The 234027-nt window shown below is 49.7% G+C and overlaps 2 protein-coding genes and 1 long non-coding RNA gene across 11 annotated transcripts; all 3 read right to left on the minus strand.

Moving 5' to 3' along the window:
• Positions 1–81524: 81524 nt before the first annotated feature.
• Positions 81525–99288, minus strand: LOC132872669 (uncharacterized). Its single transcript, XR_009651467.1, has 3 exons — positions 99155–99288; positions 98344–98439; positions 81525–81730 (listed from the first exon to the last, which is right to left on the minus strand). It is a non-coding gene; the product is annotated as an uncharacterized LOC132872669 (long non-coding RNA).
• Positions 99289–104401: 5113 nt separating this feature from the next.
• On the minus strand, positions 104402–180745 carry LOC132872667 (zinc finger protein 883-like). 9 transcript variants are annotated; one of them, XM_060907626.1, is made up of 8 exons: positions 180653–180745; positions 165323–166087; positions 164998–165165; positions 156919–157081; positions 132899–133170; positions 112922–112989; positions 112579–112754; positions 104402–106573 (listed from the first exon to the last, which is right to left on the minus strand). In XM_060907626.1, the coding sequence occupies exons 2-8, from the start codon at positions 165473–165475 to the stop codon at positions 104850–104852; spliced, it is 2724 nt and encodes a 907-aa protein (XP_060763609.1). In that variant the 5' UTR covers positions 165476–166087; positions 180653–180745; the 3' UTR covers positions 104402–104849. The 9 variants fall into 9 exon arrangements, with proteins under 9 accessions (XP_060763609.1, XP_060763610.1, XP_060763612.1 ...); XM_060907627.1 differs by lacking the exon at positions 165323–166087; XM_060907629.1 differs by lacking the exons at positions 164998–165165; positions 165323–166087.
• A 1117-nt stretch (positions 180746–181862) lies between these two features.
• On the minus strand, positions 181863–231387 carry stpg2 (sperm-tail PG-rich repeat containing 2). Its single transcript, XM_060907636.1, has 13 exons — positions 230788–231387; positions 229168–229277; positions 209373–209522; positions 209127–209276; positions 208936–209039; positions 208619–208730; positions 207834–207929; positions 205427–205586; positions 205118–205275; positions 197740–197832; positions 197489–197654; positions 183219–183334; positions 181863–183066 (listed from the first exon to the last, which is right to left on the minus strand). The coding sequence occupies exons 1-13, from the start codon at positions 230894–230896 to the stop codon at positions 182932–182934; spliced, it is 1659 nt and encodes a 552-aa protein (XP_060763619.1). The 5' UTR covers positions 230897–231387; the 3' UTR covers positions 181863–182931.
• Between the last annotated feature and the right edge of the window lie 2640 nt (positions 231388–234027).

Raw genomic sequence — 234027 nt, forward strand, 5'->3', positions numbered from 1 at the left:
ACCTGAGTGGAGCCCCACGGGGAATAACGGCCCCTGGCGGGGGGCTGCCCGGGCCTTCGGGTGCTGGTTCCCTGGGGAGAGGTCAGGGGCATCTGCCTGCCAAGTCTGGGGCTCCTGGGACCTCCCCTGGCCGAGATATGGGCCTCCAAAGTCGGGCTCGGGCCTTGTGTATAACCGCCACCTGAGTGGAGCCCCACGGGGAATAACGGCCCCTGTCGGGGGGCTGACCGGGCCTTCGGGTGCTGGTTCCCTGGGGAGAGGTCCCAGGCATCTGCCTGCCAAGTCTGGGGCTCCTGGGACCTCCCCTGGCCGAGATATGGGCCTCCAAAGTCGGGCTCGGGCCTTGTGTATAACCGCCACCTGAGTGGGGCCCCACGGGGAATAACGGCCCCTGGCGGGGTGCTGCCCGGGCCTTCGGGTGCTGGTTCCCTGGGGAGAGGTCCCAGGCATCTGCCTGCCAAGTCTGGGGCTCCTGGGACCTCCCCTGGCCGAGCTATGGGCCTCCAAGTTGGGGCTCGGGCCTTGTGTATAACCGCCACCTGTGTGGAGCCCCACGGGGAATAACGGCCCCTGGCGGGGGGCTGCCCGGGCCTTCGGGTGCTGGTTCCCTGGGGAGAGGTCCCAGGCATCAGCCTGCCGAGTCTGGGGCTCCTGGGACCTCCCCTGGCCGAGCTATGGGCCTCCATGGTCTGGCTGAGGCCTTGTATAAAACAGCCAACTGAGTGGGGCCCCACGGGGGATAGCGTCCCCTGGCTGGGGGCTTCCCGTGCTGGTTCCCTGGGTGGAGGTCAGGGGCATCTGCCTGCCAAGTCTGGGGGTCCTGGGACCTCCCCTGGCCGAGCTAGGGGCCTCCAAGTTGGGGCTTGGGCCTTGTGTATAACCACCACCTGAGTGGAGCCCCACGGGGAATAACGGCCCCTGGCTGGGGGCTGCCCGGGCCTTCCCGTGCTGGTTCCCTGGGGAGAGGTCCCAGGCATCAGCCTGCCAAGTCTGGGGCTCCTGGGACCTCCCCTGGCCGAGTTATGGGCCTCCATGGTCTGGCTCAGGCCTTGTATAAAACAGCCAACTGAGTGGGGCCCCACGGGGGATAGCGTCCCCTGGCTGGGGGCTTCCCATGCTGGTTCCCTGGGTGGAGGTCAGGGGCATCTGCCTGCCAAGTCTGGGGGTCCTGGGAGGTCCCCTGGCCGAGCTAGGGGCCTCCAAGTTGGGGCTTGGGCCTTGTGTATAACCACCACCTGAGTGGAGCCCCACGGGGAATAACGGCCCCTGGCTGGGGGCTGCCCGGGCCTTCCCGTGCTGGTTCCCTGGGGAGAGGTCCCAGGCATCAGCCTGCCAAGTCTGGGGCTCCTGGGACCTCCCCTGGCCGAGCTATGGGCCTCCATGGTCTGGCTGAGGCCTTGTATAAAACAGCCAACTGAGTGGGGCCCCACGGGGGATAGCGTCCCCTGGCTGGGGGCTTCCCATGCTGGTTCCCTGGGTGGAGGTCAGGGGCATCTGCCTGCCAAGTCTGGGGGTCCTGGGACCTCCCCTGGCCGAGCTAGGGGCCTCCAAGTTGGGGCTTGGGCCTTGTCTATAACCACCACCTGTGTGGAGCCCCACGGGGAATAACGGCCCCTGGCTGGGGGCTGCCCGGGCCTTCCCGTGCTGGTTCCCTGGGGAGGGGTCCCAGGCATCAGCCTGCCAAGCCTGGGGCTCCTGGGACCTCTCCTGGCCGAGCTATGGGCCTCCAAGTTGGGGCTTGGGCCTTGTGTATAACCACCACCTGTGTGGAGCCCCACGGGGAATAACGGCCCCTGGCTGGGGGCTGCCCGGGCCTTCCCGTGCTGGTTCCCTGGGTGGAGGTCAGGGGCATCTGCCTGCCAAGCCTGGGGCTCCTGGGACCTCCCCTGGCCGAGCTATGGGCCACCAAGTTGGGGCTTGGGCCTTGTGTATAACCACCACCTGAGTGGAGCCCCACGGGGAATAACGGCCCCTGGCTGGGGGCTGCCCGGGCCTTCCCGTGCTGGTTCCCTGGGTGGAGGTCCCAGGCATCAGCCTGCCAAGCCTGGGGCTCCTGGGACCTCCCCTGGCCGAGCTATGGGCCTCCAAGTTGGGGCTCGGGCCTTGTATCGAACCTCCGACTGAGTGGGGCCCCACGGGGGATAGCGTCCCCTGGCTGGGGGCTTCCCCTGCTGGTTCCCTGGGTGGAGGTCGGGGGCATCTGCCTGTAAAGTCTGGGGGTCCTGGGAGGTCCCCTGGCCGAGCTAGGGGCCTCCAAAATCGGACTGGATATCTGGAATCCTGGTGGAATCTGCAGTCTGGGGCTGCTCAGTTATACCATGGGCAGATATAATATGGGCAGTTATACCATAGACAGTTATACCATGGGATTCAGGCTAGGGCAAAAACTTAGACAGGGTGGATGGACCAGGGACTCTTCCCCCTGTCCATGCCCGATTAGGAGAGCTCTCTGCTGGGAGGAGGGAGACTGCATCCCCCCCTGGAAGTGCTGCTGCGCACCTGGTGCTGCTGAGAGGTGCCATCGGGATACAGGGGATGAGTGGGCCTGGGAACCCATTGAGACTTGATTCATGGAATCCTGGGTCTACCGTCCCCCTGGCTGGGGGCTGCCCGGGCCTTCCCGTGCTGGTTCCCTGGGTGGAGGTCAGGGGCATCTGCCTATGAGGTCTGGGGGTCCTGGGAGGTCCCCTGGCCGAGCTAGGGGCCTCCAAATCGGACTTGATATCTGGAATCCTGGGGGAACCTGCAGTCAGGGGCACCTGGGAGCTCCCCTGGCCGAGCTATGGGCCTCCGAGGGCGGGCTGCTCAGTTATACCATGGGCAGTTATACCATGGAATTCAGACATGGCCAAAATCTTAGACATGGTGGATGGACCAGGGCACTCTTCCCCCTGGCCGTGCCCGAGGAGGAGAGCTCTCTCCTGGGAGGAGGGCGACTGCATCCCCCCCCTGGAAGTGCTGTTGCGCACCTGGTGGTGCTGAGAGGTGCCATCAGGATACAGGTGATGAGTGGGCTTGGGGAACCCACTGAGGCTTAATATCTGGTATCCTGGGGCTGACGTCCCCTGGCTGGGGGCTGCCCGGGCCTTCCCATGCTGGTTCCCTGGGGAGAGGTGAGAGGCATCTGCCTGTAAAGTCTGGGGGTCCTGGGAGGTCCCCTGGCCGAGCTATGGGCCTCCAAAGTCGGACTTGATATCTGGAATCCTGGGGCTGGCATCCCCTGGCTGGGGGCTGCCCGGGCCTTCCTGTGCTGGTTCCCTGGGTGGAGGTCAGGGGCATCTGCCTGCCAAGTCTGGGGGTCCTGGGAGGTCCCCTGGCCGAGCTATGGGCCTCCAAAGTCGGACTTGATATCTGGAATCCTGGGGCTGGCATCCCCTGGCTGGGGGCTGCCCGGGCCTTCCTGTGCTGGTTCCCTGGGTGGAGGTCAGGGGCATCTGCCTGCCAAGTCTGGGGGTCCTGGGAGGTCCCCTGGCCGAGCTATGGGCCTCCAAAGTCGGACTCGATATCTGGAATCCTGGGGCTGGCGTCCCCTGGCTGGGGGCTGCCCGGGCCTTCCCGTGCTGGTTCCCTGGGTGGAGGTCAGGGGCATCTGCCTGCCAAGTCTGGGGGTCCTGGGAGGTCCCCTGGCCGAGCTATGGGCCTCCAAAGTCGGACTCGATATCTGGAATCCTGGGGCTGACGTCCCCTGGCTGGGGGCTGCCCGGGCCTTCCCGTGCTGGTTCCCTGGGGAGAGGTGAGAGGCATCTGCCTGTAAAGTCTGGGGGTCCTGGGAGGTCCCCTGGCCGAGCTATGGGCCTCCAAAGTCGGACTTGATATCTGGAATCCTGGGGCTGGCAGCCCCTGGCTGGGGGCTGCCCGGGCCTTCCTGTGCTGGTTCCCTGGGTGGAGGTCAGGGGCATCTGCCTGCCAAGTCTGGGGGTCCTGGGAGGTCCCCTGGCCGAGCTATGGGCCTCCAAAGTCGGACTTGATATCTGGAATCCTGGGGCTGGCGTCCCCTGGCTGGGGGCTGCCCGGGCCTTCCTGTGCTGGTTCCCTGGGTGGAGGTCAGGGGCATCTGCCTGCCAAGTCTGGGGGTCCTGGGAGGTCCCCTGGCCGAGCTATGGGCCTCCAAAGTCGGACTCGATATCTGGAATCCTGGGGCTGGCGTCCCCTGGCTGGGGGCTGCCCGGGCCTTCCCGAGCTGGTTCCCTGGGTGGAGGTCAGGGGCATCTGCCTGCCAAGTCTGGGGGTCCTGGGAGGTCCCCTGGCCGAGCTATGGGCCTCCAATGTCGGACTTGATATCTGGAATCCTGGGGCTGGCGTCCCCTGGCTGGGGGCTGCCCGGGCCTTCCTGTGCTGGTTCCCTGGGTGGAGGTCAGGGGCATCTGCCTGCCAAGTCTGGGGGTCCTGGGAGGTCCCCTGGCCGAGCTATGGGCCTCCAAAGTCGGACTCGATATCTGGAATCCTGGGGCTGACGTCCCCTGGCTGGGGGCTGCCCGGGCCTTCCCGTGCTGGTTCCCTGGGGAGAGGTGAGAGGCATCTGCCTGTAAAGTCTGGGGGTCCTGGGAGGTCCCCTGGCCGAGCTATGGGCCTCCAAAGTCGGACTTGATATCTGGAATCCTGGGGCTGGCGTCCCCTGGCTGGGGGCTGCCCGGGCCTTCCTGTGCTGGTTCCCTGGGTGGAGGTCAGGGGCATCTGCCTGCCAAGTCTGGGGGTCCTGGGAGGTCCCCTGGCCGAGCTATGGGCCTCCAATGTCGGACTTGATATCTGGAATCCTGGGGCTGGCGTCCCCTGGCTGGGGGCTGCCCGGGCCTTCCCGTGCTGGTTCCCTGGGTGGAGGTCAGGGGCATCTGCCTGCCAAGTCTGGGGGTCCTGGGAGGTCCCCTGGCCGAGCTATGGGCCTCCAAAGTCGGACTCGATATCTGGAATCCTGGGGCTGACGTCCCCTGGCTGGGGGCTGCCCGGGCCTTCCCATGCTGGTTCCCTGGGGAGAGGTGAGAGGCATCTGCCTGTAAAGTCTGGGGGTCCTGGGAGGTCCCCTGGCCGAGCTATGGGCCTCCAAAGTCGGACTTGATATCTGGAATCCTGGGGCTGGCGTCCCCTGGCTGGGGGCTGCCCGGGCCTTCCTGTGCTGGTTCCCTGGGTGGAGGTCAGGGGCATCTGCCTGCCAAGTCTGGGGGTCCTGGGAGGTCCCCTGGCCGAGCTATGGGCCTCCAAAGTCGGACTCGATATCTGGAATCCTGGGGCTGACGTCCCCTGGCTGGGGGCTGCCCGGGCCTTCCCATTCTGGTTCCCTGGGGAGAGGTGAGAGGCATCTGCCTGTAAAGTCTGGGGGTCCTGGGAGGTCCCCTGGCCGAGCTATGGGCCTCCAAAGTCGGACTCGATATCTGGAATCCTGGGGCTGGCGTCCCCTGGCTGGGGGCTGCCCGGGCCTTCCCGTGCTGGTTCCCTGGGGAGAGGTGAGAGGCATCTGCCTGTAAAGTCTGGGGGTCCTGGGAGGTCCCCTGGCCGAGCTATGGGCCTCCAAATTCGGACTCGATATCTGGAATCCTGGGGCTGGCGTCCCCTGGCTGGTGGCTGCCCGGGCCTTCCCGTGCTGGTTCCCTGGGTGGAGGTCAGGGGCATCTGCCTGCCAAGTCTGGGGGTCCTGGGAGGTCCCCTGGCCGAGCTATGGGCCTCCAAAGTCGGACTTGATATCTGGAATCCTGGGGCTGGCGTCCCCTGGCTGGGGGCTGCCCGGGCCTTCCCATTCTGGTTCCCTGGGGAGAGGTGAGAGGCATCTGCCTGTAAAGTCTGGGGGTCCTGGGAGGTCCCCTGGCCGAGCTATGGGCCTCCAAAGTCGGACTCGATATCTGGAATCCTGGGGCTGGCGTCCCCTGGCTGGGGGCTGCCCGGGCCTTCCCGTGCTGGTTCCCTGGGGAGAGGTGAGAGGCATCTGCCTGTAAAGTCTGGGGGTCCTGGGAGGTCCCCTGGCCGAGCTATGGGCCTCCAAATTCGGACTCGATATCTGGAATCCTGGGGCTGGCGTCCCCTGGCTGGTGGCTGCCCGGGCCTTCCCGTGCTGGTTCCCTGGGTGGAGGTCAGGGGCATCTGCCTGCCAAGTCTGGGGGTCCTGGGAGGTCCCCTGGCCGAGCTATGGGCCTCCAAAGTCGGACTTGATATCTGGAATCCTGGGGCTGGCGTCCCCTGGCTGGGGGCTGCCCGGGCCTTCCCATGCTGGTTCCCTGGGGAGAGGTGAGAGGCATCTGCCTGTAAAGTCTGGGGGTCCTGGGAGGTCCCCTGGCCGAGCTATGGGCCTCCAAAGTCGGACTTGATATCTGGAATCCTGGGGCTGGCGTCCCCTGGCTGGGGGCTGCCCGGGCCTTCCCGTGCTGGTTCCCTGGGTGGAGGTCAGGGGCATCTGCCTGCCAAGTCTGGGGGTCCTGGGAGGACCCCTGGCCGAGCTAGGGGCCTCCAAAGTCGGACTCGATATCTGGAATCCTGGGGCTGGCGTCCCCTGGCTGGGGGCTGCCCGGGCCTTCCTGTGCTGGTTCCCTGGGGAGAGGTGAGAGGCATCTGCCTGCCAAGTCTGGGGCTCCTGGGAGCTCCCCTGGCCGAGCTATGGGCCTCCAAATTCGGGCTCGATATCTGGAATCCTGGGGCTAACGTCCCCTGGCTGGGGGCTGCCCCCCGTGCTGGTTCCCTGGGTGGAGGTCCCAGGCATCAGCCTGCCAAGCCTGGGGCTCCTCGGACCTACCCTGGCCGAGCTATGGGCCTCCAGGGGCGGGCTGCTCGGTTATACCATGGGCCAGTGCTACTGCTGAGGTTTACCATGGGCCAGCTCGACTGGCCAGCGGGGCTGAAGGTCCTTAATGCAGGGTGAGGAGAGCTTAAGTGTGGGTGCCCAGGACCGCCTGGTGCACTAGGCGTGGTGGACGGACCAGGGCGCCTCCAAAGTCGGGCTGCTCGGTTATACCATGGGCCAGTGCTACTGCTGAGGTTTACCATGGGCCAGCTCGACTGGCCAGCGGGGCTGAAGGTCCTTAATGCAGGGTGAGGAGGGCTTAAGTGTGGGTGCCCAGGACCGCCTGGTGCACTAGGCGTGGTGGACGGACCAGGGCGCCTCCAAAGTCGGGCTGCTCGGTTATACCATGGGCCAGTGCTACTGCTGAGGTTTACCATGGGCCAGCTCGACTGGCCAGCGGGGCTGAAGGTCCTTAATGCACGGTGAGGAGGGCTTAAGAGTGGGTGCCCAGGACCGCCTGGTGCGCCAGGTTAGGGTTAGCTGCCCGGGACTTCCAGGGGAGCCTGCCCCAGCCCTAAGTGGAGCTCCCCCGCCCTGGGAGTAGGGTTAGCTGCCCGGGACTTCCAGGGGAGCCTGCCCCAGCCCTAAGTGGAGCTCCCCAGCCCTGGGAGTAGGGTTAGCTGCCCGGGACTTCCAGGGGAGCCTGCCCCAGCCCTAAGTGGAGCTCCCCAGCCCTGGGAGTAGGGTTAGCTGCCCGGGACTTCCAGGGGAGCCTGCCCCAGCCCTAAGTGGAGCTCCCCAGCCCTGGGAGTAGGGTTAGCTGCCCGGGACTTCCAGGGGAGCCTGCCCCAGCCCTAAGTGGAGCTCCCCAGCCCTGGGAGTAGGGTTAGCTGCCCGGGACTTCCAGGGGAGCCTGCCCCAGCCCTAAGTGGAGCTCCCCAGCCCTGGGAGTAGGGTTAGCTGCCCGGGACTTCCAGGGGAGCCTGCCCCAGCCCTAAGTGGAGCTCCCCAGCCCTGGGAGTAGGGTTAGCTGCCCGGGACTTCCAGGGGAGCCTGCCCCAGCCCTAAGTGGAGCTCCCCAGCCCTGGGAGTAGGGTTAGCTGCCCGGGACTTCCAGGGGAGCCTGCCCCAGCCCTAAGTGGAGCTCCCCCGCCCTGGGAGTAGGGTTAGCTGCCCGGGACTTCCAGGGGAGCCTGCCCCAGCCCTAAGTGGAGCTCCCCAGCCCTGGGAGTAGGGTTAGCTGCCCGGGACTTCCAGGGGAGCCTGCCCCAGCCCTAAGTGGAGCTCCCCAGCCCTGGGAGTAGGGTTAGCTGCCCGGGACTTCCAGGGGAGCCTGCCCCAGCCCTAAGTGGAGCTCCCCAGCCCTGGGAGTAGGGTTAGCTGCCCGGGACTTCCAGGGGAGCCTGCCCCAGCCCTAAGTGGAGCTCCCCAGCCCTGGGAGTAGGGTTAGCTGCCCGGGACTTCCAGGGGAGCCTGCCCCAGCCCTAAGTGGAGCTCCCCAGCCCTGGGAGTAGGGTTAGCTGCCCGGGACTTCCAGGGGAGCCTGCCCCAGCCCTAAGTGGAGCTCCCCAGCCCTGGGAGTAGGGTTAGCTGCCCGGGACTTCCAGGGGAGCCTGCCCCAGCCCTAAGTGGAGCTCCCCAGCCCTGGGAGTAGGGTTAGCTGCCCGGGACTTCCAGGGGAGCCTGCCCCAGCCCTAAGTGGAGCTCCCCCGCCCTGGGAGTAGGGTTACCTGCCCGGGACTTCCAGGGGAGGCTGCCCCAGCCCCGAGTGGAGCTCCCCCAGCCTGGGACTTCCAGGGAGGCTGCCCCAGCCCCGAGTGGAGCTCCCCCAGCCTGGGACTTCCAGGGGAGGCTGCCCCAGCCCCGAGTGGAGCTCCCCCAGCCTGGGACTTCCAGGGAGGCTGCCCCAGCCCCGAGTGGAGCTCCCCCAGCCTGGGACTTCCAGGGGAGGCTGCCCCAGCCCTAAGTGGAGCTCCCCAGCCCTGGGAGTAGGGTTAGCTGCCCGGGACTTCCAGGGGAGGCTGCCCCAGCCCCGAGTGCTGCTCCCCCAGCCTGGGACTTCCAGGGGAGGCTGCCCCAGCCCCGAGTGGAGCTCCCCCAGCCTGGGACTTCCAGGGGAGGCTGCCCCAGCCCCAAGTGGAGCTCCCCCAGCCTGGGACTTCCAGGGGAGGCTGGCCCAGGGCTCCAGCGGTCTTCCCCAGCCCATCAGAGTCACTTTTGGGGCAATTTCCCAAAAAGTGGTCCCAGTCCAAAAACCAAGTCCCTGGGGCCTGGCCCAGGGCTCCAGGGGCCTTCCCCAGCCCTTCAGGGTCACTTTCTGGGCAAGTTCCAAAAATCAAGTCTGGGTTCCAAAAATCAAGTCCCTGGGGCCTGGCCCAGGGCTCCAGGGGCCTTCCCCAGCCCATCAGAGTCACTTTCTGGGCAAGTTCCAAGAATCAAGTCTGGGTTCCAAAAATCAAGTCCCTGGGGCTCCAGGGGCCTTCCCCAGCCCATCAGAGTCACTTTTGGGGCAAGTTCCAAAAATCAAGTCTGGGTTCCAAAAGTCAAGTCCCTGGGGCCTGGCCCAGGGCTCCAGGGGCCTTCCCCGGCCCATCAGAGTCACTTTCTGGGCAAATTCCAAAAATCGAGTCTGGATTCCAAGAATCGAGTCCCTGGGGAAAAAGGCAATTCTGGGTTCCAGAAGTCATGTCTCCTGTCCCAGCCTACCCCCTAGAGTCCAACAGACCCAGATCCTAGCCGATTATGCTAAGCTAGCCAAATTCCCAGGACTAGATTCTTGGATTCCAACTTGCCATTACGGATGAACGGTTGCAATCCGTTGTGACCGCTCACATCGGTTTGCGTCCAAATCTGCAGTCCCGTCAATGGGGAGCGTTCCACAAATCGAGTCCATTCGCCTAACCCTAACCCTAACCCTAACCTAACCCTAACCTAACCCTAACCTAACCCTAACCCTAACCCTAACCCTAACCTAACCCTAACCCTAACCCTAACCCTAATTAGGCGGAGATAGGACAATAGACTCTTAAGGTGGAATTGGATTCCACAAATCGAGTCCGAAATTCCGAAAAGCCATTAAACGGTTTTCCTGTGGGCTGGGTCGCTTTTTGGGATTTTGCAGAGGGTTATTACAGATTTTATGACACCCTTGGAATTAATTTTGGACCTCCCCACGATTTTATACCGCGATAAACCCCCTTATCCCAAGTTCAGCTGCAGTACCGTTCCATGACACCAGGTGGCTATTTCCCAGACTTGATTTGTGGAATTGGCCCAAAATGGGGAAATTCCACTGCAGGGCCATGCAGACTGGTCTCCCCTGCCGCCCTGCGGGGTCTGTGGCCCAGACTCGACTTTTGGAATTGGGACTATGTTTTTGGAATTGATACCTGGGATCCTGGGGGGAATCTGCAGTCAGGGGCACCTGGGACCTCCCCTGGCCGAGCTATGGGCCTCCAAAGTCGGGCTGGGGCCTCGGACATGACCGCCCGTGCTGGTTCCCTGGGTGGAGGTCAGGGGCATCTGCCTGCCAAGCCTGGGGCTCCTGGGACCTCCCCTGGCCGAGCTATGGGCCTCCAAAGTCGGGCTCGGGCCTTGTGTATAACCGCCACCTGAGTGGAGCCCCACGGGGAATAACGGCCCCTGGCGGGGGGCTGCCCGGGCCTTCGGGTGCTGGTTCCCTGGGGAGAGGTCAGGGGCATCTGCCTGCCAAGTCTGGGGCTCCTGGGACCTCCCCTGGCCGAGATATGGGCCTCCAAAGTCGGGCTCGGGCCTTGTGTATAACCGCCACCTGAGTGGAGCCCCACGGGGAATAACGGCCCCTGTCGGGGGGCTGACCGGGCCTTCGGGTGCTGGTTCCCTGGGGAGAGGTCCCAGGCATCTGCCTGCCAAGTCTGGGGCTCCTGGGACCTCCCCTGGCCGAGATATGGGCCTCCAAAGTCGGGCTCGGGCCTTGTGTATAACCGCCACCTGAGTGGGGCCCCACGGGGAATAACGGCCCCTGGCGGGGTGCTGCCCGGGCCTTCGGGTGCTGGTTCCCTGGGGAGAGGTCCCAGGCATCTGCCTGCCAAGTCTGGGGCTCCTGGGACCTCCCCTGGCCGAGCTATGGGCCTCCAAGTTGGGGCTCGGGCCTTGTGTATAACCGCCACCTGTGTGGAGCCCCACGGGGAATAACGGCCCCTGGCGGGGGGCTGCCCGGGCCTTCGGGTGCTGGTTCCCTGGGGAGAGGTCCCAGGCATCAGCCTGCCGAGTCTGGGGCTCCTGGGACCTCCCCTGGCCGAGCTATGGGCCTCCATGGTCTGGCTGAGGCCTTGTATAAAACAGCCAACTGAGTGGGGCCCCACGGGGGATAGCGTCCCCTGGCTGGGGGCTTCCCGTGCTGGTTCCCTGGGTGGAGGTCAGGGGCATCTGCCTGCCAAGTCTGGGGGTCCTGGGACCTCCCCTGGCCGAGCTAGGGGCCTCCAAGTTGGGGCTTGGGCCTTGTGTATAACCACCACCTGAGTGGAGCCCCACGGGGAATAACGGCCCCTGGCTGGGGGCTGCCCGGGCCTTCCCGTGCTGGTTCCCTGGGGAGAGGTCCCAGGCATCAGCCTGCCAAGTCTGGGGCTCCTGGGACCTCCCCTGGCCGAGTTATGGGCCTCCATGGTCTGGCTCAGGCCTTGTATAAAACAGCCAACTGAGTGGGGCCCCACGGGGGATAGCGTCCCCTGGCTGGGGGCTTCCCATGCTGGTTCCCTGGGTGGAGGTCAGGGGCATCTGCCTGCCAAGTCTGGGGGTCCTGGGAGGTCCCCTGGCCGAGCTAGGGGCCTCCAAGTTGGGGCTTGGGCCTTGTGTATAACCACCACCTGAGTGGAGCCCCACGGGGAATAACGGCCCCTGGCTGGGGGCTGCCCGGGCCTTCCCGTGCTGGTTCCCTGGGGAGAGGTCCCAGGCATCAGCCTGCCAAGTCTGGGGCTCCTGGGACCTCCCCTGGCCGAGCTATGGGCCTCCATGGTCTGGCTGAGGCCTTGTATAAAACAGCCAACTGAGTGGGGCCCCACGGGGGATAGCGTCCCCTGGCTGGGGGCTTCCCATGCTGGTTCCCTGGGTGGAGGTCAGGGGCATCTGCCTGCCAAGTCTGGGGGTCCTGGGACCTCCCCTGGCCGAGCTAGGGGCCTCCAAGTTGGGGCTTGGGCCTTGTCTATAACCACCACCTGTGTGGAGCCCCACGGGGAATAACGGCCCCTGGCTGGGGGCTGCCCGGGCCTTCCCGTGCTGGTTCCCTGGGGAGGGGTCCCAGGCATCAGCCTGCCAAGCCTGGGGCTCCTGGGACCTCTCCTGGCCGAGCTATGGGCCTCCAAGTTGGGGCTTGGGCCTTGTGTATAACCACCACCTGTGTGGAGCCCCACGGGGAATAACGGCCCCTGGCTGGGGGCTGCCCGGGCCTTCCCGTGCTGGTTCCCTGGGTGGAGGTCAGGGGCATCTGCCTGCCAAGCCTGGGGCTCCTGGGACCTCCCCTGGCCGAGCTATGGGCCACCAAGTTGGGGCTTGGGCCTTGTGTATAACCACCACCTGAGTGGAGCCCCACGGGGAATAACGGCCCCTGGCTGGGGGCTGCCCGGGCCTTCCCGTGCTGGTTCCCTGGGTGGAGGTCCCAGGCATCAGCCTGCCAAGCCTGGGGCTCCTGGGACCTCCCCTGGCCGAGCTATGGGCCTCCAAGTTGGGGCTCGGGCCTTGTATCGAACCTCCGACTGAGTGGGGCCCCACGGGGGATAGCGTCCCCTGGCTGGGGGCTTCCCCTGCTGGTTCCCTGGGTGGAGGTCGGGGGCATCTGCCTGTAAAGTCTGGGGGTCCTGGGAGGTCCCCTGGCCGAGCTAGGGGCCTCCAAAATCGGACTGGATATCTGGAATCCTGGTGGAATCTGCAGTCTGGGGCTGCTCAGTTATACCATGGGCAGATATAATATGGGCAGTTATACCATAGACAGTTATACCATGGGATTCAGGCTAGGGCAAAAACTTAGACAGGGTGGATGGACCAGGGACTCTTCCCCCTGTCCATGCCCGATTAGGAGAGCTCTCTGCTGGGAGGAGGGAGACTGCATCCCCCCCTGGAAGTGCTGCTGCGCACCTGGTGCTGCTGAGAGGTGCCATCGGGATACAGGGGATGAGTGGGCCTGGGAACCCATTGAGACTTGATTCATGGAATCCTGGGTCTACCGTCCCCCTGGCTGGGGGCTGCCCGGGCCTTCCCGTGCTGGTTCCCTGGGTGGAGGTCAGGGGCATCTGCCTATGAGGTCTGGGGGTCCTGGGAGGTCCCCTGGCCGAGCTAGGGGCCTCCAAATCGGACTTGATATCTGGAATCCTGGGGGAACCTGCAGTCAGGGGCACCTGGGAGCTCCCCTGGCCGAGCTATGGGCCTCCGAGGGCGGGCTGCTCAGTTATACCATGGGCAGTTATACCATGGAATTCAGACATGGCCAAAATCTTAGACATGGTGGATGGACCAGGGCACTCTTCCCCCTGGCCGTGCCCGAGGAGGAGAGCTCTCTCCTGGGAGGAGGGCGACTGCATCCCCCCCCTGGAAGTGCTGTTGCGCACCTGGTGGTGCTGAGAGGTGCCATCAGGATACAGGTGATGAGTGGGCTTGGGGAACCCACTGAGGCTTAATATCTGGTATCCTGGGGCTGACGTCCCCTGGCTGGGGGCTGCCCGGGCCTTCCCATGCTGGTTCCCTGGGGAGAGGTGAGAGGCATCTGCCTGTAAAGTCTGGGGGTCCTGGGAGGTCCCCTGGCCGAGCTATGGGCCTCCAAAGTCGGACTTGATATCTGGAATCCTGGGGCTGGCATCCCCTGGCTGGGGGCTGCCCGGGCCTTCCTGTGCTGGTTCCCTGGGTGGAGGTCAGGGGCATCTGCCTGCCAAGTCTGGGGGTCCTGGGAGGTCCCCTGGCCGAGCTATGGGCCTCCAAAGTCGGACTTGATATCTGGAATCCTGGGGCTGGCATCCCCTGGCTGGGGGCTGCCCGGGCCTTCCTGTGCTGGTTCCCTGGGTGGAGGTCAGGGGCATCTGCCTGCCAAGTCTGGGGGTCCTGGGAGGTCCCCTGGCCGAGCTATGGGCCTCCAAAGTCGGACTTGATATCTGGAATCCTGGGGCTGGCGTCCCCTGGCTGGGGGCTGCCCGGGCCTTCCTGTGCTGGTTCCCTGGGTGGAGGTCAGGGGCATCTGCCTGCCAAGTCTGGGGGTCCTGGGAGGTCCCCTGGCCGAGCTATGGGCCTCCAAAGTCGGACTCGATATCTGGAATCCTGGGGCTGGCGTCCCCTGGCTGGGGGCTGCCCGGGCCTTCCCGTGCTGGTTCCCTGGGTGGAGGTCAGGGGCATCTGCCTGCCAAGTCTGGGGGTCCTGGGAGGTCCCCTGGCCGAGCTATGGGCCTCCAATGTCGGACTTGATATCTGGAATCCTGGGGCTGGCGTCCCCTGGCTGGGGGCTGCCCGGGCCTTCCTGTGCTGGTTCCCTGGGTGGAGGTCAGGGGCATCTGCCTGCCAAGTCTGGGGGTCCTGGGAGGTCCCCTGGCCGAGCTATGGGCCTCCAAAGTCGGACTCGATATCTGGAATCCTGGGGCTGACGTCCCCTGGCTGGGGGCTGCCCGGGCCTTCCCGTGCTGGTTCCCTGGGGAGAGGTGAGAGGCATCTGCCTGTAAAGTCTGGGGGTCCTGGGAGGTCCCCTGGCCGAGCTATGGGCCTCCAAAGTCGGACTTGATATCTGGAATCCTGGGGCTGGCATCCCCTGGCTGGGGGCTGCCCGGGCCTTCCTGTGCTGGTTCCCTGGGTGGAGGTCAGGGGCATCTGCCTGCCAAGTCTGGGGGTCCTGGGAGGTCCCCTGGCCGAGCTATGGGCCTCCAAAGTCGGACTTGATATCTGGAATCCTGGGGCTGGCGTCCCCTGGCTGGGGGCTGCCCGGGCCTTCCTGTGCTGGTTCCCTGGGTGGAGGTCAGGGGCATCTGCCTGCCAAGTCTGGGGGTCCTGGGAGGTCCCCTGGCCGAGCTATGGGCCTCCAAAGTCGGACTCGATATCTGGAATCCTGGGGCTGGCGTCCCCTGGCTGGGGGCTGCCCGGGCCTTCCCGAGCTGGTTCCCTGGGTGGAGGTCAGGGGCATCTGCCTGCCAAGTCTGGGGGTCCTGGGAGGTCCCCTGGCCGAGCTATGGGCCTCCAATGTCGGACTTGATATCTGGAATCCTGGGGCTGGCGTCCCCTGGCTGGGGGCTGCCCGGGCCTTCCTGTGCTGGTTCCCTGGGTGGAGGTCAGGGGCATCTGCCTGCCAAGTCTGGGGGTCCTGGGAGGTCCCCTGGCCGAGCTATGGGCCTCCAAAGTCGGACTCGATATCTGGAATCCTGGGGCTGACGTCCCCTGGCTGGGGGCTGCCCGGGCCTTCCCGTGCTGGTTCCCTGGGGAGAGGTGAGAGGCATCTGCCTGTAAAGTCTGGGGGTCCTGGGAGGTCCCCTGGCCGAGCTATGGGCCTCCAAAGTCGGACTTGATATCTGGAATCCTGGGGCTGGCGTCCCCTGGCTGGGGGCTGCCCGGGCCTTCCTGTGCTGGTTCCCTGGGTGGAGGTCAGGGGCATCTGCCTGCCAAGTCTGGGGGTCCTGGGAGGTCCCCTGGCCGAGCTATGGGCCTCCAATGTCGGACTTGATATCTGGAATCCTGGGGCTGGCGTCCCCTGGCTGGGGGCTGCCCGGGCCTTCCCGTGCTGGTTCCCTGGGTGGAGGTCAGGGGCATCTGCCTGCCAAGTCTGGGGGTCCTGGGAGGTCCCCTGGCCGAGCTATGGGCCTCCAAAGTCGGACTCGATATCTGGAATCCTGGGGCTGACGTCCCCTGGCTGGGGGCTGCCCGGGCCTTCCCATGCTGGTTCCCTGGGGAGAGGTGAGAGGCATCTGCCTGTAAAGTCTGGGGGTCCTGGGAGGTCCCCTGGCCGAGCTATGGGCCTCCAAAGTCGGACTTGATATCTGGAATCCTGGGGCTGGCGTCCCCTGGCTGGGGGCTGCCCGGGCCTTCCTGTGCTGGTTCCCTGGGTGGAGGTCAGGGGCATCTGCCTGCCAAGTCTGGGGGTCCTGGGAGGTCCCCTGGCCGAGCTATGGGCCTCCAAAGTCGGACTCGATATCTGGAATCCTGGGGCTGACGTCCCCTGGCTGGGGGCTGCCCGGGCCTTCCCATGCTGGTTCCCTGGGGAGAGGTGAGAGGCATCTGCCTGTAAAGTCTGGGGGTCCTGGGAGGTCCCCTGGCCGAGCTATGGGCCTCCAAAGTCGGACTTGATATCTGGAATCCTGAGGCTGGCGTCCCCTGGCTGGGGGCTGCCCGGGCCTTCCTGTGCTGGTTCCCTGGGGAGAGGTGAGAGGCATCTGCCTGCCAAGTCTGGGGGTCCTGGGAGGTCCCCTGGCCGAGCTATGGGCCTCCAAAGTCGGACTTGATATCTGGAATCCTGGGGCTGGCGTCCCCTGGCTGGGGGCTGCCCGGGCCTTCCCGTGCTGGTTCCCTGGGTGGAGGTCAGGGGCATCTGCCTGCCAAGTCTGGGGGTCCTGGGAGGTCCCCTGGCCGAGCTAGGGGCCTCCAAAGTCGGACTCGATATCTGGAATCCTGGGGCTGGCGTCCCCTGGCTGGGGGCTGCCCGGGCCTTCCTGTGCTGGTTCCCTGGGGAGAGGTGAGAGGCATCTGCCTGCCAAGTCTGGGGCTCCTGGGAGCTCCCCTGGCCGAGCTATGGGCCTCCAAATTCGGGCTCGATATCTGGAATCCTGGGGCTAACGTCCCCTGGCTGGGGGCTGCCCCCCGTGCTGGTTCCCTGGGTGGAGGTCCCAGGCATCAGCCTGCCAAGCCTGGGGCTCCTCGGACCTACCCTGGCCGAGCTATGGGCCTCCAGGGGCGGGCTGCTCGGTTATACCATGGGCCAGTGCTACTGCTGAGGTTTACCATGGGCCAGCTCGACTGGCCAGCGGGGCTGAAGGTCCTTAATGCAGGGTGAGGAGGGCTTAAGTGTGGGTGCCCAGGACCGCCTGGTGCACTAGGCGTGGTGGACGGACCAGGGCGCCTCCAAAGTCGGGCTGCTCGGTTATACCATGGGCCAGTGCTACTGCTGAGGTTTACCATGGGCCAGCTCGACTGGCCAGCGGGGCTGAAGGTCCTTAATGCAGGGTGAGGAGGGCTTAAGTGTGGGTGCCCAGGACCGCCTGGTGCACTAGGCATGGTGGACGGACCAGGGCGCCTCCAAAGTCGGGCTGCTCGGTTATACCATGGGCCAGTGCTACTGCTGAGGTTTACCATGGGCCAGCTCGACTGGCCAGCGGGGCTGAAGGTCCTTAATGCACGGTGAGGAGGGCTTAAGAGTGGGTGCCCAGGACCGCCTGGTGCGCCAGGTTAGGGTTAGCTGCCCGGGACTTCCAGGGGAGCCTGCCCCAGCCCTAAGTGGAGCTCCCCCGCCCTGGGAGTAGGGTTAGCTGCCCGGGACTTCCAGGGGAGCCTGCCCCAGCCCTAAGTGGAGCTCCCCAGCCCTGGGAGTAGGGTTAGCTGCCCGGGACTTCCAGGGGAGCCTGCCCCAGCCCTAAGTGGAGCTCCCCAGCCCTGGGAGTAGGGTTAGCTGCCCGGGACTTCCAGGGGAGCCTGCCCCAGCCCTAAGTGGAGCTCCCCAGCCCTGGGAGTAGGGTTAGCTGCCCGGGACTTCCAGGGGAGCCTGCCCCAGCCCTAAGTGGAGCTCCCCCGCCCTGGGAGTAGGGTTAGCTGCCCGGGACTTCCAGGGGAGCCTGCCCCAGCCCTAAGTGGAGCTCCCCCGCCCTGGGAGTAGGGTTAGCTGCCCGGGACTTCCAGGGGAGCCTGCCCAAGCCCTAAGTGGAGCTCCCCAGCCCTGGGAGTAGGGTTAGCTGCCCGGGACTTCCAGGGGAGCCTGCCCCAGCCCTAAGTGGAGCTCCCCAGCCCTGGGAGTAGGGTTAGCTGCCCGGGACTTCCAGGGGAGCCTGCCCCAGCCCTAAGTGGAGCTCCCCAGCCCTGGGAGTAGGGTTAGCTGCCCGGGACTTCCAGGGGAGCCTGCCCCAGCCCTAAGTGGAGCTCCCCAGCCCTGGGAGTAGGGTTAGCTGCCCGGGACTTCCAGGGAAGCCTGCCCCAGCCCTAAGTGGAGCTCCCCCGCCCTGGGAGTAGGGTTAGCTGCCCGGGACTTCCAGGGGAGCCTGCCCCAGCCCTAAGTGGAGCTCCCCAGGCCTGGGAGTAGGGTTAGCTGCCCGGGACTTCCAGGGGAGCCTGCCCCAGCCCTAAGTGGAGCTCCCCAGCCCTGGGAGTAGGGTTAGCTGCCCGGGACTTCCAGGGGAGCCTGCCCCAGCCCTAAGTGGAGCTCCCCAGGCCTGGGAGTAGGGTTAGCTGCCCGGGACTTCCAGGGGAGCCTGCCCCAGCCCTAAGTGGAGCTCCCCAGCCCTGTGAGTAGGGTTAGCTGCCCGGGACTTCCAGGGAGGCTGCCCCAGCCCCGAGTGGAGCTCCCCCAGCCTGGGACTTCCAGGGGAGGCTGCCCCAGCCCTAAGTGGAGCTCCCCAGCCCTGGGAGTAGGGTTAGCTGCCCGGGACTTCCAGGGGAGGCTGCCCCAGCCCCGAGTGCTGCTCCCCCAGCCTGGGACTTCCAGGGGAGGCTGCCCCAGCCCCGAGTGGAGCTCCCCCAGCCTGGGACTTCCAGGGGAGGCTGCCCCAGCCCCAAGTGGAGCTCCCCCAGCCTGGGACTTCCAGGGGAGGCTGGCCCAGGGCTCCAGCGGTCTTCCCCAGCCCATCAGAGTCACTTTTGGGGCAATTTCCCAAAAAGTGGTCCCAGTCCAAAAACCAAGTCCCTGGGGCCTGGCCCAGGGCTCCAGGGGCCTTCCCCAGCCCATCAGGGTCACTTTCTGGGCAAGTTCCAAAAATCAAGTCTGGGTTCCAAAAATCAAGTCCCTGGGGCCTGGCCCAGGGCTCCAGGGGCCTTCCCCAGCCCATCAGAGTCACTTTCTGGGCAAGTTCCAAGAATCAAGTCTGGGTTCCAAAAATCAAGTCCCTGGGGCTCCAGGGGCCTTCCCCAGCCCATCAGAGTCACTTTTGGGGCAAGTTCCAAAAATCATGTCTGGGTTCCAAAAGTCAAGTCCCTGGGGCCTGGCCCAGGGCTCCAGGGGCCTTCCCCGGCCCATCAGAGTCACTTTCTGGGCAAATTCCAAAAATCGAGTCTGGATTCCAAGAATCGAGTCCCTGGGGAAAAAGGCAATTCTGGGTTCCAGAAGTCATGTCTCCTGTCCCAGCCTACCCCCTAGAGTCCAACAGACCCAGATCCTAGCCGATTATGCTAAGCTAGCCAAATTCCCAGGACTAGATTCTTGGATTCCAACTTGCCATTACGGATGAACGGTTGCAATCCGTTGTGACCGCTCACATCGGTTTGCGTCCAAATCTGCAGTCCCGTCAATGGGGAGCGTTCCACAAATCGAGTCCATTCGCCTAACCCTAACCCTAACCCTAACCCTAATTAGGCGGAGATAGGACAATAGACTCTTAAGGTGGAATTGGATTCCACAAATCGAGTCCGAAATTCCGAAAAGCCATTAAACGGTTTTCCTGTGGGCTGGGTCGCTTTTTGGGATTTTGCAGAGGGTTATTACAGATTTTATGACACCCTTGGAATTAATTTTGGACCTCCCCACGATTTTATACCGCGATAAACCCCCTTATCCCAAGTTCAGCTGCAGTACCGTTCCATGACACCAGGTGGCTATTTCCCAGACTTGATTTGTGGAATTGGCCCAAAATGGGGAAATTCCACTGCAGGGCCATGCAGACTGGTCTCCCCTGCCGCCCTGCAGGGTCTGTGGCCCAGACTCGACTTTTGGAATTGGGACTATGTTTTTGGAATTGATACCTGGGATCCTGGGGGGAATCTGCAGTCAGGGGCACCTGGGACCTCCCCTGGCCGAGCTATGGGCCTCCAAAGTCGGGCTGGGGCCTCGGACATGACCGCCCGTGCTGGTTCCCTGGGTGGAGGTCAGGGGCATCTGCCTGCCAAGCCTGGGGCTCCTGGGACCTCCCCTGGCCGAGCTATGGGCCTCCAAAGTCGGGCTCGGGCCTTGTGTATAACCGCCACCTGAGTGGAGCCCCACGGGGAATAACGGCCCCTGGCGGGGGGCTGCCCGGGCCTTCGGGTGCTGGTTCCCTGTGGAGAGGTCAGGGGCATCTGCCTGCCAAGTCTGGGGCTCCTGGGACCTCCCCTGGCCGAGATATGGGCCTCCAAAGTCGGGCTCGGGCCTTGTGTATAACCGCCACCTGAGTGGGGCCCCACGGGGAATAACGGCCCCTGGCGGGGTGCTGCCCGGGCCTTCGGGTGCTGGTTCCCTGGGGAGAGGTCCCAGGCATCTGCCTGCCAAGTCTGGGGCTCCTGGGACCTCCCCTGGCCGAGCTATGGGCCTCCAAGTTGGGGCTCGGGCCTTGTGTATAACCGCCACCTGTGTGGAGCCCCACGGGGAATAACGGCCCCTGGCGGGGGGCTGCCCGGGCCTTCGGGTGCTGGTTCCCTGGGGAGAGGTCCCAGGCATCAGCCTGCCGAGTCTGGGGCTCCTGGGACCTCCCCTGGCCGAGCTATGGGCCTCCATGGTCTGGCTGAGGCCTTGTATAAAACAGCCAACTGAGTGGGGCCCCACGGGGGATAGCGTCCCCTGGCTGGGGGCTTCCCGTGCTGGTTCCCTGGGTGGAGGTCAGGGGCATCTGCCTGCCAAGTCTGGGGGTCCTGGGACCTCCCCTGGCCGAGCTAGGGGCCTCCAAGTTGGGGCTTGGGCCTTGTGTATAACCACCACCTGAGTGGAGCCCCACGGGGAATAACGGCCCCTGGCTGGGGGCTGCCCGGGCCTTCCCGTGCTGGTTCCCTGGGGAGAGGTCCCAGGCATCAGCCTGCCAAGTCTGGGGCTCCTGGGACCTCCCCTGGCCGAGTTATGGGCCTCCATGGTCTGGCTCAGGCCTTGTATAAAACAGCCAACTGAGTGGGGCCCCACGGGGGATAGCGTCCCCTGGCTGGGGGCTTCCCATGCTGGTTCCCTGGGTGGAGGTCAGGGGCATCTGCCTGCCAAGTCTGGGGGTCCTGGGAGGTCCCCTGGCCGAGCTAGGGGCCTCCAAGTTGGGGCTTGGGCCTTGTGTATAACCACCACCTGAGTGGAGCCCCACGGGGAATAACGGCCCCTGGCTGGGGGCTGCCCGGGCCTTCCCGTGCTGGTTCCCTGGGGAGAGGTCCCAGGCATCAGCCTGCCAAGTCTGGGGCTCCTGGGACCTCCCCTGGCCGAGCTATGGGCCTCCATGGTCTGGCTGAGGCCTTGTATAAAACAGCCAACTGAGTGGGGCCCCACGGGGGATAGCGTCCCCTGGCTGGGGGCTTCCCATGCTGGTTCCCTGGGTGGAGGTCAGGGGCATCTGCCTGCCAAGTCTGGGGGTCCTGGGACCTCCCCTGGCCGAGCTAGGGGCCTCCAAGTTGGGGCTTGGGCCTTGTCTATAACCACCACCTGTGTGGAGCCCCACGGGGAATAACGGCCCCTGGCTGGGGGCTGCCCGGGCCTTCCCGTGCTGGTTCCCTGGGGAGGGGTCCCAGGCATCAGCCTGCCAAGCCTGGGGCTCCTGGGACCTCTCCTGGCCGAGCTATGGGCCTCCAAGTTGGGGCTTGGGCCTTGTGTATAACCACCACCTGTGTGGAGCCCCACGGGGAATAACGGCCCCTGGCTGGGGGCTGCCCGGGCCTTCCCGTGCTGGTTCCCTGGGTGGAGGTCAGGGGCATCTGCCTGCCAAGCCTGGGGCTCCTGGGACCTCCCCTGGCCGAGCTATGGGCCACCAAGTTGGGGCTTGGGCCTTGTGTATAACCACCACCTGAGTGGAGCCCCACGGGGAATAACGGCCCCTGGCTGGGGGCTGCCCGGGCCTTCCCGTGCTGGTTCCCTGGGTGGAGGTCCCAGGCATCAGCCTGCCAAGCCTGGGGCTCCTGGGACCTCCCCTGGCCGAGCTATGGGCCTCCAAGTTGGGGCTCGGGCCTTGTATCGAACCTCCGACTGAGTGGGGCCCCACGGGGGATAGCGTCCCCTGGCTGGGGGCTTCCCCTGCTGGTTCCCTGGGTGGAGGTCGGGGGCATCTGCCTGTAAAGTCTGGGGGTCCTGGGAGGTCCCCTGGCCGAGCTAGGGGCCTCCAAAATCGGACTGGATATCTGGAATCCTGGTGGAATCTGCAGTCTGGGGCTGCTCAGTTATACCATGGGCAGATATAATATGGGCAGTTATACCATAGACAGTTATACCATGGGATTCAGGCTAGGGCAAAAACTTAGACAGGGTGGATGGACCAGGGACTCTTCCCCCTGTCCATGCCCGATTAGGAGAGCTCTCTGCTGGGAGGAGGGAGACTGCATCCCCCCCTGGAAGTGCTGCTGCGCACCTGGTGCTGCTGAGAGGTGCCATCGGGATACAGGGGATGAGTGGGCCTGGGAACCCATTGAGACTTGATTCATGGAATCCTGGGTCTACCGTCCCCCTGGCTGGGGGCTGCCCGGGCCTTCCCGTGCTGGTTCCCTGGGTGGAGGTCAGGGGCATCTGCCTATGAGGTCTGGGGGTCCTGGGAGGTCCCCTGGCCGAGCTAGGGGCCTCCAAATCGGACTTGATATCTGGAATCCTGGGGGAACCTGCAGTCAGGGGCACCTGGGAGCTCCCCTGGCCGAGCTATGGGCCTCCGAGGGCGGGCTGCTCAGTTATACCATGGGCAGTTATACCATGGAATTCAGACATGGCCAAAATCTTAGACATGGTGGATGGACCAGGGCACTCTTCCCCCTGGCCGTGCCCGAGGAGGAGAGCTCTCTCCTGGGAGGAGGGCGACTGCATCCCCCCCCTGGAAGTGCTGTTGCGCACCTGGTGGTGCTGAGAGGTGCCATCAGGATACAGGTGATGAGTGGGCTTGGGGAACCCACTGAGGCTTAATATCTGGTATCCTGGGGCTGACGTCCCCTGGCTGGGGGCTGCCCGGGCCTTCCCATGCTGGTTCCCTGGGGAGAGGTGAGAGGCATCTGCCTGTAAAGTCTGGGGGTCCTGGGAGGTCCCCTGGCCGAGCTATGGGCCTCCAAAGTCGGACTTGATATCTGGAATCCTGGGGCTGGCATCCCCTGGCTGGGGGCTGCCCGGGCCTTCCTGTGCTGGTTCCCTGGGTGGAGGTCAGGGGCATCTGCCTGCCAAGTCTGGGGGTCCTGGGAGGTCCCCTGGCCGAGCTATGGGCCTCCAAAGTCGGACTTGATATCTGGAATCCTGGGGCTGGCATCCCCTGGCTGGGGGCTGCCCGGGCCTTCCTGTGCTGGTTCCCTGGGTGGAGGTCAGGGGCATCTGCCTGCCAAGTCTGGGGGTCCTGGGAGGTCCCCTGGCCGAGCTATGGGCCTCCAAAGTCGGACTTGATATCTGGAATCCTGGGGCTGGCGTCCCCTGGCTGGGGGCTGCCCGGGCCTTCCTGTGCTGGTTCCCTGGGTGGAGGTCAGGGGCATCTGCCTGCCAAGTCTGGGGGTCCTGGGAGGTCCCCTGGCCGAGCTATGGGCCTCCAAAGTCGGACTCGATATCTGGAATCCTGGGGCTGGCGTCCCCTGGCTGGGGGCTGCCCGGGCCTTCCCGTGCTGGTTCCCTGGGTGGAGGTCAGGGGCATCTGCCTGCCAAGTCTGGGGGTCCTGGGAGGTCCCCTGGCCGAGCTATGGGCCTCCAATGTCGGACTTGATATCTGGAATCCTGGGGCTGGCGTCCCCTGGCTGGGGGCTGCCCGGGCCTTCCTGTGCTGGTTCCCTGGGTGGAGGTCAGGGGCATCTGCCTGCCAAGTCTGGGGGTCCTGGGAGGTCCCCTGGCCGAGCTATGGCCCTCCAAAGTCGGACTCGATATCTGGAATCCTGGGGCTGACGTCCCCTGGCTGGGGGCTGCCCGGGCCTTCCCGTGCTGGTTCCCTGGGGAGAGGTGAGAGGCATCTGCCTGTAAAGTCTGGGGGTCCTGGGAGGTCCCCTGGCCGAGCTATGGGCCTCCAAAGTCGGACTTGATATCTGGAATCCTGGGGCTGGCGTCCCCTGGCTGGGGGCTGCCCGGGCCTTCCTGTGCTGGTTCCCTGGGTGGAGGTCAGGGGCATCTGCCTGCCAAGTCTGGGGGTCCTGGGAGGTCCCCTGGCCGAGCTATGGGCCTCCAAAGTCGGACTTGATATCTGGAATCCTGGGGCTGGCGTCCCCTGGCTGGGGGCTGCCCGGGCCTTCCTGTGCTGGTTCCCTGGGTGGAGGTCAGGGGCATCTGCCTGCCAAGTCTGGGGGTCCTGGGAGGTCCCCTGGCCGAGCTATGGGCCTCCAAAGTCGGACTCGATATCTGGAATCCTGGGGCTGGCGTCCCCTGGCTGGGGGCTGCCCGGGCCTTCCCATGCTGGTTCCCTGGGTGGAGGTCAGGGGCATCTGCCTGCCAAGTCTGGGGGTCCTGGGAGGTCCCCTGGCCGAGCTATGGGCCTCCAATGTCGGACTTGATATCTGGAATCCTGGGGCTGGCGTCCCCTGGCTGGGGGCTGCCCGGGCCTTCCTGTGCTGGTTCCCTGGGTGGAGGTCAGGGGCATCTGCCTGCCAAGTCTGGGGGTCCTGGGAGGTCCCCTGGCCGAGCTATGGGCCTCCAAAGTCGGACTCGATATCTGGAATCCTGGGGCTGACGTCCCCTGGCTGGGGGCTGCCCGGGCCTTCCCGTGCTGGTTCCCTGGGGAGAGGTGAGAGGCATCTGCCTGTAAAGTCTGGGGGTCCTGGGAGGTCCCCTGGCCGAGCTATGGGCCTCCAAAGTCGGACTTGATATCTGGAATCCTGGGGCTGGCGTCCCCTGGCTGGGGGCTGCCCGGGCCTTCCTGTGCTGGTTCCCTGGGTGGAGGTCAGGGGCATCTGCCTGCCAAGTCTGGGGGTCCTGGGAGGTCCCCTGGCCGAGCTATGGGCCTCCAATGTTGGACTTGATATCTGGAATCCTGGGGCTGGCGTCCCCTGGCTGGGGGCTGCCCGGGCCTTCCTGTGCTGGTTCCCTGGGTGGAGGTCAGGGGCATCTGCCTGCCAAGTCTGGGGGTCCTGGGAGGTCCCCTGGCCGAGCTATGGGCCTCCAAAGTCGGACTCGATATCTGGAATCCTGGGGCTGACGTCCCCTGGCTGGGGGCTGCCCGGGCCTTCCCGTGCTGGTTCCCTGGGGAGAGGTGAGAGGCATCTGCCTGTAAAGTCTGGGGGTCCTGGGAGGTCCCCTGGCCGAGCTATGGGCCTCCAAAGTCGGACTTGATATCTGGAATCCTGGGGCTGGCGTCCCCTGGCTGGGGGCTGCCCGGGCCTTCCTGTGCTGGTTCCCTGGGTGGAGGTCAGGGGCATCTGCCTGCCAAGTCTGGGGGTCCTGGGAGGTCCCCTGGCCGAGCTATGGGCCTCCAAAGTCGGACTCGATATCTGGAATCCTGGGGCTGGCGTCCCCTGGCTGGGGGCTGCCCGGGCCTTCCCGTGCTGGTTCCCTGGGTGGAGGTCAGGGGCATCTGCCTGCCAAGTCTGGGGGTCTTGGGAGGTCCCCTGGCCGAGCTATGGGCCTCCAAAGTCGGACTTGATATCTGGAATCCTGGGGCTGACGTCCCCTGGCTGGGGGCTGCCCGGGCCTTCCTGTGCTGGTTCCCTGGGTGGAGGTCAGGGGCATCTGCCTGCCAAGTCTGGGGGTCCTGGGAGGTCCCCTGGCCGAGCTATGGGCCTCCAAAGTCGGACTCGATATCTGGAATCCTGGGGCTGACGTCCCCTGGCTGGGGGCTGCCCGGGCCTTCCCGTGCTGGTTCCATGGGGAGAGGTGAGAGGAATCTGCCTGTAAAGTCTGGGGGTCCTGGGAGGTCCCCTGGCCGAGCTATGGGCCTCCAAAGTCGGACTTGATATCTGGAATCCTGGGGCTGGCGTCCCCTGGCTGGGGGCTGCCCGGGCCTTCCTGTGCTGGTTCCCTGGGTGGAGGTCAGGGGCATCTTCCTGCCAAGTCTGGGGGTCCTGGGAGGTCCCCTGGCCGAGCTATGGGCCTCCAAAGTCGGACTCGATATCTGGAATCCTGGGGCTGACGTCCCCTGGCTGGGGGCTGCCCGGGCCTTCCCGTGCTGATTCCATGGGGAGAGGTGAGAGGCATCTGCCTGTAAAGTCTGGGGCTCCTGGGAGCTCCCCTGGCCGAGCTATGGGCCTCCAAATTCGGGCTCGATATCTGGAATCCTGGGGCTAACGTCCCCTGGCTGGGGGCTGCCCCCCGTGCTGGTTCCCTGGGTGGAGGTCCCAGGCATCAGCCTGCCAAGCCTGGGGCTCCTCGGACCTACCCTGGCCGAGCTATGGGCCTCCAGGGGCGGGCTGCTCGGTTATACCATGGGCCAGTGCTACTGCTGAGGTTTACCATGGGCCAGCTCGACTGGCCAGCGGGGCTGAAGGTCCTTAATGCAGGGTGAGGAGGGCTTAAGTGTGGGTGCCCAGGACCGCCTGGTGCACTAGGCGTGGTGGACGGACCAGGGCGCCTCCAAAGTCGGGCTGCTCGGTTATACCATGGGCCAGTGCTACTGCTGAGGTTTACCATGGGCCAGCTCGACTGGCCAGCGGAGCTGAAGGACCTTAATGCAGGGTGAGGAGGGCTTAAGTGTGGGTGCCCAGGACCGCCTGGTGCACTAGGCGTGGTGGACGGACCAGGGCGCCTCCAAAGTCGGGCTGCTCGGTTATACCATGGGCCAGTGCTACTGCTGAGGTTTACCATGGGCCAGCTCGACTGGCCAGCGGGGCTGAAGGTCCTTAATGCACGGTGAGGAGGGCTTAAGAGTGGGTGCCCAGGACCGCCTGGTGCGCCAGGTTAGGGTTAGCTGCCCGGGACTTCCAGGGGAGCCTGCCCCAGCCCTAAGTGGAGCTCCCCCGCCCTGGGAGTAGGGTTAGCTGCCCGGGACTTCCAGGGGAGCCTGCCCCAGCCCTAAGTGGAGCTCCCCAGCCCTGGGAGTAGGGTTAGCTGCCCGGGACTTCCAGGGGAGCCTGCCCCAGCCCTAAGTGGAGCTCCCCAGCCCTGGGAGTAGGGTTAGCTGCCCAGGACTTCCAGGGGAGCCTGCCCCAGCCCTAAGTGGAGCTCCCCAGCCCTGGGAGTAGGGTTAGCTGCCCGGGACTTCCAGGGGAGCCTGCCCCAGCCCTAAGTGGAGCTCGCCCGCCCTGGGAGTAGGGTTAGCTGCCCGGGACTTCCAGGGGAGCCTGCCCCAGCCCTAAGTGGAGCTCCCCCGCCCTGGGAGTAGGGTTAGCTGCCCGGGACTTCCAGGGGAGCCTGCCCCAGCCCTAAGTGGAGCTCCCCAGCCCTGGGAGTAGGGTTAGCTGCCCGGGACTTCCAGGGGAGCCTGCCCCAGCCCTAAGTGGAGCTCCCCAGCCCTGGGAGTAGGGTTAGCTGCCCGGGACTTCCAGGGGAGCCTGCCCCAGCCCTAAGTGGAGCTCCCCAGCCCTGGGAGTAGGGTTAGCTGCCCGGGACTTCCAGGGGAGCCTGCCCCAGCCCTAAGTGGAGCTCCCCAGCCCTGGGAGTAGGGTTAGCTGCCCGGGACTTCCAGGGGAGCCTGCCCCAGCCCTAAGTGGAGCTCCCCCGCCCTGGGAGTAGGGTTAGCTGCCCGGGACTTCCAGGGGAGCCTGCCCCAGCCCTAAGTGGAGCTCCCCAGGCCTGGGAGTAGGGTTAGCTGCCCGGGACTTCCAGGGGAGCCTGCCCCAGCCCTAAGTGGAGCTCCCCAGCCCTGGGAGTAGGGTTAGCTGCCCGGGACTTCCAGGGGAGCCTGCCCCAGCCCTAAGTGGAGCTCCCCAGGCCTGGGAGTAGGGTTAGCTGCCCGGGACTTCCAGGGGAGCCTGCCCCAGCCCTAAGTGGAGCTCCCCAGCCCTGTGAGTAGGGTTAGCTGCCCGGGACTTCCAGGGAGGCTGCCCCAGCCCCGAGTGGAGCTCCCCCAGCCTGGGACTTCCAGGGAGGCTGCCCCAGCCCCGAGTGGAGCTCCCCCAGCCTGGGACTTCCAGGGGAGGCTGCCCCAGCCCCGAGTGGAGCTCCCCCAGCCTGGGACTTCCAGGGAGGCTGCCCCAGCCCCGAGTGGAGCTCCCCCAGCCTGGGACTTCCAGGGGAGGCTGCCCCAGCCCTAAGTGGAGCTCCCCAGCCCTGGGAGTAGGGTTAGCTGCCCGGGACTTCCAGGGGAGGCTGCCCCAGCCCCGAGTGCTGCTCCCCCAGCCTGGGACTTCCAGGGGAGGCTGCCCCAGCCCCGAGTGGAGCTCCCCCAGCCTGGGACTTCCAGGGGAGGCTGCCCCAGCCCCAAGTGGAGCTCCCCCAGCCTGGGACTTCCAGGGGAGGCTGGCCCAGGGCTCCAGCGGTCTTCCCCAGCCCATCAGAGTCACTTTTGGGGCAATTTCCCAAAAAGTGGTCCCAGTCCAAAAACCAAGTCCCTGGGGCCTGGCCCAGGGCTCCAGGGGCCTTCCCCAGCCCATCAGGGTCACTTTCTGGGCAAGTTCCAAAAATCAAGTCTGGGTTCCAAAAATCAAGTCCCTGGGGCCTGGCCCAGGGCTCCAGGGGCCTTCCCCAGCCCATCAGAGTCACTTTCTGGGCAAGTTCCAAGAATCAAGTCTGGGTTCCAAAAATCAAGTCCCTGGGGCTCCAGGGGCCTTCCCCAGCCCATCAGAGTCACTTTTGGGGCAAGTTCCAAAAATCAAGTCTGGGTTCCAAAAGTCAAGTCCCTGGGGCCTGGCCCAGGGCTCCAGGGGCCTTCCCCGGCCCATCAGAGTCACTTTCTGGGCAAATTCCAAAAATCGAGTCTGGATTCCAAGAATCGAGTCCCTGGGGAAAAAGGCAATTCTGGGTTCCAGAAGTCATGTCTCCTGTCCCAGCCTACCCCCTAGAGTCCAACAGACCCAGATCCTAGCCGATTATGCTAAGCTAGCCAAATTCCCAGGACTAGATTCTTGGATTCCAACTTGCCATTACGGATGAACGGTTGCAATCCGTTGTGACCGCTCACATCGGTTTGCGTCCAAATCTGCAGTCCCGTCAATGGGGAGCGTTCCACAAATCGAGTCCATTCGCCTAACCCTAACCCTAACCCTAACCCTAATTAGGCGGAGATAGGACAATAGACTCTTAAGGTGGAATTGGATTCCACAAATCGAGTCCGAAATTCCGAAAAGCCATTAAACGGTTTTCCTGTGGGCTGGGTCGCTTTTTGGGATTTTGCAGAGGGTTATTACAGATTTTATGACACCCTTGGAATTAATTTTGGACCTCCCCACGATTTTATACCGCGATAAACCCCCTTATCCCAAGTTCAGCTGCAGTACCGTTCCATGACACCAGGTGGCTATTTCCCAGACTTGATTTGTGGAATTGGCCCAAAATGGGGAAATTCCACTGCAGGGCCATGCAGACTGGTCTCCCCTGCCGCCCTGCAGGGTCTGTGGCCCAGACTCGACTTTTGGAATTGGGACTATGTTTTTGGAATTGATACCTGGGATCCTGGGGGGAATCTGCAGTCAGGGGCACCTGGGACCTCCCCTGGCCGAGCTATGGGCCTCCAAAGTCGGGCTGGGGCCTCGGACATGACCGCCCGTGCTGGTTCCCTGGGTGGAGGTCAGGGGCATCTGCCTGCCAAGCCTGGGGCTCCTGGGACCTCCCCTGGCCGAGCTATGGGCCTCCAAAGTCGGGCTCGGGCCTTGTGTATAACCGCCACCTGAGTGGAGCCCCACGGGGAATAACGGCCCCTGGCGGGGGGCTGCCCGGGCCTTCGGGTGCTGGTTCCCTGGGGAGAGGTCAGGGGCATCTGCCTGCCAAGTCTGGGGCTCCTGGGACCTCCCCTGGCCGAGATATGGGCCTCCAAAGTCGGGCTCGGGCCTTGTGTATAACCGCCACCTGAGTGGAGCCCCACGGGGAATAACGGCCCCTGTCGGGGGGCTGACCGGGCCTTCGGGTGCTGGTTCCCTGGGGAGAGGTCCCAGGCATCTGCCTGCCAAGTCTGGGGCTCCTGGGACCTCCCCTGGCCGAGATATGGGCCTCCAAAGTCGGGCTCGGGCCTTGTGTATAACCGCCACCTGAGTGGGGCCCCACGGGGAATAACGGCCCCTGGCGGGGTGCTGCCCGGGCCTTCGGGTGCTGGTTCCCTGGGGAGAGGTCCCAGGCATCTGCCTGCCAAGTCTGGGGCTCCTGGGACCTCCCCTGGCCGAGCTATGGGCCTCCAAGTTGGGGCTCGGGCCTTGTGTATAACCGCCACCTGTGTGGAGCCCCACGGGGAATAACGGCCCCTGGCGGGGGGCTGCCCGGGCCTTCGGGTGCTGGTTCCCTGGGGAGAGGTCCCAGGCATCAGCCTGCCGAGTCTGGGGCTCCTGGGACCTCCCCTGGCCGAGCTATGGGCCTCCATGGTCTGGCTGAGGCCTTGTATAAAACAGCCAACTGAGTGGGGCCCCACGGGGGATAGCGTCCCCTGGCTGGGGGCTTCCCGTGCTGGTTCCCTGGGTGGAGGTCAGGGGCATCTGCCTGCCAAGTCTGGGGGTCCTGGGACCTCCCCTGGCCGAGCTAGGGGCCTCCAAGTTGGGGCTTGGGCCTTGTGTATAACCACCACCTGAGTGGAGCCCCACGGGGAATAACGGCCCCTGGCTGGGGGCTGCCCGGGCCTTCCCGTGCTGGTTCCCTGGGGAGAGGTCCCAGGCATCAGCCTGCCAAGTCTGGGGCTCCTGGGACCTCCCCTGGCCGAGTTATGGGCCTCCATGGTCTGGCTCAGGCCTTGTATAAAACAGCCAACTGAGTGGGGCCCCACGGGGGATAGCGTCCCCTGGCTGGGGGCTTCCCATGCTGGTTCCCTGGGTGGAGGTCAGGGGCATCTGCCTGCCAAGTCTGGGGGTCCTGGGAGGTCCCCTGGCCGAGCTAGGGGCCTCCAAGTTGGGGCTTGGGCCTTGTGTATAACCACCACCTGAGTGGAGCCCCACGGGGAATAACGGCCCCTGGCTGGGGGCTGCCCGGGCCTTCCCGTGCTGGTTCCCTGGGGAGAGGTCCCAGGCATCAGCCTGCCAAGTCTGGGGCTCCTGGGACCTCCCCTGGCCGAGCTATGGGCCTCCATGGTCTGGCTGAGGCCTTGTATAAAACAGCCAACTGAGTGGGGCCCCACGGGGGATAGCGTCCCCTGGCTGGGGGCTTCCCATGCTGGTTCCCTGGGTGGAGGTCAGGGGCATCTGCCTGCCAAGTCTGGGGGTCCTGGGACCTCCCCTGGCCGAGCTAGGGGCCTCCAAGTTGGGGCTTGGGCCTTGTCTATAACCACCACCTGTGTGGAGCCCCACGGGGAATAACGGCCCCTGGCTGGGGGCTGCCCGGGCCTTCCCGTGCTGGTTCCCTGGGGAGGGGTCCCAGGCATCAGCCTGCCAAGCCTGGGGCTCCTGGGACCTCTCCTGGCCGAGCTATGGGCCTCCAAGTTGGGGCTTGGGCCTTGTGTATAACCACCACCTGTGTGGAGCCCCACGGGGAATAACGGCCCCTGGCTGGGGGCTGCCCGGGCCTTCCCGTGCTGGTTCCCTGGGTGGAGGTCAGGGGCATCTGCCTGCCAAGCCTGGGGCTCCTGGGACCTCCCCTGGCCGAGCTATGGGCCACCAAGTTGGGGCTTGGGCCTTGTGTATAACCACCACCTGAGTGGAGCCCCACGGGGAATAACGGCCCCTGGCTGGGGGCTGCCCGGGCCTTCCCGTGCTGGTTCCCTGGGTGGAGGTCCCAGGCATCAGCCTGCAAAGCCTGGGGCTCCTGGGACCTCCCCTGGCCGAGCTATGGGCCTCCAAGTTGGGGCTCGGGCCTTGTATCGAACCTCCGACTGAGTGGGGCCCCACGGGGGATAGCGTCCCCTGGCTGGGGGCTTCCCCTGCTGGTTCCCTGGGTGGAGGTCGGGGGCATCTGCCTGTAAAGTCTGGGGGTCCTGGGAGGTCCCCTGGCCGAGCTAGGGGCCTCCAAAATCGGACTGGATATCTGGAATCCTGGTGGAATCTGCAGTCTGGGGCTGCTCAGTTATACCATGGGCAGATATAATATGGGCAGTTATACCATAGACAGTTATACCATGGGATTCAGGCTAGGGCAAAAACTTAGACAGGGTGGATGGACCAGGGACTCTTCCCCCTGTCCATGCCCGATTAGGAGAGCTCTCTGCTGGGAGGAGGGAGACTGCATCCCCCCCTGGAAGTGCTGCTGCGCACCTGGTGCTGCTGAGAGGTGCCATCGGGATACAGGGGATGAGTGGGCCTGGGAACCCATTGAGACTTGATTCATGGAATCCTGGGTCTACCGTCCCCCTGGCTGGGGGCTGCCCGGGCCTTCCCGTGCTGGTTCCCTGGGTGGAGGTCAGGAGCATCTGCCTATGAGGTCTGGGGGTCCTGGGAGGTCCCCTGGCCGAGCTAGGGGCCTCCAAATCGGACTTGATATCTGGAATCCTGGGGGAACCTGCAGTCAGGGGCACCTGGGAGCTCCCCTGGCCGAGCTATGGGCCTCCGAGGGCGGGCTGCTCAGTTATACCATGGGCAGTTATACCATGGAATTCAGACATGGCCAAAATCTTAGACATGGTGGATGGACCAGGGCACTCTTCCCCCTGGCCGTGCCCGAGGAGGAGAGCTCTCTCCTGGGAGGAGGGCGACTGCATCCCCCCCCTGGAAGTGCTGTTGCGCACCTGGTGGTGCTGAGAGGTGCCATCAGGATACAGGTGATGAGTGGGCTTGGGGAACCCACTGAGGCTTAATATCTGGTATCCTGGGGCTGACGTCCCCTGGCTGGGGGCTGCCCGGGCCTTCCCATGCTGGTTCCCTGGGGAGAGGTGAGAGGCATCTGCCTGTAAAGTCTGGGGGTCCTGGGAGGTCCCCTGGCCGAGCTATGGGCCTCCAAAGTCGGACTTGATATCTGGAATCCTGGGGCTGGCATCCCCTGGCTGGGGGCTGCCCGGGCCTTCCTGTGCTGGTTCCCTGGGTGGAGGTCAGGGGCATCTGCCTGCCAAGTCTGGGGGTCCTGGGAGGTCCCCTGGCCGAGCTATGGGCCTCCAAAGTCGGACTTGATATCTGGAATCCTGGGGCTGGCATCCCCTGGCTGGGGGCTGCCCGGGCCTTCCTGTGCTGGTTCCCTGGGTGGAGGTCAGGGGCATCTGCCTGCCAAGTCTGGGGGTCCTGGGAGATCCCCTGGCCGAGCTATGGGCCTCCAAAGTCGGACTCGATATCTGGAATCCTGGGGCTGGCGTCCCCTGGCTGGGGGCTGCCCGGGCCTTCCTGTGCTGGTTCCCTGGGTGGAGGTCAGGGGCATCTGCCTGCCAAGTCTGGGGGTCCTGGGAGGTCCCCTGGCCGAGCTATGGGCCTCCAAAGTCGGACTCGATATCTGGAATCCTGGGGCTGGCGTCCCCTGGCTGGGGGCTGCCCGGGCCTTCCCGTGCTGGTTCCCTGGGTGGAGGTCAGGGGCATCTGCCTGCCAAGTCTGGGGGTCCTGGGAGGTCCCCTGGCCGAGCTATGGGCCTCCAATGTCGGACTTGATATCTGGAATCCTGGGGCTGGCGTCCCCTGGCTGGGGGCTGCCCGGGCCTTCCCGTGCTGGTTCCCTGGGTGGAGGTCAGGGGCATCTGCCTGCCAAGTCTGGGGGTCCTGGGAGGTCCCCTGGCCGAGCTATGGGCCTCCAAAGTCGGACTCGATATCTGGAATCCTGGGGCTGACGTCCCCTGGCTGGGGGCTGCCCGGGCCTTCCCGTGCTGGTTCCCTGGGGAGAGGTGAGAGGCATCTGCCTGTAAAGTCTGGGGGTCCTGGGAGGTCCCCTGGCCGAGCTATGGGCCTCCAAAGTCGGACTTGATATCTGGAATCCTGGGGCTGGCATCCCCTGGCTGGGGGCTGCCCGGGCCTTCCTGTGCTGGTTCCCTGGGTGGAGGTCAGGGGCATCTGCCTGCCAAGTCTGGGGGTCCTGGGAGGTCCCCTGGCCGAGCTATGGGCCTCCAAAGTCGGACTCGATATCTGGAATCCTGGGGCTGGCGTCCCCTGGCTGGGGGCTGCACGGGCCTTCCTGTGCTGGTTCCCTGGGTGGAGGTCAGGGGCATCTGCCTGCCAAGTCTGGGGGTCCTGGGAGGTCCCCTGGCCGAGCTATGGGCCTCCAAAGTCGGACTCGATATCTGGAATCCTGGGGCTGGCGTCCCCTGGCTGGGGGCTGCCCGGGCCTTCCCGAGCTGGTTCCCTGGGTGGAGGTCAGGGGCATCTGCCTGCCAAGTCTGGGGGTCCTGGGAGGTCCCCTGGCCGAGCTATGGGCCTCCAATGTCGGACTTGATATCTGGAATCCTGGGGCTGGCGTCCCCTGGCTGGGGGCTGCCCGGGCCTTCCTGTGCTGGTTCCCTGGGTGGAGGTCAGGGGCATCTGCCTGCCAAGTCTGGGGGTCCTGGGAGGTCCCCTGGCCGAGCTATGGGCCTCCAAAGTCGGACTCGATATCTGGAATCCTGGGGCTGACGTCCCCTGGCTGGGGGCTGCCCGGGCCTTCCCGTGCTGGTTCCCTGGGGAGAGGTGAGAGGCATCTGCCTGTAAAGTCTGGGGGTCCTGGGAGGTCCCCTGGCCGAGCTATGGGCCTCCAAAGTCGGACTCGATATCTGGAATCCTGGGGCTGACGTCCCCTGGCTGGGGGCTGCCCGGGCCTTCCCGTGCTGATTCCATGGGGAGAGGTGAGAGGCATCTGCCTGTAAAGTCTGGGGCTCCTGGGAGCTCCCCTGGCCGAGCTATGGGCCTCCAAATTCGGGCTCGATATCTGGAATCCTGGGGCTAACGTCCCCTGGCTGGGGGCTGCCCCCCGTGCTGGTTCCCTGGGTGGAGGTCCCAGGCATCAGCCTGCCAAGCCTGGGGCTCCTCGGACCTACCCTGGCCGAGCTATGGGCCTCCAGGGGCGGGCTGCTCGGTTATACCATGGGCCAGTGCTACTGCTGAGGTTTACCATGGGCCAGCTCGACTGGCCAGCGGGGCTGAAGGTCCTTAATGCAGGGTGAGGAGGGCTTAAGTGTGGGTGCCCAGGACCGCCTGGTGCACTAGGCGTGGTGGACGGACCAGGGCGCCTCCAAAGTCGGGCTGCTCGGTTATACCATGGGCCAGTGCTACTGCTGAGGTTTACCATGGGCCAGCTCGACTGGCCAGCGGAGCTGAAGGACCTTAATGCAGGGTGAGGAGGGCTTAAGTGTGGGTGCCCAGGACCGCCTGGTGCACTAGGCGTGGTGGACGGACCAGGGCGCCTCCAAAGTCGGGCTGCTCGGTTATACCATGGGCCAGTGCTACTGCTGAGGTTTACCATGGGCCAGCTCGACTGGCCAGCGGGGCTGAAGGTCCTTAATGCACGGTGAGGAGGGCTTAAGAGTGGGTGCCCAGGACCGCCTGGTGCGCCAGGTTAGGGTTAGCTGCCCGGGACTTCCAGGGGAGCCTGCCCCAGCCCTAAGTGGAGCTCCCCCGCCCTGGGAGTAGGGTTAGCTGCCCGGGACTTCCAGGGGAGCCTGCCCCAGCCCTAAGTGGAGCTCCCCAGCCCTGGGAGTAGGGTTAGCTGCCCGGGACTTCCAGGGGAGCCTGCCCCAGCCCTAAGTGGAGCTCCCCAGCCCTGGGAGTAGGGTTAGCTGCCCAGGACTTCCAGGGGAGCCTGCCCCAGCCCTAAGTGGAGCTCCCCAGCCCTGGGAGTAGGGTTAGCTGCCCGGGACTTCCAGGGGAGCCTGCCCCAGCCCTAAGTGGAGCTCGCCCGCCCTGGGAGTAGGGTTAGCTGCCCGGGACTTCCAGGGGAGCCTGCCCCAGCCCTAAGTGGAGCTCCCCCGCCCTGGGAGTAGGGTTAGCTGCCCGGGACTTCCAGGGGAGCCTGCCCCAGCCCTAAGTGGAGCTCCCCAGCCCTGGGAGTAGGGTTAGCTGCCCGGGACTTCCAGGGGAGCCTGCCCCAGCCCTAAGTGGAGCTCCCCAGCCCTGGGAGTAGGGTTAGCTGCCCGGGACTTCCAGGGGAGCCTGCCCCAGCCCTAAGTGGAGCTCCCCAGCCCTGGGAGTAGGGTTAGCTGCCCGGGACTTCCAGGGGAGCCTGCCCCAGCCCTAAGTGGAGCTCCCCAGCCCTGGGAGTAGGGTTAGCTGCCCGGGACTTCCAGGGGAGCCTGCCCCAGCCCTAAGTGGAGCTCCCCCGCCCTGGGAGTAGGGTTAGCTGCCCGGGACTTCCAGGGGAGCCTGCCCCAGCCCTAAGTGGAGCTCCCCAGGCCTGGGAGTAGGGTTAGCTGCCCGGGACTTCCAGGGGAGCCTGCCCCAGCCCTAAGTGGAGCTCCCCAGCCCTGGGAGTAGGGTTAGCTGCCCGGGACTTCCAGGGGAGCCTGCCCCAGCCCTAAGTGGAGCTCCCCAGGCCTGGGAGTAGGGTTAGCTGCCCGGGACTTCCAGGGGAGCCTGCCCCAGCCCTAAGTGGAGCTCCCCAGCCCTGTGAGTAGGGTTAGCTGCCCGGGACTTCCAGGGAGGCTGCCCCAGCCCCGAGTGGAGCTCCCCCAGCCTGGGACTTCCAGGGAGGCTGCCCCAGCCCCGAGTGGAGCTCCCCCAGCCTGGGACTTCCAGGGGAGGCTGCCCCAGCCCCGAGTGGAGCTCCCCCAGCCTGGGACTTCCAGGGAGGCTGCCCCAGCCCCGAGTGGAGCTCCCCCAGCCTGGGACTTCCAGGGGAGGCTGCCCCAGCCCTAAGTGGAGCTCCCCAGCCCTGGGAGTAGGGTTAGCTGCCCGGGACTTCCAGGGGAGGCTGCCCCAGCCCCGAGTGCTGCTCCCCCAGCCTGGGACTTCCAGGGGAGGCTGCCCCAGCCCCGAGTGGAGCTCCCCCAGCCTGGGACTTCCAGGGGAGGCTGCCCCAGCCCCAAGTGGAGCTCCCCCAGCCTGGGACTTCCAGGGGAGGCTGGCCCAGGGCTCCAGCGGTCTTCCCCAGCCCATCAGAGTCACTTTTGGGGCAATTTCCCAAAAAGTGGTCCCAGTCCAAAAACCAAGTCCCTGGGGCCTGGCCCAGGGCTCCAGGGGCCTTCCCCAGCCCATCAGGGTCACTTTCTGGGCAAGTTCCAAAAATCAAGTCTGGGTTCCAAAAATCAAGTCCCTGGGGCCTGGCCCAGGGCTCCAGGGGCCTTCCCCAGCCCATCAGAGTCACTTTCTGGGCAAGTTCCAAGAATCAAGTCTGGGTTCCAAAAATCAAGTCCCTGGGGCTCCAGGGGCCTTCCCCAGCCCATCAGAGTCACTTTTGGGGCAAGTTCCAAAAATCAAGTCTGGGTTCCAAAAGTCAAGTCCCTGGGGCCTGGCCCAGGGCTCCAGGGGCCTTCCCCGGCCCATCAGAGTCACTTTCTGGGCAAATTCCAAAAATCGAGTCTGGATTCCAAGAATCGAGTCCCTGGGGAAAAAGGCAATTCTGGGTTCCAGAAGTCATGTCTCCTGTCCCAGCCTACCCCCTAGAGTCCAACAGACCCAGATCCTAGCCGATTATGCTAAGCTAGCCAAATTCCCAGGACTAGATTCTTGGATTCCAACTTGCCATTACGGATGAACGGTTGCAATCCGTTGTGACCGCTCACATCGGTTTGCGTCCAAATCTGCAGTCCCGTCAATGGGGAGCGTTCCACAAATCGAGTCCATTCGCCTAACCCTAACCCTAACCCTAACCCTAATTAGGCGGAGATAGGACAATAGACTCTTAAGGTGGAATTGGATTCCACAAATCGAGTCCGAAATTCCGAAAAGCCATTAAACGGTTTTCCTGTGGGCTGGGTCGCTTTTTGGGATTTTGCAGAGGGTTATTACAGATTTTATGACACCCTTGGAATTAATTTTGGACCTCCCCACGATTTTATACCGCGATAAACCCCCTTATCCCAAGTTCAGCTGCAGTACCGTTCCATGACACCAGGTGGCTATTTCCCAGACTTGATTTGTGGAATTGGCCCAAAATGGGGAAATTCCACTGCAGGGCCATGCAGACTGGTCTCCCCTGCCGCCCTGCAGGGTCTGTGGCCCAGACTCGACTTTTGGAATTGGGACTATGTTTTTGGAATTGATACCTGGGATCCTGGGGGGAATCTGCAGTCAGGGGCACCTGGGACCTCCCCTGGCCGAGCTATGGGCCTCCAAAGTCGGGCTGGGGCCTCGGACATGACCGCCCGTGCTGGTTCCCTGGGTGGAGGTCAGGGGCATCTGCCTGCCAAGCCTGGGGCTCCTGGGACCTCCCCTGGCCGAGCTATGGGCCTCCAAAGTCGGGCTCGGGCCTTGTGTATAACCGCCACCTGAGTGGAGCCCCACGGGGAATAACGGCCCCTGGCGGGGGGCTGCCCGGGCCTTCGGGTGCTGGTTCCCTGGGGAGAGGTCAGGGGCATCTGCCTGCCAAGTCTGGGGCTCCTGGGACCTCCCCTGGCCGAGATATGGGCCTCCAAAGTCGGGCTCGGGCCTTGTGTATAACCGCCACCTGAGTGGAGCCCCACGGGGAATAACGGCCCCTGTCGGGGGGCTGACCGGGCCTTCGGGTGCTGGTTCCCTGGGGAGAGGTCCCAGGCATCTGCCTGCCAAGTCTGGGGCTCCTGGGACCTCCCCTGGCCGAGATATGGGCCTCCAAAGTCGGGCTCGGGCCTTGTGTATAACCGCCACCTGAGTGGGGCCCCACGGGGAATAACGGCCCCTGGCGGGGTGCTGCCCGGGCCTTCGGGTGCTGGTTCCCTGGGGAGAGGTCCCAGGCATCTGCCTGCCAAGTCTGGGGCTCCTGGGACCTCCCCTGGCCGAGCTATGGGCCTCCAAGTTGGGGCTCGGGCCTTGTGTATAACCGCCACCTGTGTGGAGCCCCACGGGGAATAACGGCCCCTGGCGGGGGGCTGCCCGGGCCTTCGGGTGCTGGTTCCCTGGGGAGAGGTCCCAGGCATCAGCCTGCCGAGTCTGGGGCTCCTGGGACCTCCCCTGGCCGAGCTATGGGCCTCCATGGTCTGGCTGAGGCCTTGTATAAAACAGCCAACTGAGTGGGGCCCCACGGGGGATAGCGTCCCCTGGCTGGGGGCTTCCCGTGCTGGTTCCCTGGGTGGAGGTCAGGGGCATCTGCCTGCCAAGTCTGGGGGTCCTGGGACCTCCCCTGGCCGAGCTAGGGGCCTCCAAGTTGGGGCTTGGGCCTTGTGTATAACCACCACCTGAGTGGAGCCCCACGGGGAATAACGGCCCCTGGCTGGGGGCTGCCCGGGCCTTCCCGTGCTGGTTCCCTGGGGAGAGGTCCCAGGCATCAGCCTGCCAAGTCTGGGGCTCCTGGGACCTCCCCTGGCCGAGTTATGGGCCTCCATGGTCTGGCTCAGGCCTTGTATAAAACAGCCAACTGAGTGGGGCCCCACGGGGGATAGCGTCCCCTGGCTGGGGGCTTCCCATGCTGGTTCCCTGGGTGGAGGTCAGGGGCATCTGCCTGCCAAGTCTGGGGGTCCTGGGAGGTCCCCTGGCCGAGCTAGGGGCCTCCAAGTTGGGGCTTGGGCCTTGTGTATAACCACCACCTGAGTGGAGCCCCACGGGGAATAACGGCCCCTGGCTGGGGGCTGCCCGGGCCTTCCCGTGCTGGTTCCCTGGGGAGAGGTCCCAGGCATCAGCCTGCCAAGTCTGGGGCTCCTGGGACCTCCCCTGGCCGAGCTATGGGCCTCCATGGTCTGGCTGAGGCCTTGTATAAAACAGCCAACTGAGTGGGGCCCCACGGGGGATAGCGTCCCCTGGCTGGGGGCTTCCCATGCTGGTTCCCTGGGTGGAGGTCAGGGGCATCTGCCTGCCAAGTCTGGGGGTCCTGGGACCTCCCCTGGCCGAGCTAGGGGCCTCCAAGTTGGGGCTTGGGCCTTGTCTATAACCACCACCTGTGTGGAGCCCCACGGGGAATAACGGCCCCTGGCTGGGGGCTGCCCGGGCCTTCCCGTGCTGGTTCCCTGGGGAGGGGTCCCAGGCATCAGCCTGCCAAGCCTGGGGCTCCTGGGACCTCTCCTGGCCGAGCTATGGGCCTCCAAGTTGGGGCTTGGGCCTTGTGTATAACCACCACCTGTGTGGAGCCCCACGGGGAATAACGGCCCCTGGCTGGGGGCTGCCCGGGCCTTCCCGTGCTGGTTCCCTGGGTGGAGGTCAGGGGCATCTGCCTGCCAAGCCTGGGGCTCCTGGGACCTCCCCTGGCCGAGCTATGGGCCACCAAGTTGGGGCTTGGGCCTTGTGTATAACCACCACCTGAGTGGAGCCCCACGGGGAATAACGGCCCCTGGCTGGGGGCTGCCCGGGCCTTCCCGTGCTGGTTCCCTGGGTGGAGGTCCCAGGCATCAGCCTGCAAAGCCTGGGGCTCCTGGGACCTCCCCTGGCCGAGCTATGGGCCTCCAAGTTGGGGCTCGGGCCTTGTATCGAACCTCCGACTGAGTGGGGCCCCACGGGGGATAGCGTCCCCTGGCTGGGGGCTTCCCCTGCTGGTTCCCTGGGTGGAGGTCGGGGGCATCTGCCTGTAAAGTCTGGGGGTCCTGGGAGGTCCCCTGGCCGAGCTAGGGGCCTCCAAAATCGGACTGGATATCTGGAATCCTGGTGGAATCTGCAGTCTGGGGCTGCTCAGTTATACCATGGGCAGATATAATATGGGCAGTTATACCATAGACAGTTATACCATGGGATTCAGGCTAGGGCAAAAACTTAGACAGGGTGGATGGACCAGGGACTCTTCCCCCTGTCCATGCCCGATTAGGAGAGCTCTCTGCTGGGAGGAGGGAGACTGCATCCCCCCCTGGAAGTGCTGCTGCGCACCTGGTGCTGCTGAGAGGTGCCATCGGGATACAGGGGATGAGTGGGCCTGGGAACCCATTGAGACTTGATTCATGGAATCCTGGGTCTACCGTCCCCCTGGCTGGGGGCTGCCCGGGCCTTCCCGTGCTGGTTCCCTGGGTGGAGGTCAGGAGCATCTGCCTATGAGGTCTGGGGGTCCTGGGAGGTCCCCTGGCCGAGCTAGGGGCCTCCAAATCGGACTTGATATCTGGAATCCTGGGGGAACCTGCAGTCAGGGGCACCTGGGAGCTCCCCTGGCCGAGCTATGGGCCTCCGAGGGCGGGCTGCTCAGTTATACCATGGGCAGTTATACCATGGAATTCAGACATGGCCAAAATCTTAGACATGGTGGATGGACCAGGGCACTCTTCCCCCTGGCCGTGCCCGAGGAGGAGAGCTCTCTCCTGGGAGGAGGGCGACTGCATCCCCCCCCTGGAAGTGCTGTTGCGCACCTGGTGGTGCTGAGAGGTGCCATCAGGATACAGGTGATGAGTGGGCTTGGGGAACCCACTGAGGCTTAATATCTGGTATCCTGGGGCTGACGTCCCCTGGCTGGGGGCTGCCCGGGCCTTCCCATGCTGGTTCCCTGGGGAGAGGTGAGAGGCATCTGCCTGTAAAGTCTGGGGGTCCTGGGAGGTCCCCTGGCCGAGCTATGGGCCTCCAAAGTCGGACTTGATATCTGGAATCCTGGGGCTGGCATCCCCTGGCTGGGGGCTGCCCGGGCCTTCCTGTGCTGGTTCCCTGGGTGGAGGTCAGGGGCATCTGCCTGCCAAGTCTGGGGGTCCTGGGAGGTCCCCTGGCCGAGCTATGGGCCTCCAAAGTCGGACTTGATATCTGGAATCCTGGGGCTGGCATCCCCTGGCTGGGGGCTGCCCGGGCCTTCCTGTGCTGGTTCCCTGGGTGGAGGTCAGGGGCATCTGCCTGCCAAGTCTGGGGGTCCTGGGAGATCCCCTGGCCGAGCTATGGGCCTCCAAAGTCGGACTCGATATCTGGAATCCTGGGGCTGGCGTCCCCTGGCTGGGGGCTGCCCGGGCCTTCCTGTGCTGGTTCCCTGGGTGGAGGTCAGGGGCATCTGCCTGCCAAGTCTGGGGGTCCTGGGAGGTCCCCTGGCCGAGCTATGGGCCTCCAAAGTCGGACTCGATATCTGGAATCCTGGGGCTGGCGTCCCCTGGCTGGGGGCTGCCCGGGCCTTCCCGTGCTGGTTCCCTGGGTGGAGGTCAGGGGCATCTGCCTGCCAAGTCTGGGGGTCCTGGGAGGTCCCCTGGCCGAGCTATGGGCCTCCAATGTCGGACTTGATATCTGGAATCCTGGGGCTGGCGTCCCCTGGCTGGGGGCTGCCCGGGCCTTCCCGTGCTGGTTCCCTGGGTGGAGGTCAGGGGCATCTGCCTGCCAAGTCTGGGGGTCCTGGGAGGTCCCCTGGCCGAGCTATGGGCCTCCAAAGTCGGACTCGATATCTGGAATCCTGGGGCTGACGTCCCCTGGCTGGGGGCTGCCCGGGCCTTCCCGTGCTGGTTCCCTGGGGAGAGGTGAGAGGCATCTGCCTGTAAAGTCTGGGGGTCCTGGGAGGTCCCCTGGCCGAGCTATGGGCCTCCAAAGTCGGACTTGATATCTGGAATCCTGGGGCTGGCATCCCCTGGCTGGGGGCTGCCCGGGCCTTCCTGTGCTGGTTCCCTGGGTGGAGGTCAGGGGCATCTGCCTGCCAAGTCTGGGGGTCCTGGGAGGTCCCCTGGCCGAGCTATGGGCCTCCAAAGTCGGACTCGATATCTGGAATCCTGGGGCTGGCGTCCCCTGGCTGGGGGCTGCACGGGCCTTCCTGTGCTGGTTCCCTGGGTGGAGGTCAGGGGCATCTGCCTGCCAAGTCTGGGGGTCCTGGGAGGTCCCCTGGCCGAGCTATGGGCCTCCAAAGTCGGACTCGATATCTGGAATCCTGGGGCTGGCGTCCCCTGGCTGGGGGCTGCCCGGGCCTTCCCGAGCTGGTTCCCTGGGTGGAGGTCAGGGGCATCTGCCTGCCAAGTCTGGGGGTCCTGGGAGGTCCCCTGGCCGAGCTATGGGCCTCCAATGTCGGACTTGATATCTGGAATCCTGGGGCTGGCGTCCCCTGGCTGGGGGCTGCCCGGGCCTTCCTGTGCTGGTTCCCTGGGTGGAGGTCAGGGGCATCTGCCTGCCAAGTCTGGGGGTCCTGGGAGGTCCCCTGGCCGAGCTATGGGCCTCCAAAGTCGGACTCGATATCTGGAATCCTGGGGCTGACGTCCCCTGGCTGGGGGCTGCCCGGGCCTTCCCGTGCTGGTTCCCTGGGGAGAGGTGAGAGGCATCTGCCTGTAAAGTCTGGGGGTCCTGGGAGGTCCCCTGGCCGAGCTATGGGCCTCCAAAGTCGGACTTGATATCTGGAATCCTGGGGCTGGCGTCCCCTGGCTGGGGGCTGCCCGGGCCTTCCCGTGCTGGTTCCCTGGGTGGAGGTCAGGGGCATCTGCCTGCCAAGTCTGGGGGTCCTGGGAGGTCCCCTGGCCGAGCTATGGGCCTCCAATGTCGGACTTGATATCTGGAATCCTGGGGCTGGCGTCCCCTGGCTGGGGGCTGCCCGGGCCTTCCCGTGCTGGTTCCCTGGGTGGAGGTCAGGGGCATCTGCCTGCCAAGTCTGGGGGTCCTGGGAGGTCCCCTGGCCGAGCTATGGGCCTCCAAAGTCGGACTCGATATCTGGAATCCTGGGGCTGACGTCCCCTGGCTGGGGGCTGCCCGGGCCTTCCCATGCTGGTTCCCTGGGGAGAGGTGAGAGGCATCTGCCTGTAAAGTCTGGGGGTCCTGGGAGGTCCCCTGGCCGAGCTATGGGCCTCCAAAGTCGGACTTGATATCTGGAATCCTGGGGCTGGCGTCCCCTGGCTGGGGGCTGCCCGGGCCTTCCTGTGCTGGTTCCCTGGGTGGAGGTCAGTGGCATCTGCCTGCCAAGTCTGGGGGTCCTGGGAGGTCCCCTGGCCGAGCTATGGGCCTCCAAAGTCGGACTCGATATCTGGAATCCTGGGGCTGACGTCCCCTGGCTGGGGGCTGCCCGGGCCTTCCCATGCTGGTTCCCTGGGGAGAGGTGAGAGGCATCTGCCTGTAAAGTCTGGGGGTCCTGGGAGGTCCCCTGGCCGAGCTATGGGCCTCCAAAGTCGGACTCGATATCTGGAATCCTGGGGCTGGCGTCCCCTGGCTGGGGGCTGCCCGGGCCTTCCCGTGCTGGTTCCCTGGGGAGAGGTGAGAGGCATCTGCCTGTAAAGTCTGGGGGTCCTGGGAGGTCCCCTGGCCGAGCTATGGGCCTCCAAATTCGGACTCGATATCTGGAATCCTGGGGCTGGCGTCCCCTGGCTGGGGGCTGCCCGGGCCTTCCCGTGCTGGTTCCCTGGGTGGAGGTCAGGGGCATCTGCCTGCCAAGTCTGGGGGTCCTGGGAGGTCCCCTGGCCGAGCTATGGGCCTCCAAAGTCGGACTTGATATCTGGAATCCTGGGGCTGGCGTCCCCTGGCTGGGGGCTGCCCGGGCCTTCCCATGCTGGTTCCCTGGGGAGAGGTGAGAGGCATCTGCCTGTAAAGTCTGGGGGTCCTGGGAGGTCCCCTGGCCGAGCTATGGGCCTCCAAAGTCGGACTTGATATCTGGAATCCTGGGGCTGGCGTCCCCTGGCTGGGGGCTGCCCGGGCCTTCCCGTGCTGGTTCCCTGGGTGGAGGTCAGGGGCATCTGCCTGCCAAGTCTGGGGGTCCTGGGAGGACCCCTGGCCGAGCTAGGGGCCTCCAAAGTCGGACTCGATATCTGGAATCCTGGGGCTGGCGTCCCCTGGCTGGGGGCTGCCCGGGCCTTCCTGTGCTGGTTCCCTGGGGAGAGGTGAGAGGCATCTGCCTGCCAAGTCTGGGGCTCCTGGGAGCTCCCCTGGCCGAGCTATGGGCCTCCAAATTCGGGCTCGATATCTGGAATCCTGGGGCTAACGTCCCCTGGCTGGGGGCTGCCCCCCGTGCTGGTTCCCTGGGTGGAGGTCCCAGGCATCAGCCTGCCAAGCCTGGGGCTCCTCGGACCTACCCTGGCCGAGCTATGGGCCTCCAGGGGCGGGCTGCTCGGTTATACCATGGGCCAGTGCTACTGCTGAGGTTTACCATGGGCCAGCTCGACTGGCCAGCGGGGCTGAAGGTCCTTAATGCAGGGTGAGGAGGGCTTAAGTGTGGGTGCCCAGGACCGCCTGGTGCACTAGGCGTGGTGGACGGACCAGGGCGCCTCCAAAGTCGGGCTGCTCGGTTATACCATGGGCCAGTGCTACTGCTGAGGTTTACCATGGGCCAGCTCGACTGGCCAGCGGGGCTGAAGGTCCTTAATGCAGGGTGAGGAGGGCTTAAGTGTGGGTGCCCAGGACCGCCTGGTGCACTAGGCGTGGTGGACGGACCAGGGCGCCTCCAAAGTCGGGCTGCTCGGTTATACCATGGGCCAGTGCTACTGCTGAGGTTTACCATGGGCCAGCTCGACTGGCCAGCGGGGCTGAAGGTCCTTAATGCACGGTGAGGAGGGCTTAAGAGTGGGTGCCCAGGACCGCCTGGTGCGCCAGGTTAGGGTTAGCTGCCCGGGACTTCCAGGGGAGCCTGCCCCAGCCCTAAGTGGAGCTCCCCCGCCCTGGGAGTAGGGTTAGCTGCCCGGGACTTCCAGGGGAGCCTGCCCCAGCCCTAAGTGGAGCTCCCCAGCCCTGGGAGTAGGGTTAGCTGCCCGGGACTTCCAGGGGAGCCTGCCCCAGCCCTAAGTGGAGCTCCCCAGCCCTGGGAGTAGGGTTAGCTGCCCGGGACTTCCAGGGGAGCCTGCCCCAGCCCTAAGTGGAGCTCCCCAGCCCTGGGAGTAGGGTTAGCTGCCCGGGACTTCCAGGGGAGCCTGCCCCAGCCCTAAGTGGAGCTCCCCCGCCCTGGGAGTAGGGTTAGCTGCCCGGGACTTCCAGGGGAGCCTGCCCCAGCCCTAAGTGGAGCTCCCCAGCCCTGGGAGTAGGGTTAGCTGCCCGGGACTTCCAGGGGAGCCTGCCCCAGCCCTAAGTGGAGCTCCCCAGCCCTGGGAGTAGGGTTAGCTGCCCGGGACTTCCAGGGGAGCCTGCCCCAGCCCTAAGTGGAGCTCCCCAGCCCTGGGAGTAGGGTTAGCTGCCCGGGACTTCCAGGGGAGCCTGCCCCAGCCCTAAGTGGAGCTCCCCAGCCCTGGGAGTAGGGTTAGCTGCCCGGGACTTCCAGGGGAGCCTGCCCCAGCCCTAAGTGGAGCTCCCCAGCCCTGGGAGTAGGGTTAGCTGCCCGGGACTTCCAGGGGAGCCTGCCCCAGCCCTAAGTGGAGCTCCCCAGCCCTGGGAGTAGGGTTAGCTGCCCGGGACTTCCAGGGGAGCCTGCCCCAGCCCTAAGTGGAGCTCCCCCGCCCTGGGAGTAGGGTTACCTGCCCGGGACTTCCAGGGAGGCTGCCCCAGCCCCGAGTGGAGCTCCCCCAGCCTGGGACTTCCAGGGAGGCTGCCCCAGCCCCGAGTGGAGCTCCCCCAGCCTGGGACTTCCAGGGAGGCTGCCCCAGGCCCGAGTGGAGCTCCCCCAGCCTGGGACTTCCAGGGGAGGCTGCCCCAGCCCCGAGTGGAGCTCCCCCAGCCTGGGACTTCCAGGGAGGCTGCCCCAGCCCCGAGTGGAGCTCCCCCAGCCTGGGACTTCCAGGGGAGGCTGCCCCAGCCCTAAGTGGAGCTCCCCAGCCCTGGGAGTAGGGTTAGCTGCCCGGGACTTCCATGGGAGGCTGCCCCAGCCCCGAGTGCTGCTCCCCCAGCCTGGGACTTCCAGGGGAGGCTGCCCCAGCCCCGAGTGGAGCTCCCCCAGCCTGGGACTTCCAGGGGAGGCTGCCCCAGCCCCGAGTGGAGCTCCCCCAGCCTGGGACTTCCAGGGGAGGCTGGCCCAGGGCTCCAGCGGTCTTCCCCAGCCCATCAGAGTCACTTTTGGGGCAATTTCCCAAAAAGTGGTCCCAGTCCAAAAACCAAGTCCCTGGGGCCTGGCCCAGGGCTCCAGGGGCCTTCCCCAGCCCTTCAGGGTCACTTTCTGGGCAAGTTCCAAAAATCAAGTCTGGGTTCCAAAAATCAAGTCCCTGGGGCCTGGCCCAGGGCTCCAGGGGCCTTCCCCAGCCCATCAGAGTCACTTTCTGGGCAAGTTCCAAGAATCAAGTCTGGGTTCCAAAAATCAAGTCCCTGGGGCTCCAGGGGCCTTCCCCAGCCCATCAGAGTCACTTTTGGGGCAAGTTCCAAAAATCAAGTCTGGGTTCCAAAAGTCAAGTCCCTGGGGCCTGGCCCAGGGCTCCAGGGGCCTTCCCCGGCCCATCAGAGTCACTTTCTGGGCAAATTCCAAAAATCGAGTCTGGATTCCAAGAATCGAGTCCCTGGGGAAAAAGGCAATTCTGGGTTCCAGAAGTCATGTCTCCTGTCCCAGCCTACCCCCTAGAGTCCAACAGACCCAGATCCTAGCCGATTATGCTAAGCTAGCCAAATTCCCAGGACTAGATTCTTGGATTCCAACTTGCCATTACGGATGAACGGTTGCAATCCGTTGTGACCGCTCACATCGGTTTGCGTCCAAATCTGCAGTCCCGTCAATGGGGAGCGTTCCACAAATCGAGTCCATTCGCCTAACCCTAACCCTAACCCTAATCCCTAACCCTAACCCTAACCCTAACCCCAACCCCTAACCCCTAACCCTAACCCTAACCCTAGGCCCGGGCAGCCCCCAGCCAGGGGGACGGTAGACCCAGGATTCCATGAATCAAGTCTCAATGGGTTCCCAGGCCCACTCATCCCCTGTATCCCGATGGCACCTCTCAGCAGCACCAGGTGCGCAGCAGCACTTCCAGGGGGGGATGCAGTCTCCCTCCTCCCAGCAGAGAGCTCTCCTAATCGGGCATGGACAGGGGGAAGAGTCCCTGGTCCATCCACCCTGTCTAAGTTTTTGCCCTAGCCTGAATTCCATGGTATAACTGCCCATGGTATAACTGCCCATATTATATCTGCCCATGGTATAACTGAGCAGCCCCAGACTGCAGATTCCACCAGGATTCCAGATATCCAGTCCGATTTTGGAAGCCCCTAGCTCGGCCAGGGGACCTCCCAGGACCCCCAGACTTTACAGGCAGATGCCCCCGACCTCCACCCAGGGAACCAGCAGGGGAAGCCCCCAGCCAGGGGACGCTATCCCCCGTGGGGCCCCACTCAGTCGGAGGTTCGATACAAGGCCCGAGCCCCAACTTGGAGGCCCATAGCTCGGCCAGGGGAGGTCCCAGGAGCCCCAGGCTTGGCAGGCTGATGCCTGGGACCTCCACCCAGGGAACCAGCACGGGAAGGCCCGGGCAGCCCCCAGCCAGGGGCCGTTATTCCCCGTGGGGCTCCACACAGGTGGTGGTTATACACAAGGCCCAAGCCCCAACTTGGAGGCCCATAGCTCGGCCAGGAGAGGTCCCAGGAGCCCCAGGCTTGGCAGGCTGATGCCTGGGACCCCTCCCCAGGGAACCAGCACGGGAAGGCCCGGGCAGCCCCCAGCCAGGGGCCGTTATTCCCCGTGGGGCTCCACACAGGTGGTGGTTATAGACAAGGCCCAAGCCCCAACTTGGAGGCCCCTAGCTCGGCCAGGGGAGGTCCCAGGACCCCCAGACTTGGCAGGCAGATGCCCCTGACCTCCACCCAGGGAACCAGCATGGGAAGCCCCCAGCCAGGGGACGCTATCCCCCGTGGGGCCCCACTCAGTTGGCTGTTTTATACAAGGCCTCAGCCAGACCATGGAGGCCCATAGCTCGGCCAGGGGAGGTCCCAGGAGCCCCAGACTTGGCAGGCTGATGCCTGGGACCTCTCCCCAGGGAACCAGCACGGGAAGGCCCGGGCAGCCCCCAGCCAGGGGCCGTTATTCCCCGTGGGGCTCCACTCAGATGGTGGTTATACACAAGGCCCAAGCCCCAACTTGGAGGCCCCTAGCTCGGCCAGGGGAGGTCCCAGGACCCCCAGACTTGGCAGGCAGATGCCCCTGACCTCCACCCAGGGAACCAGCATGGGAAGCCCCCAGCCAGGGGACGCTATCCCCCGTGGGGCCCCACTCAGTTGGCTGTTTTATACAAGGCCTGAGCCAGACCATGGAGGCCCATAGCTCGGCCAGGGGAGGTCCCAGGAGCCCCAGACTTGGCAGGCTGATGCCTGGGACCTCTCCCCAGGGAACCAGCACGGGAAGGCCCGGGCAGCCCCCAGCCAGGGGCCGTTATTCCCCGTGGGGCTCCACTCAGGTGGTGGTTATACACAAGGCCCAAGCCCCAACTTGGAGGCCCCTAGCTCGGCCAGGGGAGGTCCCAGGACCCCCAGACTTGGCAGGCAGATGCCCCTGACCTCCACCCAGGGAACCAGCACGGGAAGCCCCCAGCCAGGGGACGCTATCCCCCGTGGGGCCCCACTCAGTTAGCTGTTTTATACAAGGCCTCAGCCAGACCATGGAGGCCCATAGCTCGGCCAGGGGAGGTCCCAGGAGCCCCAGACTCGGCAGGCTGATGCCTGGGACCTCTCCCCAGGGAACCAGCACGGGAAGGCCCGGGCAGCCCCCAGCCAGGGGCCGTTATTCCCCGTGGGGCTCCACACAGGTGGCGGTTATACACAAGGCCCGAGCCCCAACTTGGAGGCCCCTAGCTCGGCCAGGGGAGGTCCCAGAAGCCCCAGACTTGGCAGGCAGATGCCCCTGACCTCCACCCAGGGAACCAGCACGGGAAGCCCCCGCCCAGGGGCCGTTATCCCCCGTGGGGCGCAACTCAGTTGGCTGTTTTATACAAGGCCCGAGCCAGACCATGGAGGCCCATAGCTCGGCCAGGGGAGGTCCCAGGAGCCCCAGGCTCGGCAGGCTGATGCCTGGGACCTCTCCCCAGGGAACCAGCACCCGAAGGCCCGGGCAGCCCCCAGCCAGGGGCCGTTATTCCCCGTGGGGCTCCACACAGGTAGCGGTTATACACAAGGCCCGAGCCCCAACTTGGAGGCCCATAGCTCGGCCAGGGGAGGTCCCAGGAGCCCCAGACTTGGCAGGCAGATGCCTGGGACCTCTCCCCAGGGAACCAGCACCCGAAGGCCCGGGCAGCCCCCCGCCAGGGGCCGTTATTCCCCGTGGGGCCCCACTCAGGTGGCGGTTATACACAAGGCCCGAGCCCGACTTTGGAGGCCCATATCTCGGCCAGGGGAGGTCCCAGGAGCCCCAGACTTGGCAGGCAGATGCCTGGGACCTCTCCCCAGGGAACCAGCACCCGAAGGCCCGGGCAGCCCCCCGACAGGGGCCGTTATTCCCCGTGGGGCCCCACTCAGGTGGCGGTTATACACAAGGCCCGAGCCCGACTTTGGAGGCCCATATCTCGGCCAGGGGAGGTCCCAGGAGCCCCAGACTTGGCAGGCAGATGCCTGGCACCTCTCCCCAGGGAACCAGCACCCGAAGGCCCGGGCAGCCCCCCGCCAGGGGCCGTTATTCCCCGTGGGGCTCCACTCAGGTGGCGGTTATACACAAGGCCCGAGCCCGACTTTGGAGGCCCATATCTCGGCCAGGGGAGGTCCCAGGAGCCCCAGACTTGGCAGGCAGATGCCCCTGACCTCTCCCCAGGGAACCAGCACCCGAAGGCCCGGGCAGCCCCCCGCCAGGGGCCGTTATTCCCCGTGGGGCTCCACTCAGGTGGCGGTTATACACAAGGCCCGAGCCCGACTTTGGAGGCCCATAGCTCGGCCAGGGGAGGTCCCAGGAGCCCCAGGCTTGGCAGGCAGATGCCCCTGACCTCCACCCAGGGAACCAGCACGGGCGGTCATGTCCAAGGCCCCAGCCCGACTTTGGAGGCCCATAGCTCGGCCAGGGGAGGTCCCAGGTGCCCCTGACTGCAGATTCCCCCCAGGATCCCAGGTATCAATTCCAAAAACATAGTCCCAATTCCAAAAGTCGAGTCTGGGCCACAGACCCCGCAGGGCGGCAGGGGAGACCAGTCTGCATGGCCCTGCAGTGGAATTTCCCCATTTTGGGCCAATTCCACAAATCAAGTCTGGGAAATAGCCACCTGGTGTCATGGAACGGTACTGCAGCTGAACTTGGGATAAGGGGGTTTATCGCGGTATAAAATCGTGGGGAGGTCCAAAATTAATTCCAAGGGTGTCATAAAATCTGTAATAACCCTCCGCAAAATCCCAAAAAGCGACCCAGCCCACAGGAAAACCGTTTAATGGCTTTTCGGAATTTCGGACTCGATTTGTGGAATCCAATTCCACCTTAAGAGTCTATTGTCCTAACTTTTCCTAATTAGGGTTAGGGTTAGGGTTAGGGTTAGGCGAATGGACTCGATTTGTGGAACGCTCCCCATTGACGGGACTGCAGATTTGGACGCAAACCGATGTGAGCGGTCACAACGGATTGCAACCGTTCATCCGTAATGGCAAGTTGGAATCCAAGAATCTAGTCCTGGGAATTTGGCTAGCTTAGCATAATCGGCTAGGATCTGGGTCTGTTGGACTCTAGGGGGTAGGCTGGGACAGGAGACATGACTTCTGGAACCCAGAATTGCCTTTTTCCCCAGGGACTCGATTCTTGGAATCCAGACTCGATTTTTGGAATTTGCCCAGAAAGTGACTCTGATGGGCCGGGGAAGGCCCCTGGAGCCCTGGGCCAGGCCCCAGGGACTTGACTTTTGGAACCCAGACTTGATTTTTGGAACTTGCCCCAAAAGTGACTCTGATGGGCTGGGGAAGGCCCCTGGAGCCCCAGGGACTTGATTTTTGGAACCCAGACTTGATTCTTGGAACTTGCCCAGAAAGTGACTCTGATGGGCTGGGGAAGGCCCCTGGAGCCCTGGGCCAGGCCCCAGGGACTTGATTTTTGGAACCCAGACTTGATTTTTGGAACTTGCCCAGAAAGTGACCCTGAAGGGCTGGGGAAGGCCCCTGGAGCCCTGGGCCAGGCCCCAGGGACTTGGTTTTTGGACTGGGACCACTTTTTGGGAAATTGCCCCAAAAGTGACTCTGATGGGCTGGGGAAGACCGCTGGAGCCCTGGGCCAGCCTCCCCTGGAAGTCCCAGGCTGGGGGAGCTCCACTCGGGGCTGGGGCAGCCTCCCCTGGAAGTCCCAGGCTGGGGGAGCTCCACTCGGGGCTGGGGCAGCCTCCCCTGGAAGTCCCAGGCTGGGGGAGCAGCACTCGGGGCTGGGGCAGCCTCCCATGGAAGTCCCGGGCAGCTAACCCTACTCCCAGGGCTGGGGAGCTCCACTTAGGGCTGGGGCAGCCTCCCCTGGAAGTCCCAGGCTGGGGGAGCTCCACTCGGGGCTGGGGCAGCCTCCCTGGAAGTCCCAGGCTGGGGGAGCTCCACTCGGGGCTGGGGCAGCCTCCCCTGGAAGTCCCAGGCTGGGGGAGCTCCACTCAGGGCTGGGGCAGCCTCCCTGGAAGTCCCAGGCTGGGGGAGCTCCACTCGGGGCTGGGGCAGCCTCCCTGGAAGTCCCAGGCTGGGGGAGCTCCACTCGGGGCTGGGGCAGCCTCCCTGGAAGTCCCGGGCAGGTAACCCTACTCCCAGGGCGGGGGAGCTCCACTTAGGGCTGGGGCAGGCTCCCCTGGAAGTCCCGGGCAGCTAACCCTACTCCCAGGGCTGGGGAGCTCCACTTAGGGCTGGGGCAGGCTCCCCTGGAAGTCCCGGGCAGCTAACCCTACTCCCAGGGCTGGGGAGCTCCACTTAGGGCTGGGGCAGGCTCCCCTGGAAGTCCCGGGCAGCTAACCCTACTCCCAGGGCTGGGGAGCTCCACTTAGGGCTGGGGCAGGCTCCCCTGGAAGTCCCGGGCAGCTAACCCTACTCCCAGGGCTGGGGAGCTCCACTTAGGGCTGGGGCAGGCTCCCCTGGAAGTCCCGGGCAGCTAACCCTACTCCCAGGGCTGGGGAGCTCCACTTAGGGCTGGGGCAGGCTCCCCTGGAAGTCCCGGGCAGCTAACCCTACTCCCAGGGCGGGGGAGCTCCACTTAGGGCTGGGGCAGGCTCCCCTGGAAGTCCCGGGCAGCTAACCCTACTCCCAGGGCTGGGGAGCTCCACTTAGGGCTGGGGCAGGCTCCCCTGGAAGTCCCGGGCAGCTAACCCTACTCCCAGGGCTGGGGAGCTCCACTTAGGGCTGGGGCAGGCTCCCCTGGAAGTCCCGGGCAGCTAACCCTACTCCCAGGGCGGGGGAGCTCCACTTAGGGCTGGGGCAGGCTCCCCTGGAAGTCCCGGGCAGCTAACCCTACTCCCAGGGCTGGGGAGCTCCACTTAGGGCTGGGGCAGGCTCCCCTGGAAGTCCCGGGCAGCTAACCCTACTCCCAGGGCTGGGGAGCTCCACTTAGGGCTGGGGCAGGCTCCCCTGGAAGTCCTGGGCAGCTAACCCTACTCCCAGGGCTGGGGAGCTCCACTTAGGGCTGGGGCAGGCTCCCCTGGAAGTCCCGGGCAGCTAACCCTACTCCCAGGGCGGGGGAGCTCCACTTAGGGCTGGGGCAGGCTCCCCTGGAAGTCCCGGGCAGCTAACCCTACTCCCAGGGCTGGGGAGCTCCACTTAGGGCTGGGGCAGGCTCCCCTGGAAGTCCCGGGCAGCTAACCCTACTCCCAGGGCTGGGGAGCTCCACTTAGGGCTGGGGCAGGCTCCCCTGGAAGTCCCGGGCAGCTAACCCTACTCCCAGGGCGGGGGAGCTCCACTTAGGGCTGGGGCAGGCTCCCCTGGAAGTCCCGGGCAGCTAACCCTAACCTGGCGCACCAGGCGGTCCTGGGCACCCACTCTTAAGCCCTCCTCACCGTGCATTAAGGACCTTCAGCCCCGCTGGCCAGTCGAGCTGGCCCATGGTAAACCTCAGCAGTAGCACTGGCCCATGGTATAACCGAGCAGCCCGACTTTGGAGGCGCCCTGGTCCGTCCACCACGCCTAGTGCACCAGGCGGTCCTGGGCACCCACACTTAAGCCCTCCTCACCCTGCATTAAGGACCTTCAGCCCCGCTGGCCAGTCGAGCTGGCCCATGGTAAACCTCAGCAGTAGCACTGGCCCATGGTATAACCGAGCAGCCCGACTTTGGAGGCGCCCTGGTCCGTCCACCACGCCTAGTGCACCAGGCGGTCCTGGGCACCCACACTTAAGCCCTCCTCACCCTGCATTAAGGACCTTCAGCCCCGCTGGCCAGTCGAGCTGGCCCATGGTAAACCTCAGCAGTAGCACTGGCCCATGGTATAACCGAGCAGCCCGCCCCTGGAGGCCCATAGCTCGGCCAGGGTAGGTCCGAGGAGCCCCAGGCTTGGCAGGCTGATGCCTGGGACCTCCACCCAGGGAACCAGCACGGGGGGCAGCCCCCAGCCAGGGGACGTTAGCCCCAGGATTCCAGATATCGAGTCCGACTTTGGAGGCCCATAGCTCGGCCAGGGGACCTCCCAGGACCCCCAGACTTGGCAGGCAGATGCCCCTGACCTCCACCCAGGGAACCAGCACAGGAAGGCCCGGGCAGCCCCCAGCCAGGGGACGCCAGCCCCAGGATTCCAGATATCAAGTCCGACTTTGGAGGCCCATAGCTCGGCCAGGGGACCTCCCAGGACCCCCAGACTTTACAGGCAGATGCCTCTCACCTCTCCCCATGGAACCAGCATGGGAAGGCCCGGGCAGCCCCCAGCCAGGGGACGTCAGCCCCAGGATTCCAGATATCGAGTCCGACTTTGGAGGCCCATAGCTCGGCCAGGGGACCTCCCAGGACCCCCAGACTTGGCAGGCAGATGCCCCTGACCTCCACCCAGGGAACCAGCACAGGAAGGCCCGGGCAGCCCCCAGCCAGGGGACGCCAGCCCCAGGATTCCAGATATCAAGTCCGACTTTGGAGGCCCATAGCTCGGCCAGGGGACCTCCCAGGACCCCCAGACTTGGCAGGCAGATGCCCCTGACCTCCACCCAGGGAACCAGCACGGGAAGGCCCGGGCAGCCCCCAGCCAGGGGACGCCAGCCCCAGGATTCCAGATATCGAGTCCGACTTTGGAGGCCCATAGCTCGGCCAGGGGACCTCCCAGGACCCCCAGACTTGGCAGGCAGATGCCCCTGACCTCCACCCAGGGAACCAGCACAGGAAGGCCCGGGCAGCCCCCAGCCAGGGGATGCCAGCCCCAGGATTCCAGATATCAAGTCCGACTTTGGAGGCCCATAGCTCGGCCAGGGGACCTCCCAGGACCCCCAGACTTTACAGGCAGATGCCTCTCACCTCTCCCCAGGGAACCAGCATGGGAAGGCCCGGGCAGCCCCCAGCCAGGGGACGTCAGCACCAGGATACCAGATATTAAGCCTCAGTGGGTTCCCCAAGCCCACTCATCACCTGTATCCTGATGGCACCTCTCAGCAGCACCAGGTGCGCAACAGCACTTCCAGGGAGGGGATGCAGTCGCCCTCCTCCCAGGAGAGAGCTCTCCTCCTCGGGCACGGCCAGAGGGAAGAGTGCCCTGGTCCATCCACCATGTCTAAGATTTTGGCCATGTCTGAATCCCATGGTATAACTGCCCATGGTATAACTGAGCAGCCCGCTCTCGGAGGCCCATAGCTCGGCCAGGGGAGCTCCCAGGTGCCCCTGACTGCAGGTTCCCCCAGGATTCCAGATATCAAGTCCGATTTGGAGGCCCCTAGCTCGGCCAGGGGACCTCCCAGGACCCCCAGACCTCATAGGCAGATGCCCCTGACCTCCACCCAGGGAACCAGCACGGGAAGGCCCGGGCAGCCCCCAGCCAGGGGGACGGTAGACCCAGGATTCCATGAATCAAGTCTCAATGGGTTCCCAGGCCCACTCATCCCCTGTATCCCGATGGCACCTCTCAGCAGCACCAGGTGCGCAGCAGCACTTCCAGGGGGGGATGCAGTCTCCCTCCTCCCAGCAGAGAGCTCTCCTAATCGGGCATGGACAGGGGGAAGAGTCCCTGGTCCATCCACCCTGTCTAAGTTTTTGCCCTAGCCTGAATCCCATGGTATAACTGCCTATGGTATAACTGCCCATATTATATCTGCCCATGGTATAACTGAGCAGCCCCAGACTGCAGATTCCACCAGGATTCCAGATATCCAGTCCGATTTTGGAGGCCCCTAGCTCGGCCAGGGGACCTCCCAGGACCCCCAGACTTTACAGGCAGATGCCCCCGACCTCCACCCAGGGAACCAGCAGGGGAAGCCCCCAGCCAGGGGACGCTATCCCCCGTGGGGCCCCACTCAGTCGGAGGTTCGATACAAGGCCCGAGCCCCAACTTGGAGGCCCATAGCTCGGCCAGGGGAGGTCCCAGGAGCCCCAGGCTTGGCAGGCTGATGCCTGGGACCTCCACCCAGGGAACCAGCACGGGAAGGCCCGGGCAGCCCCCAGCCAGGGGCCGTTATTCCCCGTGGGGCTCCACTCAGGTGGCGGTTATACACAAGGCCCGAGCCCCAACTTGGAGGCCCATAGCTCGGCCAGGGGAGGTCCCAGGAGCCCCAGGCTTGGCAGGCTGATGCCTGGGACCCCTCCCCAGGGAACCAGCACGGGAAGGCCCGGGCAGCCCCCAGCCAGGGGCCGTTATTCCCCGTGGGGCTCCACTCAGGTGGTGGTTATACACAAGGCCCAAGCCCCAACTTGGAGGCCCATAGCTCGGCCAGGGGAGGTCCCAGGAGCCCCAGGCTTGGCAGGCAGATGCCCCTGACCTCCACCCAGGGAACCAGCACGGGAAGGCCCGGGCAGCCCCCAGCCAGGGGCCGTTATTCCCCGTGGGGCTCCACACAGGTGGTGGTTATACACAAGGCCCAAGCCCCAACTTGGAGGCCCATAGCTCGGCCAGGAGAGGTCCCAGGAGCCCCAGGCTTGGCAGGCTGATGCCTGGGACCCCTCCCCAGGGAACCAGCACGGGAAGGCCCGGGCAGCCCCCAGCCAGGGGCCGTTATTCCCCGTGGGGCTCCACACAGGTGGTGGTTATACACAAGGCCCAAGCCCCAACTTGGAGGCCCATAGCTCGGCCAGGGGAGGTCCCAGGACCCCCAGACTTGGCAGGCAGATGCCCCTGACCTCCACCCAGGGAACCAGCACGGGAAGGCCCGGGCAGCCCCCAGCCAGGGGCCGTTATTCCCCGTGGGGCTCCACACAGGTGGTGGTTATACACAAGGCCCAAGCCCCAACTTGGAGGCCCATAGCTCGGCCAGGAGAGGTCCCAGGAGCCCCAGGCTTGGCAGGCTGATGCCTGGGACCCCTCCCCAGGGAACCAGCACGGGAAGGCCCGGGCAGCCCCCAGCCAGGGGCCGTTATTCCCCGTGGGGCTCCACACAGGTGGTGGTTATACACAAGGCCCAAGCCCCAACTTGGAGGCCCATAGCTCGGCCAGGGGAGGTCCCAGGACCCCCAGACTTGGCAGGCAGATGCCCCTGACCTCCACCCAGGGAACCAGCATGGGAAGCCCCCAGCCAGGGGACGCTATCCCCCGTGGGGCCCCACTCAGTTGGCTGTTTTATACAAGGCCTGAGCCAGACCATGGAGGCCCATAGCTCGGCCAGGGGAGGTCCCAGGAGCCCCAGACTTGGCAGGCTGATGCCTGGGACCTCTCCCCAGGGAACCAGCACGGGAAGGCCCGGGCAGCCCCCAGCCAGGGGCCGTTATTCCCCGTGGGGCTCCACTCAGGTGGTGGTTATACACAAGGCCCAAGCCCCAACTTGGAGGCCCCTAGCTCGGCCAGGGGAGGTCCCAGGACCCCCAGACTTGGCAGGCAGATGCCCCTGACCTCCACCCAGGGAACCAGCATGGGAAGCCCCCAGCCAGGGGACGCTATCCCCCGTGGGGCCCCACTCAGTTGGCTGTTTTATACAAGGCCTGAGCCAGACCATGGAGGCCCATAGCTCGGCCAGGGGAGGTCCCAGGAGCCCCAGACTTGGCAAGCTGATGCCTGGGACCTCTCCCCAGGGAACCAGCACGGGAAGGCCCGGGCAGCCCCCAGCCAGGGGCCGTTATTCCCCGTGGGGCTCCACTCAGGTGGTGGTTATACACAAGGCCCAAGCCCCAACTTGGAGGCCCCTAGCTCGGCCAGGGGAGGTCCCAGGACCCCCAGACTTGGCAGGCAGATGCCCCTGACCTCCACCCAGGGAACCAGCATGGGAAGCCCCCAGCCAGGGGACGCTATCCCCCGTGGGGCCCCACTCAGTTGGCTGTTTTATACAAGGCCTCAGCCAGACCATGGAGGCCCATAGCTCGGCCAGGGGAGGTCCCAGGAGCCCCAGACTCGGCAGGCTGATGCCTGGGACCTCTCCCCAGGGAACCAGCACGGGAAGGCCCGGGCAGCCCCCAGCCAGGGGCCGTTATTCCCCGTGGGGCTCCACACAGGTGGCGGTTATACACAAGGCCCGAGCCCCAACTTGGAGGCCCCTAGCTCGGCCAGGGGAGGTCCCAGAAGCCCCAGACTTGGCAGGCAGATGCCCCTGACCTCCACCCAGGGAACCAGCACGGGAAGCCCCCGCCCAGGGGCCGTTATCCCCCGTGGGGCCCCACTCAGTTGGCTGTTTTATACAAGGCCCGAGCCAGACCATGGAGGCCCATAGCTCGGCCAGGGGAGGTCCCAGGAGCCCCAGACTTGGCAGGCAGATGCCTGGGACCTCTCCCCAGGGAACCAGCACCCGAAGGCCCGGGCAGCCCCCCGCCAGGGTCCGTTATTCCCCGTGGGGCCCCACTCAGGTGGCGGTTATACACAAGGCCCGAGCCCGACTTTGGAGGCCCATATCTCGGCCAGGGGAGGTCCCAGGAGCCCCAGACTTGGCAGGCAGATGCCTGGGACCTCTCCCCAGGGAACCAGCACCCGAAGGCCCGGTCAGCCCCCCGCAAGGGGCCGTTATTCCCCGTGGGGCCCCACTCAGGTGGCGGTTATACACAAGGCCCGAGCCCGACTTTGGAGGCCCATATCTCGGCCAGGGGAGGTCCCAGGAGCCCCAGACTTGGCAGGCAGATGCCCCTGACCTCTCCCCAGGGAACCAGCACCCGAAGGCCCGGGCAGCCCCCCGCCAGGGGCCGTTATTCCCCGTGGGGCTCCACTCAGGTGGCGGTTATACACAAGGCCCGAGCCCGACTTTGGAGGCCCATAGCTCGGCCAGGGGAGGTCCCAGGAGCCCCAGGCTTGGCAGGCAGATGCCCCTGACCTCCACCCAGGGAACCAGCACGGGCGGTCATGTCCAAGGCCCCAGCCCGACTTTGGAGGCCCGTAGCTCGGCCAGGGGAGGTCCCAGGTGCCCCTGACTGCAGATTCCCCCCAGGATCCCAGGTATCAATTCCAAAAACATAGTCCCAATTCCAAAAGTCGAGTCTGGGCCACAGACCCCGCAGGGCGGCAGGGGAGACCAGTCTGCATGGCCCTGCAGTGGAATTTCCCCATTTTGGGCCAATTCCACAAATCAAGTCTGGGAAATAGCCACCTGGTGTCATGGAACGGTACTGCAGCTGAACTTGGGATAAGGGGGGTTTACCGCGGTATAAAATCGTGGGGAGGTCCATAATTAATTCCAAGGGTGTCATAAAATCTGTAATAACCCTCTGCAAAATCCCAAAAAGCGACCCAGCCCACAGGAAAACCGTTTAATGGCTTTTCGGAATTTCGGACTCGATTTGTGGAATCCAATTCCACCTTAAGAGTCTATTGTCCTAACTTTTCCTAATTAGGGTTAGGGTTAGGGTTAGGGTTAGGCGAATGGACTCGATTTGTGGAACGCTCCCCATTGACGGGACTGCAGATTTGGACGCAAACCGATGTGAGCGGTCACAACGGATTGCAACCGTTCATCCGTAATGGCAAGTTGGAATCCAAGAATCTAGTCCTGGGAATTTGGCTAGCTTAGCATAATCGGCTAGGATCTGGGTCTGTTGGACTCTAGGGGGTAGGCTGGGACAGGAGACATGACTTCTGGACCCCAGAATTGCCTTTTTCCCCAGGGACTCGATTCTTGGAATCCAGACTCGATTTTTGGAATTTGCCCAGAAAGTGACTCTGATGGGCCGGGGAAGGCCCCTGGAGCCCTGGGCCAGGCCCCAGGGACTTGACTTTTGGAACCCAGACTTGATTTTTGGAACTTGCCCCAAAAGTGACTCTGATGGGCTGGGGAAGGCCCCTGGAGCCCCAGGGACTTGATTTTTGGAACCCAGACTTGATTCTTGGAACTTGCCCAGAAAGTGACTCTGATGGGCTGGGGAAGGCCCCTGGAGCCCTGGGCCAGGCCCCAGGGACTTGATTTTTGGAACCCAGACTTGATTTTTGGAACTTGCCCAGAAAGTGACCCTGATGGGCTGGGGAAGGCCCCTGGAGCCCTGGGCCAGGCCCCAGGGACTTGGTTTTTGGACTGGGACCACTTTTTGGGAAATTGCCCCAAAAGTGACTCTGATGGGCTGGGGAAGACCGCTGGAGCCCTGGGCCAGCCTCCCCTGGAAGCCCCAGGCTGGGGGAGCTCCACTCGGGGCTGGGGCAGCCTCCCCTGGAAGTCCCAGGCTGGGGGAGCTCCACTCGGGGCTGGGGCAGCCTCCCCTGGAAGTCCCAGGCTGGGGGAGCAGCACTCGGGGCTGGGGCAGCCTCCCATGGAAGTCCCGGGCAGCTAACCCTACTCCCAGGGCTGGGGAGCTCCACTTAGGGCTGGGGCAGCCTCCCCTGGAAGTCCCAGGCTGGGGGAGCTCCACTCGGGGCTGGGGCAGCCTCCCTGGAAGTCCCAGGCTGGGGGAGCTCCACTCGGGGCTGGGGCAGCCTCCCCTGGAAGTCCCAGGCTGGGGGAGCTCCACTCGGGGCTGGGGCAGCCTCCCTGGAAGTCCCAGGCTGGGGGAGCTCCACTCGGGGCTGGGGCAGCCTCCCTGGAAGTCCCGGGCAGGTAACCCTACTCCCAGGGCGGGGGAGCTCCACTCAGGGCTGGGGCAGGCTCCCCTGGAAGTCCCGGGCAGCTAACCCTACTCCCAGGGCTGGGGAGCTCCACTTAGGGCTGGGGCAGGCTCCCCTGGAAGTCCCGGGCAGCTAACCCTACTCCCAGGGCTGGGGAGCTCCACTTAGGGCTGGGGCAGGCTCCCCTGGAAGTCCCGGGCAGCTAACCCTACTCCCAGGGCTGGGGAGCTCCACTTAGGGCTGGGGCAGGCTCCCCTGGAAGTCCCGGGCAGCTAACCCTACTCCCAGGGCTGGGGAGCTCCACTTAGGGCTGGGGCAGGCTCCCCTGGAAGTCCCGGGCAGCTAACCCTACTCCCAGGGCTGGGGAGCTCCACTTAGGGCTGGGGCAGGCTCCCCTGGAAGTCCCGGGCAGCTAACCCTACTCCCAGGGCTGGGGAGCTCCACTTAGGGCTGGGGCAGGCTCCCCTGGAAGTCCCGGGCAGCTAACCCTACTCCCAGGGCTGGGGAGCTCCACTTAGGGCTGGGGCAGGCTCCCCTGGAAGTCCCGGGCAGCTAACCCTACTCCCAGGGCTGGGGAGCTCCACTTAGGGCTGGGGCAGGCTCCCCTGGAAGTCCCGGGCAGCTAACCCTACTCCCAGGGCTGGGGAGCTCCACTTAGGGCTGGGGCAGGCTCCCCTGGAAGTCCCGGGCAGCTAACCCTACTCCCAGGGCTGGGGAGCTCCACTTAGGGCTGGGGCAGGCTCCCCTGGAAGTCCCGGGCAGCTAACCCTACTCCCAGGGCTGGGGAGCTCCACTTAGGGCTGGGGCAGGCTCCCCTGGAAGTCCCGGGCAGCTAACCCTACTCCCAGGGCTGGGGAGCTCCACTTAGGGCTGGGGCAGGCTCCCCTGGAAGTCCCGGGCAGCTAACCCTACTCCCAGGGCTGGGGAGCTCCACTTAGGGCTGGGGCAGGCTCCCCTGGAAGTCCCGGGCAGCTAACCCTACTCCCAGGGCGGGGGAGCTCCACTTAGGGCTGGGGCAGGCTCCCCTGGAAGTCCCGGGCAGCTAACCCTACTCCCAGGGCTGGGGAGCTCCACTTAGGGCTGGGGCAGGCTCCCCTGGAAGTCCCGGGCAGCTAACCCTACTCCCAGGGCTGGGGAGCTCCACTTAGGGCTGGGGCAGGCTCCCCTGGAAGTCCCGGGCAGCTAACCCTACTCCCAGGGCGGGGGAGCTCCACTTAGGGCTGGGGCAGGCTCCCCTGGAAGTCCCGGGCAGCTAACCCTACTCCCAGGGCTGGGGAGCTCCACTTAGGGCTGGGGCAGGCTCCCCTGGAAGTCCCGGGCAGCTAACCCTACTCCCAGGGCTGGGGAGCTCCACTTAGGGCTGGGGCAGGCTCCCCTGGAAGTCCCGGGCAGCTAACCCTACTCCCAGGGCGGGGGAGCTCCACTTAGGGCTGGGGCAGGCTCCCCTGGAAGTCCCGGGCAGCTAACCCTAACCTGGCGCACCAGGCGGTCCTGGGCACCCACTCTTAAGCCCTCCTCACCGTGCATTAAGGACCTTCAGCCCCGCTGGCCAGTCGAGCTGGCCCATGGTAAACCTCAGCAGTAGCACTGGCCCATGGTATAACCGAGCAGCCCGACTTTGGAGGCGCCCTGGTCCGTCCACCACGCCTAGTGCACCAGGCGGTCCTGGGCACCCACACTTAAGCCCTCCTCACCCTGCATTAAGGACCTTCAGCCCCGCTGGCCAGTCGAGCTGGCCCATGGTAAACCTCAGCAGTAGCACTGGCCCATGGTATAACCGAGCAGCCCGCCCCTGGAGGCCCATAGCTCGGCCAGGGAAGGTCCGAGGAGCCCCAGGCTTGGCAGGCTGATGCCTGGGACCTCCACCCAGGGAACCAGCACGGGGGGCAGCCCCCAGCCAGGGGACGTTAGCCCCAGGATTCCAGATATCGAGCCCGAATTTGGAGGCCCATAGCTCGGCCAGGGGAGCTCCCAGGAGCCCCAGACTTGGCAGGCAGATGCCTCTCACCTCTCCCCAGGGAACCAGCACACGAAGGCCCGGGCAGCCCCCAGCCAGGGGACGCCAGCCCCAGGATTCCAGATATCGAGTCCGACTTTGGAGGCCCCTAGCTCGGCCAGGGGACCTCCCAGGACCCCCAGACTTGGCAGGCAGATGCCCCTGACCTCCACCCAGGGAACCAGCACGGGAAGGCCCGGGCAGCCCCCAGCCAGGGGACGCCAGCCCCAGGATTCCAGATATCAAGTCCGACTTTGGAGGCCCATAGCTCGGCCAGGGGACCTCCCAGGACCCCCAGACTTGACAGGCAGATGCCTCTCACCTCTCCCCAGGGAACCAGCATGGGAAGGCCCGGGCAGCCCCCAGCCAGGGGACGCCAGCCCCAGGATTCCAGATATCAAGTCCGACTTTGGAGGTCCATAGCTCGGCCAGGGGACCTCCCAGGACCCCCAGACTTTACAGGCAGATGCCTCTCACCTCTCCCCAGGGAACCAGCATGGGAAGGCCCGGGCAGCCCCCAGCCAGGGGACGTCAGCCCCAGGATTCCAGATATCGAGTCCGACTTTGGAGGCCCATAGCTCGGCCAGGGGACCTCCCAGGACCCCCAGACTTGGCAGGCAGATGCCCCTGACCTCCACCCAGGGAACCAGCACAGGAAGGCCCGGGCAGCCCCCAGCCAGGGGACGCCAGCCCCAGGATTCCAGATATCAAGTCCGACTTTGGAGGCCCATAGCTCGGCCAGGGGACCTCCCAGGACCCCCAGACTTTACAGGCAGATGCCTCTCACCTCTCCCCAGGGAACCAGCATGGGAAGGCCCGGGCAGCCCCCAGCCAGGGGACGTCAGCCCCAGGATTCCAGATATCGAGTCCGACTTTGGAGGCCCATAGCTCGGCCAGGGGACCTCCCAGGACCCCCAGACTTGGCAGGCAGATGCCCCTGACCTCCACCCAGGGAACCAGCACAGGAAGGCCCGGGCAGCCCCCAGCCAGGGGACGCCAGCCCCAGGATTCCAGATATCAAGTCCGACTTTGGAGGCCCATAGCTCGGCCAGGGGACCTCCCAGGACCCCCAGACTTTACAGGCAGATGCCTCTCACCTCTCCCCAGGGAACCAGCACGGGAAGGCCCGGGCAGCCCCCAGCCAGGGGACGTCAGCCCCAGGATTCCAGATATCGAGTCCGACTTTGGAGGCCCATAGCTCGGCCAGGGGACCTCCCAGGACCCCCAGACTTGGCAGGCAGATGCCCCTGACCTCCACCCAGGGAACCAGCACAGGAAGGCCCGGGCAGCCCCCAGCCAGGGGACGCCAGCCCCAGGATTCCAGATATCAAGTCCGACATTGGAGGCCCATAGCTCGGCCAGGGGACCTCCCAGGACCCCCAGACTTGGCAGGCAGATGCCCCTGACCTCCACCCAGGGAACCAGCACGGGAAGGCCCGGGCAGCCCCCAGCCAGGGGACGCCAGCCCCAGGATTCCAGATATCGAGTCCGACTTTGGAGGCCCATAGCTCGGCCAGGGGACCTCCCAGGACCCCCAGACTTGGCAGGCAGATGCCCCTGACCTCCACCCAGGGAACCAGCACAGGAAGGCCCGGGCAGCCCCCAGCCAGGGGACGCCAGCCCCAGGATTCCAGATATCAAGTCCGACTTTGGAGGCCCATAGCTCGGCCAGGGGACCTCCCAGGACCCCCAGACTTGGCAGGCAGATGCCCCTGACCTCCACCCAGGGAACCAGCACAGGAAGGCCCGGGCAGCCCCCAGCCAGGGGATGCCAGCCCCAGGATTCCAGATATCAAGTCCGACTTTGGAGGCCCATAGCTCGGCCAGGGGACCTCCCAGGACCCCCAGACTTTACAGGCAGATGCCTCTCACCTCTCCCCAGGGAACCAGCATGGGAAGGCCCGGGCAGCCCCCAGCCAGGGGACGTCAGCCCCAGGATTCCAGATATCGAGTCCGACTTTGGAGGCCCATAGCTCGGCCAGGGGACCTCCCAGGACCCCCAGACTTGGCAGGCAGATGCCCCTGACCTCCACCCAGGGAACCAGCACAGGAAGGCCCGGGCAGCCCCCAGCCAGGGGACGCCAGCCCCAGGATTCCAGATATCAAGTCCGACTTTGGAGGCCCATAGCTCGGCCAGGGGACCTCCCAGGACCCCCAGACTTTACAGGCAGATGCCTCTCACCTCTCCCCAGGGAACCAGCATGGGAAGGCCCGGGCAGCCCCCAGCCAGGGGACGTCAGCCCCAGGATACCAGATATTAAGCCTCAGTGGGTTCCCCAAGCCCACTCATCACCTGTATCCTGATGGCACCTCTCAGCACCACCAGGTGCGCAACAGCACTTCCAGGGGGGGGATGCAGTCGCCCTCCTCCCAGGAGAGAGCTCTCCTCCTCGGGCACGGCCAGGGGGAAGAGTGCCCTGGTCCATCCACCATGTCTAAGATTTTGGCCATGTCTGAATCCCATGGTATAACTGCCCATGGTATAACTGAGCAGCCCGCCCTCGGAGGCCCATAGCTCGGCCAGGGGAGCTCCCAGGTGCCCCTGACTGCAGGTTCCCCCAGGATTCCAGATATCAAGTCCGATTTGGAGGCCCCTAGCTCGGCCAGGGGACCTCCCAGGACCCCCAGACCTCATAGGCAGATGCCCCTGACCTCCACCCAGGGAACCAGCACGGGAAGGCCCGGGCAGCCCCCAGCCAGGGGGACGGTAGACCCAGGATTCCATGAATCAAGTCTCAATGGGTTCCCAGGCCCACTCATCCCCTGTATCCCGATGGCACCTCTCAGCAGCACCAGGTGCGCAGCAGCACTTCCAGGGGGGGATGCAGTCTCCCTCCTCCCAGCAGAGAGCTCTCCTAATCGGGCATGGACAGGGGGAAGAGTCCCTGGTCCATCCACCCTGTCTAAGTTTTTGCCCTAGCCTGAATCCCATGGTATAACTGCCTATGGTATAACTGCCCATATTATATCTGCCCATGGTATAACTGAGCAGCCCCAGACTGCAGATTCCACCAGGATTCCAGATATCCAGTCCGATTTTGGAGGCCCCTAGCTCGGCCAGGGGACCTCCCAGGACCCCCAGACTTTACAGGCAGATGCCCCCGACCTCCACCCAGGGAACCAGCAGGGGAAGCCCCCAGCCAGGGGACGCTATCCCCCGTGGGGCCCCACTCAGTCGGAGGTTCGATACAAGGCCCGAGCCCCAACTTGGAGGCCCATAGCTCGGCCAGGGGAGGGCCCAGGAGCCCCAGGCTTGGCAGGCTGATGCCTGGGACCTCCACCCAGGGAACCAGCACGGGAAGGCCCGGGCAGCCCCCAGCCAGGGGCCGTTATTCCCCGTGGGGCTCCACTCAGGTGGTGGTTATACACAAGGCCCAAGCCCCAACTTGGAGGCCCATAGCTCGGCCAGGGGAGGTCCCAGGAGCCCCAGGCTTGGCAGGCAGATGCCCCTGACCTCCACCCAGGGAACCAGCACGGGAAGGCCCGGGCAGCCCCCAGCCAGGGGCCGTTATTCCCCGTGGGGCTCCACACAGGTGGTGGTTATACACAAGGCCCAAGCCCCAACTTGGAGGCCCATAGCTCGGCCAGGAGAGGTCCCAGGAGCCCCAGGCTTGGCAGGCTGATGCCTGGGACCCCTCCCCAGGGAACCAGCACGGGAAGGCCCGGGCAGCCCCCAGCCAGGGGCCGTTATTCCCCGTGGGGCTCCACACAGGTGGTGGTTATACACAAGGCCCAAGCCCCAACTTGGAGGCCCATAGCTCGGCCAGGGGAGGTCCCAGGACCCCCAGACTTGGCAGGCAGATGCCCCTGACCTCCACCCAGGGAACCAGCACGGGAAGCCCCCAGCCAGGGGACGCTATCCCCCGTGGGGCCCCACTCAGTTGGCTGTTTTATACAAGGCCTGAGCCAGACCATGGAGGCCCATAGCTCGGCCAGGGGAGGTCCCAGGAGCCCCAGACTCGGCAGGCTGATGCCTGGGACCTCTCCCCAGGGAACCAGCACGGGAAGGCCCGGGCAGCCCCCAGCCAGGGGCCGTTATTCCCCGTGGGGCTCCACTCAGGTGGTGGTTATACACAAGGCCCAAGCCCCAACTTGGAGGCCCCTAGCTCGGCCAGGGGAGGTCCCAGGACCCCCAGACTTGGCAGGCAGATGCCCCTGACCTCCACCCAGGGAACCAGCACGGGAAGCCCCCAGCCAGGGGACGCTATCCCCCGTGGGGCCCCACTCAGTTGGCTGTTTTATACAAGGCCTCAGCCAGACCATGGAGGCCCATAGCTCGGCCAGGGGAGGTCCCAGGAGCCCCAGACTCGGCAGGCTGATGCCTGGGACCTCTCCCCAGGGAACCAGCACGGGAAGGCCCGGGCAGCCCCCAGCCAGGGGCCGTTATTCCCCGTGGGGCTCCACACAGGTGGCGGTTATACACAAGGCCCGAGCCCCAACTTGGAGGCCCCTAGCTCGGCCAGGGGAGGTCCCAGAAGCCCCAGACTTGGCAGGCAGATGCCCCTGACCTCCACCCAGGGAACCAGCACGGGAAGCCCCCGCCCAGGGGCCGTTATCCCCCGTGGGGCCCCACTCAGTTGGCTGTTTTATACAAGGCCCGAGCCAGACCATGGAGGCCCATAGCTCGGCCAGGGGAGGTCCCAGGAGCCCCAGGCTCGGCAGGCTGATGCCTGGGACCTCTCCCCAGGGAACCAGCACCCGAAGGCCCGGGCAGCACCCCGCCAGGGGCCGTTATTCCCCGTGGGGCCCCACTCAGGTGGCGGTTATACACAAGGCCCGAGCCCGACTTTGGAGGCCCATATCTCGGCCAGGGGAGGTCCCAGGAGCCCCAGACTTGGCAGGCAGATGCCTGGGACCTCTCCCCAGGGAACCAGCACCCGAAGGCCCGGTCAGCCCCCCGACAGGGGCCGTTATTCCCCGTGGGGCTCCACTCAGGTGGCGGTTATACACAAGGCCCGAGCCCGACTTTGGAGGCCCATATCTCGGCCAGGGGAGGTCCCAGGAGCCCCAGACTTGGCAGGCAGATGCCCCTGACCTCTCCCCAGGGAACCAGCACCCGAAGGCCCGGGCAGCCCCCCGCCAGGGGCCGTTATTCCCCGTGGGGCTCCACTCAGGTGGCGGTTATACACAAGGCCCGAGCCCGACTTTGGAGGCCCATAGCTCGGCCAGGGGAGGTCCCAGGAGCCCCAGGCTTGGCAGGCAGATGCCCCTGACCTCCACCCAGGGAACCAGCACGGGCGGTCATGTCCAAGGCCCCAGCCCGACTTTGGAGGCCCATAGCTCGGCCAGGGGAGGTCCCAGGTGCCCCTCACTGCAGATTCCCCCCAGGATCCCAGGTATCAATTCCAAAAACATAGTCCCAATTCCAAAAGTCGAGTCTGGGCCACAGACCCCGCAGGGCGGCAGGGGAGACCAGTCTGCATGGCCCTGCAGTGGAATTTCCCCATTTTGGGCCAATTCCACAAATCAAGTCTGGGAAATAGCCACCTGGTGTCATGGAACGGTACTGCAGCTGAACTTGGGATAAGGGGGTTTATCGCGGTATAAAATCGTGGGGAGGTCCAAAATTAATTCCAAGGGTGTCATAAAATCTGTAATAACCCTCTGCAAAATCCCAAAAAGCGACCCAGCCCACAGGAAAACCGTTTAATGGCTTTTCGGAATTTCGGACTCGATTTGTGGAATCCAATTCCACCTTAAGAGTCTATTGTCCTAACTTTTCCTAATTAGGGTTAGGGTTAGGGTTAGGGTTAGGCGAATGGACTCGATTTGTGGAACGCTCCCCATTGACGGGACTGCAGATTTGGACGCAAACCGATGTGAGCGGTCACAACGGATTGCAACCGTTCATCCGTAATGGCAAGTTGGAATCCAAGAATCTAGTCCTGGGAATTTGGCTAGCTTAGCATAATCGGCTAGGATCTGGGTCTGTTGGACTCTAGGGGGTAGGCTGGGACAGGAGACATGACTTCTGGACCCCAGAATTGCCTTTTTCCCCAGGGACTCGATTCTTGGAATCCAGACTCGATTTTTGGAATTTGCCCAGAAAGTGACTCTGATGGGCCGGGGAAGGCCCCTGGAGCCCTGGGCCAGGCCCCAGGGACTTGACTTTTGGAACCCAGACTTGATTTTTGGAACTTGCCCCAAAAGTGACTCTGATGGGCTGGGGAAGGCCCCTGGAGCCCCAGGGACTTGATTTTTGGAACCCAGACTTGATTCTTGGAACTTGCCCAGAAAGTGACTCTGATGGGCTGGGGAAGGCCCCTGGAGCCCTGGGCCAGGCCCCAGGGACTTGATTTTTGGAACCCAGACTTGATTTTTGGAACTTGCCCAGAAAGTGGAGGTCAGGGGCATCTGCCTGCCAAGTCTGGGGGTCCTGGGAGGTCCCCTGGCCGAGCTATGGGCCTCCAAAGTCGGACTCGATATCTGGAATCCTGGGGCTGACGTCCCCTGGCTGGGGGCTGCCCGGGCCTTCCCGTGCTGGTTCCCTGGGGAGAGGTGAGAGGCATCTGCCTGTAAAGTCTGGGGGTCCTGGGAGGTCCCCTGGCCGAGCTATGGGCCTCCAAAGTCGGACTTGATATCTGGAATCCTGGGGCTGGCGTCCCCTGGCTGGGGGCTGCCCGGGCCTTCCTGTGCTGGTTCCCTGGGTGGAGGTCAGGGGCATCTGCCTGCCAAGTCTGGGGGTCCTGGGAGGTCCCCTGGCCGAGCTATGGGCCTCCAAAGTTGGACTCGATATCTGGAATCCTGGGGCTGACGTCCCCTGGCTGGGGGCTGCCCGGGCCTTCCCGTGCTGGTTCCCTGGGGAGAGGTGAGAGGCATCTGCCTGTAAAGTCTGGGGGTCCTGGGAGGTCCCCTGGCCGAGCTATGGGCCTCCAAAGTCGGACTTGATATCTGGAATCCTGGGGCTGGCGTCCCCTGGCTGGGGGCTGCCCGGGCCTTCCTGTGCTGGTTCCCTGGGTGGAGGTCAGGGGCATCTGCCTGCCAAGTCTGGGGGTCCTGGGAGGTCCCCTGGCCGAGCTAGGGGCCTCCAAAGTCGGACTCGATATCTGGAATCCTGGGGCTGGCGTCCCCTGGCTGGGGGCTGCCCGGGCCTTCCTGTGCTGGTTCCCTGGGGAGAGGTGAGAGGCATCTGCCTGCCAAGTCTGGGGCTCCTGGGAGCTCCCCTGGCCGAGCTATGGGCCTCCAAATTCGGGCTCGATATCTGGAATCCTGGGGCTAACGTCCCCTGGCTGGGGGCTGCCCCCCGTGCTGGTTCCCTGGGTGGAGGTCCCAGGCATCAGCCTGCCAAGCCTGGGGCTCCTCGGACCTACCCTGGCTGAGCTATGGGCCTCCAGGGGCGGGCTGCTCGGTTATACCATGGGCCAGTGCTACTGCTGAGGTTTACCATGGGCCAGCTCGACTGGCCAGCGGGGCTGAAGGTCCTTAATGCAGGGTGAGGAGGGCTTAAGTGTGGGTGCCCAGGACCGCCTGGTGCACTAGGCGTGGTGGACGGACCAGGGCGCCTCCAAAGTCGGGCTGCTCGGTTATACCATGGGCCAGTGCTACTGCTGAGGTTTACCATGGGCCAGCTCGACTGGCCAGCGGGGCTGAAGGTCCTTAATGCAGGGTGAGGAGGGCTTAAGTGTGGGTGCCCAGGACCGCCTGGTGCACTAGGCGTGGTGGACGGACCAGGGCGCCTCCAAAGTCGGGCTGCTCGGTTATACCATGGGCCAGTGCTACTGCTGAGGTTTACCATGGGCCAGCTCGACTGGCCAGCGGGGCTGAAGGTCCTTAATGCAGGGTGAGGAGGGCTTAAGAGTGGGTGCCCAGGACCGCCTGGTGCGCCAGGTTAGGGTTAGCTGCCCGGGACTTCCAGGGGAGCCTGCCCCAGCCCTAAGTGGAGCTCCCCCGCCCTGGGAGTAGGGTTAGCTGCCCGGGACTTCCAGGGGAGCCTGCCCCAGCCCTAAGTGGAGCTCCCCAGCCCTGGGAGTAGGGTTAGCTGCCCGGGACTTCCAGGGGAGCCTGCCCCAGCCCTAAGTGGAGCTCCCCAGCCCTGGGAGTAGGGTTAGCTGCCCGGGACTTCCAGGGGAGCCTGCCCCAGCCCTAAGTGGAGCTCCCCAGCCCTGGGAGTAGGGTTAGCTGCCCGGGACTTCCAGGGGAGCCTGCCCCAGCCCTAAGTGGAGCTCCCCCGCCCTGGGAGTAGGGTTAGCTGCCCGGGACTTCCAGGGGAGCCTGCCCCAGCCCTAAGTGGAGCTCCCCAGCCCTGGGAGTAGGGTTAGCTGCCCGGGACTTCCAGGGAAGCCTGCCCCAGCCCTAAGTGGAGCTCCCCAGCCCTGGGAGTAGGGTTAGCTGCCCGGGACTTCCAGGGGAGCCTGCCCCAGCCCTAAGTGGAGCTCCCCAGCCCTGGGAGTAGGGTTAGCTGCCCGGGACTTCCAGGGGAGCCTGCCCCAGCCCTAAGTGGAGCTCCCCAGCCCTGGGAGTAGGGTTAGCTGCCCGGGACTTCCAGGGGAGCCTGCCCCAGCCCTAAGTGGAGCTCCCCAGCCCTGGGAGTAGGGTTAGCTGCCCGGGACTTCCAGGGGAGCCTGCCCCAGCCCTAAGTGGAGCTCCCCCGCCCTGGGAGTAGGGTTACCTGCCCGGGACTTCCAGGGAGGCTGCCCCAGCCCCGAGTGGAGCTCCCCCAGCCTGGGACTTCCAGGGAGGCTGCCCCAGCCCCGAGTGGAGCTCCCCCAGCCTGGGACTTCCAGGGGAGGCTGCCCCAGCCCCGAGTGGAGCTCCCCCAGCCTGGGACTTCCAGGGAGGCTGCCCCAGCCCCGAGTGGAGCTCCCCCAGCCTGGGACTTCCAGGGGAGGCTGCCCCAGCCCTAAGTGGAGCTCCCCAGCCCTGGGAGTAGGGTTAGCTGCCCGGGACTTCCAGGGGAGGCTGCCCCAGCCCCGAGTGCTGCTCCCCCAGCCTGGGACTTCCAGGGGAGGCTGCCCCAGCCCCGAGTGGAGCTCCCCCAGCCTGGGACTTCCAGGGGAGGCTGGCCCAGGGCTCCAGCGGTCTTCCCCAGCCCATCAGAGTCACTTTTGGGGCAATTTCCCAAAAAGTGGTCCCAGTCCAAAAACCAAGTCCCTGGGGCCTGGCCCAGGGCTCCAGGGGCCTTCCCCAGCCCATCAGGGTCACTTTCTGGGCAAGTTCCAAAAATCAAGTCTGGGTTCCAAAAATCAAGTCCCTGGGGCCTGGCCCAGGGCTCCAGGGGCCTTCCCCAGCCCATCAGAGTCACTTTCTGGGCAAGTTCCAAGAATCAAGTCTGGGTTCCAAAAATCAAGTCCCTGGGGCTCCAGGGGCCTTCCCCAGCCCATCAGAGTCACTTTTGGGGCAAGTTCCAAAAATCAAGTCTGGGTTCCAAAAGTCAAGTCCCTGGGGCCTGGCCCAGGGCTCCAGGGGCCTTCCCCGGCCCATCAGAGTCACTTTCTGGGCAAATTCCAAAAATCGAGTCTGGATTCCAAGAATCGAGTCCCTGGGGAAAAAGGCAATTCTGGGGTCCAGAAGTCATGTCTCCTGTCCCAGCCTACCCCCTAGAGTCCAACAGACCCAGATCCTAGCCGATTATGCTAAGCTAGCCAAATTCCCAGGACTAGATTCTTGGATTCCAACTTGCCATTACGGATGAACGGTTGCAATCCGTTGTGACCGCTCACATCGGTTTGCGTCCAAATCTGCAGTCCCGTCAATGGGGAGCGTTCCACAAATCGAGTCCATTCGCCTAACCCTAACCCTAACCCCTAACCCTAACCCCAACCCTAACCCCAAATCATAACCCTAACCCATCCCCAAATCCTGGACTTGTGATTGGGCATGGGACACAAGCTCGGGTTTGATCACCCTGTGGCTGGCCACCTTTGATGAGGGTGTCTAGTGTTGAAAGGCCGAAACACCCCATGATTCAAAGGAACACTACTGATGATGTGTCCTAAAATTGACTGAGATACAATCCCCACGCCACGTTTAACATCAAAGGAGAATGGAAGGATAGTCCAAATACACGTTGGGGTGCTTGCTTGGCATCTGTGGGGCGTCGGGGATGGGGCTTGGGAAGGACAGTGCACAACACGGCCTTGGCCTAGGCCAGGACGTGGATCTTTGTGGTAAACCTAACCCTAACCCTAACCCAACCCTAACCCTAACCCAAGAATGGAATAATAACCCAAATACAACATGGGGGTACTTACCAGGCACCTGTGGAGCATCGGGGATGGGACGCGGGAAGGACAGTGCACAACACGGCCTAGGCCAGGGTGTGGATCTTTCTGGAAACCCTAACCCGCCCCTACCCGAACACTAAACTTTTTTGTCATTAAAATTTTTATTTTGCTTTTATAATACAATTCCAAAAAAGAACAAACACACATTTAAGAACAAAAACACACACATCGGCAGCAACACAGAACATGACAGCTCTCCTCAATGACCTATTCACAGATATATTAATACACATACATATACATACAGTATACAACACACCCCAAATCCCCTAAGAAATTAAACCAACACTGTAATCAAAATACACCCATGCTTGGCTAGCTTTACTTGGTTCTTTCTGCACCCTTGAAATCATGACTTCAAAAACAGCTGTCTCTGACCTAAGTTGAAGCCATTCCTTAATTTCAGGTCTACGTGGGCTCTTCCATTTACGGAGAATAATTCTAGCCGCTACCAGAAAACCTGTCATCATTAGTCTACCTTCAGCTTTTGAAAGACCCTCTGGCATAAATGACTTATCTCCTAATAGACAAAATTGTGCAGACTCTGGTAAAGGTTGACTAAGCCAGTCCTCAAATTTTTTCAAAACTGCCTTCCAAAAGGGGATTATCAATGGGCAATCCCATAGTGCATGAAGAAGTGTACCCACCTCTTTATTACACTTCCAACATTTATTATCCTTTATTAAACCCATTTGAAATAGCTTACTTGGTGTAAAATAATACCTATGCACAATTTTGTAGTGAATAAATGTATTTCTAGCATCCCTTGTAGCCCTTCCCACATTTGAAATAATATTTTCCCACGCAACCTCATCAATGTCTGTTTCAAGATCTTTCTGCCATATAATCCTTAAGTTTTCACACAGTTTTGTTTGGATTTTTGACACTTTGTTATAAAATACAGAGGCACAGTGTACATGTGAGATAGGTGGAGCATTAAAAAACTACTGCACCACATTGTCTTCTTTATTCTGTCTTTTCAAACCAAGAACAGACCCCACAGAACTTCTCAACTGTAGATACCTCCAAAAATCCCCTTTGTCAGTTAAGTTAAACTTTTGTTTAAAGATCCTCAAAAGACATAAATGTCTGATCTCTATACAGATCTTGAACAATATGTATGCCCTTCCCCATCCAAGTTGGCCATAAGAATACCTTTTTACCTATGCAAATGGAAGGGTTATTCCATATAGAAGAATAGCTTTGCTTATATTGTGAAATCCCCAACATTTTATGCACCCTTGCCCATCGTGAATGATTCAGAATTAAATTAGCCTCTCCTGCCTGAGTTTTCTGTGACATAAATTCTACCACACCAGATGGGCACACAAGCCCTTCTTCAATTTTGACCCACCCAGGCTTGGGATCACCTATACCCCAATGCCTTGCCAACTTATTCATCTCAAAGGCAATATTATATAATTCCACGTTTGGAAGGGCCAATCCACCAATATCCCGTGAGGCAAACAATTTTTGAAGCTTAATTCTGGGCTTTTTCCCATTCCACAAAAACTCAGTGATTAATTTGTTATATTGCTTGAAAATGGCATTAGAAATCCGTATTGGTATCATCATAGAGATATAATTAAATTGTGTGGACACTATCATTTTAATTACATTAATTTTCCCCCATAATGTGAGGTTAATCATCCTCCACTTTTCCAAATTCAACTTAATCATCTTAAGTAGAGGGGACATATTCATATCAATTATATTTGCCAAATCTGGGCACAGTCTAACACCTAAGTATTTCATTCCAGTTTGGACCCACTTAAACTTGAATGTTGTCATTATGATTTGACTGCATCCTTTAGATATCGGCATACGCTCAGACTTTTCCCAATTTATTTTGTAGCCTAATAATGCTGAGAAAGACTCTATTGTGAACAAAACATTAGTAACTGACAACAAAGGGTCCTCCAGAAGTAACAAAATATCATCTGCATAAAGAAACATTTTATGCTCTTTTCCACCATGCATAATCCCTTTAATACTACTCTCACTCCTTATTGCAGTAGCCAAAGGTTCCAAAAATAGTGTGAAGAGCAGGGGACTGAGGGGATCTCCTTGCTTTGTTCCCCGTGATAAATTGAAGAAAGATGATATTATTCCGTTTGTTATCACCGCAGCTCTTGGATCTGAATAAATAATATTTACCCATTTGATAAAGCCCTCTCCACACCCAAATTTTCTAAGAGTGTAATGTAGAAAGCCCCATTCCACCCTATCGAATGCCTTCTGGGCATCTAACGATATAGTGGCTATTGCATTGCTATTGTTATGATTAAGTTGCATCAGGTGCAATGGGTGTCTAACATTATCAGAGGATGCTCTCCCTTTAATAAAGCCTACCTGATCAGAATGTATTAAATGTGGCAAAAGATTCTCTAATCTGGCTGCCAGTACTTTTGTCAAGATTTTACAATCCACATTAATAAGACTGACTGGTCTATAACTAACTGGATCACCAGGGTCTTTATCTTTTTTAACAATTAAGGAGATTAAAGCTTCATTAAATGTATTTGGCAATTTGCCCACGAAAAAAGACTTCCTAGACCTCTGTCAAAATAGGCGCAAGAATGCCACTAAATCTCTTATAATACTCAGAAGGAAAACCATCCAAACCAGGTGATTTTCCAGCCCTCATTAATTTAATTGCATTTTTAACTTCCACTGATATAGGACAGTCTAATAATTCCTTTTCATCATCCAATATTTGTGGTAAATTAATCCTAGAGAAAAAGGCATCATATTTCTTTAATTCAGGGTTAATCTCCAATGTATATAACTGGCTATAGAAACTCGCAAAAACTTTATTGATATCGCTTGTATTAGTCATCAATTCCCCTTTCTTGTTTTTAAACGCTGATATAGCATAACTTGCTCCCTAACACTAAACTTAACCCTAATTCTGACCAATCAAAAGATGTGATGTGACAACTTTTCGCCATTTAGCCCCTACCCTAGTTGCCGCCCCTACCCTAACCCAAGTGTGCATGATGGGGGCCGGGGCTCTTGCTCTCCTCAGTTTGCGGAGGAAGTACAGACGCTGTTGGGCTTTTTTATGTAATATAGGTGAGAGGCCGAGGGCTACGAAACGGAGATCAGCGCCGCCAAACGCGCTATGAAAATATGCAGGCAGCACTTTGACACATGTAACAAGTTAACACCAGAGTTTGGAACTTACTAACATGTTGGAAGCTGCATGAAGCTCTGTTGGATGTTCTGATGGCGATGAGGTCTCCCCCTCTTCCTCTGGACTTCCTGAGGGATAAGCAACACTATTATTATTATTAATATATGTAAAGACATACTACAAACTATTATGTGGTTATTATATATTGATATCGTTTTATTTTAATTGATATATTGTTGAATTGACATATTCTAGCTTTTTCGATATGTATCTGTAGGTACAATACAGCCCGTCTTTTTAGAAACTACATTTCCCCTCAGCCAACTTCCGCGTTGACCTACGTCACACGTGGGCGGGATCACCAACGTCACATCCTCCATGAAATGACGAATTTTCCTATTTTAAAATGTCCATTTGTTTCGTCCCTATTGGTGGTGACTGATGATCTTTTTGACTCGTGTTTGTGTGTATGACCCAAAATTCCAAATTCAAAACAAACAACGTTTGAAGTTGAAAAAGAATGTTTTGCGTTTACTTTCTTGTTTCTGTTTCTTTCAAAAATACAAATCAAACAAGGCTCCTTTAGCCGTTTTGAACATAAAGACAGGCTGGGTAAATTAAAGGCACAATGTTCAAAGTAGTGAGTCACAGCAAGCAAACAGGTACGGTCAAAAGCTCTGTGCTCCCAGTCAGCCACACCTTCTCCAGGTAGCCTCCCAATTTATAGTCACCTTTGACCTGTAGGGGGCACAGACTCACCAAATACAAAAATGCAGGCATTAAAACGTAATAAGTAAATAAACTAAGGGAATGGCTCCTACATAACCGGCCCCTAATTGTTTAGCACGGACTTAAACAATTACAAATTATACACAAATTAGGAGCCCAATAGTTCATCATGAAATACAATTTCTCATAAATATGATTTAACAAACAAAAAAAATAATTTAATTTACACAACCTTTGTTTTCTGGTCCATTTTCTATGTTTCTTCACCCTCCAACATTATACATAGTTTGGTGATTGGCCTTTGTATTATGTTGGTTTGAGTCTTAATTTTTGCTGTTCTCACCATTCCTCTTTTGTCAGGGTAGACTTCTGTTATTCTTCCTAGAATCTAGGAACTTCTTGGAGCTGTTCTTGGAGCCACCACTAATACTACATCACCGCACTGAAAGTTCCTTTTCTTCACGTTCCATTTTTGGCGTTCTTGCAGTAAGGGTAGATACTCTAACGTCCAGCGTCTCCAAAAGATGTTTGCCAGGTATTGTGCTTGTCTCCAGCGGCGTCTGGTGTATTGGTCGCTCTTCTCGAATGTCCCAGGAGGGAGAATGGGCCTGGCTTTAAGGAGCAGAAGGTCATTGGGTGTTAATGGGGTTAAATCCTGTGGGTCGTGGGTGACTGTAGCGAGAGGACGGCTATTTAGGATCGCTTCAACTTCACACAATACAGTTTGTAACCCCTCATCATCTAACGTTTGTTGTTTCAGAACAGAGCAGAGCACTTGTCTTATGGACCTTATGAGCCTTTCCCATATGCCTCCATGATGGGATGCGCCTGGTGGATTGAATGTCCATTCTATGCCCATTGTTCTTAGTGTGCTATGCACCTTGTCCGAGTCAATTGTTGAGAAGGCCTTTTGTAGTTCTGCTTTTGCACCAACAAAATTGGTTCCATTATCTGAACGAAGGTACTTTACTTGGCCTCTCCTACAAATAAAGCGTCTTAAAGCGCTGATGCATGAACTAGTGTCTAATGAGTTGGCTACCTCAATGTGAATGGCTCTGCTCGTCATGCAGGTGAATAGTACGCCATACCTTTTCACCAGTGATCTTCCTCTCTTTACCTCAAAGGGACCAAAATAGTCCATGCCAGTGTTGGTGAATGGCGGCAGATCGGGTTGGAGTCTCTCTTGAGGTAAGTCGGACATCTTCTGTTCTCCAGCTCGTGCCCTGTATCGTTGTGTGTTCTTTTTACTTCAGGGTCATCTGGTGCAAGTGGTGAAGTTGGCTTGGTGTCAACTGGCCATTTCTGCTCTTCCTCCCACAGAAAGTCTGGTCCCTGAAGCCATCTTTTGTTGCACAGGAACTTTTCTGCGCTTTGGCCCCTTGTCACATCATCAGCGGGGTTAGATTTGGAGTCGATGTAGTTCCATTGAAATAGTGCACTTGCATCTCTAATTGCTGCAACTCTGTTGGCGACGAAGGTTTTAAATCTGGAGTGTTCACTGCATATGTACTTGATCACAGACTAGCTGTCAGTCCAGAATACAGAACTATCCAGATGTAGCTGTAAGCTAGATGTGAGCATCTTATCCACCTTTGTAGCCAGTACAGCAGCAGCAAGTTCCATTCTTGGAATTGTCATCCTCTTAAGTGGTGCCACGCGTCCTTTTCCCATCACCAGAGTGACGTGGATGTTCTTCTGACCATTCTGAAGCCTCAGGTAGGATGTCGTTCCGTAGCCTTGGTCACTTGCATCCGTGAAATGGTGTAGCTGTGCGTGTCACTGACCCGAATCCAGCCGTCTTAAAGCACCATTGCACTTTGAAGTTGGACATCAGGGTGAATCCAGCCGACCACTTTGACCACTGTCCTCGAATGTGCGGTGGTACCTCTTTGCCCCAGCCCAGGTTCGTCTTACACAGCTCCTGCAACAACAACTTTCCTGTTAATGTAAAGGGTGTTAGGAAGCCAAGGGGGTCATAGATTGAACAGACCATTGATAACATCCCCCTTCTAGTAAGCGGCTGTGATTTTGCTGTACATTGAAGGTAAAGTGGTCACTGTCTATGCACCATTGTAGGCCAAGGGCCCTTTCAGTTGGGAGTTTATCTTTGTCAAGATTGAGCTCCTTCATTTCCTTGACTCTGTCCTCTACAGGAATAGAAGCCAGTACCTCTCTGCTGTTTGTGGCCCATTTGGACAGGTGGAAACCTCCTCTCTGACAGAGTGCTGTGACTTCTTTGATGAGCTGAGTTGCGCCATCTGCTGTCGACTCTGATTTTAACAGGTCATCAACATAAAAATTGTTCAGAATTGTGTCTATTACCTCGGGTCTGAAGTGCTCTTTGTTGTCTGTGGCTGTTTTTCTAAGTGCGTAACTTGCACAGCTGGGGGATGATGTTGCCCCAAAGAGATGGGCAGTCATTCTGTACTCCACAGGCGGTTGTGTCACATCCCCCTCTGGCCACCACAGGACCTGAGGAAATCAACATCACTCTCTGCAACTTTCACCTGGTGGAACATGGCGGTGATATCTGCCATCAGTCCAACTGGTTCCTGTCGAAATCTGTTGAGCACACTCACAAGATTGTTAGTTAAGTCAGGCCCTTTAAGCAATTCTGCATTAAATGCTTTGCCACAGAAAGATGCACCACAATCAAAAACAACTCTCAAGTTTCCCTTTTTTGGGTGATAGACCCCATGGTGAGGCAAATACCACACTGTTCCTTCTGTTTTTGTTTGCTGTCCTTCTGGCACCATTTCTGCGTATCCTTTGTTAATCATATTGGACATGAATGTCACATATTCCTCTTTGAATGCTTTGTTTTTATTGAATTTCCTTTTCAGGTTCTCCAGTCATTGTCCTGCAACACAGTGGTTATTGGGTAATAGAGATTCGTCACTTTTAAAGGGTAACTTCAGACTGTAATGTCCGTCCACAATTTTGGCAGAGTCATTAGCAATTTTCAGAAAGCGTTTATCCTCAATTGAAAGTTCTTTCACCTCATCACAGGCATTTTCACTGAAATCAGTGTTGTATTATGCAATTAACATTTCATGCAGGTTGTGTACTGAAATTCTGTTGACTGTGTGAAATGAAGTGTTTTGAGTTTGCTCTCTGAGTGGACCGTTCACAATCCAACCTAACAATGTTTTGACGGCATATGGGCCATCTTCCTGGCTATTTATAATTTGCCAGGGCTCCATCGCCTTGGAGACGTTTGTACCTATGAGCAGCCGTCTGCACTGATGGTGGATATCTTCACTTCCTTAAGGTAAGGCCATTTTGACACATCATTTTGGTTTGGAATGTTTACTTTTCATCTCATCTCATCTCATCTCATTATCTCTAGCCGCTTTATCCTATTCTACAGGGTCGCAGGCAAGCTGGAGCCTATCCCAGCTGACTACGGGCGAAAGGCGGGGTACATCCTGGACAAGTCGCCAGGTCATCACAGGGCTGACACATAGACATAGACAACCATTCACACTCACATTCACACCTACGCTCAATTTAGAGTCACCAGTTAACCTAACCTGCATGTCTTTGGACTGTGGGGGAAACCGGAGCACCCGGAGGAAACCCACGCGGACACGGGGAGAACATGCAAACTCCGCACAGAAAGGCCCTCGCCGGCCACGGGGCTCGAACCCGGACCTTCTTGCTGTGAGGCGACAGCGCTAACCACTACACCACAGTGCCGCCCCATATTTACTTTTGTCACAGGAATTCTATGTTGTTTATAAGTTTCTGGTAGAGTTATGAATGTATTGTCATGAAGTCCACTCACCTCCAGTCCAGTAATCACATTTGTTGACATACTCCTTTCCTGTCCCAGTGTGCGTAACAGAATGTTAATTTTCTTTCCTTGCATGTTAAGTTGTTGCATTAATGCATTTGTACAAAAGGTGGCAGTGCTGCCAGGGTCAAGGAATGCATACGTTTTGACTATGGTGTTGCCTTTGTTTGATTTTACCTTTACAGGTACAATGGACATGACACACCGCTCGTCGCCGGCCCCAATATGACCACATGCGGAGAGGGGAGCTGGCTTGGTGTTCTGCATACTTGGCACCTCCACTGCGTCCTGTTTTCCAGTTCCTTTGTTTGGTTCAGTTTTTTCTATGTGCAGTGCTGTATGGTGCAGCTTCCCACAAACCGTGCATGACTGGCGTTGGGTACAGTCTTTGCTCATGTGGCCTATAACAAGGCAAGCAAAACAAATTCCTCTGTCCTTTAAAAATGAGATTTTCTCAGTATGCATTTTCCTTTTGAATCGAGAGCAGGTGCCTAGGAGATGGTCACCTGAGCAAAATACATAGAAAGGCTTAGTGTGGATTGCTGAGGGGCTGTTTTGTTGTTTTGTGGAGGAAGACTTAACATCAATGGTTGAAACATTGGTGAACTTTGCTTTTGACACAGATCTTGCGTCTGTAGGCCTTTGTACTCCTACTGGGACTGCTGCTGAGAGGAGAGGTCTGTATGTCACCAAATACAGGGTCTGTAATGATTTTCACTTGTTTTTTCAATAAATTCAACTAAATTCTTGAATGTGGCTCTCCGCCTGGTTGATTCTTGAAGAGTGCATGCTTCGACTCTCCATCTTTCTCTTAATCTGTAAGGTAATTTGCTGGCCAGCATCTTGAGATTAGAGGACAGATCCAATTCATCCATGTAAGCTATGTCATTCATGGTATTCAAACATCCTCTGAGACAGAGCGCATATGATTTCAGGTTTTGGGACTCTTCCACCTTGATGGGGTTCCACGACAATGCTTTAGTAATGTATGCACATGAGATTTGATATTCGTTTCCAAAATTTTCCTGGAGCAGTTCTTTTGCCTTTGCAAACCCTATGTCTGGATCTAAAAATAGGCATGTTCTAACCAGCTCCTTGGACTGACCTGAAGTGTACTGTTCAAGATAGTACAGTTTATCCTTGGCATGTTCAATTTTACTTTCTATCACATGTTCAAATGAACTGATGAATGACATGTACTCAATTGGATCATCATTGAATACCTTTATCTCCTTTCGTGGTAGATTTGACTGGTCCTGTTGTTTTATCAGCGAAGTGGTGATGTCGTTTTGTCTTTGCAAAATATTATACAGCTGAGCATCACTTTGAGGAGGCCCTAATGGCGCACCATCTGCTGAGGCGGCAGGTTGAAGGCGCGGCCTTGGTTGGGAGAACTGTGCAGGGCGTGATGGTGCACGGGGCCGATTACTTACAGTTTGTAGCTGTGAAGGAGTTTGCCTTGCTGGGGCCAGGGGCAAATGGCTGGGTTGTCCCCTTTGTGCATCAGGCTGCAAAGATGGAGGTAAAGGTTGTTGTTCTATTGCATTAGGGGAAAGAAAAGGAAGGTAAGTAGCGTGAGCTTTTGGTTTAGCACCACCATTTGTTGTTTTTTTTGCAGGTTGCAACACACCAAGTTCCTTTTCAATGGTTTCCTTAGTTTCCTGTAATTTCAATGAGTTTCCTATATACTCATTCATTGCGTCTGCTGCAGCTTCACTTTTAGTGCCAGATAATACAGCAACTTTTGCATTAGCTGCATCCAATTCACACGACAAACTTAACATTTCCTTTTGTTTCCTCAATTTTTCTTGCCTTTTCTTTAATTATTCTTCTTCTCATTCAATGTAATGTTTTTCTTTAAGCGCAGCCAATTTAACCTCAAGCGCAGCTTTCTCCGCTGCAGCGCGCCTCAAAGCTGAAGAGGTGCGTGAAACCTTTGATCCTGCAGGGGATTTAGACGCGCTGTCCCCCGGGTCTATGTCGTCCACTTCATGTTTACCGAGCCACTTATCCATAATTTACAAATGCATGATGGTTTTCTCTTTTTGGTGCGTACCACGTCTTGTGATCTGTTTCACGCTCGTCTTCATTAAGCGCATATTGATATTCGCCTTGAATAATCTCAAATTCTTCCAGCAACTCTCTGTACTTCTGCATAGTAATTTTAACTTCGTCAACACTTGATCCATCCTTTATTAATTTCTTTATAACATTCATCCGACGTGTAAGCTGCCCCAATTTTATTTTTCTTCTGTTGCGTAAAGTACCCTCTGTTTGAGAAGCATTCTCTATCTCTGCAAGTTCATCCACATCAGTTTGCGAAGCTGCATCAGCGTCTGAATCAGACATGTTCTTACAACTTAAATGTCTTTATGCAATTCTTGTCTTTATATTTTCAAAAAATGTTGTTTTTCCGTTCAAAAAAATCATTGCAAAAACGGATGTGTCATGAAATAAACATGCGCGTAATAACTTTGCGTTTTCTAACTTCGTTTCTTCAAACTTGATGTATCAAACTTAAAAGTCCATTCAATTTGTCTCAAAAAATAGGCCAGAAAGTCAAAAGGTTTTCCTCCAACTAATTCATTCACTCCTTGCCTTTTCCATGAATGCGTTCCAGTTCAAACAAATCAATTAGATGCGGCCTACCAGCATTTTCAGGTGCGCGTGTCGTTGGCGTTCCAATCCTTTGTTCTTCTCGGCGCTCCAGAGTCCAATACTCTGCGTAATCCATAAGTTCCAATATCCAAAGGAGAGCTTTTGACTAATGAAATGACGAATTTTCCTATTTTAAAATGTCCATTTGTTTCGTCCCTATTGGTGGTGACTGATGATCTTTTTGACTCGTGTTTGTGTGTATGACCCAAAATTCCAAATTCAAAACAAACGTTTGAAGTTGAAAAAGAATGTTTTGCGTTTACTTTCTTGTTTCTGTTTCTTTCAAAAATACAAATCAAACAAGGCTCCTTTAGCCGTTTTGAACATAAAGACAGGCTGGGTAAATTAAAGGCACAATGTTTAAAGTAGTGAGTCACAGCAAGCAAACAGGTACGGTCAAAAGCTCTGTGCTCCCAGTCAGCCACACCTTCTCCAGGTAGCCTCCCAATTTATAGTCGCCTTTGACTTGTAGGGGGCACAGACTCACCAAATACAAAAATGCAGGCATTAAAATGTAATAAGTAAATAAACTAAGGGAATGGCTCCTATACTCCATGAAAGCATAAGAAACCCGGAAACTCCTAGCTCCTCTTTCGACGCCGTGTGTTCTGTCCCTTGCAGTTTTAGTTACTTAGATTTAGGTTAAAGGCATTTTGGTGCCATCTAGTGGCCCTTTTTTGGCTGTGCAGCAATAATAATTCATAGCGTTTGTTTGTGTAACCATGGTGACCGGACCGACCATATTCACGGGACCTTTCCTACTGATGTTGTGCTCTGATTTACCATCTGTTGTCATCTTTTAAGTTTACGCCCTTAGAACGCATCGTCTGTAAGTACAAATACTAGGTACACTTTGAAGATTATGATTTTGATGATAGCTCTCCATATTTTTTTTCCTTGATTACTTGATATTATGTAAGATACATTCACCATGCTGTTCCATGAGAATTCTACCATGCCAAGCTAAGCCAACAAAGAGATGATTCAAGGACATTCTTAGACTTTCACTTGTTTTATTGCATTCTCTTAAAACTTAATACTGAATACTTATTTTGTATGATTTCAGTTTTACTCATTGTTCATTAAAACTGGAGCTTGGAGGCTACTTCCTGACTTCGCGTTTTCATGAATGGAGTTAAGCTGACTGTTGAATTGGGTTAGACACACTAGTGGGCAGTACAGTAAAAAGACGTCTCTCAAAGGGGTAAACAGCCTACAACAACAGAGGTATGTCAGACAAGCACTCAACGCTCTGGCTCTACAAGAGCATCCAAATCATCTCTGGCAGTAATAGCCCGTGCCAAGGCAGAAGCAGCTAAAGCCCGCGCAGCATATGCAGAGAAAATGGCTGAAATGAAAATAGATAAAGCAAAATTGGAAGCAAACCTAGAAGCTCTTACTCTCGAAAAAGAGGCTGCCGCTGCTGTGGCAGTGGCTGAAACGCAAATGAGGAGTCCCCAGACCCCCTGATAAGCCAAGATCATCATGGTGACATAAGAGAGCTTCTCTCCTTAGAAAGTGCGGATGAGCGCACAAGAGACTATGTAAACTCGTTACCAGTACCAACACAGAACCCACAGCCTGTCAGTAATAGTCATCAGGCGCCTGCACCTTCAACACACATAGGAGCTGGACAGCCAACGCTCAACGCAGGTTACACCCCTAGTCCTAACTTGCCACAGCAGCCTATGCACTCTCACTCACACACACAAACTCCTAGTCCTGCAAAGCCTGTGACTATCGACAGAGAACAACCGCATTACAAAACAAAACCTGGCATCCCACAGGGAACTCCTACATTTCCCTACTCTCCCTACATGCCTGCACCGCCACGCCCACCTGATATGTTAAATATGGCCAGATATTTAGCACGCAGGGAAATCATCAGCACAGGTCTAAAGCAATTTGATGATAATCCAAACACATACAGGGCTTGGAGGTCATCTTTCTTAAATGCCATCCATGACTTGGACCTGTCCGCCAGTGAAGAATTAGATCTGCTGACAAAATGGCTTGGTAAAGAATCCTCCAAGTACGTCAGAAGGCTTAGATCTGTCCACATAGGAAATCCTGCTGCGGCGTTGCAGATGGTCTGGACACGACTTAACGAAGTCTATTGCTCTCCAGAGGCTATTGAGCAGGCTCTTCTTGAGAAGTTAGACAGCTTTCCCAAAATTTCCAGTAGGGATCACAGCAAATTAAGAGAGTTAGGTGATCTTTTAATGGAACTGCTCTCTGCAAAGGAAGATGGGTATCTACCTGGGCTCACAGTGTTAGACACAGCCCGTGGCACTAACCCCATTGTAGAGAAACTGCCTTTCGGGCTACAAGAAAAGTGGATCTACCAAGGCTCTAAATTCAAAAGAGAGCATAATGTTACTTTTCCACCTTTCTCCTACTTCACTGAATTTGTCTGCCTTAATGCAAAAATAAGAAATGACCCAAGCTTTGCTCTAACCAGCACCAGTTTCAATCAGCATGACAGGCCAGCAGCAAAAATAAAGTACAAAACACCTGTGGCAGTAAATAAGACTGATGTAAAGTCCACTACTGATCACGAAGCTGACAGCAGCCAGAAACCCGACGTGGGTAAGCACTGCCCTATCCACAATAAGCCACACCCCCTTAAGAAATGTAGAGGCTTTAGACTGAAAACGCTGGAGGAAAGAAAGGCCCTTTTAAAGGAGCAAGGCATATGCTTTAAGTGTTGTGCCTCAGACTCACATCTAGCAAAGCAGTGCAAAGCTGTTCTGAAGTGTGTGGAGTGTGATAGCGAGAATCATATCAGTGCTCTACACCCAGGCCCACCCCCCTGGTCAGCAAAGGCCGCCGAGCCAGCCGTACAGGATGGCGGGGAGGAAGATGAGCAACCGACCACCACCAACACATACTGCATGGAGGTTTGTGGAGAACGCCGCGCTGGACGGTCATGCGCCAAGATCTGTCTTGTCAAAGTATATCCACACGGGAAACCTGAAATGGCAGCAAGAATGTACGCCATGCTCGATGATCAGAGCAACAGGTCATTGGCAAGGTCAGACTTCTTCGATCTCTTTGGTGTCTTCGACACTGAAGCTCCATACTCTTTGAAGACCTGCGCTGGTGTAGTGGAAACATGCGGCAGAAGAGCTGATGGCTTTTGCATAGCACCAGTTAACAGTGGAAACAGCTTCTCACTCCCCACTTTGATTGAATGCAATGAGATACCTGATAACAGAGCTGAAATACCTACGCCAAAAATGGCCCTGCAGCATCCACACTTAAGGTCCATTGCTTCACAGATTCCAGAGCTGGATCCAAATGCTCGTATCCTCCTGCTGTTAGGCAGAGATGTGCTCAGAGCACACAAAGTCAGACAACACATCAATGGGCCGAACGACGCACCGTTTGCCCAAAGGCTAGACCTGGGCTGGGTCTTGGTTGGCGAGATGTGCCTGGGAAATGCAAATAAGCCGCAGGTCTACTGTGCAAAGACAAACGTGCTAGAAAATGGACGCCCCTCATTATTCACTCCATGCCCTGGCCACATACAAATCTCTCACACACAGACAGGAAAAGCAAAAGAAAAAGCATTAGGAAGTCTGGTTTTTCACAAAACTAAGGACGACAACAAACTTGCTCTCTCAATAGAAGACAAGAAATTTCTGAGAATTATGGACGAACACATGTACAAAGATGAGGCCAACAGCTGGGTGGCACCTTTGCCATTCAGGCATCCACGGCCACGCCTTCCCAACAATAAGGCCCAGGCTCTCAGTCGTCTCTCTTCTCTGCATCGCACTTTGGAGAGGAAACCGTTGATGAAGGAACAATTCATAGGCTTCATGGAGAAAATACTCAAAAACGACCATGCTGAGGTCGCGCCACTGCTTGAAGAGCATCAGGAATGTTGGTACCTTCCGACATTTGGAGTTTACCACCCCAAGAAGCCTGACCAAATCAGGATAGTTTTTGACTCCAGTGCACAACACCTCGGTGTTTCTCTGAACGATGTTCTGCTTACAGGGCCAGACTTGAATAACAGCCTGTTGGGTGTCTTGATCCGTTTCAGGAAGGAGCTAGTAGCCATAATAGCAGACATCCAACAGATGTTTCACTGCTTCTTGGTGAGAGACGACCACAGAGATTATCTCAGGTTCTTATGGCATCGTGACAATGACACCACAAAAGACATAATAGAGTACCGTATGAAAGTCCACGTCTTCGGCAACACGCCCTCTCCTGCCGTGGCGACGTATGGACTGAGACGGGCTGCGCAAGAGCACGAACAGGTATATGGCACTGCTGCCAGGCATTTCATAGAACGGAATTTCTATGTGGATGATGGGCTCGTCTCACTGCCCACGGAAGCCGAAGCCATTAGTCTTCTTCAGGAAGCACAGGCCCTGCTGTCCGAGTCCAACCTGAGGCTACACAAAATTGCCTCCAACAGCCCTAATGTCTTGAAGGCCTTCCCCAAAGAGGATCATGCTAAAGACATAAAGGACCTTGATTTTGAGGGAGACACACCACACACACAGCGGAGCCTTGGGCTTACATGGGAGATTACTACAGACACATTCAGCTTTCAGGTGTCAGACGACGACAAGCCATACACAAGACGTGGCGTACTGTCTACTGTGAACAGCCTATATGATCCCCTTGGCTTTGCTGCACCTGTGACCCTCTACGGACGACTTTTGCTCAGAGAACTTTCAGTGGACAGCACTGAATGGGACTCGCCTCTGCCTGAACACAAAAGGGCAGAATGGGAGACATGGCGTCACTCACTAAAGGACCTAGAGAAACTCCACGTCCCTCGCGCCTATACACCGCAGTCCCTGTCAAAAGCAAAAAGAAAAGAGATCTGCATATTTTCAGATGCATCCACCAAAGCAACTGGTGCTGTGGCCTACCTCAAGACCATCAGTGAGGATGGGACCTGCCAGCTTGGATTTATCCTAGGAAAGGCCAAGTTAGCCCCTCAGGTAGACATTACAGTACCACGACTTGAATTGTGTGCCGCAGTTCTCGCTGTCGAGATGGCTGAACTCATTGTGGAAGAGATTGACTTTGAGCCAGATGCCGTACACTTCTTCTGTGACAGTAAAGTTGTCCTAGGTTACATTTACAATGAAACTAAACGCTTATGTGTATGTGCACAACAGAGTGCAACGGATAAGACAATTCACCAGTCCAGAGCAGTGGCATTATGTGTCTACTGAGCATAACCCGGCAGACTACGCCTCAAGATCAGTGCCAGCATCGCGACTGACATGCACTTCCTGGTTGACAGGACCAGCCTTTCTGTGTAAGCAGACCGACTTAAGCACAGCATCTCCAGACACGTTTCAGCTGATTGACCCACACCATGATGCTGAGATCCGTCCCGAGGCAGCTACATATGCTACTCGAACAAGTCTGAAGCAGTTTAGGCCTGAACGCTTTGAGAGATTCTCAAAATGGACCACGCTCCTTAGAGCTGTTGCATCTCTCATTCATGCTGCCCGTTCTTTCAAGTCCGCCTCTGCCGAGAAAGATGCAAAATGCAAAGGATGGCATCACTGTAGTCAGAGCCATACAGCTGAAGTGCTGTTGCAAGCAAACAAAACCATCATTCAGTCTGTGCAAGGTGCAGCTTATCCTGAGGAGATAAAAGCACTGTCTCAAGGTGGTGTGGTGTCTAAAAGCAGTCCACTCTCAAAGTTGAATCCTTTCTTGGATGAAGAAGGCACGCTGAGAGTTGGTGGCAGACTGGCCAATGCAGAGATGGGTAATGATGAGAAACGTCCGCTTATCTTACCTGGTGGCCATCACATCTCCCTACTTTTGATTCGCCATCATCATGAGAAGGTCAGTCACCAAGGGCGTCTCTTTACGGAGGGAGCCGTACGTGTAGCAGGACTGTGGATAGTAGGTGGGAAGAGGTGCATAAGCAGTGTACTACATAAGTGCATCACCTGCAAAAAGCTTCGTGGCAGCGCAGAGAAGCAGAAGATGGCAGATCTGCCTAAAGAACGTCTCTGTGTTGCACCACCATTCAGCCATGTTGGATTTGATGTTTTCGGCCCTTGGAATGTGACTGCCCGCCGAACCAGAGGGGGACAGGCTCAGAGCAAACGATGGGCCGTGTTGTTCACCTGCATGGGGACCCGCGCTGTTCATATCGAAGTAATTGAATCTATGGACAGTTCAAGCTGTATAAATGCAATGAGGAGATTTTTTGCCATTCAGGGACCAGCAAAGACACTTCACTCCGACTGCGGCACTAATTTCATTGGTGCAAATAAAGAGCTAGGATTCACGATGCAAGAGACCAGTGTTCAAATGTACATCAGTCAAGAGGGCTGTACGTGGCATTTCAATCCCCCCCCATGCCTCCCACATGGGAGGGGCTTGGGAGCGCATGATAGGAGTGGCCCGGAGAGTCTTGGACGCCATGCTCATGCACCCGGGGGCAGCCCTGACTCACGAGGTCCTGTGCACCTTGATGGCAGAAGTGTCCTCCATTATGAATGCGAGGCCGCTTGTCCCTATCCAAACTGACCCAGACCAACCATACCTCCTGACCCCTTCTATGTTACTCACTCAAAAGGGTGCCTTATTGGCGCCACCTGGTGACTTTGCAGAGAAAAACCTCTACAAACGGCAGTGGATGCAAGTACAGAATATGGCCAACAGATTCTGGAACAGGTGGAGGGCAGAGTATCTCCAAACTCTGCAACCTCGAAGGAAGTGGCAAGATGAGCGGCGCAACATTCAAGTGGGTGATCTGGTCCTGCTACGAGATGCCCAAGCCACGCGCAACACTTGGCCCATGGCAATCATCACAGCAGTTTTTCCTGGTCAAGATGACAGAGTCCGTAAAGTGGAGCTGAAACTGACAAAGGAAGGGACTGTTAAGAAGTTTCTTCGTCCTGTGTCAGAGATCATCCTGCTGATGGAGAAAGAAGAATAAGCATATCCTTTTTTTTAAAGTCAAGTTGATAATGACATCTTACAGATGCCAGGCGGGGAGTGTTCTGTCCCTTGCAGTTTTAGTTACTTAGATTTAGGTTAAAGGCATTTTGGTGCCATCTAGTGGCCCTTTTTTTGGCTGTGCAGCAATAATAATTCATAGCATTTGTTTGTGTAACCATGGTGACCGGACCGACCATATTCACGGGACCTTTCCTACTGATGTTGTGCTCTGATTTACCATCTGTTGTCATCTTTTAAGTTTACGCCCTTAGAACGCATCGTCTGTAAGTACAAATACTAGGTACACTTTGAAGATTATGATTTTGATGATAGATCTCCATATTTTTTTTCCTTGATTACTTGATATTATGTAAGATACATTCACCATGCTGTTCCATGAGAATTCTACCATGCCAAGCTAAGCCAACAAAGAGATGATTCAAGGGCATTCTTAGACTTTCACTTGTTTTATTGCATTCTCTTAAAACTTAATACTGAATACTTATTTTGTATGATTTCAGTTTTACTCATTGTTCATTAAAACTGGAGCTTGGAGGCTACTTCCTGACTTCGCGTTTTCATGAATGGAGTTAGGCTGACTGTTGAATTGGGTTAGACACACTCAAGGAGGGCAGTACACCGTGAATTCAACACGGACACAGGGAGGATCGTTTGCTCCGCCGAGCAAACCCAAGAACAGACGTCTTTTCTTTTCCTCAAGAATCAGAGTTTCGCGCTTTTATTTGTTTATTTTTGGCCACGGTAGACTCTAAGATCGCGTGATTTCAAACTCAGCTTGAGTTACAACCGGTTTTTCATTTGTTCCTTATAAGTACGTACTACTGCAGCCCAGGCAGTTATTTTAAAAGTTAAGAAGCGACTGGATCCTTTTTAACTCAAAAGCTGTGCACATTGTTTAATCAGAGACTTTCTTTTCATCACGAGCAACCACGCGTCAGATCAAGAAGTTCTCTGCGCCTCACGTGCTCCACAACGGCGAAACTCCAAAAGTCTCGGAACATCTCTTCATAATCTTGCTAGAGACAAGATACTGAGTAAGACTTGGCATTTGGGCAAAACCTAGTCTTAGGAATTAGCTTTTATTGAACTAGTGTGAATTTAAACTCAGGAACGTTTTGTTTACACTGTTCGACACGCAGCGTGTTGAATTGTTGATTGTTCTGTTTAATCTCTCAATTGTTTAATAGATAGGCTTTGCATGCTTCTCTTAATTCCTTCTTAACACCTTTTGTCTTAACTCCACGAGGTAGGATCCTTGGGCCTTAGCCACATACGGCTAATTCTTTGTCTAATTAGCAACCAAAGCTAGCTCACCAGGCCTCACAAACACCTTAGCTAAACACACGGCTAATTCTTTTGTTCCATTACCCTCCAGGGCTAATTGTATTGTCTCAAGGGATCACAAGGCCTCCACCACGTGGAGTTAGCTACACAGAGCTAATCTTTTGTCTCTAACACGTGGCGGTCCTCCCCCACACACACAAACACACCTTTAGCTACCAACCAGAGCTAAATCCTTTGTTCTCAAACCCCACGTGGTGACACACCCTCCTTAGCTAACATCCCTTTGTCTTAGCTTAGCCACACGAGGTTAATCTAGGCCTACACGTTTGATAAATTTGTCCTTAAAACAATCTGTGGTGCCATCAGCATGGAAAATGGCCCTGGTCACACCCATTTTTAAATCAGGTGATAGATCAGACATGGCCAATTATCGGCCAATCAGTATTTTGCCTGTTGTATCAAAAATATTAGAAAAATGGGTGGTTAAATTAATGATTCAACATCTCAATAAAAGTAAAAATACACTCCACCCTATGCAATTTGGGTTCAGGACCCACCACTCAACGGAATCAGCCAACTGTTTGTTCTTAGAAAAGGTCAAAGGTTACCTCGGTAGGAGCTCTTATGTTGGCGCTGTCTCCCTAGACTTAAAACGAGCTTTTGACACTGTTAATCATAACATTCTTTTATCCAAGTTATCATATTTTAATTTTTCTGAGCAAGCTCTACACTGGATAAAATCATACTTGTCTGACCGAAAACAATGTGTTCGTGTTAATGACTCAAATGCCGCTTTTCCACTACAAACGCGGCTGAGTCGGGCTGAGCCGTGCCGTGCTGAGTCGGGCTGAGCGGGGCTGTTGGAGTTGCATTTCGACTACAATCGCGCTGAACCGTGCTGGCTGGAAGTGGGTGGACACATTGGGTGGAGTTAGCGAAAGTGGGTGGACGTCAGGTGATGTCGTTAAGCAGCGCAAACAGTGACATCAGTGAGCTTTTAAGCGGTAGTCTCACGACCCGGATAGTAAACAATAAACATGGAGGACATGTAGTCGTTAGTGTTGCTGGTCTTGGTGCTGTGGCTTGTTGTCACCGACAACGCGGACAGATACTGGCAAGAGCGTACAGATGAGGCGAGGCGCATAATTCTTCTTCTTCCGGGTTTACGGTGTTTACAGATCCCAGCGCGCTCGCGGGGCTTGTGTGGGCATGTGAGGACACTCCTCCTCACCAATCAGTGCACAGGGGAGTGTCTGCTCACGCCCCCAGCCTCACTCAGCTCGCTTTGGCTCGCTTCAGCCCCACTCCAAAACGGTGCGAGTTTTAGGGGCTAAGCAGGGCTGAAGCGAGCTGAGTCGTGCTGGTTTTTGGTAGTCGAAACGCGAGCCGTGTCGGGCTGAAGTGAGCTGAAGTGAGCTGAAAAAGGGTAGTGGAAAAGGGCCAAAAATCATCACCCTGTGACTGTCCAGTAGGGGTCCCTCAAGGATCCATACTTGGTCCAATCCTGTTCACACTGTACAGGTCCTTCTCAAAAAATTAGCATATTGTGATAAAGTTCAATATTTTCCATCAGTTACTTAAGAAAGTGAAAATGTTATATATTATAGACTCATTACACATAAAATAAAATGTCTCAAGCATTTTTCTATTTTAATCAGTATGGCATACAGTACAAAAACATCTCAAAATATTAGAATATTTCATTTCGAGTTTGAGTAAAACAGTATGAACACAGTGTATCTCTCGGTCTAGTTCAGTACACACAACCACAATCATGGGGACGACTGCTGACTTGACTGTTGTCCAGAAGATGATCACTGATGCCCTCCACAAGGAGGGTAAGCCACAAAAGGTCATTGCTGAAAAGGGTGGCTGGAAAAGGTGCACAAGCAACAGGGATGGCCGCAGTCTTGAGAGGATTGTCAAGAAAAGTTGATTCAAGAACTTGGGAGAGCTTCACAAGGAGTGGACTGAGGCTGGTGTCAGTGTATCAAGACCCATCATGAACAGACATCTTCAAGAAAGGGGATACAACTTTTGCATTCCTAATATCAAGCTACTCCTGAGCCAGAGACAATGTCAGAAGTGTCTTATCTGGGCTAAGGAGAGAAAGAAATGGACTGTTGCTCAGTGGTCCAAAGTCCTCTTTTCAGATGAAAGTACATTTTGCATTTACTTTGGAAATCACGGTTCTAGAGTCTGGAGGAAGAGTGGAGAGCCACAGAATCCAAGGTGTTTGAAGCCCAGTGTGAAGTTTCCACAGTCTGTGATGATTTGGGGTGCCATGTCATCTGCTGGTGTTAGTCCACTGTGTTTTATCAAAGGCAGGGTCAATGCAGCTAGCTATCAGGAGATTTTGGAGCACTTCATGCTTCCATCTGCTGAAAAGCTTTATGGAGATGAAGATTTCATTTTTCAGCACGACCTGGCACCTGCTCACAGTGCCAAAACCACTGGTAAATGGTTTACTGACCATGGTATTACTGTGCTCAATTGGCCTGCCAACTCTCCTGACCTCAACCCCATAGAGAATCTGTGGGGTATTGTGAAGAGGAAGTTGAGAGACACCAGACCCAACACTGTGGATGAGCTTAAAGCCGCTATCGAAGCATCCTGGGCCTCCATAACACCTCAGCAGTGCCACAGGCTGATCGCCTCCATGCCACGTCGCATTGAAGCAAGTCATTTCTGCCAAAGGATTCCCGACCAAGTATTGAGTGCATAACTGAACATAATTATTTGAAGGTTGACTTTTTTTGTATTAAAAACACTTTTTTTTTATTGGTCAGATGAAATATGCTAATTTTTTGAGATAGGGATTTTTGGTTTTCCTTTACTTTTTTGCCAAAATCATCACTATTAAAACAATAAAAGGCTTGAACTACTTCAGTTGTGTGTAATGAATCTAAAATATATTAAAGTCTAATGTTTATGAGTACATTACAGAAAATAATGAACTTTATCACAATATGCTAATTTTTTGAGAAGGACCTGTATATAAATGACTTACCAGACGTATGTAAAGATGTTGATGTTCAGCTGTATGCAGATGATGCTGTAATTTTTACACATGCCAAAAACTATCAACAGATAGCCACTACACTTACGTCTGCAATGTCTCATATTGATGACTGGCTGACTAAGTCATGTCTATATCTCAATACGAAAAAGACAGCCTGCATGGTTTTCTCTAAGCAAAACATGAAGGTGTCACACTCTAATGTTTTCCTTAGAGGGCAGGAGCTTGATATTGTCAACGAATTTAAATATTTAGGAGTGATTTATGATTCAACCCTAACATTTAAAAGTCATGTAAAAAAAGGTTGTAAGCAAAGTCAAATTCAACCTGCAGAATTTTAAACAAGTTAGATCATATCTTGACACAAAAGCTGCCAAGCTGTTTTTACATACTATGATTTTTTCACATATTGAGTATTGTTTTACGAATTGGTCACTAACTAACATAACTAACATAATTAAGAGTATTGAATCCCTTTTTAAGAAAGCTATAAAAAATATTAGATAAAAAGCCTCTGTCATTTCATCACTGCAGCATTCTAGAGAGACACAAACTTAAGTTTTGAGAATTTTAAAAACTTCAAGTATGTTTGTTTTTTGTACCAAGTGTTATACAATCTTGCACCCCCTCCACTGCATGGCTTTTTTAGAAGACTTGAAAGTGGAGGTAGCACACGGGCCTCTGTAAAACGGGACTGTATAATTCCATTTAGACGCACCTCTTTTGGGCAAAATGTATTGTCAGTAATAGGAGGTAATTTCTGGAATACTTTGCCCATCTCAATAAGAGAGTGTCCAACATACAACATTTTCAAAACTCATTTAAAACAGTGGCTCCTAGAAAACCAGAGATGCACTCACTCAGGGTTCCTACAGGTTTCTTCAAGTGAAATTCAAGGCTTTTTCAAGGCTTTTTAAGACCATTTATACACAAATTCAAGACCTAATTTCGCAGCTGATTTCACCGGCAAAGAAACATCTCAAAGTTGTGTTTACTTGTTTCTCAAACAAATGTGAAAATGTGCAAAGGATGATGAATAGTGTAACCTTATTGCATCACAGTACTGAGTACTCACCGTACACCACCACAATACAAAATCACGGAACGTTCAGCAGACCACGTTTTATTAATGACACATTTCATAAGTTGACTGCCGCTTCGGCTGGCCGAAAAACAATGGCGATGGAAGGCGTTCGCTGTTTCTCTTTCATACATGCTATGTGTTTTGATGATTTCGCGTGCGATTCTAGCGCCTTCACGCCCATTGTGCCGAGTTTAAACGCCCTTTTACACACACAGCAAAACGCCTCGAATACATTGCCATCGACAGGTTTTACCCACTCACGAAATGAAATATGATGCCTCCATGCCTCGTTAAACTTACATTTGCCCATTTTTCCATAGATAGGCCTATATGTAGGCTATAGACTTTTCGTTTATACTTTTGGACTTAATTCTCCAGACTTTCCTTTTACCGCGCGCCAAACAAGTTCAGGGATGTGTGTTCGAAGAATTTTGCCCTCGGGGTGTGCGTGCGATAGCATGGTTCCGCCCACAGCTCCAGTTCCGCCACTCATTTACTTACTTAGGCCGCCGGTACATTATTTACCAAAATAATGGCGGTTAAGATATTAAAAAATAATGAGAAATTCTATACGGAGAAGTTACATACTGTGCACAGATTTTAAGACCTACACATTAAAATTCAAGGCTTTTTCAAGGCTTTTTAAGGTATTATTTCCAAATTCTTAAATTCAATGCTTTTAAGGCTTTTTAAGACCCCGCGGGAACCCTGCTCACTATTAATTGCCAAATATTTCACCATTTAAATGTCAATGTACAGGTGAATGAGTATTAACGTCCTTGTCTTCTTTGTTGTTTGTCGGTTGTTGTTTTTTTTGTGTGTGTGTGTGTGTGTGTGTGTGTGTGTGTGTGTGTATTTGTTTTTGTGGCAATGTTTATGTCATCATTATAGTGAGTGAGTGCTGGATGAATGTTTAGCTGTCCTTTTTTATGCTTTGTTTTATGTTACCTGCCTGGGGACTGCAGATGAAAAGTAGTTATTTTACTAATTCTGGCATATTTACATGCTGTATTCTTATACAACAATGTTCATAAATATGCATGGTCCCTATTAAATAAACCATTAAAATAAAAAAATAATAAATAAATAAAAATAGGCCTACACGAACACATGGTCACAGGCCTCACAAATACACCTCAGTTAGCATCCCACGCTAGCTTATTTCTTTTGCTAGGCCATAGGCCTTACCACGTGTTTAACTCCTCCCCCACAAACACACCAAACACACGTGGAGTTAGCTACCAGAGCTAATCCTTTTTGGAGGCCACACACAAGACCTCTCTCCCCACACACAAACACACCTTAGCTAGCTTCCCTTTGTCTTAGCTTAGCCACACAAGGCTAATTCCTTTGTTCTCCTCAAATCCCACGTGGTGATCCCTACACCACGTGGACACACACGAACATACCCAGCTAGCATCCCACGCTAGCCTTCTGCTCAGGCCATAGGGCCTTTCACTCACACACCTCACTGTTTGTATATATTTCAACTGCCATTATCCATTTTTATCTTTGTTATAATAAATTCATTTATTATTGAAACTGTGTGTTTGTGTTCCAATATCTCTGAAGTCCCCAATCTCCAAAGAATTCTAAAAGGTGCATATGATTTATGTAATATGGTAAGTGATCATAATAATTTGGAATATACCATAATTTAGCTGTTTGGTAATTTATTATTAAGCACCAAAATTAATGGTATTAATTAATGAGACTGATTAATGAGACTGATTCCATGAGTGATTTAATAACATGAGACTGATTCAATGAAAATGATTCACTGAAAACGATTCAAATGAGACTGATTCAATTTAATTATTAACCTTCAGATTTAATGAGATTGATCACTCAATTACCCAAATGCACCCACAGTATCAATAGCTTAATTTAGACAGATACATGTCATATTTTTGATATTTTGATTGTTCTAGATCATTATTGTTTCACTGTTTGAGATTTTAAAGTTCTCTGCTGCCCATACTCTTGTGCAAATAGATTGATATTACATATTGTTTCCTATTTTTCATGCGTATAAAAAATTCATGAACTATTTTTCTTTATTTATTCAGAATGTCGGAGAAAACTTGACTTTTTAGATAAAGCACTATTTTATACTTGCACATGATTATGTAATTTCTATTATTTTTATTGCTCGATATATTTATAATTGGTTTAAAGAAATTACTAAAAATGATACGTCAAGTTTTCGGCACACTACGCGCGAAAATAGTAAAAAAAAAAAAAAAAAAAAAAATGTAGGCTCGCTACGCTCGCCATAGTGCCCAAATTGAAAACCTGTCTTTGTCCCTGGTCGGGGTGTTAGGTTGCTTAACTGCCAATGTGTCTTTAGCTTAAGGATGTTGTGGCTTTAAACTGTCAGAGCCAATCAAAACTTGATTGGCTGCCTTGGTGGCAGTCTGAGAGTACAAAAGGGGATGAACTTTTAGTTTGAAACAGACACATTTTGGGAAGCAATGGAGTGACTGTGTTAGAGGTCTTCCAGGCTGATTTGTGTTTTGAAAGCTGATGTTCAGTTATGCAGTCTGAGAAGTTAGCAACTTACAACTTATGCCCAGCACTTGGAGAAACTCTGTCAAACCTGTGAATATTGAGCTGCAGTTGTGCCTGCCTTCACCATTTTTGTTGTGGCTCAGCCTACATAGATTGGAGTTATTGAACTGTATCTACTCAGGCCACCAGAATACACATTATGCGCATCATCTTGAGTGCACCCTGGATCATCATCTTTGCAGACCATCAGGATTTCATCTGGGACAGACGTTTGGATCTTTAGTAAGAGTTTTCTTTTGGATTTTCAAGGCCTTTTTTTTTTGGACTAAAAATATTGGAGCTCCATAGTGTAAAATTATGACTATTGTTGAATCATGTTATGGTAATGTGTATTAAAAATGTACATAATATATGAAGTGTGTAGACATATGGTTTTTTTTGTTTGTTTTTTTTTAATTTCACATCACAGAATACCAGCTTTTGTTTGGGCTCTTTGATCCATTTTAGGGAGGTTGAATTTGGGACAGGTTCTCTGACCTTGGATTCTAGGATTCCATAACAAGAACATCAAAATATTGCAGTCATAACTGAAAACTGGGCTGTCAAACAATGACTGTGGCCCCAGCACCATTACCTGTGTTTGGAATTTTACAGATTCCATGTGCCTGGATAAGCACCGATTGTGATGCTTCCTTGGGTGATATGTGCCCTTAACCTGGGTGCACTGCATCTGCAGGAGGTTAAACACAAAGTTCATGTACTTGATGTAACATCTGACCTGGAAATACACTTTAAAAAGTCTGATAAAAATATTTTCTGGGGTGACCATCCACTGAACAGTTAACTTAGTTATAGGTTAGTCAATAAAACTTATTTTTGCATCACGTGGAGATAAAGGAAATCAAGTCCATGCTTAAACCAAGAAGAAAAAAATAAAGTCAAATTTAATCAGGTCATATTTGACCTTCCAATGGCAACAGGAAAATTAATTTCTTTATTAAGATGTTCTCACTCATTTAACAGTGTGAAGTCTCCAGGCTTGTAGCTGAATTAAGAACTTAAACGTTATAGTCCGTGGATGAACATTTGAAGAGGCCACAGTCAGGGGCTGTGTAGCAGGGTTAGCTGCTCTGGTGGCCCTCACAACCTCAACATTAGTTTCTAACGGCCTTTAAACTGAATTTGAGGCAAGTAAACAGTAAAGAACAGGGCAAAAAGGCAGCATACTGCACAAACTCACTGAAACGACAGCTCAGAATCACAGCTTGCTAACAAATACTATTTAACACCTGCCAGCAACAAGCTAGGTAAATGTTAGCATTAATGAACCATGTGGCGCTAATAACTTTAAATCGTTTTAAAACAAAAAACACTGCGGCTGTAAACACGTTGCTACTCAAGGCTCCAAACAAACACTAATTAAAGCGTTAGTTTGATGTACGTACTTAGTTTTCATCACGCTTTCCTTCCACGGCCACGAGTCCCCTCGGTCTCTGTCCGTGTCCGCCGCGGTGTGCACAGAGCGGGAGATGGGTGTGGTAGCGGCGGGGACCGTAAATGTGAGGAAAGGTGTGCTCCGCCCAGCACCTCCTCTCTCTCCTCTGCGGTTTCTGCTGCCCGCGGGAGCAGCTCATTAAGAGCGGGGGATGGGTGTGGTAGCGGTGGGGGCTGTAAATGTGAGGAAAGGTGTGTTTCTCCCTCAACTCTCTGTTCAGTGCGGCGATTTTATTGCATTGTAGAAACTGTTACCAAAATATTAATGAATACGAAAATAAAATGTTATGCATTTTTATTCAAGCCTAAATTTTTACTTCATGTTGATCATGTACACTATAAACAACCAAGCTTTGCGATGAAAACAGGTCTAATTAACTGGGTTAATCTTCATGAGGGGAGCTGAGCACCGTCAAACTTACAATTCAGTGAAGCATAGTTATTATACCTCATATTACTTAAGAGGAAATCACAGCAGCATATGCAGAATGCACAGTGAGGACATCTGACGAGAGTCCTGCTCGTGTTATTGGTCTGGTTTAGTAAGCACTTCACAAGAAGACTAATTTATTATGCTAGTCTAAGTATGTTTTATGCTAGTCTAATTTCTTATGCTGGTCCAAGTACGTGTTATGCTGATCTAAGCACTTTTATGCTAGTCTAATTTCTTATGCTAGTCTAAGTATGTTTTATGCAAGTTTAATTTCTTATGCTAGTCTAAGCACTTATGCTAGTTTAATTTCTTATGCTAGTCTAGGTATGTTTTAGGCTAGCCTAATTTATTTTGATATGCGAGTCTAAGCACTTCTAGTCTAATTTATTTTGAAATGCTAGTCTAAGCACTTTATATGCTAGTATACTTTCTTATGCTAGTCTAAGCACTTATGTTAGTTTTATTTTTTTTAATATGCTAGTCTAAGCATATTTTATGCTAGTCTAATTTCTTTTAAGATGGTAGTCTAAGCACTTGGAGAAATGTAAACTCAGGTATTTTTATGTGCTAGTATCTGTCAGGGTTAGGCGGGGTGAAATAATTTCGCCAAAGGAGCAGTAAGGCGCCTCCCTCCCACCGCTAGCCTGTGGGAGACCCTTGGGCAAGGTCGAGTACCCACTTAACCCCCCGATCAGGGTACGTGAAGTCATGGCAGGCAGGTGACGGATGATCTGCTGAGCAGCCAAACAGTTTGGGAACTGGTCAGTTTTTCAATGTGTTAGGCAGAAGATACTTCATTAGTACAATGGTTAAGACAACCCGCTCAGTAGGAGTACTGCCCCTATAGAAAGTAATTGCAGCCTACTATAGGTAAACTACTGCAAAGAATATCATGGTGAAACAAAATACTCAGAATTCGGTCAACAGCGTGAAAGGGGTCTCCAGCCCCCCTGGAGATTCCTCGCTCGGTAAGGGTTGATTATGTGGGACAGGTATCGCCCGACCGTCATCCAGCGACTGTCCGCTACAGAACCAAGATTAGAATTGGGACATGGAACGTACAAACCCTTCTGCAGAAAGGAAAACTAGATAATGTCAAGCAGGAAATCAAAAGAATGAACCTGAACATACTTGGGCTCTCAGAAATGAGATGGAAAGGAGCAGGTTGTATCACATCTGACAACTACACAATCATTTACTCAGGAGGAAATCAACATCAGAAAGGAGTAGGAATTATTTTAGACTCGGAAACGGCGAAAAGCGTGAAAGGTTTTTGGATCATCAGCAATAGAGTGGTAATAGTAAAACTCAAGAGTACTCCATTCGACATCGGAATTATACAAGCATACGCACCAACAGCCAATAAAGATGTTGCACAGATTGAGGAGTTCTACGAAACCATCCAAAAGGCACTGAAACAAATGAAGTCTCAAGACATCAGAATCATTATGGGAGACTTTAACTCAAAAGTTGGCAAAGAAAGGGAAGCAGCCACGGTAGGTCCATTTGGAATAGGAGAGAGAAACGAAAGAGGGGAACGTCTCATTGAATGGTGTAAGGAGCATAAGATGGCTGTTATGAATACATGGTTCAAAAATCACCCAAGATGATGTTGGACATGGAAAAGCCCAGGTGACACAACGAGGAATCAAATTGATTATATCTTGATACAAGAACGGTTCCGGAATTCTATAACATCTTGCAAATCTATGCCAGGGGCAGACTGTGGAAGTGACCACAACCCAGTGATTGGCACAATGAGACTGAAACTGAAGAAAGCAAAAAGAGCACCAAAACTTCAAATGAACCTCCTGCAGTGTGATCAAGGCATAAAAGGAAATTATAAGATCAGCATAGAAAATAAATTTGAAACACTTGACCAAATGACAAACGCAGAAGAAATGTGGCAGATGATGAAAGCATCAGTGAGGCAGCAAAGGAACATATTCCTGTCACAAAGAGAAAACGAGACAAAAAATGGATGAAAGAGAAAATTCTAGACCTAATGGAGGACAGAAGGAAAGCAAAAAGAGAAGAAAAGAAGTATAAGGAACTGGACAGACTGGTGAAGAAAAAGTGTAACGCAGCAAAGGAGGAGTGGATAAATTCACAGTGTGCTGAAATTGAAATAAACACAAATATTGACAGCAAACTCATGCACAAGAAGATACAAGAATTGACAGGGAAGAAGGCTTCCGCAAAAACTGGGTGCCTAAAATCCAAAGATGGTGACATTCTCATGGAAAAAGAGGACATTCTTAACAGATGGTCAGAATATATCGAGGAGCTGTACCATGATGAAAGAGGCCCACCACCTTACATACGTAATGAAGACGAAGGTCCTGTAATCCTTGAAGATGAAGTGCGCAATGCTTTCAGAAAGATGAAAAACGGCAAGGCACCGGGGCCCGATGACATTCCACTTGAACTGATAACTACCCTTGATGAAATGGGAATTGGGGCTGTCACGAAACTGCTAAACAGTATTCATGACACAGGGAACATTCCAGAAGACATGAAGAGGTCAGTTTACATTGCCCTCCCTAAGAAATCCGGTACAGTGGAATGTGATCAGCACCGTATAATCAGTCTAATGAGTCACCTCACTAAAGTCCTACTACGAGTGCTCATGAATAGAATGAGAAACAAAATCCTCCCAGAAGTATCAGAAGCACAATTCGGATTCATGGCTGACAAAGGTACAAGAAATGCAATCTTTGCCTTGAAAACTCTCATGGAAAGATCCATTGAGATACAGAAAGACCTGTATCTCTGCTTTATTGATTACTCAAAGGCGTTTGACAAAGTACGACACTCAGATCTGTTTGACATTCTAACAGGGCTAAACATTGACGGAAAGGATCTTAGAGTCCTCATAAACCTCTACTGGGAACAGGAGGCAGCCATCAGAATTGATAATGACTGTAGCGAATACAGACCAATCTGTAGAGGAGTGAGACGGGGTGTGTCTTCTGACCAGATCTCTTCAACCTTTACAGTGAAATGATTTTGCGGCACATTGAAGAGCAAGAAGGTGTCAGTGTGGGTGGTCACGACATCAGTAATATAAGATATGCTGACGACACTGTCCTCATCACGGATTCGGAAGACAAGCTACAAAGAATCTTGAAAACAGTAGCAGAAGAAAGTGAAAAGAAAGGATTACAGCTGAATGCAAAGAAGACAGAATGCATGGTGATCTCTAAAAAGGCTGCTATCCCAAACTGCAACATCACATGCAAAGGAGAGGCTATTAGACAAGTGAACACTTTCAAATATCTCGGGTGCACAATAGCCTCGGATGGCAGGAGTGACACCGAAATCAAGAAAAGAATTGGTGTATCCAAATCTACCTTCAACAACATGAAATGCATTTTCACAAACAGAAACATAAGCCTCAACACAAAAATCAGGACCTTGAAGACCTATATATGGTCAATCCTTCTCTATGGGTGCGAATGCTGGACTTTGACAAAGGATACTGAACGCCGCCTGGAAGCAGTTGAGACATGGTTTATAAGGAGAATCCTGAGGGTCTCGTGGACAGAAAGAAAGACAAATGAGGAAGTAATGCAAATGGCGGGGTACAAGAGATCACTCCTCAACACCATCCTTGAAAGACAAATGAAATTCTTTGGGCACATAATGAGAGCAAATGGATTGGAAAAGTGCTTGCTGTTAGGAAAGATCATTGGCAAAAAAAAAGCAGAGGAAGACAGCGGACAAAGTTCACAGACAGCCTGAACAAGATCGCAACGAACCACCAGTTCTCTACCATTGATCTCATCAGACGGACTGAATGCAGAGAGGAATGGAGAGCCATGATCGTCGATGTCTGCAAGACCAGACCTGACACCTAAAGAAGAAGAATCTTCATGAACAGCTGACCACTTCAGACTGGTGAACTGCACATCTGAAGTGGCCAGCTGTTCATAAAGTTGCAAACTGGCATGGAAAATGTGGTACATGGATACTTTAGAGGATGGTATGCTTGTGAGGAAACGGGACCACTCAGACCCCGTTTACATGTAGCCGGGTATCTATAAAAACGGATATCACCTTGTATAGCAGCATTTGGGGTGTATTTACCCACACCTAAATAAAATCTGCATGCCCAGTTAAACACAGCATTAACACAAGAATAACTTTTGTAACCCCAGACAGCAGCAGCATGTGTCAAAATAGGCAGAACCAAAGATTCAAACAATTTTGTATAGCATTTAAAGGGAAAACCACCCATATTTCTTCAACATAAAATATCAAATATTTAAAAAAAAAATTTTTTAAATCACAAAGAGAAGTACTTTAAGCATCAAATAATAATGTCTTAAGTTTTCCTTTAAAAGTGTCAACGGATGGAGTGTTTAGTGGCAAATCGTTCCACAGAATAGGTGCACATATGGAAAATGCTAATTGGAATACTATCAATTTTGTTTGCCATTTTCTAATTTTATATTTTAAGGTGCATGTGTAATTGTTATACTAGGGTGCTAGTTTTTCTCTTGAATTATTTTCTTTTCAATGGAGCTACATTATCTAAAGTGTAGCAGAATGTTGACTCAGCATTCAGTTACCTAATCAAGTTCTGTGGGGGATGACGATGAGCCAATAAAAGTTGATCACTCTGGGAGACTATTTATAAAACTTTGTGCAGTAGTCGATGTGAATGTACTTTTGATGCAATGGTGTGGCAAGGTGCATATGTTATTGCTAAGACATTTTGAATAAGATGAGAAAGATCTGAGACAGATTCAGACTATGGAAGTGTGACTATATTTTCTATATTTAATAGGAATGCAAGTATTAGATCAAGAATGTGATCACCATTATGAGTAGGTCCCATGACGTTCTGATTCTCAAATTGTCTGGCTTAGCTTCATTTAAATGCTACATACTCATTTGGTTTGATCCACATTTCTATTAAACATAACATATTAAACTCCTGACCAGTAATAATTCCATTAACAATTAGTCTCACACTGCAGTACTACACTGATAATAGTGCTTCAGTTAAATCATTACTCATATGGTGGTAAACAAGGACTAATTAATGACTACTTACGCTCAAAAGAAAACAGTGTCTTGTTTTAATCACTATAAGATTACATATTTTAAAACGGTCATAATATGAACAAAGTTCAAAAGTACAGGTAATTTTCAGCAAGCCCAGTAATAACTATACTAAATTTGTCAACTTTAAATCATGCAATGTCTCAGTTAGTACACTTGTGGGTCTGAAACATAATTGAACAAGTAAAAGTCTCTCCACACGGTGAGCAGTGATGCGGCTTCTCTCTTGTGTGAATGCGCTGATGGACTTGGAGATGACTTTGTTGAGTGAAACTCTTCCCACACTGTGAGCAGTGATACGGTTTCTCTCCTGTGTGAACGCGCCGGTGGACTTGGAGATTACTGTGACGAGTAAAACTCTTTCCACACTGTGAGCAGTGATACGGCTTCTCTCCTGTATGAATGCGTTGGTGTCGTTGGAGAGCACTCTGTTGAGTAAAACTTTTCTCACACTGAGAACAGTTATATGGCTTCTCTCCTGTGTGAATGCGCTGGTGTCTTTGAAGATGACTCTGACTAGTAAAACTCTTCTCACACTGTGAGCAGTGATACGGTTTCTCACCTGTGTGAATGCGCTGGTGTTTTAAGAGATCACTCTGATTAGTAAAACTCTTCCCACACTGTGAACAGTGATACGGCTTCTCACCTGTGTGAACGCGCTGGTGTCTTTGGAGATTACTCTGATCAGTAAAACTCTTCCCACACTGTGAGCAAAGATACGGCTTCTCTCCTGTGTGAAGGCGCTGATGTTTGCGGAGACTCCATCGGTCGGGAAAACTCTTCCCACACTGTGAGCAGTGATATGGCTTCTCTCCTGTGTGAATGCGCTGGTGTTGATGGAGAGCACTCTGATGAGTAAAACTCTTCCCACACAGTGAACAGTGATACGGCTTCTCTCCTGTATGAATGCGCTGGTGTTTTTGGAGATCACTCTGATGAGTAAAACTCTTCCCACACAGTGAACAATGATACGGTTTCTCACCTGTGTGAATGCGTTGGTGGACTTGGAGATTACTGTGACGAGTAAAACTTTTTCCACATTGCGAGCAGCAATACAGCTTCTTTCCTGTATGAATACGCTGGTGGACTTGAAGAGCACTCTGATGAGTAAAACTGTTTCCACACTGTGAACAAAGATACGGCTTCTCTCCTGTGTGAATGCGCTGGTGTTTCTGGAGATCACTCTGTTGAGTAAAACTCTTCCCACACTGTGAGCAGTGATAAGGTTTCTCTCCTGTGTGAATGCGCTGGTGGACTTGGAGATTACTGTGACGAGTAAAACTTTTCCCACACTGTAAGCAGTGATACGGCTTCTCTCCTGTGTGAATGCGCTGGTGGACTTGGAGATTACTGTGACGAGTAAAACTTTTCCCACACTGTGAGCAGTGATACGGCTTCTCTCCTGTGTGAATGCGTTGGTGTCGTTGGAGATCACTCTGATCAGTAAAACTTTTCTCACATTGAGAACAGTGATATGGCTTCTCTCCTGTGTGAATGCGCTGGTGTCTTTGGAGATGACTCTGATGAGTAAAACTCTTCCCACACTGTGAGCAGTGATGTTTCTTCTCTCCTGTGTGACTGCACTGGTGTCTTTTGAGGGCATTCTGATGACCAAAACTCTTTCCACAGTCTGAGCAGTGGTAAATTTTCTTCTGTACATCATGAGAAGTGTCAGAACTGAGAGGATCAGTCGATATTGCCTGACTACTGGAGCATTCAGAAGGGATTTGAATCTCTCCCGATTCCTGTAGTCTCACATTCTCTTCATAACGGCATCTCTGGATGTGTTTGTCAGGGCAAATTTGAGATGCATAGGAAAGAGGACATGTGGAGCAGGAAAAGACTTGCAGCAGAGCGTTCTTTACTTCTGGAGAAGTGAAAGGAAATTGAACATGAAATGCAACAAAATTATAAAATCTAGCAACACTAACTCAATGTAAGGGAGCATTTTTACTGAACCTCAAACTTTCAAGATTCTACATGAATGAAGACTGAAACCAAACAAAAGAAAAGTTTGAGGACTAAGACAGAGCAACTTCTAGGCTAGGAATACTGGGAGATTCAATAAGGTGCTGGAACAACAGCTATGCACAGCATTGGCCATAGCCCCGTGGGTCTGAGCAACCAAAGGGGAGTTGTTGGTTTCTGTTTGATCTAATGTCAAGTCTAGGTAATGGCAAGCCTAGCCTTATTTACATCTCATCCAGGATTGAGAAGGAAACTCAGCCCTAGCATTCAAGGTTCTGAAAGATACAACAAATGGGCCTTATTTATCAAACTGGATATGAATAGATTTATTTGCAAATAGTTTCTAGTAGCATTTACACAAGAAAGTTTGTATTTTTTCATATGGATTTTAAATACGGATTAGGTTGTCAAGTTTAAAACGCTTATTTCAATTACATATCAAAGGAATTAAATTTTGCGGGATTTTGTGAAACCCACTTGATTCTTATTAATGTAATTGATGAAAGCATGCCATAATTGGAAACATCCATAAATTAAGAAATATAGGAAGTCATTTAATTAAAAAGAAATGCAGGTGTATTTAAAAAAAAATAAAAAATAGTGCAGCAGTTCAGATGGCATTCAAGTAGGTCTGCAGCAGTAGATGAATTTCCTTACTACAGTATTCAAACAATGCCACGGTGTGGTTTGTAGTAATAAAGCAACGAAACCTCCATTGTGTTTAATTATTCATTCATCAGATGTTAACATGTTGAAATTCTTGAGCTGCAAGAGTTTAAGGAGTTAAAAATAAACATAATTAAAAGGATTCTTTTTGTATGGCATGAGTGTTGTGGAGTTATTGAATTTAATACTAAAAATAATGTTATTACTTGTTAAATTGGTTGATAACCATCATCACACGTGCTCCTGAAATAAAGCAAATGTGTTCTAACTGATTTAATGCTTGATGGGTTTGACTGACATCTGTATTAGTCAGTTAACAACTTTGCTTGGTTCAGACAAACTGCATGTGAGTGTTCAACTAACTTGTATTGCACTGAAGGCATTATACCGGGTTTTTTTCCCCCCTTTGTGCGTTTCTGTAATATGGGGAGGTCTGACAGCAAGCCCCTATATTGTGTGTTTGTTGTGATAGGGCATGGTTCCCCCCGATTTTCTCCTTAATTTAGCCATGGCCAATTCCCACGCATTGCACTGTTCTCCCATATCACACAACAGCAACCAACCAGGGAGGGCTAAGGCTACCATGTGCTTTCTCCGAGGCAAGTAACACTAATTGACGACATCTTTTACTCATACAATGTCAGGGGGCGGCATAACACATTTGGAGGAAAGCCCAATCCACTCACTTTCATATGAACGTGCATGAGCTCACAGACACCCATGACTCGCTAGTGTAGTTGACCGGGGAGAGAGAGCATGTCACCCCTCCCTCCCAGAGAGCCCAGCCAATTTTTCTCTCTTGAACTTCCGACCACAGATGGTTGTGGCATCATCAGGATTCAAAAGTGGCAATCTCCAGATGATGAGAGGACACTTTTCTGCTGTGCCATTCGGGATTCACAGGGCATGCATTTTACGCTACTTCTGGTTAAATTGTGCATGATGAATAAAAATGGCACAATAATTTTGTAGTTTACTATATATTTAGTTTCAAACAAGTAACCCTAGAGATGAGTTATGATTTTCAAATATTCAAAGTGTCATTAAAATTTAAAAGAAACCAATGAGTTTGTGACTATCCTCCATTCCTTGCTTGGGAAAAAAAAAAGGTTGTTTTCCTGTGTGCTGCGCTTGGTGCCCATGATCATCATGACCTTTTTGTTCCGTTTTAGTTTTGCAGGCTTCACCAAATGCAAATAAGTTGGGGTGTGCCCATCACACCTGCTAATTTATGGGTGACTTGCAGTCATCAACATGCACGTGAATACAAAGCAAATCAGCCTTTTGTAAATCTGACATTTTTATGCCTCCGCCACCTTAAGGTGCAGGAGGCATTATGTTTTCAGGTTGTCCGTCTGTCCGTGCGTCCGTCCGTCCGTCCTGAAACCTTGTGAACACGATATCTCAAAGGCTAATGAAAGGAATTTCACCAAACTTTCACCATTTGTGCGCTTTGGGACAAAGATGAAATTATTAGATTTTGAGATCAAAAGGTCTAAGGTCAAGTTCACTGTGAGGTCAAATGTCTGTCCGAAAACCTTGTGAACGCAATATCTCCAAGGCAAATGAAAGGAATTTCACCAAACTTTCACCATTTGTGCGCTTTGGGACAAACATGAACTGACTAGATTTTGAGGTTAAAAGGTCACAGGTCAAGATTACTATGAGGTCAAATGTCCATCCCCAAATCACAACTTGATAAGGCGTGTAGTCTACCAGGCGGAGGCATCCCCATTGAAACCATTGGCGTCGAGTTCTATCTAATTATAAAAACTTTTCCAAGTCTTCATAAAATGTTAACAAAGGCCCAATGTAACCAGACTGTTCAAAAGAAAGAAAAGTGTCCATTTTATCCACAAGTGTTTCGTGATCTCATTCACAAATGATTGCAAAAAGAGACAGTGCATTTTTTGGTTATAAACCTTAATTTTTCCCTTCATTTTTCACCTGCTGTTACATTTCTTTTACAAACAACAATTCTGGTTACAGACAGGACACCATGTTCTTCATGGTCCTCATCAGGAAATGGCTCAAAACACAAATACAAATCAACAGTATTTCAGAATAACCAGCATCGAGTTTATTCCGCAAGTTGAGTGGAAAATGTTAAGCTATTCTTCTGTCATCAGTATTAGTTTTACTTGTGAGAAATGTCGTCGGCAGCAGCTGTCTATCGCTAGCGATGATGACTGCTTCCTTAGGACGTGCAGAAACGCAGACGCACCACAGCGACAGAGTCGCCCACAGCGGTGGCATGAATGGCTCAGCCGAGCCACCACAGAATGTTTGGCCTCACAAGCTCTCGTATACTATTCTCCCTTCCGAGCAAAGTGCCTTGCACAGTAAGGTAAGACAAATTATATCGTGCCCCCATCGTGTTGTCTCTCTGGACCTCCAGACCTGATGCCAAGTGGTGCACAAAAGTGCCACAGACCTGATGGGTATGGAAGTTGTCCCGCAGTGACAACTGACTTGCCAAGTGATGCCATCCGTTGGCCATTTGAGTGGCTCTTCTGCATGACATCTGGTGATGTGCCATTGACCCTGCTGGGTTCATCTGCCACATTGCACCAAAAAGCGCCCTGCTGCCAGCACCTTACTGGTGACGTACTATTTAACCCATAACTGGAACCCAGGCAGGTGCTACCACTCTGAGTCAGAGCGGACCTGGGAGCAATGGTGATTAAGGGGTAGCTCCTCTTTCCCCAATACCATGGATTAAAGCAAAAAAAAATAATCATCTGACTGAAAAAAAAGCTCCATGTCGTTGGCCCCTACCACATCAGCGATGCGTCAAATTTTAAACGCTGTGTTGTCCATTATCCCCTCGGCCCCTACTTACGGTATAGTACATTTACATAATTTTAACAATGACTAAAGCTAAGGCAAGACTTTACCATTGTCATTACTGGCTATAAATGATGAAACATCAAGTTTTCAGCACAAAGTGCAAATTTATTTCAACAATACTTTAGTAATGCACAACAGTGGTTAAGAGAAAAGTGCAAGTGCAGTCGAACTTGAACCATGCTTTCAAAAGAGTGGAACAGAAAGAACTTGCAAGAAAAGTAAAGTGAAAGTTCACTTTTTCTGCTTCTTCGCAGTGAAGCCAAAGGCATCTAGTTTTTTGCCATTGCTTCCATAGACTTTTATGGCAAACTACACAAAAGCACACACCTGCCATTTTCATCTTTTTGCACCATGAACTAAATGGCTTGCCATTATCGCCCATTTCATTTAGCCAAGCCCATCTCCACTTATTCTTTACCGTTTTGTCGATGTCTGACACATCTGTGCTTTCATTTAAAAGAAGCATGTCCATGCTGGCAAAACCGAAAGTAATTTGACGCGCTCTAGTGATGGAAATCGAAGGGCCTATGTCCGGTGGCCTTATACGCAGTATTCGAGTTGAGGGGGGGGATGTGGGGGGAGGCATCCCCCTTCTGAAATAAAAATCTCAAATCATTCCCCTTATAAAACGGCCATCCCCCCATCACATCCCTTGTGCCATTTTACCGATTAATGTGGAAATTAGCCTACTATTATTTTAATAAATATTACTACCATTTCAACATAAGAGGCTTTGCGCAGTGATAGCCTACATGTAGCCGGATAAAAAAGACGCATATTTATTTATTCGGTTGCACCTCTCATTCACACCTATACGGAGGTTTCAGTCACTGAAAACAGCTACTTTTGCAAACTGGGCAGAGTGGAGATTTCTGAAAACTCCATCTTCAGACACTCGTGTAAATCGGGAAACCGAAGCAACAGTGGGCGAGAGGGCGCGCGCGAATATAATGAGTCATAGGTGTGAATCTTTCACCGAATGCCAATTGTCCCGGTTCTTCATGAAATCGCACGCGCAAATTCATCAGGTTAACTTTCAAATAACTGTTCTTGTGCACTTGCGACACCGGAGCCACTTTCCTGAATTTTGAGCTTCGGAGTATTCGTTTCTTTATCTATTTAATCAATGAATTTATTTGTCACATACATTAAATTACTAATGTAAACCATTAGTTGCCTATTTAAGCAATAGCTGTTTTCTCCACTGTTTTCTGACCTTTTGTGTTTAGTGAATGAGACACTTCATTACACTCCACTGACCGACTTCCAATTCCAGACTTTTTTGAAAATGTAAAATATAGGCCTACGAGATGTTTTTTTGGCACTTAATTCGCGTTGGTCCTTCACTATTAATTTTTGAGACTGACGAGGCACTAAATACTGTGGAATTATTTTCTCCTTACTATGAAGCTTGGCATCTTAAACAAGTGTCGGGAAATCTTGCAGCCCGACTCCGCAGCCTCCAATGTTTGAGCGAACTGCTGAAACCATAATGTTTAAAGATTAAATCGTAGGCTAATCAAACCAAAGAAAAACACAGCCTTTCCAGAACGTTGTCTGCCGAAGCCTGTTTAACCTACAAAGGGCTTAATAGCAAAGGTCTTGCTGCGGCTTCAACTTTTCACCTGATCACCTTTCAATAGGCAAATATCATTATTACTACTACTATTAGTAGTAGACAAGTAACCTAGTTGCCCAGTAGTCGGACAGCCAAATAGTTTCATCAGTGGCCTACGCTGAGCCTCCCTGGAACTAGACAGTAGCGGAGGCTGTATTTATTTATTTAGGCCTATCTAGCACAACTACTTATTCCTTTACATATACTCAAACATAGCACAAGAAAAGGTTCAACAACAGGCAATCACAGCAGCTTGGTGAAGTTCTAAATCACATCGGTGTCAGACCTATGGGCCTACCACCCTTTTTTTTTCCCTCGGATCTGCATCGCTCTCATTATTGACCTTTAGCGCTCCCAGTTGACGGAAAACTTTAATCCATGCAATACTCAAGTCCTCCCGGACCTGAGACTCACCACTGGTTGCAGTTTAAAGTCATACCCAGGAATATCTGTGAGAAATGTAGATTAATTAGCACTCTTATGGAGAACAGCCAGACTTTACAGAGGACTCGCAAGAGATGCAGTGGACTGACTTCAAATGTCTTGGAGGAAGCTGATAGACTTCACCCTCTCTGGTTGGTCACTGTGATATGATAGAGAAGACCTACCGGGTTGGTGGAACTGGCCAAAATGAGTTCTCTGTGGGAGTGCTCTGGTTACTGTAGACGCCATTGTACAACAGCTTTCATCCCAGAAACACTGTTACTCAGAAATGTGTCACTAGATGATGCAGAAAATAACCTCTATAACCCTTTAGACAAAACTAACACCTTGCTGTCTGGTTGTTCCTGTAGGTGCAGGACTGAGTTCTTTGGCATTCTCCTCTTCATACCACACCAAGAGCTCCTGTCCTGGGTTAATGGGTCGACAGCAACGATACAAAATTCCCCCTCGATATTGAAATGCCACAAGATTCTGTTCATCATTACAGGCACAATTCACATACCTAAAAAAGTGAGACAACATTCCAAAAAATGATAAAAATCAGATCAGTTACAGACTTGGAGAAAGCATGGCAGAGATATCAATGATATGAAGATAAAGTACTTCCAACAAATGAGGAGCTATAAAATCAAATCATGAAAGCGACCCAACAGCCGGTGTATTCCTCACCTCATCCAATTTACATGCATTTCTCTTTTGGCATCGATGTATTCTTCACACTGCATGCGCCTGTATACCTGTAGAAAAATCCCACATTTACATTTTCTTCACTAAATCAATCTACGCCTTTAAATGAGGTGTACAGAAAGGAGAACAATGACTCATGCCAGTATTATCTTAAGCCTCATGAAGGCTGAATTAAAGGCTCTTGACTATCTTTAGATTCACAAAGCAGCCGACATACTCCAAGATGAATTTAGTAACTATAGGAAAATGCAGGCAAGGCTTTTATCAGAATTTAGACAAAGGAAAGGTTTCTCATGAAAGGCTTTATATCTTTGACATGGCAAAGCTGTACTGTGAATCAGACCTCTCTGATAAATATCTGTCCCTTGTGTTTTGGTCTCTAAAAACAGACAGCTACAAAAATGCACAACTTCAAAGTCAGTTCGGTCACTAAATGGGTTTTATATAAAATATTTTGGATTTGTACAAGTAATATTTATTTGCCATGTTTGGGAGTAATGTTGGTTTAGTTCAGTATAGCAGTGTTAGTTTTGAATTTAAAGAACTGCAAATTTAGTTTTGGTCTTAGTTGTGTACTGAAAATTGTAGGTTCATTTTAGCTTTTTTTTATTTTATTTTTGTCAAGATTTAATCAGTGGAACTCAATTTTTGTCAGAATTTTCTCAGACAGTTGCATGGTACTTGTAGAATGTACCCTGTAGTTTGAAGAGGAACTATTGCAGGAATGGTTTTGCCAGATGCTCGTATTCATTAATAAGGTCTCCCTGTACTCACTATACCGTGTATGTACATGTGCCATTTTGGGGGCGGAGCCTCACTTTGATTTTTACGACAGCAGCTGGATTGGTCTGTGAGAGACGAGTAAAACAGGCCCAAACCATGATACTACCACCACCATGTTTCACAGATGTGATAAGGTTCTTATGCTGGAATGTAGGGTTTTCCTTTCTCCAAACATAACACTTCTCATTTAAACCAAAAAGTTCTATTTTGGTCTCATCCGTCCACAAAACATTTTTTCAAGAGCCCTCTGGCTTGTCCACATGATCTTTAGCAAACTGCAGACGAGCAGCAACATTCTTTCTGGAGAGCAGTGGCTTTCTCCTTGCAACCCTGCCATGCACACCATTGTTGTTCAGTGTTCTCCTGATGGTGGACTCATGAACATGAGCCAATGTGAGAGAGGCCTTCAGTTGCTTAGAAGTCACCCTGGGATCCGTTGTGACCTTGCTGACTATTACACGCCTTGCTCTTGGAGTGATCTTTGTTGGTCGACCACTCCTGGGGAGGGTAACAATGGTCTTGAATTTCTTCCATTTGTACACAATCTGTCTGACTGTGGATAGGTGGAGTCTAAACTTTTTAGAGATGGTTTTGAAACTTTTTCCAGCCTGATGAGTATCAACAACGCTTTTTTCTGAGGTCCTCGGAAATCTCTCTTGTTCGTGCCATGATACACTTCCACAAACGTATTGTGAAGATCAGACTTTGATAGATCCCTGTTCTTTAAATAAAACGGTGCCCACTCACACCTGATTGTCATCCCATTGATTGAAAACACCTGACTCTAATTTCACCTTCAAATTAACTGCTAATCCTAGAGGTTCACATACTTTTGCCACTCACAGATATGTAATACTGGATCATTTTCCTCAATAAATAAATGACCAAGTATAATATTTTTGTTTCATTTGTTTAACTGGGTTCTCTTTATCTACTTTTAGGACTTGTGTGGAAATCTGATGATGTTTTAGGTCATATTTATGCAGAAATATAGAAAATTCTAAAGGGTTCACAAACTTTCAAGCACCACTGTACATTGAATGTCCTGAGCAGGAGCTCAGATTGCAGTTACTAAAACAGTAATAAATTTATTGATATAAGGTGTTTTGTGGTCAGTGTACTACACTGTAGTGTGTCATGTGGTAATGCATTATATGACAATGCAACTTTCATAAATACTACCATATATCCATTGTAATTATGTTCTACACATATACCTGCAACTCTGATAATAGAAAAAGCCAATAAGCCTTTGTGTGTCACACATACACTCAAGCACATACTTAAGCACACAGTGAAATTTAATCCTCTGCATTTAACCCATCTGAACCAGTGAACACACACACACACACACACATATATATATATGAGCAATGAGCACGTGCGCACACAGCTGTGGGCAGCTATACTACAGAGCCCAGGGAGCAGTTAGGGGCCTTGCTCAAGGGCACTTCAGCCCAAGGCCGCCCCAATGTTAACCTACTGCATGTCTTTGGATTGTGAGGGAAACCAGAGCACCTGGAGGAAACCCACACAAACACGGGGAGAACATGCAAACTCCACACAGAAAGGCCCCTGTCGCCCACTGGGCTTAAACCCAGAACCTTCTTGCTGCAAGGCGGCAATGTTAACCACTACACCACCATAGCTTCCCATCATTTTCAGTGTCTAATAAAATGGTTTTGAAAGTTTCTTTAAGAGATTTAATTTACAACATGTCTCTGACAGATCAAAATGCATCTCCGGTCATTTAAAAACTGCAGAGTTTCCGGCGGCCTCTGGTGGCCCCTGGATCGACGTCCCTCTGTTCCCATTTTCCTGGATCTGCCCCTGGTATGTCTCATTTGTCTAAAAAATTGTGTCTCGCAAATCACGTTCATTTTTTGAGCTATATAATTCTTTGTCGTAATTTCTAAAAGGCTTCATTAATTTCTGTGGGATCCACCAAAACATTTCTTTTATAGTATTTGTAATTAGTGCTTTGGTTTCTAATTGTCTGATCTGCTATGGGCGGCACGGTGGTGTAGTGGTTAGCGCCGTCGCCTCACAGCAAGAAGGTCCGGGTCCGAGCCCCGTGGCCGGCGAGGGCCTTTCTGTGTGAAGTTTGCATGTTCTCCCCGTGTCCACGTGGGTTTCCTCCGGGTGCTCCGGTTTCCCCCACAGTCCAAAGACATGCAGGTTAGGTTAACTGGTGACTCTAAATTGAGCGTAGGTGTGAATGTGAGTGTGAATGGTTGTCTGTGTCTATTGCCGCTTTTCCACTACAAACGCGGCTGAGTTGGGCTGAGCCGTGCCGTGCTGAGTCGAGCTGAGTGGGGCTGTTGGACTTGCATTTCGACTACAACCACACTGAACCGTGCTGGCTGGAAGTGGGTGGACACATTGGGTGGAGTTAGCGAAAGTGGGTGGACAGCAGGTGATGTCGTTAAGCAGCGCAAACAGTGACAGTGAGCTTTTAAGCAGTAGTCTCACGACCCGAATAGTAAACAATAAACATGGAGGACATGGAGTCGTTAGTGTTGCTGGTCTTGGTGCTGTGGCTTGTTGTCACCGACAACGGGGACAGATACTGGCAAGAGCGTATAGATGAGGCGAGGCACATAAGGCTTCAGAAATTCTCGCAATTCGTAATTCTTCTTCCGGGTTTACGGTGTTTACAGATTCCAGCGCGCTCGCGGAGCGTGTGTGGGCGTGTGAGGACACTCCTCCTCACCAATCAGTGCACAGGGGAGTGTCTGCTCACGCCCCCAGACTCACTCGGCTCGCTTTGGCTCGCTTCAGCCCCACTCCAAAACGGTGCGAGTTTTAGGGGCTAAGCAGGGCTGAAGCGAGCCGAGTCGTGCTGGTTTTTGGTAGTCGAAACGCGAGCCGTGTCGGGCTGAAGTGAGCTGAAGCGAGCTGAAAAAGGGTAGTGGAAAAGGGCCATATGTGTCAGCCCTGTGATGACCTGGCGACTTGTCCAGGGCGTACCCCACCTTTCGCCCGTAGTTAGCTGGGATAGGCTCCAGCTTGCCTGCGACCCTGTAGAACAGGATAAAGCAGCTAGAGATAATGAGATGAGATGATCTCTCATTAATCTGGTAAGTTATGCTAATAACTTACCAGATTTATCACACTGTTCATAAAATGTTTTAGTCTGAAAAGGCTAGCAGCAGCTCAGAAAGCAGATAAATGTTTTATACTCTGCTCTTAAGACCAGTAAATAATTTTCCATTTGTGGGTTGCTTCTCTCATACACCTTTTCTTGAAGAGTCCTTATTTTATTCTCCAGTGGTACTCTCTCCTCACATTTTTTTTTACTTTGAGCCTATGTAATTAATAATGTGTCCTCTAAGACGGTGTTTCTCAACCAATGGAAGTGTCATCTATTGGGCCCCAAACTTTTTCACGTGAAAGCTAATTTTTACTCGTAGTAGGGTACAGTTTCATTTCATTTATTATACAGGAAAGTATTAAAAGTAACAGTGCAGTTACAGTTAAGACGGGCCTGACTCAGTTTAACAAACTGGTTTACAGCAGGTTCCTGTTCTGCAGAACACAAAACAGTCATAACAAAAGCAGGACATTAACATGAACTCATCTCATTATCTCTAGCCGCTTTATCCTGTTCTACAGGGTCTCAGGCAAGCTGGAGCCTATCCCAGCTGACTACGGGCGAAAGGCGGGGTACACTCTGGACAAGTCGCCAGGTCATCACAGGGCTGACACAGACAACCATTCACACTCGCATGAACTAAACACAAATAACTTGGACAACAATAGACATTACATACATTACATAGACTGTTACATGCAACAATGAATGAGTACAGGTATAACTGTTATAGAGATGCAATCTGTATGCCTTTTTGAAGGCTGCAATAGATTGTAATACTCTAATATGATAAGGAATGACATTCCAAACTTTGGTAAAAGTGTTTTAAAAAAAAAAAAAAAAAAAAAAGGACCTCTGACCATAACTATTTCTAAAAGAAGGAACTGGTATAAGTGCTTGTGAAACTGATCTGGTACAGGGCACTTGTCTCACATTGTGTACTGGGAGAAGTGCAGTAAATGTAGGTGACGTGCTATTTAATATCTGAAAATAAAGAGCAATGGCATAACTGTTAATGAAATTCTCAAAAGTCAGGGCATTGGTATGTGTGAGTGCAATGCAGTGATGAGACCACTTAGGTAAATTACTGTGGATCTTAAGCATACGATAAAACGTGCAATTGGTGCAGTAATTTCCTTAGTGGTAAGTGACATTGAAAGACCATAAGAAATTGTTGAAAACAAAATTGCATGTAAATAGGTTTCAGAAACAGAAGATGATAAATATGGCCTTATCTTGTTATATACATATAATTTCTGGTTAAGCTTATTTGTTAGTTTAGAGATGTGGTCACGATAAGTAAGGTGTGAGTCAAGTAACACACCAAGATATTTGTAGGTCTTTGTGATGACCAGATCTTGGTTTGCAAAGGTGATGGAAGCAGTAAAAGATAACCTTTTTCTAGGAGGTGTGGAAGTGCATGCATTCACTTTTCTTTACATTAACAGTTAGATGGTTCCTCCCCAACCAGTTATGTAAGAGCCAAAGGTCAGATGATAATTTGGTATTTATGACCTCAGGATTTGAGTCAGAGAGAAACATAACTATCATCGGCGTACAGTAGGCATTTTGAATAATTACATATTTGAGGTAAGTCATTTATATATATAAAAGAAAAAGCAGTGGTCCAAGAATACTCCCTTGTGGCACACCCATATCACAAGCTGAAGGTTGAGATGTTACACAATGAATTTTAACAGCTTGTGACCTGTTTTTCAAGTAGGATGAAAACATTTCGATTACAGCAGAAGACAAATGAAAAGAGAGAAGGGTTTTTTTTAGTAAAATTTCATGATTCACAGTATCAAAAGCTTTACGAAAATAAATAAAAATAGCTCCAGTGATATGGCCTTTGTTAAGAGAGTCACGTATTTGTTCAGTGAAGAACAGTAAAGCCAATGTAGTTGACCGATTGGCACGAAATCCATATTGACAATCACTAAGCCAGTTGCCTGTTTCAAGATAGGAGCTTAACTAATTATATAGGGCTTTTTCAAGCAGCTTGGACATAGCAGGAAGTATTGCTATTGGTCTGTAGTTTGAAACAAGAGTGGGGTCATCAGATTTGAAAATGGGAGTAATTTGTGCTATTTTCCAATCAGAGGGGAAGATGGAGAGCCTAATGCAGAGGTTAATTAGATGCTGGAAAAGAGGTATTAGGCTTTGAGCATGACTCTTTAAAAAGGAGTTAGTTAGACCATAAATATCATGGGCATGAGAATTTAATGAGTGTAGTAGGTTTATCACCTGGTTTTGAGAGATCTCAGAAAAAGAGAACTGATCCGATGTTGGAGGAAAAACAGATGATAAAGAGGAGGGGCAAAATTTGTTGCCAGTTCCTTGACAGAAGTCAGGAAAAAATTTTTAAAAGCACTTGCAATCTTTTCTGAGTCTGAAATGAGAGTACCCTGTAGGGATATCTGTATATTAGGGTTCTTTTTCTTTTTACTCTCACCAGTAATAACCTTTAAGAGTCTGCCATAGAGTCTTTGGATTTGAGGCAGATTGTATAATTTGTTGCTGAAAATAGACCGATTTAGCCTTTCGTAGTTCGACAGTGCATTTATTTCTTATTTGTATAAAATTATTTTTGCTCTCAGATGTTCAAGTTATCCTATACATTTTAATGAGAGAGGCCTTCTGCTTAAGAAGTTTGGCTAGTTCAGTATTTATCCAGGGTAATTTAATTTGTCTAGGTCGAACCTTGTTGACAGTAGTATATTTATCTTGTATTGATTGAAATTTAGTGTGGAATTGTGCTAGGATTTGTTCTGGATTTTCCAGAGACAATTCATCATTCCAATTTACAGCATTAAATTAGTCATTAAATTGAGTTCTCTTTGAGGTTGGTATTTTTGGTGCAGAAAAAGGGGCATGAGATTTAGGGGATTTTAAAGTTTTCCTAATTGCATAGATAAGAAAATGATCTGAAATAGGGGTGTCTATTACGCCAGACATTGCATATTTTGAGGGCTGATTTGTAAGAATAAGATCCAAAATTGAACTGCGTGTATTGCTAATTCTTGTTGGATCCTTAATAAGTTGATACAGACCAAGTTTTATTGCAGTGCCTTTCAAATGTTTTGATGAATCCATATTCCAGTCAAGATTGATATCTCCCAAGATAACAAGCTCCTTTGTTGTAACAGATTTAACTATATCAGTAAAATGAAATAGATAGTCATTTGCACTGACATTAGGAGGCTTGTAAGTGACGATAATTGTAACTGCTTGCTGTGGTGTAAAATGTACTACCAGTTGTAATGTCTCAGTATCAGTTTCGATTTTTGATATTGAGTGTACATATTTCTGAGTTACATAAAAGGCCACTCCCCCGCCGGTCTTACTAGTGCGGTCTTTACGATATAGTTGATAATTTTCAATGGCAAGATAGGAATCCGGAATAGTAGGAGTTAACCAGGATTCTGTAATTGCCATTATGTGTGCTTTCGACTGCGTAAGAAGGATTTTAAGTTCATCTAATTTAGAAGCAAGGCTACGGGTGTTTAAATGACAGACTTTAAAAAGCCAGTAATACCACCAAGTTGGTGTAAATCAATTGGAATTTTTCTTGAACGAACTGCTTTTATGTGAATTAATTATTTTCGTTTTGGAATAGCGGGGAGAAGTTTCAGCGGGTAGGAAGAGAGGGAAAAGGAAAAGGTTGGATTTTGGGGTGAAGAGATATTTCAGATGTTTCAACAATCGGAAGGGGGTGAGAAAAGGTTTGTGCTAAATGAACTCCGGAGGGTGAATACAGCCTAAATGGTTGTGATATAGCAGGAAAAAACCTGTAACAGTTTGCATATGGGTAAAAAGTCCATAAATGCAGTAAAAATATCAATAAAGCATTTGGGTCAGGCCCGGGGTTAAGCTCAACATTTCCAATAAACAAAAGGATAAATATTAAAAGTCGTGATGGCCTTTGCAGGCGCTCTGACTTATTTTCATCAGTTTCAGTATGTGGAGTCCTACCATCTGTTACCCACCGATTAAATAAAATAGTATGGGTAGAGAGGGATAATGATTGAGAAATTGTTAAACTGAGATATTCAGATACAAGTCGCAGGTTTGCACGGTGTCTGCCACAAATGTAGATACTATTTTGCAGTGCGGAAAGCGTCGAAAACAGCTAAGTAACCCCCAGCAGTAGGCGAAGCCAGGCATGACCGTGTGGGATTGCTGTTTCGGAGGACCGATGGTAACTAGTCAGCCCAGAGATTCCGCTGTTTGACGAGTCAGGTCTAGACCACACCACAGTGCAGTTTGGGAACCAACTGCAGCTCTCCGATTCAGCTCAGATGGAGTACAGCCTCCAGGCATAATATCCAAATGGACAACAGCCTGGTCCGCTCTGGAACACCCCCCCCCCAAACTCCGCCAACAAAGTCACAGACCATTGGTTCCGTCACACCGGGAAGCTCGACTCCATACCATCCAGGTGGTCGGGCAGGCATCACGGTGGACTGCATGAGAGGCGGGCATGGACGGAGGCAAAAAGTCGCGACAGTATACAGAAATAGGAGGACAGCAGGGGCACTAACACTGCCATATATGATGGTAAGCAGAAAGTTTGATGGTGGTATTGGCATTGCGGTGCGCAGAGACAGGAGTTTAGATTTGGTCCGTTGTTTGTTTGTTGACCGTGTAAAACGCCAGTATTTGTGTCCAGCTGCGTAGCATATGAACATTACAGCATAGTTGGCAAAATATCAGACCTACAGACGCCTGAATTGCTGCGTTGTTTGTTTGCTGCAAGAGTTCATAGCCACCTGCAGTTACCGCTGCCGCCGCCGCCATTTTGATGGCTCTATCTTCTAGAGATACTAGAGAACTTTCCCCACCTCAATTAACCAAATGTTTGAACATGCCTTCATTCAGTGTAGCCTTCCTGTGGAGATTCAAGAACCACCGTGCTGTTTTTCCCAGCCTCGGGGAGCTGCAACTGGAGGCTGCGCCCAAATATCTTACTGATATTTAATGATAAATGTCGAAGGCACTCAACTCCGATCTGGTTCAGACTGGTTTGGTTCGGACTTGTTGCTGTAAAAAAGTTGCTGGGTTGCATCCAACGTCACATCCACCACATTAAGCTAATCACACTACACGTCTCAATGCTTTGCGATGGGTTATCGATGAAAATGAGGCATTTTGATGGCGATATACACGAGCTAAAAGTTGTGGTCACACAGCAGGTGAACAATTGACCGTCACACTTTTGTGCACTTGAGTCTGGCACAGCTCGAGCGGCTGTGCGCTCACGGAGTGCATTGTGTACATGCTTGGGACCCAGTCATTATGAGAAACAACCGATACTGATTTGAGTGCAATCAGCATGCGCAGATACGGACGCTGTTTTCACAGAGGCTTTGCGAAGTATTATCATCACGGTCACATTTGTTTCTAGCAATGTTTATAATGCTGTTTAAAAGACTTTGCTTTATGGTTCTGCTTTGTTTTGTTTTTGTAAATATCACGCCTGCTAATAAACACTCTTCCTGCCCTTAGATCTGTCTACCTTGTAATGTCCTGATCCCCAGTGGATCTGCTCCTCCTACTCAAGCGAGTAGGACGCTTCTTTGCTTTGCTCCTGCTTTCTTGATCTTTATTTCTATACTTTACTTTCTCATTTAATTTCCACTATTTTTTTTCTCATTTTATTTTTCATCTTTATAAGCTTTTAATTTAATTTAATTTCCACTATTTTTTTGTGGGTTTTTTTCATCTTTATAAGATAAGTTAGTTTTTAAAACAAAATGCCAGGGAGCAAAAAATCCTGCAGAAAATGCATGGAACTAGAACAGAGGATTTCTATTCTGGAATCAAAGATTGATGCTCTGCCAAAGACGGACGAATTAAAAGCGATATCTCAGGAAAGGAGTACAGAAACAGCGGCTGAGAATGCAGAGATTGCACTCCGACAGACCGAGGACATTGCAGATCAAGTGGAAGAATTCATCAATCAAGCTGGGCAAAATGTGAGTACAGAAAACTGGCAAGTGATGGGTGGTAAGCCCAAAAATAAAAACAGAAGAGTAATTACTTCAACACCAGCTCGTTCTACAAATTACAATAGGATCTACAATCCTATGGAAAATCCACAGCCCATAAGGCTTCAGAACAAATTTGAATGCCTCAGGGATGTGGAAGAGGATTTTTCAAGCGGACAAACACATAGTAAAAAGAGATCGCACCAAGATCGAAGAGCTGTGGGAAGAGGCAAAAAGCAGCTCGTAACACCACCTGATCCCACAACCCTTGTTCTTGGTGATTCCACTGTAAGACAATTAAAAGGTTATGGGATGATTATTTGTTGCCTTCCAAATGCATCCATCTCTGACACCAAAGACAGCATTTTGAAACTCATGTCCGAGCATAAAACTATTAAACGTATTGTTGTGCATGTGGGAGCAAATGATGTTTTCAGAGAACAGCTGTTTGTCCAAGATGATTTCAGAAAACTTTTTTCTGAGCTCTATAAGACTGGAATTCAATCTTTAATCAGTGGCCCACTCCCAGCGAGAGGAAGTTTTGCTTTTTCTCGACTCTTCAGTCTTAACACCTGGCTTGGAAAAACTTGTTTTTCATTTGGTATGAACTTCATAGACAATTTTAACCTTTTCTGGAATCACAGAGAATTTTACAAGCCAAATAGCACTGAACTCAGCTGGATTGGAGCCAAAGTCTTAGTAGACCATTACAGACTTGCAATCTTTTCTCAGCCAGCATTGAGGAAAACAGTTGATAAGATGTCGCAGACTGACAGAGTTACAAAGCCTAAACAATCATCTTTGCAAGTCGTCATCAAGGACACACAGACATCTGACCTGCAAGACTCCCAACATTCAAAGACAGAGGACTTCACTTCCCCTCGGATGGATTTCCCAAATAGCATGAAAAAATTGCTCCCAATGGCTACACTCTCTTTTTCCAGCCCAAATCTGTCGCGACAAGCAGTGTACCCAGTTCATCAAAATTGTGTCCGCCCAGGACTTTCAGCTGGCTACAAATCTTTTTCACCATCCAAAAGATACACGTCATCTCCAATCCTTTCACCCTCAAACCAAATGGAACATTTAGAAAGTCTTGTTTTATGTACTCTGGGTCCCTGCAAATGGGTGTAGTGTTGAAAACCAGCTGGGACCCAATGTGCCTATGCCATTCTCTATTCCTGTGTTGATAAGAAACAGAAAACATAGAGCACATTTAACCCTGGGGGTGAACCAATCTAATCTCCTTCCTGTTTTAAAACAGCATCAGAGTGCACAAGCAGATATTACTTCTAGACTTTCTGTAAAGCTAGCTCTTCTGAACGTTAGATCATTTTTAAACAAGTCATTTTTAATTAATGATCTTATTTGCGCAAACAATCTTGATTTTTTGCTTCTAACTGAAACCTGGCTGGATCAAGCAAATAGTGCTACCACCCTTATTGAAGCAGCTCCCCCAAATTTTAATTTTTTGAATGTTACCCGACAAGGGAAAGGTGGAGGGATCGCAAATATATTCAAAGTCTCTTTTCAGTGTAAACAATCCTCACTTGGTGATTTTATGTCCTTTGAACACTTATGTGCACTTGTTACATGCTCTCCTAACATATTATTATTAACTATTTATAGGCCTCCGAGACATTCAGCTAGAGCTGTGCAATATATCGTATTTTTATCACGATATCGATATTGGTGTCAAACGATATCAAAATCCATAATATCGATATGAAACGATTTTTTGTCATTTGTCGAAAGGGACGTGCACTATTTCTACAATGGCAATAAAACAACAATAACATTGATGTGACAGTAAGGTAAAACGAACCCTTCTGTCCCCTAAGGCACACCCGTAGCCTTGCATACGTCATCCATTCTACTCCCGCGATATCTCCGCAACAGTAAAAAATCAATTCTTCTGTTTTCATACGTGTCGGGTGATTTGATATATTGATTTGTTAATATGTTGTTTGATTTGCTTGCTAATAGTTATAATAATACAATTAACATATATTTACGTCATATTTTTGGATGTGGGACTGGGTAATGTAAAAATGGCATCTACGGAAGAAAACAAGCACAACAATATTAGCACATATCCAGCTTGCTAGCCGTGTTAGATGTGTTAAACCGTGTGGATTTAAGTGGAATAATTGCGAGTCGTCCTGTGGTCAAGGCAGCGTTTTAAGGTAAGGCAATTTGGTTATTAATGTTGCCCGCCGCAGCATGTTTACTTGGGTTCGTTTGATTTTGACTTGTGCATCTGCAGCTAGCATCATGCTTTGAAGTAGGTTCTGCTAAGGACGGGTTTATTGCGCGATGTAGACGGACTCAGATGTAATTACATTGTTTTTAAAATTCCGTGCGCTTAAAACGGTGTCCCCCTGCTAATCATGTAGCCCTAATCATGTGTTGCTTTTACTTTTCGAGTGAAATATCTCTGCAAATGGTATTTCAATGCTGACATGCCAAAAAGATAGCGGAGTCCACATTTGGAAGATGAAGGAAGAGAAGCCTGATGCTTGAAAATAGATTGCTTAATCCACAACGCATATCTGTATTTGAGACATAACCTGCAACTAGTGGGGATGTTTTGGAATGACTGTGCGTAGGGTGTTTTTGGCCACAGAACACTAACCCACAGTAGTAGGAGGACTACTGGGTTCGTGGATTTTGTCTGTTGACTGAGCGAAGCATGGTGTTTGCCTTGTGCCATTTCACGTAGCATCTAGCCGCAGTGCCACCTACACTTTCAGGGAATGTTTACATGCCGCTGAGCTATTTTCATGTATGTTAATTCTTAAGGACTTGTCTCTATATTGTGCGTGTTCACACACGGACTGGCCATCGGGAGTAGCGGGAGTTTTCCCGGTGGTTCAGTGTGGGCCGGCGGAGAAAAAAACAAAACAGTTGCGCGCTGGCCTTTAATATGATAAGCAATGTTAACAGTTTCTTTAAGAAACTGTTAACATTGTTTATTACAGTTGCGCGCTGGCCTTTAATATGATAAGCAATGTTAACAGTTTCTTAAAGAAACTGTTAACATTGCTTATCATATTAAAGGCCAGCACGCAACTTTTTTTTTTTTTTTTTTTTCTCCGCCGGCCCACAAACTCCCGCTACTCCCAATGGCCAGTCCGTGTGTGTGCGTGTTTTAATGTTGGTGTCTTAACAACACACAAGCTTACGTTGTAGTGTGTGTGTGTGTGTGTGTGAGAGAGAGATTTTATCCTTGGCTGGCTACGAGCCAGTGTGGACGTTACGCAGTAATCACTGGTAATACCAGCGCTGGCTCCATCCTCTGTGATCGGAAATGTTGAGTGAGGAGAACGTGAGCCTTGTGCAGGCTATAGGACCTATGCAAAGTACGCGCTTGCACAGTAAATAGTTTAAGTAAAAGGCGTTTCAGGGTACAACGGGAAGGGTTGACAGGTAGCCTATGAGGCCTGTACTATAAAAATGTGGCCCGGTGCCTCAGGTGTTGATGATCAGGGCTTTAAAAAAAGGTGTATAAATATCATTTTAAAAATCGCGATATCGATATTTACTGAAAAAATCGTGATATTGATTTTTTCCAATATCGAGCAGCCCTACATTCAGTCAAAGTCTTTCTTGAAGAGTTTGGTGAACTGTTGTCAGTCATTTGCTTAGAGTTTGATTGTCTTATTATATCTGGGGATTTTAACTTGCATGTAGATAATACTGATAACATTTATGCCAAAGAACTACTTGCAATTATTGACAACTTCAACCTAGTACAACATGTACAGGGGCCGACCCACTCTCGTGGTCATACTCTTGACCTCGTCATCACAAAAGGGTCTTACTGTTTCTAATACTGTTGTTGACCTGGCCTTATCCGATCATTTCTGTGTTTTCTTTGATGTTTCTATGTCTCCTCACATTCAGAACAGCTCAATGACTATAGGTAGGAGAGTCATAAAAGACAACACATGTGCTCTCTTTGAGCAAGCTCTCTCTCAGAACTCAACCAAAATGTCAGACTCTGTAGATGATTTACTGGAAATTTTTAATTTAAATATGACCCAAATTATGGATGATATTGCTCCATTCAAAATCAAAAGAGTCAATGATAAGCAGAAAGCACCATGGAAGCAGTACGCCGGCTGTTAAACTGCTAAAGCGAGAATGTAGAAAGACTGAAAGAAAATGGCGCAAATCTAAACTTCACATCCATTATCAAATCCATAAAGAGATGCTTTGTAATTATAATTATGAAATTCGTAAAGCAAGACAGTCTTTCTTCTCCAACATCATCAGCAGGAATATGAACAATGCCCGTGTGCTATTTTCAACAGTAGAGAAGCTAACTAATCCCCCACCACAATTAGCACCTGAACTTCTCTCAGTTAATAAATGCAATGAGTTTGCATCCTTTTTCAAAGGTAAAATTGATAAAATACGGCAGAATATTCCTCATAATATATCTCAGTTGCAAAAAATTGAAAAACTGCAATCACCAATGACAGATAGATAACTTCAACACAATGTCAGAATTTTGTTTAATTGATTATGAGACTCTTGAAAAAAACTGTACAAAATCTCAGTTCCTCAACATCTGAATTGGACATTCTGCCCACCAACTTTTTTAAGTCTGTTCTTCATCTTATTACAGATGTGCTTCAAATTATAAATACATCCCTGGAGACTGGCGTTGTTCCTGTGTCCCTAAAAAAAAGCCGTTGTAAAGCCCCTACTTAAAAAAAATAATCTGGATCCTTCAGTATTAAATAACTACAGGCCAATATCAAATTTACCATTCATCGTGAAAATCCTTGAAAAAATTGTCTTCAATCAATTAACTGCCTTCTTGATATCAAACAGCCATTTTGATAATTTTCAGTCAGGATTTTGTGCCAATCATAGCACTGAAACAGCGCTGATTAAAGTTATAAATGACATACGTCTTAATACTGATGCAGGCAAAACATCGGTCCTGGTATTACTGGACCTCAGTGCAGCTTTTGATACTGTTGATCACAACATACTGCTATATCGACTTGAACACTGGGTTGGATTGACTGGTAAAGTTATCAATTGGTTAAATTCATACTTAAAAGATAGAAGCTTCTTTGTTACCCTGGGAAATTGTTCCTCAACGTCAATGTCCTTGACCTGTGGTGTCCCCCAGGGGTCAATTCTTGGACCATTACTTTTCAACCTTTATATGCTCCCACTTGGGCAAATTATCAATACAAATTCAATTTTGTATCACTGCTATGCAGATGACACCCAAATTTATTTTGCTCCATCACCTAATGATTATGCCCCCCTTGAATGTCTCTACCAGTGTATCGATCAAATCAATAGCTGGATGTCACAAAATTTTCTTCAGCTGAACACAGATAAAACAGAAGTAATTCTATTTGGGAAAAAAAGATGAAAGACTCAGGATTACCACTATTCTTGACACAAAAGGGATTAAAACTAAAGAAATGGTTAAAAATCTTGGTGTTTTCATTGACAGCGAGCTAAACTTTGACAGTCACATGAAAGCAATCACTAAAACGGCATTTTATCACCTAAAAAACATTTCCAAACTAAGACGACTTATGTCAAAAAATGATCTGGAAAAACTAATACATGCCTTCATCTCTAGTAGGGTTGATTACTGCAATGGCCTTTTCACAGGCCTGCCAAAAAAGACCATCAAACGACTTCAGCTGGTTCAAAATGCAGCGGCTAGGGTTCTCACACAAACAAAAGAACAGAGCACATTACTCCAATTCTAAGGTCCCTTCACTGGCTTCCAGTAAGCTACAGAATTGACTTTAAAGCATTGCTGCTGGTATACAAATCTCTAAATGGTACAGGGCCCAATTACCTCTCTGATATGTTGCAGCGGCCTAACCCAATCAGATCTACCAGATCGAAACAGAAAAATTTACTGGTAAAACCTGTTGTTAAAACAAAGTGTGGTGAAGCAGCTTTTAGCTACTATGCAGTGCAGCTATGGAACCAACTGCCAGAGGACATCAAAAATGCTCCTGCTGTTGGCAGCTTCAAATCTAGGTTAAAGACCAAGCTGTTTTCAGATGCTTTCTGTTAAATAATTAATATTGTCTTCTTTACATTTTTTGTAATATTTACTTTCTCTGCATGTTTGAAATTTACTTTAACTTTATTCTATTTTATTCTTTATTCTATTCTGCTGGTTTCTTTTTTCTCCTCCTATTTAAACTACTTCATTTTATTATTTTATTTCTACTATTGTTTAATTCTTATTTTCTTTTAATTAATTGTTTTAGAATAAAAATAAAATTATTTTATGTAATTTTATTTCTCTATTGCTTACTGTTTTTACTTCTGTAAAGCACATTGAACTGCCATTGTGTATGAAATGTGCTATATAAATAAACTTGCCTTGCCCAGATCTTTAACCCAGTCACATATAAAAAGTTGTTCTCCTCCAGGCTCTTCCAGGTTTGCATCTGTGTGTCCATGTAGAACGATGTCTGCAGCACCAGGGAGTCTGAGATGTCAGGAAACTCAACGGATGGATCATTTTCCAACTCATAGGTAAAATCCTTTGTTAGCGTGTAAGGGTCTAATCCCATTGAGTGGTTTCTGTATCCACTTCTTTTGAGTGTAATTCTTGGTTTTAATAACTTGCTTGTTTGCTGAACACAAACCTGGCAGTAAGTTCGTGTGTTAATGGACCAGACTCCACTTTTGGATCATTAATCCCTTTTGATTGAGAATGCCCTGCATGCCTGGCTCGGCTTCTGGCTCATCCATAGAGTTTTACGGTAAATACAATACCTACAATTAAAAACAGTTTGTTTTCACTGCATTAATTTAATTCCTGGGCTCCCATCTGTAACAGGGAGTGATGTTGCATTCCATTAATACACTTTACAGTAGATTATTAGATTCTAATAGAATAGATGAGCCAAAATAACTGGGGATCTTTTTTAATGAGCTCCGACTCGTTACAAGTATGAACCTTTTCAACCTTAAAGTAGAAAAGGTTGAGAACCCGGTTCTACAGTTTTTTATTCATTACTCTTCAGTGAAGGAGTGGATGGCAATGTGGAAAGGGCGAATGAGCTGAATATCTACTTTAACAGATTTGATGACATGACCCCAAACCACCACCACCACTCTTCTGCAGGATGGCTACAACCACACACTTTACATTCTCTCCCCTCCCCCGCCTCTTCTTGCCCAACCCCATCCCCATTTCATGACTTTGTTCACACCTCCTCAACAGACTCCCTGGCTGAGCACCCCCCCCAAGAAGCACCTTCATCCCTCCCCCACCTGTCACCCCCACATTGATCATCAGCGAGGAGCAAGTGAGAAGACAGCTGAAGAGACTCCATGCAGGAAAATCAGCAGGCCTGGATGGTGTTAGCCCCAGAGCCCTGAAGACCTGTGCCTTCCAGCTAAGTGGAGTGCTTCAGCATGTCTTCAACATGAGCCTGGGTCTTCAGAGGGTCCCCATGCTGTGGAAGACGTTATGCCTCGTCCGTGTACCGAAGAAGCCGCGTCCCAGCGACCTCAAAGACTACAGGCTTGTGACATTGACGTCACACATTACAAAGACCCTGGAGTGACTCATCCTGGAGCAGATCCGGCCTATGGTCCAACCACTTCTTGACTCCCTTCAGTTCGCCTACCAGCCCCGTCTTGGAGTAGAGGACGCAATCATCTACCTGCTCAACAAAGTCTACGGACAGCTGGACAAGCCAGCCAGCACCATGAGGATCATGTTTTTTTGATTTCTCCAGTGCTTGACACCATCCAGCCGGCTCTGCTAGGTGAGAAGTTGACAGCGATGCAGGTGGATGCCCCACTGGTGTCCTGGATTGTAGATTATTTGACTGGCAGACCACAGTACGTGTGCTTGCAGGGCTGTGTGTCAGAGTGATCAACAATACTGGGGCTCCGCAAGGGACTGTCCTTTCTCCTTTCCTTTTCACTCTCTACACCACTGATTTCAACTACTGCATGGAGACCTGTCACCTCCAGAAATTTTCTGATGACTCTGCAGTGGTTGGATGTATTACCGGTGGTGATGAGAGCGAGTACAGGATGGTGGTGGACAACTTTGTCACGTGGAGCAGGAAGAAGCACCTACAGCTCAACGTGATGAAGATGAAAGAACTGGTGGTCGATCTGAAGAGAATCAGGGCTCCGGTGAACCCTGTTAACATCCAAGGGGTCAGTGTGGACGTGGTGGAGGAATACAAGTACCTGGGGGTGTACTTGGACAATAAACTGGACTGGTCCAAAATCGTGGACACTGTATACAAAAAGGGCCAAAGCCGTCTCTATTTTCTGAGACGGCTAAGGTCCTTCAGCATCTGCTGAACAATGCTGTGGATGTTCTATGAGTCTGTGGTGGCCAGTGCCATCCTGTACGCTGTCGTCTGCTGGAGCAGCAGCTTGAAGGTGAAGGACACTAAACAGACTCAATAAGATCATCAGGAAGGCCGGCCATGTTGTAGGCGTGGAACTGGACTGTCTTACAGTGGTGTTGGAGAAGAGGACACTGTCCAAAACAAACAAACAAACAAACAAACAAACAAACAAACAAACTGTCCTTCCCACCCTCTACATGAGGAGCTGATCAGCCACAGGAGCACATTCAGTAAACGGCTGATTCTTCCACGCTGCACAACTGAGAGACGCAGGAAATCATTCCTACCTGCTGCAGTCAAGCTGTACCGGTACAATGCCACTGTATAACTGTGGTACACTTCTTACCATGTATCCTTAACTCAGGTGCAATACATGTTTATAGGAATCATTGTATATAAAAATCACTTAATTTTGCTTTTACTTAAGTTATTGAACTTATTTAAATTTATTTTATTTTTATTTATTGTTTTTTAAAGACTATTTTATCTTCTATTTTTAGACATGTTTACTTCTTCCTTGATTCAGGAGCTTGGTTGCAAATTTGAATTTCCCTCCGGGGATTAATAAAGTAATTCTGATTCTGATTTGACTCCAACTTCTGTAGCTTAGCTTGCAGGCTATTTACCTCATCCTCTGCGTTTGATATCCGCAGCTCAGCCTGAGACACACGTTCGGTACGGTCACTTAATTCCCTCCTCATATTTTCTATAGCCGCCATCATTGAATCTTGAAAAAAATTCTGTTTTCATGAAGCCTATAGTGGCTAATACTGCATCTGCTTTCTCACCATTGAGTTCACCTGCTATGTGGCCTGCTCCTGCTGCCATGTTGTCTTCAGCTTTCTGTGTTTCACTGCGAGCTCCAAAGTCTGTTAATTTTGGCTGCTTTGATGTTTTACACTCTTGCATTTACTGGGTCTCGGCATTATATTAGCACTCGATGATTTTATTGCAGATAAGAGTGGTTTAGGAGTATTTAACAGCAGTTAGTAGAGGAGCAGTGAGACATGCGTCTTTCTACATGGCCGCCATAACCCAGAAGTCCCGAGGCTTGTGATTTTTTTTATGAACAATTATATTAAATTATGCAATAAAGAAATATTTGCTTGAGCATTATTCAGGTGTTCCTAGTATTTCTATTATTAACAGGTGAATTTCCACCACACTGGTTAAAAGAATTAATGTAGGATCACATTGTGATCAAACTTGTGATTTACACCACTACTCCACATATCATTAGCAAGAAGAAATTGATATTAATTGGAGCTACCTTCATCTAGTAAACTGTGGGTGGTTGAAGAGAGCAACTGGACTTGTTTGAAGATTCTTGAAAACGTTTTCACCTCTCATCCGAAAGGCTTCCTCAGTTCTGTCTGACTAATAGGGAGTATCAGGTATTTATCCTCTCATGGATCATAACAGAATCAGAATTCTGATGGCTGCATAGTAGGTGGCTGATAAATGATGTCTTAGACCCCCACCTCTGTTCAGTGATGGCTGTTCCAGGTTGACAAAAAAAGAACGATCCTCTCTGGCTAAAATGCCTGCCAGTTTTCTGGAAGTCCTCTCATACTCCCGCACTAGTCGAAGGGATCTCATAGTTTACTATGACCTGGATGACTGAGAATCTTCACAGACATCTTCATCTAGTAGTCACATTTTGTTACTTAAAAATATATAATCTTTATAATAAATTTGACAAACTCACAACCCAGGAGTCTCCACTGTTTCTGGCTTCCTCTCTGTTTACCAGTTCTCCCTGGTAGGGTCCGAAGTGTGCACCTATTGGAACAGTCTCCCCCTTATTAAACACTCCCAGGCCTGCGTCAGGAATATCGGACTTCCGAATCTCTAGCCCAGGAGGAAGAGTTTGTCTGGCTCGGTCAGGGACTCCCATGGGAACAGGAGTATCTGGGATGAAGAGGGGCGGTCCATGAACTTCACATTTGTTGAGGAAGAAGGATTTGCAAACTTCACAGTCTGGGAGTAGAGAAAAAACAACAGGAAGAAACGAGGCTCAAATGTGTGTGTCTATCTATCTAAGACCATATACAGTACATTAGTACTGTATAAAGATTATCCAAGAAAGCTTGCCAGTAAGGTTTAATGAGCATCTGGCTGAGACTAGAGGTGTCCATTAGGACTGAGATCTCACAGGACACTATAAGGTACACGAGTACAAATTTTTTACTTCCTTGTGGGAGTAAACACATGGTCAGATATGAAGCTTGCAGGTCAAAATAAAACAAATGTTCATTAACATGAGTGTGGCACTGCATGATGTACTTACAGCATTCTTAGGACCTTCCTGGTCATGGTCGTTTTAAATTCGGCTACTTGTCTGCTTACTGAAAGTTGGCCTAGTGGTTAGCGTGTCCACCTCTCGATAGGGAGATCGCGAGTTCTACTCGCAGTCGGGTCATACCAAAGACCATCATAAAAATGATAGCTACTGCTGTTTGGCAAGGCACGCTGCAATACAGAAGCGAGCGGGGAGTCAAACTCTTGTGGTTACCAAAGGACCCACCCCCCACGGTAACCCTAGCTGTGTAGGTGAGAGGCCGAGGGCTACAGAAACAGAGATCGGCACCACCCAATGCACCCGATTGTATGGCATGAGAAGGACTTTAGACATTAGACTTGTTTGCTTATCTTTTGGGAAACAGAATTTCCCAAATTTGTTAGGAAATCACATGCAGGTGCAAACAAAAATAAATGTGCGAACACAAAAATATTCCCACACATCTCTCCATTTGAGCTATTTGAGCTCGCTGCCATTTCTTTTTTTTTTTAAACAATAATTTGGCTTTTTAGAAACAAAAACAGTCCAGCACCGCCAAGTCCAGAGCAAAATACAGTATTGTCCAGAAGAAAACACAGGTCCATGGGTTATAAATACACAGCATAAACATTTTTTACACAAAAGACCCCGTTATACATCAATTATGTTTAAAAACAAAATGTGATCCCCCTTTCTGTAATATCTCGGCAAGCTCACTCGGCAGGTGATCAAGCAAAGGCTGCCATATCCTGTAGAAAGCATCACAGTTACCTTTTATAATGGCACTGAGGCGCTCCATCGGAAACACCCTGAATGTTTCTCTGTACCACTGTAACAGAAGGGGGCTGCGCCTGAATCCACTGAAACAATATACACCGCCTTGCCATATGTAAAAGTTTACACAGTAACATCATTTGTCTAGACGATAAAGAAAACCCCTCCACAGACAGTCCAAGAACAAACAGCACAGGGTTCAGTGGGATTGTCTGGTGAAATATTGAGCGAAGTTCTATAGCAATGTTTTTCCAAAATCTAGCAACTAAAGGACATTGCCATATGCAGTGGTAGTAAGTCCCCACATCCGTATTGCACTTTACACAGAGAGGAGAAATCTGGGGGTGAATTTTATTTAAAAACTCTGGGGTGCGCTGCAGTCTGTGTAAAATTCCGTACTGGCTTTCCCGGAGTCTGTTACATGTAAACATTTTCTTAGCAGATTTAAACGCTTTTGACCATGCTTCTGCACTAAGCTCAACCTCTAAGTCTGTTTCCCACCGAACCCTGGCCTTATCTGTTGTAATACAATTCAAAAAGATTGTAATTTTCCATAAAAGAGAGAAATGAATTTCTTTTTAGTGAATACGTCCTCATTATATTTAAGAAGAAAGCTTTCAATCAGATTTAAAACAGGTTGGTTGTCTGGAAATGTAAGAGAATTTACAAAATGTCTCACTTGCAGAAACCAGGCATGCAAACTGGTCAGGGGTGAAAAAGGTGAGAAGGATGCACGGGGACACGGCACACGCGCAAAAGTACATTTCGTAGTCTACGTTACAAAAATACGTATTACAGACATGTATATATACTGAATTTAATCACAGTTTGACGACAAATAGTATGTACACACTACAAAAGGGCACAGACTGCCATTTACAAACTCATACAGATAAACTTAATCTCATGCCTTTATTGTTCACGAAGAACACACATTCTCAGATGAGGTCTATACCGTTTCTGGACAGTTTTATACTGTATATGCAAAAGAACAGACACTAAAAAACAACAATAACAACACTGCTTCAAGTTCAGCATGATTTAAACCATTTACACCAGTGTCACATTTTATAGTTTTTTTCCTCACGCTTTGTAAAGGCTCACCAGTGAGCATAACATGAACTTGTCATGCCTACAACAGCTGAATGCGGCGATTTCCATGTTGCTCAGCAAAACGCTTCACAAATTTATCAAGATCTAATGCTTTTGTGCGCTTTGATTCAATGCTGAGTACAGCCAAACTTGATAGTCTCTTTTCTGTCATAGTCAACCGCAAATAAGTCTTTATGAGCCTGAGAGATGAAAAACTTCGTTCACAGGATGCTCACAGGCAAGACAACCACTATTTTACACAACCTGAACAACTCAAAAAAAAAACATCATCATCTTGGTATGGGTCCAAAAATAGTGAACTCCATGAGAGTGGTAGGACTCTCCTGTTCCCCCTTTTTTCTGTCTAGTACTCTCCTCGTCTGATGTAACTCATGTTTAAGATCCTCAATATTTGAATCATAAGCTTCAGCCAATAGCAATGTTTTCCTTGACAGACGGTGAATCAATATTAACTTTTGTGGCCGACTTTACACAAAACTAATGTCAGACCTAGCTAACATTAGGCCAAAAAAAAAAAAAAGTGTGTTTCAGGTAACATGAAATACTAAAATAAGGTGGGTAGGTAGGAAATTTTTTTTTCTTAATTTGTTTTATTTTGTTCGAAAAAATTAACACAAGTAAACATCTTACAAAATAGTATTTTGGCACAGAATCCTTTATACCACACATCATAATAAAATAAGTGTTTTAAATCTTTAAACGAATAAAAAAAAAATATCGCAAGAGTTCGAGTTATGATCTGCGGAAGCGTATTGCTGCCACACTCAAAAAAAAAAAATTGGCTTAGACTCAAGTAATTACGTGAAAAGATATTGTTAACACAGTTATCACGTTTTTACAATATATTTATCATGTAATAACATATCACGTAATTTCATGATATTTTCATGTGATAATGTGAAAACACCTTATCAAGAAATAACGTGAAAATATGGTTTAACGTCCTAGGCTAGGCTACTTCCATTAAAAGCAGCCGGCCTCGCCTAGCCTACTGTAGAACTTGGGTCGAGCAAAAACACGGAGCAAAAACATGGCTGAATCCTGAATGACTCCTATTTGTATAAATAGGGGACTACATAGGCGGCAAAATGTAGTGTTTTTCCCTGCCATGGAAGTGCACTTGTATACTGAAGAGGAAGCAATTTGCATTACAGCCAAGAGGGCTGATAGAAGTGGCAAAACATTTTACTTTTTATCGTTTCTTTCACAACTTGAATGCGTTGAAACAAAAAATTATGACAAACTAACGCCACTTACACTAAAATATCGAGGGAAATTTGTAATAAAAACTTTACGGTCGGCAATTTCGACGCGGAAATTCTCGATCGGTCGGGTTACCGGAAACACACTTTTTTTTTTGCCTTACGTGTCTAGTTAGCTAAATAACCTTCTCCAACCTGATTTTTATCCTCTCAAAATCAGCATCGCAACTATACTAGCACTGTTCATTCATTATAATTTCATTTTTTGATAGATAGTTAATCAGCTTTTACCCCTTTCCTCCCGTGTCTCCTTTCCTCGCGACTCCTGCCTCCCTCGCTTCGCGCCTCTCAATTTTCCAAAACAACCAATCTCTGGCGTTATCTCGTGCTGCATTCGCCGCAGTCAGACATTGGAAATTCACGCACGTAAATGTCAAATTGGCCGTAATTTTTCTTTGAATTCGTCGCTGCCAACTGGGGTAGCAGCAGGGGTGGCAAGGCTTTCTTTTAGAGTGGCATATGCCACCCCGGTAGATCCGCCCATGGTTATTCACCCCCGAGCGCGCTGGAAACTGTTCCATTGGTATTCAGATTCAGTCGCGAGATGAGGTTGCCAGATCTCTCTATAAAAAGGTGACTTTGCGGTCTGAATCTGTGGAATGTTCGTAAGCGAGGACTGGCAACCAGCAGTGGGTTGTGCACCAGCTGATCAGAACTCCAATGGAAAAGAAGCGTGTTAGTAACTGTTTATCTTGATTGGCTGTAACCTTGTAAGTGAAATGTTTGGCAACAATAGCGTTGTAGCCTGCCTACCCCCCCCCCCCCCAAAAAAAAAAAAACCTCTTCGGATCTACACGATTCACACAAGTGACCTATTTTGGGACCAAAACGGCGAATTTCGCCGAAAGGTGAGGAGTTTGCATGTGTGAGAAACCCAAAGAAGTGTTTCTGTGGTATACTGTACTTGGTTTGAATTTGTTTAAAGGACATAAGATTACCCCTTTCAAACAGATCACAGACAAATCTTAAATTTTTAGAGTGCCAATCATCAAATATACCAGGCATCACCAAATGGCGGACCTCGGTCCGGATCCAGTGATGGTTCTGTCTGGACCCGTGACCAATAGTAAATTCACGAGATTAAGTAATTTTCATGGAGCATTATTTTGGACGGTCGTGGCTATTGACAGCAGGCACTGCTACTCCAGTTAATACGACAACAGCTTCACTCAGTTGAGCCAATAAAATTGTTAGTTTACCCAGCGCACCACAGCACAGCAACAAGCAGAGAGGAAGAGAGTTAAGTTCAGAGACAACCGACCGAGACAACATGGCTTGCTCCAAAAGGCGGCAGAAAGTAGACAAGGAAAATCGTTGTTTTAAAGATGAATGGATGGAGAAATATGTTCATTCTTCCGGCGAGCAGTTCAAAACCAGTGTGCCTCATATGCTCCGAAAACGTGGCATTAATTAAAAGTGGCAATGTGAAGAGCCACTACGAAACGAAGCACAGCTCTTTTGAGCAAAGTTCTCCCCTGAAGTCCGAGCTGAGGGCGCAAAATAACCCAACTGCAAGCACAGTATGACTGGGCTACCCGACTCATCACACATACACTTACAGCCCAGCAACGTGCAAACGAATGCTCCTTAAAAGTAGCGTGGATTTTGGGGCAACATAAAAAAACATTTAGTGATGGGACAGTTGTGATGGAGTGCTTAAACGCCGTTGCTGAGACATTGATCTGCTCACTGATCTGCAAGGAAATGCTGCATTAAGAGAGCATTTTGAGACAACTGACCCTGCTACTTTCTGGTTACAGACTGTTTCTGAGCGTGTGTTCCCTGGTCTAACCAAAGGAGCACTGCACACCTTGACTATGTTTGGATCGACTTACAGCTGTGAGTCAGCTTTTTCCACTATGAACATTGTCAAAACCAAGTACCATTCTAGGCTCAACAATGAACACCTACATATCTGCATGAGAATGGCACTAACTCCATTCCAACCAAGATTTAAATTACTGGCAGGTCAGCCATATGCCCGCTTTTCTCATTAAGAAAAGTAAAAGAAGAAGAATTAAAAGAGAAAAGTTCAAAGAAAAATGTTCTGTTTGCATTTCCCCCCCAAAAAGCCACTTGTTTTCTGAAAATGTGGACTTTTTTTTTCTTGAAAAGTAGGCCCTCATTTTTTTTAGGCTGGGACCGCCTTATTTTAACAACAAACAACAAAGAAGAGAAAATGTTAAGTCAATGCTCTGTTTGCACTTTTTAGTTAATGTTTTCGGAGTTGACTTTTTTTACTTGAAGTGTAGGCCTTCAATTCTTCAGGTTGGGACCACTTTAATTTAAGAGAAAAAGGAGTTATTCCACTCTGTTTGCACTTTTTATTCTGAGGTTTCTGTTTTCTTTAATCTGAAATAAAGGAACTTGAATTTATTTTCCTGGGACTACTTTTATTTATGGTAAAAGAGATAGTTGTGCACTCAGTTCATTTCCTGCAATGGAAATTAACAATAAATATTATTGAAACCATATGAAAATGTGGACATAGGGGAAGGCTATAAGACACAAGCTGGACTTCGGTTCGGACCTTCTACTTGGACAAAATTTAATAACTAGACCTCAGTGACTTAATTGAATACCCCTGAAATATACTAATGCCGATACCTGGAGGGAAAGCCTTATTCCTAACTAGAGGCTGCAGTGCACTCGAAAAACCTCTTCTTCCAATGTGAGCAGCAATATTATACCAAGTCTTGTGTGTGCACATCAATATAGAGTTATTTCGGACCCCCAGTGTAAGTTGGGCTAAATCAGTTGATAAAAGACGAAGAAGAGAGAAAGGGCCACAACACCAGGTATCTACAAGAGGCTTTCCTTGATGTAAAAAGGAATGTAACCAACCTGAAATTATTCGTGCATGACAAGCCCAGTTATAGTAGAGAAGGTTAGGAAGTGCCTGACCCCTTCATCTGCAGGTAGTTGTAAAATCTTTATCTTTAGCCTAGATTTCTTCCCGTGCCATATAAATTTAGAAAGACATCACTCAATCTCTAAAAACATTTTTCTGTTAATTCTGAGCAGCAGCATTTGCATAGGATAAAGTATTCTGGGAAGGACATTCATTTTAATTAAACTTATTCTACCTATCAAAGATAATGGGAGGTCGAAGCACCTATTAAGGTCATTCTTGATTGAGGCCATAATTGCCTTAAAGTTCAACCAGTACAGCTCTGTTGTATCTGCAGACACCTTAATACCCAAATATATAAGACCTGTGGTCGACCACCTGAAAGGAAAATGAACAGTAATGTTCCATCTCCCCAGATCACCGAGAGGCAAGGTTTCTGATTTGTCATAATTAATTTTATACCCTGAAAAAAGGCCAAATTTATTAATAATGGACATCAGCGTAGGAATAGATGTTTCTGGCTGAGTAACAAACAATAACACGTCATCCACATAAAGCAAGATTCTGTATTCAGCATCTCCCAGGGTTACCCCAGAGAGCCCAGGATGGGTTCTTACAGCTTCCGCCAACGGCTCCAGTGCAAGCGCAAACAATAAAGGGGAGAGGGGACACCCCTGGCGCGTCCCTCTACCCAAAGGAAAAGTATCAGGAGGCAGAACCATTCACTAATACACTCGCAGTTGGAGCCCCGTATAACACTTTGACCCATTTGACAAATTCAGATCCCAAACCAAACCTGTCCAAGACATCGAATAGGTATCCCCACTCCACTCAATCGAACGCTTTCTCAGCATCTAGTGAAATGGCAAGAGCCCTAAAATCAGTGTTCTGACAAAACTGCATGATATTCATAAAATCGACGTACATTGGAGTGGGAGCATCTACCTTTAATAAAACCCGTCTGGTCAGGCCCCACTAGAACCAGCAAAACCTCCTCCAAACGTCTAGACAAAATCTTGGACAGAATCTTGCAATCTACACCAAGTAAACTTAAGTCTATAGGATGTACATAGATCTGCAGGTTCATCCTTTTTCAAGATCAGGGATATGTGGGCGAGGTTTAGAGTGGGTGGGAGTGTGCCCCTCTCAAGAGATTCCACATACATATTTAGTAAAGGATTTACAAATGTGTTTAGCCATTTTCTTGTAAAACTCAGGCCCAAACCCATCAGGGCCTGGAGCCTTTCCACCCTGTAGGGATTTGATAGCTTCTAGAACTTCCTGTGTCCCAATAGGTCTACACAGATCTAAACGGCTTTCTTCAGATAGTGTAGGGAGATTAATATTATCAAGAAAGACTTTCCTAGAATCTGCAGTATTTTGACATTCAGAAGAATATAGTTCCTGATAAAACTCGTTATTTTACTGATAAGTTGACCCGCCACGCCTACTTAGATCAAAAGGTGCAGGCTATCTGCTGGTACCTCGTATAGTGAAGGCTACATCAGGGGGCAGAGCCTTTTCTTACAAAGCCCCACTGTTATGGAACAGCCTTCCAAGTAATGTTCGGGAATCAGACACAGTCTCAGCATTTAAGTCTAGGCTGAAAACATATCTGTTTAGTCAAGCCTTTTGTTAATGGTGTTTATGAGGTAAAGGAGTAGATCTGGAGGGTCCTCAGACCTAGTGTGTTTTGGTAAACTGGGATGTATGGATGCTGTCAGTCCCCACTCGCTTGCTCACTCGAGTTTGTTGACGGTGTAGTGGCTGGCTGCTTTATGTCCCGGGGCTCCCTCATGCCTGTGTTACCTTCTGGCTCTCTCCTTTTAGTTATGCTGTCATAGTTAGTTGCCGGAGTCCCTGCTTGTACTCGGTGCAATATGTATACTGTTCCTACTTATTCAGGTGATATTGGGCATACCTAACCACCTGTGTTTTCTTTCTCTCCCCCCCACCCCAAATCTGTCCCTCTGAGTTACATGGAGTCAACAGGAAATCTTTTGGTGGAGACGGTGGGGACCTCGACTGGCTATCGTAGCCTGCAGGGAATCGGCCGTCAGACATTCTGTCGCATGTCCCAGACCCGGTGAAATGTAACTGAATTGTCTTGGCCAGGCCTAAGGGTCCCATCTGCATCTCATCATTGCTGAGGAGTGTGCTCCCATCACCCAATCAAGCATCCAGCCAGAGCAGGTCATGATATATTTTTTACCATATTAACATGCCATTGTGTGTTATGCCTGATGTAAAGACTCTCGTCTCTGCGAGCCTACCACACAGATTTAATACTTGTCATTTTTAGGGCATACCCAACAACGTGTTTTCTTTCTCTCTCTCTCCCCCCCCCCCCCCATCTGTCCCTCTGGGTTGCGTGTTGGTCCTGGGATTGGGATGCTGGCCTCTTCTGCCCCTCGGACCTGCTTGGTCCATCCTGGTGCCCTGTGTCTGGTCGGAGTTTTATCGCCCCACTCCTGTGAAGGACGGCCCCATGAGGACAGTTGAGGGTTATACCTGTTAAAACTGTTAATATTATAGTCAGGCTGTCTGTTGTTACCCAAATGAGGATGGGTTCCCTTTTGAGTCTGGTTCCTCTCGAGGTTTCTTCCTCATGTCGTCTGAGGGAGTTTTTCCTTGCCACCGTCGCCACAGGCTTGCTCATTGGGGATAGATTAGGGATAAAATTAGCTCATGTTTTAAGTCGTTCAAATTCTGTAAAGCTGCTTTGCGACAATGTTTATTGTTAAAAGCGCTGTACAAATAAATTTGATTTGATAAGTTTCGCTTCAAAGTGTAGATTGTCTTTCTTATCTTTGAGAGAGAGTATCGCGTAGGACCCGTTCTTCCCCTGGGCGAGTCGGGCAAGAAGGCATCCAGGTTTATTGCCAGATTCAAACAATCTATGTTTTGCATAGAATATTGCAGTTTCAGCTTTTTGAGTTAGTAGTTGGTCCAAGGCTGATCTAGCTGCATCCAATTTTTTAAGCACCGAAATGGACAAGGATTGTTTAAACTCCCTCTCTAGGTTAATGTCCTGTTCAAGTTCCAGTTGTTTAGCTAAACTGCTCATCTTTTTCGCTGCTGTAAAAGAAATAGAGCCCCTGAGAAAGGCCTTGCCCGCCTCCCATAAAGTGGAAGCGCTGACCCCCGGTAAATCATTTGTAGATATAAAAAGTTCCCATTGATCTTCTAAATATTTTAAAAATACAGGGTCACTAAGCAGAGTCTGACTTAGGCGCCAGCGTCTAGACAAGGGGTCATAATAAGGCAGTAGCAGTTCCATTGAAACCGATGAATGGTCTGAGAGCGCGCATGCGTTTATTGAACAACTCTGAGTTCTGTCAAGAACAGATCTAGAGACAAATAATTCTAGAAAAAGAAAAATGGGGACGTGAAAAAAATGTGAAGTCTTTTACAAGTGGATTACAAATTCTCCAGGTATCAAAGAGGCCAAGATCTGAGCACAACTCCATTGTAGCCTTTACAATTTTTGAAGGTGGTTGAGATTTTGGTTGATTATAGTCAGTCTCAGGGGTCAAACCACAATTAAAATCGCCTCCGATTATTACATGGTTTTGACCTATAGAAGACGCCTCCGCTAGAAGTTTTGAGTAGAACATGCCATCAAAAGTATTTGGTGCATAGACACTTCCAAAAAGTATCCGTACAGCGTATAACAGCCCAGTAATCAAAACAAATCGTCCGTCTGCATCACTTGTCACCTTATCCAAAGTGAACGGTAGGTTTTTATGGATCAACATCGCCACTCCTCTACTTTGAGAGTTGAAAGAGGAATAGTAAATTTGTCCCAACCAGTCACGCTTAAGTTTTAAGTGTTCAATATCGGTTAGGTGGGTCTCTTACAATAATGCAACCTGCACTGTCTTTTTTGAGCAAGGATAATATTTGGAGTAATATTCCAAGATGGCGGCGCGCGCACACACGCACCGGCTCCTCTCTGTCCCGACAGAACGGTGTTTTCGTGTTTGTGTTTTAAAACAGTGTGCATCTGTTCGTCTTTGTTGCGTCCATCAGTCTCAAGGCGCACATACTCCTGTGAGTTTCTGCTTGACATCCGCGGAACTATATTCACGGATATAAATCCAGCGGACGCGGAAGTGCTATGCAGCTACGGTTTGCTCCGGAGGCCTGCTCAACCACCGACCCCCACTCCTGCATCCAGCCCGCAGTGGAGGCAGAACATGCGGAAGCAGAAGAGAGGCAAGCGCGGAGGTATCCGAGCTAGGCTAGCGGCTAGCCCTCACCGGTCGGCTATCCCTACCATCACTCTGGCCAACGTACGCTCACTGGACAACAAGCTAGATTATGTCCGCCTACTCCGCTCATCTTTTAAGTCCGAGAGTGAGTGTTGTGTCCTTGTGTTTGTGGAAACCTGGCTTAACAACAGCGTCCCGGACTGTGCCATTCAGCTAGCCCGGCTAACATGCTACCGGTCAGACAGAGCACTAGTCGGGGGGGGGGACTCGCGGCAGAGGACTGCGTTTACATCAGTAATGCCTGGTGCCGTGATGCTGTTGTGGTCTGCAAACACTGCTCACCACTGGTGGAGTTTATGATTATGAAGTGCCGGCCATTCTACCTGCCGAGGGAATTTACAGTCATATTGCTGGTAGCAATATACCTCCCTCCCGGCTCCAATAACAGGAGTGAAGCACTGAATGAACTCTATCAGCACATCAGTGAGCAGCAGACAGCCCACCCAGATGCTTTCCTCATCCTGGCTGGGGATTTCAATCATGCAAACCCCAAGAGCGTGTTTCCAAAACTCTATGGTCATATCAACTTTCCCACACGTGGGAACAATACTCTGGACAATGTTTACAGCATGCATAAAGATGCCTACAAAGCCCTACTCCTCCCTCACCTTGGGGCCTCAGATCACTCCACTGTTATGCTAATGCCAGCATACAGGCCGCTGGTTAAAGTCACCAAACCAGCTACAAAACAGATACGCGTGTGGCCAGAGGGGTCCTCAGAGGCACTCCAAGACTGTTTTTCCACCACTGACTGGAGCATGTTCAGACAGGCGGCCACCTACCGGTACAGCAACATCACAGATCTCCAGGAGTACACTGAGACAGTCACTGCCTACATGAGGAAGTGCATGGACGACATTACGGTCACCAGAACCATCTCCATTCGGGCCAATCAGAAGCCACGGCTGACAGGGGAAGTCCACAGGCTCTTGTGGGCTCGGAACGCCACCTTCAGAGCTGGGGACGAGGTGGGCCTGAGGACAGCTAGGGCCAATCTGTCACGAGGCATCAGGGTGGCCAAGAGACAGTATTCCAGGCACATTGCTGACCATTTCAACAACAGCAGAGACACCAGGAACCTGTGGTGGGGGATTCAGACCATCACAGACTACAAGCCCTCGCCGCAGACCTGTGACAACTTCACGTCTCTGCTGAATCAGCTGAACGACTTCTTCGCTCGCTTTGAGGCAGAGAACAGCACCATGGCACAGAAGACCCCACCACCTCCTGGCGACCAGGTGTTGACGCTGTCCCCAGACAGCGTGAGAAGTCTCAGGACAACAAATGCACGAAAAGCCCAGGGTCCTGATAACATTCCTGGTCGTGTCCTGAGAGACTGTGCCGAGGAGCTCACAGATGTCTTTACAGACATCAACATCTTGTTGAGCCAGGCTGTTGTCCCCAGGTGCCTCAAAACCACCACCATCATCCCGGTCCCGAAGAAGCCGTCTCCATCCTGCTTCAATGACTACCGCCCTGTCGCACTCACCCCCATCCTCATGAAGTGCTTCGAGCGGCTAGTCATGCAGCACATCAAGTCTGCCCTCCCGCCCACCCTGGACCCTTTCCAGTTTGCATACCAGTCCAACCGTTCGACCGATGACGCCATCTCCACTGCCCTCCACTCAGCCCTCACCCACCTGGAGAAAAAAGACTCGTATGTCAGAATGCTGTTCATAGACTTTAGCTCAGCATCCAACACAATCATTCCTCAGCAGCTCATTCATAAACTGGACCAGCTGGGACTCAACACCTCCCTGTGCAACTGGCTGCTGGACTTCCTGACGGGGAGACCACAGACTGTACGGGTCGGCAGCAACTCCTCCAGCACCATCATATTGAACACGGGGGCCCCCCCAAGGATGTGTGCTAAGCCCCCTCCTCTTCACTCTGCTGACCCACGATTGCACACCAACATCCAACTCTAATCTCATTAAGTTCGCAGATGACACGACTGTGGTGGGTCTCAACAACAATGGCCATGAGACAATCTACAGGAGTGAGGTGAGCCGCTTGGCCATATGGTGCAAGGACAACAATCTCCGTCTGAACGTGAAGACGACGAAGGAGATTGTTGTGGACTTCAGGAGAGAGCACACCCAGCATGCTCCACTATCTATTAACGGTGCTGCAGTGGAGAGGGTGAGCAGCACCAAGTTTTTGGGTGTACACGTCTCTGAAGACCTGTCCTGGAGCAACAACACCGCATCACTGGCCAAAAAAGCCCAACAGCGTCTGTACTTCCTCCGCAAACTGAGGAGAGCAAGAGCCCCGGCCCCCATCATGCACACTTTCTACAGAGGCACCATCGAACATCCTGACCAGTTGCATCACCATGTGGTACGGCGCCTGCACCGTGTCCTGCTGCAAGTCTCTGCAGCGCATCGTGAGAGCAGCTGAGAGGATCATTGGTGTCTCTCTCCCTTCTCTAATGGATATTTATAACTCCCGCCTCACCCGCAAAGCCATCAGGATTGCAGGTGACCCCACCCACCCATCTCACAGCCTCTTCAGCCTGCTGCCGTCGGGGAGGAGACTGCGGAGTCTCCGGGCCAAAACCAGCAGGCTCAAGAACAGTTTCTTTCACCAGGCAGTCAAGAGGCTCAACTCCCTCCCTGTTCTGCCCTTCCTCCCCCCTCTGCCACAGATTCTGCTCACACACACCCCTGCCCCCCCTTCAGCATCTGACATGTCATCCTCACAGTCCCCCCCCCCCCCCCCCCAACACACACACACACCTCATTGTTCATTAACACACTGAACTCAGGGACTGCACATCTCACTTTACCTCGCTCATTTGCACTATTCTGCACTACCTCACCTTAACAGCTGCTAGTTTGTTTATTCTGCTTATTTCATGTTTCCCTGCTATACCTCAAGTGCCCTTGACTGTTTATTTGCACCAATTTACGTATACATATACATACATATATATGAGAGAGTGTTTAGTCTACGTCTAGTTCTTATCTAGAGTGTTTATACTGTTTATATTGTTTATTTTTTCAATTATTCTATTTTTATTTTTTAGGGCTGTCGAAGTTAACGCGATAACGCATTAACGCGATCTCAATTTATCGAGATTAAAAAAAAGTGCCGTTAACACAAATTCTAATTTGGCCCTGCGAGTCACCCGTAGTTCTTGTTGAGGTTTGTCGCGCGCTGCTTCAATCAGACCCTCCAGGACTTCGCGATGTTGCGATTTGCAACTTCAATGCAAATTCAACCAATCCCCGCGAATTCAGGGCGGTGTTGCAATTATATCCAATCACCGCAACTTTCCCGCAAATTTGACCAATCGTTGGCGTCGTCTTGAGGTGACGTCGACAAACTACCTTCCGCCTTACTTCCGTGTATACGTTCAAGAGAAGCAGCATGTGCGCAGTGTTGCCAGACTGGGCGGTTTGAAGTGCATTTTGGCGGGTTTTGAACATATTTTGGGCTGGAAAACGTCAGCAGTATCTGGTAACACTGCATGCGCGAGTCAGTGTTTATGTAGGCTTAAATTCTGTTACTGAAAGTGTGTTATGTTTACAGTGAAGGACTGTGTGCACTTTACATTATTTTTTACTTAATACAAGAAATTAATGGATGCCAACATTTTTGCCAAAATGGTATTTTATTTTCCATTGTTTAGGCAGCTTCAGCATCATACTGTGAGATTCTGTTCCAATTGTTTTTTTCTTCTATGAAGCCTGAGCCATTTATTTTATTAGTTTATAATTATTGTTTAATTTAGTCTTCAGGAGAGACTGCCTGCACACAGTACTAGTATTAATAGTTTTTTTTCTTACATGAAAGCTGAGGCATTTATATTATATTTTAAGGTAACTTCATGTTGTGCTGTGAGGTTCTATGCACTAACTTTTGAACCAACAGGTGCATTTGGATAAGTAAAGCTTATTTTTCTGCATTTTTGTAGTCCTGGTAATCTTTTATATTGGTAAAGTTGTTTATAGGACCATTTCTCAGTGTCTTTGTTTTTTTTAATCAATAGTTTTTCAGTAATAACTTAATATTTAACATATCACTCAATTTTAAATCACAAAAAGAGAAAATCGCAACAATTTCTCGCAACTTTCACTTCCTCCCGCACTGTAATCGCAACAAAAACCTAAAACACCACAACTTTCATCGCAATTTTTTGGAAAATCCCCGCAACAATCACAAAAAAGGCCCGCGGAATCCTAGGGGGACTGATCAGTAAGAGTAAGTGTGAGTGATGGAGAAAGGTCTGTTAAAGGGGAAGTTTCATTTCAAAAGAAGAGTGTGATTGAGTTGGTTTTGGTATGCACTTTGCAGTTCTAAAATACTTTTGTAAAGTGAGATTTCAGTATGCTGTAGCACTGTGATATGACACTAAATGTCTTTATTGAAGTCCAACTGCAATTTTTGTTTGCACAGTACTGTGAAGTCCTATAGGCTGTGACTGAATACAACTCCAGCACAATTGAAGTTTTATTTCATTTTTATTTTCTTTTGTCACACATGTCTGAACTGAGGCACAGTAGTATGTGACTACGTTTTATATTTGAGACTACAGCTCCCTAATCCATCACAAAATCCAATTTTGTGTTTTGTATGTTCAGTACTGCCTAGTATGAGTGAATAAGCTTCCTTACCATTTTCTCTTGTCCCAGCAGTTTTTAACAAGTATTTTTAGCATAAAATGTGTTCACCATTTTAATTGTAACATTTCACTTTAAAAGCCTTATTCATTTACATAGATCTTAAAAAATGCGATTAACTATATGAAATTGAGATTAATTGCGATTAAATTTTTTAATCGTTTGACAGCCCTATTATTTTTATTTACTGCATTGCCTGTTTGCACCGTGGGTCAGAGAGGACTAAAATTTCATCTGTGCTGTATGTCGAGCATGTGTAGCATATTTGACAATAAAGTTGACTTGACTTGATTTTACACCTTTTAATCACAAGGTTGATTCCCTTGACGTTAAGTGTTATAATTTTTGTGGTACTCATTATACAAACTGTCAATCATTTGACAAAAAAAAAAAAAAATGGCAATCCAAAGTGAATAAAAAGACCCATCATAATAAACACATTGGGCAACAAATTTTGACCCATGGCCTGGACTGGTTGTGCTAACATGAACAAAACCATCACACTCTGATGGCCTAAGAACTCTTACACACAAACCACTCAGTAAGAGAGTAAAAAGATAACCATAAATGTATCACATGCAAAAAAAAAAAAAACAACAACAACTAAACCACCCACTGGGTGGTGTTACAAGACCAGGTGCGGCCAAAAGAAGTCTATACTCTACGGGAGAAAAAGAAAAGAGAGATCCCACCCTCACTCCCCCAACTAAAATCTAACCTGGTTACTGTCATAGAACAAGACATTAGACTGAATAAGCAGTATGTAAATAATATTTTGGCTCTATTACCACGTCGCCATAAAAGTGTGACACACGAGTCTCCCGTTTAACTGTCTCTTTACCTTAACTGAAATAAACACAGCAAAATTATGCATCAATGTAATCACCCAATTTGAATCCAACGCTGCCAAAGCTTGTGTGGGGCTTGTATCCTTTGTAAATTAGTCCAGTGCATTGATGAAACTTTGTGCATCCTTAGGCGAGTCAAACTTGTATTCAGTGCGGTCATGAGTCAGCGTGAGTGTTGCCGGGAAGTGCATGCTGAAGCATATGTCCTTCTCAATCAAAGCATGGCAAGTGGCATTAAATCCCCACCACTTCTCATGAACTGCATAAGAGTAATCCTGATGTATAAAGAGTTGTTCAAATCAAATCAAGTTTATTTGTACAGCGCTTTTAACAATAAACATTGTCACAAAGCAGCTTTACAGAATTTGAATGACTTAAAACATGAGCTAATTTTATCCCTAATCTATCCCCAATGAGCAAGCCTGTGGCGACGGTGGCAAGGAAAAACTCCCTCAGACGACATGAGGAAGAAACCTCGAGAGGAACCAGACTCAAAAGGGAACCCATCCTCATTTGGGCAACAACAGACAGCCTGACTATAATATTAACAGTTTTAACAGGTATAACCCTCAACTGTCCTCATGGGGCCGTCCTTCACAGGAGTGGGGCGATAAAACTCCGACCAGACACAGGGCACCAGGATGGATCAAGCAGGTCCGAGGGGCAGAAGAGGCCAGTTGTTGACCCTCGAACTTAAGCGCAGGAGTCGCTCTCACTGCTGCCATGATCCGCTGCTTGTCCCTGGAGTTGTGGAGCTTAATCACCGGTCTGGGACGTGCAGTCCGCGGGCCGATGCCTCGGTGTACACGGTCAACTTGGATGCGGGCTTTTTTACCCACGGGGCTGTTCTCAAGACCAAGTATAGTAGACAGCCAGGCTTCAAAAAACTGAATGGGGCTTTTACCCTCCGTGCCTTCCTTCAGATTGATAATGCGAATGTTATCCCACCTGCTCCTGTTCTCCATATCATCCAAGCTTTTGGCCATGGTCTTAATTTTCTCCTCGGCTTCAGTCAGTCTCTGCGTAAGCTCGGTGGCCATGTCCTCCACATTTGAAATTCTCTACTCTGCCTCCGTGGTGCGTGTCGAGAGACTTTCAAGTGAGGCCGATATTTTCTCCAGAGTCCCAGATAGTACAGACAGTTTTTGATCCATCACCTCACTAATGCTATTAGTCACTTGGCGGACGAGAGCCGCGGTGTCCACCGGAGGCGAGGCCTGGTCACCTGTTGTTGCTAGCATGTCAGTTTGGCTAGCACTGGCGGTCATGGCGGCCATCGTCTTTCGTGGTTGTATTTTCGTCTGTTCTGACATCGCTCGCTGTCCCAAAAACTGGTTTTGTGGTATTACTTATTTCAAAAACATCCAGTCAATAAGGCCACACCAATTTAATTAGTTGGTTCTCTGATTTTTTCAGGAAAAATATGAAGCAAGCGCGCGAAATTAAAAAAAAAAAAAAAAAATGCTCTGATGGTAAAATTAGCGGTGGAAGTAGAGGGCTTTCATAACAGAGAAACAAAACAAAGGCAATACATTATTGTTACACATTTCATATGGCTCTTTTAATAGCTTATCTTATTTCCACCCATGTGCATTAAGGGCTAGCTCTGGCTGCACGTCTTTTATCAGGCAAACCAGTAAACAGATAGGTTAAATAAACGATTGAATTACAGTCAATTGAACATCTACAATGCACAGAAAAAAACATTTGACCAGGAGTAGGCTACTTCTGATGGCTAAATACTTCAAATGATTTTTTGTTTGCCCCTCACATCAATCAATCAATGAAATATATAAATCAAACCCACCTCCACAGAGTTGTAGTCCAAGTTGGCACATCGCAGAGTAACAAGCTCACGGCATCTTGAGTACAACTGTGCAAAATTTTCCCCCTCTTGAATTTCGACACACCTGTCAAAGATTTTACGCTTCTGTTCGCTGAATATCCTAACAATCACAAACAGGCTTTGCAGGATTCCCCTCCACAGGCATGTTTCTTCCACAAGTCTTTATCTAAAGTGAAAGGGGCGATTTGATTGGTTTTTGACATCACATGACCTCAACCTGCAGTCGATTTTTATTTAATTTTTTTTTCATTTTGCATTTTCTTCAAGCGGCGATTCCAAGAACCAACTAATCGAATTGGTGTGGCCTAAACTAAAATATAGGGTCCACAGTAATTGGCTTTGGCTGTTGTGGTCACCCAGCCTGTGTTTGTTTTTATAAGCGTGTTAATTTTTATACCTTCTTATTTTTTGTGTGTGTTGTAATGGCGAAGCTAATAAAATAAAATTAAAAAATATGGACAGTATCGCGTATAATGCTGTAATAAATACGGGTGGGAGCGGGAGCACAGTGAGAACACATCTTCTAGTCAGCCATCTTCACCAGAAGCCCCTGCTGCCATTTCTGGAGCTAGGCATTTTTCCAAATGCCATACATCTAGGATTTGTAATTAATTTAAAAATATATTCACACCTAGTGGCAATTTAAGCATCACCAATTTGCTGAAGAAACCAGTGGACCCAGAGGAAACCCACACTGACAGGGGGAGAACTTGCAAAGCGTCACACAGACAGCAACCTGAGCTCAGAATCGAATCCAGGACCCTGGAGCTGCACCACTGTGATGCCCCTAAATCCATCCATCGCATCCATATGTGCTTCTCTCTCATTTCAGGGTCATACTGAGGGGCATACTCTGTCCCCTATTAAATCACAGCCAGTTAGGGTCTTCTGTGAGCTCATGCATGCGGGGAAGAGAGCACATAGCACTTTCCTCCGGGTGTGTTTTGCTATCCTGTGACGCAGCATGAGCTGCATTTGGAAAAGAGGAGGTTGATGGCTTCATATGTTTTGGAGGAAGCACGTGTTAGCCTTCACTCACATGGTTAGAAAGACCTGGCTGGTGGGTGGATACTAGCAGGTGACCACATTGGAGAGAAAATGGGTGGAAGAAAAAAAAACCTATAACCTTCTAATGTGGTGAAGACATTAGGACATGTTTATGGAAAGCAACCCAGGTATTAGTCAACAAGTTTCCCAAGATGGGAGTGTCTTCAGGACAGAGGAGTTTGTGCTTTCTGGTTTCTAGGTCACACAACAACCTGCATTTTTTTTGTCTCAGAACAAAACCACAGGAGTGGCTGGAGAGAATGACAGACATTCTGTAACATTAAACGTAAACAGGAACAAATAAAACATGCAGTGTGTCATTCATTAATGAATTAAAAATTGTAATTGTAGGCAAATCACTGTGGTATGAGGGGAATAATACACTTTCGGCCGTGCTGTTATATGAAAATAAATCACCCGGCATAAATTTTTTATAACAGCATGACCCATCGTATGATATTCCACACTTTTTTTTTTTTTTTTCAGGTAAACATCTGTTTATAACAACTAATTTACTGTAAGGAAATAAAAAAATAGTTTCTCTCACTCCTTCCTACCATATTACACTCTATAGACAAAGTTCACACCATCAATAAAAGGATCAAGTTCAATTTAATTTTGTCACAGTTTACTGAGTAAATAATCTGAGATTGAGGCTACATCCCAAATGTACTGTATTGTACTTTTGGTAGGGATGATTTTCCACAATCGCAGAAAAAACATGGAAATTGTGGAATCGCTTGTCCAAAACAGAATTGCTATTCTGAAATAGAAAACAGGTTTTTGTTGGCATCCAGTTTCAAAACCCAAGAAATTCAATCCATATAGCTTTAAGCTAGTATCTCACTGGGCTGCGACAGCTTGCTACAAATTGCAAATGTCATTCACGAGAGAGTTTCAAAAGTGTCTTGAAACATTTGTGGGGCTTCTCAATTTCGTCGCATGAGCCGCAAAGTGTTGCTCCTTTGTTGCTGAAATTTCGAACATGTTCAAAAAATTTGTGCAACAAAATTTCTCTCAAAATAGCCACAAATGCGTCGCTGGTGTCGCAAAGTCATCGCGAACCCTTCTCAAGTCAGTTTCCGTGAGACTTCCCTGCCTGCCGAGGGAAAGCCGGGCTGCGACAGCCTGCGACTAGTTGGAGACAACAATTGTGGTAAAATATGCGAATATCAATTCAGTACGATTCCAAGTGAAAATTGTCACTAATTCACATATTTTATCGCAATTGTTGCATCTCCAACTAGATGCGGGCGGTCACAGCCCAGTGAGATACTACCCATACAGCAAGCTTTTTTTTTTTGGCAAAAAGAAATCAAATCTCAGTGTAAACCAGGTTCAAAGTTCAAGTTCAAAGTGTCTGTCATATGCACAGTAAAGGACATGTCCTCTTGCACAATAAAATTCTTAGTTTGCTGTCAACGCCAATTACAAATAAATAAATAAATATAGACGGAATAAATAATACAAAGTAAAGGCAATATAGTGCAAAAATCTAAATAAATAAATAAATGTGTAGTACAAAATAAAAGGTAAATGTAGTGCAAAATAGGCAGTATAATACAAAAATAAGGCAATGCAGCAAAAAATGGCAGTAATGTGCAAACAAATGTAAACAGATGTAAACAGTCAAGGACAGTTTACAGGGAGGCAAGTCCATGGTTATAGACTCCTGTCAGCTGTTCAGGAGTCTGATGGCGGTGGGAAAGAAAGAGTTCTTTAGTCTGACAGTCTTACATTTCACACTTTTGTACCTCCGGCCTGAGGGTAGAAGTGTGAACAGTCCATGCTGGGGGTGGGTGGGGTCTTTGAGGATGGAGGCAGCTCTCCTGTGGACTCTGCAGTGGTAGATACTCTGCAGAGAAGGCAGTGGAGTTTTGGTAATCCTCTCAGCAGTCTTCACCACCCTCTGCAGGCATCTGCAGTCCATAGCTGTAGTGCTGCCATAACACACAGTGATGCAGTTGGTCAGGCTGCTCTCAAATCATGCAGCTGTAGAAGTTGCTGAGGATCTTGGGCGACATGCCAAACTTCCTCAGCCTCCTCAGAAAGTACAGTCGCTGTTGAGCCTTCCTAACCAGCTGTGTGGTGTTAGGTGTCCATGTGAGGTCCTCACTGATGTGAACACCCAGGTGTTCGAAGCTGCTCACCATCTCCACCTCAAGCTCCCGGATGAACAGTGGCCGATGAGGTCTCCTCTCCTTTCTCATGTCCACCATCATCTCCTTCGCCTTGTCCGTGTTGAGGGTGAAGTTGTTGTCCTCACACCATGACACCAGACTGGCCACCTCCCTCCTGTAGGCCGTTTCGTCTCCACCAGTGATGCGTCCCATCACTGCCGTGTCATCCGTGAACTTCAGGATGATGTCCTTGTGGGAGGCAACACAGTCATGGGTGAGCAGGGTGTCAAGGATGGGGCTGAGGACACATCCCTGTGGGGTGCCAATGTTTATGATGTTGGTTGAAGTTCCATTACCAAACCTGACAGTCTGGGGCCTGCCAGTCAGGAAGTCGAGGAGCCAGTCACAGAGGATGGGGTGCAAACCAAGTGTGGACAGTTTATAGGTGAGTTTGTGGGGGATGACGGTGTTGAAGGCAGAGCTGTAGTCAACAAAGAGCATCCTGATGTAAGAGAGTCTTTGTTTTCCAGGTGGGAGAGGGTATAATGGAGGGCAGCAGCGATGGCGTCTGAGGTGGACCTGTTGGGCCTGTAGGCATACTGCAGGGGGTCCAGTATACTGCTCTGAACATGGACCAGTACCACTCTCTCAAAGCACTTTGAGATGACTGGAATGAGTGCTACCGGCCTGTAATCATTCAAGCAGGTGAGTGGGTTCTTCTTAGGAAGATGGATGATGGTTGTAGTCTTGAAGCAGGAGGGAACGGTGCTCTGGCTAAGGGAAAGGTTGAAGATAGTGGTGAAAACATCAGCCAGCTCATTGGCACATACTCTGAGGGCCCGCCCAGGGATGTTGTCTGGTCCTGCTGCCTTCCTGGGGTTGATCTTCCTCAGAGCTTTGTGTATCTGGCCTGATGAGACTGTTGATTGGGGGGGTGGTCCAGGTGTGTGTGCGCCTCCTCTCTGTGCTGTAGCTGGAGGTCTCAAAGCAGGTGTAGAAAGTGTTGAGGTCATCTGGCAGGCTGTCTGTGGAGCTGATGGTGCTGGTGGTAGTCCTGTAGTCTGTGATGTGCTGCAGGCCTTGCCACATCCATCCGGGGTCAGCAGTAGAATAGAAGCCATCCAGCTTCTCTCTGTACTGCCTCTTGGCCACTGTAATGGCTTTCCTCAGTCCGTACCTTACCGCTTTGTACTCCGTCTTATTGCCTGATCTAAATGTAAGAGAGCAAGCACCCAGCATGCGTCGTACCTGACTGTTTACCCAGGGCTTATAGTTGGGGAACTTCCTGATCTGTATGGTGGGCACGATGTTGCAGACACATGTGCTGATGTACCCAGTCACATACTCAGCATAGTCCTGTATACTGACAGAAGAGTTCTCCAAAGTGGCTGCAGCTTTAAACACATCCCAGTCTGTCCGAGCAAAACAGTCCTAAAAGGTACTCTCAGTCTCTGGGCTCCAGAGTTTGATTTGTTTGGTGACAGGGTTTGTTTGTTTTAGTCTTTGTCTGTAGGCTGGTTGTCAACAAACTATCAACATCCTGCCATGTTGTAAATGACGCGAGGGCTTATGATCAGTGTGCATGTTGATTGGATAAAAAGACATCCAGGGATTGCAAGCAGGAACGTCTCACACCAGAAAATACAAAGCAGCTTACAATACTGATGTTCTGGTATTAAATCCACATCTGCCTGTCCAACAGGACGAGTTGAATATTTGTTGAAAAATCACCATTTCTATAGTAATTATTCAAGAGTTACTACAATAAAGTTCCAATAAAACCAGTTCAATCCCCTCAGTGATCCGGCCGTGTTACTGTTTATGAAATTCCAGGGAAGCCGAGTGCAGCAGGTGCGTGTGTAAAAATAACCATGGCGTAATATCTAATTATAGATTATTAGACTATGAATTCATCAGAATCGGAGAAATGGCGATCAAATGTCTCAAAATAAATATCTGTGGTGAATCTTCATTTCATTCTGACGTTCATTGTATTTTTCTTTTGTATGGTTCACATTAACCATCACAAGTATAAAATATTTAGGGGGAATTTTACGACAGTGCTGAACTCACTTATGGTTTGTTTTCATTCACAGCTTGATTCTGTCCCCCTTATCATGTCCAACTCATTTTCTTTCGGTTTCAGTTCTTTAATTTAATTTATACTTCAGGTTTTACTGGATTAAAGATTTAACTTTATTTCCTCCAGAAGCTTTGAATTTGGGTGAGTCTAACTCTTAAAACTTCAGATCAAGTAATGGGTTAGAACACATGCACCATAGAGGAGCTTTGGATAGTTTATTTATTGTTACAGTTAAAGTATGAGTTTTATTGAAAAATTTAAAATCATTAAAGCATAATGATTAACATAACTTTGTTAATCACTTCTTTCAGGGACAGTGATACCGAACATTTCTAGAACTTCTTTCTCCCACTCTCCCAATTTGAACCTGAATGTCTATAATTATGTAGAAGTTGAATAAAAAAAAAAAATTTATTGCTCAAGTTTTGTTTTTAGGGATTTCAGAACTCCAAAACTATCATCGGGACATGGAAACATTTTCCTCTTTCTTATTATGGAAAACGAGGGAAAAAACAGACTTGGCAATTTTCTGAAACGGAAAATCATCATCCCTATTTTAGTGCACTAGAAAGTGTGTAGGATAGTGTGTGAGCCAGTGTCTTACAGAGGTAGTCTTTATTGTCAGGATTTTCCACTTTAATGAAGAGACCTTCAGGTGGGTTGTCAAGGTTGTCTCCATGGTTGTAGATGTTCAGCTCCAGTGTCTCCTCTTTCTTCACACAGACTACTGATGCTTTGGACATCTCCGTTTTCATGTCCTCACACAGCTAAAAATCAAACAATAAAAGAGTTATTCAGCAAAAAACATCAACACTGTTTATAAATCTATTTATAAGGTTTGTGTGGCAGCAGGGGCATGATCGAGGGTCAGCTGTGGATGGTGAGGAGTCGGGTAGAACTGGCAGGTAACACGTGAGGAGGTGCACCTATGTTTGATTACTGGCAATTTACTTGTGCGTCTTGTGTTCTTTCAGAGAGAAGCCAGTAATCAGAGAGGGACAGAGCTGAGCTACCCAGCGCCATGTGTGTGCAAAGTACAGAAAAAGGTCAGTGAAAAGCGAGCTTTAAAAATAAAGCGCACTTTGGAGTTGTCAAGCCTGTCTCCCAGTTCCTCATTCCCTGAGCTGCAAGAGTGCTACAGTCTGTTAAACTGAAAAGAAAAAAAGGGAAATCCTGTGGTCACGCAGCAGCTCTCATCTGGAAGGTCGGATCTATCAGAGTACAGCAAGTGTATTATTGCATTGGTTTAATAATAATGTAGTGTTTATATATTGCAAGTCACTTTGGACAAAAGCGTCTGCTGAATACCATAACCATATTAATAACCACCAGCACCGAGCTCTTGTCTAATAGATGTCCAAATCTTGTCTAAATAATTTTTTTTTTGTGCGTTTGTGTAGTTTGATGTTTGTTTTGTCCGCCAGTTGTGGTGTAGCTCCGAGCCCAGTTTTGGGCATCGGTTCCCTCCAAGCCTTGGTTCGCCGTGGGTGATGCCTGTGCTCCTCGCTATGGACTGCAGTGAGCTCGTTGCTCATTTTAACAATCGGGGTTGTCCAGCACTCTGTGCTTTAGTACTTGGCATCGTGTTCCGCGCGATGTTGCTCGGTGGCGTCGCAGCAGCTGTGCAGGCGGTCTGGGACATACCGGCGCTCTGCGTGGCAGTGCTTCGGTGCTCACTTTGTGGATCCATGGCGTGGTGTTCAGAGTGATGTTGCCGCCAGCAGCGCGGCAGCTGTGCTGGCGGTGTGGGACTTGTTTTCGTGCGCCTTTTGGTGGGACGGTGGCTGCTACACCATTGGAATGACATCCTGACCTCTATTTGGTGGACTGACTTACTTTATTTTTTACTATAAAGTGACCTTGGGTTTTGTGAAAGGCACTATATAAATTGAACTTTATTATTATTATTATTATTAATAATAATAATAGAACTCTACCACCCCACGGTACCATGATGTCTCTTGTATCGGCTCAAGAAGGGGGGGGAAAAAAAAAGAAAAAAAAAAAAACACAGCTCAGCCAGACAAGCACAGGCTCACCATTTTGGCACAGATGCTGTCAAACTTTGGAAACAATAAACATGCCATACTTAAATAATTCCTTGTCGATGTATTTGTCCAAGCTTCAACTTTTTAACTACCCTGATCATTCCAGATACTGGATGGGATTTGTAGGCTGTTTGTTTACACTCGTAGTTCAGCACCAGTCGCTTTTGGGTTCTCTCAGCTACATGCACTTATTGTCAGTCACTTTGTACATATCTTATTTTTTGCAATATGCCATAATAATTTGGCATAAGATATTTATATCTATATTAATTTTTGTACTAATTTCATGCAAAAGTGTCACACCTGTGCGCCTCGGCACGTGCATCAGACAGTGCGCATGCATCAGGCGGACTCTCGCGTGTGCACACACCGTAAACAACTCGCACCTGCACAGGATTAAGGCACAATCAGCACACCGATATAAAAACTGTGAAAACATACTTACTTTGCAAAGTATTGAGTTGCATTGCTGACACATTACCAATCCTTATTTCCTTGTTTGGTTTCCCGTTTCTCATCTTTGATTCTGCCAAGTCTACGATAGCCTGTTTGTGCCTCGCTCAACCTACTGCCTGTTTCACCATTTTACGATTTTGCCTGCCATTCTGGATTGTTTACCTGTCTTCACTTGTATTAATAAACACTTCTTCTGCACTTACAGCCTTCTCCCAACCATCTCTGACAAAATACTTCATACTCCCTGACAAAGAGAAGCACATTCACCTGTTCATACATCATGTTCACAGGGCTCTCAAGTCTCACGCATTGAGCGTGACAGTCACGCTTTTCGGTCTTTTGTCACGCACTCCTGCCACACATTATATTTCTCATGCTGAAAAAAAATAATATAAATTTTTCTGGCACGCCGCTATCGCTACAGAAACGGCAGGAAACAAGCATGTCTCCCATGAGTCAAGCCTGCCACTTACCAGCCAGTCAAAAAAAGGGAAGGGGCAGGGCTACACAGTCAATCAGAAGCGCTCTTGTATCTGGGTCGATAACGCAACAACCAATGAAAAAAAGCATTGTTATCCCAGGAATTGTTCACATGATTCTGCTACAACCATCTTCTGAAAGTTTTGTTCAGTGGACACCATGAGGATGAGCTCCGAGCAGCACAGAGACCAGAGTAAGTAATATCCTGTTTTAATGTTACAACAAATTCACAACTTGTTTGACACAAGAAATGACAACTTGCCTGCTGTTAGAGAATGTTGCCCAGATAATTCGCATGGACCTGTGTGGGCGCGATGCGAGTGCATCGGTAGAGCAGCCATGAATAGATGCAGTTTGGGGATGAAATCGAGATGCATCGGTTTTAATACGTCTGTGCTTCGATAAAATCTGATACATGTAATAGCTAGATGTTGTCTGCCTTTATTTAGAAATTTGAAAACACACAATTATTTAATATCTTGGCCCACTCCTCACGCGATACCTTCCAGTACAGCGCAGATGCTGATCAGTAGCCAGTGGATGAGGGAGGGGGTTACAGGTTTTACAAGAGGTGAGCCAAGTATTGTAACTTTCTAAATGATCCCCTGGCGAACAGCTCCACTTGTTCACAGGCAATAACAGACGCTGGTCAGTAATAAAACAGTGACACTAACATGTGTTTTAAAGCCCCAGGACCCAGCATCCTTTGACAGTGAGGAGTTCTGGGGAAGAATGTCCTCAAAAAAGAACAAAGTAAGACCTTTTTTGCATACAACATGACTTGCTCATTATTAAGATAAAAGGAAAACAAACATTTAAGTAATAGAGGCCCTTGGTTCCTTTTTCAAAGGTGACTGGCTTGAACCAATTTGGGAGGCTATCAAAGATCGCAACCTTGGTTTTGGTGCTTCCTCATTCAAATGCTGATGCCGAGAGGGTATTTTCAATGGTCGGTCTGAACAAAACCTCAACCCGAAACAGCTTGTCTCTGGACGGGACATTGGCCTCCATCATGACCCTGAAAATGGCTGGACTTGAGCCGAACTGTTTTAAGCGGGAGCCAACACCACAAATGATGAAGGGCTCCAAAAAGGCAACAAACACTTACAATAAACACCACCAGTCATAATCTCTCTCACACACACACACTTATTCAATACATAGAAATTGAATAAAAAGACTTTGTATTTGGTTGAGTTGTCAGTGCCATGTGTTATCCTTTTTTCTGCAAGTCTGAGCAGTTATTAATAACACCACCACCACTAATAATAATAATAATAATAATAACGAAAGACCCCCATTCCTGTGACCCGTCCAACCGGCCCCCCCAAAGGGTGGGGTGGGAGGTGGAGATGTCACTCTTGCCTGCATTCAAAACTTGAGAGCCCTGTGTTCAGGAACAAACTAATGTTAATGGCGCGAAAACAGCCACTGTCAAATGGTGTGGTTGGAGTCTTGTACTCGACTCAATTTTTTTTTTTTAAGTGACTTGGACTTGAACACTGGGGACTCGAGACTGGACTCAAGGTTTAGTGACTTGACTACATCACTGGTGAACAGTAGAGGACTCCGATCACAGCCCTGGGGAAACCCAGTTGTAACGTTTCCCTGATTACAGTGGATGCTGAATCACTGGTGGGCGGGATCAAGTTCACTCTCGGTTTTATTTCAAAACCACAAAAGTCAAACAAAACACACTTTTCAGAAGTTTCACAATGATGAGCTGTGTGCCACTGCATGGGCATGACATCAGTCGGGGGAAAAGAGAGAGAACCTCACTCTGCTGCTCTCCCCTTTTATCTGCTCCTTTGTACTGCACACAAAACACACACAACACATTAATTCACCACAGGTGCTTCCACTTTGCCACTCACCTTCCTCGGCCTCGCTCTCTATTCACAAACTGGCACTTGACCACGCCACCGCTGCCACATACCCCCACTGCCCTACTCAGGCCGGGGAGCCGTCCAGCCTGCAGCTGACCCCCCCCCGGGAAAGGCAGTCCACAACCACCGCCTGTGCCCCCGGACTGTGGACCGCTTCGAACTTAAACGGCTATAGAGCCAGATACCAATGGGTGATCCAGGCGTTGGCATCCTTCATACAGTGAAGCCACTGGAGCGGGGCATGATCTGAGCAGAGAGTGACAGGGCATCCCAGCAGGTAGTAACAGAGGGTGAAGACAGCTCACTTGATGGCCAAGCACTAATTCTCGATGGTGCTGTACTTCATCTCCCACATGGAGAGTTTGCAGCTGATGTACAGCACAGGGTGCTCCTCCCCCTCCACCATTTGGGACAAAACAGCCCCCGGCCCTCTGTCTGATGTGTTGGTCAGCAATGCAAAAGGGAGAGAGAGAAGTCAGGGGAGTATAAAAGTGCCCCCCTCCCCAGTACAGTTTTTACCTGGTCAAAGGTAAAAACTGGCAGCATGGTGGCGTAAATGGTTAGCACTGTTGCCTCACAGCAAGAAGGTTCTGGGTTCGAGCCCAGTGGCCGATGGGGGCCTTTCTGTGTGGAGTTTGCATGTTCTCCCCGTGTCTGCGTGGGTTTCCTCCGGGTGCTCCAGTTTCCCCCAGAGTCCAAAGACATGCAGTTAGGTTAACGTGGGATGGCCTTGGGCTGAAGTGCCCAAGAGTGGCGGTGCACATGTACGCAGCAGCTTTGCTCTCCTATGACGAACTAAATTTCATTGTACATTTGTGCAGTGACAATAAAGGCATTCTATTCTATTAAAGGCCTGTTGGCATTGCTCCGTCCACTGGACCGGATCTGGTGCTCCCTTTTTAGTGAGGTCCATCAGCAGGCTGGTGACATCTGAAAATTTAGGCATGAACCACCTATAATAGCCAGCCAGCCCCAGGAACTGCCTCACCCCCTTTTTGGTCCTAGATCTTGGATAGGCCGCAAATCACTGCAGTCTTATCAATTTGGGGACACACTTGCCCATGACCCAAGTAGAAGCCCAGATACCGTAGTTCCACCCACCCAACTGCATGCTTCTTTGGGTGTGCTGTGAGCCCAGTGTGCCTCAGTGACCTCAGAACCGCCCTGAGATGTTGTAGGTGCCGCTCCCAATTATTATATCGTCTAAGTTGGCTGCCGCATATGTATTGTGGGGACGGAGAATTCGGTCCATGAGACACTGAAACGTCGCAGGGGCCCCAAAGAACCCGAATGGAAGGGTGACAAACTAGTGTAAACAGAACGGAGTGGAAAAGGCCGTTTCCCCCCCCCCAGGATAACAGAGTCAAGGGAATCTACCAATTTCCCTTTGTTAAATCCAGTGTCGAGTAAAAGCAAGCCATGCCTAACTGATCGAGCAGTTCATCAATGCAGGGCATCGGATGTGCGTCAAATTTAGACACCGCACTGACTTCTATAGTCTACACCAGGGGTGTCAAACCTGATCCATAAAGGGCCGTGTGGCTGCAGGTTTTCATTCCAGCCATGCAGCAGCACCCTGATTTGGCTTATTCAATCAACTGACACACCCACCCTTTAATCAAGGGTGGGTGTGGCTGCAAGTATTTGACTGTGTGAAGACAGTTCAGTTGATTGAATGAGCCAAGTCAGGTGTGCTGCTGCATGGCTGGAATGAAAACCTGCAGCCACAAGGCCCTTTATGGATCAGGTTTGACACCCCTGGTCTACACAGAACTGGACCAACCCGTCAGCCTTAGGAACCAAGACCACCGGGCTGCTCCAGTCACTGTGTGACTCCTCAATTACCCCCGTCTTCAGCATAGCCTGGAATTCATCCTGAACCACATTTTTCTTGTGTTCGGGAAGCCGATATGGGCGGCTGCGCACCACCACCCCAGGGGAGTCTCAATGTGGTGTTCTGTGAGATCAGTGCAACCAGGAAGGGGTGAGAACACCACATCAGAGAACTCTTCCTGCAATCTAATTACCTGTCCTCTCTGGGATGGCGAGAGGTGGTCTCCACAGGGTGAACTGGGCCACACTTTTCAGAATTATCTCCGGTCCCAGCTCCGCCCTCTCCGGAATTACCATCACCAGAGCCACAAGAACCACCTCTCTCCATGGTTTTAGGAGATTGAGGTGGTAAATTTGATGTGTCACCCCTATCTGGACACTTAAACTCCTAGTCGACTTCCCCAACTTGCCGTGTGATGTCAAAGGGTCCTTGCCACTTGGTGAGCAATTCTGAATTTGAAGTGGGCAGTAAAATGAGGACTTTATCCCCTGATGCAAATTCCCTTAGCTGTGCCCCTCTGTTGTACAGGCGAGCTTAACGTTCTTGGGCTGTAGCAAATTCTCCTGGGTTATGTGACTCAGAACTCCATGGACTGCGCTCAGGTCAAGAACGTATTGAATTTCATTTTTACTTTGAGAAGGCCCCTCCTCCCAATTTTCTCTAATGTCTAAAACACCATGGGGTTTACACCCATACAGCAATTCAAATGGGGAAAACCCAGTGGAGGCTTGTGGGACCTTGCATACTGCAAACAACAGAGGGTCAAGCCACCTGTCCCAATTTTTGGCATCCCAATGAACAAACTTACGAATCATATTTTTAAATGTCTGGTTAAATCGTTCAGCCAGCCCATCCGTTTGCAGATGATAAACACTAGTACAAATCGATTTAATCCCCAGTAATTTGTATAATTCGCGCAGTGTGCGTGACATGAAAGTAGTGCCTTGATCAGTCAGGATTTCTTTCGGAATCCCAACTTGGGAGATAACGCAGAAGCGCGCCTCCGCAACACTGCATGCTGAGGAATTGCGGAGAGGCACTGCTTCCAGGTACCGCGTTGCATAATCCACAAAGCAATATCCGTGTGCAGATCAATCTAATGGCCCGACGAGATCCATGCTAATTCTTTCGAAGGGGGTCTCGATCAAGGGGAGGGGGCGTAATGGCACAGTTGGCGTGGCCGCTGGATTCACCAGCTGGCATTCGCGACATGCCACACACCACCTACGGACGTTGGCACGGATCCCTGGCAATAGAAACGGGCCACGAGATGATTTAGTGTTTTATCCTGCCCCAAGTGCCCAGCCAAAGGATTATAATGAGCCGCATAGAATAAGAGTTCCCTACGTCTCTTCGGGACCAACAACTGTGTCATCTTTTCTTTAGTTTGAGTGTCCTGCGTCACTCTATACAACCTATCCTTAATAATAGAAAAGTACAGAAAGGAAAGTGCAACGTTAGGCTGGAGGATTTGACCATCAATTACCTTCACTTGGTCAAAGGCACGTCTCGGGGACTCATCACGCACCTGCTCCAATGGGAAATCCCCCATGGGATTCCCCCAAGAGGGAGGAGGGCTCTCCTCACTTTTCATGTCCTCATGACGTGGAGCTGACGCAGACGAGCCTGAGACCGCCTCCCCAGCCAACATTGCGACAGGATTCCCCCGTGATGTGCTATGGCAAGACCCACCCACTACTATCTGCTTCATTAATATTTTAAACCCTGGCCAATCAGTTCCCAGGATCAGCGGATGGGCAAGGCTCGGACTAACCGCGGCCTCTACATTATGCTTTTCTCCCCGGAAATGAACAGTGATGGGCCATAGCGGATATTTGTGTACATCACAGTGCACACACTTAACCTTCACCAAACATGCATTCCCCAATGCCCAGCACTGAATCAAGCTTTGATGAATGGAGGTCTGATTACAACCCGCATCCGCCAAACACCTGATGTGTACCCTCTTGAACACTCACCGGTATGTGATACGTTCCAGGTCGATCGGGGGTGGCTTCTGGCGCGTCGGGGATCCGAACCACTGCCCCAACCTCCATCACCTGGCACTGGAAGTACCCTGACTCCCCACAACACCAGCACACCGGCCCAGGCCTCACCTCTGTACTGCTGGGACAAGGAGCACTCACCTGCAGGGAAGACACAGAAACAAGGGGAAGAGGAACCACAGGCTCGGGGGGAACCGGCTCCTGCTTCCGTGGTGCAGGGAAGGGAGGGGACGGGAGGGAGGGAAGGAAAGAACAAGAGGAAGGGGCACAGAATATGAGAGAGAAGCTGGATATCCACCTGCCACTGGAACCGCTGCCAGATGGTCCTCTGCCAGCTCAATGGCCTGATCCAGCAACGCCGGGTGGTGGCACTGGACCCATTCCGTTGCCCCCCTCGGCAGCCGAGCGATGAATTGCTCCAGTGCCACCGCGTCAATGATTTCCTCGACATCGCGGTTCCCCGCTCTCAGCCACCACCGGCAGGCATCCCGCAGCTGCTGGCCATAGGTGAAGGGTCAGCCGACCTCTTCAAGCCTCAGGTCACAGAAGCGCTGCCAATGTTGATCCGGGGAGCAGCCGACTCGCTGGAGGATTGCGCACTTCAGGTCAGCATACACCAACTGGTTCTCTGCGGGCACGTGCTGAGCAGCAAGCTGCGCATCGCCGTTCAGGAGCAGTACCAGGCGGGCTGCTCGCTGCTCATCTGGCCACCCCCATGCCTCCGCAGACCACTCGAACAGGTCCAGAAACACCTCCGGGTCTTCGTGCTGCCCCATCTTGATGAGGGTGATGTGTAGGAATCCTGTAGACTCCGGGGCTGATGCACCTGCGGGGTTGATGAGATGCAGGAGTGCCTGGCAGTCGTCCTGTTGGGCCCGCAGCAGAGCCCTGAAGTGCCACTCCTGCTCTGTTCTCATTGCGACCAGCGCCTGGTGCCGGTTCTGCTGGGTGGTAGCGAAGGCATGAATCAGCTCACTAAACAGGGAGGACTCCATGGCAATGGCTCTTTTCCAGTGTCCCATCTTTAAGCACCAGCATAACATTTCCCTGATTACAGCGGATGCTGAAATCACAGGCAGGCAGGATCAAGTTCACTCTCAGTTTTATTTCAAAACCACAAAATCAAACAAAACACTTTTCAGCAGTTTCACAATGATGAGCTGTGTCCCACTACATGGACATGACATCAGTCGGGGGAAGAGAGAGAGCCTCACACTCCGCTGCTCTCCCCTTTTATCTGCTCCTTCTTACTGCGCACACACACACCACATTCATTCACCACAGGTGCTTCCACTTTGCCACTCATCTTCCCCAGCCTCGCTCTCCATTCACAAACCAGTGCTTGACTACGCCCCCACTGCCACACCAGTGTTTAGGATGGCGGTCTTGGAAGTGTCTTTTCCAACTTGTACTGTCTGCAGTTGGTTTGTAAGAATGTCTAGTACCCAGTTACACAGTGGGGTGTTGAGACTCAGTGGACCAAGTATTGAGGGAAACTGTATTGAAGGTGGAACTGAAGTCAATGAAGAGCATCCGCATATAACTCTTCTTATTCTCCAGGTGCACCAAGCTCAGGTGCAGTGCTGGCGCTACGGCATCATTGGTAGAGCTGTTAGGTCGACTGTTGCCAGGAGTCTAGACGTTACGTGGTCCTTGACCAGCCTCTCGCAGCACTTCATCATGATGGAAGTGAGTGCTATAGAGCAGTAAGTCATTGAGGGTTGATGGGGTCTTCTTCAGCAATGATACAATTGTGGCGGCGTCAAAGCATGGGGGTATGATGGCTTGGCTCAGGGAGGTGGTGTTGTACGTCTGTGAGGTGAGGCTGGGCGATTTTACGATTACGATGTTATTCACGATATAAAATCTCTACGATTAGAAATTAGACACGTACGATATGCCTATGATAAGCCTACGCCTTCAATAAAATTACTTCATCCGAAGTTTTGACAGACACGCGAATAGCCAATCATAACTAAACAGTACCGCACGTAACCAATCAGTTGGAAGAGAGCCACGTCAAGTTAGGTTGCGTGCACACACAAACACACACACGTGTAGCAGCAACGCACAGTGGTGAAGTTTGCAGGAGCGCGGCATTTCTCCAACAAAGCGTGAAACAAAGCGATTATAAAAATGAGCGAGAAGCTGACTGACCGGAGTTCTGAACAGGAAAGTCAGAGCACTGCCCTGGAGGACATTGTTGAAAAGAAGGGCCAGAGATCTTCGGTTGTGTGGAGCTATTTTGGATATTTAAAATCGGACATACAACAAAGTGTTACACTATGCAAATTATGCCGAAAGCACGTCCCTACTAAGACTGGAAACACCACCAATTGTTTCCAGCATTTAAAACAGTATCACCCACTAGAGCACGCAGAGTGCTGTCAGACCGGCAATGACCCCTCGAATGCTGGTAAAAAGAAGCTTCATCAACAGACCACGCAGTCCGCTCTTTCCCGCATCATGCCGTATGAGAAAACATCGAAGCGACACAAAGACATTACACATGCAATCACACTTCATTGCAAAAGGCATGCTGCCAATACGCACAGTCGAAACGGCAGAATTCAAACAGCTAATGAATGTGATCGACCCTCGTTATCAACTCCCAGGACGCAAGCACTTTTCGCAGACAGCAATCCCAAACATGTACACGGAGTGCAGAGGGATGGTTGAGAGGGACCTGCAAGCCGTGCCATACTTTGCCACCACATCGGACATGTGGTCAAGTCGAACGTCAGAACCATATATGAGCCTCACTGCTCACTACACTGAGCAAGACTGGACTTTAAAGAGCAAATGCCTCCAAACGGCATACTTTCCCGAGGACCATACTGGTGAAGCAACTGCATCAGGACTGACAGAATCGCTTGCTTCATGGGGGCTAAGTGAAAGCAAACAAGTTTGCATTACCACAGATAGTGGAGCAAATATAGTGAAAGCTACCTCCCTCAACAACTGGACTCGCCTGCAGTGTTTTGGGCATCGACTTCACTCAGCTGTTGGTAAGTTGAATAGCAGAATTGCCTTAATTATATTTTCAGGTCGTATAAATATGAAAAATTCATGTTCATTATTATCTTTTTTTTTAATTATTTAAAAAGAAACTAGACAAGAAAGTTTTACAATGTTAGAGAGTTAATACTTTTCATAATGTTTATTAGGCCACCCGTTTAAAATTATGCTTTATGTATTTCTCAAAGATTATTTGCCACCTCAGAAGATTCTAACCTATTCAAACTATGTTGGATTCAGGCCCATGTCTATTAAATTTAAAAAGACTGTCTTGATTATGCAGCCCCTCATGTAAAATATTCTGTAGGCCTATTATAAATAATCATACTAGTTCTCTTTTTCTGTTCCCCCCCCCAGAGAGAGCCGGAAAGAACAAGAAAGTGGAGCGTGCTGTGGGTGTGTGTAAGAAAGCAGTGGCTGCCTTCAGCTTCTCTTGGAAGAAGAAGAGAGACCTGGCTGCTGCTCAGGAAGAGCTTCACCTACCCCAGTACAAGTTAGTGACTGAGTCACCCACCAGGTGGGGCTCACGTCAGAAGATGGTTGAAAGAATGCTGGAGCAGCAGAAAGCCGTCGCTCAGGTCTTAGGTGCAGACAAAAAGACAAGACAACTGGTTCCTGCATGGCAAGACATAGAGGTCCTGGAATCTGTGCATGGGGCCCTGAATACACTACTGGAATTCACTGATTCACTCTCCAGTGAAAATTGTGTGTGTGTGTCATACCTCAAGCCGATGCTGCAACTTTTCAGAACACAGATTCTGAAGCCAGCCAACGATGAAACACAGCTCACCAAAGAATTGAAGATGACAGTCATGTCATACCTGGATGAAAAGTATACTGATCCGATTACTGAGGAACTGCTTGATATTGCAACGTTGGTTGGTCCGCGTTTCAAGGTGCAATACATCAACCCAGAAAACATTGATGCCATCAAAATGAGAGCTGTGTCTGAGATGCTGGAGGACCTGTCCACTTCAGTCAGAACAGAGGAAGCAGCACCAGAACAAGCAGAGGCAGGAGATGCTGCAGTGCCTCCCCCCCTGAAGAAACAAAAAGAGTCATTGGGCAGCTTCTTTAAGAAATCGCACTCCAGCCCAGGACTCAATGACAGAGAGTTAGCTGAGAGGGAACTTGAAAACTAACTGATGGCAGCAGATGCAGACAGCGAAATGGACCCACTGCAGTGGTGGAAGATCAATGAAAGAAACTTCCCAAGACTTAGCTCTCTTGCAAAGCGCTATTTATGCATCCCTGCAACCAGCACACCCTCTGAGAGGGTATTTAGCACAGGGGGTAACATTGTGACCTGCCACAGGGCAGCTTTAAAACCTGAGACAGTGGATAGACTTGTCTTCCTCGCTCGTAACCTGTAAACAGTCAAATCTTAAACACACTGACGTACAGGATTGCACTTTTTTTTTTCCCTTGCAGCATAAGGTTTACACGTCAATATGTCTTATGTTTATTTGAAAGCTGCTAGAATTTGCACAAATGATTAACAATGGTATATAGTTTTTATTTTTCAGTTTCAGTTTATTCATTTGAACAAAAAGAACAAAAGAATGTGCATCCAGTTTGTTTTGGTTCTGTGAAACTTGAAGGCTTGTTAAGCTATTTTTGTTAATTAGGAAGAAACTACTAATTTGTAATGTTCATATTTTGAGCAGAAAATTAAAGAAAATACAAAAATGGTGATTTGATTTATATCGTGATCGAAAATTTTGAAAAAAATATATCGTGATATAATTTTTTCTCATATCGCCCAGCCCTACTGTGAGGACATGCATTAATTAGTCTGCACATTCCCCGAGTACACACGCTGCTGTGCTGTCAGGCCCTGCAGCTTTCCATGGGTTGACTCTGAGCAGGGTCCTCCTGACATCAGTTGGATCAAGACAGAGTACTTCATCATCTGGGCACCGAGGGGCTTTCTTTGCTAGTATGTTGTTCTTTTCATCAAACTGACTGAAGTAAGCATTTACTGTATTGAGGAAGTCTGTGTTGTCATTGCAAAATGGTGGAGAGACTTATAATCTGTAGCAGTGAAAGACCATGGGGTGGTCACTGGCTCCAGTCTTTCATTTGAATCTCATGTAGACAACATTACCCAGAAAGCTTTCCTTCATCTCAGAAATATTGCTAAGATTAAAAAAAAAAAAGTCACTACATAATGCAGAAAAACTAGTTCATGCCTTCCTTACCTCTAGGTTGGATTATTGTAATGCCTTACTGTCTGGATGTTCCAGTAGGAGCATAAGCAAGCTCCAGTTAGTCCAAAATGCAGCAGCAAGAGTCCTTACTAGAACTAGAAGATATGACCACATCACCCCTGTCTTATCCACACTGCATTGGCTCCAAATCAAATTTCGTATTGATTATAAAATACTACTATTGACCATTCAGTACTTTAAAGGTCTCACACCACAGTACCTGAGCAAGCTTCTGGTCCTTTATGAACCACCATGCCTACTTAGATCAAAACATGCAGGTTATTTGTTGGTACTTCATCTAGTGAAGGCTACACCAGGGGGCAGAGCCTTTTTCTTACAAAGTCCCACAGTTATGGAACAGCCTTTCAAGTAGTGTTCGGGACTCAGACACAGTTTCAGTTGTTTAAGTCTCAGCTGAAAACGTGTTTAGGTCAAGCCTTTTGTTAATAGATTTTATGAGGTAAAGGAGTAAATCTGGAGGATCCTCAGGCCAGGGCTCGAAATTAACTTTTTTTCTTTGTGTCCCCCAGTGGTCCCGAATTCTGTGTTGTATTGTCCCGAATGGAAGCAATAGCGTCCCCATTTTTTTCCTCTCTGAAATAACCAGTGGTTAATATTATCATATGAACTTACTATTATATTTGTAACTGGGTGGTTCTCCACTATAGTTGCAAATTGGTGTCACCTCACTTAAGTATTCTGAGACCAGGCCTTTAAATAAAATCAGGGTGTCTGTGTTCATATGCCTTCCTACTGATTACAAAAATTAACTGATATTAAATTTTATCCACTCAAATATAATAGTGTTGGTAGAATTTTTCATTGGAAGTACCCAAGGGGGTCCAAAATGCGTGTCTCATACATCCCAGAAGGAAAATAAACCCTTGCTGAAAAATATTTATTGGTGTTATTATTTTATCTCACCCATTTAAATATGATCAATATTGCAGCATGAAGAAAAGCACATTTTGAAAATATTTCCAATACTAGTCAGAAATTTTCCCGCCAAGAAATTGATTTTTGGTGTCCCAAGTAATTAAGTCAGTACACTAACAGTATTAACTACTAGAGACACCTGGGGAAAATGGACAGAACTATTCTAATGAGATGACTGCAGTGCATTGTGGGAATCCCACAAGTTCAAGGGAGGGAAACATTGAATTTCATATTGTGGTAGTTTTCCAGCATTGTTCAGGTTTGTATGGCAATTTTTAACAGAATTTATAATAGCAGTCAATACACTAACACTTCTAGAATGATGTAGGCCCAGCTTTGTCATGAAAACATGTTTGTGCCATGAATGTGAGTCAGAAGACCTTTCAACTAGACTACAATGCACAGGCATCATATACACATCTGCACCCTGGTGACCAGATGATGAACTATTTGTCCATACACCAACAGTCCATACACACTGGTGTAGTGATTGGGACATTTATCCAGCATCTGGTGTAGTCATGAATTTGGACATTGTTTGGATTGACTAAAAATGTCAAAAGCACGGGCAAATTTAGAAAAGTGAGGAAATGTTAATTAGGCTACTTTATAATTGGCGTCATGAAATGTTGCCTTAGGTTCTTATATGTTTTGTTCCTAATTTTGTTAACGCATGGTTAATGTTGTTGCCATTTTTGAGGTTCAAAAATTAAATCTATTACTGTTCTGCTCAAATAATCAACTTCGTTGTCTTATTTTTGAACGTCAGTACACAGTACCAAACGCTGCACCCTTTTAATACATATATTTATTGTTCTATTGTGATAAATATACATTTTCAAATAGAATTACTTATAATAAGGCCCAGATTTGTAATAGTGTGTTTCGGTAAACTGGGATGTTGTCACCACCCACTCTCACTCGGGTTTGTTGAAGGTGTAGTGGCTGCTACTTTATGTCCCAGGGCTCCTTCATGTCTGTGTTACCTTCTGGCTCTCCCCTTTTAGTTATGCTGTAATAGTTAGTTCTCGCCGGAATCCCTGCTTGCACTCAGTGCAAAATGTACACTGTTCTTCACCATCAGGAGACACTGAGCATACTTAACAACCCATGGGTTTCTGTTTCTCTCTCTCTCATTACTGCTCTATAATATAACAACCACCAATCAAAATTTAGATACAACAACCAATCAGAATTCAGAAGAGAGCCGACTCCCCCTGCCAGCCTCATGGAACGCAGTGTTTAAGGCTCTGTGTGTTTTACTTCCATTTATGAGGGAAAGGAACATACACCCTCCCGACAGTCAATGCGTTATTCGCTTGTAAAACACATTTGCAAATTGGTAGAATGAGTTTATCATCACATGCAAGATTTGCAGTTAATCAAATTAATTGCATATTATTATTATTATTATTATTATTATTATTCATGAATTACTACAGTTCTGAACTTCACATTTTAAAAGTCTGGACTTTGGAGAGATAATGGAGACTCTTTCGGTGGAACACAACAGAGCAAAATATTGTGACCCTCTAATGTTGACCTGAAATTGGCGCCACTGGGGGTTGGGCACTGGGTTTATGTCCCCACCAATGTTAATACCAAACCTTTGCCCTTGCCTACATGTTATCTCGTTCTAATTGTTGTTACTTTTATCCAAATGAAAGCTGGCAATACGTTGCTACTTTGCACTTTGTTTATCTGGGTACTAATCTTTGAGAAACTGGATTGGCAGAATGTTTCCTGTGAAGAAAAGAACATCTTTTTATTACCCTGTGCCAAGTTAATATTTACTTAAATGCAATTTTCAAGAGCCATAGATTGTATTTTATTTATTGTTTTTGTTGTGAGTGGCTTTGTTTGATTGTTTATTTCTTTAGGTTATTTATTTATATATTTTTTACGTTCCACTGTTGAATTGAATAAATTGGCTTAATTAAAGTTTACTGTTCTTTGAAAGGGTGTATTTGCATGATCATTATTATTTTACTAGTGGCATAAAATTGTCTTGAAAAGACGTCAACAATAATATCGTTTATCACAATAGTTTCTGAGACAATATATCGTCCAACAAAATTTATCATCGTGACAGGCCTAAGCAGGTTATCAACTGTTGCCTCACCAGAAATGAAGTGATCGCTGCATACTCCGTCATGACCTGCTAGCACCCATGGCTGTAGCATTTTGCTCCCTTTCATGAACCTCAGCCGTTTCAAAGCTTTCAGCCAAGTCTTCATCCAGAGGAAGTCGAAGATATTTCTCTTTACATCTCTTACGCTGTCTGTTGTGCGATTAATTGCACTAACAACTGGTTGGCATGATAAAGTGAGACGAAAATTCAACAGATGAACATCTGTCAACAGTCTGCGTGTCGTCTGCTACCACTTCCTATTGTTTTGCCTACCATGGATCAATACTGCACTCAATGACCCGGTTGTGACATCACAATTTCTCATATTGCCTTTGAAGATAATGCCTACTTTGTCCAGCCTTCTAAGAATAAGACACAGTCTCGGCGTTTAAGTCTAGGCTGAAATATCTGTTTAGTCAACCCTTGTGTTAATGGTGTTTATGAGGTAAAGGTGTAGATCTGGAGGGTCCTCAGACAGTGTGTTTGGTAAACTGGGATGTATGGATGCTGTCAGTCCCCACTCGCTTGCTCACTCGAGTTTGTTGACGGTGTAGTGGCTGCTGCTTTGTGTCCCGGGGCTCCCTCATGCCTGTGTTACCTTCTAATCGGTACAATTATAATAATAGGTTCAATTTATATAGCGCCTTTCTAAAACCCAAGGATGCTTTACAATTATAGACAGGAAAAAAAAAAAAAAGTCCACCAAATAGGGGTCAGGATGTAATTCCAGTGGTGTAGCAGCCACAGTCCCACCAAAAGGCGCACGAAAACAAGTCCCACACCACCAGCACAGCCACCATGATGCCGCCAGCAACATCGCTTGAACACCATGCCATGGATCCACAAAGCCAGCACAGAAGCACCGCCACGCAGAGCGCTGGTATGTCCCAAACCGCCTGCACAGCCGCCACGATGCCACCGAGCAACATCGCTCGGAACATCACGCCAAGCATTAAAGCACAGAGCGCTGGACAACCACGATGTTAAAATGAGCAACGAGCTCACTGCAGTCCATAGCTGGGAGCACAGGCATCACCCACAGCGAACCAAGGCCTGGAGGGAATCAACGCCCAAAACTGGGTCCGGAGCTACACCACAACCGGCGGACAAAACACTCAAACATCAAACTACACAAACACACAGAAAAAAATAAATAAATAAAGGAGAGAAAATAAAATAAAAAAGCTCCGGTGAGAAGCGGCAACCAGAATGCGCACGACGTACTCTCAATCAGAAACGGAAAAAAAAAAAATTAGTTATGCGGTCATAGTTAGTTTTGCCGGAGTCCCTGCTTGTACTCAGTGCAATATGTATACTGTTCCTACTTATTCAGGTGGCATTGGGCATACCCAACATGGTTTTCCCCAAAGCGTTTTAGCGTGTCGGGCCCGATACGCTTGCTCTGCTTGCCGATACGCTTAATCGCTTTAGTTAAAATCCGATACGCTTAGATTTATATCGATACGTTAAAATTTCCTACCCACAAGTAACTAGATACATAGGAGAGCAAATAACAGATCCATTTACATACTGATTGATATTTGTGTTAAAAAAAAGCGCTCTTTTTTCCCCAATGTGTGTGTTGATTCTGTCAAAGTAATATGTCCGCGTGGTATGATGTAAACAAACCTGTAATTGCTGGCTATGTCAAGATCACATGTTCAAACTGTCCAATAAAAATATCGAAAGAAAACGCCAAACATCCCGGAAGTTTCCAATTCATTATAAGCGATCTCATTGGCTGCCGATGTTGCTCCACACCAGACGGACAAAGCCGACTGACTTTAATAAGCGAGGAGAAGACTCGCTGGACAATTTGATCCACATCAGCATGGATGACAGTGAGATGGACTATGAGAGGGTTCCCCAACATTGGGCCAAGCAAAAGCCAAGGAGAATTAATCTGCTTTAAAGGAGTAGAAAACTTAATCCATTAGTTTGGGTTTGCAAAAAGATAATATATTATATTATAAATATTATAAACACTCTCACGAAGTGAAGTTGTCCAAATGTGTCAAATACAGCATAATTTCAAATAATCATCATAAGCAGTTTTGGCAGTGTGATGTCACTGGGATCCATTTAACAAAAGGTGGCTCTGGATTATTCTTTTGTTAAAGGCTCACAGTGACCTCACACTGCCAAATACGCTCATCATTATTATTCGCAATTATGCTACATTTGACACTTAACACAATCTCTTCATGAATGTTTTTATAAATACATAATCTTTCTGCAAACTTAAATGTATGAATTAAGTTCTTTTCCTTTAAATATATGTTTTAATCTTAATCTAGTCCATTTAATAAAGTGCCAAAATTTAAACTTTATATTATGCAGTTGCCTTACTTTTCTTTTCAGTACATCTTAGTTATACATATATTACGGTAATTGCATCAGAAACATTCTAAATCATTACAGTTATAGTAATACAGCAACTTATTTTAAGGTGGCAGTTTTTAGGTTCAGATCCCTTTGTGATCAACAGGAGGTCATGATCGATTCTCTTCATTGGATTGCACAAGATGGAGCAAACCACTGTTCATATTTTCATGCACATTTGTGTTACAACACTACTTGATCATAGATAATTAAGTGCAAGGTATCCCCGTAGATTTTCAAATCTATCATATACCTAAGTAATCTATAACAAAACGGTTTAACTTGCATGCTGAACTTTAAGGTGAAATTTCAAACGTGTTTACATTAATACTATTTAGGTCAGAAATCATTGAAGCACTGTTAAAATCTATCCTATAATCCATGTATCTAAAACCTCTTGGGGTCAATTACATTTTGATTTTGGTCAGAGATTATGGATTTATTAGGCATTTCAGAGACCTGTTTGTGTATTGACAGAGACAAGGGCAACCTTGACCTTGAAATGACCTTGACCTTTGACCGTTTATTTAAAGGGGAACAGAGGGCAATATATAGAGTAAATATAACAATAAAACACACATTGATGAACCTTATTCAAGACTTACAAAAGTTTTTTGTTCTAAGGTTGGAAAGTTACAGTGTTTTGAAAGTAGCTCGAGCAAACTATTTCCGCAGTTTGAACAGGCCGCCATGATATTAATTTTATCCAATCAGAATGCACGTTCATTTTCTCTGCGTAACACTCATGACGTATGCATGTGCCCAGTTGTGTTGGCTCATTGCGGTTGGGAATAGCACGTGTGAATCGGAAAGTAGGATGAATTGTAAGTGATCGGCTACACAATGCCATAGTCAGGGACATGCACAGGATTATAGAGGGGCAGGGGCTCAAAGTCAGAAAAAGGGCAGCAAGTGCATGATTTTTTTTTTCCCGGTCCTTTCCAAAAGTGTTCTCTCTCTCTCCCAGTCCGCACGCCCCCTCTCTCTCTCAGTCCGCGTGCCTCCTCTCTCTCTCTCTCAGTCCGCGCACCCCCCTCTCTCTCTCTCTCTCTCTGTCCGCGCACCCCCTCTCTCTCTCTCTCCTAGTGCAGTGGGTAGGGCTGACGTCACGGTCTTTTAAAAATGGCGACTCTTGTGCGGCTAACCCTTGTGCTCTCAGAGAGACACAGGCTTGTAGCTTCATGGCAAGTCACACATTCACACAGTACAGCTCAGCTCCAGCAACTGTGACTGCTGCGTGCACTGCATCACTCTCACAATTTCCCACAGGGGAATTGTTGGCTCTAGTTTTAATTTATAATGCTTATGTACATTCTTTTACAAAAGCGCAATATTTTGATGCTCCTGAGCCATTGATCAACCTTTTTTATGTCTGATATGTTGTAGATGGGAAAAGTAAAAGAAGCAAAAGTTTACTTAAGAAAGATGGCTCCCTTTTTATTTTAAGTTATTATAACTTGTTCCTCAGGCACTCAATGTTAATAAACAGGCCTACATTTGAAATCTGTTGACCTCAGTTTTCATTCTTGCATTAGCTTTATGGAATTCACTGTATTAATTAATTTGCACTGAAACTCGATTTAAAGGAAAAAAAAATCGTGGTTGAAATCGAAACCGCAATATCTGCCAGAAAAATCGGAATTCAATTTTTTCTTAAAATCGTTCAGCCCTAGTAGTCTATCACTATTACTGTATATATGGTATACCTGATAGCAGCAATCCATTTTGCACGCCTGTCAGGGTCCCGTGGCAGCCTACTGTCAAGTGTATGTGAGCATCATGGGTTTCCCACACTTGAAAGGGAAGGACTCGGACACAGGATTCCACTCGTCTTATGTTTTATTGATTTTCAGTGGAGTTGATGTTGTAGTAGAATTGTATATAGTAGGGTTTTCCAGAAGAAAAGGTAGAAGTAGAAGCAGAAGGCGGAAATATGGCGTTTGACCGACAAGATGGCGTCTATTTACAATCTGGATCGGCTGTGATGTCACATGCAAGTGGTCTATAGAGGTTTTCGACGTGACGTCACAGGTGACGTGACACCCCGGTGTCCGCCATTTTGAAGGTCAAGCTAGCTAATGTCAACAACAGTAGCTAGTATGTTACTGTAGCAATGTTTACGTTCAGTCATTTGGATGACTGTTAAAACCTTTCAGTCTCAAGTTTTTCCTTTACTGGATTTACTAGTTTACTGAGCTAGCGCGCTCGGGCAGGCTGGGAGTGAGTGCGCTAGCTCGGTAAACTAGTAAATCCAGTAAAGGAAAAACTTGAGACTGAAAGGTTTTAACAGTCATCCAAATGACTGAACGTAAACATTGCTACAGTAACATACCAGCTATGATGTTGTTGACATTAGCTAGTGCTAACAGCTAGCTGCTAGTAAACTGCTACAACACAGACACCGACCCTAATAATACAGTTCTTGGTCATTGCCTGGTAACAGCAAATTTATAACGGGCCATGTCTCAACAGACTAAGAAGTTATTTCAATGACATTTAATAACATTTTGTTTATCCTGAGGACCGAAAGTAAATGAAAATGTGAACAAACCTTAGCTGTAATAAGATGGCGACCACCGGCTCCAGGGACGACCCGCTGATGTAGGCATGTTACCCAGCCTGACACAAAATATCTGTAGGCATCCAAACTCGTATTGAGGTATTTCACTCACGTGACCAAGTCATGTGATGCTGCCATTTTGGACGGCACGGCTCGAATCAGTTTGAATGCGAGGAAGGCGACAAACGAAAAACATAAAAGAAAAAGGAGCGAGATGCAGAAAACACCTTCACTATCCAGCGACGTAGGGCATTTACAGGACGAGCAGAGGGAGAGGTATTTGCAAAAATTGAGGTTAGCAGGCTTAGAGAACGACGTTTACCTGCTTCCACCAGGATTGTTCACTGACGTACGGAAGTACACGAAGCCCTCGTCTTTACCTGACTTCGGCCCACATGATCTGTATACCTATGTCGTTAAAAACCCATCGCCATACACAGGTATTGATCTGAAAGCGTATACGAGTTTGGATGCCTACAAATATTTTGTGTCAGGCTGGGTAACATGCCTACATCAGCGGGTCGTCCCTGGAGCCGGTGGTCGCCATCTGATTACAGCTAAGGTTTGTTCACATTTTCATTTACTTTCGGTCCTCAGGATAAACAAAATGTTATTAAATGTCACTGAAATAACTTCTTAGTCTGTTGAGACATGGCCCGTTATAAATTTGCTGTTACCAGGCAATGACCAAGAACTGTATTATTAGGGTCGGTGTAGTTGTAGCAGTGTACTAGCAACTAGCTGTTAGCACTAGCTAATGTCAACAACAGTAGCTGGTATGTTACTGTAGCAATGTTTACGTTCAGTCATTTGGATGACTGTTAAAACCTTTCAGTCTCAAGTTTTTCCTTTACTGGATTTACTAGTTTACTGAGCCATCGCGCGCTCTCCGGCCGAGCCGGGAGCCATCGCGCGCTCTCCGGCCGAGCCGGGAGCCATCGCGCGCTCTCCGGCCGAGCCGGGAGCCATCGCGCGCTCGCTCAGTAAACTAGTAAATCCAGTAAAGGAAAAACTTGAGACTGAAAGGTTTTAACAGTCATCCAAATGACTGAACATAAATATTGCTACAGTAACATACTAGCTACTGTTGTTGACATTAGCTAGCTTGCCGTCCAAAATGGTGGACACCGGGGCGTCACGTGACCCTGTGACATCAGGTGAAATACCTCAATACGCTTTCAGATCAATACCTGTGTACGGCGATGGGTTTTTAACGACATAGGTATACAGATCATGTGGGCCGAAGTCAGGTAAAGACGAGGGCTTCGTGTACTTCCGTACGTCAGTGAACAATCCTGGTGGAAGCAGGTAAACGTCGTTCTCTAAGCCTGCTAACCTCAATTTTTGCAAATACCTCTCCCTCTGCTCGCCCTGTAAATGCCCTACGTCGCTGGATAGTGAAGGTGTTTTCTGCATCTCGCTCCTTTTTCTTTTATGTTTTTTCCCTGGTATTTCCCCACACGCCTGACTGCAGGTCAGGAAGATCACCCGCGCTGCAAAGCCAGAAAAAGATAGCCTGGTACGGATCACGTACACCAGCATCATTGATTTTCTGGTGATATCGCTTCTTACTCGCGTCATCTAGGCCGGATAAAATACTCGACAATGAGACTTCGTCATGATCAACAGTGTATCGCTACCGGTAGTCGCCATATTTGTGACCGTCAAAATGGCGCCGGCTACTTATTGACATGGCAACGGTCACGTGGGTCGAAAACCTCTATAGCAGCAAGCAGACCAACATCCTGAAAGAAGCATCAAGGTGTAGATATAAATCACTTCTGGTCACAACTTTAAGAATAAAACCAGAGCGGAAGCAGGATGCAGAGTTTTGGGAGCTGGGCCTTTAGCCTTGAGTTAAAGTAACAGGTTTCGTTGCTGCCAGAGCTGACTGTTAGCCACAGTTCTCTCTCTCTCTCTCTCAATACCATACGATTCTTCCAGTAACCAGCGCTCCCGGTTCGGGAAACCAGGCCTCAAATAGTCCGCTAGGCTTTCATCCATTTTCATTCTGAACGTGTAAAGCTTTCTGCTTAACACACTGCAGAGGGGGTGACGTTGCCTGGCTGGCTAGCTAGCTAATTAATTGATTAATTAATTAGGGGGAGGGGGGCAGTGTGAGAAATCAAGTCGGAATTTCGAGAAATAAAGCTGCAATTGAGAGAAATAAATTGAGTTGCGAGGAAGTCGCAATTTAGCAAAAAAAAGTGATGGAAATGGACTTGAAGTTCAGATTATTTAAATACTTTCAAAATACAAATCTCTCCTTAGTGGATAAATAGTGCGCTACATAAAGTGTACATGGCATTATTTCATACTGAATTAAGTTCACTTAAACAGTGAAGTGGAGCTGTATTTGGGATTCGACCACACAGCTTCAGTTTAACTTACCTCAAGGTTTTAAATCCTCAGAGCCAGACACAATAACGCGCTTTTATTTTTATAAATAGCTGTCCAGGCGAGCAGCGGCTTTTTCTTCTCCAGTGTTTTCTGGCGGTTGGAGAAGCAGCTACTGGACGCGTTACCGCCACCACCTGGACTGGAGCGGAGGTTCAGGGTGGAGGACACCTATCCCTACCTAACCTGATCCTCACACACTTCTTCTAATAACAATTAAAATGTCATTTTAAAAACTGTTATATTACATGCCTGGACACATTTGGTTGTTCTGAACATGTCTGTGTGTTTTTTTGTTTTTGCTGCTGGAGGCTAAAATTCTCTGGGGCTGCTTTGCTTCCACTGGAACTGGTGCGTAGCACAAAGTGGGCAGAATAACGACGACTCCTCAGAGGCACATAAAGCCAGCTGACTGCATCATTACCTCCGCCAAGGAGGTTATGTTTTCGGTAGCGTTGGTTTGTTTGTTAGCAACATTACGGAAAAAGTTACGAACGGATTGCTCTGGAATTTTTTTTGCACAAGTAACAATCCATTAAATTTTGCCGGTGATCCGGATCACCTTCTGGATCCCGAATTTTTTTAAAGGATTCTTGGCGGAAGTCTGCGCTCTCCGAGTGCTTTTCTAGTTTGGAACTGCGGCTCATGTAGCATAACACACCTGCTGTCTACCCACTTCCATATGTATGAGCTCACAGACATTTGACAAGTGTTATTTGTGATTGACACCCCTCCGTTCCTGATGTATTGGGTTTTGGCAGCATCAGGATTTGAACTCAATCTCCCCATGAGAGAGTGAATGCTTTTCTGTTGCACCAATTGGGAGCCCCTAGCCAATCACAATTCTGTCAAAATCTTGATGTCTATAAAAAGTGTCTGTCCAAGGTGATATTTAATCAAATATTAGGTATACATAAATATGTATATTTATGACCCTGTAGGTATAATTTTGACCATATATTGATTTCAGAAAACCCAAAATAAATTAAAACTTGTTCACCAAATTCTTGTTTTCTTGTGTTAAAGACGTCTGTTGTGCAATCATTCTTTCACAGAAGAAATCCTTAAAAGGCCAATCTTGCCATCATATCTGTGTCTATGATGAGTGTACAACCCCTGGCAAAAAAATATGGAATCAACACACTTGGAGGATGTTCACCCAGCTTTTTTATTTATTTCCAAGTTTTTGTTTAACCAGCAGTACATGCTCAGGCCCTTGGCCTGTTTTTCAGGTTACTCTGATGTAACATTTAAGAACATTTAAACACAAGGAACACACACAAATAAAACCAGTGACATTATAAACTATCACAGCAACAACTAAATCTATACTCAAATATCAAATGCTATGTACTGCTACTTTAAAGTCCATTTTTAAATGTCTTCTAGCCTAGTACTGGTCTCACTTCAAGTGATACCTTGTTCCATGTCTGGGGCCCGTAGTATTGTAAACTGCCTTTAAATGACTCGACGTTTGCCCGAGGAGAGCTACACTGATGGGGATCCCAGCCCAAGAGTAGCTTGACAGCAGTTCAGGTACAAACATTTATAACAGGAGGTGATTTCCATTTAAACATGGCTGACATATAGGGTGGAGCTCTTTTGCGGACTGCCCTAGACATAGTGACTAGAGTGTTGACTTCAACCCTCTTACTCAGGGGCTCCATCTCTGCCTCCACTAACAAAGTCTCAGTAGCAGCTCAGGAGGGAGCCCTGTTACATCTCTACCAGAATCCACCACGGACTCCACTTCCCATGAATACCCACACCTTACTACAGTGGCCGACGAAGTCTCCAGCTTCCAGCATCTCACACTAAGTTCACCAGCATATGAACTGCATGCACACACCTGTCTCTCATTTCCCTGCACACCTGAGACAACAGAAATTTATTGGGAGCACTAAAGGGGTGCTACGGCTATTCTAGTGGTAGTTACAACATCCCAAGCCCCTCCTTGGCACTGCCCATACTTCAGACTGGTCATCTTTTCAATGACTGTTTAACTGAGGTGTTTTTTCCTTCAGAAAATGGAATTATTTTAATATTTCACAGGTGAAGACATCAATTATAAGTATCCATGTACTGTTTACAGAATGAAGTGTGTGTTACAGAACTCACAAAGTATTCTAATGTGAAAACATAAAAGGGACATAGGATAAAACATCACAAAGCAGAATTTCATCTCAACATTATTTCCTGATATCAGAACATTTCAGCAGAGTTAATCCACTTGCAGATGTTAAAAACTGACCTTTGACCCTGACTGTGTGTATTTAAGAACCAGGGAAGGAAATCACTGCCTCCATGGCATGCTGAGGGGCTGGTGGCAGAGCATGGAACATCATAGGGTTTTGGAAGGTCACATTGAAAGAACGCTTGAGTAAAGTGTCTGAAAAAGTAGGACTCAGCTACACACACACACACACACACACACCTCACACTTATACACACAAAATCAACCGGGCACAATATCATGCAAACATGATTATTTTCATGGGCATTTCATGCATGCGTGTGTGAGAGAGAGAGATTGTATGTAATGGTGTGTGCATGTGTGTACCATATATGCTCCTGGTCCGGGTGTTGTGTCTTTTGGTTGTTTAAATCGATCCTCATTAGAGCTAATGATAGCAAACTGTGGACTAGACTTGATGTCTGGACTGTAGTCACCTGGGCCTGTAGACAGACAGACACACACACTTCTATCTTTGTGGAGACTCATTAACATAATGTGTTCCCTAACCCCTTGCCCTGACCTTAATCATCACAACTAAATGACTAATCCCACCCCTTACCCCAACCCCATTCTAACCTGAACTAGAGCTGCACTCCCACGGGAGTCCCGCGGGACTCGCCGCAAAGCAGTGCGGTGCGGGACAAATTTTGAAAGCTCATTGCGGGCGCGGGCAGGACCGGAAGTGCACATATGCGGCGCGGGCAGGAGTGCACATATGCGGCGCGGGCGGGAGTGCACATATGCGGCGCGGGCGGGAGTGCACATATGCGGCGCGGGCGGGAGCGGGAGTGCACATATGTGGCGTGGGCAGGAGCGGTAATAAGCTGCAGTACCGCTAACTAAAAACGTGTTTGAAATAAAATTTATAAATTATTAATTTATGTCTATCATATATAATTTGTGCTGGATATTTTATTTGGCATTAATAAAAACATTTTAAGATACCTAAATTTGCAGAGAGAGTCAGATTGCCAGATTGAGTGAGGAATGGCATCTTAAATTTGCCATTGATCACTCTAATGACTCGCAGTTCACACCCAGCTAGCAAGAGAACCATGCAAATATGCAAATTTGGCTGTCCAATCAGAGGCGGACAAATTTGCATATTACAGGAAGGATTTCTGGGATAGCATTGGGTCAAGCCTACCGTCACTGTGTAACCTGTCTCTCTGATTAGAGTTGTAGACTAACTCAAGCAGTAAATCAATTCACTTCTCTTACTAGCTCTGCTTTGCAATAAAATAAAATAAAAACACCATTGGTACAAAGCAAGCCCATTCACTTTTTTATGCTGATCAGAGAATTACAATGGTTTCTCATGTGATAAAAATATGCGATTTGCGATTAAATATTTTAATTGCTTGACAGCACTAATTATTATTATTAGAGACACTACATGCTGAATTCAGAAACAAGGTAAATAATAACAACTGTGAGCTGTAGATATTTATTCTCAAATCCACTCAAAGTAGGGGGCGGGGCACCATCACACTGTGCCAAGACAAGAACTTTCCTGAGAAATAACGCGAACGTCTGCATCATGCGGGATTTGCGGGTGGGAGCAGGACAAAATATGGCAGGCGTGGGCGGGGGCGGGACTGAAAATCATAATTTTTTTGTGGGCGCGGGCAGGAGCGGGACTGAAAATCATAATTCTTTGCGGGCGCGGGCGGGAGCAGGACTGCACAATACGGGCGCGGGCGGGAGCGGGACTGAAAAATCCGACCCACGCAGACCTCTAACCTGAACCATAAAACTAAGTCTTCACCCTCAAACAGCACTTTGAAGAGTTGAGGATCAGACAAAATGTCCTCACTCTGTGGGTAAAATTATATATATATATATATATATATATATATATATATAAAAGTGCTGTCAAAAATGTCGCGTTATTAACGCGTTAACTTGACTCAATTTTAACGGCGATAATTTTTTTATCGCGAGATTAACGCTCTGTGACATGATGTAGGTTTTTCATAAGCTTTTGAAACTGCCAGGAACTTGGAACAGAGACTTTGCTTAGAAAAATGATAGCAGCTAGACTGTAATGCCATGCCCCGCACAGCCAGAGTCCTCTGCCCTCCCCAAAGAATCAGCACGGGCAGGGCGCGCTAATAGAGATGGGATTTATGGCTCTTTGATGGGATCCGCATCTTTGTGATCCGTTCTTTGAAAAGAACCGTTCAAAAGACTGGCTCATTTGGCTCTTTTTAAATATTTATTCAGTTTTAAGAAGACAGCGTCTAAAGAAGCCAGATCCCTCTGAACTGTAAACTCAATGCTATCCCAGAAATCCTTCCTGTAATATGCAAATTTGGCCGCCTTTGATTGGACAGCGCGACGCATCAACAGGCAGAAAGTGTAAAAGTACAAAATGTGTTAAGTGAGCTGAAACAGTAAAGATCAGATTCAATGCAATATTTATCAACGAACAACTTAAACTTAATATAATAGTGTACTTTATATTATAATCAAGCATGTCAAGCCTACCGTCACTGTGTAACCTGTCTCTCTGATTAGAATTGTAAACTAACTCAAGCAGTAGATCACTTCACTCATGGTTCTTTTGCTAGCCCCGGTCCTCGGCTTAGGTTTCACTTTGCAGTGGTTGTATCAAGACGTGTTATGCTTTGCAATAAAAAAAAAAATTGGTACAAAGCAAGCCCATTCACATTTTTATGCTGATAAGAGAATTACAATGGTTTTTCATGTGACAAAAATGTGCGATTAATCGCGAGTTAACTATGACAGTCACGACATTAATTGCGATTAAATATTTTAATCGCTTGACAGCACTAATATATATATATATATATATATATATATATATATATATATATATATATTCTGGTCCTCAATATGTAGCAAGTACACATACCCCAAGCAAACACTGGCACAGCATGCACAAATTATAATCCAAAGGCTCAAGTATACTTCAGTGGACATGGTCTGCATGATGCAAATTTTGTCATGTGCACAGTCCATGCAGCACACAGATTTTTTTGCCCGTTCTGACAAGTGTGACACTGAGCATGTATACACAGTGGTGTAGTGGTTAGCACTGTCGCCACACAGCCAGAAGGTCCTGGGTTCGAGCCCAGCAGCCGACGGGTGCCTTTCGATGTGGAGTTTGCATGTTCTCCCCGTGTCTGCATGGGGTTCCTCTGGGTGCTCCATTTTCCCCCATAGTCCAAAGACATGCAGGTTAGGTTAACATTGGGTGGTCTTGGGCTGAAGTGCCCTTGAGCAAGGCACCTAACCCTCAACCGCTCCCCAGGTGCTGTAGCATAGCTGGTCACTGCTCTGGGTATGTGTGTGCTCATTGCTCACGTGTGCGCACATGCATGCATGTGTTCACTGCTTCAGATGGGTTAAATCCAAAGAGGAATTTCACTGTGCTTAAGTGTACATGTGATAAAGTTGTTGTTGTTCTTCTTCTTCATCCAGTAGATGAGAGCAGTCTACATGAAATATGGAAGAAGAATGTTTTAAAATGATTGTAGAATAATTTTCTTCCTCTTGGCTCATCCTTCCCAAGCACATCCCAAATACACCTGACGATTCTCCACAGCCTCATTGCTCCACTTCTTTGATGTCCTCACTACAGGTTTCCTCAGCTTTAATTTCTGCCTGTATGCAGGAATCAGGTGGACCATGACGTGGTCAGAGTGGCTCAGTGCAGTGTGGGGGATGGGCCCTGCTGACTGGAGTGTAGCAGTGATCCAAAATATTCTGGTTGAGCATTTAAACAACTGTTTTTGTTTTTTGGGTAATTCATGGCTGAGGTTACCATTGTTAAAGGGCATATTCTGGACCAATTTAGTTTTTTTTAATATATCAAAGTATGTCCCTTTACACACTCATCCCGAAGAGTAATTTTGCACAAGGCCATCTGTGGGCAGCATAGTGGTGTAAGTGGTTAGCACGGTTGCCTCACAGCAAGAAGGTTCTGGGTTTGAACCCAGTGGCTGGCAAGGGCCTTTCTGTGTGGAGTTTGCATGTGCTCCCCGTGTATGCGTGGGTTTTCTCTGGGTGCTCCGGTTTCCCCCACAGTTCAAAAGACATGTGGTTAGGTTAATATGGGATGGCCTTGGGCTGAGGTGCCCTTGAGCAAGGCACCGAACTCCCAACTGCTCCCCAGGCGCTGTTAGCATGGCTGCCCACTGCTGTGTGTGTGTGTGCTCATTGCTCACGTGTGTGTGTGTGTGTGTATGTGTGTGTTCACTGCTTTAGATGGGTTAAATGCAGAGAGGAAATTTCACAAGTGTGTGATGAATAAAAGTTGTGCTTTCTTTCTTTTTTTCTACAGCAGAAAAAAATTAAATAACAAAACGTGTCTGGAAAAATCCCAAGGGAGTCTGGAGCCAGAATTGTGACGTTATCTGTGGAAGCACGAGCAGTCTGTGTGAGCTTTGCACAGTTTAAGTGCACAGCCTGTGTAGACCAAGCATTCCCATTTCTCTCTCATTGTCCAGTCTTTTGGAAAACGATGAGTACTAATCCCATCAAGATTGGTGTTGCTACACCCTCCTACGATACATCTGTTAACCATTTTAATAATTACGTGATAACGTTGAAATTTGCAGAAAACCACCAGGTCGTTTTCTCATAAACAAAACAGTGCTGACGTAGGATTCAGAGGGAGGTGTCCCGCAGATGATGTCACGAAAATCAATGTTTCCTGGGAAATCCAAATGGCAAGTTTTTTCAGAGGCAGACCAATTCACCTCAAATGGCTTGATTTCAACTGAATTTTTCTAGTATTGCGCAAGGTAAAAAAAGTGCACAAAATGCAAAATGTGACAGATATTTGACCAAAGTTTAATATAAAATAGGAGAATTACATTGATTTTGCTCCTGAATTTACCCGTGATATGCCCTTTAAAGTCACTGAGGACAATACCTATGGAGTCTGGGTTCGTCTGCTCCACACCCAGTATCTGGTCGCCAGCATGTGCTGTGTGTTCTGCATGTTGGCCTGCAGTGGAATGTAAACACTGACCAGAATGAATGAAGCGAACTCACAGGGTGAGTAGAAGGTTTACAATTAATGATAAATGATTCCAGGTCAGGAGAACAGTGTTGCAGGATCACGGACACATCACTGCACCAGCCGTTGTTTACATAAATCAGGTTCCACCACCCTTTGTTTTACCGGAGAGATCTGTGTTACGGCCCGCTCTGAAAAGGTGAAAGCTGACCAGCTGCAGTGCAGAGTCCGGTACAAGTCCGCATAGCCACGTCTCCATGAAGCATAAAATGGAATAAAAAGATATACGTGCTGTGAAGATCAGACTTTGATAGGTCGCTGTTCTTTAAGTAAAACAGAGAGCCCACACCAGATTGACATCCCATTGATTTAAAACACCTGATTTGAATTTCAACTTAAAATCAAGTGCTAATCCTAGAGATTCATATACTTTTGCCACCCACTGATATGTAACATTGGATCATCTTCCTCAATAAGTAAATGACCAAGAATAATATTTTTGTTTCATTTGTTTAATTGGGTTTTCTTTATGTACTTTTAGACTTGTGTGAAAATCTGATATTTTACATCATCCTTGGTAGTCTCTCGTTGCCCAAGGATGATGATCCGTTGTGCTGTCATCTAGGATAATACAGTGGAGGAAATAATTATTTGATCCCTTGCTGATTTTGTAAGTTTGCCCACTGGCAAAGATATTAACGGTCTATAATTTTAAGGGTAGGTTTATTTTAACAGTGAGATAGAATATCAAAAAGAAAATCCAGAAAATGGGCGGCACGGTGGTGTAGTGGTTAGCGCTGTCGCCTCACAGCAAGAAGGTCCTGGGTTCGAGCCCCGGGGCCGGCGAGGGCCTTTCTGTGTGGAGTTTGCATGTTCTCCCCGTGTCCGCGTGGGTTTCCTCCGGGTGCTCCGGTTTCCCCCACAGTCCAAAGACATGCAGGTTAGGTTAACTGGTGACTCTAAATTGACCGTAGGTGTGAGTGTGAATGGTTGTCTGTGTCTATGTGTCAGCCCTGTGATGATCTGGCGACTTGTCCAGGGTGTACCCCGCCTTTCGCCCATAGTCAGCTGGGATAGGCTCCAGCTTGCCTGCGACCCTGTAGAAGGATAAAGCGGCTAGAGATAATGAGATAATGAAAATCCAGAAAATCACATTTTATAAAATATATAAATTGATTTGCATTTCGTTGAGTGAAATAAGTATTTGATTCCCTACCAACCATTAAGAGTTCTGGCTCCCACAGACCAGTTAGACACTCCTAATCAACTCGTTACATGCATTAAAGACAGCTGTCTTAAATTGACACCTGTATAAAAGACACCTGTCCACAGAATCAATCAATCAGACTCCAACCTCTCCAACATGGGCAAGACCAAAGAGCTGTCTAAGGATGTCAGGGACAAGATTGTAGAGCTGCACAAGGCTGGACTGGGCTACAAAATCATAAGCAAGAAGCTGGATGAGAAGGAGACAACTGTTGGTGCAATAGTTCGAAAATGGAAGAAATACAAAATGACCATCAATCGACCTTGGTCTGGGGCCCCACGCAAGATCTCACCTCATGGGGTATCAATGATCACGAGAAAGGTGAGAGATCAGCCTAGAACTACACGGGAGGAGCTTGTTAATGATCTTAAGGCAGCTGGGACCACAGTCACCAAGAAAACCATTGGTAACACATTATGTCGTAATGGATTAAAATACTGCAGTGCCCGCAAGGTCCCCCTGCTCAAGAAGGCACATGTGCAGGCCCGTCTGAAGTTTGCCAATGAACACCTGAATGATTCTGAGAGTGATTGGGAGAAGGTGCTGTGGCCAGATGAGACCAAAATCTAGCTCTTTGGCATTAACTCAAATCACCGTGTTTGGAGGAAGAAAAATGCTGACTATGACCCGAAGAACACCATCCCCACTGTCAAGCATGGAGGTGGAAACATTATGCTTTGGGGGTGTTTCTCTGCTAAGGGCACAGGACTACTTCACCGCATCAACGGAAGAATGGACACGGCCATGTACCATAAAATCCTAAGTGACAACCTCCTTCCCTCTGCCAGGACACCTGAAAATGGGTCGCGGATGGGTCTTCCAGCACGACAATGACCCAAAACATACAGCCAAGGCAACAAAGGAGTGGCTCAAGAAGAAGCACATTAAGGTCATGGAGTGGCCTAGCCAGTCTCCGGACCTTAATCCCATAGAAAACCTATGGAGGGAGCTGAAGCTCCGAGTTGCAAAGCGACAGCCTCAAAACCTTAATGATCTAGAGATGATCTGCAAAGAGGAGTGGACCAAAATTCCTCCTGACATGTGCGCAAACCTGGTCATCAACTACAAGCAACGTCTGACGGCTGTGCTTGCCAACAAGGGTTTTGCCACCAAATACTAAGTCTTGTTTGCTAGAGGGTTCAAATACTTATTTCACTCAAAGAAATGCAAATCAGTTTATATCTTTTATATGAAGTTATTTTCTGGATTTTCTTTTTGATGTTTTGTCTCTCACAGTTAAAATAAACCTACCATTAAAATTATAGAATGTTCATTTCTTTGTCAGTGGACAAACTTACAAAATCAGCAAGGGATCAAATAATTATTTCCTCCACTGTAGATGAACGTGCACAACAAAACCTGTACGTGAATGGTTTTATAGTGGAAAGGCCTTTGCACATAGACAAACCCACTCTCTCAGCCTCAGAAGCCTGGGTCCAGTGGCACAAAGAATTGTTACATTGGAGACTTCGTCAGCTGCAGTGGATGGCTATGTTGTCTTTGGTGCTCTAACATGCCCTAAGCACTCCACAGTCCTTGCCGCATCGCCTTTTCAGCCATTGAATCACAGGGACTTCTTCCACCTGGTCCACCAAAGCAGTCTTCGTATGTTGGGATGAACAAATCCCTAACTCACTGAGGGTTTGAGACCCATCAGATACCCTCACCTGGTTTAGCCGGCCAGTCAAAGCCATTGCCTGGGATGTGGCCACTGTCACATGCAGATAGCTACGGGGAGCCACAGGTGAGAACTGGGTGTCAGGTCAGGTCGGGACCAAAGATGGGCAGGCTACCCTCGAAGGAGCACAACATGCCTGCCTCATCAGAGGTACTAGCCCTCCCTGAACACCCCATAAGATCATATTTATTCAGAAATATAGAAAATTCTAAACTTTCAAGCACCTCTGCATGTTATATATATATATATATATATATATATATATATATAAAACCCATCCACTGGGGGTGCATAAGCATACTCTTGGCGCTGGTCCCAAGCCCAGATAAATTGGAGAGGACTGTGTCAGGAAGGGCATCTGGCGTAAAACTGTGCCAAATCTAACATGCAGATTGAAAAGAATACCATACTGGATTGGTCGGGGCTCGGGTTAACAACGACCGCCTCCGGTACTGTTGGTCAACAAGGTGCTGGTGGAAAGTATGCTCCTGTTGCGCCAAAACGGAGAAGGAAAAAGAGAGGGGGGAGGCGTGTTAGGAGAGAGCATGAAAGATGGAAGGGAAGGAGCTTAGAATTGAGGGTCGGAACACTGAATGTGGGTACATTGACTGGCAGAGCAAGAGAGTTAGCAGGCATGATGGAAAGAAGGAAGTTGGACATTTTGTGTGTGTAGGAGATGAGGTGGAAAGGAAGCAAGGCCAAGAACACTGGAGGTGGAGTCAAGTTGTTTTATTATGGAGTGGATGGAAAGAGAAATGGTTTTGGTATTGTTTTGAGGGGAGAGTTGGTCAACAGTGTGATTGATGTGAAGAGGGTATCAGATAGTGATAGGCATGAAGTTGGAGATTCAAGGAGTTGTCATCAATGTTATGTGCGCGTATACCCCACAGGTTGGATGTGAGAATGAAGATAGTCTTTCCGGGAAAAAATGGATGAAGTAGTAGAAAGTATACCGAGGGAGGAGCGCGTACTGATAGGAGCAGATTTCAACAGACATGTTGGCAAGGGAAACAGAGGAGATGAGGGCATGATGGGCAGATATAGTGTAAGAGAGAGAAATGTGGAAGGGCAAATGGTGGTTGATTTTTCAAAGAGGATGAATTTGGCAATAGTCAATACATACTTCGAGAAGAAAGAGCAGCACAGGGTAACGTTTAAGAGTGGAGGAAGATCTACACAGGTGGACTACATACTGTGCAGAAGGGGTAACCTGAAGGAGATTGGAGACTGTAAAGTGATGGCAGGGGAGAGTGTAGCTAGACAACATTGAGTGGTCGTGTGCAGGATGAGCTTGAAAGTGAAAAAGAGGAAGTGTGAAATAGTGGAGCCGAAGATTAAGTGGTGGAAACTAAAAGAGGCTGAACATCAGAAGGAATTTAAAGAAGAAATGAGACGAGCATTGAGTGGTAATGGAAGTCTGCCAGAAGATTGGGATACTACTAGTACTAGTAAGAGAGGCAGCAAGGAAGGTGCTAGGGTGGTCATCGGGAAGGATGAAGGAAGACAAGGAGACATGGTGGTGGAACAAAGAAGTGCAGGAAATTATAAAGGAGAAGAGGCTAGCAAAGAAGAATTAAAGTGATCAGAGAGATGAGGAAAGCAAGCAGTTATACAGAGAGACGAGACAGAAGGCAAAAAGAGCGGCAGCAAAGGCGAAAGCAGATGCATACCAGGAGTTGTATGAAAGACTGGAGACCAAAGAAGGAGAGAAAGACCTGTACAGACTAGCTAGGCAGAGAAACAGGAAAGTGAGGGATGTACAGCAGGTAAGAGTGATGAAAGTTGTAATTGGAAATGTGCTGACAAACAAGGAGAATGTATTAAGAAGGTGGAAAGAGTACTTTGAGGATTTATTAAATGAGGAGCATCCAAGAGAGAAAAGGTCAGGTTCATTGAAGACAGCAAATCAGGAAGCAGAGTTGGTTAGTAAGGATGAGGTGAGGGCAGCCATGAAAAGAATGAAGACCGGGACCAGATGGTATCCTGATTGAGGCTTGGAGATGTTTGGGTGAGACGGCTGTGGAGTTCCTAACGAGATTGTTTAATAAGATCCTAGAGAATGAGAAAATGCTGAATGAATGGAGAAAGAGTGTGCTAGTCGCAATATACAAGAATAAGGGAGATGTACAGAGCTGCAGTAATTACAGAGGAATAAAATTGATGAGCCACACCATGAAGCTATGGGAAAGGGTATTGGAGGCGAGATTGAGAAGAGAGGTAGCAATCTGTGAACAGCAGTATGGGTTTATGCCAAGGAAGAGCACATCGGATGCAATTTTTGCTTTAAGAATGTTAATGGGGAAGTACAGAGAAGGCCAGAGAAAGCTACATTGTGTGTTTGTAGACCTGGAGAAGGCATACGATAGAGTGCCGAGAGATGAGTTATGGTATTGTATGAGAAAGAGTGGAGTGAATGAGAAGTATATTAGAGTGGTGCAGGACATGTATGAGAACAGTGAAGCAGCAGTGAGGTGTGCAGTTGGAACAATTGAATGGTTCAAGGTGAAGGTGGGACTTCATCAAGGATCTGCTTTGAGTCCTTTCTTGTTTGCCATAGTGATGGATAGCTTGACGGACGAAGTGAGGCAAGAGTCACCATGGAGCATAATGTTTGCGGATGATATTGTGATATGTGGTGAAAGTAGAAAGGAGGTTGAGTTGGGTTTGGAGAGATGGAAGTATGCATTGGAACAAAGAGGAATGAAGGTGAGCAGTAGCAAAACAGAATACATGTGCATCAGTGTGAATGGGGATGAGAATGTAGTGAAGACGCAAGGAGTAGACGTAAAGAAAGTTGGTGAATTCAAGTACCTGGAGTCAACTGTGCAGGAAAATGGGGGCTGCGATAGTGAGATGAGAGAGAGTGTAGGCAGGGTGGAGCAGTTGAAGAAGGATTTCAGGAGTCATTTGTGATAGGAAAGTCCCAGCAAAAGTGAAGGGTAAGATGTATAAGACAGTAGTGAAACCAGCTGTAATGTATGGATTGGAGACAGTACCCTTAACAAAGAGACAGGAGGCAAAGTTGGAGGTGGCAGAGTTGAGGATGGTAAGGTTTGCGATGGGAGTGATGAGGTTGGACAGGATAAGGAACGAGCACATCAGAGGGACAGCAAGCACATGTGGAGAGCTTGGGAATTAAGCTAAGAGAGGTGAGGCTGAGATGGTATGGGCATATCCTGAGAAGAGATGCAGAGCATGTTGGAAGGAGAATGTTGAGGATGGAGCTGTCAGGCAAATGAAAACGAGGAAGGCCAAAGGGGAGATACATGGATGTAGTGAGAGAGGACATGAAAGCGGCAGGTGTGGTAGAGAAGGATGCGGAAGACAGGGAGCAATGGAGATGAAAGATCTGCTGTGGCAACCCCTAATTGGGAGCAGCCAAAAGAAGAAGAAGAAGAAGTAGTAGTAGGGTACAGTCGATGGGTTGCATCTGACGTCACATCTGCCTCATTAAGCTACGGTCACACTACAGCTCACGATGCTTTGCAATGAGTTATCGATGAAAACAAGGCATTTTGGTGGCAATGCACGAAGATATGCATGTGAGCTAAAAGTTGTGGTCACACAGCAGGTGAACACTTGACTGTCACACTTTTGTGCACTTGAGCCTGACGCAGCTCGAGCAGCCAAGCTCGCTCACAGAGTGTGTTGTACGCATGCTTGGGACCCAGTCGTTATGGCAAATACCTGATACTGATTTGAGTGCAATCAGCATGCGCAGATATGGACACTGTTTTCACAGAGGCTTTGCGAAGTATTATCATCATCACTGTCACGTTTGTTTCATGCCATGTTTATAACACTGTTTAAATACTCTGCTTTATGATTCTGCTTTCTGTTTTGGTAAATATCATTCCTGCAAATAAACACTCTTCCTGCACTTGGAGCCGTCTCCTGCCGTCGATCTTGTAGTGTCCTGATCCCCAGATCTTTAACCCAGTCACATATAAAAAGCTGTTCTCCTCCAGGCTTCCTGAAGAAAAACTTCTGTCAAAAAGTTATATTTATTCAAACTATATTGAATTTTTTTTTTACTTTATATCAGTGTCATGTGACACAACACTAATGAGTTTAAGTCACACTTTACACTCAGGCATGGTTGAAATTTGCAGATGAGAAAAAGGGCATTGTGTTGACATCTTCTAGATCAACGAGGTAGCTGCATGTGACAGCATCCATCCATCCATTATCTGTTGCCACTTAACCTGTACAGGGTCACAGGCAAGCTGGAGCCCATCTTAGCTGACTATGGGCAAGAGGCAGGGTACACCCTGGATAAGTCACCAGGTCATCACAGAGTTGACCATGTGACAGCATTTAGTGGTAAGTTGTACATGTTTCACTGGTGTATGTGGGCACAATGCAATCCAATGTAATTATATCAATAATGGATTTGAGGACAAGACACTACCTGCATATTAGCAAATAGCACAGCATAGCACACAGCTATTGTGCATCAGGTGACTGGGTCATACAACCCCGATTCCAAAAAAGTTGGGACAAAGCACAAATTGTAAATAAAAACGGAATGCAATAATTTACAAATCACAAAAACTGATATTGTATTCACAATAGAACATAGACAACATATCAAATGTCGAAAGTGAGACATTTTGAAATTTCATGCCAAATATTGGCTCATTTGAAATTTCATGACAGCAACACATCTCAAAAAAGTTGGGACAGGGGCAATAAGAGGCTGGAAAAGTTAAAGGTACAAAAAAGGAACAGCTGGAGGACCAAATTGCAACTCATTTGGTCAATTGGCAATAGGTCATGAACATGACTGGGTATAAAAAGAGCATCTTGGAGTGGCAGCGGCTCTCAGAAGTAAAGATGGGAAGAGGATCACCAATCCCCCTAATTCTGTGCCGACAAATAGTGGAGCAATATCAGAAAGGAGTTCGACAGTGTAAAATTGCAAAGAGTTTGAACATATCATCATCTACAGTGCATAATATCATCAAAAGATTCAGAGAATCTGGAAGAATCTCTGTGCGTTAGGGTCAAGGCCGGAAAACCATACTGGGTGCCCGTGATCTTCGGGCCCTTAAGGCCTCTGCATGCTCTTGCGACAAGGCTTTTGCAGATAGCTTTTCGCAGACATTTGTAATTTATCGTTGAGCGGGGAGTAATAGGCGTGCGCGATGTTATTCACCGCCACAACGCAAGGGGGCGCGAAGTCGCGAAATCGCTAGGAGTAGTTGGTGGGTGTGGTTAGTGGAGTGTTTATCCTCCGGTTACTTATAATGACTAGAACTTTTTTTTTTATAATGACTAGAACTGGAGTCGTATAGATGTACGTACTTCCTCACTTCCTCAATCAACCGCTCTTCATGCTGCTCCATCTTCGCTCGTATTTTTAAAAATGCCGGTCGTGAAAACAAAACAAACCGGGAAAGTAGGGAAGCGGAAGTGCGTGTACAGCGGATGTAGAGTGGACCAATCAGAGCCCTCTTGTCTGCGGCGCTGTCTGCGAGGCTTCTGCGGTGGTCACAATTTTTGGGAGGTGTGCGCAGAGCGTCTGCAAAGGTGGGGGGGCTATGCAGACACTGTCTGCGACGCTATCTGCGAGGACTGGGTTGTCAGCATAAATTGGCCTTTAGACGGCACTGCATCACATACAGGCATGCTTCTGTATTGGAAATCACAAAATGGGCTCAGGAATATTTCCAGAGAACATTATCTGTGAACATAATTCACCGTGCCATCCGCCGTTGCCAGCTAAAACTCTATAGTTCAAAGAAGACGACGTATCTAAACATGATCCAGAAGTGCAGACGTCTTCTCTGGGCCAAGGCTCATTTAAAATGGACTGTGGCAAAGTGGAAAACTGTTCTGTGGTCAGACGAATCAAAATTTGAAGTTCTTTATGGAAATCAGGGACGCCGTGTCATTCGGACTAAAGAGGAGAAGGACGACCCAAGTTGTTATCAGCGCTCAGTTCAGAAGCCTGCATCTCTGATGGTATGGGGTTGCATTAGTGTGTGTGGCATGGGCAGCTTACACATCTGGAAAGACACCATCGATGCTGAAAGGTATATCCAGGTTCTAGAGCAACATATGCTCCCATCCAGACGACGTCTCTTTCAGGGAAGACCTTGCATTTTCCAACATGACAATGCCAAACCACATACTGCATCAATTACAGCATCATGGCTGCGTAGAAGAAGGGTCCGGGTACCGAACTGGCCAGCCTGCAGTCCAGATCTTTCACCCATAGAAAACATTTGGCGCATCATAAAACGGAAGATACGACAAAAAAAAACCTAAGACAGTTGAGCAACTAGAATCCTACATTAGACAAGAATGGGTTAACATTCCTATCCCTAAACTTGAGCAACTTGTCTCCTCAGTCCCCAGACGTTTACAGACTGTTGTAAAGAGAAAAGGGGATGTCTCACAGTGGTAAACATGGCCTTGTCCTAACTTTTTTGAGATGTGTTGTTGTCATGAAATTTAAAATCACCCAATTTTTCTCTTTAAATTATACATTTTCTCAGTTTAAACATTTGATATGTCATCTATGTTCTATTCTGAATAAAATATGGAATTTTGAAACTTCCACGTCATTGCATTCTGTTTTTATTTACAATTTGTACTTTGTCCCAACTTTTTTGGAATCGGGGTTGTATGACCTTTGATCTCTGACCCCTCACCTGGGATGTTGTGATCATAGTGGAAGGAGGGGCTTCGGAGGGCAGTGCTTAAGAAACAGCTCTGGCGTTTTCGTGCTGCTTTTGTGCGCGGTTCATCATGTCTTCCCTGTCCATGCATTTTTTCATACGCTTCTTGCACATTATACGAGTTTGGAGCAGGTGTATCCTGAACAAAATCATAATAAAAAAGGAACAAAAATAAAATTAACTATACTGAAGCATGATAGCACATTATGTCAGATCATATTTACCTTAGCAACCAGAGGTGCAGGGAGTCGCTCCATGGCTGATTTAAAGACTGCTGTAAGCTGTCTCTTGTAAAACTCCTCAGTTTTTTTTCCCACCTGCACACAACCAAGTAACATGGAATATACAACAATGATTCAGTACTATAGAAAGCATTCTATGTGTGGGTTCAGTAATGTACCTGTGGTCAACACACATGGGTTCAGTACTATGAATGATGGATAACTGAAGAGGCCTAGTCAAGGGCCCAAGGAGTCAGGGGACCAAAGCCAAAGCATCCACATAAAAACTCGCTCTTATTAACTATCCAGGTTAAACAGCCAAAAGTCTCCCTGAAAAACTGAAGAAATAACCTACACATAAACTTCACAAGAAAGAAACCATCATTAAACCTTCAAAGTGACTGTACATGGATGGGATCCCAGGCAGGGTGCTCAGGGACTGTGCTCATCAGCTTGCAGAGGTTTTCATCAACATCTTTAACCTCTCCCTGGAACATGCTACTGTACCAGCCTGTCTGAAAACTGCCACTATCATCCAGGTGCCCAAACAGACCAACATCAGCTCCCTCAATGACTACAGACCAGTCGCACTCACACCCATCATATCCAAGTGCTACAAAAACCTAGTTCTGCAGCATATCAAAACCACCCTCTCCCCTACTTTAGATCAGTATGCATACAGGTCAAATCGATCCACAGAGGATGCCATAAACACAGCTCTCCACACAGCATTGACCCACCTGGAGCAGAAGGGGACATGTATAAGAATGCTTTTTGTTGATTACAGCTCTGCATTCAGTACTATTGTACCCAGCAGACTGGTCGGCAAACTGCTGGACCTGGGCCTCAGCAATAGACTGTGTTTATGGATCAGTTTATGGATCAATAACTTTCTTAACAACCACCCACAGATGGTGAGACTTGGTCCTCATGTCTCCCCGAGTCTCACCATCAGCACTGGAGCACCACAAGGGTGTGTGCCAAGTCCCCTCCTCCACTCCCTCTACATGCATGACTGCACACCCATTCACCCCACAAATACAATTTGCTGATGACACAACAGTAGTGGAACTGATCTTTAATGGTGATGAGACAGCTTATAGGGACAAGGTCCGCAAGCTAACCGAATGGCATGCAGATAACAACCTGTCACTAAACATCAAAAAGACAAAGGAGCTTCTTATTGACTTCAGATGGCACCAGGAGGCGCTCTTGCCACTGGAAATAAGGGGAGAGGAGATGGAGACGGTCTCCGGTTTTAAGTTCCTGGGTACCAACATCAGTGAGGACCTTGAGTGGATGGTTAACTCCACTGCTCTAATCAAAAAGGCTCAACAGAAACTCTGCTTCATAAGGACTTTGAGGAAGATCAACCTCTCTGCAAAGCTGCAGGAATCATTCTACCACCACTCGGTTGAGAGCATACTGACATATTGCATAATGGTCTGGGATGGAAACTGTTCAGCAGCAGACAGAGCAGCTCTTCAGAGGAATATTAACACTGCACAAAAAATAAAATAAAATCATCGGACTCCCTATGCCCCCCTGGAGGACATCAACAGATCTCACTTCCTTAGCAGAGCCTGCAACATCATTAAAGCATATATGCAGAGCCATGGCCTCACTTTCGTTTATAAATGCCTTGAGACCTCAAGAATGGCACAGGAATAGTTTTAAGCATCAACAATCAATTAATATAGTAATTTTTACAATTAAAGTGATTTATATAGGTAGCGGTCTGAGTGAATGACCTTGACGTCCGTAACGTCACAGCAGGAAGTCTATCGGTCTCATCGCCATTTCCGCTATACTAAAACACAGAGCTGACTGCAACTCCAATCCTCCACTTTGAGTCAATTTATCGCCATGCTACGTAGATGTGTTGCTGGTTGGTACAGCAACACAACAGAAGGTGGAGTTGCGCTGCTTTCATGGCCCAAGAATGTTCAAACTGCAAAGATTTGGACGCATTTTGCAAGAAGTTCACGGGCACATTGGGCGGCTACGAAGTGGTCTCTCCTCTGCTCTGCACATTTTACTGAAAACTTGTATAAGACCTCTGATCTGTTGAGGAGCGTTGGCTATAAGCCCATATTGAAAGAGGGTGTCGGCGGCACGGTGGTGTAGTGGTTAGCACTGCCGCCTCACAGCAAGAAGGTCTGGGTTCAAGCCCCGTGGCCGGCAAGGGCTTTTCTGTGTGGAGTTTGCATGTTCTCCCCGTGTCCGCGTGGGTTTCCTCCGGGTGCTCCGGTTTCCCCCACAGTCCAAAGACATGCAGGTTAGGTTAACTGGTGACTCTAAATTGAGCGTAGGTGTGAATGTGAGTGTGAATGGTTGTCTGTGTCTATGTGTCAGCCCTGTGATGACCTGGCGACTTGTCCAGGGTGTACCCCGCCTATCGCCCATAGTCAGCTGGGATAGGCTCCAGCTTGCCTGCGACCCTGTAGAACAGGATAAAGCGGCTACAGATAATGAGATGAGATGAAAGAGGGTGCAGTACCAACAATTAAAGAAAAAGAAAACTACAAGAAAAGGAAAGTAGTTTTTTAAAAGGAAAGTGAGTTCAGTTGCACCAGTCCTCCTGGAGTGAGCCGAGGATGGAAGGGGATGGGACATATCGCTCAGGCAGTGACCTCCCCGCAGCTGTTGCTGAAACCGGTGACATCCCATTCCGTCCCGAGTTTTAGTAATTGCCTGAGCCCAGCAGTAATGGCGGAGTACTCTGTATGGACAAAATAGAGAATGAGTGGAGCAGCCGTCTTATTTCTAAACTGGATATTGCTGCCATCTCGCCCTTACATGGAAGAAGCGAATGAACGTAGAACTGAACAAACAACTGAAAGTCAGATTGTTTCAAAAACAATTGGCCTTCAAGAAGCGAGAACACAGACGGGTAAGTTCTGACTCTCACTTGGATAAAAAAAAAAATGTTGTTTACCTGCATTTAGATTAATCCACGTAACTTGTATTGTGTGTTAAGTTAGTGGTATAAGATTATTCAATTTGCTTCAGAATGTGATTGTCTCAGTTCATCTGATTATTTAATGAGCCTTTTACATTTTATCAGTGAAAATGCATGCATGTACTGTATGTTGCATAAGTTATAACACCCATCCTGTTTTAATGAGAGTCAACCCACAATCAATGAAGCCAAATCAGTCTTAGTTGAGCAAGTCGGTAACGCTATTTCTTACTTTCACCATAAATTTTTAATTACATGACTTTGATCTAAAGCTGTATAACCCTGTGGGATTTATTTGTTTTGACTATGTGCATATGTTTATTTTGTTTGTTTATTTTTATTCATGTGCATGCAATTCATGTATGTTGTTCATATGTTAAAATGTTTTAATAATACATTTTAAAATATATATGCTAAAAATAAGTTTAAAATGTTTACATTCAACCGGAAGTTAAAAAGAGGAGCCAATCAGATGTTGGAGAAGGAAGGACAGGTGAAGGGAGGAGGAAGGAGAGAGAGGGAAGAAGAACAACACGAGGCAGAGAAGGTGGCAAGAGAAAAAAAGGTTTATGTTAAAGAGAGGGAGAAAGTGTAACTTTGGCCACATGCCGGGTTATGTAACAGCAAAGGTTAAGAGACACAGAAAGTGGCTTTTAATAATTATTGCTGAAATTGTTAGTTTTGAGGACTTGTGGAGACTGGCTAAGACTCTACAACACGCACTATTGGCCAGTCAGCCAGCTGAAGCATCTTTAGACGATAGCCAGCACGGTTACTGCTCTGTCGTTGCTGCACGAACTACTAATGGAGCCTAAGTGGAAAAAACACCATTGCCATCGTCATCCTCATCTTCATCCTCGTCTTCTACAGCATGGACATCGCTTTCCAAACCCACGGACACTGCTTCCATCGGGAAAATTCGACCAGGCCTGCACCTAAGAACTCTCTAACATATGGGTGGGTCTCATCTCATCTCATTCTCTCTAGCCGCTTTATCCTTCTACAGGGTCGCAGGCAAACTGGAGCCTATCCTAGCTGACTACGGGCGAAAGGCGGGGTACACCCTGGACAAGTCACCAGGTCATCACAGGGCTGACACATAGACACAGACAACCATTCACACTCACATTCACACCTACGCTCAATTTAGAGTCACCAGTTAACCTAACCTGCATGTCTTTGGACTGTGGGGGAAACCGGAGCACCCGGAGGAAACCCACGCAGACACGGGGAGAACATGCAAACTCCACACAGAAAGGCCCCCGTCAACCACGGGGCTCGAACCCGGACCTTCTTGCTGTGAGGCGACAGCGCTAACCACTACACTACCGTGCCGCCCCATATGGTTGGGTATTTATTGTATTTCATTTCCTTTAATGTACTTTTATTTTCTGTGCCTTTCAGTGCAACTGTACATTTTAAGTTAACATTATACTTGCTGGCTAATAAGTCAGTTTTTCCAATAACTTGTTTGAGTGGGGAAATGAGTATTTGAATGTCAACGGACGTTGAACTGAAAAGTGTAATGCTGTTTCATGAGTGTGTATTTTGTTTTATACATGTATGCTTTTGTATTTGCACTGAAACTCTTGTATACAAGTAAATAGTTCATATTTTCGTACTTCTGTTGAATTGCAACTCTTTTAGACTTAACGTCAAAGAACCTGGGGAGCGCACCCCATATTACTGCCAGGCGAGCAAGGAGGCGCTACAGCTGTAAAAGGCCTTGGCCTTAAAACCGGTTCCCGCTGTGACGTCACGCACTCAGGGCTGGCTGGCTCAGCAGGGCAGCTCAAATGCCAACTTTGCTGTCGATTTTAACTCTTAAAAATATATATTTTTTTGTTCCCATTTATGCAGCATACAAGAGTCAAGGATGGAGATACTATTCACTCAGAAATGTATTTAAAAATAAAGGCTCTGCGTATCTCGATGATACGCATCCCTTTCATCACCTGTTCTCACTACTGCCATCTGGAGGATGCTACAAAGCTGTAAAGGCTGCACTTCCAGACTCAGGAACAGCTTCGACCCAACAGCTATCAGTCAACTGAACTCACCCTGACAAAAAAAAAGTCTCATCTATTTTCATCACTTTAGTGGTTATATTGTTAAGAACAAATTCAAAATGCAGCTTTTTTTTTTATAAAGGACAGACATAAAGACTGACTTTTAGCCCAATTTGTTTATTTGTGAGATATTTTCTTTAAGAGAGATAGCAAATTTCATTGTATGTTAACATGCAATAACAATAAAGGGCATTCTTCTTCATTCTTCTTATTTTTTATGTAAGACTTTGGGGGGCCAAATTCTCTGTTATTGATGTCATTCAAAATAATAATAATAATAACTTTATATCATGCCTTTCTCATACCCAAGGTCACTTTACAATTACAAAAGCAAAAAGAAAAACAAAAAAACAGAGTCCTCCAAAAGTTGTCAGGATGCAACTCCAGTGGCACAGCTGCCCACATTTCCGCTGAAAGGCACACATGGGTATGTCCCACACAGCCACTGCAATGCCACTGGGCAACAGTGCTCAGAACACTGCACCAAAGTCAACACAGAAACATCACCGCACAAAGCGCTAGACAACTCCAGTATTGATGAGAGCAACAAGCACACTGCAGTCCATAGCAATCAGAAGTGCATACATCACTCAAGACAAACCAAGGCCTGGGGAAACTGATGTTCAAGACTGGTTCTGGAGCTATGCTACAACCAGCAGACAAAGAGACAAAAATCAGCAAAACATTAACAACAAAAAACAAACATCAAACATTCAAACACAGAAAGAAAAAGAAATAAAAGAAAAACTCTCCAGGGAGTTTTAAGTGGTAGCCAAAACTCACACAGTGCACTCTCAACTGGAAACAGGAATGGAGAAACAAACATGGACCCTGCAACTCTAGCCATCCATTATTCATAACTACTTATCTTGTCCAGGGTCACAAGATAGTCAGCCTATCCCAGCTGACTATGGGCGAAAGGCGGGGTTCACCCTGGACAAGTTGCCAGGTCATCACAGGGCTGACACATAGACACAGACAACCATTCACACTCACATTCACACCTACGCTCAATTTAGAGTCACCAGTTAACCTAACCTGCATGTCTTTGGACTGTGGGGGAAACCGGAGCACCCGGAGGAAACCCACGCGGACATGGGGAGAACATGCAAACTCTGCACAGAAAGACCCCTGTCGGCCACTGGGCTTGAACCCAGAACTCTCTTGCTGTGTGGCGACAGTGCTAACCACTACACCACCGTGCCGCCCCCTGCAACTCTGTGAGAAGAAATTTAAAAATGTACATCAGCTCCATTAGAAGCTCTAAAGGGCCCCTCAGAGGTGCCTAGAGAGAAAAACACAAGGATTACCATTCTAAAACAATAAATAAAAATAAATGTGATAGTGTGTATTTTTTTTCCACCCCAATTTGTCTGAATAGACATATAATAGTTCTCCAGAGAAATATACAACTGCCTTATCACTTGACTATAGAATTGATTTTTGGGGGCAATGTTGGTCATTAGAAGTACGGAGAGTGCTGCCTCTTTAAGCATTTTGTACTGTGAAATATTATGCATGCCGGGTCACTGACATGTGGTGTGATATTTGCCTTATTAAATTTCTAGGCCTAAATTGGAGCAAATACAATTCTTTACATGATACACAATATTATGACTTAATAGTTTTTGGCCCCATCTATACAAAATAATATAATTATCCATGTATAATTATTTACAGTATGCATTCATTAAATCTTTCAGTCAGGATTTAGGCCCCAACTGCATAACAGAGGTAGTGCTGGTTAAAGTTGTAAATGACCTACTACTGGCTTTCAATCAGGTTTGTGTCTCCTTGCTTGTGTTGCTTGAGTTTAACAGAGTGTTTGATACTATAGATCAAAATATTCTTTTAGGTATAAAAAAATAATAGCTAGATAGATTGGCTAGATATATAAATGGATTAGCCGGCTAGCCAGATAGATAGATAAATATTTAGATAGAATCTTGTCTTGTGTTTTACTGTACAATGTGTGTAGTGTGTATTATATTGTGTGTGTGTACCATAGTGTGTAGTGCATCCCATGTACAGTGTATAGAATAATGTGTACAATATAGCGTATATGAAGATTTCATATTCTTGTGTGTGTGTGTGTTTGTGTGTACACACACACACACACACACACACACACACACACACACACACACACACTACAGCACAGTGAAATTCTTTTCAACGCATATCCCAACAGTGGCAGCTTGGCAGTGTTGGGGTTAGAACCCCTGGCCTTCAGCCTAGTAACCCACAGCCTTAACTGTTAAGTCACCAAAGCCCTGCCCAGGGCACTGGAATAGTCTGCAATGTATAGTGTGTACAATACAGGGTGTATAACATAACATGTAATGTGTACCATATAGTGTGCTGGTCCTGGTTCTGTGGTTCTGTTGATGAATATGGTGGTTCTCTTGGCTGTTGAGCCAAAGCCACCTGGCCTCATGCCTTCCAAATGTGCATTCCTCAGTCTCTCACTTGCCAGATCATAATTAAACATGTTATATGCTCCCGGGCCTAACACACACACACACACACACACACACACACACACACACACACGCTTTATTTTTAGATATATTGATAGCTGTGATATTCATCATTCTACCACACAGCCATCAAACTTGCGCACACACACACACACACACACACACACACACACACACACCTGGTGTGGTGTTTTTTCTGTTTTCAGGAAAGAATCGAGCTGCAGTAATGTTAAAAGGACTTTTCTTCACTCCATTGCATTTCTTCAGACTCTCCAGGGCACAGCGTGGATCATTATAGGAACCCACAGGGGGTGCCACATCCTTCATTGAGCAGAACCTCTTCTCGCGGGCCGCACACACAGACACACACACACTTTTGTATTAATATATTTAGCCTTTATGTGACTGTCACAGGTTTACACAGGGTTTAGGGAATGGTTTGAGCAATGGTTAGGAAATGAAACTGAAGCTAAGGCACAGAATTTTAGAGCTGTGATTTCAGTTGTATATGTCAGAAATAAAACATGATGAGGCATGGAATACATTTTGGAAAATATTCCATGACAGCACGATACAAACTTCTCTACCTTATGGATGTTGGAAAACTCAAAACTGTAGCTGTAACACTCACTACGTTTACATGCACAGAGAGAGAATCGAATTTCTGCCGTTGCTCGACTGAAATCGAAGTTCAAAATGCCATGTATACACCTTAATTCGGCTGAAATTGAACCGAACTTGATTTCTCGGAATCGAGCTACACGACCTAGTTTATGCGATTTCTGCCGAGCTACTTTGTGCATGTATACCCTATCGAGCTAGTTGTCGAGCTACTTCCGGAAGTGACGAGTGACGAGACCACAAGCGGGAAACACAACAGCCTCAGTCGGCATGACAACAGTAGTAGCGAGCAGCAGAAGAGGTCAGGAGGAACAAACGGAGAAGAGAAAATGGCGATGTAGAGCTCTCTGAAGTGTGGGTGGAGCACAGAGGACGGCAGGACAAAGCTTCTGGTACTAATAGGCTTTTTACTGTCAGACTTTTCAGTTTAACAGCCTACTTTTATTCTTGAGAGAAAAACACACACACGCGCTGTGTTCTAGTCCCGGGATGAGCTCTCCCCTCTGCCTCCTTAAATAGGGCGCGGTTACTGGGAAGACACACAAACACAGGTTAATTACCGTCAGGTGTAGTGATTCTGCCACTCACCTTCCCTGACTCCGCCCTCCTGTCACAGACCGGCGCTTGACCACGCCCCCACTGCCACAGGCAAGCAGAAACGTGCACTTCTGGAGCAATGAGGAGACAGAGTTCATGCTCATTCAGCTTAAGGAGTTGAATATATTAAAATTCATGGACGGGAGAAAAACGCGCAATGGAGAACACGGAACGGATAACTTTGTTTACACTCTTGAATAGCTCTTCTTCATGACGACAACCGGAAGTGTACCAACATGATGGGGCGTGTTGCGCCACCTGTGGCTCGGGTGCACAATGCACCTCACACAATAGCCCGATTTCAGTTGTGTGCATGTAGGATTGGATTTCTCTGGCACCCTGCTGGGACCTTCAGCTCGATTACCGACAGCAGCTCGATTTGGATGTGCATGTAAACGTAGTCACTGACTGTTAAGAAGAACTGATGCAAGAGACTCCTTCAATAAATGTTTCATAAATATCTCACATTTTGCTCCTCTGAGCACACATGTGGCTGAGACAAAAATAAAAAATCTACTAATTAGAGGTAGAAATTAGGAAACTACCAGGGAAAGCAATACACGCTGTGGGGTCGCAACGTTTCACAAAGTCTAAAGGGTGGATACAGGAAATGAATTCAAGTAGACAACAATTTGTAATTGTAGACTGTGTGTGTGTATGCACATACTAGGGATACATTATTCAAATTAAACAGATGATGTCAGAAACTAATATTAATACAGATGTAAAAATAGGTGGAGTATTTTGATTTTTTAAATTTTACTTTTCTCGAAAGCTTGTGAGTTTCAGGCACTAGGATCCCACCAAAGGAAGCAACAGTTTGCTGAAGCTCATGGGGAAGATTTAGGCAAAATTCACACACAACTGCAACTCAAAGCAATGTTCAGTCATAAGACTTGGGAAACGTTAGTCTTTTAATTAGAAACAAGTTAACAGTGGGGAATATTTCTGAATTGATAGATATTAATACATGGAACCTGGCAATCCTACCCACAGAACTTTAAAAAAAAAAAAAGCTAATAAAAAGTGTAACATAATATTAATAGGAGACAAAACATTTTGTTTTAGCATGACTACCTTACTTAACTCCAAAATAAAACCACATTTATACCAGATTTTTGTATGAACAAAACAATATGCTTTTATATTTTGAGCTGCATTATGCAAATTTCTATTTGTTGTTCTAATTTGTAAATGAAAAATGACTACTTTTTCCAGCGTTTCCCAGGGCATAGTGGCAGGGTTAACATTTATTTTAAAACAAAACAAAAAACCTTCCAGTACAGACCACAGTCGCTTCCACTTTAAATCTGATTACAAAAACAGATGATATTTTAAACAAGAAATATACAACTAGAGTTTACATACCGGTGTGTGTGACATAAATGCTGCTCTGGACACAACGATTCCATTTGACTTCTCAAATTGTCCTTTAACATCATACTGACCAGGGCCAGGAACACCCTACACACACACACACACTCGGACATTGCAGATTCATACTGAGTTACTTTTTTGTGCTCCTCAGCTGTAGTACACTTGAGACCTAAGCCCTACTCATACAGGATTAGTTTTAGTTTAGTTTAGATTAGATTAGTTCCATGTGAAAGTGTGTAATGTTATTTATCTCCAGAGTATATCTGGGATGTTTGGTCTGACTCAGTCATTTCAGTACATTTTTAAGGATTTAATGTTACAGCATATTTTTCCTTCTATAAAATGAGCAGTAGAAATAACTCCAGGTAATAGAAATCCTGTGTGAAATGACATTTTGGTATTTGATTATTTGAAAAATTTATTGAGTTCCTAGTACAGGAACAGTCTCCACATACATTATGGTCATGTGACCAATTAATTAATTAATTGCATTAAAATGAGTGTGTAGTACACTGAGTTCTGAACACATATGTCTAGAAAACTAATCCCATCTGAATAGTGTGAGTGTGAGAAATGGTTCTGAGAAAACACTGCACACTGATGAATTTTTCAGATTTGACATGTTTTGGTCCGTCCTGTTTCTGTCCCTGACTCACAAGCTGTGGTCATACTTCGGTTAGGTTTTTTTTTTTTTTAAGCTTTTTGATGAGAATGCCCAGTTGGCAAATGTGTGTGTGTGTGTGTGTGTGTGTGTGTGTGTGTGTGTGTGTGTTTACCTTCTTGTTCTCCTGCAGTGTAAGAAGTTCATGATACCGAGGAAGCTGCAACTCAGGTTGACTTTTCAGCTCTTGCTTCAAATTCACATTCTCATAGCGCACAGAGTGATCTCTACACACACACACACACACACACACACACACACACACAAACATTGTGCAGTTTCAGGTGTGAAGTGTTAATAGAGAAGGAACGTGTAATGGAAAAGGAAAATAGTTCAAAGCCAGTGAGGAGAAGAGAGGAGAGTTTAGTGAAACTTGGTGTGTGTGTGTGTGTGTGTGTGTGTGTGTGTGTGTGTGTGTGAGGTCTGTCTCACTTCTCTGGATGGTAGTGTCCTGGTCCAGGTCCATCTACCACCTTCATCTCTGACCTTTTCCCCGTCATTTGGCCAAAGTGGATTCCTTTATACATTGCTTCTACCTGATACAGAGTTAAACAAACAAACAAACAAACAAACAAATCTCATGCTTCATATACTCTCACACACTCATGTACATTCAAACACACCTGGGTAGGGCTGTAGTAGGCAGGGCCAAGGCTCTGGTCGGTTCTGGGTGGTTTCTGCTTGCACAGTTCCCCCTGCTCATTCTCCTCATAACCAAACGCCTGACTGGGAGATGGAATGGAGGGAGCAGAATGGAATAATGACCTGACGCACTGCACACACACACACACACACACACACACACACACACAGTGTAAGATTACTGTGTGGGAAATGAACCATGCAATGGTTAACACAGTGAGCTGCACCTTGATGCCCCGGTCTAGGGTGGTGGGTGGGTGGGGCTTCTTCCCCCATGGCTGGATGATGTAATAGGTTCCTGGTCCTGGAATATTTGACTTCACCTCTTCAAAACGCCTGGAACGGTACTGCAGAGAATGACCACCAGGAACAGAAGCCTGTAGAACCAACAGCAAACAAGAGATCAGAACTATTCAAGCAAACATGGTTAATGGAGAGGGTGGGGCTACAGTGCAGGATGGTTCTCCAGAATGTGTGGTGCTACAGTAGGAGTGGAGTTACAGTATGGGTGGGTCAACACTGAGGATCGTGTTACAATATGTATGGGGTTACAGTATGGAGCAGTGGCTGGGCTTTGCTTTTTGCCGGTCCAGAATAGAGAAGTAAGGCAACTCCATCCTTCCACAAGTCTAGATAGTCACCTTGGTGAAGTGACAGCACACCTTACGCTCCCTACCTGGGTAAAGGTTCTAATTGGTGGTTCTGTTGAGTCAACCTGGCAACAGTCTCAGCAAACAGTAGTACTGTGCAGCCAACTTGGCAACAGTTTTGGCAGCTAGCAGTTCTGTTTGTCTCTCTCATCTCATCTCATTATCTCTAGCCGCTTTATCCTTCTACAGGGTCGCAGGCAAGCTGGAGCCTATCCCAGCTGACTACGGGCGAAAGGCGGGGTACACCCTGGACAAGTCGCCAGGTCATCACAGGGCTAGTTCTGTTTGTTTGTTTTTTTAACCCAGCAGCAGTTCTGCCAAACAAACAGCAAGATTTTTCTGTGGCTGTCTCAGCCACACCGTGCCATAAAATAACAGAATCTCTTGCTAGTGGATGCTACCCTGCACCATATACTGTAGCTTCATCATCTCTGGTGCAGCCTCACACTTAAACTATGGAGTTAACAAATTACAGAGATGAAGCTATGGGGCAACTGATGCACCACAATGTATGGCAGTGGTGATAAATAGGCGAAGACCATACATAGTTGCCCCTTACATAGCTCTTTCATCTGTGGAGACCGCTGACCAATACATAGCCCAAAAAATAAAAACCCCGAGAAGTGAACATCTTATCTTTGGTGCTTGGACTGCACATACAACCAGTGACAGTGCTGATTCAGTAAGACCTGAACATGCAACAGCTATCATCTGCAGAGAGCTTAAGATTCAAGATGTTTATTTGTCATATATACAATAACAGACACAGTGGTTTATTTATTGGGTAATGAAATTCTTATTTTGCAACTACCCGACCAAAACTATGCTTACTAATAAAAAAGAAATATATACAAATTACGAAATATAAAATATAAAGTGCATATGCAATGCAAAATATAAAAGTAGAATGAAAAAAGTAGAATTAAGAGTGCATTGTGGCAGCGGGGGCGTGGTCTAGCATTGGTCTGTGACAGGAGGGCGGAGTCAGGGAAGTTAAGTGGCAGAATCACTACACCTGTTGTTAATTGATGTGTTTGTGTGTCTTCCCAGTGACCACGCCCTTCTTAAGGAGTGAGAGCAGAGGGACTCTCTCCACAACCAGACGGCTGATGTGTGTGCGTGTGTCTGAGTGTGTGTTTGCATCTGAAAAATGCAAAATAAAGAGAGTTTTGTTAAACAGTTCTGTCCTGCCGTCCTTCTGTGCTCCACCCACCTACATGGACCATTACAGTGGTGCCGAAACCCGGGACCCGAGCACAGAAGACAACAGCCCCATGGAGTCCTCCACCTTTGCCGACCTGATCCATGCCCTCGCCACGGCCCAACAGAGCCAGCACCAGGCGCTGCTCGCCCTCCGAAAGGAGCAAGAACAACAGTTCGAGGCCCTGGTGCAACAGGAAGATCGTCGGGCGTTCCGGCACCTCCTCACGTCGGCGGGGTCCACCAACTCCACCGCCGCGGGCCCTTCCACCCTCACGAAGATGGGCCCGCAGGACGACCCCGAGGCATTCATCACGCTCTTTGAGCAGGTAGCAGAGACCTCGGGGTGGCCGGTGGAACAGCGCGCGGGGCGCCTCCTCCCCCTGCTAACGGGAGAGGCGCAGCTGGCCGCGCTACAGCTCCCCACCGACCGCCGGCTGGCCTACGCGGACCTTCACCGGGCCGTCCTCCAGCGGGTGGGACGCACCCCGGAGCAACAACATCAGCGTTTCCGTGCTCTGCGCTTGGAGGAAGTCGGCCGGCCATTTGCGTTTGGCCAGCAACTCCGGGACGCCTGCTGGCAGTGGTTGAGGGCCGACAGCTGCGATGCCGAGGGACTCATCGACCAGGTGGTACTGGAACAGTTCGTCGTGCGTCTACCAGCGGGAACCGCAGAGTGGGTCCAGTGCCACCGCCCGGCATCGCTGGATCAGGCAATCGAGCTGGCAGAGGATCATCTGGCGGCTGTCCTGACGGCAGGACAGCAGACGACCTCTTCTCTTCTCTCCTCCCTCTCTCTCTCTCTCTCTCTCTCCTCCCGTGTCTTCTCCTCGCCCCATTCCCCCACCGCGGAGACGGGGGCCGGCGCCACCTCAGCCAGCCTGCCGCACCCGCGGTGCCCTTCCGTGTCTCCCTTCTGTGTCTGTCTCTCCCCCCCCTCAGGTGAGTGAGCCCCAGAGCACTAGTGCAGAGAGGAAGCCCGGGCCGGTTTGCTGGCACTGCGGGGAACCGGGCCACCTCCAACAGCAGTGCTCGATAATGGAGGTGGGCGCGGTGGTTCGGATCCCCAACGTGCCAGGAGCCGCCCTCGATCGGGCCGGAGCGTATCGAATACCGGTGAGTATCCAAGGGGATACATATCAGGCGTTGGTGGATTCTGGCTGTAATCAGACCTCAATCCACCAAAACCTGGTGCAAGACGAGGCATTGGGGGGAGCACAATTGGTGAAGGTGTTGTGTATGCACGGGGATGTTCACCGCTACCCTTTAGTGTCGGTCCACATTATTTTCAGAGGGGAAAAATTTATAGTGAAGGCGGCGGTTAATCTTCGCCTTACCCACTCTTTAATTTTGGGGACTGATTGGCCGAGATTTCGGGGTTTAATGACACACTTAGTCAAGAGTGGGTCCTGCCATTTGACAGGGGGAGGTCCCGGTGTCGCTTTGGCGGGAGCAGCTGTCACAGAGCCGTCTACGTCATTTTCGCGCCAGAGTGAGGAGCCGCCGGCTCCTCCTCTCTCTATTGGGGAATCCCTTGTGGATTTCCCATTAGAGCAATCGCGAGACGAGACTCTGCGGCATGCTTTTGACCAAGTGAGAGTAATCGATGGTCAAACGCTCCAGCCGAACGCCACCCTGTCCTTCCCCTACTTCGCGATTATGAAGGATAGATTATACCGAGTGACGCAGGACACTCAAACGAAAGAGCAAGTCATGCAGCTTTTAATTCCGAAGAGCCGCCGGGAATTGGTATTCCAGGCGGCTGACTTTAATCCCATGGCTGGACACTTAGGGCAGGATAAAACACTAGCCCGAATAATGGCCCGATTCTATTGGCTGGGGATTCGCGGCGATGTCCGTAGGTGGTGTACGGCATGCCGCGAATGCCAGTTAGTAAATCCAGCAGCCATTCCAAAAGCGCCTTTGCACCCTCTACCGTTAATTGAGACCCCATTCGAAAGAATTGGGATGGATCTCGTCGGGCCATTAGATCGGTCAACACGAGGGTACCGCTTTATATTAGTTCTGGTGGACTATGCAACGCGATAGCCGGAAGCAGTGCCTCTTCGCAATATCTCAGCACGCAGTATTGCGGAGGCGCTCTTCCGCGTCATCTCCCGAGTTGGAATCCCGAAAGAGATTCTGACTGATCAAGGCACCTCGTTTATGTCACGAACACTGAATGAACTGTATGGGTTATTAGGTATTAAGCCGATCCGCACCAGCATTTATCACCCACAAACGAACGGCTTAGTGGAATGGTTTAATCGCACCCTTAAAAACATAATTAAGAAATTTGTAAGTGAGGACACGCGTAACTGGGATAAATGGCTCGAACCCTTGCTCTTTGCAGTGCGAAAGGTCCCCCAAGCCTCCACGGGGTTCTCCCCATTTGAATTATTATATGGGCGTAAGCCGCGCGGCATTTTAGACGTGCTGCGAGAAAACTGGGAGGAGGGACCTTCACCAAGCAAAAATGAAATTCAATACGTTATTGACCTGCACGCAAAACTCCACACACTCACACCGCTAACCCAGGAGAATTTGCGGCAGGCCCAAGAACGGCAAACCCGCCTGTATGACAAGGGTACGCGCCTTAGAGAGTTTGCACCGGGAGAGAAAGTACTCGTACTGTTGCCCACATCGAGCTCTAAATTAGTCGCCAAGTGGCAAGGACCCTTTGAGGTCACACGGCGAGTCGGGGACGTCGACTATGAGGTGAAGCGAACGGACAGGGGTGGGGCGCTACAGATTTACCACCTCAACCTACTCAAACTCTGGAACGAGGAGGTCCCCGTGGCGTTGGTGTCGGTGGTTCCAGAGAAGGCGGAGCTGGGGCCGGAGGTTCAAAAAGGAACATTAGCATCACGTCCCTCTCCGGTCCCCTGTGGAGACCACCTCTCCCCGACCCAACTCGCGGAGGTTGCCCAGTTGCAGACCGAGTTTTCGGATGTGTTCTCACCCCTGCCCGGCCGCACTAACCTCATAGAGCACCACATTGAGATGCCCCCGGGGGTGGTAGTGCGTAGCCGCCCTTACAGGTTATCCGAACACAAGAAAAAGGTGGTTCGGGAAGAACTTGAGGCCATGCTCGAAATGGGCATCGTCAAGGAGTCCCACAGTGACTGGAGCAGCCCGGTGGTCTTGGTACCCAAGGCCGACGGGTCGGTCTGGTTCTGTGTGGACTATAGAAAAGTCAACGTGGTGTCTAAATTCGATGCGTACCCAATGCCTCGTATTGATGAGTTGCTCAATCGGCTAGGCACGGCTCGTTTTTACTCGACACTGGATTTAACAAAGGGTTATTGGCAGATCCCCTTGACTCCATTATCCCGTGAAAAAACGGCCTTTTCCACACCGTTCGGCTTACACCAATTCGTCGCACTTCCTTTTGGGCTGTTTGGGGTGCCTGCTACGTTTCAGCGGCTGATGGACAGGGTCCTCCGCCCCCACGCCACCTATGCGGCCACGTACTTAGACGATATCATTATTTATAGTAATGACTGGCCGCGGCACCTACAACACCTGAGGGCCATCCTTAGGTCGCTGAGGCGGGCGGGTCTCACGGCCAACCCGAAGAAGTGTGCGATTGGGCGGGTGGAAGTACAGTATCTGGGCTTCCACTTGGGCAACGGGCAGGTGCGTCCCCAAATTAACAAGATTGCAGCGATTGCGGCCTGCCCGAGGCCCAAGACCAAAAAGGGGGTGAGACAGTTCCTGGGGCTGGCTGGCTATTATCGTAGGTTTATACCTAATTATTCGGACGTCACCAGCCCGCTGACTGATCTGACTAAAAAGGGGGCACCAGATCCGGTCCAGTGGACGGAGCAATGCCAGCGGGCTTTTTCTAAGGTTAAGGCTGCACTGTGTGGGAGGCCACTTTTACACTCCCCTGACTTTTCTCTCCCTTTTATGTTGCAGACAGATGCATCAGACAGAGGGCTGGGGGCCGTTTTGTCCCAGCAGGTGGAGGGGGAGGATCGCCCCGTCTTATACATTAGCTGCAAGCTGTCGGTGTGTGAGGGGCGCTACAGTACCATCGAGAAGGAGTGCCTGGCGATCAAGTGGGTGGTCCTCGCCCTCCGGTACTACCTGCTGGGACGCCCTTTCACCCTCTGTTCGGACCACGCGCCCCTCCAGTGGCTCCACCGCATGAAGGATGCCAATGCGCGGATCACCCGTTGGTATCTGGCACTCCAACCCTTTAACTTCAAGGTGATCCACAGGCCGGGGGCGCAGATGGTCGTGGTGGACTTCCTCTCCCGTCGGGGGGGGGGGGGGGGGGGGGGAGTCGGCTGCGGGCCGGACGGCTGCCCGGCCTGAGTCGGGCGGTGGGGGTATGTGGCAGCGGGGGCGTGGTCTAGCATCGGTCTGTGACAGGAGGGCGGAATCAGGGAAGTGGCAGAATCACTACACCTGTTGTTAATTGATGTGTTTGTGTGTCTTCCCAGTGACCGCGCCCTTCTTAAGGAGAGAGAGTGAGAGCAGAGGGACTCTCTCCACAACCAGACGGCTGATGTGTGTGCGTGTGTCTGAGTGTGTGTTTGCGTCTGAAAAGTGCAAAATAAAGAGAGTTTTGTTAAACAGTTCTGTCCTGCTGTCCTTCTGTGCTCCACCCACCTACATGGACCGTTACACACATGTATCGAGATCTGTGCACTCAGTGAAGTACAGCAACCAGGTAAAGGCAATATTCTTGAGAAAAGCCACACAATCTTCTGGAGTGGAGGAAAAAATAAAGAAGCAGGTGTTGGTTTTGCTATAACCAACCAACTGATTGATCAAGGCATTAATCCAATACCAATCAATCAATGACAGACTCATGCCAGTGCAGATTCAGTTAAAAAAGTGGTGAACGCTACACTTATCAGCATCTGTGCACCCATTATGCAAAGAACTCCTGAAAAGAAAGAACAGTTTTATGAAAAACTTGGAAGTGGCATTACTGCCACAAAGGATGACTACATGATAGTCTTAGCAGACCTAAATGCTCGTGTCGGCAAAGACTGGAAAGCATAGCCATCTGTCATCAGGAAACACAATGCTGGAAATATGAACCCAAATGATCTCATACTATGGGAGCTCTGTACCAGACTTCAGCTTACTGTCATGGGCACGATGTTCCAACTCAAAAACTGTCAAAAAAGACATGACAGCCTTTGCCATCATAAAATTAGCATTAGCTTGGCCATGTACTTGCAAACCAAGCTGCAAGGCAGTGGATTACAGTAACTAAAGTCAACTGAACAGCAGACTGTTTTACTGATCACAAGTTACTCATTCGCAAATGTTGCTTCTCCATCAAACCAGATGTGCAATGCCACCAAAGAAACTTGATACAAGTATGAATGAGAGGAAAGTAAAGCCTGAACTCCTTATAAACAATAAGTTGCACGATTGCAAAGAAGACTTGGAAGAATTTGAAGAACTATTTCAAAATGCACAGAAACATTCATTTGGAAAGAAAAGAAAATAATAAATGACTAGTTTGACAATCAAGATGAGAAAATCCAAATGGCAAATGCTCAGACCCTAAACACAGCCACACTTTTAGAGAATGCATCAGAACACATAAGAATGATTGGTTTCAGCATAAAGCAGAAGAAGCAGAAAGATATTCTCAGGAGAAGAACCACAGATCATTGTATGCTACTTTAAATGTTGTCTATAGTCCTAAAACTAAAAGCTTGTATCCAGTAAGAACAAAGAATGGAGAGCTACTGACCTCAAGAGATAAAATCAAAGACAGATGGGTTGAACATTTCAGTGATGATCTAAATCTGCTGACAGAAGTTGACTTCAGCATGCTGGAGGACACTGAATATCTGATCATTGAATGATTAGATGACCCAAACTTTGAAGATGAGCTTGACAAGGCTCTCAAAAACACCAAATTAGGAAAGAATCCAGGTCCTGATGGAGTGCTCTCTGAACTTTTTGCATATGGAGAAAGCTTTTCAGCTTTCTTGTTTTATCATCTTCTGAATAACAGAAAATATCTCCGACTTGACTGAGCCAAACATCACTGTAATTTTTTAAAGAATGGCAATAAAGGTCAGTGTACAACAGATAAATCTCTTTTAACTGTAGTTGGAAAGATTCTTGCAGACCTCATCTTGCAGAGAATTCAATGCCTGGTAAAGAAGATCTATCTGCAATCTCAGTGTTTCTCAATATCAAGGATACATCCTTTAAAGGCTGCATTTCAATGATGCCACATCAGATCTTGCTGAAGGACTGTTCTGATGATCCTTTGAATTTTACCAAGCATCGCATCCTTTCAGAGAAATTTTCAAGGATGCATGTATGGCTCCTTGGCATTCCTAAAATTTAAATTTAATTTTAAAGCATTCATATTCCGGAGATCACGTGACACGCTGATGGAGCTGCACGTGTGTTGAAGGAGCTCTTGACATCAAGCCCTATTTTCAATATTTATCCGGCTTATATCCGAATACACCACTTAATTTTCATCTGTTAACGTTTCTAAATGTCAGTGGCGCACAAGCAGTTGACTTTAACTCCATCTTCCACCTCTCAAAAGAGGAAAGCAAAGCCAGCCGACGGTCGGGCTAAGCCAGCAAGTGCTAGCATTGGTATGGAGGACGCTATGGAAAGACTGGAGTGTATTCTGAAATCCGAAATGGCTACGATGAGAAGTGAACTATCGACACATATGGCGACTATGTGCTCGAAAACTGACGCGCTGTCTGGTGAGCAAAGAGACCAGAAAAAAATTCTGCACAGTCATGATAAGCGTCTAGATACTGTTGAGCAACAACTTGTTGAGCTGCAAGACCGTAGCCGATGCAACAATCTACGTTTAATTGGTCTACCCGAAGGCTTGGAAAAAGACGATCCAGTGGGCTTTCTCAAGCAGTCGTTGCCAGTCTGGTTTCCTTCTTTGAAGGACAAAAACATTGAAATCGAAAGAGCCCATCGCATTTATTCAAATCCTCCTAAACGCAACTCTAAAACACCGCAGATTAAGAGACCTGAGAGACCCCGAGTGTTCATCTTCAAACTTCTCCGCTACACTGATCGAGACATGATTCTCCGAGCAGCTAGGGACGATTCAGATGGACGATGGTGAGATGACCCTCAGTATTTTCCCTGACTACTCGCCCGCTACTGTGAAGAAAAGGTCTGCATTCACCACAGTGAAGAGGGAGCTTAAGAGAAAGGGGTGCCAAACTTTTCTCCAGTATCCGGCAACTCTCAAGGTGACTTTAAAAGGAGGGGAAACGAAATTTTTCCAAACGCCAGAGGAGGCCAGTGCTTTTTGCGACTCACTGGCAGAATTCCAACCCATTGTTGAGAGCGACATGGAATGATGCGAGATCGTCTTCCATGGGACACTGTAAGTTACGTGCATGCATCTGTGTGTATATCTACATACTACCCTGGCTTACAGTCAAAATGATTGAGTCGTTGGTTATGGCGATGTTGTAGGATGTAACACACCAACAGATCCTAATTATATTTGGGACAGAATGTTTTTTTTTTCTCGTCCTCTTTTCTTTATCAAGTCAACTTTATTGTCAAATATGCTATACATGCTCGACATACAGCACAGATGAAATATCAGTCCTCTCTGACCCACGGTGCAAACAGGCAATGCAATAAATAAAAATAGAATAAAAATAGAATAATTGAAAAAACAATATAAACAGTATAAACACTCTAGATAGGAACTAGACAGACTAAACACTCAAACAATATAAACAGAATAAATAAACAGTGTAAACACTAGATCACAACAAGACAGACTAAACACTAAACACTCAAACAGACAATATAAACAGTATAAACACTCTAGATATTAACTAGACTAAACACTCACACACACACACACACACACAACACACACACACACACACACAAATTGGTACAAATAACCAAACAGTCAAGGGCACTTGAGGTACAGCAGGTAAACATGAAACATGAAATAAGCAGAATAAACAAACTAATAGCTGTTAAGGTGAGGTAGTGCGGAATAGTGCAAATGAGCGAGGTAAAGTGAGATGTGCGGTCCCTGAGTTCAGTGTGTTAATGAACGATGAGATGTATGTATATATGTGTGTGTGTTGGGGGGGGGGGGGGGGGGGGGGGGGAACTTCCTCCAGTAAAATAGGAGAACAGGCAAATTTTGTTTACATTCTTATGAACCCTCATTTAATTCTACTATGCACAATATATGCTTAAGACTTTGCTATTAAGCTGTTTAGTTTTTGGTTTTCACTAATAAGGGCTTGTGTCAGCACCTAGCGTGCGAACCATTACTGATGTCACGGATTTATGTAAGGGAACATGGCAGACGTGGGCTTGTTCTATACCCAGTCTGCGTTGGGTTGAGGGACCCTGTTAGATATGGGGTTATGTTCTTTGACCCAGGGGTGGGGGGGGGATAGTGGTGAGCATCATGAAGAAAATTTACATGGTTTGTCTTTATTTTTTGCTTCATTGCAAGTATTTGACAGTTATGACTAACCTAAATATTTTGAGTTGGAATGTGAATGGTTTGAATGGACCTCATAAACGTGCATGTTGTCTAGAACTCTTAAAAAGGAGAAAGATAGATTTAGCTTTGATTCAGGAAAACCCATCTCAGAAAAGAAGATGTTCATAGATGTAACAATAAATTTTACAAAGTAATTTCTGCTTCTAGTGCCACTGATAAAACTAAAGGTGTTATGATACTACTACGAAGGAATTTAGGTATAGATATTATTGAGCATGACAATGATACTGATGGCAGAGTGACTCATGTTAAGGCTTTGGTGGGAAACAGGAAGTTGGCCTTATCTGTTTATGCTCCTTCCACATACGATCCTGCATTCTTCTCAAAGCTCACAAACTATCTTCTCAATATGGCGGGCTATGAGATTGTGATGGGGGCAGATATGAATGCAGTCATGTCTCATGATGAGGACAGGTCAGGAGAAAGTGAAACTCATTTACAAGCAGCATGCACTGATAAACTCAGAAGCTGTATTTCTGCACTGTCTCTGGTAGATTCATGGCGTTTTCTTAATGCCACTGCCAAGGCATATACATTCTATTCTTCAAGGCACAAATCGTATTCCAGGATCGACTTCATATTTATGTCCTGTTCTCTTTCCTCATCCTGTCTTTGCTCAGATATTTGCCCCATGTCTCTATCTGACCATGATAGCAATGTCATCAACCTCAAATTAGTCAATCAGCCTCCACGTGCTTCATGATGGCGGTTTAATTCGATGCTACTTCGTGATGAAAACTTTTGTAAGTCTTTTAAAAATGGGCTATTGGAGTTTATTAGCATTAATCAAGGGACAGTGGTGGATCCCCGCATACTCTGGGATGCAGTCAAGGGCTTCATCCGTAGTTTCTCTATTTCCTTTGCGTCACATCTTAAAAAATCCAGAATGAAGAGAATAGCTGATCTAGAATCTCAGCTTATAATACTAGAGGCAGCAAATCAGGCTTCATTCTCCGACCAAACAGCCACTAAAATTAAAATATTAAAAACTGAATTAAATGAATTACTTAAAGTGAAAGCAGAGTTTCTTATCCAAAGGACCAGACAAAATTACTACTTTAACGGGAGCAGGCCAAGCCATCTTCTAGCCCTGCAATTGCGTAATAATGAAAAGTTTGCAAATATACCTGCGATACGGCTGTCTTCTGGTGAGCTTACTACTGACCCCCACAAAATATCAGTGACACTTTCCAATCTTTCTATTCTACTCTATATACTTCTGAATCTACATGTGACAATGCAACTCTGTCTTCTTTTCTTTCTTCCCTTAATTTACCTATTCTATCTACCGAGGAGTCAGAGTCCTTAGGTCAACCAATTACTCTTCAAGAACTGAAAGAATCACTGAAATGTATGAATAAAGGTAAATCGCCAGGACTGGATGGCATTCCAACAGAATTATATTCAACCTTCTGGACAGAGCTTGGTCCTCTATTATTAGACATGATAAATCATTCAGTTAAACATGGATCTTTCAGACAGGACATTAACACATCTATTATATCTCTGCTGTTGAAAAAAGATAAGGACCCAACCTCTTGTGCTAATTATCGCCCAAACTCTCTGATTGGAGCAGATATTAAACTCTATGCCAAAGTATTGTCATGACGCTTGGAGTCGGTGATTACCAAGTTGGTTCATGAAGATCAGGCCGGTTTTATTAGATCACGTTCAGCATCTGACAACATCCGCCGTCTTTTACACATCATTTATTCTGCTGATCAATCAGTTAGTCCTTGTGCAGTGTTCTCTCTAGATGCAATGAAAGCATTTGACCGTTTGGAATTTAATTATTTATGGTCTGTTCTTGAGCATATGGGCTTAGGCCCTGACTTCATTAACATGATCAAATTACTATATTGTAATCCTAAAGCATCTGTGTTAACTGGACAACTATGCTCACGTTCTTTTTCTTTGGGAAGGGGTACGCGTCAGGGCTGCCCACTTTCACCATTGTTATTTGCTTTGTCATTAGAACCTCTAGCTCAGGCTGTCCGTCAATCAGAGCAAATTCTACCGATTAATGTAAGAAATACATCTCATCACATCTCTTTGTATGCTGATGATATTCTTTTGTTTGTAAATGACCCTGTTTCGTCAGTGCCTCATATTCTGTCATTGTTTAATCATTTCAGTGATCTTTCAGGTTATAAGATAAATTGGAACAAATCTTGTTTTATTCCCTTAAATTTTGACCCTGTCTCCTTGCTTCTTCCTAGCACCGCACCTACTGTAACATCATTTAAATATTTAGGGATAGACATATACCCCTCATTGCATGATATTGCAAGCAAAAACTTCAAAAAAATTCTTTCTGAAGTCAGTACAGATTTATCAAACTGGTCATGTTTGCCCAAGTCATTATATGCACAAATTTCTGTAGTTAAAATGAATGTTTTGCCACGGGTTAATTTTTATAGTGCAATGATACCCTTACCACCCCCTGCACACTTTTGGGACCACCTCAACTCTATTCTAAGGAAATATATCAGGAATGGGAAACGTGCTAGGATTAGGCTGTCCACTATGCAACGCTCTAGGCAGGATGGAGGTTTATCTTTTCCTGACTTTAAAGTTTATGCCCAAGCATTTGTATTGCGCCCCATATCAGTCTGGTTTAATTCAAATAAAAATGTGGCATGGAGAGCTATTGAAGAGTCAGTGGTCACCCCCTATAATTTAAGAGATTTGTTTTTTTGCAGTGTTCCTACTCGGCAATGCACCCTTCGTTTTGGTCCAATCATAACCCATTTGTTATCCACTTGGAAGGTTGTAGAAAGACAAACAGGATCTATATCAAAATGGCATCATCACTTTCCACTTTTTAATAATAATGGGTTTCTATCTGGGAGTACCTTCTCAATGGGCAGAGTGCAACATCACAACTCTTGGAGACCTGTATGATGACAAAGGCTTGAGAACGTTTCAGGACCTGAAGTCGAAGTACAATATACCGGCCTCTACTTTCTACTTGCGCATCAGATCAGTTCTTAATGCTCTTGGTGTTCCTCTTGACACAAAATTACCAGTGCATAGTGTTCGCAATGTTATATATTTCAATGACTTCATCCCTTCTTCTGCTTCATCTATTTACTCCTTTCTGATGAAGAAGCTATACAAGCCTCTTGGAGTTGTAGCAGTTTGGTCAAAAGATTTAGAATGTGACCTGAAAGATACATTTTCTGATCAGACATGGGAGACAATCATTATGTCATCTAAGAATCCTAATCATCAAATGATTCATTGGAAACTAGCACACAGAGTATATTTAACACCACTTAAGCGATTTCATATGCGTCTCACTACCTCACCTAATTGTACTTTGTGTTCAGATGGAAAAACTGGAACGTTTTTACATTTCTTTTGGGAATGCTCAGCACTGGTACCTTTCTGGCAATGGCTATCTGTTGATATTTCAACTCTGATAGACACAGATATTGTTATAACTCCAAGTCTATTTTTTCTAAATGATTATTCCAACCTCTCACTGACGCTTCTCCAGAGCAGCCTACTTTTGGCTGCTTTTACCGCAGCTAAAAAACTGTTAGTCGGCCGATGGAACCCCCCACATGTTATGTGTAGACGTCTATGGGCTCTAAGTTTACTTGATATTATATCTATGGAACTCTCAACAGCCCGTATACATGGTGCCAGATCGCAAACTCTAATGAGGTGGAACCATGCTTTTGATGAGGTCAAAACCTTTATTGCTGATACTCATGTCTAAGGTGCTGTGTACAGTTGTTCTGCAACTTTTTTTTAAAATTTATTTACTTTTTTGCTGGAAAATATGTTGTTTCGTTTCTATGCACTTGTATACCAATGTACTTTAAATGTTTATATAACATGTAAGATTACAGATGCTCACCACTGGGTTGGGGTGGGGGGTGTGAAGTGTTATACCTCTGTATTTGTGTTGATTATGAATATGTGCATCATTATAAAATAAAAAACAATTGGTCAAAAAAAAAAGCATTCATATTCCCAAAAGTATTTACACATCAGTCCTTCAGATGGGATAGATTAGGGATAGATTAGGGATAAAATTAGCTCATGTTTTAAGTCATTCAAATTCTGTAAAGCTGCTTTGCGACAATGTTTATTGTTAAAAGCGCTATACAAATAAACTTGACTTGACTTGAGATGGTCATAATGTACTAAAATTGCAAGCTGCCAATAACTCAACAGAAGAAGAAGACACACAACTGCACACTCGCTAGATTATTCAATTATGTGTTCTTTGAATGCTAGGAAGGAGTCTCACCTAGCTTCTGAAGGATCTGACTTGGAAGAACCCGTCCTACCAAGGAAGCATCATCGACCTTAAAAAACACCTTCAGTCTGGGTACTGCTGGAGAAGAAGCACTGCTGAAGGTATTTTCACTCTGTCACTTAATTGAGAAATCCAGAGAACAGCACAAAGGCTTGTATATAGCTTTTGTAGACATCGATTGCCACGGTCAATCGAGAGCTTCTCTTTCTTATCTTGAGCAAGCATGGTTGTCCATCAAAGTTAATCAGAATTACAAAGAAATTGTAGACAAATGTGCAGGCAAGACTTATTGTCGAAGGTGAACTCACACACTCTTTTGACTACAACAGTGGCATCAAGCACAGTTTTAAATTGACACCGCTATGCCAGCTATGCAGTTGTACTGCTTAGTCTTGTCCACAGGGAGATCAAACCTACATGCAGTGTTAAAGTAAGGTTTCATCATGATGGTTACTTATTCGACCCAAGCAGGCTGAAGTCCAAGACCAAAATTTCCATAGAGTACACCATAAAAGTTCAGTATGCAGATAACATGGCAATTTTCAGCAACATGCCCACTGGATTACAACTACAGTGTCTTGCAAAAGTATTCATCCCCCTTGGTGTTTGTCCTGTTTTGTTGCATTACAAGCTGGGATTAAAATGGATTTTGGGGGGGGTTAGCACCATTTGATTTACACAACATGCCTACAACTTTAAAGGTGAAAATTGTTGTTTTATTGTGACACAAACAATAATTAAGATGAAAAAACTGAAAACTGGAGTGTGCATAGGTATTCACCCCTCTAAAGTCAATAGTTTGTAGAGCTACCTTTTGCTGCAATTCCAGCTGCAAGTCTCTTGGGGTATGTCTCCATTAGCTTAGCGCATCTAGCCACTGGGATTTTTGCCCATTCCTCAAGGCAAAACTCCTCCAACTCCTTCAAGTTAGACGGGTTGCATTGGTGTACAGCAATCTTCAAATTCAGATTCTCAATTGGATTGAGCTCTGGGCTTTGACTTGGCCATTCCAAGACATTTAAATGTTTCCCCTTAAACCAGAGGTTCTCAACCTTTTCTGCTTTGAGGCCTGTCTATTCATACTTGTAACGAGTCAGGCTCATTAAAAAAGATCCCCAATTATTTTGGCTCATCTATTCTATTATAATCTAATAATCTACTATAAAGTGTATTAATGTCATGCAACATCACTCCCTGTCACAGATGGGGGCCCAGGAATTAAATAAATGAAGTGAAAACAAACTGTTTTTAATTGTAGGTATTGTATTTAAAACTGTATGGATGAGCCAGAAGCCGAGCCAGGCATGCAGGGCATTCTCAGCCAAAAGGGATTACTAATCCAAAAGTGGAGTCTGGTCCATTAACACAAGAACTTACTGCCAGGTTTGTGTTCAGCAAACAAGCAAGTTATTAAAACCAAGAATTACACTCAGAAGAAGTGGATATAGAAACCACTCAATGGGATTAGAGCCTTACACGCTAACAAAGAAGGATTTTTCCTTTGAGTTGGAAAATTATCCATCCGTTGAGTTCCCCGACATCTCAAACTACCTGGTGCTGCAGACATCGTTCTACACGGACACACAGATGGAAACCTGGAAGATCATGGAGGGGAACAACTTTTTATATGAGGCTGAGTTAAAGATCTGGGGATCAGGACACCACAAGATAGATGGTGGTAAACGGATCTAATGCAGGAAGAGTGTTTATTAGCAGGTGTGATATTTACAAAAGCAAAACAGAAAGCAGGATCAGAAAACAGAGTATTTAAACAGCGTTATAAGCATGGCATGAAACAAATGTGACAGTGATGATAATACTTCACAAAGCCTCTGTGAAAACATGTTCTGTATCTGCACCTGCTGATTGTGCTCAAATCAGTATCGGGTGTTTCCCATAACGACCGAGTCCCAAGTGCGCATGTAATGCACTCCATGAGTGCACACGGCCACTTGAGCTGCACCAGGCTCAAGCGCGCAAAGGCATGACAGTCAAGTGTTCACCTGCTGCGTGACTACAACTTTTAGCTCACATGTATATCACCACCAAAATGATTTTCATCGATAATCCATCACAAAGCATCGTAAGCTGTAGTGTGACCATAGTTTAATGAGGCAGATGTGACATTGGATGCAACCCAGTAACTGTACCCTACTACGAGTAAAAAATTTACTTCAAATTGAAAAATAAATTGCAGCCCACTAGATGACACTTAATGTGAGTGCAAATAGTTTTGTGTCTCTGTGAGTCAGCCCTGCGATAACCTGGCAACTTGTCCAGGGTGTACCCTACCTCTTGCCCATAGTCAGCTGGAATAGGCTCCAGCTTGCCCGTGGCCTTGTGCAGGATAAGTGGTTACAGATAATGGATGGATGGATGGATGGATGGCGTTTCATAATCCACTAATGAGCCGTGGCCCACTGGTTGAGAAACACTGCTTTAAACCACTCCAGTGTTACTTTAGCAGTATGTTTAGGGTCACTGCACTGCTATAACGTGAATCTTCATCCCAGGCTCAAACCTCTGGCCAACTCAAACAGGTTTTCCTCCAGAATTACCCTTTATTTAGTACCATCCATCTTTCCTTCAGTCCTGACCAGCTTTCCTGTCCCTGCAGATGAAAAGTATCCCCACAGCATGATGCTGCCACCACCATGCTTCACTGTAGGAATGGTGTTCTCAGGGTGTTGGGTTTACATCACACATGGCATTTCCCATGATGGTTAAAAAGATCAATTTTAGTCTCATTTGACCAGAGAATCTTCTTCTATATGTTTGGAGAGTCTGCCACATGCTGTCGGGCAAACTCCAAATGTGTTTTCTTATTTTTCTCTTTAAGCAACGGCTTTTTTCTGGCCACTCTTCCATAAAGCCCCGCTCTGTGGAGTGTACGGCTTAAAGTGGTCCTATGGACAGATACTCCCATCTCTGCTGTGGAGCTTTGCAGATCCTTCAGTGTTATCTTTGGTGTATTTGCTGCATCTCTGAATAATGCCCTCCTTGCCTGGTCTGTGAGTTTTGGTGGGTGGGGCCTTCTCTTGTCAGGTTTTTAGTGGTGACATAGTCTTTCCATTTTGCTATAATGGATTTAATGGTGCTCTGTGGGATATTCAAAGTTTGGGATATTTTTTGTAACCCAACCCTGCTCTATACTTCACAACTTTGTCTCTGACCTGTTTGGAGGCTCCTTGGTTTTTATGGTGCTTGCTTAGTAGTGTTGCAGAGTAGGGCTGGGTATCACCAGATACCTCACGATACGATACTATGGCGATATTTTGCCCACGATAACGATAATATCACGGTACAGCGATTCTGCGATAATCGATATATTGCAAGAAATTTCAACCACATCACGATATCTGTGTCACTGAAGAAAATCAGAATTTATTGACCACTGTAAAATTACATTTCACATACATAACTACACACTCTTGCCAGACATATATTTGTCTCTATTCCACTGCTGGCAAAACCAAGAGTTGCTTCACTACAACATACAGAAAATTCCCATTTCTGTGCTAGTATTCTCAACTTTTCTGTAAGCATGGACACATCAGTGCTGCTTAACAAGCAGAATCAAATTGTTTTATGAAAACTTAAAACTTGCACTGCAGACTGCACATACATTTCAGTGCTAACACTAATATCAATTTGTTCTTTGTAAACTTGAGAACATATACCGGAGAACATTTAACTTGTGCTTATTTTGCAGGAACAACACACTGTCTGGAACACATTGAAAAGTGCAGTGGGCATCTTAGTCTCCCTGAGCACAATTATGAAACAAAGTGCAGTGTGGGTCAGTGTCCACACACTGAAACTGAACTGAAACCTCAGTGAATCATGTTTCTTCTGAACTTAGAGTAAATACTCAAAATAAAATGCAGTGTCTCACACACACTAAAATTGAAAATGCAAGATAAAGTGCAGCTTCTTGCCTTTGGCCTTAAATGACAAAATTAAGTTCACAGTTACAGTAAGTCACATCACTGAAGTCCTCCCACACGGGAGGACTTTGGCGCTGTCCAGTGTAGTTTGGTTCGGGTCGGGTTTCGGCGGCTCCGGCTGAGCTAATATGTCGGGGTGGCGTCGTGCTAAGTAAGTTCGCAAGTTTGTTGTGTTACCTGAATATCTAATTGGAGCGAAACAGGTTTTGCAGAGTGTGTACTCTTTGTCCGGCTCACTGTTTTTTCCTCCTTTCCTTTGGAATCCAAAGTGCCTCCAAACATCTGCTTTAAAGTTCGGCGGTGTCTCTAGGTTTACGTTAACAGCCATGCTTGCTTGTTTTTTTTCCTCACTGCAACCGCCAGGGAAAAAAGAGAAGATGAAGAGTGCCTTGCAGTGAGGGAGCGGCACAGCGACACCTTGCGGAGCGGAGGTGCGGAAGTCGTACTGGATTTACAACCCGTCTGAAACATGATTTATTATTTGAAAAAATATCGATATTCAAATTTTGAGCATCGATATTGAATCGGAAGACAAAGTATCGCGATACATCGCCGTATCGATATTTTTGCACACCCCTATTGCAGAGTCAGGGTCCTTCCAGAACAGGTTGATTTATACAGACATCATGTGACAGATCATGTGACACTTTGACTGCACACAAATGGATCTTAATCAACTAATTATGTGACTTATGAAGTGAACTGGTTGGACCAGCTCTTATTTAGGAGGTTTCATATGAAAGGGGGTAAATACATATGCACACTCCAGATTTCTGGGTGTTTTTCCATCTTAATTATTGTTTGTGTTACAATAAAACAACAAATTGCACCTTTAAAGTGGTCAGCGTGTTGTGTAAATCAAATGGTGCTAAGCCCCCAAAAATCCATTTTAATTCCAGCTTGTAATACGACAAAACAGGACAAACACCAAGGGGGATGAATACTTTTGCAAGACACTGTATATCTAACAGCCTATAACAATCTCGCTAAACTAGCTAAAGCTAGTTCGTAACCATCTACGCTGGTTAGGCCATACCTCCAGAATGGATAAGTGATAGACCTGCAAAGGTCTTGCTGTATGGAATTGGACCTGTTGGGCATCCTAAACTAGGCTATAAAAAGACATATGCCCAAAAAAACAACCCACAACCCTTCTGACCAGTGAAGGACAAAAGCAGACAGTTGTCAAGAATGGAGACAATTCATCACACTTCCGAAAAAGTAAATGAAAAGAGAATTGATCAATATGAGAGAAAATTAAATAGATGCAGAAAGAAGATCCTACAACAAGTATTTCTTGAACTCTTCATTTGCGTTTCAAAATGTTTATTGTGCCATACTTGTTATATACACTGTATGGGTGGGTCAACACTGTGGGCGGTGCTACAGTGTAGTTCTACAGTGTGGGTGGAACTACATGTGGTGTAGTACCCAGGGAAGGACTCCATCATAGTGAGCGGGTCCAGGAGAGCACTGCTCATCGTTCAACCTGTCAAACACAGAGTGTCTGGAGGACAGAGAAAGGAACGGAGCGAAGGACTCTAGAGAGAGAGAGAGACAGACAGACACACCCCTTCAGGTCACTTTAGCACACTCAGAGTAATGTCAAATTAAATCACACAAAGAACCAGCAGAAAACTAATTGTGTTAATGTTGTGATTTTCAGTTCTGTGAAGTGTGACTTACAATGAACATGTTGACAAAACACTAATAATTTTATATTAAAAATGACCACTCAGTTCAAATCAATGATCAACATTTCATTTAGATTTTTTTTCCTCTTTGCATGTTTCTCAGTGATACTGTTAAGAAGGAACTCAGTGTCAATTTTTAAATAAAAACTTTCCTGTCATGGAGAATGTTGGGATGTGAATTATGCATATACAGAGATGACTGTATAACTTTTGTACACTTAAGCTGCGATCTGATTGGTTAATTACACTTTGGTGTTTTGCACTTACACCCACTGTGTGAGCTTTGAACACATACAGAGATAATCTCACAACTTTTCTGGAAAGCTGCGGGAAAGGTCTGTTATTGGTTGATAATGTTGGGAACTTGGGATAATCTTCTCAGCTACAATTTCCTCTAAGTTCAGCAGGTTACAACAAACCAACATGGCTGCTCACAGTATCGGCAGTAAACACAGCAGCACTCCTTACCTCTAAATCCCGTATACTGTATATACACGCATTAGCCTTAAATCAATCAACGTATTCATGTGATAAACACTGACTCTACAGTTCACTGTTCTGAGGAAGAAAATATATATATCACTCATCACAGTTAGCTGTCAAGCTGTTTGCTAACAAAAGATGAACATGGCAGTGTCCATGTCCCTGATCTCCCCCCATATAACTGAAACACACAGAGGTTAAGTGATCCTTCTGAGATCCGGTTCAAGGTAAAGTGAATTCAGCATTATAAGGTCAGAGAGAGAGAGAGAGAGCAGTCCAACAACATGAGCTCAGTAAGAAAACAGAGAATAAAGCAAAAAAAAAAAAACCACAGTAGGAGAGCAGTAGAACATTAAGAGAACAAGAGGGTTAGGGTGAGCAGGAACAGTAGCTTGTCTTATATACAGAGTTTTTATGCCTCCGCCACTGTAAGGTGCAGGAGGCATTATGGTGCAGGAGGCATTATGGTTTCGGGTTGTCCGTCTGTCCGTCCCAAAACCTTGTGAACGTGATATCTCAAAAGCTAATGAAAGGAATTTCATCAAACTTTCACCATTTGTGCGCTTTGGGACAAACATGAACTGATTAGATTGAGATCAAAAGGTCTAAGGTCAAGGTCACTGTGAGGTCAAATGTCTGTCTGAAAACCTTGTGAACACAATATCTCCAAGGCTGATACAAGTAATTTCACCAGGTCAAGATTACTGTGAGGTCAAATGTCCGTCCCCAAATCACAGCTTAATAAGGCGTGTAGTCCGCCGGGCGGAGTTCTGTCTAGTTGGAATCTGACATTCTGGGCAGTTTCATGCGACTCTGTACTTCCGGAGTTTGGCTCTGATGAGGGATGTGACCCGAAACAGTGCGGGACTCTCACCGCTTCTCTCTGGAGCAGACCTCTGCACATTGTAGGAACCCGGTCCCACGCTGGCGGTGCTCGCGCTTCCGGTGCACAAATCCGTCACCCTGCGCGCGCGACTGTACATCTTTAATGACGGTATTTAAATCCGCGGCCGAAATAAAGTCACCAAACTTCCGCTGCGGTGTCGGGGAGCTGGCGTGAACTCCGCGTGCGGCTCAGCGTTGCCTGGATACAAGACTCAGTGTTTAATGTTGAGAGAGAGCTTGCGTGTCAGACCGTGTATATGTGGTTACCATGGAGACCGGCAGTAACACACGGAATTTGACTGTTTTTAATCTGATGGTCTCGCGCTGTGTCACTGTAAACCGGAACTGGGCATGAGCAGGTGATCTGCTGCACACGGCTGAAGGCTGCTGATCGCCTCTCACTTGGTGCTCTGCAAGTTCCTGTTAGGTCACGTGTTTGCAGATTAATTTCACTTTGTTGTATTTTCTGCAGCTGTGTGTGGAGGAGACAGGATCTGATCAGCGCTGTGCTGCTCACACTGACTGGACCCCGACGGTCACACTAAACGTGGTGAAAGCGTCAAAACGACAGGAAGTCATTCATTTCCGGTGTGAGGCAGCGGCGCGTCAGAATAAAGTTGAAGTCCAGGCAACTTCATGGTAATGAGCTATGACGCGGTTCGGCAGCAACCAATCAGAATTTAGAAGTGCTCAGCTCTATTGCTGGGTTTCAAGTGACGTCACATCCGCCTTATTAGTTATTCAAAACTTTAGCTGGTGGTCAACCAAAGCTCTGGTGGCATTAGGACCAGCATCCTCATCTCATCTCATCTCATCTCATTATCTGTAGCCGCTTTATCCTGTTCTACAGGGTCGCAGGCGAGCTGGAGCCTATCCCAGCTGACTACGGGCGAAAGGCGGGGTTCACCCTGGACAAGTCGCCAGGTCATCACAGGGCTGCTGGGAACATCATGAATCTAATTTCCTAAGTTTTGGATGGATAAGTGATGCTAAAGCAGAGAGCATTGGTTTACATCAGCTACAGTACGGCCCAACAGTCCCATTATCACCAGTCCCAACATGGTTATTCCCATTACCAGTTGCAGCCTTAAATATTCATCAGGAAATAAAGAAATCAAAGGATCTATCAGTGAGGGATAATGTACAAAATTATTTGGATTTTTATTTTTCAAATCATACATGTACAAGGGTAAGTCAAAAAGTTCTAAGACAAATGAAAAAAATCTTTATGAAAATAACAAAACTATTTCTCTACATATCCTCCATTTAAGCCTAAACACTTCTGCAAGCAGTGTTTCCACCAGATAATTCCTTCTTTGTATTCCTTTTTTGAATTTCTTCTGAAATTATAACATCTGTCTTAGAACTTTTTGACTTACCCACATATATTTACAGATGGTTCTAAAGACCCCCAAAAAGGATGTGCTGGATCAGCAGTGTATATTCCAAAGAATGGAGTAAGTGTTAAGAAAAGAGTGACTGACAATGTGACGGTATATACTACAGAATTGGTGGCAATATTATTGGCCCTGGAATGGGTTAAAGAAAATGCAATAAACAAAACAATCATAATCTCAGATAGTCATTCAGCACTGGAAAATATTCAATCAGGTAAATCACTTAGAACAGATATAAATCAATGAAATCTTTATAACTTTGCTTAAAATAGATTCCAAGGGCATTTCAACTAGTTTTCTTTGGGCATGGACGGAAATGAACAGGTTGACAAGCTGGCTAAGCAAACACTAAATAATATAGAAATAGAATTGCAAATCCCAATTCGAGTCCTACGCAAAGTCAGTCTGGCAGGAGTATTGGGATGGCAATGAAACAGGAAGACATCTATTCTGTAGCATTCTGTGTTATACACTTCCTGGTTCCTGAGTTGTTTGCGACGAGTCTTTTTTCCGCGAGTGTTGGCGTTAATTACTAATCTTTTTTATTTTTTCTACAAATAATTTTCCACTATCCTCATTTTTTTATTGTACTTTCGCTTTCCTTTTTCCATTTTTTCTCTCTTTTTTTCGGAAGAACACCAAGACTGGAAGCTTTCTTTTTTTCTCCTCTTGCATAAAGACCACAAGCGGAGGCCATCCACATCGGATCTGCTTTAATATCAACAGATCTTTGATTAAAGTACGTGAATCCTTTCATCATAGCACACCTTCAGCCTGTTCAGTGTGCTAAGTGCAGGATGTTTAATCATTCTTCCTCTGTCACTAGCGATAGCTTTACTTGTGATAAGTGCAGATTAGTTAGCTCTCTGACGGAGAATATTATAGTGCTAGAAGTGCTTATCCAGGCTTTAGAGAAGGTCAGTGAGAATGAGAACAGTGTAGTTTCTGTAGGGGAAAGTCTGGATGCCCTAGGTGGAGTTAGTAATCCCCCAACTCCGGCATTAGAGCCCTTACAGCGGGGTGAATGGGTGACGACTCAGCGGCATAAGCGTAGAGCCAAAGCTACCGTTGAGGCTATCTGCTGGTATCTCATATAGTGAAGGCTACATCAGGGGGCAGAGCCTTTTCTTACAAAGCCCCACAGTTATGGAACAGCCTTCCAAGTAGTGTTCGGGAATCAGACACAGTCTCAGCATTTAAGTCTTGGCTGAAAACATATCTGTTTAGTCAAGCCTTGTGTTAATGGTGTTTATGAGGTAAAGGTGTAGATCTGGAGGATCCTCAGACAGAGTGTTTTGGTAAACTGGGATGTATGGATGTTGTCAGTCCCCACTCACTTGCTCACTCGAGTTTGTTGATGGTGTAGTGGCTGCTGCTTTATGTCCCGGGGCCCCTCATGCCTGTGTTACCTTCTGGCTCTCCCCTTTTAGTTATGCTGTCAGAGTTAGTTGCTGGAGTCCCTGCTTGTACTCAGCGCAATATGTATACTGCTCCTACTTATTCAGGTGACATTGGGCATACCTAACAACCTGTGTTTTCTCCACCCCCCCACCCTCCCAAATCTGTCCCTCTGAGTTACATGTCAATCCTGAGATAGAGCTGCTGAACCTCTTCTGCTCCTCGGACCTGCCTGATCCATCCTGGTGCCCTGTGTCTGGCTGGAGTCTCATCGCATCGCTCCTGTGGAGGACGGCCCCATGTGGACTGTTGAAAGTCACACCTGGAGGATGCTCTGGACTCTTACAGTAATGCTTTTATGGCTGAGGACTACAGTTGACTTGCTAACTTTAGGACTGCAGTTGTCATGAACAGTTTTACACTCAAGTTTCCAT

Source organism: Neoarius graeffei, chromosome 24 (assembly GCF_027579695.1).
Source record: "Neoarius graeffei isolate fNeoGra1 chromosome 24, fNeoGra1.pri, whole genome shotgun sequence".
NCBI classification, from domain to species: domain Eukaryota; kingdom Metazoa; phylum Chordata; class Actinopteri; order Siluriformes; family Ariidae; genus Neoarius; species Neoarius graeffei.

Coding starts and splice junctions, on each gene's coding strand:
- LOC132872667 (XM_060907626.1), bottom strand. CDS start 165,475: ATGTCGAGGAAATCATTGACGCGGTGGCACTGGAGCAATTCATCGCTC. Junction 112,755..112,921: donor ATGCATGTAAATTGGATGAG/GTGAGGAATACA, acceptor TCACTTTTTTAG/GTATGTGAATTGTGCCTGTA. Junction 106,574..112,578: donor AGGAACAACCAGACAGCAAG/GTGTTAGTTTTG, acceptor TCACTTCTCCAG/AAGTAAAGAACGCTCTGCTG.
- stpg2 (XM_060907636.1), bottom strand. CDS start 230,896: ATGTACAGTCGCGCGCGCAGGGTGACGGATTTGTGCACCGGAAGCGCG. Junction 208,731..208,935: donor GGACACTACCATCCAGAGAA/GTGAGACAGACC, acceptor GTGTGTGTGTAG/AGATCACTCTGTGCGCTATG. Junction 207,930..208,618: donor CACTGCAGGAGAACAAGAAG/GTAAACACACAC, acceptor GTGTGTGTGTAG/GGTGTTCCTGGCCCTGGTCA.